Genomic DNA, 275,779 nt, shown 5'->3' on the forward strand with positions numbered 1-275,779 from the left:
GTTCAGAGTTATCTTCTCTGTTCAGAGTCCCCCACTCTGGCACACGATGGACGAAATCGGTAGTATGGTCTAACTACTGAACGTGTGCTGGGTCGGCGCTTTACCACCAAGTAAAAAAATATACACACACATAGAGACTTTTTTCCGATCTCGCCGAACTGAGTCGAATGGTATAAAATATTTGACCCTGTGGGCCTCGGCTAAAAAGTCAAAATTCCTACCGATTACATAACCTTTATTATGAGAAAGGTAAAAAGGTTTTCAGTCACTTTCTGTTTTTATTTTCACTGACATCATGAATGCTCCTCAAATCGTTAACCCGAAGACTAGTAATTAATTATCTAAAATAAAAATATGACCATTTTATGTCTTTTGTTTGCGCATGTGCATTCACGAGGATCTATCTTTAGATAAAATTCGTTTCAGGTGATGCCCTAAAAACCAAAAGGAAGCTGCATAAAAAGAATCGAATAACTTTGAAAGTCCACATAAAAAAACCGCATGACTTTGAAAATCCGCATAAAAAGTCGCATAAAAAAACCGCATGAATAAAAACCGCATATAAAATGCTAATGAAATGATATGCTCCAACCGAATTCGTGAGATGTTCATCATGCTAAAAAAGTTTATACAATGTATGAAACATCGATTTATTTAAAACATCAGTATTACTAGTATTTAAAACCTATAATTTGTTAAATAATTACTTTGCAATTGTGCTAATAATGGGGCATACCATCCAGAACTTAGTGAGGTGTTTTGTCCGGTGATGAGCTGTTGTGAAAACATAAATAATTCTACACGCACATGTAGTTTCAACTTATTTCTAAAACCAAGACAGAAACTTTAAAAGTCTAATAAGTTATTTGAAATAGTTCTACCTAATCAGAATCGTTCTAATTAGTTGAAATGCTTATAGAAAAAAAGTGGGAAATTACATCGGAACGGCTTTTTTGAAACTTTTGTGTATATTATTTTTTTTGCGGAATATTAAAAATGTCAAACTAAGTAAGTAGCAAGCTAATTTCATGAAATGATACTATTTTTAGTCATTTCAACGTTTCAAATAACTCTGTAGTCCTAGAAACAGAAGTGGGGCGTTTTGCGCCGGTGCGGTGGGGCATATTATAGCCTCTGAAGTAAACAATACCAAAACAGAATTTTTGTGCCCTCCAAAATAACGTTTTCATTCGGAGTGTATCGTCGCAACACTCATGCTAGTGCATGCTATCATCCCACGGAACACGGAACCACAATATATCTTATGCCCGACCATATAGTTCGATGTTGGATGCAGCGGGCCTTGCCAGATCATATCAGAAACACTTTACTATTGACAGTGAACTTTGAAGTTACTCTCTTGCACCAATACGCCCAAAAACTGCCAAATAAAAAAAATATGATTTCCATTCCTGTATTAGTATTGACCACAACTCACGATAATCCTTTGCTTCCGGAAGAGAACTTTCATTCGCTCTTCACTCTTAACACCATTCACACCTACCACTTCATCTCGCATCTTTACCGTTGAGAGCGAGACAATTTCCATTCATGAACCTGCGTTGGATGCATTTCTCGCTCTCTCTCACTTCCATCGCTTGCTCCGCCCAGCTCTCCGGCTATGCTTTGGGAAATAAAATGGGGAAACTCAAGCAGCTGCCGGAGGGGGGCGTGGTTTAGTTCAAATCTGTTGCGCTTTGCTGTACCGTGGACCTTCGATCCGATCCGATGCTTATCAGTGCTTCAAGTGCAAGAGATTTTCCAGTCAGTGTTCGACGTGGTTTGGCCGGCGCATGGTGCGACGCGAAATGGTTGTTTATATGCGAGCAAAGGGAGAGCGTGAATCTTAGGGGAGATTTTATCCGTTCTGGCTGGCGGTGGTCTGGAAACCGTACACGCAAACACAAATCGGCCGTCTCTGGTGCAATTGATACGGGCATGGCACGGTACGGCAGGGTTGACTTCTGAAAGTTGTTCCATAGGGGTGGAAGAATTTCCGCGAGTGATTGTGTGAGTGGATAAAGTCCTGCTGAGCTTGCACACAGGGAAAGTAATGAATCGTACGGGTTGGAGATGTATTGCGCTGCGAAGGATGTCATAGGGATGCGCCGCTGATAAAGACGCGCGAGGGAGTGAGCGAGCGAGCGAGAGTGAATCGCACTAGATAGAGGAGTAGCAAAGAACAACAACATTACTCATTTGGGCCCATCGTCGCAATGATTGAATTTATCAAGTGGCATATGGGGAGTGAGCGGTTGGCTGGTTGATTGGATGGCTGAATGAATTGGAAATGGAAGCAGGCAAACAGTATCACATCGAACTCTGCTAGAGGCGTACACACAGCGGGCGAGTGCTTTGTCTAGTTTCCGTGTTTACAGTGCAGAAGTAGCACTTCGTGGCGGCGGTTCGCGATTTTTATGTGGTATTTGCTCGCTCCGTCGATGGAACGAGATTTGTGCAACCGGGAGTGACTTTGTGATTTAATGTGATTTTAGCGTTTAACGAGGTCACAGGTGGGCGATAATTATTCTGCCGTTAAGTGGTGCATTGCCGCGACGTAACATGGACTGTTTTGGAAAATTAGTCAAAAGCGGCTGAAGACAAAGAAGTTTTACGCCTGGAAGCTAATTTAATGATTGAGATCTAGTAATACAAAAAACAACAAATCAAAATGATGGAAATTAGCGAAGTACCGCAGCAACAGCAGCAGCAGCAATCGCAGTTGCCGTTGGATTTTAGTGTCACCATGGTTAACATCAAGCTGAACAACTTGAACGTGAACTTAAACACAAATAACAATAGTATAAGCATACTAAATAACAACAATCCTCCAAACCATGGTGGTCTGGCGAATAGCAGCACCGGAAGTGGTCAACGGGATGCGATGGGATCCCTGTTAGCTGCCCATCATCACCATCAGCAGCAGCAGCAGCAGCAACAGCAGAATGGTAGTGGAAATTGTAATAGCAGTAGTGCTGCCCTAACTAGTGCTTTCAAAGTGGTGATGCCTCGAGGGAAAGCCGACGGTGAGTGAAATGCCTTTATTCGATCGAACGTTTGATCAACTGTGGTAATGTGTATAAGAAGGGGTCGACTATGTAGTGTTTAAAAACAACAATTTATCGCTTTTTGGGTATGATTATTATGAATATCGTGGATTCAAAACGACGTTTTTGCGTGAATAATAACGATTTTCAATTGGTGCTAAATAGGTACAATGATGGTCTGTCAAAGTCATCGTGGAAGATTGGCATTACTTTGGGATTATGTATTTATTGTTGGGAGGCCCAGTCCAGTTCGGACCCGCACCCTCAGCTTTATCTTGGAAATGGCGATATCACTATAAGCGCCATTGGCATTTGTTAGTTGTCATATTGTTTTAACATAACTTGCAGTATTTCATGTTTCTTAATCGTTGCGTTTATTCTCCAGGAGCACACATTGTTTTAGAGTAGAGTTTAGAGTTTTTCAGGCCCGTAGCTAGGATTTTGATTCGGAAGTAGCTCAAAAATTGTATGACATTGGTTTCCCGAATAGAAATTGGATTTCGAAACAGATGGGTAATTGAAACTAAGAGGCTTAAACATATGATCCCAAATATAAGATATATCACAAAATACCATTAAAATTATTGCTTTTGAGGAAGTTTAGTAATGAAGAGCTATTCTTTTCTGTTACTATCATCAGCTGTGATTGAAGAGTAACGTGTTGTGCGTGATTTTCACTCAAAGCGAATTTTGACAGTTGGCTTATATGCTCTAATCGTATGTTTGTCGAGTATTAAGAATTTTAGGAATTGAAGTGCCAACGGAACTTTGATCCTTGATGTCGCTAGTAAATCTAAGGTATTTTAATCTGAAAATCATGAAACGTTCTCAACTATGTCATTGAAAGGATCAGATCGCATTAAATTGAATGTAGAATGTAGAATTTTGCCAAATAATTTTGATCTGGCATGCAATTTGCGGATGTGGAAAAATTGGCCCTTTCAAACGGTTTTCTTTGTAAGCTACACTTGCCATTTATAAAAAAGCAACGATCCAACTCTGTTATCGTCGGATCTGGTGGCTTACTACTATGCTCGGAACGTGTTCGAATGGCACCAAATAAACGAGTTTCGAATTCATGTCATCAGTAACTAGCACCAACTGGGTGTCTAGTTAGACGATGTATCTAAACTAATACCCAAATTAGCACTAGTTACTTTCCGTGACATCATTAGGGACAAGCCAGTTGCTTTAGACGTTAACATGTGTTGTGTGAACCGCTTGGCTTTTTTATTGTCAAAAACGGACACTGCTTGTTCCTTTTGAAAGGTGGCGGCTTTTCGAGTAGTTGTATTTTCGGTGAAAAAATCGTCCCTTAAAAGTTTGTTCAGGAGATACAGAGAGTGTTTGTCTATTCAGTCAATTTGCGTACAACAATGCAATATTTGAACAATATTTTCTCAAATTTTCATTGCAAACCGTGGCAAACTGAATGAGTGACCGTGAATCTCCAGAGGCAGTTCGAAAAAAATATGGTGTCCATCATAACTTAAAATCTACTTGGGTACATTTTGAGTTGTGAAGTACAACATAAAACTAGTTTTTAGTAAGGCAAAGATTCATTGTAATTTTTCACCATTTTGCAATAAAAATTTGAGAAAATATTGTCTAATGGCGTTATATTTGCTCTATATTAGCACTAAATGCGAATGTGAAACATACATGCTCTAAAGATCCGTGTATACGTTATATCAATTTTATATACGTATATAATGCAGGTGATAATATAGAGCTTTGCCTCTGTTTTTATGCATTCACGATGCTAGTGTAGAGCTTGATTGCATTATAAACGCTGAAATAGGGTTTTTATGCAATATTAGTGCAAAATGTGTGTTCACGGGTAACTTTAGGATGCAACTAGCTGTAATATTTTAGTCATTTTTAAAGATTGAATATTGGAAATCCTCTTACTTTTCATCGCGTCGTGTGTAGGGGAACCCCGGGGCTAGTTGGTGGTTGGTTTAAACTAATAATTCAATTTTTGTTGGTCTTTTGGCTTAAGTGCTAATACCTTATTTAGGAGTGGTGGTATCCAACGGGGAAAAACGATCGGAAATGGTGAGTGAAGCTAAGCAATCATGTGAAAAAATTCCCCACCCAGAGGCGAGACTCGAACTCGCAACCTTTGAGACTCCGGCCCAATGCACTAACCCTTATGCTATCCCTGGGTATGGTGACATCCCAGAAAGAACATATGATTATCCCACTGGCGACGGTGATCGTACCCTGCCTGCAAAGCGAGGAATCACACACAACGGCAGCTGATCACCCAAACACATTCGATCTATTTAATTTCCCTGCTAGATACCAAGGCCCGGGTTTTTATAATCGTCTGATGTCTAATTTTTAGTTCATTACCTATTAGTGGGATAATCATATGTTCTTTCTGGGATGTCACCATACCCAGGGATAGCATAAGGGTTAGTGCATTGGGCCGGAGTCTCAAAGGTTGCGAGTTCGAGTCTCGCCTTTGGGTGGGGAATTTTTTCACATGATTGCTTAGGTTGGTTTAAGTTATCTGAGTTCTTTTTTCTCCGCTTTCATTTGCCATAGGACGCTGTATCTCACTGTGTACTTTAAGTAACTTGAAATACATTCTCCAATATGTTTGTGTTGCATTACATTTTGTTTTGTAGATGTTGTGGGCGGTATTGTGTTTTAGAGATTCAAAAGTGCATTTTCTTAACCGTCCGTCACACGCGCTAGTGCTGAGCGCTCGTCGCAGTGAAAATTTTGCGAAATCGTCTTAGGGAACAAGCGGCTGCTTGTTCAGTGACTCATTTGCGTGACTTCCGGAGGATTAAAATTACACCCCTTCATGCCCATGTTGTTTGTGGACAACAACACAGAAAAAAATATATTATATATTTTAAGTTTATGTTCATGCACATATTTGGAGCATGAATATATAAATGTAAAATTTAGTTCCACCAAAAATCCACACAACTTGTCGTACTTGCTTCAACGAATTTGATTATAATTCTACACGTGTATTGAAAATTACAGTTTCTTCGAAAGGAAAACCAATGCACTTCAATGTATTTTTTACACTTATATTGCTGTAAAATGAATGGCATGTAATATTACACGAGTGAAAGTGTAAAATTGTATGCTTTTTGATGCTCCAATTGAGTGCATTGATTTTAACGTAATTTTCAATAAAAGTTTCGATTCAATCTTTGCATGTTTACATTCGTATTGATTTACATGTCGTTTAAATTTCATTATTTTTAGTGTGAACGTTTTAAAACAGCTATAACTTATTGAGGCAAGATTAGTTCACAAAAACAAGTAAGGCTAATGAATGTGACTATTGTTTTTCATTTGAGTATTAACAGTTACAAGGTTAGTCTGATTGGATTCCAATGGAGCAGTGCAGCCAGGGATAGTTTACGTTGACGACGGAAATTAAATTTTTCATATATCTTCGTTATGTTGCAATATTATTGAAAACTGATAAAAATTAGCAATTTAGACTGTCTTTGGCTATGTTTCCACGTTTTTGTATTGAGCACAGTGGTCCAGAATGTAAATTTAGCAGGAGTTTTAACATTTTGCCAAAATAAAATGACTTAGCCTTACAAAACGTTTGTCAAACATGTTGTACTTTGCAAGGCACTTTTTTTTTGTTTAAACTGACGCAAGGGTGGTTCTAATTTTACTAATATTTAAAATTTATCTTTTTAATAGTTCGAGATAGACCTTTACTGTATTCGATGAAGATGAAGATGAAGCAACACATTTTAGACAAATTTACTGAAGACATGCAAGCTATAGCTTTTATACTTTCCATTGCACGAGAAGCCCAAATGTAAGCTTTAGGGTGTTTCTTAAAAAATGGTTTTATTTCTATAATTTTTGTAGTTTTTGTTTTACACTAAAGTACTCTTTGAACAACTTGAAGATTAATTTAGGGTGCATATTTTTTTAACACCAACTACTAAAGCTTTTCGTTTCAAAGTTATGAGAACTTTTATATAAAAATATTAACTTTTTCAGAAAACATTATCTTCGCTTTGGCAACCCAACATTAAATACCATGTCATACCATGTCATATGAAATAGCATGCTTTGTAGTATAGATTGCCAAAAAATGACCAATTTTTTATATCTCTAAATATTTACTCAAAAATAGTTAATTTTTAGTAAAAATTATATAGAACTTTCTAATGAGAGAAGCTAGAGGATCGGTATATTAAGACAAATTGTTTTCCTTCAAAATATCTGAAAGTATTTCTAAAGTGATCTTAATGAAAAATCAAAACTGCAAAAGTTATACAAAGAAAACCATTCTGTAAGAAACACCCTATTTTTTTGGTAAATTTCTTGTAAAATGAAAAATACACGACATAGAGTTTCAGTGTCCTCGACACTCTATCTTGATCCATTAAAAAGTTAATTTACTGATTCTAATAAAAAATTAAAACCATGCTCCCACTATTTAAAATAATGGAAAAGTATTGTAAAGTGCAATATTTTATCATGAAAACGAAACTATATTTTTTATTTTGTCCACCGCTAAAGTAATTTAAACATATTCATGAAAAACCACATTCTTAATGTATTTTTTTCAGTTTTCATTTTTTTCCGACCTATACTTCTGATATTTACAGAGCTTCTAACACATCAAAACTCTAGCTTCTATTATTAAAAAATATGAACACTTACTATAACAAAAATAGATTTTCTTGAATCAATTTTATGAAATTTTTGAAAATATATTTGCCATTTTTTGCTCTAGTATAACTCTAATTATGACCTTATTTATAGTCGAAAAAGAATTATATTTTGTTTGCCCCAATCATATTATATTGTTGTTCCAAAAAACCCATTTTTGGCGATAAAGTGTTCATAACTTTTCCACGAAAATAATTAGATATGTTGCGCCATAAAACAAATTATTCACCTTGAAACAATCTTAAAGTTATGCAAATTCTCAAATGGGAAAAATTTTGGACTGCGCCAATTTTTTTTGTGTATAAGGACACAATACCTTACATTAAGTATGGTTTTTCACAAAAAAAAATTGGTGTAGTCCAAAAATTTTCCCATTTGGGAATTTGCATAATTCAAGGCGTTTGGGTTTTCAGAACATAAGACAGTTTCGGTTCATATTCCTCGTCGGTAAACAGAACTTCTGTGATTACTATCGAAACATCACTCGGTATAAGCCAGTTGTTTAGTGTTCACGCAAGACGTGTGACTTTTTGGATTTTAGTGTCTAACTAGTGCTAATTTGGGTACTAGTTTAGATACATCGTCTAACTAGACACCCAGTTGGTGCTAGTTACTGACGAGGAGAATCCGAAACACTAAAACAAAAATCTTAAAGTTGTCTAAAGACTACTTCGGTTTTAAATCAATACCGCAAAAGTAATATGAATAAAACTGTTTTTCTACGAAGCACTAAGAAACAGCTTTGCCTTCGATTTTAAATTTGTTATAAAACAAAAAGCATGACATATAGAGCCTACATGTCTTCAGCAAACTATTCCAAAATTTGTCGTTCTACACCTTCGTTGAAGGTAGTTTGGCTCTTGCTGGAATGATTAAAAAGTAAATTTTTTGATCTTGGTAAAATTAGAACCATCCTAAATGTTTCTTTAACAAAAATAAGGGGCTCACAAACTACGAAAACTTCTCCAAAGATTTGATTAGGCTAAGTTGTTTAGTTTTAGTAAAATCTCACAATCCCTGCTAAATTGCATTTTGGACGCACTGTGCTTTGAAAGGAAAAAAATGAGCAGCTTCTAGCACTTGGAGGGAAGCACATATATTTATGGAAAAGGGCTTTTCGTGTTTCTTGATCCCACCGTTTTCAAGGATAAATAGTTTCGTAACCCTACATGCACTAGAAAAAAGTTGGGCTTGAAAGGGTTAAACATGTTGTGTAAAATGTTTTAAGGGAGTACGTACACTGAAATCAATATTTTATAATTTTAAGTTTATTTTCATGCACATATTTGCAGCATGAATATAAATGTAAAATTAAATTCCACCACAAATACACGCCATTTGTTGTGCTTTCTTCAACGAATTTTATTATAATTTTACACGTTATTCGAATATTGCTGAAAAATGAATGGCATGGAATATTACACGAATTAAAGTTTAAAATTGTATGCTTTTTGATGCTCCAATTGAGTGCATTGATTTTAACGTAATTTTCAATCAAATTTTTTATTCAATCTTTGTATGTTTACATTCGTATTGATTTACATGTCGTTTAAATTTTATTATTTTTTGGTGTGTACTTTTGTGTGCGAAAAGTGTCAAGAAAGTTTGAATTTAAATAGTATAAAGCAATGATTTCATTACATCAAACTTATATTATTTTAGAAGTACATTTTCAGTGAAATAAACAAGCATAAATATACTGATGATTGGAGTAGTTATGTCTTTGTCCCCGAAACTCTTTTTTATTTAGCAGGTTTGCGGTGATCCCGATTGAAGACCAATAGATCAACTGAAGCAAAACTCTAATAATTCCAGTAGTATATGCACTGATAATATCAATTCGTAAATATAATGAAATGGATCATACAATACATGAATTCATTCGTCGTTTTCTGCAACGAAGTATTTTCGTGCATTCTAAATAGTAGGTTTCGTTCATTTCATGAACAAAAATGGGCGCTTGGCGAACGAAATCTTTCGTAAATTTTATGCGTTAAATGTATACTACACGAATGTTATCGTTGATAACGACATTATTTTTCGTGAATGAAACTAAATGTTTTGTTTATTTTAATGAACGTGTGTGTATATTACGAACGATTTCGTTGGTCGCACGAACTAATTTCGTTTATCTTAGAAAAGTGTTCGTATTTATTATCCTCTTATTGTTTTCAGTCGATCTTTTGGGATCGATGTTTGACAACATAGATTTTTTTTATTTAAAAAAATCGATGTGGCCGCTTGATGAACGAAAGTTTTCGTAAATTTTACTTATTTAATTTAGATTGCACGAATGTAATCGTTGATAACGACATTATTTTTCGTGAACGAAATGAAATGTTTCGTGTATTTTAATAAATGTTTATGTATATGATGAACGATTTCGTTGGTCGCACGATTTCGTTTCGTTCATCTTAGGAAAGTTTTCGTATTCATTAGCATATTATTTTTTCAATCGATATTTTAGGATCGATGTTTGACAACAACGATTTTTTCAACTAACTAAAAGGATCGATCTGGCACAATCGATTTTAATTCAACCTGCTCTCTTCTATTGAGGACTAAAAAGATTGTGGTGTGAAGTAATGGCCGCTTGATGAACGAAAGTTTTCATAAATTTTACATATTTAGTGTAAATTACATGAATGTTTTTGTTGAAAACGGCATTATTTTTCTGGAATGAAACGAAATGTTTCGTTTATTTTAATAAACAGTTGTGTAAATTACAAACGATTTCGTTGGTCGCACGAATTCATTTTGTACATCTAAGAAAAGTTTTCGTATTATTAGCCTCTTATTGTTTTCAGTCGATCATTTGGGATCGATGTTTGACAACATCGATCTTGTTTTATTTAAAAAAATCGATGCGGCCAAATCGATTTTACTGTGGTACGAAGAAATGGCCGCTTGATGAATGAAAATTTTCGTGAATTTTACTTATTTAGGTTACATTGCACGAATGTAATCGTTGATAACATTATTTTTCGTGAACGAAACGAAATGTTTCGTGTATTTTAATAAACGTTTATGTATATTACAAACGATTTCGATTCGCATTCGATGTTTTAGGATCAATGTTTGACAGCACCGATTTTTTTATTAATTAAAAAGATCGATCTGGCAAATTCGATTCTATTTCAACCTGAAAGATTGTGGTGTGAAGAAATGGACGCTCGATGAACAAAAGTTTTAGTAACTTTTACTTATCTAGTGTACATGGCACGAATGTTATCGTTGATAACGACATTATTTTTCGTGAATGAAATGAAATCATTCGTTTATTTCAATAAATGTTTGTGTATATTACGAACGACTTCGTTGGTCGCACGAATTCATTTCGTTCATCTTAGAAAAATTATCGTATTTATTATCTTATTATTTTTTCATTCGATCTTTTAGGATCGATGTTTGACAACACCGATTTTTTTAGTTAAAAAAAACAGATCTGGCAAAATCGATTTTATTGTGATATGAAGAAATGGTCGCTTGATGAACGAAAGTTTTCGTGAATTTTACTTATTTAGTGTACATTGCACGAATGTTGTCGTTGAAAACGACATTAATTTTCGTGAATGAAACGAAATGTTTTGTTTATTTTAATAAACGTCTATGTATATTACGAACAATCCCGTTGGTCGCACGAATTCATTTCGGTCATCTAAGAGAAGTTTTCGTATTTAATAGCATATTCTTTTGACATTGCCCCGGCAGAGAAAAACTCAAAATTATTCATACAACACCATCGAGCAGTTTGCAATGGCTCAACTAAATCCGTACTGCTCCAGATTATGGATCAACTAGAAGCGGAAAAGGGTTTAGAAAATCTTCCTGAAACCGGCGGACACGGGTACGGCTACTAAATAGTCAGACCGAGACCGTCGTGATCATCAACAGTTATATGACGTATAGCAACAATGACTCCATATTGAAGCTCTGTTGACGTTGACGGTTCGACGAATGGTGCTCGTAAATATTATAAAGATATTCGTATATAGCAGTGAACAATTCGTTTGCCGAACGAAGCTGTTTCGTAATAAGCCAACGAAAGTCGTTTCGTGGTTTTCACGAAAAACTCGTAATAAAAAATAAATGTGTTTCAATAGAACTACGAACGATTCATTATATGTACGAAAAATTCGTATATTTTATGAAAATTATCTGTACGAAACTAATGCATAGCGATATACGAATATATTCTATCAGTGTGAGTATTTCTCCTACCTTAACGATTCGTTGAATAAATAATATTTTTTTCCTGCATGCGAGTACGTTTTTCCTAAAAAACGCTGCTTTAACCTCTGAAAATTGTATTAAGAAATTCTCAACAACAAAATAAAAAAATATGCGTAAAAAGGAATGAGGTACGAGAAAAAAAAATTGAAGAATATTTTTCGAAATACGGGAAATTTGGGTTTTGAGGAATTTTGTCCCCAAAAGTTCTGCTTTATGTTGCAAATCATACATATTTTGCAGTTTTTTTTCTAATGTGAAAAAATCTCAGGAATCGAACGGAGCCTTTGCGACTTTGTCGTTTAGGGTAATGGGGCATTCAAGGAAAAAAAATGTGGGTAAATTTCGAAGAATCTCATGTTTCGGAATTTTGCCGGTAACGAATCTATTTTTATTTTGTTTCTGAGAATTGTTCACGTTTAACGAGGTAGATTTAAAAAAAATAATAGCATGGCAACATTTAGCATGAATGACAAACGGCCCAGTTACACCAACTTCTCTTATTCGGACAAAGGTCCCAAAGCAGCCGCTCAATTCCAGGGATTATTTCATATTAAAATAACTGCGAAATAAATATAATTTGCAGTACAGAGCAGAAAAAATTTAAAAGTAGGGAATTTTTGGATGAACCAATAGCGTTCGTCCAAAAGTGTATCAGAATTATAAAAACCCAGCTTACGTTAGATCAGATACGTTCTTTACGTTTATACGTGTGAACAAGTTTAGTTAGTACAGTCTTTCGTTGTTCTGTATCCGTTGGTCCGTCTATACACGTTACATTACAGTCTAAGTTCGGTCGCTAACCGTCCTCCGTGTTCTCCGTGTCTGTCCGTCTGATATAATCCGGTACAATAAACAGTAAAAGAGTAAAACAGAAAGTCCCAGAGTTTTACTAGGCAGATAATGAATCTTCACCGACAAACCATACAGACGAAGGAATAAATCAAATTCCTGGGAAGTGCATTCTTCAGCCTCAACAAAAAAGAAAATATAAATCAATACGTGTTCTTCGTTCGAAAGCTCCTAGCATGCGCGATATAAACCCACGCCAATAAGTCTTTTAACATAGAAATGCTTGTGCTCTTTGCGATACAGCGAAGGCCCTATTTTGACAGCCCCCGATTTTATCTGCCCCCTAACTTTTCTTCTTGCAGTCTAGGTCTAAGCCTTCAATCTTCGTTTAAAAAACGAACAAGCTCATATCAGGAATTAGGAATTAGAATATATTGGCTTAAATGGCACGTTCCCCGTATGTAGTCAGGGATTTGTGCCTTACCGTGTGTTTTCATCATTTCCTGAGCAGAAGAAACGGACAAGGAGGTGTGGGAAAAATAACAGCACAAAAACAAAAACAAACAGCAGGTAGGTTAAACTCACAAATAGTTCAGCTCGCCTGCGAGTAAGCCTATAGCTCCTTACCACATTGTATAGGAAACTTTAGTATGTCTCTGAGTTTCAGTCGTTCAAACATGGTTTCGTCTATATAAAGACGGCCGAAAACTCAAAATCGCAATTACGCTACTGCTGGCCAGTTGCATATCAGATGATGTGAGGTTTCGTAGTCAGATTGACAAAGATCACATGAAGAAGACTTACCGCGCTGAATAGTTGCCACGTGATAATAGAGTTTGCAGTGGCCTGTTAAAGCCCTGGTCAGCATGCCGCAGTGGAGATTTTTCGATATCACTGGGCATGGTTGTTCTAGAAACGCCTTTGTTTAACGACACGTTTGTAGATTTCTCCAATAATTGCGGTGTTCGGATGAAGCCCTGGACCGTATTTTTTTTCCTTATCCAACTTGTCGAAATTGGCAGGGCAACCTCAGGACCAACGAAGTCAATCGCTAAACCCGCCCTGGCCAATTCGTCAGCCCACTCATTTCCAGTAATACCGGAATGTCCGGTCACCCAGACAAGGTAGATAGTGTTGACAATACTTAGTTCTTCGATTTGGGTTCGGCACGCGATCACTAGCTTGGGCCGTGATTTGTCTGAGCTAAGGGCATCAATTGTAGCCTGACTATCGGAGCAGAAGTTTATAACTCTGCCGGACAAACTGTACCCCGCACATAATCGCAAAGATTTATGCTTGGAATACAGTACAATATCTACCTAGTGAGTGAGATTGTTCCAATCTCATTTCACGACAGTAGACACCAGCACCAGCACGTCCCTCCATCAGAGAACCGTCGGTGTAACAGACCACTTGCGTTTGTTGTTGCCTTCCAAATAGCCAGACAACCTTTGCTACTTGCAGCCTAGGTCTAAGCCTTCAATCTTCGTTTAAAGAAACGAACAAGCTCACATATATATATATATATATATATATATATATATATATATATATATATATATATATATATATATATATATATATATATATATATATATATATATATATATATATATATATATATATATATATATATATATATATATATATATATATATATATATATATATATATATATATATATATATATATATATATATATATATATATATATATATATATATTAGAAGCCTCAAAGCGTCATGGTCGGATACTCTAGTAATATGAAGAAACTAACTCTTTTCCGGATCTGAACCGTACACTCAAAACTACGGTTTGCACGACCATTCAAAGACCACCACGAATATGCAAGCGGTTACACGGTTATACAAAGGAATTTATACGCTCGAAGTTGTATACATGGTACACACTCCCGCCTTCGTTATCAAACCTGCTCAAACAACGCTGGTCACACCCGCGAACATGCAATAGCGATCATCCACGCAAACCTCCGCCCGTGATCTTGCAAACATACAAACGCCCCTATGAGCAGGTGAAAGTTTTATCACCTATGAATTTATAAACGTGGTCTCAAGTGCGATGATACAAACGCGCGTTTCCTCGAGTACCTAAATCGATCGATAAAATGAAAACTAGTGATATGGAGGAATTCACATTCAAAACCCCATTTGAATACGCAAATGACCACACGGGCTTCCAACCGTATTTATGGTCGGTCATTTGACCGAACAGTTAACGAATTTAACCAAATCGTCGGTGATTTAACCAAATCGTCGGTCATTTGACTGAATCGTCGGTCATTTGATTGAATCGTCGGTCATTTGACCGAATCGTCAGTCATTTTTTGACCGAATCGTCGGTCATTTGACCGAATCGTCGGTCATTTGACTGAATCGTTGGTCATTTGACAGAATCGTCGGTGGTTTGGTCGAATCGTCGGTGATTTGACCGAATCGTCAGTGATTTGGCCGAATCGTCGGTCATTTGACCAAACCGTTGGTTATTTGACCGACGTCATTTTACTCAACCATTGGTCATTTTACCGAATCGTCGGTCATTTGACCAAATCATCGGTCATTTGACCGAAACGTCGGTCATTTGACCGAATCGTCGGTAATTTGACCGAATCGTCGGTGATTTGGCCGAAACGTCAGTGATTTGACCGAATCGTCGGTCATTTGACCAAACCGTCGGTTATTTGACCGAATCGTCGGTCATTTGATCGAATCTCTCATCATTTGACTGATTGTAGTATTTTGCATCTGTAATTCAATCATCGCGGCGAATCACCATGGTAAGAATAAACGCAATAGTTTTTTTCAAAAAAAAAATCTTGTTCATACCATGTAATAGAAATAATAATACTTCACTTACACATTATGCGGGCGTACAATTGCAAAATAAATTGCATTTAATTTTAAAACTTGTCATTTACTACTAACTTAATACAAAAAGTAGAAAGCCTAAATGATGCAGGAATTGAATAGCAGCACTTTGGTCGCTTATTACGACATTGAAGAAGAAACAGGTTCTGCCGCCAGATGCAATGCGGTCTCCAGGATTGGTTTGGAGCAAGATAATTGTGATATCAACCTTCTGGTGGACAAAGGCCCCTCTAAAAAGTTCTGATAAATGGAAGATATGAAATGAATATTGATTCTGCACACCAACATGAAATCAAAATTTCACAAACGGGCCACCCAAATTTTAAAAAACCAACTATAGATGGGTTTCTCGAATTTTTTTGCCATATTATAGACATTTGAAGTTTTAAGTCCGTTTATTTTAAACTAATTGGTCGATTTTAACGAACTAACCAGCAATTAAATTGTCATAGGACGCATATTGTTCGTGTTGTTTCCGATCCGAAAAATTATTATTTTGTATATTCTTTAAACAATAGTTTATAAAAAATGTAATAAAAAGGGGTTCTGTGCCTCTTTTTTTCTACGAAAAAATACCACATATACTACTTTTAGTACCTAACAATGTGCCATCGATAAAAAAACTACAAGGGGCAGCCCTATGGGGTTGCACGAACTGTAGACGTAGGACTATACTACTTAATGTAAAATATTTATTTTCTTAGTATATTTATAGTAATAATAAATCAAATATATTTCTTACGAATGGTTTAATCACAACCAATCAACATCGAGTATTACACATTGAACCAAACCTTCTTGGTTATCAGGTCATTTCATTTGTAGTAGGTGATCGAATCCGATTGAACTTATTTAAGAAGATCTGAAGAAAGAAGACAGAAAACTGTAACCGAACTAATATCTAGAACTAAATCTTCATGGCATAAAATTAGCTTGTAAAAACTTTTCGATTGTGTGTGGTAAAAAACCCGGATCAGTGAAGAAAAATCAAATTTAAGACAATATAATCACATTGCATATATAGACCAGAATGCTTGGTCTAGTTATATTTTGCCATTATTGTAACTTTCCTAAAGTACGCATACAAATATATCGAATGCAGTGGTCTTAATCATATATCGAAACTATAAATATACAAGAATCGAAAACAATTCTATATATGGACTTAGATGCGTTTTTCGAGTGACAGTGTATTCATTCATAAATGGGCTTTGTAGTATGTACCTATTAGTAGAATCAAAATAGGATAGGCTGAGTGGAAATGAGTCACGTGAAGGGGAAATGAATTGATCGAACGTAAATAATAAACATTCGTTGTGCAATTTAGTAACAAATTAGATCTAACTACCTACACATTCGACTCAAACGTTAAACCCAAGCGCACAAAGCAAAATGAATCAACGCTGATGATGATGGGTAGAGCGAAAGAGACAACTAATACCACGACTCTATGTTAACCGTGTTTGCAAATGGAGCTCGCATGTACAAACTATTTTGTGTACGAATGATTATACATAAAAGTGTGCTGGAAATGAGCTCAACACAAAAGATAGCATAGTGTTTGAACGGCAAGCACAGTCGCATTCACTGGGTAGCGTACCTCCACAGGCAGTGTAACGGACTTCTAACTCAGCTACACTAGCTGTGAAAACACACAACGCAGTGACCTGCTTCGTCTGCCGCTCAACAGGCAACTGAGCTGCACTGACGAAATCCGTCCGTTTAAATAGTCGATGATGACGTTATTCATAGCAGCGTAGCGCGCTAGGAACACAAATCTGTCGTGCTGGACTAGGGAAGCGCTATCTTCTGTGTGTAAATGCGCGATATTTTGACTAGGTTGTTCATTATTTAAATTTTTAATGCCATGATATCAAAAATCTTTGGGTTTATCTATTGGAATCTATTCTTAGAAGTTTTTCGGGGCGATAAGCGCAAAAAAATTGAAAATTTATCGTGAGATGGCTGAATTATATGCGTTTAAAATTGGACCACTTTTCGTTACATACCATTTTTGTAGAATTTGCAACGTGCACCCCTGTATCGAAAACAAAGACGTAGTCCTACGTCAAAAAATGGCCGGCCATTTGTAAATAATTTTTTCCATGTCGAATGTCGCCGTGCATGAATTTCAAACAACGGATTGAAGTCGTAAAAAGCTTGCATTACGGCGAGTCCGCATGGACCAACATGTCTGTTGCAGGTTTTGCTGCAATATCAAAGGATAATTAATGGAAGCGCAGCAAGCAAGCGTGGTAAACTTTTATTCAGCCTATAACTTTAAATTCAATGCGATAACATATACTTATTTATACATAATTCGATTGCAATTAATGCAGGCTACAATCCATTTTTTTTGAAATTCATTGGAAATGTTGGAAATGATATTAGCTGAATTAGTAACAATTCTTTAGTTTTTCGTATTTCTATGATCTCTTTGTATATATCCATTGAATTTCAATAAAATTTCTTCCATGAATTGTAGCCTGGGTTAATTGCAATCGATTGATGCACTTGAAGCTCATGTTCGATTTTTGTATTCGAAAACATTTAAAGCGGGTTTTGCGTAGCATGTTTCATATTTATCCGAATTAATAATATTCGACGCAAACCGCTTATGCAAAAATGCTTTGCGTGACGCTATCCTTTCCGAAAAGTAACGCCAAAATTCCGCAAGAATCTTCAAAAACATTGCGAAACCTATTTTTCGATACAGAAATGTTGATGGCTATGATGATTCTGTAGTTCAGAAAATGGGAGGGACATCACATTCAAGGTACGATACTTCCATTCAACTGTTTGAAAAATATAGCAAAAAACAGTAAATTCTGACTCTTCAAAAGCATGTGTTGCTTGAACGGTTTTACATTTCTTATAAAAGAAATGTATAGAATTCGCTCAAACTTTCAAGATTTTTTCCGAGGCCCGGAGGGCCGAGTCTTGTATACCAATCGACTCAGCTCGACGATTTGGGACAATGTCTGTGTGTGTGTGTGTGTGTCTGTGTGTGTGTGTGTATGTAACGGACAAATTCTCATTCGTGTTTCTCAGCAATGGCTGAACCGATCTTATCCAAACTAATTTTAAATGAAAGAACTAAAAAACAGTATGAACGCTATTAATTTGTTTTTAATTCTGATGTTTAGTTTCCAAGATATGAATGTTTGAATGTGTAAAAATGGCGTTTTTTGCAGTTTTTTTGAATTATCTGCCGAAATTGACAACATAGTTTAACAATTTATATGTTTTTAGACAGCTTTGACGAATACCTTTCGAACAAGCTATTATCAAAAAAGATATTTAACATTTAATGCGGACGAAAGATTTTTATCATTTCCCATTGCCAGAAATATGACCAAAAACATGTAATCTATTATTAACGCCAAAACGGCTTATTTTAGGTCAATAGTATCTTCGGAGAATTTAATGGAGGTAATATGCCCTTTCTTTTGGTATTGTGCTTTTGCTGATTAATCCCCCTATGAGTGAGATATTTTCACAAATTTTCTTGGAAGTGATTATATCGAAATGATGTCTTCAGCAAATTTGTAGCTCTTACTTTTGCGAATAACTATACTGAAGACTTTAAATATCTATTTTGAATACTTTAAAAGTTATGGCTTGTTGTTTGTTGATTACTCTTTGTTGCCTATTTATTGTTCAATATAGTAATAATCCATTGAAATAAGCTAAACATTATTTCGATAAAACGAATTTTGTATTTCATTTTACTATCTACAACCGTTAGAGATAATCACTGAACACTTCCAAGTTGTCTGGAAGGAACTTGATAACTTATCAGTACAAAAATGTTCATTTGTGCAAACCTTCTGACTGCAATTTTTCTAACTTATAACCATCGGATCGATCTGAAACATATCGGAAAATGAAAAGCGAAATAAATAGCTCCAAGCAACGGCTTAGCCAAGAGAAGGTTTTGGGATTTAACACCATACAACCCCCATCCCCCCCACCACACCCAAAAAAAATATTTGATTGAAGTTGAAAATTTATTGATGCAGACTGATTTAATTAAATATTACAATAACAATTATCTGATCCGTAGATTGATAACCTGTTGTTGTAAACGTCATGAGGACTTTTGATAAATTGTCGGAATGGGGTCCTGATATGTAACTGATGTATTGGTCTTGATTTCACAGTTGTCTAATTGCATCAATATCAAATTCCTGCCTGAAAACATTCCAATAGAAAATTCCAGAGTTCTGTAATCAATCATTATCCTCAGATTTATTTTCAAATTGAGCTCGTTTTTGTAGAAATATACTGTAATAAGGGTCTTTATTTAATAGGAAGCGAAGCTAAAATTGATTTAATGTCTATGAAACATAGAACGGCTCACCAAAAAAATGCATAACTTTCAACATTTGCTAAAAATGTTTTCGCCTTTCTCATTCACTCTAAAATTCGTCAATCTAATCCCGACCTGGAGGGCCGAGTGTCATATGCCAAGCGACTGAGTTCGTCGAGATCGGAAAATATCTGTGTGTGTATGTATGTGTGTATGTGGAAAAAATGTGACCTCTATTTCTCAGAGATGGCTGGACCGATTTGCACAAAGTTAGTCTCAAATGAAAGGTACAACCTTCCCATCGGCTGCTATTGAATTTTTTATTGATTGGACTTCCGGTTCCGGAGTTACGAGTTGAAGAGTGCAATCACACAGCAAATTCCCATATAAACTAAAATGAAAAAATTTCAAAATCAAATTTGTATTTTTGATGCCAAATAATTTTAAAATGCATGAAACATTGAGATGTTTGACAAAAATTGACTTCTTTGGACTTTGGTACATTTTTGCCTTTCTCATATAGAAAGGTTATGCAATCACACTAAAAATCGACAATCATACCGGCCCGGAGGGAGTATGCAGTGAGGGGTTGCTACTTTAAAATTAAAACTGGTTTAAAATTTCTTAACAAGTTGAACATTTTCGGCAGGACCCGGACCTCCCGGATCTTACTATGTGATACTGAAACATCGCTTGAAACCAGCGGCGGTCAAGCGATGTTTCAGTATCACATAGTATCTCAAGGTCGTGGCTGTCGATCCATTGTATGTATGTGCATATCGTACTGAACATGTAATATTCATTTCCACCATTGTATTGAACATAACCAGCCATGGAATCGTAGTCTGGACAAATGAGAAAAGCACAATTGCACCACTAGGTGGATTAAGACAGGAGTTGAGACGAAAACGTCATATGATTAATAACGAGGATAACACTTTCCGAATGTAGAGAGAAATTTATGAAAAATGACGATTTCCATTCTATTCTAGCAGGTTCTGATCGATTTTGATGAGCATTTGATTTTTGTTGTATGACCAATGATATGTATAGGTCAAATGTTCAAAAACAGTAATTTAAGGTCAAGATAACATCATTTTGAAACCGCCAATTTCGGAGGTTTAGTATCTTCGATGAGTTTTACAGACGTTAAACAGCGCATCATTTGATAAAATAATTTTGACGGTATATCGTCCAAGAAGTATTTATGGTGAATTTTCTCAGGTTAATATTCATGACTACAATAAAGTCTCAACAAATTCGCTAAAGACACGAACTCTGTTACTATTTTCTGAAAAAATAATTCTGCATAATTTTTAAACCTCAAAAATTACGGTTTCGGAATTATGCCGTTTGGACAGTAAGATCGATTTTCACCAAACCCCCACCAATCGTAAAATTGGTATTGTAAAAAAACGTAAGGGCGATACTTCAATGCTGATAGGTGGGACCGAAAAAGTAAACAATCGCCAAAGGGGCGATACTATCATTTTGTCAATTTCAATAGCAAACACAAATTTTAATTTAATAATTTCAAATACTTCATGAAGTTTTGGGTTTCGATAGGATAGTACAATATAGGAAAATTCAGTTTTCCCACCACAATGCATTGATTGAGGAATTTAGATATTTTATTAACAGAGCATTAGCAATAATTCGTTTGTATGTCTATTTTATGGGCAATTTTTTCGCTTTCCCATTGATTTGGTTTGAGATTTCTAGCACTGATGTTGTCCTGTGCTGATTTGAGCGATTCTCTAAGTCCTGCCACTATCCCATGTAGTATGTGTTATCAAAAACATCGCGAAGCATCAATTTCTAAATGTTCTCAAATGATATAATATCCGAAGAGAGTGATAAGAGTTATAAGAAATGTCTCATCACACTGTTAGGTGGATTAAAAGCGTTTTTTTTGTTCAATCGACACTCGCCTTCATTTGCACTCTATCTCGCTGTCATAATGGCAAATGCGAAATACCGGATGAGGACGCATGTTTTTTCGTGCTCTCATTCCTCTTGGCTTTATATGGTTGGGATTCCATTCGTACCCCCAGGCAGCCTCCCGCCTAGCAGCATCAGATTTTATTTATTACGCTCCACCACCGTTCGTTTCCATCCCATTTTTCATTCATAAAAGCATGCTTATTTTCAAGCAAATTTTCACTCAACTCCCAAGTGGTCTCTTCCTGTTGCCGTGCAGGCTTGATTGCTGACTATTTTTGGTTCTTTCGAAGCGCATCCAGATGTAGATTACGACGCTGCAGCGAAATGGGAGAAAATTCGGTTACTTCACCCTCGATCCTTACCGGCCGACATGTGGCGAAAGAAATGGCGAACATCGAGCTCATTAATTATGTGTATAATTATGGGTAAGAATTTCAAACTGACCACCCCGACGATCCGCCGGACTGGAATACCTGACACCTTTAGCAATGCGGATTCTGACAAAGTGGTCCGCCGGGGGTAATTCGGAGCCGCTTGAAAATTGCACAACTATCCCGTTTTCGCTCGACCGAATGAGCACTGACTGAAACTGGGATTTTCCTAATGGCAAAAAAGAAAACTGATGGCATAACGTATCTCTAGGTACGGGGAGCACATCCTCGGTAATTAAATTATCCTTGATTCGCGTTAGCATTTCATTGCGAATGTTCGGTTCCTGCTTGATTCGGTATGGGCTGGGAATGTTGCAGTGTCCAGTAGTTTACCACTCGAGCGACGTGAGCAGCTCTAACCACGGTCGTATTTTGTTTCCTAGACATTCAGATTGCCGGAACGGTCCGGGAGCATCGAGTACTGTAATATTAAAAGTAGATCGGACTAGCTGTTAATTAGGCTTAAATGAATTAGGTTTAACTTCCTCTCGGGTCTGGATTGGTGGGTGCGGAACGAGATACCGGTTCCTTTGCTTTGTCTGGGTAGGATGCGACAGGCAAGGAGAACACGAAGGAACACAGATACAGTATGATAGCGATTGTGTGATATGAATTTGAATGAGTTTTTTTCCCCGTCAGCAATTTGCTGTGAGGCGAGTGTTGTCGAAAAGATTTGACTGTATCGATGTTTGTGCTAGGGAATCAGAACGAATACCGAGATGGAGATCATTATCTTAGTGAGTCTCTGCGGGATTGATAAATCGATTGGGGGTCATTGGGAATCTAAATGCTGAGTCGTTTGTGTTTGATGGAGGAATTTATTAACTTTCGGAAAGTGCGTGAAACTTTTAATCGTTTTCGCAAGTTTATTGGCGAGGTCACACAGGACATGTGACTTTTTGAACTTAACTGGTTGCATGGTAGTGTTAGTTACTGATGAGACACGGAAAATCTCTAGTTAGATATTGGGCCCCGATCAATCTTATTTCGGTACCGTCCCACCAAAGTGAATAAAAATCTCCTCAATGAAAGAAATAAAATGTCGTAACCAGCTAGTATTGTCGAATTTTGGAACAATTAAATAAAAAATACCTTAAACCTACTTTTCACAGCAAGCAAAAAGATCTCCTCGATTTGAGCTAAAACAGAAACGAACTTATCCACAATAACCGAAATTCATTTGCATATAAATTGTGATTCCACACTGCAAACAATATCACCAACCTTCCGGGAAGTTTTGCAAATATTTAAATTTACGTACTGCAATGTGCTTTTTTCGCAAACCAGCCCATCTTACATATTTACTTATCATCCCAAAATCGCATCTGCTTGCTGTTCAAATAAACAATTAACGAAAATCATATACAGCAAATTCCCCTATTTCGTTGGGTGGAATATAAAACCCCAAATATCAGCAAGCAAAATGAAATGGTGTAAATAACGGTAGCTCCCTCTTGGGAACGGACGTCATCTGAATCCTCGGATAGGACGTACGAGCGCGAATGCTACTGTTGCGTGAAAGACCAACAAAAAAACTTTGAAATTTAATTTATCAAAAACAATATTTCATCATCACATGCCATCGCAAACACAAGCCAGTCAGCGATATAACGTTTTATACAAAGCAGCAGCACCAGCATCGGGCAGCCAGATAACTCGCAGCCAACAAATTGGGAACCTGAAGGATGAGCATTTTTTTTCGCACCGACCGACCTTGCCGAGGTTGGGGATTTTTCCGACACACGCTCTCGATGGCAAGTCAAAAAAACTTTCACTCTATTCTCCATCATGTGAATGCGATTTTCCGCACTTTTCATCGCTTTCTCTCTTAGCACAGCTGGCTACTAGCGTCCGAAAGTATCAAGGCTATCGTATGTATGTGCTGGGGGAAATGCGGGCTTGAATTCTATTATTTTGTTAATATTTGGAAGATTTCAAAATATTTCAGGAGATTGCACGAGAATAGTTTCAGAAAACTTTTAAAAAATTTAACAAGATTTTGTATGATTTGAGAATATTTTCAAGATTGTAGAAGTTATCGGAAGATTTCCGAAGATTTCAGAGGATAATTAACATACAATTAAAACGGAAAACTAAATTATCTGAACTTGACCCGAAAAGGAACCAAGAACCGGTTTCAAACCAAAGAACTAATTAAAACCGTCTCCGTGATTTGATCAGCTTCAAATTCATTTAACCTCACCATATTTTCGAGAGTTCTTGAAACCCCCGATCTACCCAGCAACACACAGTCCAGCTGCAGTAAACATCAAATCCAGCATCAGATGAATGTCGAGAATCACTCCGGCCACGCTATCCATGTTCCGAACTGGGATGAGTGGATTGTGGAAAAAATCCTGAACTTTTCCCATGTCATATTTTTTGCCTCCGCTGACTATCCATTTCGATGTGCTTGTTTTGCTTTTCTCACATCCACAGCAGTGGGAGGGGGGGCACCGTACTTCGAAGATACAAAGCATACCGAACGAGTCACATCCCGAACAGGCCTTGCATTTGGTTCCACCATCCGGGAATCGGTCAAGCCACTGGCCGGCCGGTCCTGAATTTATTGTTGATTTGCTGAGCACTCCGGATGACATCGCACAGAGTTTCCCCAAACACTTCGCAGCAGTCCGAGTGATACGGCAGTGATGATGGCAGAATGGCGCGCAATGGAACATGTTCCGTCCCCGTAAAGCCCACTGCGTAATTATTTTTTCGTCATTTTTAATTAACTGTAACATACTCACGCCAGAATGGGAGGAAAAACAAACGGGAAAAAATACGAGCTATTTGTTTGACAGTGGGGAAAACTGCCGAGGGGAGGATGCGAAAAAGTGAGATCAGAGACCGAAAGAAAAATCCAGTGGATTACAGTTGAAAAATTTATGGATTTTTGAAACTCGGGTTTTTTTTCAATTCGTTTGTCATCTCGTTTCGATGTTGTTTCTGGTGTACTTTTAAAGGAAAGAAATATTTGTGAATGTTTCCGGTGGTAGTTTTTATGAATTTTAGTATGTGCAATGCAATGCCAATTTAAAGGGTACTGTTCTATCCAAAGCCCTCTAAAGGTGGGGGGTTTTCGTGGATTTTTTTTAGATAAAAGACAAGACACTTCCTTTGTTTTTTGTATGCGTATATTTTTGCATACATATGTTTGAAGTTATGTAAACCAATATTCGATAAAAATAGCAAAATGGCGGATATATAGTAGGGCGTCCCAAAATGGCATCATGTCAAAAAAGTCATCGTGCTCACTTCTTAAATGAAAGGTTAGGGTAGTAGGACCACTTTCTTCTTCGGAGTGAGTCTGCTGAAACATTCCCTGGTGGTGGCGACCTTAGATTTTTTGAAAAATGATCCGATTTTGGTTAAAATTTCAAATTTATGCTTGTTGGAGTGGTCCTGAGCTGTCTTAGATTTTTTCAGCATTTCTTTCTGGAGATCCAAATGGAGAAGTGGTGAATCTTTTACAGGTTTACTCAGTTCGTCAAGTTCGGCAGTTGTTTGTGTCTATATGTATGTGACCAACAATTACACATCGGTCACTTGGAGATGATCAGACCGATTTTTTCAAACTTTGTCTCAAATGATAGGTGCAACATTCCCATAGGGTGCTATGAAATTTAATTTAATTCCGACTTCCGGTTCCAGAGTTACGACGTCAAGAATGTATTCACGCATGAAATTCCCATATAAATCGATTCATGTTACCTAAAAGAAGCAGAAAAAAATGTGTTCCAAATTGTATGGATTTATGGCTTCAGTTCACTTATTCCCAGTCAAACCAACATTGACGACTTTGGACATTTTGGCGGAACCGGATGGTTTGAGAAAGTGGCTAAATTCCTGAATTGAATTCACTTCGGCTGTTATTAAAATCAATTGGAATCGGCGTTGTGGTTCCTGTGTTACGGGTTGAAGTATGCGATCACATGCGAAGTTCACATACAAACCGTTATAATTATTATATCTAAATGATGTAAAATTAATCGAAATGAGTTTCAAATTGCTTGAAATTGTTGGTCTAGATCACTTATTGCAAATCAAAGTCTCTTTGAACACACAGAGAATCGTAGATGATTCCGGAAGATCCGAGGAATTGGCCAAGTTGCGGAATTAGACTCATGCCTGTTTTTCATATTTCTGTTTCGATTCACACAATTTTAGTCTTAAGTGAAGGGTATAGTATTAGTTATGATTGCAACGGCATTTCATTTGTAAGAAGTATTGGTTCCGAAGTTATGAGTAAAAGAATCCGATCACGCGTGAATTTCGCATATACACCTTTTGGCAATTCTCTCGTTGTTTAATCACTCTTAAAATCGACGTTTTAACAGAAGCCGGGAGGGTCGAAATTCTTATGCTATTCGACTTAGTTCGTCGTGTTCGGCAAATGTCTGTGTGTGTTGCGTATGTGTGTATATATCTAACCAAAATCGCACATAGGTTACTCGGAGATGACTGAACTGATTTTTTTTAAACTTAGTCTCAAATTGCAGGCGTAGTTTGTTGAATTTAATTCTGATCAAACATCCGGTTCCGGAGTCAATGATTGAGAAGTGCGGTCATACAGTAAATCCCCATATAAACTGGAACCGTGGTATCTAGATGATGTAAAACGTATTAAAATGGGTACAAAATTAATAATATTTGCAGGCCCGTAGTCGCTTTGATCGCATTGGTCACTTGGGACGGTCTTGATGGAAAACTTGTCATGTTTAGAAGTAATTTCACAACTTTTCTTGGGCGAAAAATAAGTTAGCAAGAAGACACCATTGAACTAATGCCGTTTAAGCTAATTGAGTGATCTAAGAAAGTGATAGACATTTTCATATTTATATTGTACTTAAGGGGATACAGTATTTCCAAGCGCGCTTCGTCTACCAAGAGCAATGGTAACTTGAAACTTTAAACTCGATCATCTCAAAATGTCGTATTTCCAAAAATGGATTTTCCATGATCACGGTTGCCGGAAAAGCATTTAACCGATTTTCTTAATTTTTTTTCAATTGATCGCAATTTAACGATTCCTTTTTTATGCATAATTTTTTGTTTTGTAGAAGAGAATTTTTTTAATACAATTTTTAGAGCGTAAAACAGCGATTTTTTTTAGGAAAAATGTTCCCGAATCAAGAAAAAAATATAATTTATCCAACTAATCGTTAAGGTACGAGAAATACTAATATATTAATGGATTTTTTTGAATTTGGGAATTTTAGTTCATCTTTTGGTCTTCAATCGTGATCACCGCAAACCTCTTCAATAAGAAAGGGTTTCGGGGAAAAGCTATAACTCGGCCAATTATCAATATATTTTTACAAACTTATGCTAATTTATTTCACTGAAAAATTTACTACCAAAATATTATACGTTTGATGTAATGAAATCATTGATTTACGCCTTTACGTAAATTCAAACTCTCTTTACATTTTCACACAAAAAGGTATGTAACCCCTTAACTAGCCATGAAATCATAGTTTGGATAAATGGGAAAGGCACAATTGCACCACTAGATGGATTGAACAGATTTTTTTAAATTTTATTTATTAATTTTATTAATTTTATTGTTTTGATCCATATTATTTATTAATATTATTAATTTTATTGGTTTCGTTATTTTCTTATTTAATTAAATTAATTAATTTCATCCATTTCATTCCAATTTATTTTGATTATAAAGGTTTTACCTTTTTTCGGGTTAAAAATTTGATTTTTGAAAAATTTCTTAACCTATGTGCGGGGCTTGGAATCGAATCCAGGTGAGCTGCGTACAAGTGAATCGATTTACCACTTACGCTATGCCCACCCTTATCTGTTTCAGTCATTTCATTCATCTTATTGATTTTATTCATATTATTTATTTCATTTTTATTTTTTTTAATTTCCTTTTTTGTTTATTTAATTCAGTTCACTCATTTAATTCTCTACATCCATTTTATTATTTTTCTTCACTTCACTTATATTATTAGTTTCAATAACTCAGATTTTATTTATTTTATTAATTTAATTTATTGCATGAATTTTATTCATTTAATTCATATAAATTTTTTAAACGATTTCATTGATTTAATTAATTAAATTTAATAAATGCATTGAATTCACTAAATTTATTAAATTAATTAAATTCATTAAATTCATTTAATTAATCTTATTCATTTAATCAGTTCATTTAATAATTTAATAAATTTAATTATTTCGAATAATTTAATGCATTTTATTAATTTAAATGATTCAATTCATTTGCCATTTCCTTCAATTTGTCGTTTTATTTATTTTATTTATTGCACCCATTTAATTCACGTCATTTATTTTACTGTTTTCATTTTTTTGATTCATATTTTTCATTATATTAATTTCATTATTTTTTATAATTTGATTAATTTTAATAATATCATAAATTTTATTAATCTTATTTATTAGAGGGGATCCCGAGCAAATTCTCATGGGTTCAAACACCATACAACCCCATATAAAGACCATGAATATGGCCCGCGCCAAATTTTACAATCATCAAAACACCATAAAATGGTCTCAAAACCCATAAATACACCAGAATATGGTTTTTATATGGGATCTTCCGGACCATGGTGATGGTGTTTTCGTGAGTTGAGCCCATTTCACAAACTATCAAAATACCATGCAGTAGAGGAAAGTTGGACAATGAACAGGGAGAGAATTATGGGCTTTTTGTTTGATCGGGGAACCCGGGGCTATTTAGATCTACCTAAGCAATCCGCCCTTTTAGGTGGATCGATGTGAAGGAATGCATCGATCAAATGTCCTAATTGTTCGTTTGAAACCTTAGCTACATTCTGGTGCCATAAGAATTCATTTGCACTTTTCCATAGCAACGTTGGGCGACGATTTGCAAAACTCTACGTTTTTCCATCCTTTTACAATGTAGGGGTAATTCGGATCTCCCTACAGGGCAATTCGGACCGTCATTTTTTCGCAATGGAATTAAGTTTACCTATGAAATCTTTATTGGAGAAACTCGTAAAGGTGCAAAAAATGTGTTAAAGAAAATTAATCTGCGCTGTCGATTGGCGCATCATGTATTTTTTTTGTTGTGGCGTGGCCATCGTGTGTGACGACGCATGCCGCTGAACGGTGGTTGATGGTATTGGAGGACCGAATAGCCCCGTACACTCATTTCGCGCAAATGTGGTGGGCATCTTGAAAATATCTGTATTTTGACCCAACCAAAAATCATTCTATCAAATAGGAGCCTCAAACCTTCCAAATTACTTACCTGTTATTTTTTTGCTTTTGTTTGTTACTTTAATCACGATTTTGGTTTTTGTTTTGTGGATGGCAAAAAATGAAACACGTATCTTTTTACTATAAAAACAGCAGAATTAGATTCAGCTATCAAAATACATGATTCGAATACGAACGACAGTCAGAAAGTCTTACGATTTTCTAAGATATTGAAGGGGTCTTAATTAGTTCCACGGTCCTAATAGCCCAGGGCTCCCCTATTTATTTTATGAATTCTATTCATTTAATTCAAATAATTAATTTAAGTAATTTAACTTATTCAATTAATTGAATTAATTTTATTCATTTCATGTATTTTATTTTTTTTATCCATTTCATTCATTATCATTTTACTCTTTTTTCAGTTCATACATTTTAATTTGTTGCTAAGTTTCATTAATATTATTAGTTCTGTACAATCATGTATTTAATTCATTTCATCCAATTTGTTAATTTTACTCAATTTAGTTTATTATTATTTTTCTTAACCATTATTTTGTAACTTTTTAGCTTGAGCTGAACTAATTTGATTTATTTATTTTATTTATTTGAATTAAATTAATCTTTTTACTCATTTTATGAAATTGACACCCCTTTTCCATTTTTGCTGCTTTTTTTGCTTTTCTTAAAAGTTGCTTCGTTTTATTGATTTTCTTTGATTCATTCAGTTTATTCGAGGTTTTATTCGTACAGGACTAGAAACTGTATTCATCAGATCTCTAGTTGGCTTCCTACTTCGCATGGGTTCTTCAAACTAATTAATAGTACAACAGTCCTAGTTATCTTTTCTAAGTTTAAAACGCTCTAGAATACCTATCCGTTTTTAAATTTCATTGCTTTCGTTTCTCTTAGTCTTAAATTTGCCAACAATAGCCAACAAAATCGAAACAGTAGAACCTTGCGGCAATTAAAACATAGTACTATAAAAAAGTGATATATGAAAGAAATCTCTCATCTCACTGCTAGGCGGATTCAGTCGGTTTTCTAATTTCGAATCATTGACACGACTTTATGTGTTAATTTAACTGAGCCATGGATATAAACTAACAATCCGTAGAATTTTTTGTGAAAGCAGTTTTCCATTGCCCAAGATGCTCTATTATGATCACGCATTGCCTGCGTTAGTCTGCTCTTTACATTTTTATCGTATACGTACATGTAGTAGTCGTCTTATTTATCGTTCGTTTCCCTGGTTGTGCTGGATGCAAATGTGGAACTACTAGGTGCAGTCGTCGATGAATGGCTGGGCAGTCCATGATGGTGTAGCAAACAATGTAAACTGTGCTAGTTCTGATTGCCATCTATTCATAGTACCTGCACTTGATGATCTGGTCGCAGCGTAGTCTGAGGAAGCAGCGGCTTGTACTTGAGTTAGTAGGGTCAGATAAAACGGGGTTGGTCGAGTAGAAAGAAGATTCTCATCAGAACAACATCATTGAGAAAACTGACTTCTTCCATAGTCTAGGTTGGATAGTCATGCCTTGACTTTGTCATCGTCCATGTATTCGGATGCCTTGATCCTAACACCGCCATATTCGTTGACACGACCACTCGTAGTCATGTTGATAATACTCTTGACCAATATCAGTACTGCTATGCGTGTGTATTGGAACTGGATGAAAACAAAAACAAAGATTATAATGATGATATTGAATGTTGTCGAAGAAGGTGTGTTGTCTTATTAGGGTTCCTCTAATGTGCATGATACTTAACATAAATTTACTCGTGAAATTAAATTACGCGATAGTTTTTTTTGCGAAATTTTGAAATACGCTGGAGCTAATTTTCATACAGTTTTGTTGTGTGTAACTTCTTCTTTGGTCAATTTTGGATTTGCAGTTTTTTAGGTTAATTCTGTTTAGCTATTATTTATAAACTAGCAAACTTAAGCTTGTTTTTTGCTTTTGTACTAATTATTGTTTGATCTTGGATCAGATGGCTCTAAAATCAACTAACTCAGTATCAAATAATGTAATGTAAATAATGTAAATAATAATGTAAATAATGTAAATAATTCTATGTACTTTGATTCTAACTTATACTTCTCAAGGAACAGTCAGGACGGAAGAACGTCCGTATAGTACTGTCTGTTACTAAATACGTAGGGACTAATGGTGCCAGGCTGCCGTTGCGATACCCGTTGAAAAAAGAAATCAAAATTCCTTTCCATCAACCCGGTTAGAGTTGCATTTCGCGTAATTGCAAAATATTTCCAACGCCCAACCGCTCGTTCGTATAGGAAAGCCTGTACACAGCCTGCTTCTGCCAGTGTCGTCGCCAGCAACGGATTGGAAAATTGCACTTCTGATTGCTGGTCGAAAGATGTGCCGCGCATGCTCTGTACTCTGTTCGGATTGCATGAACCCGTCAGGCCCAACCAACCCAGTGTAGCATGGTTTCCCCAGCAGCGCCGAAATGGATTTCTGCTACTGCTGCAACTAACCTCACGTGTGAGGTGGGATAGTGAGGATTGCTCTCGTATATACGTACACAGCATGTTCCCTTCGCTTGAACATTCGCTGAAAGGATAATTGCATCAGCTACCATACTTTTACTTCTCCCTTCTTTTTGTACTCGCTTCCCTGGCCCCAACGTCTCGCTCGCATCACAATGTACGTTTCGCAATCAGTTACCACTGCTGCTGATGCTGACCTCGGTGAGATTGTGTGCGTGATTTCAAATCATGGCTGATTCGTTCAATTCTTCCAACCGACCCACCTCGTCGGCTGCACGGAGCAAACGAGAGCCATAAAGCTTTTGTGTTTGTGTGAGAAAAAGATTCAACTTGATCAAAGGTGCAAATCTTTTTCAAAGTATCCATTTGATAACATTATATTAGGTACTGGAACATGTGCTGCTTACCGATTTTATAGAAAGCTTGTAATGTGCTGGAATAATTTCTCAAAGGTTGCAGTAAAAGTTGGATAATACAATTTGTGTTCCGTCACGTATCCAATGGGTAGTAATCAGCGTGACCTGACCGCATCAAATGACTTCCAGCACCTCCATGTTTGCAGATGGATCGGTATACAAATGCCCTGATTCCAGGCGAATGTCACAATCGCTGGTCCAGCAAACGAGGCGTAAAATCGTTGATATAACTTCCCCAATCAAATCAACATGTGCATATGCCCTGGTGCTTGACTGTGGAGACCATGCGACACCCCGCATGCACGACGTCTGCCAGGCGGTCCTGCTCGGACGCCAGACTGAGCCGAGGTTAAATTTCCAATCCAGTGTGTTGCCATAGTGGGTACTGTGGCTATATCACGTTTATGAACTCATGAAACTTTATTTGTTCTAATCTTGAAAAAAATAAAAAAACAGTGACATAAATAAACACCATATAAGCATAATGATCGGTCGTTTGGATTGTACAACACACGCACATTGGAAACTGACATGTGCTTCCTAAACACAGTGTAGTAGCCTCTAGCTCCTTCTTTAGCATAACTTGTGAGTGGCAACATCGAAGTGGCGTAAAACCCGGATCGTGAGGGAAAAGTGGTAAAAATGTTCACTTCTGCTTTCGCTGATGCCCGCGACAGGGCGAGGTTTGTTATTGCAACAGTATGGAACCGGGTGTCAATCTTGTGACATTGCTGTTTTTTTCTCGTTTCGTACTAATAATTAAGCGCTGGAAGATGTCTGTTCTTAGGTAGGCAAAGTGCTCGGTAAATATTATGAATCGATGGAAAGTACACAAGGCCAGAAGGATTGCTTAAATAATATGAGGCGTGATCATCGGGTCACAAATTCATCAAATCGAATACATAAATATTAAACTGTCTTGATTCTAATAGTCTGCCATCATATGTTTAAGCCCCGATAATCACTACAAAATTATCACTTATTAGTTGTAAATATAACTTTCTTTGATTTTTACATTTCTTATAAAAGAAATGTATAGAATTCGCTCAAACTTTCAAGATTTTTTCCGAGGCCCGGAGGGCCGAGTCTTATATACCAATCGACTCAGCTCGACGATTTGGGACAATGTCTGTGTGTGTGTGTGTCTGTGTGTGTGTGTATGTAACGGACAAATTCTCATTCGTGTTTCTCAGCAATGGCTGAACCGATCTTATCCAAACCAATTTTAAATGAAAGAACTAAAAAACAGTATGAACGCTATTAATTTGTTTTTGATTCTGATGTTTAGTTTCCAAGATATGAATGTTTGAATGCGTAAAAATGGCGTTTTTTGCAGTTTTTTTGAATTATCTGCCGAAACTGACATGACAGAATAACAATTTATATGTTTTTAGACAGCTTCAACGAATACCTTTCGAACAAGCTATAGATTGTTGAAATCGGACTATTATCAAAAGAGATATTAAACATTAAATACGGACGAAAGATTTTTATCATTTCCCATTGCCAGAAATATGACCAAAAAATGTAATCTATTATTAACGCCAAAACGGTTTATTTTAAGTCAATAGTATCTTCGGAGAATTTAATGGAGGTAATATGCCCTTTCTTTTGGTATTGTGCTGTTGCTGATTAATCCCCCTATGAGTGAGATATTTTCACAAATTTTCTTGGAAGTGATTATATCGAAATGATGCCTTCAGCAAATTTGTAGCTCTTACTTTTGCGAATAACGTTACTGAAGACTTCAAATATCTATTTTGAATACTTTAAAAGCTATGGCTTGTTGTTTGTTGATTACTCTTTGTCGCTTATTTATTGTTCAATATAGTAATAATCCATTGAAATAAGCCAAACATTATTTCGATAAAACGAATTTTGTATTTCATTTTTCTATCTACAACCGCTAGAAATAATCACCGAACACTTCCAAGTTGTCTGGAAGGAACTTGACAACTTATCAGTGCAAAAATGTTCATTTGTGCGAACCTTCTGACTGCAATTTTTCTAACTTATAACCATCGGATCGATCTGAAACATATCGGAAAATGAGAAGCGAAATAAATAACCCCAAGCAACGGCATAGCCAAGAGAAGGTTTTGGAGTTTAACACCATGCAACCCCCCCCCCCACCACACCCAAAAAAAAATGGATTGAAGTTGAAAATTTATTGATGCAGACTGATTTAATTCAATAATACAATAACAATTATCTGATCCGTAGATTGATAACCTGTTGTTGTAAACATCATGAGGACTTTTGATAAATTGTCGGAATGGGGTCCTGATATGTAACTGATCTATTGGTCTTGATTTCACAGTTGTCTAATAGCATCAATATCAAATTCCTGCCTGAAAACATTCCAATAGAAAATTCCAGAGTTCTGTAATCAATAATAATCCTCAGATTTCTTTTCAAATTGAGCTCGCTTTTGTAGAGATGTACTGTAATAAGGGTCTTTATTTAATAGAAAGCGAAGTTAAAATTTATTTAGTGTCTATGAAACATAGAACTGCTCACCAAAACATTGCATAACTTTCAACATTTGCTAAAAATGTTCTTGCCTTTCTCATTCACTCTAAAATTCGTCAATCTAATCCCGACCCGGAGGGCCGAGTGTCATATGCCAATCGACTCAGTTCGTCGAGATCGGAAAATGTCTGTGTGTATGTATATGTCTGTATGCGTGTATGTGTATATGTGGAAAAAAACTTGACCTCTGTTTCTCAGAGATGGCTAGACCGATTTACACAAAGTTAGTCTCAAATGAAAGGTACAACCTTCCCATCGGCTGCTATTGAATTTTCTATTGATTGGACTTCCGGTTCCGGAGTTACGAGTTGAAGAGTGCAATCACAAAGCAAATTCCCATATAAACTGAAATGAAAATTTTTCAAAATCAAATTTGTATTTTGGATGCCAAATGACTTTAAAATGCATGAAACACTAAAATGCATGACAAAAATTGACTTTTTTTGGACTTTGGTACATTTTTGCCTTTCTCATATAGAAAGGTTATGCAATCACTCTAAAAATCGTCAATGATACCGGCCCGGAGAGAATATGCAGTGAGGGGTTGCTACTTTAAAATTAAAACTAGTTTAAAATTTGTTAACAAGTTGAAAATTTTCGGCAGGACCCGGATCTCCCGGATCTTTCTGCATAATCCGCCGCTGGTTTCAAGCGATGTTTCAGTATCACATAGTATCTCAAGATCGTGGCTGTCGATCCGTTGTATGTATGTGCAAATCGTACTGAACATGTAATATTCATTTGCACCATTGTATTGAACATAACCAGCCATGGAATCGTAGTCTGGACAAATTAGACAAGCACAATTGCACCACTAGGTGGATTAAAACAGGTTTTTATTTTGGGAATGCGTCGAGTTGAGACGAAAACGTAATATGATTAATAACGAGGATAACACTTTCCGAATGTAGAGAGAAATTTATGAAAAATGACGATTTCCATTCGACTCTAGCAGGTCCTGATCGATTTTGATGGGCATTTGATTTTTGGTGTATATGTATAGGTCAAATGTTCAAAAACAGTAATTTAAGGTCAAGATAGCATCATTTTGAAACCGCCAATTTCGGAAGTTTAGTATCTTCAATGGGTTTTACAAACGTTAAACAGCGCATCATTTGATAAAATAATTTTGACGATATATCGTCCAAGAAGTATTTATGGTGAATTTTCTCGGGTTAATATTCATGACAAGTCTCAACAAATTCGCTAAAGACACGAACTCTGTTACTATTTTCTGAAAAATTAATTCTGCATAATTTTATAACTTCAAAAATTACGGTTTCGGAATTATGCCGTTTGGACAGTAAGATCGATTTTCACCAAACCCCCACCAAACCGAATTTCTGACTACACCGCTGACTTCCAGTAAGTAAAAACAAAGTCGTTCTACACTCGTTCACAAGAAACGTCTTCGAATGCTGAATATCTATTATAATACATTAAAACCCCGATTTTATCAGCCAAATATGAACATATGTTTGATGGGCTCTAGCAGACGAACAAGACAAAATTCGAGTAAATCCTTTCTTGAGCACGTTTTCCTTATCATGGAGATGGAAATATGTAAAGTAAAAAGTTCATCATAATCAGAAATAGTTATCAGACTACATCAAGGGACGGGAAGAATATTTTAACAGCTTCAGTTTATTATAAAGAAAAAAATTGCCCGATTTAGTCAATGTACCCATTTTGTCAGCCTAAAATACACCATGAGACTGATAAAAATGGGTCTTTATTGCATGTATTATTCACTGTGTTTCACATTAATAGGTATATTTCACTTTTGGGGTTTTTTTTTTATTGCATCGAACTACAACAATTTTTAGGTAGTTTTCAAGGGGTTCTTCCAAAATTTGGCGAACCTATTCCAATTCGTATACCAATTAATCGGTATACTTAAGGGTTTATATGTTGCAGATAGAGAAAATACTGAAATTTTTTTTCCTACACAATATTACGAAAGCAATTTTTCTTAATAAGTTTGTAAAAATTATAAACTATTTGAAATTTTTTAATAGTTTAATTTTTTCTTTAACCGTGATTTTTTAATAAATAGTGACCATCGCTTCACAACGTAGTCTATTTTTCATGGCTTGCGATGAGCACGATCTCTCGAATTGCTGAACTGAAAATTATGGAATAGAAATTAATTTTTAGTATTCTTTACAGATTTAACTCGCCGCGCAGATAGCACTGAATTAGACCCGCTGGTGCCCTAAGACGATTTCGCTAGATTTTCAGAGCACTGTGCACCCAGTGCATTAACGCAAGTGACGGAAGGTTATCGAAAAGTTTCGCGAAAATGAAAATTTCAGTAATGATGATGATTTTCCCAAACGGTTCGTTTTCGAAAGGTTTTTATTTGTTCTTTGGCATTAGGATTAGCGATAATAATTCAAATCAAGGATACTACTGGAAAGTCACCTTTAGAAAAAGTCGATGTCGAAGTAAAATTTGGAACTATGCACGCATGCACTTCAGAGATAGCGTGATTTCAGGAGCTGCGATTTCATTAAATTTTCTTAGTTCTCAGTCGCGTTGGAAATTTGAGTAAAGTATAAACTTCAAATCGATTCAAAAAAAAAATCGATTTTTTTGGCTCAGTACAATATATAAATTCAGTTTTCCCACCACAATTTAGATATTTAGATATTTTATGGGCCATTTTTTCGCTTTCCCATTGATTTGGTTTGAGATTTCTAGCACTGATGTTGTCCTATGCTGATTTGAGCGATTCTCTGAGTCCTGCCACTATCCCATGTAATATGTGTTATCAAAAACATCGCGAAGCATCACGTTCTAAATGTTCTCAAACGATATAATATCCGAAGAGAGTGATAAGAGTTATAAGAAATGTCTCATCACACTGTTAGGTGGATTAAAAGCGTTTTTACTAACTAAGCTGGCGGCTCGAATGCATATATTGTACCTTTATCAAGAAAGTTAGTGTGTTTGTTTTCGATACTGGAGAAGTGCTTGCATGTTTACTGCATGATTCGATGTTGTGGCAATAAAGTGACATAAACCAGATAAACACGCGAACAGGGAATAAGTCAAAATGAGAATCTTTCTTTGTTTACTTTCTCTTCCATCAAAAACTCGGCCGCTTTAACGTTTGCTCCTTAACTCTTCGCATAATATGCTAGACGACATTGGAAAGTTCTGTGATGACGCCATGACGGGCAAGGATGCAAAATGCCTACCTTTTCTACGGCTGTAATTTTTCTGCCTACATTCTCCGTTCTCATACGACGCTGCTTTCGTTCGCTAGTGCAAGACGCCCAGCGCTGTACGGCAGCCTGTGTGCAAAGCAATAACATGACAAAAAATACTGCCCCCAGTACAGCCACCAGACGCGAGCCGTACAGCTTCTCTTTCCTTATTTTACACTTTTTGATATTTTTAATCTATTTAATATTTTTCATCACAACCGACGACAATGAATGCGGTTCATTTACACCACGATCGGCATCAACGCTTTCGTGTGTGGGCCACTCCCTTTGACCATGCAGAGAAAAATATACAAAGCGAGAGAACTAATTTTACTACGTCACACACTCACCGAGCTGTGGGAGTACAGCAGCAAAACAAAAATGTATTTTACTGCTGTACGGAAAAGTGTACTCTGCTTGGCTACCGTTCTGGCAAGAGCAGTAGTGATACGTTGCTGTAGCGGGCTGTACGGCTTGTGCAAATGTAAATGTACCGGAAAAATGCAGTTTACCGGTATCGTTAGCACCCCTGATGACGGGTGTTCAATAAAAACGCTTTTAATCCACCTAACAGTGTGATGGGACATTTCTTATAACTCTTATCACTCTCTTCGGATATTATATCGTTTGAGAACATTTAGATGCTTCGCGATGTTTTTGATAACACATACTACATGGGATAGTGGCAGGACTCAGAGAATCGCTCAAATCAGCATAGGACAACATCAGTGCTAGAAATCTCAAACCAAATCAATAGGAAAGCGAAAAAATGGCCCATAAAATAGACATACCATCGAATTATTGTTAATGCTCTGTTAATAAAATATCTAAATTGTGGTGGGAAAACAGAATTTTCCTAAAAAGGTTATTTATTAATCATTCACATGTATGAAAAAAGCCTTATGTTTACATTTGGGAGTATCGCCCTTTTCACAAAAAAGCGTTGAAATGAAATCGCAGCTCCTGATATCACGCTATCTCTGAAGTGCATGCGTGCATAGTTCCAAATTTTACTTCGACATCGACTTTTTCTAAAGGTGACTTGCCAGTAGTATCCTTGATTTGAATTATTATCGCTAATCCTAATGCCAAAGAACAAATAAAAACCTCTCGAAAACGAACCGTTTGGGAAAATCATCATCATTACTGAAATTTTCATTTTCACGAAACTTTTCGATAACCTTCCGTCACTTGCGTTAATGCACTGGGTGCACAGTGCTCTGAAAATCTAGCAAAATCGTCTTAGGGCACCAGCGGGTCTAATTCAGAGCTATCTGCGCGGCGAGTTAAATCTGTAAAGAATACTAAAAATTAATTTCTATTCCATAATTTTCAGTTCAGCAATTCGAGAGATCGTGCTCACCGCAAGCCATGAAAAATAGACTACGTTGTTAAGCGATGGTCACTATTTATTAAAAAATCACGGTTAAATAAAAAATTAAACTATTAAAATATTTAAATTTGGCTGATAAAATTGGGGTGTCAATGTATTATAATAGATATTCAGCATTCGAAGAAGTTTCTTTCGAGTGTAGAACGACTTTGTTTCTACTTACTTGAAGTCAGCGGCGTAGCCAGAAATTCGGTTTGGTGGGGGTTTGGTGAAAATCGATCTTACTGTCCAAACGGCATAATTCCGAAACCATAAATTTTAAAGTTTTAAAATTATGCAGAATTATTTTCCAGAAAATAGTGACAAGGTTCGTGTCTTTAGCGAATTTGTTGAGACTTTATTGTAGTCATGAATATTAACCTGAGAAAATTCACCATAAATACTTCTTGGACGATATACCGTCAAAATTATTTTATCAAATGATGCGCTGTTTAAAGTTTATAAAACTCATTGAAGATACTAAACCTCCGAAATTGGCGGTTTCAAAATGATGCTATCTTGACCTTAAATTACTGTTTTTAAACATTTGACCTATACATATAATTGGTCATACAACAAAAATCAAAAGCTCATCAAAATCGATCAGAACATGCTAGAATCGAATGGCAATCGTCATTTTTCATAAATTTCTCTCTACATTCGGAAAGTGTTATCCTCGTTATTAATCATATTACGTTTTCGTCTCAACTCGACGCATTCCCAAAATATAAACCTGTTTTAATCCACCTAGTGGTGCAATTGTGCTTGTCTAATTTGTCCAGACTACGATTCCATGGCTGGTTATCTTCATTACAATGGTGGAAATGAATATTACATGTTCAGTACGATTTGCACATACATACAATCGATCGACAGCCACGATCTTGAGATACTATGTGATATTGAAACATCGCTTGAAACCAGCGGCGGATCATGGAGAAAGATCCGGGAGGTCCAGGTCTTGCCGAAAATTTTCAACTTGTTAAGAAATTTGAAACTAGTTTTAATTTTAAAGTAGCAACCCCTCACTGCATACCCCCCCTCGGGCCGGTATAATTGAAGATTTTTAGAGTGATTGCATAACCTTTCTATATGAGAAAGGCAAAAATGTACCAAAGTCTGAAAAAGTCAATTTTTGTCAAACATCTCAATGTTTCATGCATTTTAAATTCATTTGGCATCAAAAATACAAATTTGATTTTGAATTTTTTTCATTTCAATTTATATGGGAATTTGCTGCGTGATTGCACTCTTCAACTCGTAACCCCGGAAGTCCAATCAGTAAAAAAAATTCAATTGCAGCCGATGGGAAGGTTGTACCTTTCATTTGAGACTAACTTTGTGCAAATCGGTCCAGCCATCTCTGAGAAACAGAGGTCACATTTTTTTTCCACATACACACATAGACACACATACACACACACACAGACATTTTCCGATCTCGACGAACTTTAGAGTGAATGAGAAAGGCAAAAACATTTTTAGCAAATGTTGAAAGTTATGCATTTTTTTGGTGAGCAGTTCTATGTTTCATTAAATCAATTTTAACTTCGCTTCCTATTAAATAAAGACCCTTATTACATTACATCTCTACAAAAACGAGCTCAATTTGAAAATAAATCTGAGGATTATGATTGATTACAGAACTCTGGAATTTTCTATTGGAATGTTTTCAGGCAGGAATTTGATATTGATGCAATTGGACAACTGTGAAATCAAAACCAATAGATCAGTTACATATCAGGACCCCATTCCGACAATTTATCAAACGTCCTCATGATGTCTACAACAACAGGTTATCAATCTACGGATCAGATAATTGTTATTGTAATATTGAATTAAATCAGTCAGAATCAATAGATTTTCAACTTCAATCCAATTTTTTTTGTTGGGTGTGGTGGAGGGGGGGGGGGGTGTTGTATGGTGGTAAACCCCAAAACCTTCTCGTGGCTACGCCGTTGCTTGTAGTTATTTATTTCGCTTTTCATTTTCCGATATTTTTCAGATCGATCCGATGGTTATAACTTAGAAAAATTGCAGTCAGAAGGTTCGTACAAATGAACATTTTTGCACTGATAAGTTATCAAGTTCCTTCCAGACAACTTGGAAGTGTTCAGTGATTATTTCTAGCGGTTGTAGATAGAAAAATGAAATACAAAATTCGTTTTATTGAAATAATGTTTGGCTTATTTCAATGGATTATTACAATATTGAACAATAAATAGGCGACAAAGAGTAATCCACAAACAACAAGCCATAACTTTTAAAGTATTCAAAATAGATATTTGAAGTATTCAGTAAAGTTATTCGTAAAAGTAAGAGCTACACATTTGCTGAAGGCATCATTTCGATATACTCACTCCCAAGAAAATTTGTGAAAATATCTCACTCATAGGGGGATTAATCAGCAAAAGCACAATACCAAAAGAAAGGGCATATTGCCTCCATTTAATTCTCCGAAGATACAATTGACCTAGAATAAGCCGTTTTGGCGTTAATAATAGATTACATGTTTTTGGTCATATTTCTGGCAATGGGAAATGATAAAAATCTTTCGTCCGCATTTAATGTTAAATATCTCTATTGATAATAGTCCGATTTCAACAATCTATAGCTTGTTCGAAAGGTATTCGTTGAAGCTGTCTAAAAATATATAAATTGTTAATCTATATTGTCAATTTCGGCAGATAATTCAAAAAAACTGCAAAAAACTCCATTTTTACACATTCAAACATTCATATCTTGGAAACTAAACATCAGAATCAAAAACAAATTAATAGCGTTCATACTGTTTTTTAGTTCTTTCATTTAAAATTGGTTTGGATAAGATCGGTTCAGCCATTGCTGAGAAACACGAATGAGAATTTGTCCGTTACATACACACACACACAGACACACACACACACACACACACACACACAGACATTGTCCCAAATCGTCGAGCTGAGTCGATTGGTATATAAGACTCGGCCCTCCGGGCCTCGGAAAAAATCTTGAAAGTTTGAGCGAATTCTATACATTTCTTTTATAAGAAATGTAAAAATGAAAATTTTTTCAGTCGTGTAGTTAAAAACAATTTTTTTTAGCGAATTCACCCTAAACAGACCCTCTAAGAATCGCTTACATTAACGCAATAAATACGAGCGAAAATTGCAAGCGTTCTGGTAATGTGCAAAAATTGCAAGAAGCTTCCTTGCACGAAATGCAAGAAATAGAATAAACGAATATTGTCTATGTATTAGCTATACATATGTATTGGTGACCAATACGCGTTAGACAAAAAAGACTGCTCGCCTTAAAAGTCGAGCCCTCACGGACAGATCACTAACCAATACTTTATCCATCCAACCATACTATCAGATAGTTACGTGTGGATAAAAGTCATATATAAACTTTGACGATTTTACGATTAATGAAAAAAATAATGGACGCGCCGCAACCCAGATCTGAATTCACGCTCTTCCGCATTGTTGCAGTGAACATTAGCATTGGTATATTCTTACATACGATAACAGAGCGTAAAAACTCGTACAATCAGCACATCCGCAATTCGATGCTGTCTCGTACTGCCGTTATAAGCTTCATTGTCCCATGTCCTATGGGATTCCCTATATACATGAGAAAATTATGCGTAGAACGGCAGCGTATGTAATGAATAAGCCACAATACTGCGTTTGATGATGCTGGTTAGGAATGAATAAAAAGCAGACGGAAATAAAAAATCGGCGTGCGTTGCTATAACAACCAGCACAGGCACGTGAATGTGGTGGCAATCCTTTGACAGTTGTGTTGAAGAAACGTATGTAGATATATCAAGAGAAGACGTGTCTTTATATGTTTGCAAAAATTGCAAGCAGTTTCAGCTTCAAAAAAAATTCAAGTGATTATCGCTTGCAATTATCGCAAGAGATTTTTTTTTGTGTAAGGGAACCGAAAAAACCCTCAATGGGACGGCACAGTTGGTAGGGTTCCTTTCTTTCGGCACGTACGGTATCTTTTTCTACTCAAGATGCTCCAGCGTTTTCTTGGCGTAATGGGAAGACGCCTTGTCCGGCCAGAAGACGTACTTCCCATTCGCATGATGCTCTTTTAAGAACGGCAGAAGAATTTTCTCAAGATACTCCTGCTGGTACACTTGTTGATTGATGACCAGACCGCTCGGCTTGAACCACGGTTTTGAAATCCTTCTGTTCGATATGACGATGTACAGCATAACTTTTTTTTTCTTTCAAATTTTACTTATACTTATATTTTACTTCGGGGATGTGGCCGACTTGTCGCTGGAATAGTAGCTGTCATTTCCTGGAATCGCGATCATCGAGAGCGGAAAGTAACTGTCGTCGTTCAGCACGCACGACGTCCCGCTGTAGTTCTTCGTCATCCACCAGCACTGCGATTTTACGATCGCTATTTGCTCGTCCATGTACTCGGGGGACCGAGTCTTCTTCCGACAGATGATGTCCTCTGTCTTGAAAGTTCGGTGAATCAATGTATGGGAATAGTGATATTTTCGGCCGGCGTCACGCAAACTCGTTCCGTCCTTGTTGTCGAACAGCTTTTTCAACACTTTCTTCTTCTTCTTCTTCTTCTTCTTCTTCTTCTTCTTCTTCTTCTTCTTCCTATTCTTCTTATTCTTCTTCTTTCGTCTTTATCTTTGCCGGATGGCCGCTATCGGCCTTCCGCTCCACGCTCATAGATTCCAGGATCTGGTAAGCTGTACTCACGGGCACGTTTACGTCTCGAAAGTGACCTACCGTAAATTTTCTTCCACGATGATCATGCGTTTCGTAAAACAGTGCAACACGCTCGCGGAGTGCTTGCTGTTTCGACTTTCGACGCCTTCGATTGAACTGACAGCACCCGAGCGAAAAGAAACATGCCATTTATTTCTAGGGAGTTCAGAGAGCAATTGTTTTGGAGAGAAAAAAACGCTCTTTACTTAATTACAGAAAGGTATTGAAATAATTCTCATTTTTTACTGAACACCCGTTAATAATCGAGAGAGTAAGTAAACACTGAGCGACTCTCATATCCGCTTATGCCCTTTTCACATGTTCATCATCATGTTCATCTAGAATTATTTTTTCAAAGCAAACGAGTTGGAGAATAATAACAGCCGATTTCTTCACTTGGATGAAAACCGGTTTCAGTTGAAAACCGGTTTTCGGTTAACTGGCAACTGGTTAACTGGTTTTCGGCGAAAACCGGTGTTCATCCGGTGAAGAAATTGGCCGTAAATGTTTCGAGTTAGTGTGTTTCCAAGAGTGGATAGTCTTGAATTTCCGACTCCAGCCATTCCTGATGCAGCAAACAAACAATGCTTGGCTTCCTTCGTCACTGTGCTCATGCAATGTAGTGTCACTAGCTTGGTGGATCATTGTTGTGATTTCGTAAAATGATAATAGAGCTACGTGACCTGAAGAAGCAAGAGCGGAACATTCGGAAAACTTTCGATGCCATTCAACAGTTTTTGGTTAATTTCGTCAAAGAAATGCATGCGGATCAGCTAGTAATTCGGCTACGGCGGTAGGAAAGTTTTACGTGGTTCGATGAAAGATTGCGTTATTGACGGATGGATCTAACAGATACGAAGGAATCAGCAGAAGAACGAAACTTACGATTGGAATCGTTAGCCCGGGCTAGAGACCATGAGAATACACAGCTGATTCTGGAGATGGAAGACCAGTACTGAGTTCTGAAGAATTCGCTAGCTCGCTGGAAGAATGATATTTTTGGAGATGCAAAAGCAGCCCATTATTCAATTATGCAAGATCTGCTACTATCTGCTAGTATTTCCACGATAAAGCTAAAGAGATTCGCTTGCCGACCTTCAGTGGCCACGTTAAGGAGTAGCTTACCTTTCATGATACGTTCAGGACAAATTACAGTTGACTACCATGGATAGATTTGTTCATCTCAAGTCATCGCTTGCTGGAGAAGCTCTGCAGAAGGATAATTCATTGGAAATATCAGCCGTGGACTACGATTTGGCCTGATATCTGTTGGAAAAGCGATACGAAAACACGAGCCTTATAGTCAAGGTTCATGTGGATTCCCTATTTGCAGCAGAGGGGATGAAGAATGAGGGCTATGAAACACTGAACAAGCTGATTGGAAATTTTGAGAAAAAAAAAATTGATGCTGGACAAGGTAGGAGAAAATACGTCCAAGTGGAGTGCCGTACTGGTCTATATGATCTGCTTTCGCCTGGATGCCTGTACGCTGCGCCATTGGGAGACACATACTAACATACCCATTTACCAGAATCTGATTGTGAAATCATTGATCGGTTCTACAATCTATTTCATTCGCTCAATCATTATCAGTTGACGAAACGAGAGCTAGAGTAGGAGTTAGTTATTCCGTAATCCAATATTTTAATCGATGTATGTTTTGTGGCTCTTACTCCGCTTTCAGTGTAAATAGTTTCTGAGCTGGCTGAGCGCAGTGATCTAGTAAGAAGATTCAATCACTGTATGTGTCGTCGGGATACTATGCTCACATTTTCACTAGAAGTACGTGTTATCACTGTCAAAGGAAATACCATTCGTTGATACAATCGGACAAGCTCGGAATTCCAATCCTTAGTCTCACAATCGTAAAGCACACCCACAGCATCCAAACAGCAGCAGCCATATACCAAACCATTAGGGCAATACCAATCAACATATGATAACATAGTTCAAGCACCAACACAATCTCTTCTCGTGACATACTCGCAAAACAGGTTAGTTCAACCTCTGCCAACCACAAGCCAATCATGCGCAAATTACAATACCGTTCCTGCAAGTGCACGAGCACTTACACATGACGTTCTTCTATCTACTGCCATCGTTCTGGTCCGAGATCAATACGGTAATACAAGACTAACTAGAGCACTACCAGACACGTGTTCCCAGTTCTGCTTTATGACGGAGAGCATCTTTCAGAAGCTGAAGTTCCAGTATACTCCAATAAAACTGTCAGTTCAAGGTATTGGCGGTTACACAGTCGCATCACGAAGGTCGGAGCATGCTATCTTTAGACCATGAATACCATACGACGACACTACCGAAGTGTCAGCACTATTCAGTGGAGACTTCCCGGAGACATCATCCTTGCAAATCCACAGTTCTGTGAACCGGGACACATCGATCTGATTATCGGGGCTAAGCATTTCTTCGACTTACTGTCGGAAGACTGTACCAGATTTCCTGCCGTTTCCTTGTTCTGTTCCAAACCAGTTATTTTTTTATTTCGATTATAGAGAGGTTTTAATCTTAAGGTCATTCGTCTCTTCGGGTTAGAAAAATCTCTTATGCAAAATTTCTAACCCTATGTGCGTGGGTCGGGACTCGAACCCAGGTGCGCTGCGTACAAGGGAATCGATTTACCAATTACGCTACGCCCACCCCCTTCCAAACCAGTTGACTACAAGAGTACACACAAGGCTCTGTTCGCGTGTCTGGTATATCGGAGACTTACCGTAGGCCGAAGCTTTGTCTACAAAATTTCACGAGTTGGCGGACAGCTGCTGCACATCTCAGTTAGTATTGAGAACCATATCTGTACCTATCCGTCCACCTATCCAATCTGCTGGGATATAACCAGAGGTCAGCTGTAACAGTACCAACTGCGACCTCTATCTTCACATCCACCATACATCCGTGGTAATCGTCAACAGCAAATACTAAAGACTCCGACGAAGGTCAACAACCGTTCCGTTAACACCAGAAGACTCAGATTTCAACAAATCAGAACCAAGTAGGTATCATTCAGTCAAAATCATCTTATAAAGATCGATCAATTGCACCGAAAAAGCGTAACCAGCAACAGATGAAGCAATAAATCCAATCATCGAAGTAACAGTTTTGATCAGCATGTACAAAGGAGCCGAGTAAGATGGAAGGACTGAAGCTAATGTAGATTGAAGTCGAAGAGATTTCAAGGCGGCTGGTATGTTCAGAAACCGGTACGTTCAGCATACACCGTAATTCTCGTCTTTTCGCAGCCGCGCTTGTCTACCCGTGCAACAGTGCGCTTCTATCTCAATCGCTATCCCGATAGATCCGACTTTCCCAAGGTGTATGACTGATCTACTCGTACCTGACAGATAGATCAAACTAAACTACCTATGTGGGCGCAGTCGGTTGGATTTACACCGTTCGATGCTAGCAAGTTATTGCAAACGTTCGGAATTGTTCTACGAATAAACCGCAGTGAAAGCTTTCTAATCGGAGAATCCGGTTCATGCTCAACTTTTTTCTAATGCATATAGGGCTCCAAAACTATTTTCCGTTAGACTATTGGGGCAAGAAATATGAAAAACATAGTTTTGGTGCTTGTATTGCAGTGCTAGAAGTTGTTCAATTTTTAACTTCCGATGCTCAAGAATATTTGCAATCGCTCAAATGCATAGAGAAGATAGTCGTATACGGTAGATGGGTATCACCAATTTTCATTGATAACACTAGTTTACAAAATAAAAATCTGGACTTCAATATGTGACCTCCGTTTTCGATGTAAAATTGTGTGATGAATCCGAAAATTAAGTCCAACAAATTACAGTAGAACAGATTTCGAGTTAGATCAGAAAAATGAATTCCACCTTTAAAATAAAAAGAACGTTTAGTAAAATCAATATATCTTCGGTTATAGTACATCAACATGGAATATAATTACGTTGAATTAAAGATGAATGAATGTACTTTTAGTCGTCTGAAATTTTCGTTTAAGTCTGACTAACGGATCTGACGTTAAATAAGAGTTTTTTGATCTTTTTGCTTAATTTTTCCACATTTTTAAAGAAACATAAATGTCTGGTTAAGATTTTGGGGCAAGATTAGGCAATTCTAAAAATCCCTCGGCATGATACTGTACCTGGACGTGGTCCGAAGGCTTTTCCACCAAAGCAGTATTACAGTGATTATATCACATAAACTTGGGATACGATTATTTTATTTTTAGTTAAGTTATATTGTGATCAATTTTAGTACTTAACTTGGCGACCTATATTATCCACTTCCATGGTCAAATAATATACAATGTGGGTTTAGGGCCCATTTCTCTCTGGAGCCACCCTACTTTTATTGCTATATTTTAAATTAGATCCATGCTAACACTCACTAACACAAATTGCTTATTATCTCATATACACTCACAATCTCTTATTCCAAACGCACAAACGTGGCCTTCAGGATAACACAAACCTGGTCAAAACTGCGAACGCCCGCCATCTCGCCAACATTCAAACACCCCGGTCATTAAGTCAACATTTGTACCTAAAAATTTACCAACGCGGTCGCAACCATCAACCAACCGCTCGCGTAATCATGAATCGGTCACGTCCGCAAGTCTCTACCCTTGATCCTAGCAGCCCAAACTCATGCCTTCAATTGGAAGAATAGAAACAAAAACTGGACAAGACGTCCACGCGCGATCATTAAATAACACGCGAACATGCGAATGGCCACATACTTATAAAAATAATGTATCCACGCGAAGTTACATACACACTAGCACACACGACAAAAATGTCAACATACAAACGCTCGAGTCCTTCGCGATCATCCACGTACAACCGCACCCACGATCTCGCAAACAGGTGACTAAGTGAACGGTTTAGCACTTATAAATTCACAAAGGCGGTCTCAAGAGTGAACCACCGCCCGTGTTCGCGCGATCATGAATCGGTTTCATCTGGAAACCCCTATTCTCGGTCCTAGTAGCATAAGTCCAATACCTCCAGGTGGACCAATCGAAAAGATGATGCTCATATCCACTAAACTACACGTTCATCCACTAAACATACACGTTCATATTACAGTCACATACACGCGACAATCAAACATACAAATGCTTGAGCCGTTCGCGATCATCCACGCAGCCTACACCCGCGTTCTCGCAGACATGATAACATCCCGATGATACTGTCCCCCGCACTCGCGCGATCATGAATCGATCACGTCCGGAAGTCTCTATAATCGAATCCAAAAGTCTAGGTCCATGTCTTCAATTGAATCAATTAAAAAGGAAGCTCTCATGTCCACTGGACAACACGTTCCATGGCGAAATGACCGGGAACTCTAGTGATGCGGAGTAAGTCACTTCCTGTAAGAATGTGATCCGTACACCGAAAAAAAAATATCAGAATGACGGTCCGCGTGGCCATCCAAGAACACACGCGAATATGTGAATGGCCACAGGGTTACAAAATCGAATTTATTCACGCGAAGTTACATACACGCGAGCACACGCGACAAACACGTCAATATACGAAGGCTTAAGCTCTTCGTAATCATCTACGCACACCTACATTCGCGTTCGCGAAAACTTGATAACAGTCCGGTAACAATGTGAACTTACGAAGTTACAAACGCGGTTTCAAACGGGAACCCGCAAACGCGCGCGATCATGAATCGGTCACGTCCGGAAATATTTACCCTCCATTCCAACCACTTAGGTCTATACATTCAGTTGAACCAATAAAAAAATAAAGCTCATATCCACTAGACCACACGTTCTACGGCGACGTGACTGGGAACTCTAGTGATGTAGAAGAACCCACTTTCTTCTAGAATCTGAACCGTACACGAAAAATTAAAGAGCGAGTAAAGGCGCTATAACCCTGGCTCATTAGCCAGGACAGGACCAAATACTTCTGTCCCATCCCAGGAACCTAGGACCAAAGGAGTGACATTAACCCTCTTAGCAAAGTCACTCCTAACGATTTATCAAACCCCCATCAAATTGAAACGGTTGTGTACGGTTGTCCACGTTTCTTCCTTATCCAAGGTTCAAAATAATCCGTTGATTAAAATATTCATTGAATGAATAATTTGATTGCTGTATAATTTTGAATCATCTTTATTTTGTACGCTGCACAGTTGGCCTGGCCGCTTTAATGCTTGTGTCATATTCAATATGTGCCACAAACATTAATAATGACAAGAAAAATTGTGGACGAACGTCTGCAATTTTCCAGGATCCCTACATGTATTGGCTGTGTATGTGTAGACTAGACTAGACTAGACTAGAATCTGAACCGTACACGAAAAATTAAGTATCAAATTCACGGTCTGCGCACGATCATTCTAGAACACACGCGAATCACTCACACATTCTCAAACACGGTCTCAAGCGGGACCCTACAAAAATTCCCTTGCCCACGCGATTACGAGTTGGTCACGTCCGGAAATCTATCCTTGATCCTAGAAACCTAGGTTCATGCCTTCAGCTGGACCAACTAAGAAAATACGCTCATATCTATTAGACAACACGTCTCATGGCGACATGACCGGGAACCCCATCGATATAAGGGATCCCACTCTCTGCCAGAATTCTAAAGGCACATCGAAACACACGGTTATAAAATAGAATTTATACACGCGAATGTACACGTTAGCACACGCGACATACAAACGCACACGCGATCGAGCACGTTAACGTACAAATGTTCGAGCCCTTCGCGATGATACACGCGATCTCGAGTTCCTACGCCCGCACATACCGGAACCGTACATTGAATATCACATTCAGACTCACGGTCCGCTACAATTGGCCTAAAGCAGTGTTTTAGTGGGCGACATTGCCTGTCTCGTCTGCAAATTTTAGTATGTTATTCTGACGGGGAGCCCTTCCGAGAATCTAGCTCTACAGCTCCAGTAGGTAAATTCTCGAAAAAAAAGATTAGGCAATTCTAAAAATCATATTTTTAAATAAGTTTAATCCTGCTACAAAACAATGAAAATAAGCCCTTATCAGTCTAATTCGGATGAAAATTGTGAAAGTTATTCAATTGTTTGCCGAATGGAAATTTTTAAGTTTCTTGGGGTCAACTTATTAAACCGTCTTGATACCAATTTTTTCTAGAGTTTGGTTCATAATATATGAGGGATTGTCTATTACAATTCCGTAAAATAAATAAAGTGAAGAATTTTGAGACAATTTAATCTGGGGTAATATTCGAGCTCGTATATCCAAATGATTCAAGTCTTCTGATAATAATTATTTCAGACTCAGAAAAATGATAAGTCAACAAAAAATTGGTATTAAATAATACGCATAATATTTACATGTGTCATACAGAATCGTATATGTAGAGAATTCGGTGTAAACGGTCCACAATGGCTTTAGCGCACGATTTTACATTGAAAATGACTATCAGCTTATTGAGTTCAGAAATGCTGTAAACTAGTGTTATGCAAGATAACGAAGATATATCAACATTTCATTTTTCATCACTAACTGAAAATGTTTCTGGCATCACTGCTCCGGCGGCATCCTAACGGACTAATAGCAAAATTTTTTGTTCTCCGGATTAAACTTTTAACGCTCAAATGAAAGGTTCCAGTTACAATCCTTATTTATTTTTGTGAGAAAATCTTGACAATTCATGATTTAAAGATTGGCGTTTTAGTAAATAAAATCAAGGACACTCGTTGCTTTTTAGAACATTTCGGTCCTTATTGGGTCGTTTTCAAGGAATCTGTAATATTTTTATCATGTCACTTTCTTAGATTTTGAAGCAATTCTAAACTTTACCGAGATTTTTTTGTGTTCTGTTGTCGTTTTGTTCATGCTAAACTATGTAGCTGTCATTCTATTCTGTATGTAGAGTGAATCGGAACTTTAGAAAAATGGCAATTATATTCGTTTTAATTTTATCGTGTACACATTTATCCGTACGGCTGTTCAACTCACTCGTCGTAATTTAACGTTTAAGTCTTGACTAAAACAAAAGTTCTAACTGTTTTACAACCTTGTTGTTTGTAACAACATGGCCATGAAGGGAATCACGCTTTTCTCACGTTTCTTTACTAGCACTAGTTTCTACCTCATTCTTTTCTGATTCTGACTCGAAGCATAAATTACTAAACAAACATAGCAACACTCATGCTCCACAGAACCCTTGATTGATAGTGCATCACAGCACTGTCGCACCTTCTCATATAGATTGGCATCGAATGCTTGACCGATGTACAGATGGATAATCAACCTCAGACGATTGTGACACAGATCTTACCGTTCCCCAGTGGCTGGAGGCTAACTAGTGTTAGGATCACCGCATCGCACCGCACAAATCAACACCGGGCTATAAGATTGGAGAAACCGAATGGAGATGTCGGACACAAGCTGACCGGCTAACCAAAGATTCTAGGTTCATCAGCTCTAAGTGCTACGACTCAATTTGTGGACACTATGGAAAACATCCTACCTACCAATCAACCAACCGGCCAACCGACCAGCCATTCGCCTCCCCTTCACCCAAAGGAAGCATCCAGCTTGAGAGTGTGGAGCAACGAAGTAATTGCTTAATTGCCTGTCCGAGTGTCTTGGGAGTTTATCATCTCCAACCGATGATGCCGGTTCTGGTCTAGCGTTTGAACCAGTAGTAAGATGGATTCTCTTTAAAGTGTACACGCAACAGATGCAGGAACGATTTGTAGTCGAGCCAATTTTCGTTGTCGGTAATTAAAATTTAAATGGACCAGAATTACCATTTTGATGAAAGCTGAAAGCAATCCATTTGCAGTTTCGCCTGTGAAACGGTTGCAACAGGTTTTTGGATAAATAATTAATGTAATAATATTCATCCATCGTCATCGAATGCTGAATGTTACGGCTGCGCTGATCCCCAATTATCACGCTGTTGTCGGAATTAATTTTCCATTATAAATCATCAGTCAGAGTGTCCCCCACCCTCCATCAGTGCGACCTTGTTCCGTTCAAGATAAATAGCTCATTAAACGGTTTTCATAAATCACGGCAACAACCAGATCTAGAAGAAATTTGTAAAATCCCGCGGAAGGCATTTGTAAACTCGTTTACATTACTCATCCGCGGTTCGGTTCCCGACGAAATTTTACACTGTCGACGGTAAAGAATCTCTAGTTGAACCAGAAGACAGACTAACAAGTTGTTGGGCAATAAAATGTTTTAAAGACGTAAACTTCCACGACAGCCAAGACATGAGTAGCGAAAAAAGTCATGAATGAACCACCCGTCTCGTACCCCTCTTCCAAAAAAAATAGGGACGCCTCGTTGACTGAGGCGCGAGTAATTAACCGGAGTCTAGTTTTTTGAATGAATGAACAAAATCCATGCTCCGCCGTAACATGATCCTCATCTGCTCCACGGAAACTTCTCCTCCCCTACTTGCTCACTCGAAGTCCCCAATGCAACAGCGATGATGGATGATGAACAAGTGGAATTCGGTTACGGCACACACAAAAAATCGCTGGTAGTATGAAAAGTTGGCCTAGCATGAAAAAATAAACACACATTGGCGAGTTCTCACACATGTGGGGTACCATCTTGAGAGTATGTTTACTGAATTAAGTCACCCGGCGGATGAAGATGCTGCATATATCACTCAATTTAACCTTTTACAGTCGTGGTCGGGAATAGCTTGAACAAAAAAACAAAGCATCAATGGGGACGGGATGCCGCGGATCGGCAAAAAAAGTAGAAATAACTGCGACAGTCTTTCTGAACTGGCTAAGTTTATTTATAAACTCAAGCAGATACGGTCAAACGACAAAAAATGTAAATCTTGCGACATATTTCAAATTATTCGTAAAACAAATGCAGCACATCAATGAGAATTGCAGTGCAAGATCCTGCATGACTTTTACTTTCTGAATTAATAATATGGTGTTCCTAAAATAGTCTAGTTTCAAGATTATGCGAAATTTTCAAAATTAGTGTAGGACACAAAATATCCGGTTTTATTTGATCTACTGTTCAGATGATTATTATTCAATTTATTCTGTCAACGATATGCATCTGTAGCAACCGGAGTCCAAACATAAAACATTCGTCGCAGTTTCAGAATGTAATAAATAGTTCAATAGTCAATAATAGAATTTTTTTTTCTCATTCCAGTAGCTGCCAACGGACTGTCGCCGCTGCTGATCAACAACGAACTGTTGGTGAACCATTACCGACGATTGTTGCATCCGGCGGCAGTTTCACGACTTCCCAATGGAACCAACTCTACCACCTCCGGATACGATGATTGTGTCGACGTACAAAAAGTTAACCGTGGTAAGTTTCCTATTTGTTCAAAATCAAACCAGAGGCTTAAGAAAAAAATCAAAGCATCCATAGTCAGCACCTCGCGATGGCGCGAAACGTTTCTTCCCTGACGATCAGCACATTTTTATCTTATCTTCCATATTTTTTTTTTCTTCCTAAACCAACTACTCTATTCATTCGTTCACACACCTCACCTGCCCGAAATCTGCCACGTATCATTAGCGATGGGTTCTCGGCCCGATAAGGAAGGACCGGAATTTGTCTGTTTGTCCCTAAAAGCAGAAAATTCATCGGGGTATGATTTGACAAATACCCATAAAACGTAATGCGTTCGACCTACCGAACCAATTTCGGCGCATCGAACGACCATCAGCGCAAACCTATCGTTGCTGGATGGATGTTTACCAGAGTGGGCCCGTTATCTGAGGCCAATGAGGGTGCAATAAAAATGACACCTTTTACCTCCTTTTGCCTGGCTGATGGTCTGCTACAACCCCTCCAATCTCAGCCTTTACCAGGGCGCTGCTGGCTAGCTGGCTGGCTTATCATACTCTTGCCGGCATTCTGTTCATCACTCGGCTCGGTGGTGGTGGTGTTGGTAGTGGTGAGCCAATCGAATTAAAACTAAATGCCAATATAGGGTCTGATTGAAGCAATCGAACATATTAGTGGAAATCCATGCATGGAAGCGACGTTTTCACGCTGCCTTATCACGGCTCGGACTAGGTGCGCGCATTCGCTTATCATGATTTGTGGTAAGGTTTTTCGGCTGATTGCCCTTGCCGCCCGGTTTATCATTTGTGATTTCGGGTTCGTTTGCTACAGTAGTGGGCTGATTTGTACGGCGAGACGATCGAAGCATTACTATTTATCATAAATCGTTGCATTTCAAATTAAACATATTTTACTAGTTTCAAGCAAATAACTAGCGACTTCCAACTCATATTTCTGGGGTCATAAAACTAAGCCATGACTGTACATACGCTATAGAAATCAATGATTTTTTTATGATCGTATATCACATGACTACCTTTATCGCAGGAAATCGTAGCGAGTAATCCAGCCGTATTTTTAACGCTGTGAATTGTTTGAATTGATTTGATTTGAACTGTTCTAAAGTTATTTGAAGATTTTGTTGCAATCAGCACGTATCAAAGAAGTGTATTTTCGGATTGATGTTGTTTTGTTTGATTAATAAATAGTCAGGCGCTCAAACGAGCAAGATTGGCTTCAGTGTAACTCAACAATGTACTATTACAAAATTGTATGCTGTGCTAAAACCTGCAAAGGCGGTCACAGTGTCGTCCTTTAGTGTAAGAACATTGGGCTAGGGGTTTTTGAGAGCCCTCAATTTAGATAGCTACCCTTTTAGAAAATATCGTGTAAATATAAGGTTTCTGAAAATATTCATATTTCAGAACAAAGTTTATTCCAATTTGAGATACGAAATAACTGAGAAAAATTAGAGGTCGATTGGTTATGACCCGGCTTCACGCATTCATTTGTATGGTAAGTAGTATGGGATAGCCTACTTTTATGCATTATCAATTCTAGAGTTGCAACTGTATGCAACTAATTAGATACAATTATAGTCCATGGTATTCCAACAACTTTTCCGAAGAAAGCAAGGAGTTAAAACATCTCTGAACAAAGTTATAGCTATAAAAATTTCGATGGTTCGTGTTAAACAGTAAAAATAATTTGTTTTTCCAACACTGCCAGTGTATCACTCGTAGTCACAAACTGAGATAATTTGCCGAATTGGTATATTCGGATGAATGATTCAAAAGTATTAGCTCATGTTCAAAAACGTATTGGGCGGATGGGGTCCAATAACTGACACGTTGATCCGACAGCTAAACTTGTCCGATTTGATTCAATTTTGGAGCAACGCTCCGGGTTGAACTAGAAATCGACACAAGGGTGGGGCCATTGAGTTTTCAAAATTTCACTGCGAATCAGACCATTTCGACTCAAGAGCAATTATTCCAAAGGACGTATGAGTTTGTTCATGCCGCAGTCACAAAAATATTGTTCGAGAATGGAATTTTGTATAAAACGTCCCGAGAATAAATTATAGGAAATCTTCTTCGCGAAAAAAATTTACTTACACTGAAAAAAAAATTCACAGTTTATCTTAAAAATTAAAATTACAAAAAAGCATTTTCTCAAACTTTTTATTTTTTATTATCGAAAGCCTATAGGAAGAGGAAACATTTCAAATATGATTGCATCATAGAAAGAACTATATGTAACAAGTATTGTTAGCTTCATAATTAGTTTTGACAATATCTTTAAATTACGGACTAATTGACAGACTAAAACTTAGTTTTATACTCTTTTAATAAATTATTCTCGTTTTTAATGTCTTAAATATAAAAGTTTGCCCAACAAAAACAATATCATTTTTGTAAAAATCATACTATTTGCCAACAAAACACAAGTTTCTTATAGAGTATAATTCTAAATTCCATTTCAAATCAAAATGTGAACATCAACAAAAAGATTTATTCACATTTTTCCATCAAGAACAATAGATTTTCTAAAATGAACATAGAATTTTGGCCTTAATAGGAAGAGAGCGCACTATTTTTAAACAACTTTTAAATGGAGCTATATTATATATGATCTTTCTCGGAATAAAGTATCCATGTGCTGTTTTTTAAACATCTAAATAATATTTATTGTGATAAAATGTCTCAATTTTCAGCATAAATGTACTATTCTGTCCATCTATTCTCACTGCAAAAAATCAATTGCCAAATTTGAACGCATCGAAAACAAATCTGCTTGAAATGCATTGCTTTATATTCCATTGCGCCTAAAACAATCAATCTTGGTATCCAGAACATGGATGTCATCGCAAGATTTGTAAATCGAATTATTCTACTCTCAAAACAGATATTACATACATAAAACAAACTCATCAACTACGAGAAGAGCTCCCAGGGGTGTGCTCGTAAGAAATAACAATGCGAAGTTTAACAACTGGTATTATTATTATTATTTCACATCAAACACGATGTCACGAGCCGAATTTTATGTGCGGATGCAAATAAAATAAATGCAATTAGCAATCACTCAAATAACTTGAAATCATTTATTACTTATGCTCGAAATTGCATTACAATATATTTTCAAGTTTTATTTCAGTTTGACCGCGCTGCTGATTCTTTCCTGTGCGAAGAACGATTTTGAGCAGAGTTAAAAATAATCGAAGCTCTTTTTTGACGGCTGAAAATGAACCTGATTCGACTCGCGGTGAATAGAAAAAATATTCATTCAAATATCCATGTTGTTCATTCAGTTGAATATCGTACAATATATTCTTCATTTCACTAATTATCTAGGAAAATGTTTTTAAATGCCGGTAAAGCATATGAAACAACAATCATCATCGCTTACATTGAGCCAGGGCCTCCTTTGATGCGTATGATTCGTTGCTGCACGGTCGCTTTGCATAATAATCGGAGACGAATGAAAATCTGCATGGATGAATGGGCGGTTTGTTCGTTTGACGTTTTCAGCCGCGTCACTGAATATTGAAAATGAATGCGGCTAAATATGATCAATTTTCATTCAATGAATTTGAATATTTTTAACTCTGATTTTGAGATTTTGGGAAAATTGAGAAGTAATGGTGTATACATGTAAGATAAACCGAATTAGAGCATTGAAAAATCAGTCTGCTTTGATACGGTGCGTAATCTATGGAGATCAGACAATTACAATACCTGTGTTATGAGCAAGAGGCCGCTCATTTATGCGAAGAACAAAGAATTAGTGTTGCCTTTTTCATATACAAAGGACATGCGAAAACTCTGAAAACCGGACTTTCAACCGCGGCCCGGAGGGACAAGTCTCATTTACCATTCGACTCAGTTCGTTAAGATCGCAAATTGTCTGTGTGTGTATGTTTATTTCTAATGTAAAGATGACTAAACCAATTTGCACAAACTTAGTTTCAAATGAACGGTGTAACGCTAGCTGTCATATGCTGCAATTGAATTTTTAATTGATCGGACATCCGATTCCGGAGTTACCACACTGAGGGCGGAGGGCCATACAGCATTTTCCCATACAAACTGGTACCACCATGACGCTCAAACGATGCCGTACATATTAGAATGGGTGTAATATTAGTTGGATTTGCGGGTTTAAGATCACTAATGGTCAATCACAGCAGCTTGACGGTTTTGGATGCCTTCGGCGAGCTTGCTAAATTCGTAAGTTAAATAATGTTCCATGTATTTCTCAGCGAATTCCTGACCGATTTATAAAAGCTAGATTTCAAATGAAAGAAATAATATTCTCATTGCCTGCATTGGAATTTCATTCAGATCAGACGGTACATTTAGAGGTTCAAAATCTATTGAAATGGTTGTCATAGTACTTTAATTTACGGGTCTAGAAAACTGATGTCCAATCAAAGATTCTTTGAATATATCAGAGCAATCAGTTCCAGGTAAAATTAGAATCGCTATGTGAATAAAGTAAAACTCAACATTTTTTCTATTTGTCTCTAGTAGAGTTATAGTTGAAAAACTATTGTTTTTCAAAAAATGTTTAATATTTTCGAAAATATAACTATTGAGATATCAAAATGTATGTGATAATGAATGTTATGTATTCTAACAATTGGAAAAACTTCATAGAACATTTCCAATGTTATTAGAGACGATATTAAAAACCAGACATTGCATTTATCGCTCATATGAGTAAATGCGTCGGGATAATCTGCTACTGCGACAATAAAAACTCACATTTTCACACGAAAAGTTATTGGCACTCACAGCACTTCTCGGGATAAATACAACGTATTATTTCTCCGGATAAAGAAAACCGCCAGAGAATGAGCGAATGAGTTTATCACGGTATTTTTTTTTGCGCTCGCTGCCTTGCTGTCGCCACTCCAAAACACGAAAAAACAAGTCTATCGTGCTTCTTTGCCGCTTTTCTTTGAAATTAAGTGTATATTTTGACGCTTTTATTGATTTATACGAAATTAAAATATTATCACCTTCTCCGGTGAGAAGGAAAAAAACAAATAAATTTTATCCGGAAAATTATTCTCACGCTATTTATGGAGACGGAGAATTTTGCGACTCATCTTATCTCGGAAAAGTTGGACATCGGATAAGCTTCTTCTCGCGTGAGTGAGAGAGAATTACAATGCCTGTAAAAAACTTCTTTTTAATGAATTAGTTATGGAATTTGCGTTTCGACTTCGTCTCATCAGAATTCGACACTAATTTAGCTAACGGACTAAGCTAGCGCCTTTTTTTTTTAAAATTTTGTTCTTTGGTCTTCACGGATGAAACTATAGTTCAGTATGTTTATTTTAAAATAAATATCTTAATGTAAATTCAACAACAAAGTTCCAGTAAAATGGTAGGGGAACTGTGGGTAAGATGGACAGGTGAGGTAAGACGGACACATGGCTATTTTGGGCATATAACTTTTATAATTCAAATGATTTGTATGTGTACCTTATTATTATGGATAGCTTGGAATTATTATTACTATTAAAAGAGTACAATTTAAGCATACATTGATAATCAGTAGTGCATCTTTGTGCGGATGTAATTTTCAAGTCTCTGATTATAAGGTTTATTGCCCAAAAATCAATTTTTTCACGGGTGTTTTCTTTTATTTTGACAATGTAACTCTTAAGCGACAGCTTCGTTGAAGAAAACAGGTAAGTTGATTTATGAGTGAATAAGTACAATCGTTTAAAAATATGTGTGCTTGTGAGGCGAGATGGACAGTCTTGATTAATTAGATTGATTAATCCTTATAGAAAAATGTCTAACGTATAGAAACGAAAATCTAACCTCTAAACGTAGGACACCGTCCAGTTAGTTGATGACTGACATTCAGTAGACAGCAGGATGTACGTGAATGTGACAGAGGCTAAATACGGAATTCCTGCAACCTGTAAAAGGCAGACGACTTCGTGCAGGTCCAACACTCTGGCTGTGTGCAATTGAGGAACTGTTATTATCATCGGCACTTTTAATATATAACTTACCGGTTTTGTACAATAAGTGATCAATGGAAATGATTGTATAGCTCTATATATGACAACGGCAAAAACGATATTAGAAAATACATAATTTGCTTCAACTCTAAATTGGACCCCGAAACGTATATTAGGGTGGGGTGAAATGATATTTTTTTCAGCACAGCACTTTCTTGGTTCCATTCCATTCCCAAATAACTGCAAAATTTGGGGTCAATTGATTTTGACCCGGCGTAGCGCATAACGTTTGAAATTTGTATGGAAATTAGTATGGGAAAACCAACTTTTATGCATTTTTAATTCTACAGGCTACAATGCTTTCTGCAGTATGTAGCTAATTAGAAAGAAGTATAGTCCAGGATATTCTGAACAACTTTGCCGAAGGATGTATGCTGTTAGAATGTCTCTAAAACAAGTTATAGCCGTTCAAAGTTCGATAGTTCGAATTAAATGCCAAAGATAATTTTTGCCAACACTGCCGGTGTACCAATGGTATTTCATAAAGCATACTGAGATAACATCATCTATTTTAGATTTACCACATTGGTATGTTTGGATGCATTATTCAAAAGCCTTAGCTCAATTTCATGGGCGTAGGTAGTTGAGGAATAGGGCGTAGTAAGGGGGGTGTATAGATATATAGAAATTCGAACTGAAACAACTGAAATATTGTCGAGTTGGAATGTTCAGATGAATTATTTAAAAACATTTGCACAATGTTCTATGCATAATACTAACGATGAAATGAAACATATTGTAGCCCTTTGCATTGACTTATATCAATGGATGTAAAATAATAGACTGAAGCAACTGATGTCTAGTTGATACGTCAGAGGATTGCATTGATTATATTTCAGTTTAATTCGCATTATGATTTGGTATGATGCTCGTTTCTATGCTGTTCGATTACCGTTTTCTCGCTTTTTTGGTGATTGCATCACTTATCAAGAGAAGGATGTAAAGGAAGAAGTCTATTTTAACAAAATTTCTGCAGTTACTGAGATAACCCATCAAAGTCGAAAAATGTTGTATTTAGCCGCAAGGATGGTTTCTATCTTATCGATGAATCATTCTGTGACTATGTTATACATCATTTCAAATTTCAATTTCAATTCACTCATTCGGTTGATTCCATCTGATAGACATTCATCCTTGGTTCAGCCGCGCACAATCAGCATAGTGAGCATGGAGCAGCGAACCATGAGAGAATGCGATGAATCCTCTCTCCACCACCATGTATGTGCAATCTGAACGGTCAGCGAACGCACTATGTGAGTGAGTAGTTAAAAAAATACTATTAACGAAGCGAACAGGCAGGAACTCAATTCTAGATGAACCAAATTTCGCTCACTCATCGAATGCATTCGTTGACTCATTCAGAGGGTTCCTTGCATGTAATTCCAATAATAAGCATGAGGCGCTGTATATATGGTTTAAGTAGAGCTGTAGGAATTAGATTTTTCTTTAAATTTCTTGTTCGGCTTGGAAGCCTTTCGGTGATTATAAGCCGGAGAATTACATGAAAATATAACACAGTTTGAATACTATTTCACATATGACTTCTATAATAATCGTTGATTCACAGGTGTGGACTCGACATCGCTTTTGGGAATGATTTGAGATAGTAGCCTCACATTAGGAAAGCGTTATAAATTATGAAATTTAAAATTAACGCTTTTGAAAGGCTAACGTGATGTTTATAAACAAATTCATTATACCGCTGCAGAGCGTAATTTCCTCTCTCTTCGTAGTAGCAATCGCACAAGTGTTTATTATAGTATATTAAGAGTAATTAACGAAATTATAGTTTGTTTGCAGCTATTGCAAAGATTATATTGATTTGTATACAGAGCTACACTAAATAGTTTCAAGTGTTGGATACGTTGTATACAAAAACGTATTGACTCCAAGAATACGTATGTTGAACAATTTTTTTCATAACTAGCTCATCAGGATAATGCCGGATATCAATATTTTTCCAAGCCTTTTTATTTTTCTTTGTTTTTGGAACGAGCTTGACGAGTGGGTTTTGAAATAATCTTTTTAACGTTGTTTTGGGATACAATAACTATAGTGACATCCGTGTAATATTTTTTTCCAAAACTTTCATTTGTTGGACAGACTCAGCGAGACACAGTGCAATTAGAACCCGCTGGCCGAATCAGAAACGAACTGTTTCTTAGTCATGGTAATATTACAAAACGAGCATTTTCATGGCTGTCAGAAATTTGACACTTCGTTGTTGTGCTTTATCGGAAATGCTAAATCTGGTAAATGCATAGCTAGTTTTTTTTTATTTTCGGCAACAAATAATAGAAGTGAGTGCATTATCATGTTGAAATTCTGCTAGATAATATTTATTGTAAATTTTAAAATATGGAAGAAAAAATTTCATTTCACGATTGAAAATTCAGTCAATACAACCATGTTTTTGCACGGAAATTTATGATCCCTTACACAATATAATAATAAATCGAAAATAATCGAATCGCAAGCTTTTTTACATATTAGATTGTCCAAAATCGTATCAGATAGATATTACTAATTAAATAATCATTAAATCAGTATAGCGTTTAGTAGTTTCCGGCATCTACTCTAAAGCCTGTTGAAAAAAATATATGGTGGGGGCAAACATAATTTCTCAACAGATGGCATTTTTATTGACGTCAGATATCTATTGCTGGCAACTAGTCGCTAAACCCGTATCAAAAATATAATTTCGAAAGATATTCGCCCTCTAGGATTTTAATATGGCATCATTCCACTTTCTGCTTAAACTCTTTAATCGCGTATAAACACCTTATATGGGGTTGGCTCTATCGGTAGTTGCCGAAAAAGATGGTTTCATTCCCATCCAGAATTTGAGCTGGTTTGAGGTTTCTGTCAGAATTTCGGGTCAAATAAAACAAACGATCACGGCTCATTATCGGTTGTTTCATTTAAAACTGGTTGTGGCTAGTTTGACTAGGATTTAATAGTACTTACAGGTGTTCCTTTGGGATGATTTTAGATGTTTTGATGCATTTATTTTTTTAAATTTACCCTTTGGTCGTTATAACGCCTCGTACATTATTTTTGGATGCTATAACCTTGAATTTCATGTGCGTCATGATATCTAAAGAAATATTGTGGTTGCAGTTGAAAACTAGAAAATCCAACTAGCCACAATCGTATTTTATCTGGTTTTGAACAATGGAATCACGTCGGAAGTAGTACGAATTTTTCATATAAGCGCTATAATGCACACTACTCCCGACGTCGTGAATTAGCATTGAACAAGAGAAAAAAATGTCGCTGGTTACATTTAACTGTAACGATAATATTTTAAGTGTACAAAAGATAGATAGATTAATAAACTACACTTAATAATAATAACACTTGAACATGATACAGAAGAATGAAGTCAGTAACTGGTAGGCCACGCTAGCCGTTAAACGATAAGCTTACGCATCCTCCCTCTTGAGCTATTTTACCTTTGCACTTCTAACCATATATCTTTCCATGTATTACCTCTACAAAGGATAGAGAACCGATTGAACGATTCAATGATTGAATATGATGATTGAATCAAGATGAGACTCATCGAGTGGCTCGCAAACCAAAACAATAATATTCCAATCTGATTCACTCACACCCAAACATCATTCTTAGAAAATATTGAGAGAATGAGAGGCTCTCCGACTTAGTATGAACGGGAGTCAATTGAGTGCCGCACAGCTGCTTTCGCGAATGAGCTTTGCGACAAGCTCAGTGTATACTTCCTGGCGTTCACTTCGTGAGACAAACACAGCAATTGGAAGCATGAGATGTATCAGAAGATGAATGCAGTGGAGTGAATTTCGAATGAATTTTTCCCATACCTGCTTATAAGCAAAATTTATAGTTTTGTTAATTGAAATCATGAAGTATTTCTGAGCGACATGTGTAAAAATGTCGAGAATTAATCATGAAAAGACTGAATTATAAGCATTTAAAACCTAACCTCTTTTCGTTATACTATGTTCGCACCACAGTTTTAAAACACGGTTTAATAATTAACAACAAGAAAATTGTCTTCAAGATAGCATTAAAATACGTTTAAACTCTTAGTGTGAACGTATTATTATATAGGCATTTTTGTGGTATTTGCAAAGTGCACCCTCATATCGACAACAAAGACGTAGTCCTACGTCAAAACAAAATAAAGGTCGGATTCGGGTAAACTTATGGTTGCACAGAGAATGCGCAAAATTCGCAAACGAAAAAAGCAGTTTTTTTTCCACACCGTATGTCAGATCTTCATAACAATCAATCAGCAGTACTGTAACAACATTCTACATACGCTGATTGATTTTTATGAAGATCTGACATACGGTGTGGAAAAAAACTGCTTTTTTCGTTTGCGAATTTTGCGCATTCTCTGTGCAACCTTATAGCAAATTATTTGGATTTGGGTTCGGCTCGGGTCTGAACAAACTCATGCCCGCCCATTTTTAAACGATATTGAGATTCTGTTATCTAGTAGAAAGAGATATTGGAAATAGTTTTCATTTTGAGCGGCAGTGATTTCTTGTAAATATCGACAGTTCTTTTATGTGCAGCTGGCAAGATGCAATGTTACAATTCAAATTGTTTTCTAAGCGTGTTACAAAATAAATTTTGATTTGATTCAATAATCCAGTATTATCGCCAATAATTTCAAATTTTAATTCGAACTTTTTTCACCAATTTGCGAAAATAACTCGAGAAAATTAGAAGTTCTCACAGGCACGATTTTTTTGTCCAATAAGTTGCCACAATGCACAACAAATCTATTTCCAGTGCACACCATCAGCAACTGTTCGTCTGTGCAATAAATTTAACAAATATTGACAGTTGACGATAAACACAAAGTCTAGGAACGGAATATCGAAAAGTTGTACACATCCCGTTCATAGCTAAGGTAGGTGAACTGGACAATGTTGTACCTTAGTGAGGAGGTTCGATAGTATCGGGGTGAAACGGACAACGATGGAGGTTTGAGGGCTTCTCACATACTCCAGCAGTGATAAGCAATGATTTATTGTGCTAGGAATTAGAGTGTAGGCATACTTCAAAATTGCGTGCGCGTACGAGCGAACAAGGTAACAATTTGATTATTCATTTATAAGCTTGAGGACTGTTCAAACAGTTTAGATTCATTTGCCCGGCTACAGCAGACGGCGGATTATTGAAGTGCTTGTTTTCCAGCTTCACATCGTTTAGCTTCGCCGCCTGAAGGCACGGATTTTTCGCGATAAGGATAAAGCTATCGATTATGCGGTAAGCTTACGGCCAGCTGATTATGGCAGACAGGGTTTTCCACTGAATCAGACTGCGAGTGGTGTGTTGAGTTGAGATGGCGACTGTCGTGTTGTGTGCTGCGCTGTGATAAAATCATAACCCCAGCTCTCCATTAATTCGCATTTTTGATTCAATTCTAGGAAATCTTAGCCACTTGCTTTGTGTCGGAGCGTGATAGCTGCACTCGCCGGCTTCTAAATTAGCGCTAATTAAGCTCTATCAGAGCCGGACATCTTGATTGTCATAATTTCTCTGCGCGACAGAAAGCATTCTCTTCAGATTCAGATTGAGAAATCTCTGTACAATCTCTCTACGATGCGTAGGAAGCGGCCCTACGTTGCAGATTCCTTCTTTGAAATTAAATCGTTGGTTAAAATAATAGAAATTTTAGAGTGATAAATTTTTATTTATGATGAGTTTCCTAGCTAAATTGTCATTTGAAAACGAAATCATTCGAAATCACTGGTTTGTTCAAAACCTATTATCAACATAATAATATTTTATTAAAAAACTCGCATCCGGACTGACCGTGTACAAACACAGCGGCTAGCGAGATCCGCGTGGGTTTCCATGCGTGTTGTTTTGGTCGGACTTTTTATGTATTGGAATCACAGTTCGGGTACCGGGTACTTGCTGCTGGCCTGTAACAGAATTTAACGTCGGGAAACGAGTGGAATTTACGAGCATTGCAAATTACACGGTCCGTTAGTCGATACAAGCGTACCAGCTTTGGTTGCTCACGTCGACAGAACGCCGTTGGTGGTCTTTCTCGTGGGGTCCGTTACATGGGTTGGACACAGCTGTTGACAGAATCACATAATTTTTGAAGTAATAATGGAAGGGTTCTCAATATTCTCATAGTGCTAGACTCGTACTTATCCTGTGTACTAATAATTGAGAGCAAAGTAAAATTGAACTTTCTACAACGTGATTGCACGATTATTTCACTATTCTTGAAATAATACAAGCAATGCTCATTTACTTAAATATTTCGTAGACATAGCATATTCAAACTGTATAATTTGGTTAGTGCAGAGAATGAAACTCAAACAGTGCTGAAATTGTAAAGTATTTTTGAATTTATTTTCATGCACATGTTTGAGCTTGAGCTTGTGCGACCACCCCTGGCTGCTACTCCGTTATCGATCGGGACTAGCTGAAGTTGCACAGGGAATCAGTAGATAATTATGCTTGGGAGTAGCGCGAAACATCTTTCAATGTGCAACTTCTGGTAATCCTAAAGCGTTTTTTATCAATACGAGCGCCGGCCAGGCCCGAACGTAGATCGCGGAAGGAAAGGGAAGGGAATGGTTAGTCCGATACTTGCTTTTGCTAGAGGCCGTATATGTTACTGCGCACTCCACATGTATCACGGAAGGAGGATATTTTTGTTAGTAAGAGTATAGAAGTTGGATCTACTTCTTCTTTACCGACGTCAGAGAGGTGATTCCACTACCTGGACTAGATATCGATATTTTAATCCACATGTTTGGGTCATAAAAATTGTAATTGGAATTTTTCCTCAAAAGAGCACTTACATAGGGGAACCCGGTGCTATTCGGACCAACCTAAGCGAATCGATGGATAGATGTGGAAGAATTTATCGGTCAAAGTACATTTTGGTGCCATAAAAGTTCATATACACCACTCCATGGCAGCGCTAGGCGACGATTTGCAAAACTCTATCTTTTCCCCCCTTTTTACAATGCAGCGCTAGGCGACATTTTTCCACTTTTTTACAATGTAGGAGTAATTCGAATCCCGCTACGGGGCAATTCAGACTGTCATCATTTTAATTTTTTTTACAATGGACTATTTATTGGAGAAACTCCTTAAGAAGCAAAAAAATTAATTGTGTTACAAAAATGTAATCTTATTAGTCACAGCTGTCGATTGGTGCATCATGTATTTTCTTTGCTGTGGCGTGTGCAATAGTCTGCGTAGCCGCAAGCCGCTGAACGGTGGTTGATGCAATAGGGGGTCCGCAAAGCCCCTCATTTCGCACAAAAGTGGTGAGCGTCTTTAAAATATTTTTGTTTTCGCCAAACAAAAATCATTCCATAAAATAGGAGCCTCATGTTTTCCAAAACACTCACCTGTTATTTTCTTCACTTTTATTTGTTGCTTTAACCACGGTTGTATCATTATAATGATTTTTGTTTTGAGGATGGCAAAAAAAATTAAACACGTCGTATATCCTTACTTAAAATAAACCAGAGATTTCGATACAGCTGTCAAAATTAATGTTTTAGAATAGTGGTTCCACCAATATGTACGACAGTCAGAAAGTCTTACGATTTGCTGAGAAATAAAGGGGTCCGAATTACCTCCACGGTCTTAATAGCTCCGGGTCCTCTACCTCTAAGAATAGGAATTTACATTTATCGTATTTGTATTATCGAAGGATTGAAAACCACGTCGGTTCACAATAGATGATAGCACGGATTAATAGACAGGAGTGACACTCTTTCAAAAATCCAAACATTAGAAACTATACAACTAGCATTCAGATTCACGTAAACTATATCAGCGATATTTATCACAAAACACACACCTAGAAATCCTTCCATTGCCAACTCTCCTATCCGTTATTGCTCATTTTGAACCCCTCATTATGTAAATATCTACTCGACGCTGCTCGTTAATGCCAGAAGCTCACAACATCGAACCGCTAAAGCCGTATTGTCGTAACCAACCCGGCACGCGGCAGGAGGTCCCCCTTGCCGTACCCGGCAAAAGTCCTGGAATCAATTTCGTACAACATACGGTACTGTGTGATATATTACACGCATATTGATATCGGGCAGAAGGTATCGAAGCATGAATGTTCGCACCGGGAACCTTTCGGTGGGTTCGGGATCGTCCAGAAAAGGGTTGGTTGTCTTGCCAAGCTCAGGATAGGAGCTGATGATGAGGATGATGATGATCCTTGTGTGATTTTCGGTGGTGATTGCGCTTAGCGGCGATGAGCAAATTGCCTACCCTCCGTACCGCACAGTAGATTCGTGTTTTGTGCTGATGAAAGGGCAACTGGTAATAGCCCAACAATTTACCGGGAGGGGTTCCGATACAATCACCGTCGATTGCGTGTTTTGAGTTCCAAGCAAGGTGCTGATTTGGTTGAATTCGGACAGGACATGTTACTTTACCACCCACCGACGGGTTCCTGAGGGAGCAAGCGGGAGGAGCGAAAAGAATTTAATTAAGAAAGACAAAATTTGTCAGATATTTGCTCTAACTATGACAAATTATTTCCGTGGCGGGAAATTGGAAACATCGGCGGAGAATTTTATCGGCGGTTGCATCTCATGATGACGGTGGCTGTTTCGGTTAGAAGCATCATTAATATCGTTTAAAAGCGTATTTGTCTTCGCTATACAAGATTGTGTCAATATTAAATGATCTGCAAGGGACCTTCGAACACATCGACCGACGATGTCATTTTAAATAAAATTTATTACCAGCATGTGGTTTTTTACATCCACCAGTATCTGTTTGATTTCTCAATTATGGTGGCGGGAATAAAAAAGAGGCTTTTTCCAACATCTAAGTGGTTGGGTAAACAACAATTCCATCCCTGCCACTGGAGAAATACTGTATAAACAATTGGATGATATAGGCTGGCAATAAAAGATATTTTCAAAATGGGTTTCCCACCGTTACAACACAAAGAATCTCTAAAGATCCGTCAAGATTGCAGCATTTATTCCAGCCGGCGTTTCTCATGCAACCGCTTAATTCTATTTTCGTTCGTACCTTATAGCAATCACCTGAAATGTACAGATCCTAGATATTGAACACAATCAAATTGCGCTTCGCATTGCAAAAGATTTGGGGCCCTAATCGATTGCGTTGTACATATTGTGTAATAAACCGATCAATCAAGCTGCTACGACCACTGATCAGATGCGGAAGGCCAAAAGGCGAAAAATCCTAACTCTGGTTCTGATTCGCTGATTGTGCAGAGACTACTGACTGAGCGCGATAATTTTATCAGCTGGATTTTCAAAATGTAAATCTGGATTTGATTCATTTGCGGAGTCCGGTGCCCACGCTGGGTAGGCTCGTTTGACCCGGGTTCCAAGCGGGGGAATGGACATACATTTGCGCAACGACTCGGTTATGTAAATTTATGCACTGCAATAATCACTTATCCCCGGCAGGCATCGGGGGGATTGTGGAACTACACACACAGTGAAATGACCCGCGGAGAAAATGGGGATCAAATATTTTGTACGATAATTCAATTTGTCGCTGAGTAAACTAATCCGCGGGAAAATGTAGAGGCAGAGTGCGGTTGTGTGGTAGCAGTCGCAACTGCTGGAACAGTGATGGTGTCAAAAAACGAATGGACTGGAGCCAGCAGCGATAAATTTTGTTACAATCGCCAGTGATTAAAACGCATTTACACAATCCAAAGTATGAGCCTGAACAAGCGGCAATCGATAACAGTACTAAGTAAGTTTTATTATGTTTGATTGCTCCAATATGTGCTGTGCTTTTAGGGGAAGTGAATCGAGCACGTATACGAAAACGACTATCGCATCCGGCAGATGATGTGTGAAAACCTTTTTTTTCGCCGAAGAGAATCCGGCTTTTTGATTGAATAAAACCCTCTGATCAAAGCATTTGGTTTGGTTTAGCTCAGAGTACTGTTTGAACACTGCAAGTTTACATGCGAACAAATTGGTTCAAAATACTGACTTGGTCGTGCAAATGTAGAATCTGACATTCTGAGAAAGGAAAATTTTCCCTCGATTCTACAAAGCCAATCTGTTCGAAACGACAGAGTGATGTCGATGATTTAGGAACAATTGTACATATGTACACGAACCATTCACATTGCAAATTGTAATATCTGGTCAACTAGGAAATCGATAGAAATAGTTTTAGGTTAAATGTTTAGTAAAGATATATAATACTAGATAATACCCATCGTGCGTTGCTGCGATTTTCAACGAAATAGGAGAAAAACATGATTTGTTCCGAAGCGCCATCTGGCGGGTAGATAATCCCCAACCAATAGCACACAAACACGCTCCATAATAAATGTCTACTATGTATAAATATTAGACCTCTCCACATTTTGAAAAAATTTTGAAATATACATGGGTCAGCTCCAATTTTTGTTCCAGGTGTGAATTTAAGAACTTTCGCCAAAAATGGCTTAATTTGAACTTGATTTAGAGGTGTCTCCAATCAAAAATCGTGTTTTTGCTATGGAAGGATTACTAGGAAGATTACTTTCGGTTGTCGGCACCCCTACGTAACTTTTGACAGAAAATAGACATGCTATTATAACACATCAATGATATTTATCAGAATGTCCAATTCTGATAAATATCATTGATGTGTTATAATAGCACGATCTTTTTGTGCCGATTGCTGAAGCAAACAAAGTCGAATGTTCTGTTCTACAACCAATATATTTTTTGAACAAGTGAGATGGATCACAGCAACCTCTGACGACGAAGGTGTTTTTTTCGCTCCTGACACGTTTTTGAGAAAATAAAGTTTTTCGTTCGCTGCTCTTCAACAACTCAGCTGATGAAGAGATCCATTTTGAATTTAGAAGTTCGTGTCCAAAGCGGACGGAGTTCGAGGAGATACGACCACAGACCACTCGCAAGCGGCCCAACCTCAGGCAATCCTCTCAAAACTGGCAAACCCGAAACTGGTTCATTCCGGTGACCTCCTGCAGGTATTGTTGAACCCGACAAAGCCGTTCACTCCGGAGTATTTAACATTCAAGCAAATGTTTGAAGCGGTGGCTGGCATGAGAAGAGATCTCCTGAGCTCGATTGAATGCAACATCAACTACAACTGGAATCCAGAAAATCGTGAGTATTCTGTTTGTGGGACTCAAGGCCGCCATCACGATAGATGCAGATAACAGCATTCTGGATGATCTTATTACACGTAATTCAGATTTATTTGCCATTTTCTAAAATATTGTTTCTAAAATTCGTTGGTTCGTTCGTTAGTATTATTATGGCAGTTGAGCGCTGGAGGGTCCGACCAGCGACAGTCGTTTTTTCGCTTGTTTAGTGCTAATCCCTCATGTCGGAGACAGTGCGTATTATAGCGCATCATTGTACGAATAATGCGCAATACTTCCGGCTTGATTCCCTTGCTTAAAATAAAAGAAATACGATTGTCGCTGGTCAGATTTTCCAGTTTTCAACAGCAGCCAGAATAGTACGGAAAAACATCCGGATTACTCGGCCGCAAATTAAGAGCGAGTAAAGGCGCTTTAACCAAGGCTTATTAGCCAGGGCAAGATGTAAATACCTCTGTCCCATTCCAAAGGACCAAAGGATTGACATTAACATTCTTAGCCAAGTCACTCCCAACGATTTTTATGATTATTATTATTATTATTTCCCCTTTAAACTGAAACGGTTGTCCTCGTTTCTTCCTCCTTTAAGATTCAAGACAATTCGTTAATTGACTTATTCATTAAATGAATAATTTAATTGCCGTCTAATTTTGAAACATCTTCAAACCCAACTCTGCACAGTAGGCCTGGCCGTTTTAATATTTGCGACATATGAAAATATGCTTCAAATATTAATATTGACAAGAAAAGCACTACAGAATAACTGCAGTGTTTTCCAGGATGCTTTTCAATACTGGCTGTTTTCACCGCTGGGTCGTACTGTATATACCAGATTGTCACGACCAAAAAATTGGGGGGTGGGGCGTTGTACAGGGTTACCCTGTAGCCCTGTGGCTTCTATCTGATTTGTCTGAAGTTTTGGTCAAAACTTGTGTTGCCTGATACACACTCAATTGCAGTGAATGCGATCCGTCAGTGCAGTGCATAATATTCGCACCAGTTTTTCACATACACAGATTGTGGTTCTGATGAAGAATGATGTTCAAAATGCCTTTGATGGTTGTTAAAATGAATAAATTATTCTTTTCCTTTTGAATCTTAATGATTTTCATTTATATTTTTTCCATTTTTAGTAAATTTTTTTAGGGTACCGACAACCGCATACATGTTTCATAATAGTAAATTTTTTTTACGAAATTGTTAAAAAAAATTTCGTGTTAACAAAATAAATTAAATTCTTTCATCAGTTATTAGCTAAGGCCTCTAGCTATCAATTGGTATGCTTATTCCCATATATTGTGCAATCAGAGTAATGTTGTGAGCCAAAAACAAAAGTGTGCCGACAACCGAACGCATTCCCCTAGATTTATGCTGTTTTGAAGGGATTTTATGTGAGACGTGCTTAGTTATGGCGGTTCAGAGGGTAAGGTGCTTTTCTCATAGACAACTTGTTGAACGTTCGAACCCAGGCCAGGAGCGATTCTTCTATTTTGTACACTATGATCTTCGCTTGTCCATCTTACTGTTATATTAATAAGAAATTACTTCCAGCTTAAATTTTTGAAAAAAAAAATTCATTCTAATAAAAGTGATATATTCTACAATTGAAAAATATACAATTTTTTTTTGATCATTCCTTTAGTCGGGGCAAAATGTCCCAGTCACAGTACAATATCATCCATAGCCAAAGTATATTATGCCCTACAATAATCAATGAGAACGACCCGAAACAATCGGAGAGCATTGTACCAGTATTACATTTCTTATTTTTGACGTAAGTCATGGAATTCTGAACTGATTTTGAACCGAAAATTGAAAAAATTGTTATTACGTAGTTGTGCTAACAATACAGCATACTACACGAAAAAATCTTCAAAAAATTCATGAAAAAAAAATCCAATTTTCATTTACGAAAATCGTGATTAAACTAGTTCACACCAAAAACAAAACTGAAAACTCAGAGAAAGTATAGTATTCTTATGAACTACTATCGAATTTCGTTTGGATTGGAACTCTGGTTTCGGAGTTATGAGTTGAGGAGTACGATCACATATGAAAAATCCAGAACCTTTATACCTTTGTTATATAGAAAGGTTGCGCAATTGCTCTGAAAACCGATTTTTGAATCGAGACCCGGAAGGCCGTGTCTTATATACCATTCGACTAAAGGACGTCGAGTTCGGAAAATGTTACGGGAATTGAAGAGTGCAGTCTATGTGAATGTGTATCAGGAATTAGGAATCCGTAGCGACTGGCTCAAATGGCACGCTCTCCATGTTGATCGAAGATTTGTGCCTTGCCAATAGAACTATTCACAAGTATTCATTTGTGATGTCATTTTTGTTGAAAGTAAGGAAGCTGAAGCTTAATTTGTGCTGCTCTAACCATACTCGATAACAGCACTACACATTTCATCATCAGAATTTATTGTATAGTAACTAGAAAATACCAAACATGTTGGCCTATAGCGATCTCCGAAGTGGTTACTAGGAACATGATTTTCGAAGATACAAACGTTCACTGATTCAGAGATTCGCATAACATTGCAAGGGTACACCCACTGCACACCCACGACACTCCGTACGCGAGTCCTTGGCGTGGATAAACACCATGGCTTGAGAACTCCTGTTTTCAGTCGCCTTTTGCGACATGGGAACAGGAAGCCAATGGATCCATGCTTGGTTGAGATACATCAGCTTTCCGGATGCCACACGGCATCTAGGCTGGTTTGGTCCGGAGACTTTAATCAACTTCTTAGTGGACCATAGCTACATCTGTTGCTAGTCGCTTCTTACGACATGGGAACAGAAACCCAGTATGTCAATTCTCTGCTGAAATACTTCGAGAGATTTCAGCCCGCCGGATATTATACAAAACCGCGGAATTCACTCTGAAAACTGACATTCTTACTGAGGCTCGGAGGGCCTAGTCTTATATACCATTTGACTAAATTCGTCTTATTTGGAAAATGTTAGTAATGGAGTTCAGGTCCGTGTGCAGATAATTATCAAGGGAGCGTTTTTGATATTGTCCGTGGTTTATATAAGGAAGGCATAGAACCTCTCAAAAGTTGAAGATTTTTTCCTAGTCCCGGAGGGCTGAGTTTTTTTGTCTAAATAAATTCTGACAATGCACTATGGCCCCAAAACTTTGCGACAAAACCGTTGGTTTTAGATATATAGTATTTTCGGCAAACTTTGTTAATACTTTCTTGCCGATTTTTTTTTATATTAGTTGAATTAGGGTGGTCCTTGTGGTTAGGGTGTTCAAAATATCAACTTCTTAGATATGTAAAATTCAGCTACATAGTATTCTACAAAGTTATAAATCAATCAAATTGAAGTAACTTTTCTGAAGAAACTATGTGGTTATCTCTAATGGTTCATGTGCTATGATTTTTGCAATATTAAAGGTAGGGTGGCTCTTTAAAAATTGGTTTTCTATTAATATCTTTTTATGTGCTAATTTCTCGCTAATACTTTGTTCTAGAAGTTTTTAGAACTTTTGTAAATACACATTTTTGCCGAAGCAATGAAGTTTCCATCTCTTTTGCTTGCATAGTTACAGGCGATTTTCAAACCAAAAATGGTTTTTTTCAAAGCTATATATCTTCCAACATTGCAAATGGATTTTCAATCTTTTAATTTCATTTGAAAGATCGAAACTTTTGTAGTTTTTGGTGAAAAAACTGCGGGAGAGTTATTTCTGTAAAATAAATAATTAATTTTTGAAAATGGTGTATTTTTCAACAAAAATCGTTCATAACTTTTCAAATAGACAAGATAATAACTTTGTTACTTCTGCAAAAATCTTCGCCATGCAAAGTTCTAAAAGTGCTGCAAACAAAGTATTTACGATAAATCAATGAATATTTCCGATGGCAAAAATAATAGTCATAAGTCTCATTTCCGATACAAATTATATCTAATACAAACGGCCCCCGGATGGTCTACTTCCGGACCAAAGACAAGCCATTTAACGTTATCGATAAATCGCGTGATCTAACTAAACAACACTTGACCGTGTACGAAAAAGTATTTTGTCTGCGTACCCGCCCGGGAAATAGAGATTGATGGTGTAGTCTCCGAGAAGGGCCATGATTGCGAAATAGGGGCGGCTCCTTCCAGATCCCTGTGCTTCATTCAGTGTAAATTCTGGTATGCAAGCAATTGTGTTCAGTAAAAATCGAGGAGTTTTAGAAAACTTATTTTCCATCAGCCTCATTTCGAGGCTTTCGCCGAATTTGTTCTTCCGAATTTGTTCTTTTGAACGGGGCTCGTCTACTTGTTCGCCTTTTTGTAACCCGGGGCATGAACTGAAGAACCCATTGTAGAAATAAGGCACGGTGTGGAAAATGCGGAGAGGATTAACACATTGGCTCCTGGTCTCGGGACATCCAAAACTTCAAGTGTCTCTATATTTCAGAGGCAGAGAGTGCTCAGAATTGCATGCGAAAAGGTCCTATGAGAACTTTTTGAACGTCAGATCGCTCAAATTTTTCCGAATATACGCGACGTTAGAAACGCAAATAAAAAACATGATGCAAACTGAAAAACGCAGTTATTGACACCGGTTCGTCAATGGAATAACGAGAGAAACAATATTTCGTCTAGCAGCTGGGCTCTACGTCGTGTACTCGATTCGACCTTTGATCGGAATACACGGAACTAAGAATTCTTTATCGGCGACAACAGCATTCCACGTAAATTCACATTCAAATGATAAACGTTTCGCGATGAAATTATAATAATGCATATAAACGTAATAATTGTTCTTCAAACACACAAATTTATTTTACAGAAAAGATACTCGCGCTAAGCATTTTCCCCACAAAACTGGTTTTATATTTACCTACGACCATGTCTACATCGTTACAGTTCCAAGCGTCTACGCTTCCATTGATGGAGCATGGAAAGCACTCCTAATTTTCCCGGAGAGAATATGGGCGACCCTAGATTCTTTATATTGAAATCGTTCCGGATTGCCTGATACAAATATTAGTTTGCGTTCATTCGCATTGATCTATTCCGGGTAATAAGAAAAGTGACACTTAGATTAGGATGATAATGAAAAGGCGGACACTTAGGCATTAGAAGGTAATATTTGTGAAGCATCGCGCATCTTTAACGAATTTTTCAGTTAGATTTAGAGTTAGAGAACGCTCGAAAATTTGGCAAATTTTGTGGGATAATGGAAGTTTAGGAATCCCAAAGGTATTAACCAACCTTGGTTAAAAAGGATGGATGAATGTCGTTACTTTATTTATAACTACTATATTTACTGATGTTGGGATCAACATCCTTATACAAAGGACTTTTGCCTTCCTTATACAAAGTTTACTGATTGTCTAGTGATTGTTTCTCCTTGCTTCAATATTTAATCAAATGATTATTCATGTTAAAAAATTACAAATTGTTTATATTGTCCTTAAAAATATTTCTAACTGCATCCCATAGTCTGAATAAAATTGTATATTAATATTTTTTGTCTATCGATCTGAACTTATTGTTTTAAGATGTAGATGTGTCAAAATGTATGTGCCAATGAGTATAAATATAATAAATAATTTCAAATCTCAAACAAATTGATCCTAATTATTCTCAAGAAATTTAAATTGTAATGCAAAGAAATTTGTATCTGAATAAAAATATGCAATTGTTTTACATCGAGCATTTCCAACGCAAGAATTTTGTGCGAAAAAAACACATACGTGGTTAATCTCAGGTTTTGATATGTTCCAAACTTTCGAGTGGGTAATTCCCCCCTCGTTAATTTTCGAGTGGGTAGTACTACCCATACTACCCAAGCATTCCGCCGGCCCTGGATGACAATATACAATTATGTTTTAGTAGTTTTATAAAGATTTTTATAGAGACCGCCTGGAGGCGGTGTTGGGAACTAGCGGGTTAAACACGGATTTCAATGTGGCATCCCTGGTAGAGGTAGACGGTATGTACTTTCGGTAGTGGCGGCATCTCCTGTGAATCACATGCTTATTATAGAAATTCGTAGAACATACAGGTTGATCAATAATTACTGTTCTTGTATTACCGGATCCATTTACTCAAATCTTTGGCCGAAATGCCCTATTTCCTGTCGTTGGTCAGCCGCCGTTGACTACATTGGATCCCATTCCCAATCCCGCAGCACCATGGGTGGTACAACGAACTCGCCTTCAAGTCTGCTGTTCAATTTCTTCCCCCCCCCAATCATAAACAATTGATTGGAACCAATCACCAATGTCAATCGCAGCGCAAACCCAACCGAATAAGACAACAAATCCATGCTAATGGAGCTTAATTCGATCTAGCTGAAACTCTGTGCGTCCAATATTGCACCGAAGCACCGCTCAGGGTTCAATCGGGACCTCCCGTTCGGGATGATTACGGCTTCTCCGTAGTTAAGTGTCTTTATAGCTTTTCATTTCCTTACTGTACCGTGGAGTGTACGATGTTTTTCTTGTCCGGACTGCTGTGCAGAACGCTATTCGGGTGGAGTTGAATTGAAACAGTCACAGACGGAAATTGATAAATAATTAATTGACGAGGAACGGACGACATTTGACTTGGTTGTTGACTTTCGAATTGGATCTTGACTGAATCGTAGAAAGAGTGTTGAACTCTGGCGTGACTGCGGTTGTAGTAAAACAAAGAGAACCTAAAATCGATTCGCGTACTACACGAAATACGAATTCTGAAGGCATACGGTAATTAGGCGGTTCAAAGGAAACCAACTTTCTGCGGGATACGATCGAGTTCAATTTCGTTTCATTGCTTTTTGTTCCTGTTTACTACCATCATAATAATGCTATTGAAAGCTACTCAGCGGGTATGCTTGTTGTATCAACATTGAGAAACTTGCACGTGACCCTGTCACAGTTCGAGGGGTTGTGCAACATGCAGGTATGATTCAGCATGAAACGATTGACCTTTTCGATCAACTTTGGCTCAACACACATAACTCGATAATCGATCTTATTTGTAACGAATTAAGCGATGAAATTTCACAAAACATCATCCCTGCGAGATTGGTGAGGTTAAATGGAGCAACAAAGCTATTCCCATGGGGTCCTGGCAATGCGATTAAAGTGGAATTGCATCTGATGTAGGTGAATCGAAAGTAAAAATTTCAGAGCACTAAAGACGGCAAAAAGGACAACAAAGTCAATTGAGACATGAGGGTAGAAGGCCACGATAACACAGCGTCAGCAGCTCGAGAGGAAAATTGAAAAACTGTAAATAATCAAAATAAACCTCCCCTAGATTATCGTCATTATTTATTTATTGTTATTGTTATATTCATGTGCCTCTTTGCGTATCTTGTCGAGCGGGGCGGAATTGTGCTACACGTCCTCGTAGCGTAGGGACCGGATTGGCAGGAGGGAGATGTACTCGTACTGGACTATGTAGGGAGAAATAAAAATTATAGCACATCATCAGGTTTTTGGTCTTCCGTTTTATGAGAGTCGCAGTTCAGGGGTGTATTCCTGTTTCATTCATTTTCTGCTCAATAATTGGATGCTAAAGGGAGAATAGGAGATGTGATTTTTACTTTAAGAAATATTATCAAAATGTTTGAAAATCCAAATATATTTTTGTTGATTATTGTTCTTAGACGTTATCACTATATAAAAGTTCACATGGCCTATTATTTAAAAAAAAATCCAGTGCATTGATCTTCAACCCTGACCTTGTCATGCTGGAAGACAACTGCATCACTCTTCTCTCTGGCGACAAAGGAAAATCAGTCACACACAATATGGAAACGTTTGCCGCAGAGTACGAAAGGCACTTGCTTCTGGCGTTCAGCGATACACTTTCCACCAACACGGGGGGTTAATGTTCCGCCAGAATTGCCAGACTCATTTGTTACTCGTTGTGAGTTGATTCTTCTGTTCATTGCTGCTGCCACGGATCGGAGGCAATCTGGAACAAAAAAAAAAAAGATTACGGTGCATTTGTCGAGCAAGGAGGGATGCGAAATGTGATCACCCCTGCGATTGTTCATCATTAGGGGATGAATCGGTGGAATTGAGGGAAAAGTTGTTTTTAATAGATATTTATTTAGTTGAGGTGCACCTGTTAATCGTACCATGATTTTCGACTGTTTTCGTTCCACTTTCTAGCGCTTGTTGATTTTCAAGGGGGAACTAGTGGAATTCGGCTGCTGCTTTGTGACACTGATAAAAATTATATTTGGTCTGTACTTATCTCCTCAAATTTTATTTTATCTTCACTTACTTCCTCTCAGCAGCATATGGCAATCCTTGTGACCGCCTTATGGACTTTAAATCCGAAAATGTGAAAACGACTTACATTCACATTAAAAAAACTGATAAATTATGTCGTGCAGTTAGAAGAGAAGTTACGATTCTGATGAAACTATAACGAAATCGAGGCAGGAAAAATCTGAGATACGATAGAAACTTGCAATTCGTTTATATTACACTGAAATGTATACAGAAAAATTTAACAACCCAAATAAGATTCATTTACCTTAAATTAAAGAAGTTTTCAGATTTGCCATTCACTCGCACTCATTAAGGTTCTTTTTAGTTTTTCGATGCCTATTTAAAATTAAGTTTTGTTTTATTTTTTTATTCGGTTTTGGAATTTTTTTATTCATAAATGACGTAGCATTATATGGGGGAGTTCTGTATTTTGTGATGATGTGTGGCGACAGGGGTGTAGGGGGTCATGTCATGCTACGTAGCCTTTTTGAAGGGGAATAAGGGTTGACCTGATGTCACGACAATCGTACTCGTTTCATCTAACTAACATAATCTTTTATTTTTTTGCGATGACAAGGGGGGGGGGGAGGTTACCGTCAAGCTACGTAATTACCAGGGGAGGTATTTAGGGGTTTGTGACGAAATGCTACGATGGGGCAGGGGGTGTTAAAATCACTCAAAAATGCTACGTCATTTATGGATGGCCCCTTGACCCTTAAATTACTAAGTGTAGCTAGCGGAGATTGTAAAACTGACGCCGTCGATTTCGGCTGAGTGAGCTCGGTTACGCAAAATAAGCCTTCCGCGTTATGATATCGATATAACGTTCTTGATATGATGGACTTGGATAAAGAAAATTTTGGCAAGATCCATTCAAAACGACGAAAATCCGAATACAAAAAAAAACAACAGTGAAAAAGCATGGACGAATGCCACATCTCTTGATGGAAGGTGGCTTGACTGAGAAATGCTGATATTGCTTCATCTCAGAGAAGAGAGATTTCGTGGTGCTTTCATAAAACAGCGTGCACAGAATCAAACAAACTTGGAAAAAATATAGAATGGTGACTTAATTTTGAATTATTTTGAATCTCAAGATCAATCTACCTAACCCATTCTATCCTGATAACTAAAGGCGTGTTGGCCGGGAAATATGTTGTCGAAATTGGGGTTTTCTGTCGCCGCAACTGGCACAACAACATTTCTTCTGGGCGATTAGTAATTGGACAACGCACAGAGGAGTAATTGGGGTCGAATCCTGGCCAAAATTATTTGCTGCTGCAATTGTTGTTATTATGCCTTAATATGAACTAAAAATAGACAATTACTAGTTTTTGGAACAATTTGGCATCTACCCACCAACCAGTGCAGAGGCCAATTTTATATACCCTTTCGAATACTAGTAATTTCTAAGTGATCTTTGTGAATACATTTGTTTTTCCAGTTGCATAAACATTTGATCAGTGGAAAAGGGAGAAGAAAAGGGATATGCATAATGCATATTTTCATAGAGAAACATAATATTTGGCCCTACCGCATTTCGGTGTACCTCAAATTAGTAAAAATTTCAATAGCATTTGTGCCTATCAAATAAACGAAATGAATAAAAAAAAAAAAAAAAATTTCAATATTTTCAAATCGCTTGGGATTGGTAGATCGGACACGATCGGAAGAGTTCGAATATTTTTTGTATAGCTGAAATCTTGTTTTGTAATACTGCTTCAGCAACTTTGCCGGATCTAGCCGTATAATGTAACTTTTTTATCATTCAAATTTGGAATAAAATGTTTAAAAAAGGTATTTTTCAAAGTTGGTGCAATGCACAGCAAGTCTACTTTTTTTAGTTAGTTTTAAGCTGAAGTTAAACAAACGGTTATGTTGAACTAGGTTTGTAATAATAATGTCTTATTTAATACAGTCATCATCACTAGAAAGCGATTTTACTGAATATATAACGAAAACGATTAAAATATCCCTTAAAATATCACCATTGGGCATACATGCAAACATTCTTTAACAATTTTTTATATACTCCTTATTTTGCCACGTTATACAGTGGATTCTTAGGTATGTAAAAAAAATATAACGAAACAAAAAAATCGAAAAAAAATATTTTGGTTCTTGGCCAAGAATTTGTTCTAGTTACTCTTTTGTGCAACGTTTGAAAGTTAATAAATTTAATTTTAATTTTTGTTTCATTTTTTATTTAGACTTACGACGATTACACTTTCTTTTTTACTTTTAACGACATTCAATTAGCTAAATATTATTAAGCAGGGAGTGTTATGAAAATTTTAGAGCCATAGTACTCAAATGAGAGCAAATATGTGAAATATACACATCGGAGAACTAGTAGTGGCAGGGTCATTAGAAACAGGCTTTAAATCTTGCAGGCTAATCTTTTGTCTTCTACTGGCAGGAGTCGAGCTTAGGCAGTGTTGCTACGAATCACTCAAGTCTACCAACATGTCTCACGGCAAAGACACACTTGTCCCTCTTTACCAAGTCGGTTCTACTGAAACAAGTGTACTTGCAAAACAAATCACTGTTAAAACCTTCCAAATCCCAGCGCTAGAGGCGCTGCTGTAGAATAACAGAGGGGTCGGGATCTTTTGCTAGACTTTTGAACCATCCATGAAGAATTTTGGCTTTTCAGCGTATTTTTTACTCAAACGTTTGATGAATTCTATCTGTACTACGGTGAGGGATGATGCAGCTCTCATGGTGCATGCCAAGGAAGCGTGAAGGTTGTACACTACAGGGTGTGCCATCGGGATGTATTCTATTTCAACATTGAACGACTCCGCCATTTTCCAGCCGATTTTGACAAATAAACACAATTCTGAAACGTCATTTAGTGCCGAAATGCTGTCCAATGTCATGCAAAATGCCCGCAAAAGAGCTGCTTTATAAAAATGGCATAAAATATCCCTAAAAACGTGTTTACTTGTGTAAATCGGTTGAAAAATGGTGGGGTTGTTCAATGTTGACAAACGATGCATCTAGCTGGCGCATCCTGTACTTATCCCAGGCATGATTCAATGCTCAAAGCAGGCGCACAATTTTGGCAGGATCATTCCGATAAATTTATTGTGAAATGTCTGCATATATTCCTCCTCTCAAGGATACGAAGCGCTATTTTCGTGTGAGGCCATCTATATACCACGCGAAAAACTTTGGAGGAGGAGATATGGAAAAGCTTTCACTTCCATTGCATATTATTAATTGTAGAAATTGTTTTAGTTTTACATTGGCCAAATAGGCTTTTCTGTTTAATTTTTTTTTCTTTCGATTGGTATTTTTTTATTATGTTGATTTGAAATGGCTCGCTGCTTTAGTTTAATTGAGCCGTGAATATTTTATGTTTTTAAAAAATAGAAGAAATAAAAAAGAACAAATCAAATAAAAAAATGTTTAAATGAAAAATTATTGCTGCTGTTCTGGGTGCTTTGCTTGCCACTACGCGTGTGAATCTGCCTTCATGCTGGTTGTTCATTTGCTGGTTGTTGACCATTGAGTCTGTCCTGTTCCTCGCTCTCGTGTACGTTCATGTCGTCTTCGCTAGAGCAGTTTTGGTTTTCGTTGTTGGATGTTCGATACTTATTGTGCTTTTGGGCGACCCTTGTATCCTTTTTTCTGGTTTACTATTTCGATAGATGTACTGGTCGATGGTCTGGTGATATCTTGGATTATTGTCTGACCGACAATTATTGTTTGGCCGGATGTCTGCGGTGTAGCGGCAATTGGTTTTGAATCAGTTCTTGGTTGGTTATTTGATTGTGTTTTTGTGGCGTAAGTCGAAAGTTGTTTGTTAGTATTAATTGAAATAGATTCCGTAGTGTGCAGTCTGGTTACAAAAGTGACACGTGACGTCTACCCAGGGTATTTACATTGCATTCTTTGGCTATAAATAAAACCTTTTGGTGATTAGGCTTCGAAAGTCAAGTGAGAAGGAATAGATTGGTTCAGTCGCATTCTCACCACCCGAACACCGTTTCGGATACCAGGGAAAATGTTTATCCAAATGTCAATCGTAACGGATTCTACTTCTCAGTATTACGATATGAATCTTTTAATGAATTTGCTATTGCGAGGAGCTAAATCGTGTAGGCGAGTATCCATTATATCGTTCTCAATATACACGGGAATGTGGTTTTACCGTTGTTATATACGACGCCGTGTTGCATGTTTCTTTTATTCACGAAACTTTCTGCAGCGGCTAAAGTATTGAACGTTGTCAGTGACTCATTTCGAATATGGTTAAGTTGAATGTGGAACACTTCCTTGAACTCAAGTTTCAAGTTCCGAGAATGAACTCCCGCTTAATAGTGGTATTTCGTCGATTAGTCTGGTGTCTGAGTGCTGCTCTTTGTCGCTTAAATTCTCAGAATCATCGATTGGACCAGAGCGGTTTTGGTCTGGTATGCTGGACAGGGACATGTATTTTGAATTTTTTGGAACAAATGAAAATATTTCTGTCACATCATTAACACTGTTCGTGTTATTCAGCATAGTCATCCAATTTAAAGTTTGCAGGGACTGGTTAAGTCTAACATAATCAGTTCGACGGCGCCGGTGGTTGAGTGGTAAGCATGACCGTTACTCATTCCAGTTGGTCTGGGTTCAATCCCAGCCGAGGTCGTTGAGATTTTTCTGAAGCGAAAAAATCTGTGGTCGCGTCTTACTTTGGAAGGGAAGTAAAGTCGTTGGTCCCCGGTCCATGAGTTGATGGATGGATATCTAGTCCAGATAGTGGAATCACCTCTCTGGCGTCGGCAATGAAGAAGTAGAATCCAACTTCTACACTTACTAACAAATTCCTCCTCTCGTGATACCTGTGGAGTGCGCAGTAGTTTATACGGCCTCTAGCAAAAGTAAGTATCGGAATAACATTCGTTCTCTTTCCTTCCGCGATCTTCGTTCGGGCCTGGCCGGCGCCAGTATTAATCTATGAACAGTTTTGAACTACCACATTGAAAGATGTTTCGTTACTCCCAAGCATAATTATCTTCTGTTATCTGTGCAACTTCAGTTAGTTCAGATCGACAACGGAGTAGCAGCCAGGGTTGGTTGCACAAGCACACTTGTTAAGTCTGACATAATCAGTTTTTGTGAAATTGAACTTAAAGTCTTCGCACATCTCGTCAAAAACAATATTCTGTGTATATGAAAGTCTAACAAAAAGGGGAGGGTCATGTGAATCAATATTAATAAGTGGCTCATCCACCTCATACACATGGAAGTCCCTCGATGCTTATTTAACGCGATTTCGAATGTTTGCCACATTACACATCTGCAGGTCATCCAGTCTAGTGGTGAAATACTAGATCTCGATATGGTTGATTCAAAGGGGTCGGTATAAGCATAGCCGGACAAAGTGCTTTTCCACTCTATACCAGACTGATTGTAATCTCCAAATAATAAATGATAAGCTTTCAGATTGAGTGAATTTGCAATATCCAGCACTGCATCGATATGCTTCTGAATAACGTTGCATTATATGCGGAATCTGGGACGAGATACACAATCCATACACAGATATCTGATCCACGGCAGAGTTGCTCAAGTCAATTGTTGCGACCAATTTTGTGTTTAGAAGACAGTCGATTTGAAATAGCGATCAGAACACCACCACCCCTTGTTTTGCTGGAAGTAATTTTATGGCGATCGCTTCGATATAGTTCATTCCCAGGACCGAATGACTGTAGGGAGTTTACAACGTCGTTCAGACGTGTTTCTGTAAGCACAATAATATCCTGATCTGCATCGGATGTAGCCACAAACAGCTCATCGATTTTCGTGCGCAGTCCTCTCACATTTTGGTATGTAATATATTCCTAACTGTTGAGATAAGACATCATCGGACGGTCGGGCAGCAGAAACAATCGTGATGTCATCGTGGTAGGAGTTACTAATCGCTAAACGAGCGACGGTATCGGATCTGGAGCTGTGTTGTCCATCGATTAACTGGAAGCGCCAATTTCTTTGAAGGGGAGCAGTATCGAGAGTAGCTTCTGAGGGACATATACCGTCATTGGGCTAGCTTTTCCGGCTGATTTTTTAATAAAACAATTCAATAACACGGCGTGTGTCTTTATATATTTAAAATATTAATGTTACCATTGAATCCTGCGCACGTTACCATTGAATCCTGCGCACACAAGTTACCATTGCAGAGAGTCTTTTCCACAGCGGCGGGGCTTTTTTAGCGTCACCTGCTAACGCCTGTAGATCATTCGGTTTGTTTCCTTGACTACCCCTTTCGTCAATACTATCCATTATCGCTACTGTCTTGAATTTCACGGTAGAATTGAATGGGTATTTCTTAGAGTTACTAATTACGGCCGTAAGATCTTGCTCATTATAGTCTGCATCCTTTTTGACAGTACGGCTTGTGCTTCAGAATACACTTAGATGATTCAATATTCGTTGATGATTTAATAGTTTTTTGTTGGTTGGACAATCTGAGATTAAACTCTGGATATCTGTTTTGGTTATAGTTGGGGTTCATCGTCGTTAACGCTTAATCGCTTCACCGTGTTGCAACAGATATCTGTGGATTCCACTAACTGGTGTACCCGCAGACAGATCATGTAGCCGTGTGTCGACTGTACCTTCATGCATATATCTTGACCTTGGCGTTATCATGTTCACGAAAGTGTTTCATGTTGTTTTTTTCGATAAAGTCGTCTAATTGGAGTGAATTGTCGAAGTATACCAAAACCACATTCCGTACATGTTGGAACTGAATAAGTAGAACTTGGTAAGAGACCGTTCATATAGCGCGTGAACTAAAATGCCTTAGTTTTTGATTCGTTCTGTGCCGTCACGCGGGGACAATTTCTATACATCTACTTTCCTCTCCGAGATGGCCACGTGAACTTTTCCGAGGTTTTTGTCGAGTAATTTCTGGGTTTTCCTATGATAGGAAAAATGCGAATTTTCTCAATATATTGGATTGCTTTGATGGTGGCTGTATCGTCAATAATTCAATGAAAATGACACGAGATTTGCCCACAGAGTTTAATAGGTTTTCTTAGACTTTTGCGAAAATGTCCGATTTCAGAACAAAGTTGTACACCTTTAACATGTGTAGACACTTTTTGACATTTATCATAGTATTTTGTGTTATTGAACTAAACTATGAAGGCTTATATTATATATATTTTATCAGCCCCTTGATGAATTTTAGGCTGAAGAAACTGTACATTTTTTTTCTTGCTTTTTTATAAACTGCAGCTGTATAATATGCTTTATTAATTCCTATTCTTAACGCTATAAGCCCTATCCAAATATCAGGGGCTGATAAATTCGAGTATTCATTGTATTAACAATATTCTTTCAAATCCAAACATAGTGGCATTTCACAATGATACAGAAGATTGATTCAAGTGTTTCTGGGAGTCAGTGTCTGCTTTGTTTTGAACTCTACTAATATTGTGATGACAGTTATTTAGGAAAACATAAAGCGGTATCATTAACAGACACTCTTTGTACATATAAAGGGCAAAATAATATTCGTCATTCCGGAAAACAATATTCAGAAACCTGTATCGAAAACTCTACCTCTACGTTTAAGTCCACGGAAATCAAATTCAACACACATTCTACAAAACTATTACCTGAACCACAGACGGTAGCCAAATTTATGGCTGCCCTTTAGCCAATAATAAAAATTGCAAAGCTGCTTCCAGTACCTCAAAAATCAACAGCCAGCACAATCACCGAGGAAGCAATTAAGAGAGACGATGGGTTCACTCGCGCTGCCCATAACAAAGAAGCAAAAAAAGGAAAACATCAAAGCAGCATTGATGACATGGAAGTGCACAAAAACAAATGAGACATAAATGGCCCCCAGGATATATATTCCCGCCGTTTTAAAATGTCATTTAAAATATATTCCCGCCGTTTTAAAATGTGAACACGTGCCATGGCAACCACGCTACATCTGGCGGCCAGCAACAAAAAAATATTATTTTATATTTTTATATTTTATATCTTGTACATTAATATACAAAATAACAACGCGCTAACCTGTCAAATAAAAGAATTACTCTTCAAACAATTCATTTTTCGGGCTTTTACGTAAGTACCAATACCTTATTTAAGACTTTTTGGTCCAATGGGGAAAAAGAGATCGAAATGGTGAGTTAAGCAAAAGCAATCATGTGAAAAAAGATTCCCCCCAAAGGCACGATACGAACTAACAACCCTTGGGACTCCGGCCCACTGCCCAAACCCTTATGCTATCCCTGAGATATGATGACGTCCCAGAAAGAACACATGATCATCGCGTTGGCGACAGTGATCGTGCCCTGTGAAAAGCGAGATCACACATAACCGCAGCTGCCACCCAACACATTTCATCTATTCAATTTGGCTGCAAGATACCAAGGTCCGGTTTTTATCATCGTCTGGTGTCTAATTTTTAAGTTCATTAACCATCGTACTTCGGTGGGTGATAAAGCTAATCAATACTGTCGATTTCTGGTCCCTTGCACAATTAACAGATATATGACAGAAGTAAGTAAGTAAGCCGTTCGAATTAAACAAATAATTTATTTTTTTGGTTTTTGACTTAAATTCCAATACCTTATTTAGAACTTTTTGGTGGTATCCAACGGTGAAAACGGATCGAAATGGTGAGTTAAGCGGCAATAATGTAAAAAAATCCCTCTGGTGTCAAAAATGTGTTCTAGTCTCAGAGGAGAACTTTTTTTCAGATAATTACTTTTGCTTAACTCACCATTTTTGTCTGGTTTCTCCGTTTCCACCAAAAAGAATTATTATTTTATTTTATTATTATTTTATCAAAATCTGTCACTTTTTTTAAAAATTATATCTTCGACCGCTATCTCTATACAGGGTGTTTGGTTCATGGTTAAGAACCTCTCGAGGGATGATTGGCTGTCAAATTGCTCTAAGCATACCATCAAATCTCAACCGTCACAGGGTTATTAATCTTTTTGTGTAAAAAACTTATTTGTCTTAAAATACAAGAGCATACTTTGTATTTTAAATCTTTTAGTTCCATTTGAAAGCTGATAAAATTTCCTATTGAACGGTTTTCTCATATCTTTCAGTTAATTAGTTTTAATTACCTTTCAGTTGTAAAGTAGTTCAATGTTAGCGATTTTGTGGAGGTTTTTGTTAATTTTCTCAAAATAATGAATAATGATTCTAGCAATATCTATTATCCAAAAGATGGATCTGAGGACGATTCATAATTTGTTCTTCAACATCATATTGTTATCTCTTCTCATTCCTTTGCAATTTCATTACTAAACTTTTCCCGTAATCGACTTGCAAGTTAAGAGTACTAAATGACTTTTAATTAGTAAAAATAGTTCACAATTGGCGTTTTTCGAGGAGTTTTGTAACTATTCTAATTATTAATCAAGAAAATCTATCATTAGTCGTTACTATTGTTCATTTGGTGCTTGTGCTTATAACTTGTTATTTGTTATTTGACAAATATCCATATCTGTTTTCATTTCGCTGCTATTTAATAGTTAACACAGCATGATGTCACCACAAATTTAGTGGGATCGAAATTGTTGAATTTGTGTATGAAACGATGTGATAAAAATGATTTTGCATCGAAACGAGAAGAGATAATTGAATGGAGTCGAGGCAAGATTTGCAGAACTTGCTAAGATGCATTAATTCCATGATAATAATGATGCCGTTTATTATTTTGGGAAAATTAACGAAAATGCTAAAAATAACACTAACTTTAATCTTATTTACTTCTAAATAAATTGTAAATTCACCTTACTGAAAGGTATTAATACATTTTCTCTGTCAAATTTTCCTGGCTTTCTAATGAAAAAAAAAATGTACAAAATAATAAAGTGCCATACTTTTTCAATTAGAACTTCAATTAGAGAAAATGAGATAAAAATATCCAAGTTCAACAACCCAAACACATGGAAAACAAGAAAAGATAAGTGTATCATGTCAAAGAACGAACTGTGCAGCTCTTCAAGACTAGCAATCTGAATGATGATGTTAACTACTAGGATTTTCGAGAAATGAAAGTAAAATTGATCAAAATTGTTAAATTTTAAATAAATTACTTTGAAAATGTTGTCTAAACTAATTAGCCGAAACATGTGAGGGTATCACTCAATGTGAAATTTTCTCACCTTCCCAATGGACCTAAAAGATTTAAAATACAATGTATACTTTTTGGGTTAGAAGTATTTTAAGACAAATAAGTTTTTAACACAAAAAGTTCAATAACTTTGTCACGGTTAAGATTTGATGGCATGGGTAGAACGATTTTTTTCTCCAAATGTTACGGTCAATCACCCCTCGAGAGGTTCTTAACCATGAACTAAGCATGCTGTATAAGCTTGCAACAAATTCACTGGAAATAGTTTTTCGAATTTACTCATTAATATGAATACTGCAAAAAAAAAAAATGGAAAATATCGATATTCCGACCAGATTACTTTTCATGCCACAAAGTTTGTTACCCTCACTGACTCATCAGTTCTAGTGACGCAAAAAGAAAGGTAGTTCAATTGTTTAGTCCGCACCTGTATATAAATTTCTGCGGCATTCAGTAGGAGTTTGCTATCTAACAAACGAGAATCGCTGAACATTCCCAAACAGATTTTATGGCACTTGAAATCATGATGCGAAAATAAGCGCACACCTATTTTTCTCACCGCTTTTTTCACAGTGTCACACAGCATATCGGAACAAGCTCGATAATCCACTGTAAACAGAACATCTGTTTTCGTAAATAGAACGTCGTCAAAGCGAACACATTGTCCTCTGAACAAATCCCTTTTTGCCAAATGCTCCTCGGCCAGTCGCAGCCACAGCGCAGCAGCGATGTGTTGTCACATTTTCTCGATTCGCTACGGCCCCGATGAAATGATGTCAGCCAGGTTCATATGCCGCATGGCAGCAGGGGGAAACGATATGCATTTTGAATCCTTCCCAATTGTGGCGATAATGCGCCGTGAAAATTACTCTGGCGAAAAAATCGCAGGGGCGTACTTCTGAAACCGAGCAGTTGTTAGTTTTTCGTGACAAGCGCGAACCAAATCGGTGATTAATATTGTGTGATGTTGAATAAATAAACTCCTTTTCTCGTTTCGGATTACAGATGAAATCAAATTCGGCATCAGCCGGTTGGTCAAGAACGAATCGGAGGACGAGGACAATAATAATGTGTACCACCAGCAGAATCACGTGACGAATGCCTCCTCAAATGGATACGATTCGAGCAGTCTCAGCGTGCGGTCTCGATCGCGTAGCAGGTCAAGGTCCCGGGATCGTTCCACCAGGTCCAGGTCTTCGTCGATAGAGCTGGAAGTGGATTCGCCACCTCCTCCGCGGATCAGCAGTATGTCACCAACGACAGAAATTCCTCATATACCGAAAAATTCGGAAGCGTTCTCGGTGTCGGCTCTGCTGAAGCGCGAGGATGAACCCAAATCTAAGTCGCCTTTGTCGAATGGCTCATTTGAGTGCGTGAGGTAAGAATTATCAATGTACACCTGTTGTTTTGAACTGAATCCAAGCTGTTTTTTCCTGGTAGACCAAATTACAGTCAGTTCTACGAGCAAAGCCTGCTAAATCGACCACTATTTCACCCGTTCCCGTTCTTCGCAATGCTTCAGCAGCAAGGTCACCAATTGAATCCCGCCTTAAGCAAGTGAGTTATGTACTAATTCAAAAAAGGATTTGTTTTTATTAAAAAAAATATTTTTTTACAGCTATCACGCTTCGACACCGGAAGACATCCTCCGATTGCGACATTTCATGGCTCAGAATGCGGTGGCCGTGGCCGGTGGAGCAGGTGGTGGTGGTGGTGGTGGAGCGAATGGACCGACCGTAGCCCATCTGGATTTTGGCCATCCACATCATCCCCATCACCTGCTAATGCGACCAGGTATGAGACACTTAGCTGACGTTTATACATGTATTAAATGTGACAAACTCTTTACTACCTCCCATGGACTAGAAGTGCACGCGCGGAGAACGCACAACGGCAAACGACCATACGCCTGTGAGCTGTGCAACAAGACCTTCGGCCACGAGATTAGTTTAAGTCAACATAGGTAAGGCTCGTGCTGTGTGCTTGATGCTGAAACATAGGCCTAGTGTAAAATATTTAATTGACATCATTGTTCGCTTTGTACTTTTTTCTTCAGAGCTGTGCATAGTGTAGAGAAGGTATTTGAGTGCAAGCAGTGCGGGAAGGCGTTCAAACGATCCAGCACCTTGTCGACACACCTGTTGATCCACAGTGATACCCGCCCGTATCCGTGTGGATTCTGTGGGAAACGTTTCCACCAGAAGAGCGACATGAAGAAGCACACTTACATCCATACCGGTGAGTAGCACCTTGATTGGGTATTGTTTTCCTGATCGAAACAACTAATATGCAATTAATACATATTTGGTCATGTGTCGTGAATAAAATTATTCCGCTTGGAAATTGGCAAATATATCCATCTTGATTTCTGGAATAGTTACCACGTAAATTGGAAACCGTGTAGAAAGTTTTCAATTTTTCTATTCATTAATATTTCATCAAACGAAAAATTTTGTTGTGTGATAAGCGACATTAGTGTAATTAGTAGGAGAATTGGAACCCAATTATAGTTTATTTATTGCTCTATTGCAGTACTCCATAAATATGCGCTTGGAGTCGAAGATTACGTCAAAATCTCTGATAATTTCTCATTTTTCTACAAGTTGGTCTCCTAAATATATATTTAATGATTATTATTTAATTCGTTTATTTGATAAGGCACGTTTGCGTTAGCTTAAAGGTGCCATTTTTCTATTGTTTTACATTTTGAATTTCTTAAAACTAGGGGGTTACACATTTCAATATTATTTTGTTTTTATATAATGAAACTAAAAAAAAAACTTTGCAGCTAACTTATACATATACAAGAGGGGATAATATAATATTCGTAAAATTACAGGGACGGGTCATTTTTGGGGGAAGGGGAGGAGTTGCTTCTCTAATCTTCCGGTCATCACATCGCATGCTTTGGTATTCTTAATATGTAAACATGAAGATGTGACACAAGGCGCCAAGAGCGCACTAAAATCCTGTCAATCCTATTTGGCATTGGATTCTCTGCTCTAAATATATCACCAGGGGACCATTCATAAATGATATTGTATATTGACAATAGGGGAAGAGCGTCACGTAACGAGATAAAAACTAAAAATGAATTTTAGACGTATCAGCGGATCAGGGATAAAAACGAACAACATTGTTTATGAATGGCCCTCAAACAAAGAATATTCCATAACGAATATCACCTAACATCTGTGACAGAGCATTGGGATCAAGGCCAAGTTCCCCCTGGGTCATACAAAACTGAGAAGCAACATTAATTTAGGCACAGATAGCAGACGTCCATTAGTTTTCATTTTTTTTGTCTTTTCATTTGTTTCTCTTGCTACAATATATGCGGCTCGAGTGTGACGGCCAAGGAAACGGGAACCCAGTGACCCAAACAGATCTGGAACAGGAAGGAGGACTACGAACAAGGGAACAAACAACAGATGAGAAATCGTTTACTTATTTATTATAACTACGATACTAATCACAATTATTTTGCTTTACTTGTTTCGTTTCAGCAAACCAAAATCTATACGAACTAGCACATACAAACAGTTAGGCTTTGAAGTTTCTCATCTTGACAGAGTCTAGATGGGCGGACGAACGTCTGCCAGGGGGTGGGCTGAGAAATGACAATGACACTGTACGAGATGGCGCTGGGCCTGTGGCCTTCGACTGGTATGGTCCATTCTCATTGATTCGGAAGTCTTGGCTGGTTGGTAGATATTTGCTCCTATTTGCAAGTTGATCAATTCGCTTGGGTGGGGGACATGTGTATCCTACTAGTTGTCGACTTTTTTGATCGTGAGTATGAGGCTAGTTCAGGAAAGGAGTGCAGGACTGGCACCTAAGAGATAGTTAATTATTCAGGACTTGTTCTTATGATTATTAAACTCGACCAATCACTCCGGCTCTCAGAAATGATAAGCAACCCTTTCGGGTCGGTGTGGTCTATTCGAATCGAACCAGGTGGACATTCGGTTCGAGCAAACTTTATGTGGATAAATATTGCTTGCGCCTTTATTGGCAGAGATTCTTTTTGCGAAATCCTAAAATACCTTCACTGGTATAGCTACTCAGGATAATAATAATAGAAAAATTAAGGGTTTGCCTGGTCCATAATGTAATGAATATGTATATTGACTAGAACAGGGATAATCGAGTTATAAGATAGAGAAGAAACGGCACAGTTGTAGGAAAAGTATTCGCGAGTAAGGACTAATACTGCTAGTATGTTTACCGTTTCAATTAATAATCGATTGATCCGCTTCGGACCTAGGAGACAAAAAGGAGATTAGGAAGAGACAGAAGCGGACTCAATGCGAAATTTGCCAATATGACGTTGACCCCAAGGCGATGGTAGGATGATTTTCCATAGCATGACAGACTAGATGACACGACGTTACACGCTCTAAACTTGCGCCAAATAGTTTGTATGTATGTATGAATGTAAGCCTGTATGTATATTTGTATGCATGGATGTGTATAGGACAAATGTATCCCTGAGCAACATGGAAGGACACCTCTGAGCCGCCAAAACGCTCATGGGAAGCCGGGTGCGCGGTCGTAGGTGTGACCATAAAGCACTGCACACACTGTCAAGTGCAACGGAGAGACGGTAGGTGTACAGTTAATGCACATAGGTTGCAGAAATATGTTGTTGAGACAGCCCGATTGCACACTGATAAATAACAATAACAATAACAATTACGGGGACGGGTCATTTTGTGTGTTCTTTGTATAGTAAAGCACTTATGATTTTTAGAAAGGAGATTATTGGAGCAATTAATAAGCGAAACATTTTACAAGCTTATTAACTAGAACTAACTAGAGAAAGTGGATCAATTTCAATAAGATTAGTTGGGATTGATTAAGGCTATTTTTAAGTAGTGGCTCTGTTGGGGATTTCTTAACGAGATTAAATATTGATCAACTAAAACTATTACATCTATTGATTGGGTAGCAAGTTTTCTGCTAAAAGCTATAGAATTACACTTTTGTGTTAAGGTTCAACTGAAAAAGTCTCGAAAGTTACCATCGAGGCGAAAAAAGTTTCCAAACCTTCATGAAAATCAATCGATAGTACTATACCAATGCCCGAATACCTTGAATTTTAATGAAGATTGTATAAAGGGCCGCGAAAAAACTGCTTTATTCGTTTCTAAAGATGGCCGCTTTTGAAGGCATTCTCAGTTGAACCTTAAGTTGTAGTAGAATTTTGATACACCGTGTGAGGAATTGTGTATTTCTTATTTCCATTTATAGTTTCATATAGTTTACATATAAAGGCAGTTATATGCGTTTAAATATAAAAGAAATATCGTTTATGTACAAAAAAAATGGGGACTCAAGTGGGAACTCCGGGCGATGCCAGAGGTGTTTAGAGGTTACTTATTTTTCGTTGAATATGATATGAGCCATTCCAAAAGTCTTGCTTCCATGCAGCTTTTCTACAGTTTGAGTAAAAGTAATAGAATATCAATTCTTCACCGTTGTCTGTATACAGGGTTTCGACGTGGTCAGGAGTTCCTTGCGTAGTTTTCTTTAGTATTTCTGCAAATGATCGCTTGGAATGGATTCTAAGGGTACGTTTAAGTTTATTTCCGCGTAGTTGATAGACGAAACATCCCAAGTAACAATTGAAGTTTTATAGCATGCTACAACTGCAATCTAAGTTTTATGAGTTGCTATAAAACTACTATAAATCCTTAAATGTTACCAGGAATGTCGCGATATCATGCAGATTCCCCGCAAAGTATGGACACTTTTCAGCATCGTAACTGCAAGACTCGTCCATATTATTCTCGCCACATTTTCCACAGTAAGCCATATTGCCACAATGGGTTGATGTGCGTCCCAATTATTTGCAATTAAGGTACAAAAAGACAAACCTTGTGCAAGAGGATGTAGCTTGGTAAAGCGGTCACCCAACAGGAATTTGATTTGATGTATGCAAACGCATTGTAAACCATTATTTTTACCGGCAGATGTAAATGGTCTCTAAAATAGCCAGCCAGATCCTCACCCGTCAAAATTCTCATCGTCGACCACACCCTCAATCTCGACTTCCCGAGCGGGTTTGTAGCCACGATAGTTCACGAAGAGCTCGCAGCAAGCAACATCGTTTGCCTTTGCTTTGAGCTGGCTATCACCACCCTAAGTTTGCTCGAACGGACCTTTTCTGTTTTGGTCAGTCAAGAAGCGTTCCGTCAGACCTTTTGAAATTTTTTACAAATTCAAAGATTTACTTTTGTCCACGGGTTGGAGAAGCACCAGAAAAGGATTATGAGTCGCATCCTGACCCCCCGCCCCTCCATTATTTTCCCATCCAAAGGGGAAGCCGTGAGCAAATGTAAGTAGCGCCAGAGCAGATTAAAATGAAACAATAAATGTGTTCTGAAGAAAACAATAATGGCACTTATTTTTAAATTGGCTACCAATGACGCATAGTCGAGTAGGATGCTACTTTCGACGATCAAAGCGCTTTGGATATGTATTCTGGTGGATCAGTTTATTCGGCAAAGCATTTTGGATGAAATTGAGTAGTATTTTAACAAGTTTGGTTTAGATCTAGTTTAGTAGGAACTGGTCTAGATCAATTCTATTTTTTGATTGCTGCGTTCTATTAAAAAAAACTTTCTGCGGCAAAATTGCTTGTTTTGATATTTTGAACACATACTTCAAAGACATTTATATTCCATAACCTATATAGGTGGCGCTAGATGACACTTTTGAAAAACTATTCCAGAAAATGGGTGTCAACATTTTTACGTTACTATCTTTGAAAAATTCGTTTAATTGCCGAATCATCGAAAATATACAATGTTAAAATTGGCTGCTTCCTCATCTCGTACAGTTCTGAAACCAGAAAGAGCACCACTCGTGAACAGCATACAATAAAAAAAAATATTACTAGCGCCACGTCGCTCCGACGTGCACGTCTAACATATAGACATAGCGAAATTCTGTTGCCCCCATTCCGTTGAGTGAAATGAGAGAAGATAAGCATGATTATCATTTCGTGGCAGTCTTCCCATGAACATCGACAAGTCTGCACCCGTGTACAAAATTTCGTGCACGCGTTTAACCTCAAACATGCTTTGCCTGTGTGTACAGGTTCACATCGAACGCCGAACCCAAGCGAACGATGTGCAAACTTAGGTTTAAACACCGTGAACGTACACCGTGTGCGTACATAATTTAGGCACACACAAGACAGAATGAGTCAATGCTAGTGATGATGAATGAGACAAAGAGCAAACTAGTATCAAGAACCTGTGTGTACGTACATGAGGTTCTGTTGTGCAGACGAACATGTGCTCGTGTTTTGGTACGCATTAGCGCATTCGAGTTTGCACACGAAATGATGGTGTAGGATGAGCACAGAACTATAGTGAACATGGTGTTCGATGTTCATTTGGGAAGACTGTTTCGTGGACCCATTATAGATCTTCAGTGCGCGAGGTGGAAATGTTGATCAAGGTGAAAATGGAAGTTGTCCTTGTACAAGTTTCACACGTACAGCTACTTCATACGAGACAAGCAGTACTAATAACCCTCGCGGACCACCAATTTCTTTTCGATTTCTTGCAATAGAGATGGATTCTTATTTTGGCCTAAGTAACAGTTGATAGTCTCGTCCAAAACAGGGTATAAATTAAAAATATTATCCAGCAGATCCAAAAATCCAACAAAAATCTTGTTTTTCGACTTACACATTTTTCAATAAAAATTCGCTCCTAGCGCACGCACACGAAAACTGAGAACTGCAATATGTTGCGAGACAGAACAGAGCTACATGATAGCCATGAAAATGATATATAAGCTTTTCGTAATATTACCATTGCTGAGAAACAGCTGGGCGTCCGAATTGGCCAGCGGTCCGAATTGCTCCACTTCCCCCTATATGAAATAATTCCAATATCTATTTGGCTTAAACAGGTGGGCAAAAATAATCTCAAGTTATGTTATTTATTTGTTTGGATCAATTTTCTAATTCCAACTTTTAATTAAAATAAAATCGGCTTCTTGAAATTCCTGCTAATTTGCCTCATTCACATAGTGAACCGAAACAGGCCGCAACGTCGCTCAGCTGAATAAACGATAACAAACAGGCATTTACCGCCTCATATGTCGTTATTACGTCTCAACTTTATTAAACGTTGCACTGATATATACCTTTATTTCAGCTGGAGAATCCATTTACGTTAAATTCACTATAAAACACTTATTAAACGCTAGGATTGGCTTAGTGTTATAATACGTAATTCAGAAATACGGTGGTAAAAATTAAAGCCGCCAACATGAAAATATATTGCAATGCAATTTCAGTTGTAAATAATCGATTATTTCTAGTTATTCAACAAGTGGCGGACCTAGCATAGTTGGTAAATCGATTGCCTCGTACGCAGCTCACCTGGGTTCGATTTCCAACCCCGTACATAGGATTAGAGATTTTTTTAACCCAAAGAGGTCAATGACCTCAAGGTTAAAATCTCTATAATCGAAAAAAAAGTTATTTAACTGAGGGCTGATTGCAGAGAATTTATTTTCATCTGGACATAAAATTCGGCTCGGGATAATGCAGTGTTTGATGTGAAACTAGTCAATACGAGTTGTTAGCCTTCGCATGATTATTTCCTGTGAATGTAATACTGACCGCTCTTATTCTAATAGCTGATGAGGTTCTTTGACATGCGTGATGCTTACGTTTGTTTTGATCGGCTGAAAAAGCAGAATGATTTGTTTTACTAATAATTCGTTGGCATCTATGGTCAAGATTCCTCGTTAGAATAGACGCAAATGGCATTGTGTTTTTACCAGATTATTTTTCGATGCGGTGAATACTGGCACGCCCAAAAAGGATCGTTGAGGTGAGAATAGAACATTTATTTTCAGTTATGCTGAAAATGGAGACATTTTTGCTAAATAAGCATTATATAGATGTTTAAGAAGCAGTACACTTTATTCTAAGAAATATTATAAGTAATATAGCTTCATTTGAGCGACCGAAAATAAGAGTCGCAGAGACTGAAAATGCTTCGTGAATCCCGGTTCAAACATATTAAAATATAAAAATCGGAAATAAACTTCAACCGTAAAAATCGGACAGAGAGCCTTCAGCATAAGAATCGCTTAAAAAGTTCTCACCCGTAAAACTCGGCAAGGTTGAACCATCAGTATGAAATCCGGTTAAAAATAAATAAATCGACCGCAGAAGCATCCGTATATCGTGATGTTCAAGATTAAATGTCGGCTAAAAAACTACTTTGTAAGAACCTGAAATGTTTTTTTCCGGTTTTTATGCAGAAGGTTTTTTTATCCGACTCTTACAAAGGAGACTCCCTGTTCAATTTTTATACTTGAAGTTTACACCCGGTTTTTATATTCTAATATATTTGAAGCGAGTTTTACGAAGCACATTCTGTCCTTGCGACTTCTATTTTCAGTCGCTCATTGAAAAGTGCGGCCCTCTCTCAAATAGTGTCAAGATAGGACCATTACTCTGTATACAAAGAACCCTATGCACATACCTCTAACAAAGTCTCTCAAAAACACAAAGAGCACCAAACATCTAACAGCGAAAACCAAAGCTCCAGCGACGAAGACATGCATACAAACACGAGCGAGGAAAAGGCTAGACGAAATGAACAGCAAGCAACAGAAGGTAAACCTAACCATTGCTCACTACCAAGAAGAATATTAATATGAAAAATCGAAAGCAGAGCGCCCGGAATAGACGACAGCCATATATATTTTTGTCTTTCTCATGTAAAGAAAGGCTATTTTTCTATTATTTTTGATGAATATCCAAAAAATGCACATGACTCTTGGGGTTAAAACCAACCAAGCCACGGCCAAATTTTGTCCGTGTTCAGTTGCTACTATTTTTTAATTTGTGAACTAGTGCAATCATCAATTGAAAAATGAACAGAAGACACAAGATACTGCTAAGTGAATTCAAAGCGGTGGTTATGGATTTCAATTAATGTTACTTTGTAAAATATTCATTTTAGTCTAGGATTCCAACTTCAAAGGCAACCATCAGACGATGTTGATTGTACCAACACGCTATAAAGGCTCTAACATATCTTTAGACTTGGAAGTCCGGCATATTATTCGAAAATAAGTATTTTTGTCAATATACCATCACCAATTGTAGCAGAAAAATGATTAAATTGATCCTGCATGGAGATTTAACTTTCTCAAGTCAATTAGTTCAAACAAAAAAAAACATCTATTGCGTTCTTTTTGCCAGCAATTTCCCTCCTGAAAATGTTTCAGTTCTGCCGTACTTTCCTAAAAATTGTTTTCTTTATTTTGTAGTAGCTAAGTAAACTTAATAAATTTTAACATTATTTAACATAACACCACATTAAATGGAATTTTAGGCACCGACACTAAGGAAATTTGCCAATTGTTTTCCGACAAATTTTCAAGCGTTTTTTCCGACGAGAGCCTTTCCCCACAACAAGTCGCTGCCGCTTCAAACCTAACTCCTTCTGTAGGACGAACCATCAACCGAATTTGTGTCGATAATGCTGCCATTATAGCAGCAAATTCCAAGCTGAAAGCATCTAGTTCCCCGGGCCCAGATGACGTTCCCTCGATTTTTGTCAAAAAGTGCATCAGCGGGTTCCTTGAACCACTTCAGCGAGTCTTTGTGCTATCACTCAATACTGGAACATTCCCTTCCTGCTGGAAAGTAGCGCACATGTTTCCAGTTCACAAAAAAGGAAACAAATCGAACATTGACAATTATCGGGGAATCTCGTGTTTAAGTTCAGTATCAAAACTATTCGAGCTGGTTGTCTTAGACCCTATTTTCTTTCACTGCAAACGCTACATTGCAGACGACCAACACGGTTTTATGCCTAAACGATCGACAACGACTAACCTGCTCTCGTTCACAACATATGTACTCGTTGGATTCGCTGACGGATTGCAAACCGATGCTATTTACATGGATTTATCTGCGGCCTTCGACAAAATCAATCATGATATCGCAATAGCGAAGCTGGACAAACTCTGTATTCATGGACAACTACTGCACTGGTTTCGTTCCTACCTCGATGGAAGGAAACTCCAAATCAGCATTAAGGACTGTCTATCTACACCATTCTTCGCTACATCCGGCATCCCACAAGGAAGCCATCTCGGTCCAGTGATATTCCTCCTCTACTTTAATGACGTCAACATCAAATTACAAGGACCCCGCCTTTCTTTTGCCAACGACATGAAAATGTTTCGACAAATACGGGATAAAACCGATGCCGAGTTTCTTCAGAGTGAATTAGAGAGCTTTAGTACGTGGTGTGATCTAAACAGAATGGTTTTAAACCGAGCAAATGCTCAATCGTGAACGTATCACGCGGAAACGCCATCCGATTCAGTTTGACTACCATCTCTTCGACTCGAGTATTCCAAGACACTCTAACGTCAAGGATCTCGGAGTCATCATGGATTCGGCACTAACGTTCAAACCACATACATCATCCATTGTGGATAAGGCATCAAGACAGCTTGGGTTCATCTTCCGAATAGCGAAAAACTTTAAGGATGTATACTGTTTAAAATCTCTCTATTGCGCGCTGGTTCGCTCAACACTGGAATATTGTTCTGCTGTTTGGAACCCTTACTACCAGAACGGTGTCGACAGAATCGAGGCCGTCGAACGCCGGTTCATACGCTTTGCACTGCGATTACTTCCTTGGCAAAACAGATTTCAGCTGCCAAGCTACGAAAATTGTTGTCAGTTAATGTTCGTCTCGGACTTACTGTCTGCCAGGGTGGATTGCACTACAATCCTTGGACGCCTCGATCTTCAAGCTCGCGTTCGAGCTCTGCGCAATAACTCTCTTCTGCGAGTCCCGTTCAACTCCCATTCTAACTATGGGCGCCAGAGCGCTGTTACCGGACTCCAGCGTGTGTTTAACAGTGTTGCGACGGCGCTTGACTTCAACCTGACAAGGAATTCGATAAAAACTAAAATAATGCGTATTCTGAAATGTAATTAGTTTAAGTAATCACCATTGGGGCCAAGGGGTCTGTTGGTGACGGTACAACAAATAAACAAATACACAATATCATATTTCACGACACAAATCTGCTACATTTTTCGACTCTATATTTTGCTAATAGGATGTGTGGACATAATTTATTTATTTATTTAACCCATTCATGCCCATGTTGTTTGTGGACAACAACGTTTTTAAACAACTATAACTTTTGATTGAGGCGAGATTTGCTCACAAAAACAAGTAAGGCTCATTAATGTGATTATTGCCTTTAATTTGAGTATTAACAGTTACAAGGATCAGCTCTAGAACTGAAGTTATTGCAATGAGTCTGATTGGATTCCGATGAAGCAGTGCTGCCAGGGACAGTTTACGTTGACGACGGAAAATGATTTTTTCATATATCTTCGTTATGGTGCAATATTATTGAAAACTGCTAAAACTTATCAATTTAGACTTTCGTTGGCTACGTTTTCCACGTAATTGGACTATTGTAATTATTCTAGGAGAATTGTATTGAGCATTAGAAGGTAAAAATTGACCAGCTTCTAGCACTGCCATGGAAGCACCTATCTTTATGAAAATTGGCTTTTCGTGTTTCTTGACCCCAGTTTTGAAATCCTACATGCACTAGAAAAAAGTTGGGAATGAAAACGTTAAATACAACTACATTCTCATACACTTTTTGTGAGAAATAATGCTAAATTGTTCATTGACATTGACCCCAACTCTGGTCTAACTTGCGCTGCAAAACAAATATTATATCCAGTCAAAAATCGATCAGCTCTCTCCATAATTCTAAAATATGTTTACAAATTCCTTCTGGGTGTGAGACTAGCCACAAGTAAAAAAGTAAACATATTTATATGCACAAACCACAGCCCCGGGTGCAAAAAAGAACAAACAAAATTTGTCAACCTCCCTACAGAAGCAAGAAAAAAACTTGCCCAGACCGACATGGAAACGACCTGACCAAAAACTAACAATTCAAACAACAAGCAAAGCTGCAAAGGTCGAAAAACTGTCCATGTTCCTTTATTTCGCCATACTTTAGTGAAGGGGAGAGGGCCGTGATCATTTACATCGTCTAATCCTATTCATAGTCAAAGATCTGTGAAAATCCATTGTACTGTTTTCGGGCAACACAAATAGATTGCGGTGCCGTTCAAACCTTTGAGGAAATCCCTTTTTCTCCCTGCGGCCAAAGAGTTCCTAATCCCAATTTGAGGTTTGTTGACGTTCCTTTGTGTATGCCAGCGCAGTCTTTTGTTATGCGACAATTTTCCTATTTTGGTTAAACCCTTTTCGCCCGCCACAATCGACATCGACAGCCGTGAGAAAACCGAGCACATGCCTTTTTCCACCTCTGGCAGACAAACTCTTTTCCCCGATAGGAAATACACAGCCAAAAAACCGGCAGGCATAAGAAAATAGAATATTGATTTTTCATTTGAAACCATAGGAAAATGGAAGCTGTCTCGAAGCTGACTCCAACCTCCAGCCGAATCCCAAACCACCTCGGATTCGGGTCGGGCAAAAATCATACCGGAAGCAAATGCTCCGAAAAATGGATGGAAATTTATTCCAACTCAAGGCTAGGGAACCGACCAACTGGAGAAGAAAAAAATCATTTCCAACCAAATTGCTTCGCTTATGTACGGCACCGCACGGCTTTGGGGTTTCCGTTCAATCTTTGCACGCCATTATTCGCAACTTATGGCCGAGCAGCGGCATGAACCACCGGGTGCCGTAGCTCGAAATGAAGAGGAAAAAATCACTCCCCGCAAATTTTAACCGCGATTTTATTCATCATAATTTCATAACGAGCCAGCGCGGAGCGATCTTTCCCGAGTACCGTGTCCGTGCACCGGGAATGGCAGAAGAAATGAGGAAAAAATGGGGCCTATCGAGATAAATTTAAATTTCAATTAACATTAAACTTTTTTTTAGAGTTTCATAAAAAAAGATTTTTTTTGTTGCGTCCCATTTTGCGGGATTGAGTTTTTTTGCTCTCGTTCCGTTGATGGGGAAGTGGATTTTTGCTGTGTAGGATGGAGGGTTTAATCGTTTACTTGTTTTCGCCATGATAGAATGATTATTCGTGAAGTTCTTAACTTGTTCAATTTGAACTTTACTATGATTCTACGGATCATATGATAAAACTGTATTATATTAAGAATAATATTGCTCTATTTTGCCTCGATGAATCGAATGGGGCCAAATAATCCCTGTTCACTTGTCATCAACATTTTGGTCGTGTTAAAATCTGATAGAACGAGGACAGTCTAATTTTACATCATCCTTATCGTTGATCATAGTGAAAAACATTCTTAAGTAAACTGTTGGTTCATGCAAGCTTGTTCACAGAAATTGGTCAGGCTAACTAACAATATTGCTTTTAATTTGAGCATTAAACAATTTTTCAAAAGTGATTGGTTTGTGCTGGTACAGATTGTCGTAACAGTTCAATCGATTTAAGCCAAAAGCCCTGCTTTTGATAATATTAAAAGATCCTTGAGTTCTTTTGCTAAAATATGCTTGAAAATATCTCACCCAAGTACAAACAATGTACAATCACAGCTTGGAAACTATCATGAATCTTTTTATTAGTCACTTGATCTATGACACCTAACTGAAAACCTCATCAGCAGTACGTGAGTGAAAATCACCGCTTCCGAACACCCCGCTGGCTGCCGGTGCCACGCAATACATACCTAGTGCCATATGTCGCACTTGAAATCGGAAGCCACAATTATCTCTAATCTGCCGAGCAGAGGTTGAACGCACGTTCCACGCCTTGCATAATTGCTATTTTGGTTCATCTGCCTGCCTTTCCTATTTTACAACAGGCGTAACCATAACAGACACACGCACAGGCGCGACCCTCTTCGACGGAAGAAGAAATAACGCACCATTCGTAGTCTATTGGAAAATAATAATTATAAATTGCGCATACCATTATAGACAACCAGGCAGACAGTCGACCCCACTTAACCACCCGCAGCGTCGAACGGGATGGAAGACGCGTGTAACCGGAAAACGTCCGATACCCAACAAGGACGGTGCGCCTCGCTCGAGCTACGAAGGACGTAATAAAATAAGTAGATTAAATAAAATTACCGGACTGACAAATGGTTATCATCTGGCACAATCTGGGCTTGAACTTGGTCCTTCTAGGAGAGCACAGCCGTGAAAAGGGGAGAAACATAAGAGTGATAAGAGTTTCGGTTTGATGTGTGAAATGTGTTAATAGACGCACCGGAACCAGGCCGGCCGTCCGGTGGGGTGGTGTGTCAGTTCGAATTTTCCATTCTGTTTTAGTTTTTGTTACGCGAGCTGGCAGAAATAGATTTCAAAATAGCTGCGCTAGGTCACTGTGGGCTGAAGTTCCATAGGTCTGTGGGGAATTACGTGTGCTAGCTTCGTTCGAAGTCGGTGTGGAGCTAAAAAAAACTGTAGTCATTAGGTGTAACATGTTAAAGCTCATATGGATTCGTTTTTATACAAGTGTTGCTTTAAACCATCAGTTCTGCAAATCGTTGCTAGTATGTAAATACACACAGAATTTGTTTTACCCATTTTCATAATGAATTTTTAAAGTGGCGGATAAGTTCGAATGAAAGTACTTTGAAGCAATAAATGCTCATACGGTTGGGGCACGAGCAACCTTAATGCAGATTGGTATCCATCCATGACAGGAAAGAACGTTTTGTCCAGCTTATCACTACAATCCCAGAATGAAGCTACGAACACTAAAACTTCCGATCATGCGATCGCCGAGGAAGACACCCAACTACTGCTGGTTTTAGTGCGGGCACGATCAGGGCTGTAGAGAGAAATTACGGGCCCGGGGGGTCCAGTATAAGAGCCCCCTCCATATTTGTACATTTTTCGAACACAGACACGGTTTAGTTCGAAATCTATTGAAAAAATAGTTCTCTGCTTTTTGTATAGTGCATATAAACTTTTGTGGCCGAACTGTAATAGTGCTGTAAAGCATCAAATATTTTTTTTTTCATTTCAAAGAGTGTCATGGTTAATTTTTTTTCGTTTATTTTCCGTCGGTCTCTGTTCACACTGAGTGCCTATCACCGACGCCAGAGAGGTGATTCCACAACCAGATATTGGTTCATCATTACATGGACCGGTACCAACGGCCATAACTTCCCTTGCAAAGTAAGACGCAGCACAGAGTTCTCACCTCAGAAAATCTCACCGACCTCGGGTAGGCTTGGACCCAGGCACTGAGCTAAGTGAATTTCACGATTACCACTCATCTACCGGTGCATTTTTTATTACCAAAGCATTTTTTCTTCATAAGTTCAATTAGTATAAAACACAGATAAACGTTCAGCTAAGCTTTCGATTGAGCTACTACTGCCATCAAATTCTATACAGCCACCTCGTCCACTTTGTTCGCCATAGGCAATTTACTTAACCGGTTTTAGGTCTTCTTCAGGTTTCGCTTAATGATGAACTAATTGTCCTCAATTGGTCGTACTCTAGTGTGTAGGCATGGTTCTTGTTCTTGGACGCCACCTGAACGTTGTTGGCGATGTACAACTACATGTCCTTTTTCCGTAATAGCAGGATTCAAAATCCGGCCAAAATGGCATAGAACGATCGTGTTGCTTCATGAAAGGTAGTAAGCGTTTTTTCATGCACTCTTTCACGTAAATTTTTTGGTTGAAGGTCTCGGTGTCAATGAAAATGTCACTTTTCAAACCACAGGTCCAGAAAGCCTGCCGAATCAAATATTTCTGTGTGAACTTGGACAGCTTCAAATGCTCGAAAATATCAGCCACTTTTCCCTTCCGGTCGGCATTACGCGGGTGGCAATTGATTTGGCACTTTTACAGATTTCACTAACTCCACGTGCTAGTAGTTCGGATTCAGGCGATACGGGAGCAAAATTTCGCTGTGTTGCTCCTCTTGCTTGGACGCCGCTTTTATAACCGAAGAACAAATGTCAATATCAAATAGGGTGGGTGCTCCTATAATTGAGATGTACCAATAGTTGTAGTAGTGAGTTATACGCCTAACTAAGGTACCAACCATCAACAAATATTTTTTTATCGATTCATCGCACTAAAATTATGCGACAATAAAACTGTCATCCTTGAAATTTGCGCAAATAACTATTGAAAAAAATGATTTTCTTAGAATTTTGAGCTCCCTTGCACCTATAGTTGATATAGTGTACCTATAGTTGCAAGTCCCATAAGCAATGGGATTTGCAACAACAGGAACCGAAATTAGCGATTGCACCACTATTGGTACATGTGTTCCTATAGTGGTACAAGCGGTTTTGAATACATAAATTGGTTATTAAACCAACTTTACTTTTTTCTATGAAGTAGGGACTGAAAGCTTTCGTTTAATGTATTAACATGGCCCATACTGCCCATGATCGCATACCAGTCCCAGAAAGATAGGAAATCCCATAGAAAACGGGACAAATATGCTATCATGGGTAGCATAGGTCTATTCATCGATTTTTTTTTATCAAAAGTTTTCCTCAAGTATGCGACTATTGGTACATCCACCCTAACAGGCATCTTTCTGCACGCATGCAAATTAGGGGTTTTCAGATTTTTTGAAAATCGTGCAAAGAAATACGTCAAGCTTCAGTCGACCAAATTTTGATCGTAAAATCTATTAAATATACCTACGAATGTTTTAGTAATTTTGGAAGGAGCTGATTTACCAATAATTCATATTTTTCCAGGTGTCGGTATCGCATGGGTTTGTTCAGATGTTTGTCTACTTTCACCTAAAATTCGTTAAAGAAAAAACCAATTCGAAGAAATCGGTGCACTACTACATCGCCAGCCTCTGAAAATACAGCATCTTATTTGCGTAGCACACTTTATTCGGTTCGGTTGTGGAAAACCAGATTTTTGCGAGTCCCTCATATATACATTTGGTGCTGCATTATAAAAAACTCACAATTATAACCTTGTGCAAATAGCAGTAGCAAAATAGACACGCAATATTTTAAAAAGAAAAGGCAAAAAGAGTATTTAATGGAGGTATAAACAAAACAAATAAACAAATATGGAACAAAAATGTGAAAAAAAATTAATAGATAAAATGGAACAAAACGAGAAAGCTGAAAAGTGACATTTAATATAATGGAAATAGATTAATAACATGCAAATAGTAAAAAACTTACCAATATCTAAACAAAATCCAAAGCGGAGAAACGACAGAAAATGAACCAAAAAAAAGTTTAAATTTGGAAGTTTGTAAAAAAATGGAATAAATAGCAACATAAAAGAGCTTGAATAAATGAAATAATCAAATTAGACGATGGGAATGAAAAAGGAAATTAGACTAAAATTGAATAAATAAAAAAATATTGCGAAACGGTTAAAATAATGAAAAACGGATAATCGACTAAATGAAAAATAAAATATCATAAGTATGGAAAACAAAAAAAACGACAAAAGAAAGAAAAATGAACATAATAAAAAAATAAAAACAAAGCTAAAAAAACTAAGCAAATATGGAAATGGACGAAATGAGATAATGAGTTGGGGACCATCCATAAATGACGTAGCATTTTTTTAGTAATTTTTAGCACCCCCTCCTCCATCTTAGCATTTCGTCACAAACCTCTAAATACCCCCTGGTAATTACGTAGTTTAACGGTAGCTCTCCCCCTGTCCTCGTAATTTTTTTAAATAAAAGGCGATGTTAGTTACTCCCCTTTAAAAAAAGCTACGTAGCCTGACACGACACCCTACCCCCCCCCCCCCGTCGTCACACATCATCACAAAATGCAAAACTCGCTTCTCCCCAATGTAAAGCTACGTCATTTATGGATGATCCCTTAGACGTAGAAATAACAATAATACAAAATGCTTAATATATAAAAATTTGCAGCAAAATAAAAACTGGAGGGAATAAAAACAGGAAAACCGTAATATGTCGAAAATATTTCAAAATAGAAGATGAGACAAAGAACGACCATGGAGTAAATAATTTTTTTAGCTCCGAAAAATAAAAAAATGGACCAATTTTTTTTTAATTAATTAACTAATAGAATTAGTACAATTGGTCGGTGTTAAGTCAGACCGGGCTAAGTCGCAAAACATCAAAAAATGACAGCAGTGGATAAAGAATTTCGTCGGCTACATTCAACTTTTGCCAGATTTGAAATATGTAACAATAAACAAGAATTATGGCCAAAATTATTTTCCAATTTCAACTTTAAACTCGTTTTTCTAAAATTAATACTTTGTCACTTAGTATGGTCTGATTTAACACCGACCACTGGAATAATAGAAGTAGAAATAAATAGAAACAATTGGATGGAATAAATTGAAGAAAAAAAAGAAAACAGGAACTAGTGGAAAGAGCAAAAAACAGAAAAAAGTTAAATCACAGACAACATGTAAAATCAAAATGGTTTAAATAGGCAAAAATGGAAATGCTAGACGAAATGGGAAAATTAGGAATACTACAATAAAGAAAAATAAGAGAAAATTAAAACAATAAATGGGTTAAATAATAAATAAATTCATATAAAATAAACCTTACAATTAGTGAAATGGAAAACAAAAATGTGCACACACAAAAAGATCAAAATGAAATAATGGAAAAATTGCTAAAATGAACAAAATGGAAAACATGAAACTTAAAATGGTTTAAATGGGTAAAAGGGAAAGTGATGAAGGTAATGGTTAACACGACAATAAAAAAATATTGAAGAATATTGAAAAAAATGCATTCAAAAGAAAAGCATAAGTTTTCAAACTGATAAATGGTGAACAGACATATTTACAGCAAAATAAAAAAAAACTGAATCGAAAAATAGAAAAAATGATTATTTTTTAGAAAAATGAGAGGCATAAATAATACTGAAAAATATGGTAAAAGTGCGGACCGAAAAAATAATAAAATAAATTTATTGAAAAATATGAAAAAATACAAAAATAATTGCAAGGATTAAAATTTTGTGAGATAAATTGAATAAATTTGATGGAATCTATTGAACAAAAACCTATTTTAATCCACCTAGCGGTGCAATTGTGCCTTTCTCAATCATGAATCACGAGAATGTGTGCGTTGTTTATATTCATTAAAAGCTTTTAAATGCATATATTACATTTTATTATTATACATCACATGACAACTATATACAGGAAAATAAATCATTATTCGAGTTCTAAAATTTTGAAAAAGAAAAAACAGCCACGGTAATATTGAACTAAAAAAAGGTGCAAAATCGGCAAAGTCCCAAAAAGTCGATTTTTATAAAAAAAATGTTTTCGAGATAACATAAAATCTCGACGTTTCATGCATTTTAAAGATGTTTGGCATCAAAAATACGAATTCGATTTCTGAAATTTCATGAGGTCCCCCCTTTGAAAAAAAAAAATTTGAGTTCCGGCTTATATGGGAATTTCATATGTGACCGGACGGTTTAGTCTATATTTCCGGAACCATATAAGCGATCCGTACGAAATTTTATAGACATCTATGGGGATATTATAGCTATCATTTGGGACTAAGTTTGTGAAAATCGGCCCAACCATTTCCGGGAAACTGATGTGAGTTCGTAAATTTTGAAAGATGGCCGCTTTTTCGGGCACTTCCGGAACCGTTTATGGTGGTCAATGTAGTCAACGAAAGTTTGGTTGGCCGTCGGTGACCTAGAACAGCAAATTTAAGTTGTTTGAGAGACATTTTAGCGAAATTTTTACCTTTTTTGCTTTCATCGGAGTATCGGTTTGAATCACAATTTGCTATGTGATCGCACGCCACAACCTGTAACTCCGGAACCGGAAGTCGTATCGGGATGAAATTAAATAGCCATTTACGGGGACGCAATACCTTTCATTTGAGGCCAAGTTTAGTCGAATCGGTTTAGCCATCTCCGAGAAACCGATGTGACTGTTATTCTGAATTTAGATACTTCCGCCGGGGCTTCCGGAACCGAGGATGGTGGCCAATGTGGCCAAATAGACTTTGAATGGATGTTAGTGACCTAATACTACAAATCGAAGCAGTTGTGGTCGTATTTTGGAAAAATTGCATTGCAGAATTTATTAAAATCGACATTTTCTGCGTGTTCGTACTTATCACCCTGTAAATCCGGAACCGGAAGTCGGATCCATTAGAAATTCAATAGCAGCCTATGGGAACGTTGCACCTTTCATTTGAGACTAAGTTTGTCAAAATCGGTTCAGCCATCTCTGAGAAAAATGAGTGACATTTTTGGTCACATACACACACACACATACACACACACATACATACATACACACATACATACACACACAGACATTTGCCGAACTCGACGAACTGAATCGAATGGTATATGTCACTCGGCCCTCCGGGCCTCCGTTAAAAAGTCGGTTTTCAGAGCAATTGCAATACCTTTCTATTGAGAAAGGCAAAAACAAATGAAACGCAAAAATTAAAAAGCATAAATGATTAAATAGAAAGAAATGGGACAAATACAAACAATGGACGAATTTGAGAAAAAACAGCAATAATGGTAAAAATATAGAAGGGAAAATATGAAGCAAAATATATAAAACATAATGTAGAACAAGAATACATGAAAAAAGTAGAAAGATTAAAAAACCTGGATGAAATGGAAGAAGAAAAAACAAAAATTCTGATAATTAAAATAGGAAACAATAGAACAAGAGAAACAAAGTGGAATGAACTCTAGGTTATATGAAGAATATGAAATTTCTCCTTCGAAATGCCAAAAAATAAAAAAAAAATCATTTGAAAAAGTTAGTTGAAGATGAAAAAACTTTCTGGTTCTCGTATTTAAATAATATTTTTTAAGTGAACACGAAAAATTACTGCGCATTGTTTTCGTCGTAGATTTTCATGTTCTTTTTGTAAATTGCGTTTCTGTTTTGGCTCATTAGAATCCGACGCCTGTTTTAATCCACCTAGTGGTGCAATCGTGCCATTCTCATTTGTCCAAACTACGATTCCTCAATACAATGGTGGAAATGTATATTACATATTCAGTACAATTGGCATATAAATACAATGGATCGACAGCCAAGATCTTGAGACACTACACTGAAACATCGCTTGTAACCAGCGGCGGATTCGGGGGTCCGGACCCTGCCAAAAATTTCAATGTCTTTAGGGGAATTAGGTTGACGATTTTTAGAGCGAGTGCATAACCTTTCTATATGAGAAAGGAAAAAAATGTACTAAAGTAAAAAAAAGTCAATACTCGTCAAAAAATTTTTTTTCGAGATCGCAACAAATCTCAACATTTCATGCATTTTAAATTCATTTGGCATCCAAATTATAAATTCGATTTTGAAATTTTCCCTTACTCCCACCTTTGAGAATTTTTCATTTCAATTTTATGGGGATTTGCTGTGTGGTCGCACTCTTCAACCCGTAACTCCGGAACCAGAAGTCCAATCAACAAAAAATAAATAACAGCAGATGGGAAGGTTGTACCTTTCATTTGAGACTAAGTTTGTGAAAATCGGTCCAGCCATCTCTGAGAAACAGAGGTGATATTTTTTTCCACATACACACATACACACACAGACATTTTCAGATCTCGATGAACTGAGTCGAATTGCATATGACATTCGGCCGGGATTAGGTTAACGATTTTTAGAGCGATTGCAAAACTTTTCTATATGAGAAAGGCAAAAAATACACAAAATTGTGCCATTTTAAATAATTTTAGTTTTTTCTTCTATCATTGTATTGCCCATGCGAACTCCAAACTTTTACAGTTTTCCAATTTCTAGCTTAGCATTTAAACTAACAGATAACACCTATTGATCGCAGAATTTCGGTGTTTAGATAGCACCAAATGCTAAAGTAACAAGTCGTTCCGAACGAACGATAATAGTGAACCACCCTTTTTAATAGTTCCAACAGAGTGTACTTTCCCCGCCAAACTTATGAGAAGCAACAGCGTACTGTTGTTTACTTCCACAACAAAAACAATCCAAAAATGTTCGCACATCTGTGCTCAAATAAACAACAGTGCTACAATCTCTTTGGTTTAATAAAACCAGGTTGCGTAAATATGCTGCTGCTGCTTTCGGGTGACATTACACACTCGTAAAAAGTGGCAAACTTCCAGAGGAAAACACTTGACATACACCGTCACAAAACTGTCACTACTGAGCTTCCGTGGATTTCCCCGTGGACGAATGTTGCGGGCGACGGTTTCTTCTGATGGCAAAACAACAAAGTTGAACTTTTGTCGCACATTAATGTCTACTGGCGCCCCGTGGTTGTGGGAAACATGCGTGATACCATAAACTCATGCACTTGCTTTTGTATATGGCATAAATATATGAACAAGTGACGATGAGTACTGTAGTGGTACTATATGATTCAGATGAGCAATCCTGTATGGCAGTTGTAATCCAATTATTGTTACGATTATGATTCGCTGGCACACGATGTGCACTTGAAGGAACGTGCGCACGGGTCCTCATTCTGTCTGTGGACTGTAGTTTTTCCAACGCACGGAAAATTCCTAGTAATAACAGTAAAAAACGCGCACCAAGGCTTTTGCTCGGTCGGTCGGCTGGTTCGTGTTGGGAAATTTTCGGCCCATAAAAGTTATGACACGTGACTTGATAATGCAGGATAATTTACTTGTTATGATTTTCCCCTTTGCCTAATTCTGCGGGCTGCTAGTGTTTAGTTTGTTGCGAACCAGCAAAAACCAGAGCGAAACGACCGGATAACACGTGTTATTCCGTTGGAAAGCAGTTGTGCAAATAAACGAATGGCCATGGATAGTCGTCTCGCCGCTTTGAGCGACAGTCAGCCGGTGCAAGGTGCCGAGGCTTTTCCTCCGGGGTTAAACTGATGCGGTACACAGGCATCACGGAAATCACTTTGATCACGCCAACCAGGCCTCTGTGCGTACGGTCACCAGGCAGTTAATTGGAAGATTGAAAAGTGGAAAGATTTTTGATTTACTCCAATGACGGGTAGGGCGAGTACTGAGAAATCACTGAACCAAGAAGCGCTAATGGGATGAAGACGTTTATGGCTTAATTCAATCAAGTTATGATTGGAGGACAGGGACTGGCTTCGGTAGCTGCACGCGGCACCTAATGGAAATGCGGGATCTGCTTTCGGGCTCATGTAGTATGTTCGCTGCTTGTGAATGGATATTCATTTTTAGAGATTCAATATCGTATCGCACTCCTTCACTAATACATACACACTTAGCGAATATATATATATATATATATATATATATATATATATATATATATATATATATATATATATATATATATATATATATATATATATATATATATATATATATATATATATATATATATATATATATATATATATATATATATATATATATATATATATATATATATATATATATATATATATATATATATATATATATATATATATATACGAATATACGATTAAGTTGTGTCCAAACCACTTTCTTAAAATATATGAATTCTTTTGCATATATGATCAACCATTTATGGCTCTTTAGATGATACGAAACTTTTTGTGGGCGTTTACAAATCGGTTTTAGTAATCAATCAAATTGTTTGATTAAAGGACGATTCAGACGATACATCAGCTTCCGTCAACGTCAACGGAATGTCACCGTTCCGTTAGAATAAGTTTAATACTTTTCTCTTGTGCCCGTTCACACATGTCATACGTCAAAACGTTCCGTGCCGTTCATGTTGTGTGCTTCCATTTGACTGCATGTAACTAATCTTGACGTTCCGTACCGGTGACTGAAGCCTTATTTAGCTTGTGAATCGTACTTAACTCTCCGGTATTGTTGTGAGCAGAGCTTAAAAAATTCGCCATCCCTGCGTGAACTTGAAGGAGAAACGAAATTCAATTCATGCCCGCCGCGATGAATGAAATGTTTGGTTCGTTCACCTCGTCATTCGTTCTCCCGACACAGCGCATTCAGGTTCGCACATGTTCGGTTTCAGAAGCAAACTGAATTTTGCTAGCTCTGAGATGGATTATTGAGCCAAAGTGCACCAGATATAGATTACGTAGTTCACTTATGCTCGAAAATGTAAAAGATGCTAATTTCTACTTTCAAACTGTCCACATAATAACAAATGAATGCTTTGATTTTGGAAGGAATTTATATTTCCTCTGCACTCAAGCATTCTGCATTCTGCATGAAATTACTGTCAGTTCGAAAGATAATAAATTAGGGAGGCATTGAATCTGAATGTAGGTTTAGGTAAATACAAGCAGAATTAAGTAAGTGATTTGAAGCACTAGTTGTGAGGACGTCTCCCCGAACAAGCAGCCACTGATGCTTAAAGATGACGCTAGAGTTTTTGAAGGTGTTGTACTTAATCTAGTGAAGTGAAGGGTAAATATACCAGAGACTTCGTTAAAGTTATTCGTAATATGCACGATTTTTTTAATGAATTCCCACACTGTTTTGTACCAAAACTTATATTATTAACAGAAGAGGGATTCCATGAGAAACCAGCCGACCGCAAAATATGACCATCGTCGATTCGAACGAAACTTTACATTTGTGTTCGGTTTATGAATCTCCATGATTTTTTCTGGCAATTTCAATATTCTGATACAAGAGCAATTTTTCAAAATGGCGTATACGTTTTTACGTGCAATAATTTCAATTTTTTTGTTCGATTACACTATTTTATACAGTAAAACTATCTGAGAACGAGTTAGAATGAATGAATACTTCTGCACGAAAAAAATATACGCTGAAAAAAATGTTGTGTCATTTTTCACAAAAACAAAAATTTATCATAAAAATTCAAATTGCAAAAAAAAATCTAAAGAGAAAAGAAACATTTTGCATGTAATTTCATGATGGAGAAATTATCATCAAAAAAGTTTTTCTAACAATAACTTTATACATGTTTTTAAATTTCATACTAATTGATATACAAAACTGATTTTTTATTACAGAATATAATTGTAAGCATCATTTTAAATCAAAATGCATTTAACAAATATCTTCCAAAATGCCATACTTTTCGAAATATTTGGAATTTTGCCCCAACAAAACAATTAATTCATGTAATAATGTTCTTTTTAAAAGTTATTCGCGTACCCCATCATAAATTGTCAAAAGTCTAATGTTTATCGTTTTAAATACATAGAAGCTTTTTCAGCGTATTTGGATCATGGAGAAGCTTTTAATAAAAAAGTTTTTCTAACAACAACTTTTGACAAATTTTTATAATTCATGCAATTTGCAGTCAAAAGTACAATTTAAACACCATTTTAAATCAAAATGCTCATAACAAAAAATTCTGAAATGTAGCAGTTCTCGAGATATTTTAAATTTTGTTTTAACAACATAATTATTATGTTTTATTACGATCTTTTCAGAAGTTATTCGCGTTTCTCCATCGACAACAATTAGTTTTTCGTAAGGCCCATAAAATTTCCTATAACTTTCCCATTGACATCAAGGCGATATTGTAAACCTTTTGAAAGCTATACAAAACGAATCAAAATATGGTTCAACCATAGGCCCTGATGATTAAACTATATAGCTGAGTTATATTTTGGTTGTTTTTGTATAGCTTTCAAATGGTTTACAATATTGCCTTAATGTCAATAGGAAAGTTATAGGAAATGTTATGGGCCTTACAAAAAACTACTTGTTGTTGATGGAGAAATGCTAATAACTTCTGAAAAGGTCGCAATAAAACAAAATAATTGTGTTGTTTAAACAAAATTTAAAATATCTCGAGAACTACTACATTTCAGAAAATTTTTGTTATAAGCATTTTGATTTAAAATGGCCTTTAGAATCAGATTCAAAAATAAAATTGGACTTTTGACTGCAAATAGTATGAATTATAAAAATTTGTCAAAAGTTGTTGTTAGGAAAACTTTTTTATTAAAAGCTTCTCCATGATCCAAGTACTCTGAAAAATCTTCTTTTATGTCTTTAAAACGATAAACATTAGACTTTTGACAATTTATGATGGGGTAACGCGAATAACTTTTAAAAAGGACACAATTATATGAATTAATTATTTTTGTTGGAGCAAACTTCCAAATATCTCGAAAACTTCCAAATATCTCGAAAACTGTCGCATTTTGGAAGATATTTGTTAAATTCATTTTGATTTAAAATGATACTTAGAACTATATTCTGTAATAAAATTACAGTTTTTTATGTCAATTAGTATGAAATTTAAAAACATGTATAAAGTTATTGTTAGAAAAACTTTTTTGCTGATAATTTCTCCATTATGAAGCTACATATAAATAGTTTTTGTGAAAAATGTCACAACATTTTTTTGCATAAAAATAATAAATAATATCAATAAAAATATATTCCAATCTGAGAAATAAAAATTTTCTTAGCAAAAAAGCGGTCGGATTTACCCCACTATTTAGTGGTCGGATTTGCCCCACCGCGTCATTTTTCATAACGATGCAATTAAAAAAAATATGAAGAAGGTTGAACTAAATTCTTATAGGCACTTTGTAGGACTTTAATCAAAGAATTTAAATCCACTTACATTTATTATGCAATCACTTTAACAATCAGAAATATCCTGTAGTCAATGATGCACAAAAGTCAAATCAAAAGTTCTAAAAACACACCTTTTGTCGTTTGAGCATCTCAATGTAGATTGATGAAATGCTGTCATACCACCATTATGATTATTTTCGAAGCTCTACACGACAACATTGATATTAGTTCGCGTAGTGCTTCTGATTTTCGGTAACAGAGGGGGGTCGGGTTTACCCAACGGTCGGATTTGCCCCACCTTACCCTATTTTTTTCGTGCAGAAGTGTTCATTACCTGTAACTCGTTCTCAAATAGTTTTACTGTATAAAATAGTGCAATCGAACAAAAAAAAAGTGAAATTATTGTACGTAGAAACGTTTACACCCTTTTAAAAAATTACGCTTGAGTCGAAATAATCTTATTGACTGTGGAAAATGTTTAGTCTTCCATGCCGGTTGAACCTGTAAAGTTTTATCGAAATCTGACCATCTTAGATTTTAGACATTTTCGGACGGACCTTCGTGGAATTCCTCAGAAGTATTCGAAAATATGTAACGAAATGGTTCATTCAACTGACTTCCGTAAATATATGAATTTGTCGTTTATATTAAGATGCAGTTTGTATTTGAATTGCGTGGTTCTCGTATACAAGACCGTTTCCTAGAGTCCAATTAAAACCTAATGAGATCTGATTGTACTCCCTTTAGCATGTTTCCACCCCTGAAATATTTTTGTATGGGGAATTCCACACCTGAAGACATTTATTTGGGCAACGTTAACATACATATCGGTACAAGTTTTTACAGTAAATTCATTGAACGTCAGTTCAGCAATGTGCTGAGATCATGTTACAGCAATCGCTGGTGCAAAATTTTAGCAACGAGGTTATTACGTATGGCTCATCCAACTGGTGGGGTGGCCACCGTGCATTCCTACTGATTCCTGTAATTTGGAGGTTGTAAGGTTGTTGCCCGATAGTTCTAAGTTAGGTGTGCTATAATTCAGCTCCAGCGTTAGCTTAGTTCTGTCAATAATTTAGATTCTGATGAGATGAAGTCGAAACGCAAATTCTATAACTAATTTAGTTATTGATTTAGCGCCCTTGACACGCAAATGTAGGGGAACTGGGGGTAAGCCCGACACCCTGGGTAAGCCCGACACCCCACGACTTTTCCCAGATATCAAATTTTAAATCATACAATAATGACACTATATTATTAGTACGATTATTTTAGGCATTTCGATACACATCGATGCTATATGGATTCATTAAACGTCAACAAAATAAACAAAACAAGCGAAAGCAAAGTTGATGCGCTTTTGGATGTTATTTTTAGTTGATACATTTTAAGGTTTCAATTACACAAAAGCTTTGAAAATAACCAGTTTTTGTGTCACACATTCTATTCTACTCTCCATATCGTTATTTGTGTGTATTGAAGATAAGTTTGAGTATTTCAATACTGTTAATTGAGCATTTAACAAAAAAGGGCGCTGTTGGGGTAAGACTGACAGGTTTTGGGTGGGGTAAGACCGACACGGTGTTCAGATGATTGGGATCGTTTTTGAATCGATACAAACGACTGGGTATATTTGTTGTGTTCAATTATACTATAATTACGTCATGTTAATAATTGAAATACACGGAAACTATTTTTTTACATTTATTTATCAGTATTATCTCAAGCTGACCAAAAAAAATAATGAATTAAATTGAACGTGATTCATAGTTATATTACAAAAAGAAATGAAAAGTATAATCTAATATGAGATTTTGAAATGATATTGCTGAAAAATTTTCATTGACCGTCGGATCAACGGTGTTCCGAAAAAATCACAACACGAACCGGATAGCTTATTACGAAGCGCGCGTCACTTTTAAGTGAATGAGTCCTAGTAACAGCGTATATAATCTGCTTGCAGAACAGCTCTTCTTCGTTATAATGGCTATACAAGCTCGAAAGAATTACTTGAGAAAACCCGTACCATAATATAAACCATGCGTTAAACATTATTTATCCTTAACACCACGCATTCGAATGTTCTTCCTCTTGCTACGCGATGAAACTACAGAAAGCATGCGTTTGCATCACACATATTCATATACACATAATTGCACTTTATCACACATACACAATACATTTTTAATGGAAAAAAATGGACAAAAAGAAAGTTCAAAAGGGAGTCACTCTTGCCCCTTTGGGGTGTCGGTCTCACCCGCAGCGTTTTTAAAATGTCATTTTTCTCCATTTTTTGGCAGCCAATAATTTTTAATGAATTCATTTTTTTGAAACGCTAAAAAATATATTTTGTTAAGAACCACTTAAGCAAGGATTATGCACAGAATATACAATTTTAGGAGCTTTGTGGAATTTTAGAAAAATTATTGCGCCTAAGGTGTCGGACTTGCCCCGCGGTCCCCTAGTTTTACCCAATTTTCTACTTAGTGCACGAGAATTGGTTTTCACACAAATTTTTCTCATTAGGGTGAAAGATAAAGCAGTGCAGAACTCAAGGTTTAAAGCATAACTTATATAAAAGCACGAATACATCAACTTCAGAACAAGTTAATTTTTCAAATTTAGTTTTAGCTATATTCTGAGAAATATGTCAGTTATTGTTGAAGAGGTTCATAATAAAATAGATACACATTCATAACTCTTTTTGTATTTATCGATATGAACTTGAACATTTTATACCTAACGACTACAATTTTGTTTCGTCCCACAAAGAATTCGGACTGGTGGGACTTCCATCTACATCGCAAAGTTGATAAAAGAGCTTTCATTTTACATGAGCTGCCAAAGAGAGACGTTCATCTGCGTGTACTAGAACGATTTTGTAAATCGTACTTTGGTTCATCAGAAGCAAGCAGACTGCGAATTGCTGTTTCATAGCATGTGCATTAGCCTTGGCGGCAGGGTTCGAATCGTTTCATAGGATTCTTGTCCTTAATCACAAGATAGTTATCTGCAAACCATCCTTATTAGAACGAATATATAATGGTGAAGAATTGAATTGGAAAATTTCTTTTATTAGCTTGTCTTAAATGTGTGCTTGTTAATGATCAATTCTGTATCTTTTACCAGTGAACAATAACATTAAAAATAACAACTTAATGCGCGTGTGCCCTGAAAAATGATGCAATATTTATATGATGAAAATTCGCACATGGTGTGCGCTGCATTTCCAATGTAACAATGGTCGTGTCTTGCACACAACCCTCTAATTTTTAATAATACCGATTGGCCGAATAAGAATATATCAAATTGGACTGGTTTGACTTCGCATCAGTATCATGTCAGACCAACTCGGCCATCAGATAGAAGTTAAATCCAGTAAATTGGAGCACTACTTGTGTTTTGGGTTGCCAAACGCAAATATGTATGTTTGTCTAAAAAATTTCATCTGGATTTACATTCAGAAAAATATGTATCAGTGGCTATATCTGATCATTAGCTTTTATGTATAAGAAATTTTCCTATTTTCCTTTGCTGTAAAAAACATTTGATAGTAATTGTCTATTTCTGAGCTCAAATATGCCTTTGAAACAAATTAGTAGCACCCTCGTGGAATTGGAGTTAGGGAGAGAATGTCCTATTGACTAAATATAATAAATAAATTCCGATAATCCTTTTCCCAACATCGGAACACAATACTACGTACACTCAGCCAAAAAATGCCGAGTTAAATTTTGCTACCAGAAGAGTTTAATTCAGTTTCTGCGGTATTACAACACTGAACTTGCCTCACTTTGGATTAGCAGTTTATCGTACTTCCATAATCCCATTCTTCTGCGTACATATCTCTTTAATCCCAGTTCTGACCAATGACTACCGAGAAAATCAATACCACCATCGTAAAACGCTCCGTTGATGGCAGAGACTGCGTTCCAGAGCGTAAAATACACAATTAATTCCACAACCTGTTCGCCCGCTCGAACCGGTTTTCGAGCCGTATCGTATCGTAGATTCCAACCAACCATCGCCGGTGTGTGTTGTTAAGATTTTGAGCTCGAGATTCGGCCGTAACCCCTTCCCACGAATACAAATGGCGTGATTTAGAACCGAACATTAAACCGATTTTTAATCTTAACCTCTCTCTCTCTCTGTCTGCCTGCATGGAACTACCAACATAGCAAATGTTCTATCAAACGAGCAAGGGTGGAGCTTCCCCATCGGGACGGGACAACCTGAGCAGCGTATGAGAAGGGGAAGTTGTGTGGTTGTGATGTAAAATTTATAAGATGGTGAAGAAAATCCGTTTTCCTTCCCGTTCACTTTGGCCTAGTTTGGAAGGATAAATGAGTGAACGGAGGCAAATATGCGTGCTAGAGCGGGACGAATCGAGCGCCGACAATTAAAGCAGATTCCTTCGTCGCATTTGATTTATCTTTATTAATTGGAGCGAGTTTCACAACTTGGCGAAGGATGCTGCGAAACGATGGTTTCCGCTCGTCCGGGAGGAGTGCGGGGTGGTAAGATAAATGGTGACATAATTTAATATCGGATTCCATGGGCTGAAAGGATTGTGATGCATCGGGTCGGGTAAGAGAAACTATCATTAAAATTCTTGCGCAAATTATTTTGAAAGTAGCTGTAAGTAGTGGTGTGGTTTGATACGTCTACATCGGATTGCATGCGACTCTGTCTACAGGACCAATTTAATCGATATCAAGGATTTGAAACAGCTAAAATCGGAGCACGAAATCGTTGGCAAAATTGATGACGATGTGAACATAAAAATATAATCACAGAAATAAGCTTCCAAAAGTCCCGACCAACTAGCTGATGCCGGTTGTTGTCATAAATCCGTTTTAGCCGAGTGGTCATATCGGTAAACATAAGCACGCACACGCCTTCCGAAATGTAGGTCGTTATGATCCTGCAGCAGCAGCAGAGAGAAACGCGAGCAACCATCAAAGGTCCTCCTGGAGATAAGTGATCAGGGCAATTATCTGTGTCTATAATTTAATTTTCCCAGTATATTCCCTGCGGATACATTCGTATGAAGCGTAATTTGGCTTTTCTCACCCTTCTTTCGATGGTGGCTGAATGTTTCCCTTCTTCCTGTACTAGCAGCTATAAGCGCTGCCTCGCAGGAGAGTTCTGCATTATGATGAATCAAAGGACGTATTCTCGCAGATCGTAGACGGACCAACAAACATCTCCGATTTCGCTACGGTATCAAATTTCCACCGAAAAGCAAATCAATAAACTCGAAGCGAAAGGGGCTATTAGATTTTCCTTTTTTGTATGTGTGCTGAAATCCTTCCTTCCAGAACAACTTTGGGGACAGTACCGGAAGCAAGAAGATGTTCGAGATTTGTCGCTCCAAGTTGTCTCCGGCGGCGAACATTGAAGGAAGTGGTTTGCTGAATAATAGATACCATTGCCATCGAATCCAGCCGAGACAGACAGACCGCCCGACCGTGGAGCGAAATGGAAGCGAACGATGGACAAACTAAATGAGCCGAAAATGATGGAAAACCGATCAGCAGAGTACGGAACAGTTATGATGAAGCTGGGGCAATCTGTCCTCTGTCGTTGTCGGGGAATATGATGAGGAATAAATCTTATTACGATTACTTATTTATGATGGGCAAAATTGGATTTGTGTTTTCTTGGGTCGGCTGTGAGTTGTTGTTGGTTGTGCAGATGGCAGGGTTGATGTGTTCAATATTTTCTTCTATCTATAGCTATATGCGCTAATGAAACTCTACGATTTTTTAAAATGCTCTAGATCTTAGTGAAACCGCTTTTTTAGACTTTTATTGTATTCTGGGTATATTAGGTATTATTCCTTAGAACACCAGACCGACTTTTGCATAAATACCAAAAAAAATCGAATTCAATCCATGATTTGAATTTATTCGTAACATACAGAGCAATAAGCTGACTCAAGTACAGACTATAGTTAATCTGGTATTTTCAGAACTGACCATGAAAAGACTATTAACAATATTTTAACCCAATTACTCAAATGGACTGAAACGTTTCTATTGCGATACGAGGAAGCCCACACGTACAGCGATCCGATTTCGCCAGATTGTGGGTTACAGTGTCACCCCACACCCAAAATGTGAGCACGCTTCCCGAAACTGAATAAACATTATGATTAACTAGTGCTGGCTCTCCCTCCCCGTCCCTGCCCGCTGTCATGAGTTTAATTGTTGTATGCCCCAGATACGGTCGAGTGACGATCTCGGTTTGGGTGTTTCCCTGCAATGACATATGGCATAGAGCAGGTTCAAATAGCGTACAATTTTTGTAGCTTAATTTACTGGCTGTTAATGGAATCGTTCTTTATCAGATCGCGATTTATTGTTTTGTTTTTGTTCTGCTGTGACGAAAATTGCCTCAATCTTTACGGAACCCACATGCTCCCAAAAGTGTTGGTACTTGGCACAGCACGCGACATTGTTTGCAATTCACTTACGTTGAACCTTCGGCGTATCTCGAGAGAATACAACGGTTAAAGGAAATCATGTGACGTGTGTCCCTGCAGCCAAACCTGTCACCCGATACTCCTGGAAAATACTTTTCAGTTTTCACACCACCTCCCAGGTCTTACAGTGTCACCAAGTCATTCAGTCGCGCCGGGGAATCTCCGCCTTCGAAACGCTACCTACAGTTACAGCCACTGACTGACTGGTGCGTAAATATTTGACTTTCGCATTATGTGGGATTTTGTTGGTTGCCTTTTCTCAGCCCAGTGTTTGATGTTTAAACACACTGTAAATGCCTGGTAATGCCGTTCAAATCCCCTCTGAAAACAGCAGTCCTTCGGGAAGTAGAAGTGAATATTGTTTTCTTTTCGAGTTTATTTTTCATGAACTTCCATTGCGTTCGCAGCTTCGGTAATCAAAATTAACGCGCAATGCTCACTGGCTTTTTTTAAGCAACGTTCGTTTCAAGCACATCGATTTTCCATCAATTCGAGCGAATACTAATTCTACGTCTTTGCTGAAATCAGAGAGAAAGCAGCCAAACTCTGAGACACCGAGCCAGCAGCAGAGATTCCCATAAAATCCCAATCTCGTAAAACTCGCCCGTCACCATGAAACGCCCCGACAATTCGCCCAAAATTAGTCACCCTCATTAAAATTGTTTGGATTCCGGACCGAGCGGAGCAACGCTTGAAATCCGACAGAAAGGATCATAAAAAAAAACGCTCCGGGAAGAGATTTGCTCGGGCCCGATTCGGGATGAGTCGTTGAGTACGACATCATAAAATATCCACGTCAGCAATCAATTAAAACAAACTAATTTCATGCTTTTTCTTGGCAGGGCTGCTGAAAAATGCTACAGACGATGCCGAGGGTGGTGGTTAGATTCCGATTTCAATCGCACGAAATCGGAATCAAATTCTCATTACACGTTGTTTCAATTTTATCACCTAGTTAGCATGCTAAATTATGTATAAAACGTTCGGAGTTTCTAATCCCTTGTACGGCACGTCGTATGGTAAGACCAGAGAAGGTTGACATCGCTGGAATGAAAAGCCAAGGTGTTCTCCTCCGCAGGTGAACCGATTAGGGCAGTCACATTGACGTTGGGAATTCGGTAATATTTTTATGTTTTAGCTACAAAAATACTTTTCCGCCATTTTAACTACAATACAATTTTATTACCAGCCAGATAAAAAAAAAACAAAAAAAACTTTTGTTAAACATTTATTTGGCGACATATCACAATGTTCACTTATTCTAAAAAAAGTATTTTTGTGTGGCAAATCAAAAAAGTTTTACGCAACTTAGTCTAGACATGTTGAATCATCACCAAAGTACATTCGTTGAACAATTTCGAATATTAATTTTTGTATCATTTCGAACCCTAGTAACAATTGTGGATTTATGATAGTTTTATAGCCACTCATAAAACTTATATTGCACTTGTAGCGTGCAATAAAACTTCGATTGTTACTTGGGAAGTAATATGTAACTATGCGATTGGATGATTATGCTGTATTTGATTTATATTAGCTTATTTTACGTTTTCATATTCACACTGCTGCCATCTATATTTGCATGTGATGAATTTACAAAACAAACTACATTAAAGGTTTCCATAATTAAGAAAATGGGTGTTGTAAAGAGAAATAACGCAATAAAACGACGAATCGTTTAATATAATATTATGGCCAGGGACTAGAAAGCTTTGGTACTAGTAAATCTGAACGTTTTTAATCGTTATGTGTCCAACAAAAAACACCTTTAATGGGCCAACGAGGGTACCCGAGTACCCACAAATTAAAATGCTCATAACTATGGCTTCCTTTAACAGATTTGGACACTTTTAGATGTTTTGGATTCAGAAACTCGTTCCCTTTTCGATTGAACCGCATGAATGGATCTGGTTCTTGGTAATCCGGATTTTCCCGAGTAGTGTTCCAGTACTAGGGTATGATTTGTAAATTTTAATAATATCTTGCAAATATGAGTATCAAAATTCTTCATTTATTGTTCCTATGGCAATTTGAAAAATGGAATTGGAATGGAATGGCCGCTCACGGCCAGGGATGTAATGCACCTCAGAGCAAATAAAGAGAAGAATAAAAAACGCTCTTTGCACTTTTCATGCGAACCACCGCTCTTCTCTTTCACAATAAACCTCTTCACTCCGATGTGTGTTGCTCCCATACGTGTATTCTACTCCATGGCTGCACACCTCAAAGAGTAGAAATACAGAGGCTCTTTGGTGTGAATCTTAGTCCCACGCGCATCGAAGCAGAGAAAGCAACCAAAAAACATTTTAAAAACGTTCTTCCGATCAAACTTTATTTGGATTGTAGTTTGATTCACCTTCCTACCTGCTTGCCAGTGAGGGGAGGGTCAAAAAAGTGGCTCTTCAAGCTGACTCTTTGAACGAAATTATGCAGCTCTTGGTGCATAGATCTTTCTCTTTTTCGTTTCAAGTTTCACTTTGTGCGGTCGTTCTGCACATCGTTGTGTTTTTGTGCTGCTCTTTTTTCATCGGTGTATTTCGCTCTTTGTGGCACATTGTGTGAGCAAATAACAAGCCTACTCACGACCCCACGGGAACCTGCTCCGGAATGTCCGTTCCGAGGTCAAATCACCAAATGGATCCAAAACCACAAGATACAGCCTACTGATGCAATTCCAAGACATTTGATATCCATATTGCTAGTATTTCATTAAAATTCACAAAGAATATCCCAGCACTGGAACATGCTTCCGAAAATCCTGATTCCCGGAAATCGAATAAAGTAACCCGGTTCATTTTTACCAAGTCTAAAAATAGATGAGTTCCCGAATCCAAAACACCTAAAAGTATAAAAATCGGTTGGAAATTACCTTAGTTATTGGCATTTTGGTTTTGTGGGTACCCGTGTACCCACGTCGGCCTGTTACGTAGTAAAAAAATTCAAGAGCCCCTCCCTCTTACTATATCAACCATATTATTAACCCAAAAGCTTGACTTAGTGAAGTTCTAAGATGTCACAAAGTTTCAACTTCCAGCTATGGATAAAACAAGAGAATTTCATCAATTGAAACCTGGAAAGGTACCCGGGTACCGCGTCGGACACATAACGGTTAAATGCCGTAAACTGGTTGTAAATTTTTTTATGACTGAACCTAATTTTTGCAATATAAGGTAGTGAGACTATTTAGGGCCTATTAGAGAGAGAGTGCCGCGCTATTCCGAACGGGTGCGCGACGTTAGGCAAAAATACGTTAGGCACAATGGACGTTAAGCATAATGGACAATTGACATAATATACGTTTGTCATTATGGACGATAGGCATAATTCACAAAAATGTAACAGTAATCGCTAGTAATATTTTTTTTATTGTGGAGATTTCAGCCTAATGAACAAACATCAAGTTTTGGAACCCACGGATAGCATCAGAATTATGGTGCGGATGCTACGTTTGTGCCGATAACTTTTTGTTACGGAAATTTGTCAGAGTATACGAAAAAACTCTGCCTTGTATGAAAGAGTTCTCGTAGTTCTATTTTTGATGATGGATTGAATATAATCTTTGAACTGAATAATATGGGAGATAATAGAAAGGAAGCAAATGCATTATTCTTTCTTTCATGAGCTAATACATGTTCATATGGACAATTGTACCAAGCATGTTTGTAAAAACTAATCTAAGTTACTGTGCGTTATCCACACAGTCAATTCGACTCGACAATTCCCCAACAGCTGTGTAATCAGCAAATTTAGAAACTGATATCTCAGTAAAGTAAGATTTGTTACCTGGTTATCGGTGAAATATTTTTCGAATACCAGCTATGAAACGTCACTTTTACTGAGATCTCAGCCAAACAATTGTTTACTGAGATCTTAGCTGTTGAGATTTCGGCAAAAGATGCGAAAGAACTGAGATTCGGCAGAAACAATTAAGTGTGCGTAATTTAATACATATGAGATTTATTTATTTGGAGCAAGGAAAAGTCCACTTGAGCTAGGTTTCATTCAAACCCTCTCTCCAGAAGGTATAAAACCTCCTCATGTTTTTACCAACAGTTTTGAAACTATTTTTGTTATGTGCAATTTATCGGTTGTACTTCAAAAAATTAGTGTAAGCTGAGTTTCCGCATGCTAAGCATTTGATCTGCTTCTTTTATTTCAGCAAAGATTAAAGTATATACAGTAGAATAAAATGTTGATCGAATTTGATTAGCTTCCAGAGTAATTCTTCAACACAAAAAAAGTTCAACAATTCACGCTCTTACCAGGGCCTATCACCGCCAAAAATATGTTCAGTTGAGTGATACTTCAGTATGATAATTTATGCCTAACGTCCATTATGCCTAACGCACTTATGACATTTCGAACAGCTTTTGAGAGAAGCCAAAATAGGAATTCATTTCTATTGCAAAAAATCGATAAGAAATGGGTGGTCCGAATTGGAACAGGGTTGGGCAATTCGGACCTTTCATGTACTTTTGCGCTGAGCCGTTTACCCACAATACGGTAAAAGATCAGAAAAAGTCGCCCTAGAAAAAAATGTGCACAATTGTTCCGACTTTCAGGAAAAAATATTTATTTGTGAATCTTATTCGCTAATACTAAAAAATAAAAAAAATAAAAAAAAACAAAAAAATAAAAAAAAAACAAAAAAATACTATGAAAGATTCACCAGAAAATCAGATACCTGTACATCAGTATATTTTTTATTTTGTTCCATATACATTGATGGCTCCTGGTGGTATAAATATGGGCACCGAAAAAATACGTTAGTTTTTTAAAATAAACTAATTGTGTGGAGAGAAATTTTCACCACACTTTGGATACATATTACTTTTCAATATAAAAGAAAAAACTAGACGAAAAGGTGAATTTTCAATAATTTTTATCAGTTTGAAAACTTGTTTTTTTTGCTTCACGAAAATGTCTCGTGTTGAAGAAGCAAAATAAATTCTACAGCAAATATTACTTGTTGCCTCACCTAATACAATACAATATGTCACCTTCTATTTGTTTACATGAACTTCACGCACACAAGCTGTCAAACTCAGCTTCGTAGTCGCATAAAGCTTTCTGACAGCTCATTTACAACCACAGATGCAAACTCAAACCAAAGGAGTTCTAGTTTTCCGTTCTAAGTTTATAACTGATTCGCTCTAGAATACCTATCCGTCTTTCAATTTCATTGCTTTCGTTTCTCTTAGTCTCAAATTTGCCGAAAATAGCCAACAAAATCGATACAGTCAAACCAAAGGAGTTTGGTTTATTTTCCTCACGAAGTACCTAACCCCAACCAGTTTTTGCAGCGCAAAATGATTTTTTCTTGTTTATTTGACACGGCTCAATGCGTTAGCATAACTGAGCCGTGGGTTTCTTTTTAAGATTTTCACAATATGTAAAAATTAAAATTAACTTTCAACTATCCATCGATTCTTGTTGACACAGCTTACTGCTACGTGTTGAGATCCTCTTCCTTGGGGGTGAAACAATAGATGCGTTGTCTGCCGCACCTTGGGGGTTATTCGGTCCGTCTTCTCATGCGTTTTCGTTCACGTCCATGTCGTCATCGGTACTGCATTCATGATGCTCACGGTCGGATGTTCTTGTCTGTGGCTTGTACTTACGGGTCGTTGGTGTAAATCCTTCTTCATCGGTTTTTTATTATTTGTTGGTAGTGTTGGTTGTTGGTTTGGAAATATTTGGTGGAATCGTTGTTATTTTGATGTTGGTAATGACAGTTGGTTTAGTCGTACTGGGCCCGATCGTCGTTGTGCTGGTGTTTGTTACTTCCCGGTCCGCAGTCGTTGGTTTACCAACCGGTTGTGGTTTAGCATACGACGACTGTAAAGCGGCTTTGGTCGTATCAGGTTGAATTTCCTTAGCAGTCCATGCGACAGGTTTTCCGTGGAGTAGCGGCCTGGTGTAGCAGCACAATATTGGCATGTAAGAATATGCTCTGGGTACATGACTAGTGTTCGTTGAGAATATTCAACACCTTGCAGATCGCTGCATGAGAGGGTCAAGTAGGAGGGAATAGCTTTTGTCGGACGCATTCTCACTACACGAAAACCGTTGTGAAGTCCTGGGAAGAAGTTCCTCCAAGTATCTTCCTTAACACTATTCACCTGTCCGTATTTTGATTTGAGTTGTTTGATAGCAGCGGAATTAGTACGTGGCGTCAGGTTATGTAGCTCAAGGTGCTTAGAGTTCTAAGGTGATTCGTCTTCGGCAGTAACTAGGTGAGGAGTGCGGTAAGCATGCTGCAGACTGCGGTGAAGAAAAATGACAGCGAAAAACTTTGTTTACCCACGGAAATCAAAGCAAACATATGGAGAGAACTAGTAAACAATTTTGTTAGCTGTCGTTTCTAAAACCAACATGGCTGATCGGCGTTTTTAATAATCATATCACCTGAGAATAAAAACTCCTTAATGTAGCTTTATTTCAATACTGTCAACATCTATATACGTTGGGATACTGTATAAATTGTCATTACATTCGACGACGTGTTACAAGTTATTCTGCGAAGTAAATAATTCTGCTTGACTAATGTTTTTGAACATAATCAGACGCATGACGTAAACGGTGGAATTGCACCGCATTAACTTCAGCTACGTTGAGCTTCATGTTCACCTTCAACATTTGCTCCACTTCGCGAATCGATGGTCTTACCGGACATTTCGAGTAGTCAACAGCAAAACAGTTTGCCCGCAACGGGTTATAAACTTGCTTTGCATTGTCACTCATTGTTTGTTCACGATTCACACACTTCGTAGAAGGAATCAATTTTTGCTTTTGCAAATAGACCAAACGGCGCGCGGGTAATTTTTTTTTGTTTGGAACATGGTTTGTACGAACGCTTTATAAATCGATAACTTTAAGTCCTACAAGTTTAAGTTGTTCAACAAAAATTTTCATTACGAGTATTTCTAAAACTTTGTCGAAGATACCAACTTTCTACCTCGTCAGCATAAAAAGTTAATTTATTTAGTTTGATCGTAGTAAGCCATGCATAATTTTAATTTTTATCATGTTGTGTCTTACGAACAATTCGTGCAAAGATATTCGATGGTTTGGCCTCTAGTGAATTAAGTTCACGTTTTTGGGGTTTCCAACCACTATGCAGTGGTGTGTTTTGATGACTCCTTCAAAGTTTGAAGGTTTCTGTACGTTTCTTTTAAGTAGTGAAGTAGTAGATATTTCAAGATGCATATATATATATATATATATATATATATATATATATATATATATATATATATATATATATATATATATATATATATATATATATATATATATATATATATATATATATATATATATATATATATATATATATATATATATATATATATATATATATATATATATATATATATATATATATATATATATATATATATATATATATATATATATATATATATAGGCGAAACATGGTCACAATTGGCTCTACTGCTCTTATCAGCAGGGTTTTTATCACTACTTATGATCAGATTTTATTTTTCGTTGGGTCATTCAAGGAACCTAAGATGCACCTACCAAATCGAAAACCAATTTGGTAACTGCTGTTGGTGCTTATCTGGTACTGCTGCTTGCCGGTCTCTTTTGACCAATCGAGAGCTCTCGAATTAGCTAGATTGATAAACCTTGCTACTTTGTTGTAACCTGCTAGCGAGTGGTATGACTAATAGCCGGATTCATTACTCCCCATAAAAAATCCTGCAAGACGCCGCAATGTGCTACCCAGGCAGTGTCGCTGCTTGCTTCACTCTTCTTGACTATTATATGTAAAGCAGAACAATGCTCGTTCTGCTAAAATCCACAGCGAGAGCGGCTGGTGCTTCTGGATTATTTATGATTAGCCGAGTTGGGGAATTTCAACAATTAACTAGGAAGTTAATGATTTTTCAAGGTTTTAAACCTCCACAATAAATTTATAACACGACAAAAATTATATGTATTATGCTAGTGAGTTCGACTGTATATATCATTTTTATTATCTGATCGATTTTATATTGTTGCCACTGCCATTGCATTGATATTAAGCATTAATTTAATCAATTAAATAATAATTACCGTTTGAGAGCCGTTGACACTTAACACTGTGTTGGCGTTTGATAAAACGAACTGGTGGTAACATCATGTATCATCATCACTCGATACATTCTTCCAATCCCACACATTCATCTCAGCTCACAGGTTATTCCAGCCCTGCACGGGTAGCTGGTATACATTCCGAGAAAAATCCATGCTCAATATTGCATTATAAAGATTTGTTCAAAAAGCTTCACCTCAATGATGTATGATGATATGTTCCTCTACATACACGGCACATAGATCCCTTCACTCCGAATCGGTATTATCTAGATTAGCTCAGATGGGGATCCATATCTTCCGTGGTATCTTTTCCTCACTTCCTGGGCAACCGTGTCCTGGCGGCACACCTTTCACCGACTGTCGGTGAGAAGTTTCTCCTTCCCATCTACCTTTTTCCACGGTTTTCATCATGTGGTGAAAGTTTTTCAGCATGAAGGAAAACCACTGGAAATCTATCGAATCATGAATTTTATGAATTCTAATGCAGTGCCGGAAAATCTTCATTTTCCCTGTGTTCGCTAGATATGAATGCGTCTCAGGGGATCGATTCTCTCGCTACCGGTTCTGACTGGTGCTTCGGCAAGCTGCTCGTTGTTTCCACATAATTTAGCACTATGAATTATTAATACGGATTTTATCTTTTTGTTGTTGTTGTTGTTGGGTGTTGTGTCTACTGAACCACCGCCCGCCAGGATAAACTGCTTGATGCACTAGAGATAAATTTGGTCTCCACTTCCGTAACGGATCCTCGGGCAAGCATGGTAAGGTGATTATTTCGTCTAGGTGACACTCCCTGGGTTCGGTGAGTACCTGCTAGGACAAAGGGAAGACTTCTATTTCGTTAATGGAGGTGAAAATCTGTTTTCAAGTGTGATAAAATTGGTTAAGCAATGTCTAGATTCTCTGCTGTCAGGAATTTGTGGGTGCCGGCTGTGGATGAAAAGTTTTGCATTTGCGAGAGTATGCTCCAGAATTACATTAGGATGATGAGAAATTTATGGCTTAATTTCTTTCGGCTGTAAAGTGCTTTCTGCAGTCCGAAAAGGATTAGATGTCAGGTGCAGTTTCGGGTCAGACAGAAGTGGATCCTTTTCAATTAATCAAATCCTAGATTGATTTTTATGATCAAGCTTTCCATTTTTTTAAACTGCGCTTCTCATGTAAATTACATTGGAAGGGAAAATCAAAAACCAGAATGAAATTTTTTAATCAATTCAAACGTTACTCCCAAGACAGCCATATATTCTACCGTTTGCATTTTGCTCTGTGCTATACATACTCCTATATCGGAAAGTAATCTCACGAAAGCGATTGTTCAACCTCGGATCCCGGTCGGGGTGAAATCATTTTAAATTTCAACTTCCATAAAGAGGATCGCTCAATGTGTTCTGGCTAGTTGTGCGGTTTCCCCCGTTTCCAGGGCAATGGCAGCTCGAGAGCTATTTCAACATCATACTTGAAGTGTTCGAAATGGCGCCTCTTGGATGTTGGATGCTAGGATTTTTCCTCCCTCCCACGGACTATTTCCGCAGCGAGCGGGCGACTGCAAACAAAGCCGGTGAAGGTGAATCTCTCTCGAGAGTGGAAAATGAATATAAACACTTGGAAATAATGTTATGGCGGTTGTGTGCTACTACTGGCTCTGCCGAGGTGAAATATCGATTCAATCTATTCAATAGAGCAGAAGAGGGATGAATCGGATCCAAACGGTTTCCCTAGTATTCCTCGCTTTGACCGAAGCATTTTCCACTTGAATCGTTTTCTATGGCAAAATGGTTGCACGATTTTTCCGCTCTATGCTTACAAGCAGGAAAATAAGTACAAAACATGGACGAAATAAAAATGAATCAGTTGTGCAAATATTTTCAGTGAATTACATTATTGCCGGAACGTTCCGCCAGTGTTACATTAGCGTGGGTGTTTTTTTTAAACACTAGTACTCCTAACTTACTTCGAATAAATCTATGAAAATTTAAGCAGCACTTGAACTAACTTTGAAAGCTTTATGTCACGTTCGTTCATACGGAGCAGCCCCAGCTGGGCTTGGCGAATGAAAGTTCCATGAAAATTCTATGATTTTATAACTTGGTTGGCTGGTATGAATCACTGAAAAATGTTTGCGCTCTACTTTCGCCGGTGTTGGCTTCGTTCGGCAAAGTAATTTTCCGGATGGAGGAAATCACTTCCTTCGAGACCCGTGTGGGAGCTTGCGAAGAAGATGAATCAAAAAGCTGAGCGTTGATTCACTATGGGAAATTTCAATTGAAGTTCGCATAAATATGCTTCTTCTTATCCTAAATGATTTAGTCATTTAAACTCAACTCATTGGGTATCCGGCCTAATGCACCTACCCTTAGGCCAACCCTGGATTGATAATGAATGTAGTTTCATTAGTACAGAAGTTCTGATTCTGATGAGATCATAGAGAAATCGAAACAGGATTTGACTAGCAAGTAAATGCGAATGGACGTTATCTCCCCAACCTTAGAAAGTTGTGGCAGATTTTACGTTAGAACTGAAATTCTATTTAACCTTGTTATGCTCAACTTTTTGCTAGCGCATGTAGGGTTTCAACATTATTTTTCCTTAAGAATGCTGGGATCGAGACATACGAGAAAGCTGTTTTTTATCAAGATTGGTGCTTCTATCGCAGTGCTAGATGCTGCTTAATTTTTGCCGTCCGATGCTCAATTCAATTCTCCTATAATATTTACACTTGTGTAAATGCACAGAAAAGATATTCGAAGACAATCTCAATTAATGGACTTTATCAGTTCCTAATAATAAGCTATATCAAAATTTCATTTTTAACAACTAACTTAAAATTTTCCGGACAGCACTGCTCCAGGGGAATCCTATTGGACTAATAGCAATAACTTCAGTTCTACGGACAATACTTACAACAGCTGGTAGTCACAGTTACTAGCCTTATTTGTTATTGTGAGAAAATCTGGCCTAAACAAAAAATATAGCTGTTCAAAAACGCTGTTGTTTATTACCAACATTGTGAATAGGGTTGAAAAGTGTGAAATTTCCACTTTGTACTGGAGATGAAATTGAAACATTATTTCCAATTTTCTAAAGTAGGTATTGGGTACTTCTGCTCAAATGCCGACATGAATTAATGCATACATACTTATTGATACATAAGAGAAGTTGATACTCTTGCGAAACCGCTTTAAATCTAATTTTGGCAAAATAAAAAGAGAAAATCGCGGTTAAAGAGACTATTTTTACTGTATTTTTGGATCTAAAACGCGCTGAGACAAATTGGAGACCTTTAGTGTTGCAAACTTCAGAGCGATTTGGTATCGGAGGGATAACACATTAGTGGTTTGAAAACTTTTTATGTGATAGAACTCAAAAAAACTCTGAAAAATGGTTTAACAATTATACGGTACTACAGTGATTTTGTACTTTTCAAATGACCTAGTATAGGTTGTAGATCTCATCAAATGGAACACAAAATAATGTTTGAAAAATGCTTTTTCATTTCGATTCTAGAGGTTTTAACCTTACGATCATTCGTCTCTTTTCGGGTTAGAAAAAGTTCTTTAGAAGAATTTCTAACCCTGTGTGCATCTGCTCAGCGAATGCAGTGCATTGATACAACGCAGACTAAGAGTTCTCGGTAAAGAAACATTGGAGCTTTTTGATATTTGGACTGCCGATCCCAAGCAAGTAATAAACTTGATACGAACTGGGAAGAATATGTATCTCAATAACGACAATCACTCATCAATAGTGATATGTTATAGTAGATAGTACACTTATATTAAGGAAGGGGCATACCACAACAGATCTAAATACTGGTCGCAGTGGTTCGTCTCCAACAAAAAAACGTATGTGCGGGGTTGGGAAGCGAACCCAGATGAGCTCCGTACAAGGCAATCGCTTTACCAACTAGGCTATGCCCGTTCCCTTTGAAAAATGTTGAATACCCTCAAGATCTAGATATGTAGCAAAAAAAATATTTTTTCTGGACCTTCGGCACTAAAAATTTTTCTATGCTGTCATTTTTCAACCGATTTTCTATTTAATTGAGTGTTTTTGAAAGGAGGAAAAATGACCTTTCCAACGGTATGCTATGATATGCTCGTTTGCTAAAAATATTCTGCGGTTTAGGGACAACAATATGAAATCATTCTTTATTTTGCGATTTTTGCATGAAAATTATGAAAATTGCTCAACATTCTTCCTAGGAAGTGTATCTGTTTCAATAGAAATTTAGAATTCAATTCCGCATTTAACGACCTATTTCGCATCAAAAACGGTTGAAAAATGGCAGAGTTATTATTTGTTTTCCAAATTAAAAACTTACTCGCATGAACTCTTAAGGGGATAGTAAGAGATTGTCGCGCTGTAAAATTCTATCTTTACAACTTCCGTTACTTTTTTCCAATTTTAATTTCAAAGTTCACATACATACTTTTGAATGTATACGTAATCGTTGCGTTGCGTTGCGTAAGCACGGTATACTTCGTAGATTGCAGACTGATGACTCTTATTTCCAGCCAGACTACTTGAGGAGCATTGTTTGGGAATAACAATTGATCCAGTCCAAGCAAGAATTTCGCCTGAGAGCCACCATTGCGGGCCACGACCATCTTTACCGTAACTTGGAATGAGAAAGGAAGTGTTGATGTGGTACTTAATTAACGGAAGGCCCCGACTCAGTGACATTCCCATAAGTACCACGGATTGGGTAGTGGGTGGGTTGTTAGTCAGGATTTGCTTCAAGCAAGCGATGCGACTGAGAATAATACTTTTGAATGCATACGTAATCGAACCAAAAAAAAATCGATTTTCTGAAAATTTAATCGAACAAATAAATCGATTTTCTGAAAATTTTATTCAAGGCCGTCCCCTTAAAAGTTCATACGAGCAAGTTTCTAATTTAGAAAAAAAAAATAATAACTCTGTCATTTTCATGATAAATAGGATGCGGAATTAAATGTTCTCTTTAAAAATTTACAAAGAAAACAAAGATGCTTCTTAATAAAAATGTTGAGCAATTTTCATATTTCTGATGAAAAAATCGTGAAATAATGGTTGTTTTCATATTGTTGTCCCAAAACAGCATAGTACTTTTAACCAAAACGCATAACATAGCATACCGTTGAAAAGGCAATTTCTTCTTATTTCCAGAATATTCAAAAAATTGAAAATTGGTTGATAAATGACTACGTAGAAAATTTATCGGTGCCGAAAGTCCTGAAAATTGTTTTTTTTGCTGTTTATCAAGATTTTCAGGGTATATTAAATTCATCAAACGTGGTTTTGTGCTTTATTTGACTAGACCTACAACATTTAACAGATCACTTGAAAAGTATAGTCATTTTTTTATTTTGTTGCACCATGTTAGTAGAAAATTTTTATTATATAAATCTTTCATTTCACCGTATATTGACTTCTGCTCTTCCATTTTGTTTCTTGCCAATCGAACACAAATATTGATGCAGCGTTTGCAGCATAGAATCACGCGATTAATTTTAAAACGTAACAGATACACCTCCTCTAATTTCATGTTGAGCGCATTACAAAGGCTCTCTGTGAAGATTTTCAATTCGATGCCTAGACATGTTAAACGTGCGGCAACATTGGCGAAGTTCAAAACACTATGTATCCCAAGATTCACTGTTAAATCATCGTAAAGCAGGAGGTGAATGTTGCTTATGCCCTTAAAATGCTGTTTGAGTGGTTCTTTTTTATTAATCTGAGAATACTGAGTTTACGTCTTCTTATTCAAGGTGAAGTGTAAGCGTGAACCAATTTACACCCAATAACTAACAGCATCCTTGAAGAATAGCGTAAACAGAAATGGGCACATATTACTTCCTTGTGGGATCTCAGTTTTTTTGCATTAAAGTGATGAAACATTTGATCCAAACTAGTCACGTGTAGAACTCTGTAACATAAATGAGAGCTCTGACATTCAGTAAACAGTTCAACTAGCCGTTTATTGAAGTAATACAAAAAAGTTTCCAATATTGTTACAATATACCATATGAGCAGATATAAAATGCTCGAATGCTGTAAACATTCTCAATTCCGTATGAATGTATTACTTTGCTGATCATTAACATGTACATATTGATCAGATCTCTAGTTCTGGATATAAAGAGTGTGTGGAATCAAATACTTTCAAATTCCTGTACCTTTTTCCATTGAAAATTCTGTTGAAATTTAGCTTAAAAATCGTACGTACATAAAAATCCGAATCTCTCTTGCCATGCCATTAGGAAGAATCTGGAAATTGTGCAATCTATTGTAAGTCATGTTTTGAAACGGTGCAACGAGTGCCTGACCAAAATGCATCTGCGTATGGTGTGAATAATCACAAGCTGCTAGTCGAAGCCTTCAAAAGGAATCCCATTAGTTCAGTTAAGGACGTGGCGAAAAAACAAGATATAAATAACGTGAAGTACTACCAAATCCAAAGGCGCCAAATCGCGATGAACAGCAGAATATAGTGTTTGGAAATTACAAGCAAGGAAACTCGTTTTCTTCACTGCTCGTTAAAAGTTCGAAATCCCTGAGGAAGTCAGAAAGAAGAAGTCTAAAAGCATTTTCATTTTTACATGGTGCAACACTGGTACAGTGTAAAAAAGAGACAAACTTGTTACGCCCAAGACCGAATGAATACAGTACCGACTACACCGGTGTAGTACAATGTCAAATTCGAAAATGTCATAAATTTGCCGAAAAATTCATGCTTTGGCGGGCAATTTGTTAGCGTGGAAAGCGGAGCACCCCGTTCGTGACAATTGGAACGATCAATGGGCAGCTGTAGGGGAATTATGGATAAAACCGACACCCCACAATTTTCCCTAGAAATCAAATTTTTGTTCATTTCATAATAATACTTTATTATTAGCACGATTATGTAGAGCATTTGAACACAAATTGGACTTACGTTAGTACGTCAAATGTCATAAAAATAAACAAAACATGCGACGGTAGCGTTTATACTCTACTGGATGTAAAATTTTGTTGATAGAATGTAAGGTTTTAACCGAACAAAAGCTTTTCAAATCAATTTTTTTAGTGTCTATTATTATCGGCCTTTCTTATGATTAACTGGGTGTATTGAAGACGAGTTTGAGGTATTCAATTTTTTTTATTGCTTTTAATAAAAAATGTTCGCTGTTGGGGTAAAACCGACACCCTTTTGTTAGGGTAAAACCGACACGCTGTTAACATGGTTGTAATTATTTGCGATTCATTACAAAAGGCTGTGATCTTTAGTGACACTTCAATTACACTATTAGCACACTATAGTAATAGTAAAGATACACAGAAATACTTTTATTGTGTTTATTTCTTTTGAGTTTCATTAAAAATTAAAAATCTTGATTTTTTTCTTATCATATTCTATTGAAGCTTTTGCTATTTCTGCAAAAAGCTCATAAGACGGAATTTCTAGTGTTCTCTTGGTTTCTCATAGATGAACTTTATCACAGTGATGATAATGATCTTTTGTATACCCCGGTAGATCGTGGATTATCAGAGTCCCGTAAAATGAAAGTCTGAACCAGGTAATTTTACTAAGAAGTGTGTGTCACTCACAAATTAATGAATCCTATTAGCAAAATGTAGAACACTTGCAAATCTTCTCTTACGAAATAAAATGACCCTGACGGTTGCAATAATGTGCATAAGGATTACTTGGAAATATCAATACCAAGAAATAATCCTATAGCATAAAATACTTTTGTTTATAATACTACGCTTTCGAACTCTCTTCTCCTCACTACATGATGAAGCTACAAAAAGCACATTTTTGCATCACACATACTCTCACTTTATTAATGACGCGTATAACACATTTTTAGTAAAGATAAAGATTTTAATAAAGTGGAGAGAAAATAAATTAAATGGGGTGTCGATTTTACCGCTATGGGCTGTCGGTTTTACCCGCAGTGCCTCAAAGAAGCCACTTTGTTTTCCAAGTTTTGCAATCAATAATTTTTAAAGAAATTCATTTTTTGAAGCGCTGACAAAATTAAGCCTTATTAAGAATTTTCCGAAGAAGATTTCAGTATATAAATTATAATTTTATTGATTTTGTGGTAAACCAAAAAAAAAAGAGTTAAGCTTAAGGTGTCGGTTTTAACCATAATTCCCCTACCTGAAAGAAAATCTTCTATAGGATCTACTTTCACTTCTGATGTCTCAGGATGCCCCAATGCAATGCTTTTCTGGCTGGATGGATCCCCGTATCATTACTCGAAATATGTTTTGAAGTCGTATAAGCTAAGAAGGCAAATCTCTTACCAAATGATCTTAATCCTCCGAACGCAGCGGAATTACGAAATACTAGACTATCATGAAGCAGGTACTCCGGAACCGGAGACAGATCCTGTAGTCGTACCTCGACTGCATTATCTCCAACGTACTCGGGAATCTTGACTATATCCACAAAAATGTTTATTGTTGCACCGTAACTATTAAATCCTATCAGATAAACACTTCGTATAGTTTTGAACTGAATTGTATGAAAGTATATCAACGCCGATTGGCATTTGATTCTTCACCAAGCTCTGCTTTGCGAGCTTTTTTGAAGGCCGTTTGCTTCACGTATCTAACATAGCGCATCTATCTCAACATATTGGCTAAAGGCTAAATCCTGATCTGCTTTCACAAATAAATGGCGACTAGTAATAAAATATACCAGAATAAGACTGTCATTATCAGATGGACACACAATTATTTTTTGATAGTCGAACTGAAAAATAAAGCCGAAGTACCGTAAAATGGGGGATCATTGATCACTTTTTCAAGTTTTTCGAATAACTATTTTCACTTCACGTAGATGTAACTGCATTTTTAAAACATGAAATGTCATTTAAAATCATCACTTGCTAGAGCAAGCGGTCCTTGAAACTGCCAACCCCGTGCTTCTGTAGATGCACACAAAACAAATTCGAATCGGTGACTACACCATCGATCTCAACTTTTTGAGCTGGCATATAGACGCGTAAAGGCTTCATTAAAAAATTCTTTTCCAGATGACCCTATATATTGATGTTTAATGTCATGCCGGGTCGCCCCCCCCCCCCCCCAAGGATAGCGCCGAAATGTTGATTACAAAGTAAGTGAGGATAAGTCATAAAAAATCAGGATAAGTGTACCATTTGAATGTACACAAATTTAAACTGACACTCCGCCAAGGGCACCAGAGGACCACGCTACGGCCCTGAAGGCTAGTGCACCTAGGGAAATTACAATGCTTCTACCGAAACTAAGAATCATTTCACATATGATCTCGTGCAAATGTACTGCTTATTTGTGAGACTTACATCACTCGACCATGGCAAATACGTATACACTAGTCTGCTTTTGTTAAACTTCCATAAGTTTGCCTTTCCACTATTCAAGTATACCAAAAATAACAATGGTCAATTTATATGCTTCTACTTCAACTCCTTTGCATCTTTTAATCTTTATTCGGCATGTTATTATAACTTTTTTTTAACTATATCTGAAATCAGACTCATACTCACTTAATAACACAAATTATTGCATACTCTCGCATATACACTCACAATCTCTCTCATTCCAAAACGCACAAACGCTCGTGACTTTAACAATAACACAAATCTGGTCACAAAAGCACATATAACAACCCGGTTATTAAGTGAACGTTTTAGCACTTATAAATTTACAAACGCGGTTTCAAGCATTAACCCACCGCTCGCCTGATTATGAATAGGTCAGGTCCAGAAGGCTCTACCCTCAGTCCGAGCAGCCTAGCCTAGACTCATCACTTCAGTTGGACCAAATAAACGAAAGTCGTTCATATCCACTGGACAACACATTTCATGGCGACATGCATGCCTGGGAACGACAAACACGTTAACATAAAAACGCTCGAGCCCTTCGCGATTATTCACGCACACGCCCGTTGACTAAGCGAATATTTTAGCACTTATATATTTACAAAAGTTGTCTCAAGAGTGAACCTACAAACTCCCGTGTTGGCGCTATCATGAATCGGTTACGTCCAGAAGTCCCTACTCTCGGCTCTAACAGCCCAGGTCCATGCCTTCAGTTGGACCAATCAGAAAATGACACTCATATCTACTGAACAAGTTCCAAGGCGGCATGACCGGGAACTCTAATGATATGGGAGAACTCGCTCTCTTCACGCGATCATCCAAGAACACACATGAAAATGCGAATGAACTCACGGTTATAAAATAGAATTTATACACGCATTAATTTAACAAAAATCGAATTTATTCGAAGTTTCATGCACGCGACATACAAACGCCCACGCGAACGAACACGTTAACTAACGAGCCCTTCGTCATGATACACAAAGACGTATGCAAACAATTCCTGTGTTAAATTCTGTCAGAATGATGGATTTAATCGTTTTTAGATTTTTCAACTACGATTATGTGTTTAAAAAAATGCTTGTAATTTATTAAAACCTAGTGTTTTCGACAACCTTATTACGGATAATAGTTTTGTTGAGTTAGTTTCCAATTTGAGTGGAATACTGATCATTTTGAGTAAATTTTAAATGCCATGCGGAAAGCAAAGAGCATCCAAATGGGGACATTTGCACTGATTTTGGACATTTATTGAAACTTAAATTGTGTGCTGCAAAACATTTTGTAACGGTTTTAACGTCCCAATTCCGGTATAAATAGAAAGATCCCAAGCAGCACCGCTTGTTGACTAACAGTTGTACAACTAAATTCGTTGAAAAGAAGCGTACATAAACCATTATTCAACTGATTTAGCAACTAAAAAAGCGCACCAGCAAAAGTTTTTAGTTGTGCAACAAACCGCGGCCATTACATGTTGCAAGTGTTTCTTGGGATTGAATTCATTTTGGCCATATGTGTCAATTTTTACCAATTCCTATTGGACATACCCAACAATCATATGAATCATTTGTTGAAAAATACAACATTAAAAAATCTCCAGTAACTTGTTTTGAAGTGAACAAAATTAAGGGTTTTGTTGTTATTGTATTAAACAGCTAACTTGGTTTGTCAAACTTTTAAAATGATTAATTAGAATCTTGCTCAGAGCGACTTCCATTTTTTCCCACTGTATTTCTAGGGAATTTTGTCTCGTTACATTGCGGCAGGGATTGAAGATTTTCAATTTCCCAAGACGGGTTTCCATTTCGTGAATAAATCGAAAAACCAAGCACACCGCACATTGGATTCACGTTCTGAATGTTTTATCAGCCTGATTCATGTAGCACAGGCAGACATACCGGAGCCGAAAAATCCAGAACTTTACTCCACAAGTCGCCAGGGTGGAAGCCAAGATTTGATAAATAAATATCATCAACTTTCGTACGCGCGCTCCGGTGAACACAAATGTACGGCTTACCAGACGAGTGCTTTGAATTGAAATGATTTTCCTTCAACGTGTCTGCTTACTCGCTTCGTTATCTGTGCTCGCTCTTATCATCAAAGTTTGGAGTGATTTTTCTCTATTGCGAAGAGCCACATACCAACCGAAACAGCGAAAGGAGCGCAAGTCAACTCATCCTCGTTGAATGAAAACGTGATTGACTATATTGACTCATCACGTCGGGTTTTCTTGTGAAAGCAGGGAAAACTTGAGGAAAAATGAACTCATCACAGACATTGTTTTCCACCCCTCCCGTGATACTCCCCCTTACAGAATTGGAATTTCTTCGTGACGCTTGGACTATGGGTGAAATGAAGATTGCAAGCAGTACAATGAGCTGAAAAATGCAATAACATACCATGACGAGACGAATCTCAACCGTTATCTATCTATAAAAGAAACCTAGTGCCCTCGTGAGCAGTACCCAAGCAAAAGATTTTCTGAAACTTTCGTTCAACCTATCAAAACACAAAAATCATGGCCGACCCGAAAAATGGCTTCTTTCGACGGATCCAATAAACACCACCGACCATCATCGTCGAATCGCTAGCCAACACTACCCCTCATCTTTGTCCGAGTGAAATCCTAGGAGACCACTACACCAACAGGAAACACTTCGATATCAAACGGAATCAGGGGAACGATATCAAACTTCGATCATTACAAGAAATAACCCATCCTCGAGGGGCGCCTTCTAGCAGCCTAACAACGGAAGGAAGAAAATCAGCAGAGCGGTACAACAAATCCCCACGTCCGTATATTGATGATATTGTCAGATGTATCCCTTGGTGTTCGATTGATACGTTGTTAGTTGCAAGGAGTTAGTATACTCACACAGTAGCACTACGATATGGAGTAAGGAATAGCGAAGGAAAAGCTCATGTGGGATAGAAAATGTAGGGTAATGAAGCTTTTGTCATACGGTTCCATTGATTACATGACCGGTACCAAATTAATGGCGGACAGATGTTGATTTACCTTTCTAATATAGAAAGGTTGCAGTCACACTGAAAATTGACTGCCTAACCCCATATAGTGCCAAGTACTATTTGACTCATGAGTTTTTCGTATAAGAAACACGGTGCTACAAAATAAAAAAAATAGAATGTGCTTTCCAAGTGATTGATTAAATACAACACAAAACCACGTTTGATCAATTTAATATACAAACAAAATCTTGATTTATAGCTAAAAACTATTTTTCAAAACTTTCGGCTCTAAAAATTTTCTATGTGGTCATTGTTAAACCAATTTTCAAATTATTGGGTGTTCTGGAAAGAAGTGTAAATTAACTTTTCAACGATATGTTGTGTTATGCTCTTTTGCCAAAAACACTATCGGGTTTTGGGACAACAATATGAAATCAACCATCATTTTGCAATTTTTTCATGAAAAATATAAAAATTTCTCAATATTTTGATTAAGAAATATCTTCGTTTCAATAAAATTTTTGGGAGAATATTTAATTCCGCATCCAACGACCTATTTTTTCATCAAAATCGGTTGAAAATGGTTGAGTTATTAATTTTTTCCAAATAAGAAACTGCTCGCATGAACTTTTAAGTGGACGGTCTCATATAAAATTTTCAGAAAATCGATTTTTTGGCTTGATTACATATACTTTCAAAAATATGTATGTCAACTTTGAAGTTGAAATTTAAATTTTTTTATGAAAAAGATATACTTCCTAAGAAAAATATTGAGTAATCTTCAAACTTTACTTGAAAAAAATCGCAAAATGATGGTTGTTTTCATATTGTTGTCCCTAAACCGCATAGCATTTTTAACAAAAGAAAATAGAGTGGCATACCGTTAGAAAGGTTATTTCCTCTTCTTTCCAAAACATTGAGAAAATTTGAAATCGGCTAATAAATGACATTTAAAAAATGCAAAATCACTGTAGCACTGTGTAATCGATAGATTATAAAACACCAAAATAGTTTGGATCAATGGTACCTTGGGCGGACTTTATTGATACTGGGTTCTACTTATCAATGTCCCTGGCAATAAGAACTAAATTGCAGATAATTCTAGCCCTTTGAAAATTGAAGGACTTTTTTGAACTGCTAACGGCGTCATGTCTCTGTCTTGCATTTTTTTGAAGTTACAGTTTATTGCATGAGCGAGATGAGTGAATCAAAAAATAAAGTGCAGACGCTAAGGGATAATACTTTTGCGGTCGACATTACGCAAACTCGAAGAAGACCTACAGTACGCTAGGTAGGATTCATCGCGGTATTTACTATACCCGCACTGCAAAATCTATGGTACGGTGAGTCATTTTTTCCCGCAGATGTCTCTCGTCTGCATTAAGAAGTGAATTAAAACTAGGAGTTTTTGCCATTTGAGAAGGATGCAAACAGATTTATTTCCCTAGGGAATGCTTAACCCTAGAACGGTTTTGAGAGGTACATTTATATTGTTTTGTTTTGTTTTGATTATAGAGGTTTAGGGTCATTTGCCTCTTTGTCGGGTTAGAAAAATCTCTAACCCTATGTGCGGGGTTGGGAATTGAACCCAGGTGAGCTAGGTACAAGGCAATCGATTTACCAACTACGCTATCTCCACCCCCTGGGTACATTTATACCCCAGAACTATTTACAATCCCTGTTATTCCGTTGCAAGCAGTCTTTGTCATAAATCAATTTGATTAATAACTTCCATTAAAGCAGGTGCAGGATCACCTTAACAATGCCCGCTTAAAGTTTGCCTGGGGTACAATTGTACTCCACAAAACCGTATATGTCAATGCTTTGTTATGTGCACATAATACGAAAAATTTATAATAATTTTTTTTAAAAAACAAAATATTGATGCATATTAAGCGAGACACTTAGGGTGATGTGCCTATTATGGCAGTAGAGCCTATTGTGACCCTATTTCGTACCCCTTGGTTTCGAACCAAGCATATGAGATAATGACACTATCGATTTGGCTAAAGCAGGCGAGAAAAAATAAGCTCAAGTTAAATTCTTTATTTGTTGTGCACATATGTATTTAGAACTATCCTCTAAATCCAACTTTTAATTAAAACAAAATCACCTTATTGAAATATCTACTAATCCGCCTCACTCACGTAGTGAACCGAAACTGGATGCAACGGCGCTTAGCAAAATAAACACTTACGAGCCAGCATTTACCGCCTCATATCTCGTTATTCCAGCACAAATATACTAAACATTGCACTGATACATACCTTTATTTTAGCTGGAGAATCTTTTTACGATAATTTCACTTTAAAATCACTCGTCAAACACTAGAATAGGCCTAGTGTTATAATAGGATAAAACTAAATACGGGGGTTCCTATTATTGGCATGTTTTGCTGATACACTACCACAATCAAAACAAACTTTTTTGTATCCATCGTACAGAAAAGAATCACCAGTGCGGCCAAACCAAAACATGAACTTGTGAATATAATGTAATGCAATTTCAGGTATAAGTAATCAATTACTTCAAATTATTCAACTAATTGTTGATTGTAGATATTTTATTTTCATCTGCACATACAATTCGGATCGAGAGAAAGCAATGTGTGATGTGAAAATTATCATTCCAGTTGCTAACCTTCGAATGGTTATTTTCTGCGTGCGCAGTTCTGGGGGCTCTTCTACTAACAGCTGATGAGTTTCATTGATATGCGTGATGTTTACGTTTGTTTTGATCGGCTGAAAAAAGCAGAATGATTCGTTTTACAAATCACACGTTGGCGTCCATGATCTGGATATCTTGTTAGAATCGACGCAAATGGAATATGAGGCATTGCGTTTCAACTAGATTGTTTTTCGATGAGGTGGAAATTGGCACACCCATGAGGCGATAATTGGATCGTTGAGGTGGGAATAGATGCACAGAATGGAACATTTATTTTCATTTATGCTGAAAATTGAGGCAATTCTGCTAAATAAGCATTATATAGATGTTTAATAAACAGTACACTGATACTTTATGCTGAGAAAGGTTATAGATAATATGTCTTCTTTTAAAGTTATTTAAAAAATAGTGCGATCCTCTCCCTAATGGTGCCAAAATAGGCTCATCACCCTATGTAAAATTGTATAAGTTTCGGCGTTGCTGAACAATACAATTTGTTATTTGGTATAATAAAGGTAGTATAACATAGTAACTATAAATGCGCTTGGATCGTTATCATATTTTTTGTTCTTGCGGATGAAAGAGGTAAAACGCTTTCTTGAATTTGATTTGTATATAATATGCACCACGCACCACTCGATTCGTCATCTTCTGTAGACTAGGCTCTGGAACATACATACTTTATATACACGTACAATGCACCGGCTCTCCCTGTCCTTTGGATGCCTTCCTGTTTTATCTCTGTTGCTACATATTACTGTATTTTTAGTGTTTGTTTTGGCGTTTGGTGTTCAAAAATGCATCGGAATAAATACACTTTTTGACAGATTTGTGAATAACTTACTACTTGTTCAAAAGGCAATTAAATAATCTTCATAACGCTGTATAGATCGGTTAGAAACTACCGGAGTTATAGCAAGATTAAGGAAAAAAGAAATTTTGCTTTATTTTAAAGTTTTGTTTTATAAAAAAAAATAATTAAATAGACAAAAATACGAACATTTTTGGAATGATTTTAAAATAAAACTAACAAACGTAATTATAAATTTATTAAACATAAGGCATATTAGAGCGATTATAGTTCTGAAATACGAATGTACCCAACAAAACCGTTAACGTATAGAAAAAGTCACAAAACCGTTGTAGGGTTGACAACGCTATCGTTATAAAAATCCCTCTGTCAGAACGTTCGAGTACTACTTTCCATCCTCCAATAGAGCTTGAGCTTGGGCTTGTGCGACCACCCTTGGCTGCTACTCCGTTATCGATCTGGACTAGCTGAAGTTGCACAGGGAATAAGTAGATAATTATGCTTGGGACTAGCGAAACATCTTTCAATGTGCAACTCCTGGTAATCCAAAAGTGTTTTTTGATGAATACCGGCGCCGGCCAGGCCCGAACGTAGATCGTGGAAGGAAAGGGAAAGAATGATTAGTCCGATACTTGCTTTTGCTAGAGGCCGTCTATACTACTGCGCACTCCACAAGTATCACAGGAGGAGGATATTTTTGTTAGTAAGAGTATAGAAGTTGGATCTACTTCTTCTTTACCGACGCCAGAGAGGTGACTCCACTATCTGGGACTTAGATATCGATCCACCAACCAAACTCATGGACCAGGAACCAACGGCTATACTTTCCTTCCGAAGGAAGACGTGACCACAGATTTTTTCACCTCAGAAAAATCTCAACAACCTCGGCTGGAATTGAACCCAGGCCAACTGGAATGAGTGGCGGTCACGCTTACCACTCAACCACCGGCGCCGTCTACTACTTCTCATCCTCCAATAGAGAAACATAAACAACATTGAATTGCCAAAATTTTCATTGACCTGCTATTAATTTGAGAAGAACTCCGAATATAATATGCATTATACCTAACCTTGATTTTTTACATTATGGTTTATCTAACAGACTGCTTTTAAGAAAGAAAGTGTAGATGTGTCCGATATAAATTGGCACTTTTATTTCGACGACATATTTTGGACACTATTCTAAGTAATGTATAACTTTACAAGTTTAACATGCATAATCCAAGTATAGACTAAATTATTAGATCATTGAAAACCAATTAAATTGTACTCTTAAATCCAATTTAACAATGCATCACTTCTCCATCTCCCGATTCCTCTTGATAATTGTGGAATTATGAATCGTTTTCGATATCATTTTTTCAACTTTGAATTCTGATTAATTATTAATTAGCAATTAGAGATGAAGACTTAAAAACAACACAAAGAATTTAATTATCTTTATCATACCAAACGGATTTGAAGGAATTGGTAGTAAAGGAGACAAATATATGAAAAGCGTCCAAAATAAGGAGGGATCTAAATCATCCTAGCATTCGTTCTTCAACATCGTGTTTCTATCTTTTTTTATTTCTGTGTAAATTCATTGTGAATTTTTCTGCACTCCCTATTATACATCTCTACATAACTTTTTTTTGCGCACTTCTATTGAAAAGCTGCGCAAATTTTCTACCAAATTAAGTTTAATTTCGTGTGAATAAGAATAATTTACTATGCAACAAACGTATAATTTTTATACAAAATAAACATATAATATTTCAACATTTTTTTTAAAACCATCTATTTTACCACGATATCGCGCGGTGCGGTAAATGAAATGCAGTTGCGATAAGCGGTGCGGTTTTTATTATTTTTGCGGTTGCGGTATGGACAATCCATTTCTCGCCCACATCCGCACTGCGAGGAACCCTAGCGCTAGATAGATCAGTCGTTAAGGGTGGAAATGGACCTTGATTTCACGGTATTAACCCAACGACAACGTTCAACATGCTATTCGAGGCAGAGCACTAAATAGCGATGAACAACACACAACACGACGTCGAATACGACAACATTAAAACCAAAGTCCCCATATATATGGACAATGATATAACTAAACACACATGCTAAATTACAATACACCTGCTCCGAGTATATCGAAAAATTCCATTACGAATGACACCAGGAGAAACTTTTCCCCGGCATTCTCAACGGGATTTGTGTGGTTAGAATGCAGCTGAACTAACCTATTCGTTCTTCCATGACCTTCGAACGCAAATTCAGTTCAAGGTCTCACTTACATTCAAATAACGCTATGCACGCACTCTGAGCAGACGCCCACGTGCCAGTTCTGCAGACAGGTGGCACACTACGTTAAACCATGTACCAAAACTGTTAAGAAAAATGGATTCATGTGGTGTATACATACTAACAAACAGCCTTACACTGATAAACCGAACACTGCCGTTCAAAAAATAATTCTTGCTAACCCTAAGCCAACATCCAGTACCGGATACACCAAGGTTATTCAGAAACACAAGAAGCATAAAAAACAACCAACAATCAAAACCAAAACTGCTCTAGCAACGACAATATGAACGTAAACGAGAGCGAGAAAGAGGGCAAACTGAACAACCAACAGGCAGCAGACGGTAAAAAGAATTTACCTCCGAGAAAGATCACATGCAACAGAAAGCAGTGCGGCCACAACAGCCAACCGCAATTATTAGCGTTTTCTATTTGACTTGGACCAACTTCAAACTTCTGAAAAAACGAACGACTCTTGAGGTTAAAACGTTAGACCGTCGCTATGATCATCAAGCACCTGATGTACAAAACAAAGATATCATAGTCTACCTATATTGAAGCTCTATTGAATTTGTTTTTATTTTCATTGCGGGTTGCTCGTCAATACAACAAAATAAATGTCATGAGATGATAAAGGAAAGGGGAGGGGGGCTGTACGTGATGGTCAATTCTTCGGAAAAAGTAGGTCATATTACGAAGGGTACCTTTGAATATTAGAAACATATTCTTATTTCTCATCGACCAATCCGTTTGCCTAATGAAACCGAGTCGCAATAAACCTAGGAAGATGGTGGATAGATGTGAAAAAAGTTACCGGTCAAAAGTCCTAATTGTTAGTTTAAAACCTCAGCTATATTTTGGTGCCATAAAAGGTTCATTTGCACCACTCAATGGCAGCGCTAGGCGACGATTTGCAAACCTCTACGTTTTTCCAGCCTTTTACAATGTTGGGGTAATTCGGACCTCCCTACGGGGCAATTCAGACCGTCATTTTTCTTTAGTTAGAAGAGACACTCCTTAGGAAGCAAAAAAAAATAAATTGCTTTACAAAAACTTAACCTGGTATGCCACAGCTGTCGATTGGCGGCCCATGTATTTTCTTTGCTGTGGTGTATGCAATGGTGTGCGCAGCCGCAAGCCGCTGAACGGTGGTTGACGGAATAGTGGGTCCGAATAGCCCCGTACGCTCATATCGCACAAAAGTGGTGAGCGTCTCGAAAATATCTCTGTTTTCACCCAAACAAAAATCATTCCATGAAATAGGAACCTCAAGCTTTCCAAAACACTTATCTTTTATTTTTTCATTTTTGTTTGTTTCTTTAATCACGGTTTTTCCATTATAATGATTTTTGTTTTGAGAATGGTAAAACAACGAAACACTCTCCTGTAACTGTATCATCTTTCTACAAAGAACAAAGAATCAACTTCAGCTCTCAACATTAATGTTTCAGAATAGCGGTTCCACGAATATGCACGATAGTTATAAAGTCTTGATATTTTCTGAGAAATCGAGGGGGTCCGAATTACCCCCATTGTCTTAATAGCCCCGGGTTCCCCTATATTTAACGTAATTTTTCTGTGCGAAACTTATTCGTAGCGATTTAGGAATATATTTTCTCAGTGTATGCTATATTTCTTCTTAGCGAAGAAAAATTTGCGCGTAACGGGCACAAAACCTGTAACTAAACTAGTTATGTAATCTGCATTTTGACTTCGTCTCATCAGAATACGGCACTAACTTTGTAACAGGGGTAATTCTTAGCCGGTCGATGGCAATAGCTCCAAAAGCGAAAACATGCCCCTAGTCATTTGTGATGTCCAGTAAAGAAAAAAAGCTCTGATTAAGCTGTTTGCACACGAGGCAACAGGACACACACCACAAAAAATGATCACTATGAATTTTGTACCAATTCTAATTCTGTTGCCGCGTTCGAACAGCTAGAAGAACATCCATAGTTATTATTTTCTGTGGCGTATTTCCTGTCGTTTCGTGTGCTTTAAGGTTGAACAGAGAAAGGGCAAACAGCGAAAACGAAAAAAGCAGGTTTTTTTTCCACACCGTGTGTTAGATCTTCATAAAAAATAATCAGCATTACTGTAACAACATTCTACATAAGCTGATTAATTTTTATGAAGATCTAACACACGGTGTGGAAAAAACTGCTTTTTCGTTTTCGATTTTTGCCTATTCTCTGTCCAACCTTAAATTGATGAAAATTAATGAAATCGAAACTTATTTTGATTTAGGAAGCCACTCTGCTATATTTTTCCTTTGTGAAATTTCATCGAAATGGTCGTTAACCTTTTAAAAGATTTTTCAGACGGATCTTCTCAGAATTCCTCAATTATAAAGACCCTTTAATCAGGCTCCCAATTTAAAACCTTAATATGGTATGATGTTTTTATTATTTTCTTCGGAAATTTTATAAATCTGGATTGACAATTCATAAAATGAAGTTCACCAATAATAATCTCATCACACTTCATGGTGCGATTAATGTCGTTTCTCAAAGCATTCTCAAAAAGGAATAATACTTCAAGATTTTGTAGCTAGATATATATTGTAGACAATGATTTATTACCTAATTTTTCGCAAGTCCACACCATCTATCTTGATGATGACACCGTGTATAGTTACAGCCCTTCCATCACAAACAATCGTCTCTAAACCGTAGTATTTCATGGCAAAACAACATTCAGTCATTTTTTAGTAGCGCCAAGGGCAGTGTCTATACCATTCCATGCCGCTATCACAAAAAAGTCTCGTCACATTCCAAGAGGTCTGCTGCTCACTGTTAACTATAAAGAAACTGTCAGTGGGTACGGGCGGCGAGAGGGGGGAAGCAAAGCGGGTCTGGGGATCCCTAACGACCTCTGACAGTTCAGCTGTGTAGTGTTTGTATGATTTTATCGCTTTCTCTACACGAACAGATTGCTGTCTCTATTTATCTAAATTTTCCGGATTTCTTTTTCGCCAGATTCATTCGGAACGTTTTGTGCAGATTTTTTCTTCCGTTGTTTCCTGGTCCCACCTCCGTCTATCTGACCTTCCGCTGGTCCTATGTATACCACACCACCAATCATCGAATCTGGTCGGTGCTCGAGCAACTAGGTGATCATCACCAACACAGATTCCGGAAAATGCTGGTGCCCTCGTGGCGGTGTGGGTGGGAAAATGGATGGAAGGTTTTTTTGTTCAATCCGTTGTATATAGAGCAATTGCTTGAGTCTGATGATGATGAGTAGATTTGATCTGGAACCATTCTGGAATTCAGGGTCACACCCAATAGTTAACTGCAAAATACGTATTCTAGGTAAAATCAGTATTTCGAACGAGCATCAGGAGCACCATTTTTAAATGAGAAGAGTATGGTTAACAAAATTAAAAATATAATTACGGCAACCCTGTTTCCCTGCTAATGACAGCAATGATAGTTTTCGCTTTGGCTGCTAGCTCAACGCTAGCTCCGATTGCGTCTAATACTGATTCGCTTTTCCAGACTTTTTTCACCCCAACCCACTCCATGAAAGCTCTGATTCTATTTCCTTTGCCAGGCCACGCCGCCGTCGACGATATCGGTACCGGGACTGCGAACCGAGAGTTCTGCTGCTCGGCTCTTATATCGTGTTGGTTGGTGCTACAGATACAGAAGATATGTCGCGCTCTTGGCGTCGACCTCACCATCGCATCGTCGCCATCGTCGTCGTCGTCGTCATCATCATCATCGTTAGCAGAGCTTGGGTTTGGGCCCAGATTCAGTCAGATTGTGTGTATGTGATATGGCAAAAGATTTCCACAGCGATTTTTCCGTCGACAGCGAACAGTCTGGGGCGGTTGTACGTGGGGAGTATAAATATATATTATCTCACGTTTATGTTATATATTTGGCCGGAAGTACGGTCGCAGGAGTCAGGAGTCTGTGAGTGTGTGTGTGAGCGGAGGTAAAACTATCTCAATGAAGGTTTTGCTTTTTTCGCTACTCGTTTACTCTTTCTCTCTTTCTCTACAAGCTGCCGTTCGCTTTGGGAAAGGGTGGCTCGACCGGATATAGTGGGCGGATAAAAGCTAGCTGCTGCTTAGGATGGCGAAAGGCATGTGCGATAAAATATACAAGATTTTTTCACTGATTTTATATTTATGGCTGAACGTGTAGCATTTACGAGTTTAGCTTGTCTGATGTATGGGTATATAAACAGACGGCTCGGGAGCTTGGGGCCCACCAAAGGGGGTAGAGACATTTGTGGAAATCTCATCGCTGGCACTGACTAGAATGATGCAGGAGGGAAAAAAAATGCGAGGTAGGATGCTCTGTGCTGAATGAAAATGGTAAAATCAATACTCGGCAACGGTACGCGGGTCCCGGTGTGAAAACGTGAGACACAATCAAATCCGATTCTCGCCGGGGCGCAATCAGGGTTGGTTTGATTTAGGTCGTCTCAGATGATTTGGGATGGTGATGGATTTTTGTACTTTGTAGTTGGGTTGCGTGAGGTTTGGTAGTTTGATGTTTATAAATCTGAAATCACTGAATACTTCAAATGGAAACTGGTTTCAAGGATAAGTCTAAATTAGGGTGGTTGGCACGTCTCAAATGAACTACTTCTTATATGTTTATGGACCAAAATAATGTTGTAAAGTACGATGATAAATTGTTCAAACCACATTCGTCCCAAAGTTTCACGAAAACTTCAAGTATGACAGCACAGTCTAGACGAAGAAAATTCCTGACAAACGTTCTCATAAACTAAAACACATCATGTTCCGCAAACATCACAGCCTTCCGCCGTTCTTTTACAGCGGAGATCCGATGTTGGGAGCCGACGGAAAGCTCACGCCATCGTTTGTTCTCTCAACCACATGTTACACTTTGAAATGCTATAATAATTATTTACTCTTCACATATGGTTTACTGCACGACGCCAACACCCAAACCCGGGCGCGAAAGTGAAAATCCTTTCACAGAGAACAGATCCCGAGTAGAACCACGCTACGAACCTCACTTTGCTACCGACGAACAGCCGCAGATACAAATGAGTTTTCTTTCTGCCTTTACGCGCCCTGCGTGGTTTTCATACGCCTCCCATTCCATTAGACAGCGGTTGTGTGTGAGTGTATAATAGAAAACCATCACCCAGTAGCGTGCGGATCAAGTGAAATCCCGTCTGGTTAATTTGTAACAAAACCGCGAGCATTTGTAACATTAAACCCAATATGTCGGTTTTGCTGCAGCTTTATTGCTCGCTCTTTCCTCCCTGTATCCTCGTGTATACACTACCCGAAATGAGATTACACTTGTTTGGTGGCACGGAAAAGCCCTCAAATACTTCGCAACATCGTACGAATCTAACCACGAGGCAGAACAATACCGAATCGAGCTGGAATGTTGTTTTTCTTTCTTAAAATAACACCGGGGTACGTCAATCAAAATCAAACGTACCCCTGATTCAATTACCGTCAACACCTTATTCGGCTTTTACGAATGTGATGCGAGCCTTTGGCGCGACCCTGACGAATGACCGGGATTGTTCATGTTTTTGCTCTTTTGAACAGACTGTCGATTGCTAGCGGTGATATTTGAAGACAACTTAAATTATTCATGTTACAAAAACACAAATCCCGCCGATAAGAACTGCTGTTGTTGATTCGGAATGGTCGTTGATTGGGTGTCTCACGTTTCGCTTTTAGCTGCATTAGGGTTTGGACCCTTGCAATCTAGTTCGGTGGTTTTTGTTATCCGAATAAATCTTATAATTAGGCTCATCATATGCAAATTTTTAAACGGCTACACACAGCCTTAGAAGAGAAATTTGAATGTGTCTAGCTCCGCCATATACAATAGAATATATCGATAGATTCATTCTACTTATTGTTGAAATACTGAAATTTCAATAATTGGATGAATTTCCGTACACACATTATTGTCAGAAGTTTATGGAATGCTAAATTTTCTTTAACACTATTAAAATTCACAAACAAAAATCGGAGAGAAAGATCTGGATCTAATGACATTTATTTTGCTACCAAATAATAGAGAATGATATGAAAAGTTTTTTGATCCATATTTAGACTTAAAGTGATAGCAAGATTTTGAAGAACAATCTGCTTCCTACCTCTGCCCAAGCCAGTGTTGTATAGGCGCCTTGATCTAATATGTGAGAAGTAACGTTACTTTAATCTTTTGATGGTTTGTTTCGGGTTGAGTTGCGTTAAGCGATTTAGCAATATGCGCGCACACTTCGGTTCAATACCGGGGCTGTTGATTTTAAATATTGCCTCATGAAACCTTGTGTCCGCCAGGAGATACATTTATTGAAGGTGCAAAGTTACAGTTGCGGAACACACCTTTGCTCAGTGGCATTATATATGAAATTCTGAATTGATAATTTTCATTTATTTTTAGTTGGCGAAGAAACCTCTAGTGTCATGCCTCACAGTAAGTTTATTTTTTTAAATATTTTTTGATAGTTAACATAAGTACCGTAAACCGGGGTGACTGATCATCGGGGTGACTTTGATCACTCGAAACTTTTTTCGTAGATCGCTCATTAAACCAGCATAGTCTACCGAATCATTTCAATTTGAAATGATTTTTACTCTAAACTTATAAAATACTGATTTGTTATACTTTTTGAGTATTTTATTCGGTTTTTAGGTACAAAAACTACAAAAAACCAAAATTTGACTTTAGCTTATTTTTACGAAGCTTCGTAAAGTGTCTATTTTTTATAAAACAAATGAATCTCAGATTTGAGCAAGAGTAATAAATTACGAGCGAGTTTTTATTTTCCTTTAGAGTGGGATGCGCCAAATTTATTTTTAGGAGTTTGCTTATTTTAAATACAATTTTTTGTGAAACTAGTTCGCAATTATTTATAATTATTTCAAGCTAAAATTCGCAATATTTTTTATTGTTCATTACTCCAACATGTTAAAATGGATGAAACTTTTTGTACATTGATGAAGCACTGAAATAAAATTTTTTTAGCAGCTTTAAAGGTTTTCAGAATCTTTTATTCTAGTTGGACACAATTTATGCGAATTTTGGTTATTCGAATTTTACAATATATTGCAATACTTTGTATAATACCAATTAACATCTATTTAACCATGAGTATCTTTCCAGAATTAGTTTAAACAAACATTTGAATGAAAAGCATTGACATCAAGGTTATCAAACTCACCCCGAAATACGAAAACGAACTTCAATTTGAAATCATTTTTGGAAAAATAGCTGGAAGCGGGGAATTTTAGGTAAAACTATTCAAACTTGTTTGAATTGTCGAATTTCTAAACCTCAAAACACTGTAATAAATGTACCAATATATACTTTTTATATCGAATATACAGGACCATGGTGATTCACGTAAAAAATCTGTTCATAATTTCATGAACAAAACATCACGATTTCGTGAATTGAACGATTTACGAAAACCGTGACCAAGTTACTGAAATTAAGAATAATAAACTTTGTATGCATGAAACTATTTGTGTTCCGAATGTTTGGTTGGGTTACTTTTGTTGTTCTCTGGACAGGTTTAGTTTTTATTATGATTATTGTTCATAAATTGGGAGTACACAGCCGATAGTCAAACGATGTTCATGATTTCAGCTTATTCGCGAGTTTTGTAATTTATATTCACGTTATCGTGATATTTTAGTCATGGGTAGAGTGATTCATGCTCATGATTTCAGAATATTGGTCATGATTTTTGATATTTTTATCACGAGTAATGTGATTTATGTTCATGATTTCAGGAACATTATCATAATTTTCATAATTTCTATTCACGTTGTTGTGATATTTGAGCCACGAGTAGGGATTTATTGTGATTTATATTCTTGATTTCAAGATCTTAGTCACGATTTTCACAATTTCACGTTATCTTAATATTTTATTTGAGAGTTAAGAATTTGACAAGTGGAGTAATTCGACTCATGTTCATGATATCAGCAATTTTATCATGGTATTCGCAATTTCTCTTCGCCTTATCGCGATCTGCTATTTTTGGTTACTATCGATTTTCTTACTCGTAGTAAAGTGACAATATGAACTGAATCATAAAAATGTGACTATTTCGATGTATCTTTTTTGTGAACACGGCTACGATTTGTGGTGCTCAGTGCAGTTTTTGTTTTCTGTCCTGACATCACAGCGAACCTTATCAAATGAATAACGATGTTCGAAGTTCTAATAGTTTTCTTATATCTACTGCTCGTACCAGTTATTGGTCGCTAGCAGCTGGACATTTCATGAAAGAGTTCATGGAACAAAAATGATTCCACGAATAATATTCCAAATTTTGTGAAATAGTTCACGTTAAGAAATTCTTTACCAAGCACGCAACACAGATCTTAGATCATGTACTAGAAATCATGAACCAGTTCACAATCCATGTATAATATTTCATGATTTTGTGAACTATTTGACGAGCACGAATGGTCAGACGTAACTATTGTACTAAAAATTGTGAACCAGTTCACGAATACATGAATAATATTTCATGATTTTGTGAACTATTTCACGAGCATGCATGGTCGGTCGTGAACTATAGCGGTCGTGAACTATATCACGAGAACGGACATCGGATCGTGACTAATGTATTTGGAATCATAAATTAGCTCACGAGAATTGAATAGAAACATGAAAAATATTCCGAGTTTCGTGAAATAGTTCGCGAGAAAAAATCCGCAATGTTTTGATTTTGTGAACTAATGTTCCTAAATCTATGGATAACATCAACCTTTGATTTTATGAATAATGTTCATGAAGTTGTGAAATGGTTCACGTACTGAAAATCGTTTTGATAATGACATGGCGGAAACCGTGACTAAAGCTCGCTACAAGAAAAACAAATGTTTCTGCTAATAAAAGCGTTATGCGGGTGTTACTGAAAGGAAATTGAACTTAATAACAGTAAAGACCCGTTTTTATCAGCCCCTTGGCGAATTTTAAGCTGATAAAACAGGCACATTGATAAAATCGGGACATATATTTTTCTGTCTTTTTAATAAACCGAAGCTCTTTAAATATTCTTTTTTGATCCTTAGATATAGCCTAGCAACCTTTTCTGATTATTTACTTTAAGTTCGCATTAAGGGAGTCTGACAGTGCAAAATCAAAAAAAAATTATTTTTGCATTTTTCGGATCTGTAAGATAAGAATTATATGCCCAAGAAAGGATTTACTCGAATTCAACTTGGTTCGTCTGCTAGAGCCCATCAAACTATCAATTTTTCATATGAAGCTAACAAAATCGGTTCAAAAAGCTGATAAAATCAGGTGCTGATAAAATCGGGTGCTGATAAAATCGGGTGTTTTTTCCGGAATTCATGGAACTTTATTCACCATTTTGGGAACATTTTTTTCCGTGTGGTGTTTTCATGGGTTGAATCCATTTCATACATACATGGGGTTTGCATGAGCATGGGGGTATTATAGGCTTTTTGTTTGCTTGGTATATTCGTCGATGGTGTCTATCTTACTTCATTAGGGCATGCCGAATAGACTGGCTCGAGATTGCATGGGCAAAATTAAAAATTATCCTAATTAGCGAGCACAGTACTTTTTGAGATTTTTGTGGTTCCAAATGACAGTGCAAATTACCGACGTGATTGGTTCTTGGGATTTGCGCGTTGCGTTTAAAGTGTGTTTTTGGTAATTAACCCTCTAGTGCCCAAATTGTTATTTGGCTTGAAAAAACTTTTGTAGGTGGGTTTCATGATGAGAAAAACGAAAATATTGTTGATAATTCTTGTAAGCAATGGATTTTTCATTAAAGCCTTAAAATAAGTAGGCCGCCTAGAGGCGGTGTTGGGCACCTGGGCGAATATAAAAACAAAAACTTTCTTTCTTCTAAGCGAATTCAGATGGTTTATATTTTGGGCTCCATCAGAACGTGAATTACCCAAGCTAAGGAGAATTTCTCTAGTTCTTTGGTTTTTTAATGATTGACTTCCATTTATAGTAGGGGAGACCAGTGTCTGCTGGCGATGGTTTCACTTAACTTTTTTTTTAATTTAAGAAGATCGTGTAAAAGAGAATTTTCGAGATTCTTCAGGTGAAATTCCGAAGTAATCAAACAAAAAAGAACAAATTTTGTTTCTGGTTACGTATATTGTATATACGTCCATGGAAAGTTCTTTCGCGCGCTATCGAAACATCTAGTCATTCGTGGAATAGCTTTGTACTAGCTCTAAATAACAAAGAAGCGGAAATTTAAAAACTTCACCTTGTGTAATGAGCCTATTTTCGCTCTAGCCATGTGAAGCCGGTGGTTAGAGCAGCGTTAGCCATCTTTGTCCAACGCATTGGAAAGCAAAGATACTGGTATTCATTGCCATTGCATCAATTGTATTCCAAGTAATTAATGAAATGATGAGGCACCCTCCCTAATACGACTAAAATGGGCTCTTCACTCTAATATGCCCAAAAGCTTAACGCTTAACATGAACGAAACAGAATGTAATGTAACATAAGTACATGAAAGAATGTATTACACAGTACTTGAAGTGCAGGTCTATAAACAGCGCCCTATCACAGTGGTCGGAAACGCCAAAAACGTGAACTTAATTCACTAGAGGCCAAACCATCGAATACATTCACAGGGTGTCTTTGGAAGAATTGTTTGTATGAATATTCCCCACAATCTGATAATAATTGAAATTATGCATGGCTTACTATGATCGAACTAAAAAAATAACTTTTTATACTGACAAGGTAGAAAGTTGGTGTCTTCGACAAAGTTTTAGAAATGCTCATAGTGAAGAATTTTGTTGAAAAACTTGAGCTTGTAGGACTAAAGGTTATCGAGTTATAAGGCGTTTTCTATGGCAACCCCCTTAAATCTAGTTTTTTTAATATAACTTTTTTCATTGTAACTTTTCGTGCAAACTATGTTCAAGGCAAATATGTAGATATCCAAACTACATAATATTGTTGAAGACTGTATGTAAAAATACTTATTCGTTTCAAAGTTACTGAAGATTTTTACATTTTTGCCTTTCTCATATAGAAAGGTTATGCAATCACTCTGAAAAACGTCAACCTAATCCCGGCCCCGAGGGCCGAGTGTCATATCCCATTCGACTCAGTTCGTCGAGATCGGAAAAAGTCTGTATGTGTGTGTATGTATGTGTATGTGTGTGTATGTGTGTGTGTATGTGTGTGTGTATGTATGTGCGTATGTGTCAAATAATGTCACTCATTTTTCTCAGAGATGGCTGGACCGATTTGCCCAAACTTAGTCTCAAATGAAAGGTGCAACCTTCCCATCGGCTGCTATTGAATTTTGGATCGATCGGAATTCTGGTTCCGGAATTACGGGTTTCTGAGTGCGGCCACACAGAAATTTCTCATATAAACTATAGGAAAAATTAAAAATAGAATTTTTATTTTTGATGCTAAATGTGTTAAAGGTGCATGAAACGTCGAGATTTGATGCAAACTCGAAAAAAAATTTGACGACATTTCAATTTTTTGGATTTTGGCACATTTTTGCCTTTCTCATATAGAAAGGTTATGCAATCACTCTGAAAAACGTCAACCTAATCCCGTCAACCTAAATTTTTCTTTCAACTTCATAAGGTTTCTGGATTTTAACAGGGGCGTATTTGATGCTTTACGGAGAGGGGTTACACCCCCCCCCCTCTACTGTTCACTCCCCTTCTTTAAAAACCTCCTTAAATCACCCCTCAGACCACCACCCCATCCAGCCCTCATACCCCTTCCTTTCAACCCCATCATCTTTAAACCACCACTATATCACAAAGCATACCAATTTAAGCTAGGGAGTCGTTCGTTCATGGAACTTTCGCCCACCTCACATACCCACCCCCGCATGACAAAATAAGTTAGCAAGCAAATGACATTGATCTAATACTGATTAGGCTAATGAAGTACGATATTTTTTTGTTTCAAGTGTTTCACCGTCGACACGTAGCTCATCAAGTTCGTGGCTGGCATGCCATTGTGTATAAGTGCAAAGTGTGCTAAGAATGTAATGGACATTTCCACAAGTATGTTGAACATAAAAAGCCTCCGTGCCATAGTTTAGAGAAATGAGAAAGGCATAATTGCACCGCTAGGTGGATTAAAACAGGTTTTACACCAACTTCAATTACGTATAAGAAAGAAAGGTGCAAACCAAAATGCACGAACAGGCACTTTTTCACTGTCCAAACTATGCACAATAAAGCTAAGAAGGTTTGGTGCGTGGCACTCTAGAACCCTATGAATAGGGTAAGCTTACTTTATCATGTTTTTTTACTTTTTCCATACAAAAATCAGCAAAAAAAATTTGTTTTTCTATTTTTTCCGTAAAATTTAGTAATTAATAGTATGACATCCTTTTGTAAGCATTAAATTCGTTATGACATGTCTATTTGAGTATATATTAGTTTGGGATCTCCAATGATATTAAAAACTTCACATTTTTGCTCCAGCGCCTAAAAATCTGAAGTATTCAGGTATAAGTTAAAATATTACTTGTAATTGAATATCAAACCACAAATTTAAAAAATTGGGGCAAAAAACTAAAAAAAAATTTTTGTTGATTTTTGTATGGAAAAAGTAAAAAAAAAACATGATAAAGTTGTAGAGTGCCACGCACCAAACCGTCTTAGCTTTATTGTGCATAGTTTGGACAGTAAAAAAAGTGCCTGTTCGTGCATTTTGGTTTGCACCTTTCTTTCTTATACGTAGTTAAAGTTGATGTAAATAAATGTAAAAATCTTCAATAACCTTGAAACGAATGAGTATTTTTACATACAGTCTTCGACAATATTATGTAGTTTTGGTACCTCAACATTTGTCTTGAACATAGTTTGCACGAAAAGTCGCGATGAAAAAAGTTATATTAAAAAACTAGATTTAAGGGGGTTGCCATAGAAAGCACCTTATAACTCGATAACCTTTAGTCCTACAAGCTCAAGTTCTTCAACAAAATTCTTTACTGTGAGCATTTCTAAAACTTTGTCGAAGACACCAACTTTCTACCTAGTCAGTATAAAAAGTTATTTTTTTAGTTCGATCATAGTAAGCCATGCATAATTTCAATGATTATCAGATTGTGGGGAATATTCATACAAACAATTCTTCCAAAGGCATCCTGTGAATATATTCGATGATTTGGCCTCTAGTGAATTAAGTTCACGTTTTTGGCGTTTCCGACCTCCTTTTCAGCTAAAATTGCACATAAAGCTAGTTTCGGTACGATAAGTAATTACAAAAGTCTATAATTTTTTTTCGCCCAAGTGCCCAACACCGCCTTTAGGCGGGTAAAGTGTTTTACCATATAAGCTAAACTTCCGAATTATTCCACTAAACCAATTCACATCTACAGTAAAATGCTACTAACAGGCTACTCAAAAATATTTTTTTAGTTATTTAAATTTCCAAAAATAGTTAAAATTTGTATAATGAAGATTACCACTAAACACAAAATAGTTTTTTTTCTACGTTTTCATCGAACTTTCAACTTTGAGCTTCAATTGCCTTCAACAGAAAGCTACGATTATTCAAACAATGTGTGTGTATGAAAGGTGTGAGCGTTGGGAAGAAATACTAGTGCGGATGACAACATACAATCATGTTTTAGTAGTTTTATTTAGATATTTAAAGAGACCACTTAGAGGTGGTGTTGGGAACTAGAGGGTTAATATGGGAGAATGTACTTTTTTGCATCTCCCCTGATACAGATCGCAGTTTCACTCAAATTGAAAAACAAATAAAGAGTCTAGATTGTGATTAACAACTTTGCCGAAAACGGTAACTGTCTATGATTGTTCATAAAAAAGTTATGAGCATTTTTGGTTAGAAGAGTTAAATTAATCGCAGGTATCTGTTTACTCTGTCAACACCCAAGTAGCCATAAACATTAGACCATTACACAATATTGGCTATACATTGAAACTCCAATATATCATTAATAATGCAATCAAGCTCTATATTAGCAACATAAATGCATACATGCGCAGCCGAAATATAGCGTTATCGCTTGCTTTGTATACGAAATCCTTAAAAATGGGATTTCTAATACTAGTTGTGATGTACAAAAAGTGATGTATGCAACTATCTATTCCCTATACTTTTTGACCTATAGTCAAAAACCAAAGTTGACATGAGTAAGTCGCATAAAAAATGGTTCTTCGTTCGAACACTGCGGGTAGGCTTTCGGAAGTTGCCTTTATCTAGTTAGACTACGTTAGGTATTCAGTGCTGATAACCTTCAACAAATTGGTCCAAACAAAAAGAATAATTTTGCATAACAATTCAAAACATTTGGATGTGTGTGATAATGCTACAATCTAGATTCCAATGGATATGGATGATGGAAAAATTGAAGTTCGGCTACAAGATCTGGTACTACTTATTTGCAAAGCGGTTATTTAAAGATTCATGTCGCAATTCGTACTTACCAGTCTTTCAAATTGTGTTTTTGTTGTGCTATTACGGGTGAACCGACTATTTTTCTTCCTACCCGACCCTGCACTAAAAACACAATGTAGTAGTGCCATTACACTAGCTCTGTTAACAGACGACCCATTACGGACAACCTTGCTCAGAAACCGCTGAAGAAGTATCTACCGAAAGTAATTTTAAATACGCAGTCTCCAATACCATTGCTTGAACCACAAATCTACATATTTTCTCCTCACAAAGTTTTATAAAAAATTGCATTAAATTAAACTTAAAATCATTAGCTACGGAATATTTTCTGTGATAGAAGACCAATGATAGGAAATCGCGGTTGGTTAAGTTTCCAAAAGTCCCCCCATGTATTTTCAAAAGATCGATTTTTTCCGAGAACTGTACTGAAGTATTTCAGTTGTTCTAAGGGGTGTTTTTAACATTTTCTTTTTCAAGTGAGATTTTCTGACAGCTGAGTTAACAAGTGATTTGAATTCTTTTTCTAATTACTTTAGTTTACTTTGAAATTTGATCATGCAAAATTATACGCATGAACAACGTTTCTAAATTTAGGAATTATGAATCAGACATGACCGTTCGGCCAAGCAAACCTTTCGCAGGTTGAACCAAACAATTATTTTTTTCAGACGTGGCTCATGTTTGATTAAATGTTTATGTAAATAAACAAAACTGTCTATTCAGTGTGAGGAACATCCGAAACCGAATTCTAAAGACCCCACGGCCAACGATTACGACAAAAACGATTGGACTAAATTTCCCTTGAAAAGGCCATCCAGAATGGCCAAAACGTTTATAAAACCAATAATTTGCCTGAATATTATCGATTGAGAAAACCGTAAATATCTGTTAAAATTGATATTTTCTTCATAAAGGGTAGGTTCTCATTCAAATGGACAAAAAGTAAGCAAAATTTGAATTTTTAGTGGGCCAATGAAACAAACATTGAAGGAAACAGTTTTAGGATTCAAAAAGCTTATATTTTTGTCTTATTTGCAATTTTTTTCACGACGAAAAATCCAAAATGGCGCCCGTGTTGACATTATGTCTAAGATTAGCACCTAACCGCGCACCGCGTGGTGCTCCAAAACTACATACAGCCTCCTGCCTCAGGGTCGATCTGAAACGCAAAACTAATAATAAGGCTCTAAGGTAAATAAAATTAATTGGAGGAGTACCCTAAAAGCGAATAAAACTTCAAATTTGACGTAATGGTGCGATCTTAAACTTTAACATCGATTTTTTAGCCCTTTTTACACTTTAAGGCTTCACTAAGAATAATGAATACAAAGAATTTGTAGATTTCATTCCCTCAATGAAAAGGGATTTCTTTCGTCAGATCAAAAGAGGAAGTCTTTAAATTGAACTGTTTTCATATGAGATGGCACGCAGTTTTAAAAGTCATGTTTTGAGATAAATGCGTTTAAAGTTTTGAGAACACCTTCGATAAAATAATTCGTGATAGAATGTCAATGTTTTGTAACAATTACATGGAATGATGGGTTAAACCCGCTGCACCACAGACACGGATCAAACCCTCAACACAACCTCGATGACATCGATGCGGCTCTTGGGGGAGGGGGTTGAATTTCCCGATTTTCCGATCATAACACAAGCAAAACTTATTCGCGGGAGCGAGAAACACAGAGAGGAGCGATGAAGGAAAATCGTGCGAGAGTTGCCGTTTTGAAGCACGCGCGGCCTCGTTTCCATGACGACCGACGGATGTATGTGGGCGTCGCAAAATCACAGCCAGCCAATGAAAAATTTACTGAATAAGGAAAAAAAGAATAGGATAATTTGATTTTGCTCACATTGAACCTTTTTTTTATTTTCTTATTTCCATATTTCCGCGTTGTGCTCGCGCGTTCGATTAGTTTAGGGTTCTCTTTTACTTCTCGCTCCGGCAAATACGTAGCCAAACAATATACCTATATGCAAAACGGTTGCTTTGTTTTTTAGGATCGCGCCAGATTTTCATTTTCCCGCAGTTTTGGCGTCTGGAGCAGTGGAACGATTTTTCCTCGCTTTGCTTTTTAAACGAGTGGGCCATAAAAAGAGCCAGGCGTTGCGGTAGAGGAAAGATTTTTCCTTTCGGTTCAACAGTAGCGCTCTTTTATGGACACGAATAACAATGGCATGCTCCATGGAAATCTCTATTTTGATTTTTGCTTTATATTGTTGGAGGTTAAATTTTTACTGCCCTGCTTTTAGCCTGAGGTTTAATTTTTTTTTGCATTGGAGTATGCGCCTTGTGGTTGATGAACGTTACAGTCGTGACAGTAGCATTCTGCGGATGTAACGGAATGTGATTTGCGATGCTAGCGGTTTGGCACTGCGGCATTTTTTCTGACAATCGCCAGAAAAAAATGAAATATATATTATGAACATTGACGACTTTAGGGAAATCAGTAGAAGATTTATTCATATTTTATTACACATTTTAATGCTTTAACTATCAATTGCAAAGTTGAACTCTTCGGAGATAGCAAAAAGTGAAATAATGCTCTGTGATCTTTTCATAATTTGTTAGAAAGCTAAAAAATTTAAACTAAAATCGTTTGGCACATATATTCTCGCAGTTCTTATGAATCAATAGATTCTATCTCAGTTCTCATAGAATACAATCAACTAAACTTCCTTCAAACAGTGACACAAACAATCAGTATTCACCCTATCGGCCAAACTATCATCAATAAGTCATTATCCACTCCCCTAACTGACCGCCGTTCAATTCAACCATTCAGCAAAGACCAGGCTTATGCAGGTCTAAGCCTCTCTTAGCTCCAAACAAACAGAGGGGCATCGATACGCTATTCCTAGCCGAGGACGTGAGAAATTAATTACTATCAATTCACTCCTATTAAATTTATTTTCTCACAATTAATGAAATTGAATTTGAAATTTATATCTTTCCCCACCGAGACGGTATGACACGGGACGATACGATGCGATGGGAAGGTGATGAATCCCGACTGTCATTAGACTAATCTCTTCCGGCCGACTTCCCGTGTGTCATCCGTCCCGTCGCGTCCTCAGCCGTCGGGCTGATATATTGGGAAATGTTCATCAAACTGATGACTCGAAAGGGGGAATCAAAGTTTTGCAAAGCCGCTCATAATTGGGGTTGCGAGCGTTGGTTCGGTTGATTGGGAAGAAAGTAGACAATGTGATGGAAGCCGTTTGCAGTTGGAATTCGAATGATTATTAGTGTTTGAGAGCTGCGGACTGATGCGGTCAGTAGACAACTATGATGATTTATGTGATTTGTAGTGAAAATATATGAGGGATGTAAATAATTGAATGGCTTACGATGGGTAATTTTAGGGAGGCCAAATAGTTGCACATGATGACTGTTTGATGACAAGAGTTTTCAGAGATGGATTAAAGGGGGTCATAATGGTTTGGATTAGTGCTTCCAGCAATTTCATTTTTCGATCGATTTGAAGGAAAAAATTATTGTTCTTTCAACAAAATGGCAGCTAACGTTCAACCCACATGCTTTTCAATGGGAAGAAAAAACCAGTTTTGTATTAGAAACTATGAAGAGAAGAGCTCCAACAAAAAAGAATATTTTTTGCCACATAAAAGATCGATTTAAACTTGATCAGATTTGGTCAGCTGCGCCGAAAAGTAGAAAAAGACTTCAATCCACCTAGTTGCTTTAGTTCAGATCGATTGAAGAATAGTAGACAAATATCACGTATTTTCAATTGTGGCAATAGGTTGAAATAGTCTGAAAATTTATTAACAATTTTTTACTGTGTCCAACCAATCTCAAGGTGGTGCTGATGTATTTTGGTTGAATTCTAACTTGTGTTTTAATCAGTGGCGGATCCAGGGGGAGGGTCCTGGGGGTCCCCCCCCAAAACTTTGAACTTTTTGAGAAATTTTAAAATAGTTCCTATTTTACATTCGTTCTAAATTCAAAATCATTCCGAACCAGATTCAACCACCGAAACTGATTTTAATAAAATGAGGGTATTACATATTACGTATTGTACAACGAACATTTCAAAACGGAATTTCGGCCCCCTCCGAATTTTTGCTGGATCCGCTTCTGATTTTAATATTTAGCCATGAGCATATTAATTGTACTTTAGAAGTAATCTAGGGATGGGCGTAGCATAGTTGATACATCGATTGCCTAGTACGCAGCGCACCTGGGTTCGAGTCCCGACCACGCACATAGGGTTAGAAATTTTTTATAGGAGATTTTTCTAACCCGAAGAGTCGAATAACCTTAAGGTTAAAACCTCTATAATCGAAATAAAAAAAAGTAATCTATTAAAGATTGTAGGTCTGTTTAAATACAACCCAAAACCATGTTTGATCAATTTAATATACCCTCAAAATTTTGATTTACAGCAAAAAAACTATTTTTCGGATTTTCGGCATGAAATAATTTTCTGTGCGGTCATTTTTTAAACGATTTTCAATTCTTCAAGTGTTTTGGAAGAAGAAGAAATAACTTTTGCTACCGTATGCTATATTAGGTTCTTTTATTGAAAATATTACACGGTTTTGGGACAACAATATAAAAAGAACCATTCTTTTGCGATTTTTTCATGAAAAATATAAAAATGGCTCAACGTTTGTAATAGGAATAGGTCTTTGCTTTAATAAAAATTTAGAGCGCACATTTAATTCCGCATCCAACGACAGATTCATGATCAAAACCGGTTGAAAAATAGCAGAGCTATAATTTTCTCCAAATTAGAAACTTGCTCACACAAACTTTTAAGGGAACTCTCTCATATAATATTATATAATTATATAGTGAGCTACAATACCACACCAACCCCTTAAGAGTTCATGCGAGCAAGTTTCTAATTTGGAAAAAATAATAGATCTGCCATTTTTCAACCGATTTTGATCATAAATAGGTCGTTAGATGCGGTATTAAATTTTCTCTCTAAAATTTTATTGAAGCAGAGACAGTTGGGCAATTTTCATGTAAAAATCGAAAAAAGTGGGTCCTAAGTAACAAATTTAGTTTTATGGTACACTTGAAGATATCTTCAAAATTAGCTTCATAAAACCGAACATAAAACCAATTACTCTACAACACTGCTTCAAGACAACCATAAACTCCTGTTAAGACGAAAAAGGCCCATTCTTTAGATGGCTCTCAAGAGTATTTTCCAAGGTTTTCTTAAAACTTTTAGGTCTTATCAATACATTCTTATAGTGGTGTTCAAGAGCTGCTTAAAACTTATACAAGACTACCATAAGTCTTGGTAGTTTTATGATTTTCTTCAAGAACACTTCTAGTGCGCTACGAAACTGCTTTGTTAGATAGATAGCTTGGTGTATAGATGAAAACAATCAGCTTAAGGAAAAATATAATATAAAATATATAAAATATATTCCTTTACCAAAATGGATACAAATAAAAATCGATAATATAAGTGGCCAGCTTTTTAAGCTCATAATTGGGAAAATTTGCATGCGATTGCCAGTTTTCCGATAATATGCATTATAAAAGTGCGAAAAATTCAACGCTCCGCGAAACAATCTCTAAAACATTGATTTTTATAGGAAATATTAAATCGTTTCGAAAATTCACTAGTATGTGTAAATGTTCATAATTGTCATATTTTGGATTAAACGCATGCATAAACAATTTTCTAGCTCAGAAGTGCATTTCGATCAGTGAGAATCAGTTCAGTATGTGAAAAAAAGTTATTATTTTAATTCTTATGCTAATCGCTACCATTTCGAAGCGGTAAAAAATATCCACGACGCCATTACTTTTCATTGGATTTAACTGAAACCGCCATAAGATTTTGTTAAAACTAATTATTCTTGCTCAAGAGTAATAGGAGTTTTTCAAGATCGTGATAAATTCATTTTTATTTATGATACACTTGAAGAAGAGCTGTTGGACTTGAATAAAGCTAATAGGAATTTTTCAAGGCAGAAAGGTTAGATGGAAGATCGTCATAAATCCAGTCTATTTAACATTAAAAATGTCAATGTTGAAATAAAAATGCCTACGATTAATTATTATGGTAATTACAATTCCATCTAAAAGTTGTTGATTTATTTCAACAACGTATGTTTAATAGAACTATATGAACAACTAACGACATCTCGCTATATGTACAGCACCTACAGATTTGCAAAGTTAAATGAATAATTTATAAGCATCGAGTTGGCTGTTTATACATGATTGAGGTACATATCACGGCTTCTCCGTTGGGATACGTCACATACCCCGTCAGTCATTGCAGTTTGTTTATTATAGAACGCTCTTATGCAAGAGTACACTTGGTTTAAAGCTTTAAGAAGGTTTTATGGTAGCATTCTTAAGATACATTATGCTTAAACAAGAACGTCATAAAGCTATCTTTTGGTTTTAAAAAGGTTGGAAAGCGATGTCTCAAGAAGAGGCTCAAGAGTCTCTTAAAACTGCTCATAAGACTAATTATTCTTATGAAAAATGTAGTTTTATGAATATTTCTTCAAGAGTTCTTGAAGCACTCTTCAATCCCGTCAAGCATATAAAACTAAATGCCCTTTTCATAAACAATGTTAAAACCAGATTCACTATGTAATGCCTTGATAAAACTACTATAAAACTTAAATAAAACCAATTAGCATTTGGATTGATACTTAGGTGGTTTCATATTGTTGTCACAAATTCAGCATAGTATTTTTGACAAAAGAACATAACATAACATACCGTTGTAAAGTTCCGAAAAATAGTTTTTTTTTGTTTCCTGGTTTTGAGGAAATCAACATTTTTCATAAATTATTTTGTGTTGCGTTTGATGAGATCTACAACCTATACTAGGTCGCTTGAAAAGTACAAAATTAAGGTAATTTATCATTAAAAATTTCTTTCTTGTTTTCCAAAACATTCTTCCATGAGATTTATATACTTTTCCGTTAACTCTTAAAGGCGCATTTTTTCAAATTTTGTGAAACTTATCTTATTACGTTACTGTGATAATTTTGAAATGATTTTGCAAAGTTGTTTGAAAACAACATTGCGCATTTAATTGTTGAGATTTATATCCTTTTTTGAGTGATTTTCTAATTTTGTGCGATCAAACGCGAGCAATTTCTCACGGCCAAATCTTATACTTTTTCAAATAGACGTATCCAACAATGAGAGACTCACTTTGTTTTCATTCTCTTTCGATTATTACCGTTGCTACAAAACTTTTAACTAATTTAACAGTACAGATCGAAAGACAATGGTTTTAATTCCAGTGCGCGAAATAAGTATACCGCACACCAGAAACATCTTAAAATAATAGTTCTACGACCCAAATCAAAGTCAAATAGATTTTTATGTGAAATATTGGACCGAAACAAGTCATATGGATCATATTGTGACTTTATTTTTATGGTTCTTATTTTTAAACGAATTAATTTACAAATAACTCATACGATATAATCATACCGTACAAAACCAAATCAACCATTATTAATCACATATCAGACTTCAATTGATAACTTAATACTTTCATCCTGCTAGAGTTCCAATGACATCTAACTAGACGCCGTGACATTGATTTAACCAATTATTCCAAGAGCGAGGTGTCAATTTATGCCCATACTTCTAGAATTGCTGTTTAGGCTGAAGTGCCGTATCGAAACATTTGTAAATAGTCACTAAAACAAAATACCGCAAATTTTGTCTATTGGGTTTAGATCAAGGCAGATAGTAGGACATTCAAAGACATCAATGTTTTGTGATGTGAGAAAAACTTTGGCTCGTTTTGAGTAATGTATTGCGGCATTATTTTGCAGAAAAATCCTGTCTGAAATAATCTTGTATGAAATAATGCAAATAGGAGCCTGCTGTTGCTGCTTGTTTACCGATTTTCTTCGTCATGCCGAAAAGTGCTCGAGAACTTGACCCGGTTCCGGTTTCAGTTCAGTATTGAGGATGATGATTCTGGGTGAACACTAAACTAATGTTCGAAAGTCGAACTGAAAAAGAAAGCTATTGTAAACATCAAAGGGACAGTGTATAACTAATACTCCCTCAAAGGCGCTAGTAGTGCGCGTCGCTGCCTTGTCAGTCCCATCCAGATTTATTTATAATAACTAGTTGGACAGATATGTGGTCATGAGCAATAAAACCGTAGTGAAGAGCACGAATAAGCTACATTAATTATTATCGAGAAGACAACCCAATACTGTGCCGTGAGAATGGAACTCTCTTCGATGCCGGGAGGAGTACCACAATACCACAAAATTACCGGTTCTCCACCTAGCCCCAACTTGTCCAACACTACGTTGAATCTCCGGTTAAAATGTCAAATGAAATTTTAGTGTCCCTCAAAGCGTTGGCAATTCCATGTTTAGTCTCAAATTTCTAAGACCAGCAGCCTTTTGCTTCGGCTTTGTGTGGGAGCTATCTTGAGCTGTCCTTTTTGGCGGAATCTCAAGAGGAAAGTCTTCCCGATTTTAGTCTTTTGAGTATTTCTTAGAGAATCTTTGAAGGGAGCTCTGTAGATTCCCCGGGCGCTATTTGTATACCGATCCTCTGCGCAATTCACAAACTTGAATCGATGACCACACCGTCGATCTCGACTTTGGGCGCGGGCATGTAGACGCGGTAGTCCTTAAGAAAGAACTTGTCGCCAGTAAACTAATTTGTTTACTTTAGACATAATGTGAGCTTATTTGGGCAAACATTCGAAATTTCAATCGCGGCATAATATTTGTACGCCATTTTTTCCTAAATCTTCAGAATATTTTGCGGATTATCAATGATTCGAAAGATATGGTGTTCAATGCGTATGATTATAAAGTCGAATTCTTTGGTGGGGAATCTTGTTTGACATCCGTTTTTCCATTGGCTGGGTCTTTTCATGATAAGAACGGACCGAAATTGCGGGACATATACTAAATTTAACAACAAGTCGACTCGATGTAAGACATCGGCACCGATTTTTTTAGCAACTGACGTGAAGATAATATAAAAAAAATATCAGCAATTGATCATAAAAGCATTTTTGTTTTCTTCGCATCGCAAAATATGGGGGACATAACCGGAAGGTCGTGACAGTATTTGGTATTGAAATTGTCTACGTAGACACCACTCATCGATAGCATAAGCGCTTGTTTTTTTTTCCTTCAAACCTATCTTACAACATGACACACATAAAGCATACATGCATTTTTAATAAACGATCCAAATCAGCGAAAATCGTGTGGGACAAGTACCGTCCAAAATAAATCTTCCAGTACTACTTGATCCAATATTTTGTAACTTCGCCAAATCTCTTTCTTTTTGATATTTCAACTCATTTTGTTGATATTCCATGAGTCTATTCAAGAGGGTTGTTTTCATTTTGAGTTGTGATAAATGTAAAAAAATGTCTTTTAGACATGCATGCTAATTTTAAAAATCCGTTATTTTGTTCAGGGGTGAGATATTTTCACAGAAATTAAATAAATCTACAATTCCTCACACACATTAGGAAAATCCACATTTTCCCTGGAATTTATAACACCCTCTATGGAATAACGCGAAAAAAATCGAATTGGTTCATGAGGACATCATGTGTAGGTGGAAAGGGGTACAGCAATTACCGACGCTTGTACACAAAGGGGAGGAGGGAGGTTTAAAATCGAAGGTTTTTTCTCCACGTGGTGTATGAACGGCCCTCAATGCGGATGACCCTTTCCAGAAGATTACCAAGAGTATCCAGCAGGCATATAAGCCGGTACGATGCTGGATCCCTGGTTTTGGCAGTAGCACCATCTTCTGAATCTTCCATCTGCCCAAGAAATAGCCTACATCCAGGCATTTCTATGGCACTGTTCTGAACATGTCCGGACACGACAGGATCGCAGTCTTCAGTGTCCCGTTGCAAACCGGGAGCTTTGTTCGATTTCTGTCATTTTGCCACTGTAAGGAACCCATCTTTGTAGACCCGATTGTCGGCACCATTTCCACCGTCTGCGTCGACGTACGGTGTAGGCGGCCATACGGTTAAGTCGTGCTTTGGGAGGAACCATTTCACGGTAGTCTCCCATTTGTCAGCGCATCTTTTAGCTGGCATCGTTGGACTCTTAATCTTGGGCCAACACGAGACGGTAAGCGTTGTGTCAGGGGTTGGTGTCAATTTCTCTGCACAGCTCCTTGTAGCCGGTGGATTTACTGAGTGGCGTTGGCCGCCCGGAAAATCACCTTACGCTCTTCTGTGACTGCCTCAGATCTTGCCCAGTGGTAAATTATAGCAACCCATTTATCACCTGATCCCAAGAGCCATTTAGCTTTGATTTTCGTGAGCCATTCAGTACCCAGCTTTGTTGCGATCTGCTTGGATATTCCCCGGCGGTGAACTCATCTTTCTCCGACTGAAAGATCCGCGGCGGCGGAATTACTCCCAATAACCGTTTCCTTGAGCGATGACGGGATTTCTCTCGGATGTCCGTTTATTAAGGAGAAGGACGAGGGGGGGGGGGGGGTGGTCGGATAAGGGTTTCAGCGTGAAAAAATGCGATTTTTTTTAGAACTTTACGTGAAGCGAATTGATCAAAACATTTGTATATTATTTTTTTATTTCGTTTATTTGACACGGCTCATAGCGGTAGCTTAACGGAGCCGTGGATCTTTCATGTGTTTACAATATGTGCAAAATAAAAATAAAGGAGCAAATATTATTGATTACCCGTTGGATCTCGTGCGCGCAACTTTTTATTGCGAGCGGAGTCCTTCTTTCACGGCTCACCTACTGCGTCATGGGGATCATTTAATTCTCTTCTATCGTTAAAGGTGTCTTGGTGCTCGCGATCCGATGTTTTTTCCTGCTTATTACCCTTACGGGTGACCAATGTAAATCCGTCATCTTTGTTTTTCTTCTTCGCCGATATTGCTTACAGTGGTTTTTGGGGTGCTGGATGCTGCTTTTGCAGTTGTCAATATGGACTGAACAGCTGCCACAAATTTTGCAACCGTTTGTGGTTCGGGTATTGGTATTGAAAACTCTTTTTTGGGTTGGTTTTCCGTGGATTCGTTGGCAATCGGTTGTGATGCATTCTCCTCTGTATCTTCCGCGCAAGGTTGTCCGTGGTGTGCTGTCTGATTACAATACTTGCACGTAGGAGTTTGGCCCTCATGGGTGCATAACGTAGTTTGATTAATAGTAGCTTCGCGGGTTTTAAGTTTTATAGTCAAGTGGGAGGGGATAGATCTTTCAATCCGCATCCTCACCACAAGAACACCGTTAAGTGTACCGGGGAAGAAAATTTCTCCACGTATTAGGTGTAACGGATTCTACTTCTCCGTATTGCGACATGTATTCTGCAACTAGATCAGGAGGGGTACGTGGTGATAGGTCATGTAGCTTTACATCTACATAGTCTTTTTCTATATACACGGGAATCTTAATTCCAACTTTATCACTTTCAGCCACGTGCTTCAAGTTGTTCTGCGAAACGAAACGTTCAGCTTTGGCTAACGTGTTGAATGATATGAGCACTACATTGCGAAGATGATGATACTGGAGATACATAACCTCCTTGAGCTTAAGCTGCATCTTCACCTTCAGTAGGTATTCCACTTCACTAAAACTCAATCTTATTGAACAGAATTTAAAGTCAACGACCGCTGTGTTGGGTCGGAGCAGAGTTTTTTCGTCAACTTTACTCATGACGGCAAGAATAAATTAAATGTTTCCTTTGTTCTCGAGACAATGCACACTAGATCGAGAGGTTGCTATTTGTTGTTCACTTGGTTCGATTGTACGTCAGACTTGGGCAGAAGTAGAAAGTAGACTGATTTGTATATTATATTGTATCATCTCATTAACATTTTGTAATTCTTCTATGCAAAAATATCGACAAACGACTCACTCGGTGGATTTCTCATGATATCGGTGCTCGTTTCCGTTAGCCATTTAGCTTTCCTCATCCGAATTCGTTTGTTAATGTAGTTTTTCAGTTTGTTGTCCTTCCTGAATTTTTAAATGATCGATGTCTTCGACAAAGTTGGTTAGGGAATCAAAATATGCATGGTGGTATAGTGAATATTTCAGAATACTTCCAATAGGCAGCACTAGTTAGCATATAATTTTTAGGACTTATTAGTAGATCGGTGTCTTCGGCAAAGTTGCTCACTAGATCGAAACATGTACATCAAAGAGAACAGGATTAGGTGCTAATAAACATGACCTTTTTTCAACCTTCTGTACAGCAAGTTCCTGATTCATTAGAAGATTGTTGTTCTTTTAAAAAGTAACTATCATTACGGAGAGTATATCACAGTGATATGATATGATATGCCGAAGATAAGTTCACTGAAAAATTACGTTAGATTAAATTCAATTAGAATTGGAATCCCTAATACCCCCTTAATACCTTAATACACAAGTGCTCGTGTTACAAAAACTGACGCGAGTATCGGTGCGCTAACACGTGCCCCAAAGCAATTGAAGTTTTATATGGGTATTAAAAGTATTTTTTTCACACGTTTTAACTTTTTTTTAATACATTCACAACTTTTTTTCAAAGTGATCGTAACATTTTGATATTTGGTAGAATTCGAGCACACTAGGTTTCAACAAAAAATATATGAATGAAAAAAATAGGAATATTTATTTCAATCAAGAACCCGAAATCTGAGTATTTTTTATTATGCAAGATTTTTGAAAACTTTTAAAGCAGAATGCAAGGGTGCCGTTTCAAAAATTTCTGCTGGGGTATTTTCTCAGCTTTTAAAGGTTAATCACTTTCGTTGTACTGAACGGAATCACTATATATGTGCACTATCTGAGAGAAAATATGTGCACCTGTTTTGTGTTCGATGTCGTTAAATATACGACTACTACAAATAACGAAAATAATGGATCTTGTGAAAGTAAATTTTATGCGCTATGATTGGTCTGTGATATTCCGACTGACGCGCAAACATATTTTAGTGCTGGTTTTACAGAATTTATCGGACCATTGTGTTGGTATTTTCATGGGTTGATCCCATTTAAATCACTATCAAACCACCATTCTGTGGGGATGAAACTCCATCACCATCATAACCATGGGTTTTTCATTTGCTCGGGTTACCTACTCCATTTCACATTTCAAATTTTGCTAAAATCATGTACCGATTTTGTCTTTATCCACATAAATCTGCATCGTAAATATTCTGGGCGAATAAAATTTGACAAATCTACCAACATCAACTTGTAATTGTAGCAACACTACTCTCGCCAATGTGTCTCGTCCGCTAGAAGAGTGTGGGAAAGGGGACAGGACCAGGGTTACTATATTCACAGGTTTTTCTATAATGTCACGGATTTTTTGCACAATTTTTGATCACAGATGATAGATTTTTAGCATTTTGAAGAAAATTTCAAAGATTTCCACAGATTTTTAGAAATTTTGGGATTTTTCACAGATTTTCTGGAAATTTATCACAGATTTTTTTTGTCTGTTTTAGTCATCACAAATAGTAAAAAGATTTTTTTGACCGAAACACACATTCCAATGTGGCATCCCAGGACAGGATTGTGTAGCATAAGCTACTCCTAAAATATGGTTGGCTGATATCAGAGACAAAACCGACATGAAGTAGAATAAACCCAATGCTGTTAATATGAATGCTGCAATTTTTACTATCTTCTGAAAGGTTGTATTAAAACCAAATATGATCCACCCACCTTTTTTCAAAGAATCTGAAATCCGTTTGAAACCTTTCATCGTGTGCTCGAGATCTACGAAATTTCAAAACTTTTCGATCACATTCAAAAAACTTATGAATTTAGGTATGAAACATTCATACATTTCATACGAAATGTATGAAAAATACATGTAATTCCCATATAAAACATCAATCATGTTGGGGCTCTTGTCAATATGGTACAATTTCGCTCCAATTTCGCCCAAATTTTTTTTGAAACCTTGATTCATTTTTTGACCGGCGATGGACAAAATTCCAACATAACAATAATAACTGCAACTCTATCGCTAACTTAAATTGTGCTAAAAATTTATTTTTTATCCAAATTTGTAGAATTGAAAGAAAAAACTCAATATGATAAGTTGCGAGTAAGGAAAAGCAAAATAAATGCTCAAACACTTTTTTTGCGGTCGCAATCATATTGATTCGAAGCCGTCAACTTTGGACGTTTAGTATCATTGAAGAATTTTACAACGCAAAGCAGCACATCTTTCGATAAAAAAAAAATATGGCGGTTAATTCTCTAGAAGTAATTATAGAGAATTTTATCTTAAAGCAAATTAGTGCGAGACTTAACGTCTTCCGCAAAGTTATCGAAAATGCTATTTCAAACAACTTTATTGGAGACAATGAATGTTCCGTATATTCAGAGTATCGAAATATATTAAATCATATTTATATGAATACCTGTAAAACAAGTTATTCTGATATTATCTCTTCTGCTGTTTATGAACAATAAAATTCACAAGTTATTCAAGGTATGAGTTTCTGAAGTTTACAACAAAGAATTATATTGATGGGAACAGGTTTTAAGAAAATTTCCAAAAAATCCTTTTATATCTCAATATGCCGCATTCATGTAGCCTTCAAGTGTTCACTAAAGTTGTTTAAAATATCATTCTCAACAACTTTGCTGAAGACACCAAATCTCTTATTATTTTTGAAGAGTTCATTCTCCATAATTACTTCCAAAATTAATAACTAAAAATATTATATCAAAAGATGCATTTTTCTATGTTGGGATACCTCTTAGCAAATGTTAAACCTTCAAAGTTGATCCTTTTGATTCTAAACTTATAATTTATCAAACTTACATTAAATTTTGGTATTTTCGGAAAATCAACCTTTCAACCTTTCTAAACCGAATTTCTAGCTATGCCACTACATAGAAGCATCGATTTTCTTCTCCGGAAAGCTTCTAACATTTATAAATTTCCAACCTTGGAAATCGTTTTTCCCGGAAGGTGCTAAATGGCGCTTGTCATAATATAGCACAACAGCGACTAATTACCATTCTATAAACCGGATCAGTCTAACCGAACAATATTCGATGATTTCCTAACTATTCTATGAATCAAATTGAGCATTTATCCGAACACTCTAAGTGATGTTAAATATACATATCGGATGATGTTTCTATATAAAATCTAACCTTTCTCTCCTACATCTACCAGAACGGTTCAAAACGATAGTAGGAATCCATTTATTATTGCCAACCTTGCGAACATCCAGAAAATGGGATTGTTTTTCCTTTTTTTTCTCTCCGATACGAGCGTGTGTGTGTATGAGTCTGATGTAAGTCTGGACATCCGACATGACGGTCTATCAGCACACATTCCTGAATCCTTCTGTGAGTCAAACACCAGAGCAACGGGCCCGCACTTATGGGCCCTCTCACCATCTACAATTCGGGTGCTTTCTTACTTTTTTACGACCTACTTTCCGAAAGATTAATGAAATCTGGGAGTTGGAAAAAGCTACACACTTTTGGCATGGATGAGATTTTGGAAATATCTGCACCCGCCCCGGTGCCGGTACCGGCGACGTCCGACTTTATAAACTCGTAAAAAGTGTACGTTTATGGGGTAGTCGTGTGCTTTTCAAGATTTAAGGATCAAACGTCGGAATGCTTTGGCTAACGATTACACGGATTTGGCACGGAGCACAAAGTAGGCCGGTGCTGAGACCCGAAATTGATGCAATAAGATTGGCGAAGAATGTGTTGTTTTGAAGCAAAATAAACTTGTACTATATTCCGGGCGATTTGGGCAGAGGACGATTTACGATCGACGAAAGTATATTCATCATTTTTTGGGTATTTCCAGTTTATTTGAAACAGTTGATGCAGCGGCAACTGAAAATACCGTAATGCTAGGGCTCCTACTAAAAGTTATAATGTATTTGTTTGTATATTTTCGAAAAATATTTGAATTCTGTCAATTCGCCTGTTTATTTACTAATGACTTATTTTAGGGGTTCTAGCTTCACTTGATAACACTCTATTCTTATAGTACACATTTTATGGACCAATCTAAATAAAAAAATTTCTGCATGCTTTAATCCTACTTTCAAGGAGATTCAAATCGATAAATGAAATTAGCACTAGAAAATACAACAATCTTTAATCTTCTGAACCGTTGTGTTTGAAGTGATATATAACGATTCTCTATATAATTAACTGAATTAGATCCTTTGATACTTCAGCAGTATGGTCGCCTAATTATTTTATCAATATGCTGCCATACTTGCAGTTCATATTTAGTCTAACCTGTATAATAGTCCAGTACTACTCCACTAATCCGCTGGCTATAAGGACAGAGTGGCCAAATTGATTACACAACAATGGAACAGTGCAAACATACTCTTTTCGGTAGTGAATAAAAGCAGGTAGTGAAGAATCTGCATCTGCAGATGTCCGACCAAATCTTCCTTTTTTACGGATTTAAATGTAATCAAAATATCATTGAATTTATTTGTCTAATCGAAACAAATACACTGTCAGAATTTCATTAGCAATAGAATATATTGTATGCATATAAAAAAGAGGTGAATGTCTTCTATTTCGCTAATCATTCCAACAATTGTTTATAGATTTAATCACTAAGACCGAGTTGGAAAATTCCCGAACATGCTTCCATTCAATTCTAACAACTATCCCATTTTTCCCACTATTTCCAGGCGAAAAACCCCACAAATGCCAGGTATGCGGCAAAGCGTTCAGCCAAAGCTCGAATCTGATAACCCACTCGCGGAAGCACACCGGCTACAAACCGTTCCAGTGCGAGCTGTGCCACAAAGCATTCCAGCGCAAGGTGGACCTGCGGCGCCACAAGGAAACCCAGCACACCGAGCTTCGGCCGATGGTCAACTAACCGAAGGCCCTACCGGAATTCACCCTTTGCTCGCCGGCGCTGATTGGAGTTCCCGGTGGCGGGGTGGCTCCTCCCAGTAGCAGTGGTGCTGGCAGTGTTGGCGCCATACTGCTTCCGGGGACCATCAGTACCGATGGTGAATTCATCGTGATTGACTGAAAAATCAAAAGACGGGATGACACGGTGTATCGAGTATATCAGTTATTATAGTTTAGAGTGTAGACCAAATCCTACGTATGTGTTGAATGTATAATATTGTACAAAGTGTAGACTAGCAGACTAGAAGAATGTTTGGAGATATACTTTCTCTTTGTTAAATTTACTTTTAGTTGTAAAAATTTCCATTAACCGTACTGTTTACTAGTAGCTAGGTAGTTTTAATTGTCTCAATTTCAAACCAAATAGTAGTCTTCTCAAGGCCGAGTTTGTGAAATTGGAAGCTAAATCCTCGCTATGTAAACCAGCATCGAACCAATAAACCTTCCCTAAGCTGTGCACTGCATAAACTCCGGCCAAACTCGGTTATGTTTGTAAAGGTCAACTACAAAATTCTACGATAATTGTAACAAATCTCTGAGAAACGGATGACAGTGGAAAAATAAACCTTAATGTGCAATTCTCATAAAGTCAAAATACTCCATGATGCGTTTTCATCTCTAACTCTGTGATAATCTCACACACTCCCAAAACTTAATTTAAAATCAAACAAACAAAATATAATTTACGGTTGCAAAATATAGAAACGATTATTTGCTTACACATTCCACACCCTTCTCTGTTCGCAGTCATCGCCACCAGAGAGACTCACACGGGAAACAATAAAATGTTCGTAGTTTCCCTTGTCCTTTCACCTTTCGGCCTTCGGTAAGGGTCCTGTGACCGCAAGTGTACGTATGGCCGTCCTCGTGCCAAGCCCAAACTACTGAATAGTAGTGGTGTCCGAATGTCGAACCCATAAATTTGCGGTATTTATAGTAAGTAAGAAGCAGTACGACACAACGAAGCAACTATTTCTTTGCATAGGCCAGGTCAGGATGAACCCTACACATTGGCGTATTCTGCAGGATATGAAAGTGTGAGAAAGACGGGAAAAGAATGCAAGTGCTTCCTGGTTTCGGCCAATGGACGGAAAATGTAAAGTAATTAAATGATGACCATAATAATACGGCCAAAGTTTTGTAATGACTTTAGCCGACCATTTGTGGTTTTATAGGTTTGAGATCATAGGTTCTAGGTGAATCAAGGAAGCTGGAAAATATGGGTTTCTCTCAAGTAGCAATAGCAGTGCAGTTAACAATGAATAGCTCAGTCAATAGTTACATGTCTTACATTTTTTCCTTATTGCACCAGTTTTTGAGTACATGTAATATAAGAACAGCCTAAGAATAGTGGAGGAGAAAAAAATAACCATGAAATTCGTATGTGGTATAAACTTTTTCGGTGATTTTTATGCAATTATCCTTACTTAGGCGTTCAGGCAAGAGCCTTGTTGTCTCTTGCTGTATGCAGAAGCCGTCTCCACTCCACTCGGTCCATTGCTGCTTGTCGCCAGCTTCGCAGTCTTCGAATGGTCCGCAGGTCGTCCTCTATCTGGTCGATCCACCGTGCTCGCTGTGCGCCCCGTTTTCTTGTTCCTGTAGGTTCGCCCTCAAGAACCAACTTCACCGGGTCGTCGTCCGACATTCTTACGACGCGCCCAGCCTACCGCAAACGCCCTATTTTTGCGGTATGCGCGATGGATGGTTCTTCCAGCAGCTGATCCCGAGCAAAGTCAAACATCAAAATTACAGCAAGCAGACATCAATTTTTGATATTAGCCATCAAATTGAAATCTTATTTTTATATCGGTTGAAACTTTTTCAGATATGACATCAAATTTTGATCTCATTTTGATGTACTTACATGCATTGTGTTCTTTAGAAAAATATATTGGTTTCAATTTCATTGGCATTCGTCAAATTGATTATTTATTTTATAATCAATGAAATATCGCAACATCTCAATGAGTTTTCAATTTGCTTTCACTGATAGCATAAATAGTTTTCTGTTCGATGTCGTAGGGCAATTTTTCTGCTTATGATTTTTTAACCGTTAAAACGACCAAAACGATATCAACCAGAGCAATCATTACCTACTACATAACAACATCAAGTTTAGTTCTCAATTTGTTATCAGACTCTGCTAGGGATGCAACTCATGGTTCATTCGCCTGCACCACGTTTCGTCTTTCATCTGCACGCCACCATAGATGGTACGCAACACCTTTCGTTCGAAAACTCCAATGGCGCGTTGGTCCTCCACGAGCATAGTCCAGGTCTCGTGGCCGTAGAGGACCACCGGTCTATTCAGCGACTTGTAGATACTCAACTTCGTGCGGCGGCGAATTTCGTTCGACCGGAACGTTCTCCGGAGTCCAAAGTAGGCACGATTTCACGCCAAGATCCGTCTCTGAATTTCTCTGCTGGTATCATTGTCGGCGGTTATCAGTGAGCCCAAATACACGAAATCGTCGACCAACTCGATTCCGTCACCGTCAATCCGAACTCGGGATGGGAGGACCACACTGTCGTCTCTAGAACCTCTTCCTCTCATGTATTTTGTCTTTGAAACGTTGATGGCAAGTCCAATCCTGCTGGCTTCAGCTTTCAGTCTGATGTACGTTTCCGACATCGCCTCAAAGTTATGTACCATTTAGTCAATGTCGTCGGCGAAGCCAAGAAGCTGGACGAACTTCCTGAAGATTGTGCCACTCGTGTCAATCCCCGCTCTCCTTATTACACCTTCTAACGCAACGTTGAACAGCAGGCACGATAGACCATCACCTTGCCGTAACTCTCTTCGAGATTCGTTCCTGATACTCGAACAACGCACATCACCCGATCCAATTATCCTGCCATCTAGTACACACTTAAAATCCATTACCTACCAGTAGGTAATTTTAATTTGCTGTCCTTATTTCACTGCCGGAAAACAAGGGAGAGGGAATGATTTTTTTACTCAAAATTAATGGGATGAAGTTTAGTCGGCTTTGGGGAATATCTCCTTATTTTTGGGTAAATTTGGACTCCCTCTCTTTCGTTTTTCGTTGGAGGAAGTAGGATGCACAGATTTAAGATTACCTACTGCTAGGTAATGCAAGTTTTCTGTGTATTCAACCCAAAATGCCTTTTCAAACAGTAACAGTTAGTTTCAATCCCATTTTGAAAATGATACAAGTTATTGTTGGAGTTATGGCTGACACAGTGAAAACAGTCTGCGTTCGTTTACAGCCCGTCTCTTACGTCTCCAATAGGGCATCGCAAATTTTTTTTTAATTCTCGAAGCCCCCCCTCCCATCTCATATTGTGACAAATGTCAAAGTAAGCTCAAATGTCAGATGTCACATCATTTGGACAATTCTAGACTTTCGCCCACTTTGCTTGAAAGTTTTGAAATTGATACTATGGGAATATATGGAGGAAAAATATATTAAATGGTATAACTATTGAAGTAGTAATCAGAAAATTACAATTTATTCATCTTTTTAAAGGAAATATTCTTAGTATTTGAATAAAGATACTTTTGTTTGTAGGAAAATACGGGAAAGTGGGGTACTGGGTCAGATTGGCCCAAAAATCCCTTATTTTTAATGATTTGTCTGCTCCGTAATGCAAATCATACATATTTTGCTGTTTTTCTAATGTGAAAAAATTTCAGAAATCGAACGGAACCCTTTTGTCTTTTGTCCGAATACGAGAAGTTGGTGTTATAGGGCCTGTTGTCATTCATATTAAATTGTATAATTTTCTCGTTCATATATCTCTATTATTCTTCACTCAATTTGGGGATGGGCGTAGCGTATTGGTAAATCGATTGCCTTGTACGCAGCGCACCTGGGTTCGGGTTCCGACCCCGCACATAGGGTTAGAAATTTTTCATAAGAGATTTTTCTAACCCGAAGAGGCGAATGACCTTAAGGTTAAAACCTCTATAATCGAAATAAAAAAAATCACTCAATTTTAATAAACTGTACATTGTTGAACATGGAAAATTCTTAGGATAAAAAATAAAAATAGATTCGTTACCAGTAAAATTCAGAAACATCAATATCAATATCTTCATTCCAATACTAAGGTTATTTCCTTTAAAAAGAGGTATAAAATATTATTTTCTGATTGCTGCTTCGAAAGTTATAGCATTTAATATATTTTTCCCCACATTTTCCCATAGTACCAATTTCAAAAATTTCAAGCGAAGTGGGCGGGAGTCTAGAATTGTTCAAACCATGTGAAATTTGGCATCTGAGCTTACTTTGACATTTGTCACAATATGAGAGCGGGGGGGGGGGGGCTTTTGAGAATTCAAAAAAAAAAAATTTTGCTTTGCCCTACCGACCATAGCTCGTATCGACCGATTTAAATGCTTCATCGGGAAATTGTTAGTAAAAATTATCCTACGACACCTCGACACTGGACAGCGACATATATGCAAGACCTATTGCCTACAATAAATTTAATAGTGCTTCTCGTCAGAGGACGCTTAGTAGTTGCAAACATCATGGGCAATGGAGATATGGGACGGTGGTTGCACTGAGTTATCTCTAAAGTACGAGCGAAGCATGGTCCAAAGAGTTGGATGTAAGTTCATTCGTGCGATGTCTAGGCTCATGTCCAACCACGTTGGACGTTGAATGCGCATACCCGCCGTATTAGGCTAGCAGAAGATAATCAATGTGCTTGCGGAGAGGGTTAACAAGCCATTGAGCCTGCTGTTTGAACATCGTGAAACCAGATCCCAATTAATAGATTCCTTACGAGCCCGAAAACCCCACCCTATGTTCTTGATCATGATACAGTGGCTTAGCCAAGGGGGGGGGGGGGGGGGTTGGCGGTTAGAACCCCCTCCAAACCAAAATATTTGAATTGAAGAAAAAAAAGTTTGATGCTGACTAGTTTATTAAATATTCAAATAATAATTTTGGAAGTTTATTATCTGTTCATTACCTTGAAAACTTAATGTTTTAAACGTTATGTGCACTTTTTGTAAATTGTGAGAATGGGATCTTGTAACTAATATTTTAGTGAGAATCCTATAGTTGATAAATCATGTAAATATCAAGCAAAATAGCTCAATGAAAACGGCTACATAAAAACTGATGTAAAATGGCGTTTTACGCTTGTCTCTAACAGGTCAGAATCGGTTTTTATGTGCATTTGATTTTTTTTTGGGTTATCACTTATATAAAGTGCCACTAGCTAAGATTGGTAATAAAAAACATTGAAAATTCTTCACGTTTTTCGCTATTTATGGTGTACATTTGGGTATCGAATTGAATGGCGCCAAGATTCCATAATTGGAAACCACCAGCTTTTGGAGGTTTAGTATTTAGCAGCATAATTTTGATAATTAATTTTTCCAGTTGGATGCATTACTAATTCCAATCAAATTTAGTGTCTTCAGCAAAGTTTTCAAGAATGTTATTGCTAATAGCTTGGTTGAAGATATGAATGCAACCCGTATTTGTGCATTATAGGCCATATTGCACTACGAAATCCCTTACTAACATTTATAGGCGACAACAAAGAATTTGGGAGAACACCTTGTAGATGACGTTTACTATCCTAGTATGCAAAAGTGACTTCAACGCACTTTGGTCAAATTTAACTTTTTCGTATTTTTAAGTTCACAATTCGCATCTTTCAGTGCAAACGACTTCAAATAAAAAAAAATAACCTGTTGAAATGCGAAAAGCAAAGTGGCGAAAGCATGCTTTTACCCGCACCATGCAAGATTTGAAAATTGATTTCCTGAAAAATATACTCGATGGCATTTACGTCACCTTTGCATACAAGGGCAGTTCAGTAATGTGATTAATCGGTAATTAGTTGCAAAAATCCCGCTTAACACCATTTTTATAGATGGGACATACTACTCCCTACATCCTATACTTCGGTAAAATCTCCTTCCATATCTTCAAAAGCACCCAGTGGAGTGCTCTAGCCAATTCCTCTACTCTGTGTTTGAGTAGCTCACATGACCATTGATCATTGCCAGCGGTTCAACCGTATTTTTTCATGAATCTTAGGTAGATCCGGAATCTGTCGTCGACTGCGCGCGTCTCCAAGCTGATTCTTGCAATACTCTTGTCGTCTACTGCTTCGCTATTTAGGTGTTCGTTATAATATAATTATCAATCGTGAGAATTTCTGCACATTATTTATAAGGTGTACAGACTATCCTGTGCGATAACCGATTTATACAATGTCCCGGCCTATCAGGATGTTTATGTCACCGATGACGAGCTTAACATTCCGCCATAGGCAGCTATCATAGACATGCTCCAGCTGCGCATAAAATGCATCTTTCTCGGCTTCGTGAGGTCAGCGCACACTGATAATGCTCTAGTCGAAGAAATGGCCTTTGATCCACACTACACACAGCCTGTCGCTGATCACCTTGCCACGCGTTGGCGCATTTTGCCCAGCTCTTGTGCCGTCGCTCGATCCCCGCATTTCCACACCTTCTAGCCCGTCTATCAAAGCTCTTCAAAAGCTATGGTTTCGAAGTTGCGAGTTTTCAGCTCATCCTTTTCTGCTTGATTGTTAGTAAAGTGGTGTTTTGGGCCACTCGTTGAACTTGGCCTAACCTGTCTCGTCGTCCGCCACCCAACATAACTGACACCTGCGACAGGTATTTAGTTCTGCCTACGGTAGGGTTATAGCGCCCATGCCCGCTCACATCATCCCATTTCGCTATTACTGCAGAACACAGTAGTAGCCAGTCGATCGCGGCCTATAGATTAAATGTCATCAATAGACCGCCAACATTTTTGAAAAATCTAAGATTTTCGTCAAAACCCCCTCCAAACCAAATTTCTGGCTACGCCACTGTCATTATATCATGACATGATTCTGTTTGAATACTTTCTAGGATTCTGATCGAAGTTTTCTTAGCATTCCGATGGAATCTATTTTAAATTCCGATTGAATCCTTATCCGTATTTCTATGGTTTTTACCTCTGAATTTTGAAGCAGGATTCTAGAGAAAAGCTTCTCACAGGTCTGGCTGAATCCTGCTCAAAATAGCATTCTGCTGAAGATAATGATTTTTTCAAGATGCTGATAGAATCATTTTCCTATTTTCAATGAAATCCGATGTAAAATTCTGATGAATATCCTGCTCTGAGTTCCAGTGGACTTTGACGCAATATCGCTCTTATTCCATTATCCCCTTCAACAATTGATTCCTGCTCAGAATTCCAAAGGCATCTTTAACCTATTCATGCCAATGTTGTTGATAAATAACCACGTTTTTAAACGACTATAACTTTTGGTTTACACAACGTATGTTTACAACGACAAGTAAGCTAATAGCTGGGACTATTATCTCTCATTCGAGCACTAACAGTTATAAATATTATGAATAGAACAGAAGTTATTACAATTAATCTTAATGGGTTCCGCTAAAACAGTGCTGCCATGGATAGTTTCTGTTAATGGTGAAAGTCAAATTTTGGAATATTTTCGTAGCCCAATGTATGTAAATATTATTTGAAACTAATAGAATTTTCTAATTTAGACTACCTTCAACTACCTTTTTCATGAAATTGGACTTGATCGGAAGATAAATATTGAGCAGCTTCTAGCACTGCGAAAGAAGCACCTATCTTTAGTAAACCAGGTTTTTCGTGTTTCATGACAACAGTTCTAAGAAAAAATAGTTTTGGAGCCATAATGCGGTAGAAAAAAGTTGATCAAGAAATGGTTAACAAGATTCTGATAGGAGACCAGGCAGTCTCTGGGGATGATTTCAATTCTTAGCTCAAGCAAAAATGGATGTTAGGCTATGTAAAGAGGGCGCCATCTGTACTTCTTGCAGAAGCCGCCGAGCACCCATCGTCTACGTAATCTTCTGTAGTGCTTTGTTGGTGACAAACATGAATGGGAGAGTTTCCGAAGACTACATGCGTAGTGATTGGTCAACTAAATGATGCTACAAGGACAAGGACAAGGGTCTCTTTGTAGAGACAACGTGCACTCTTCTAATTAGAATGAGGGTTGAAAGAAACGTTAGCTGGGATATGTGACACCACTACGTACACTAAACTGGTGCCGAGAACCAGACGACCCGCAGCTTACCTACTTACCTTATTTTTTTTCTAGTAGACGAGTAATCGAATCATTTACCCCGAAAAATCGAAGCCCCGGTTAAACGAGTTTGACCTGTATTGCAGAATACACACCTTGTTAAAAAAAATTGTTTTACAATTCTTGCACAAATATCTATAAACAACTAATACATGCCGTTAACTCGTTACCAATATAAATAATACATGACAACCAACTAAAAATACAAATCACACCTTGAAATTCTGCAAAATCGAGTAGGGCCAAAATAGGTACACTTATATTTTCCATAATTGGAAAATTTGCCCTGATCCTTTTATTTCCAATTTCTTCGCAAATAAAGCTTAAATTCATAAAATATCACAAAAAAAAAGTTTGATTCGATTATCCGGGTGATTCGATTATCCGGGGTGAGATTTTTATGAAATCCCCGAATAATCGAGTCCGACCTGTATATGATTTATGAACTCCCAAATGGCTCAACCGAGTGCCGTAAAAATTCATACATAGTAGGCATTTGTTATGGAGCGTGTTTGAGTTCTATTGGTTGAGGGTTATCTGCTCGCCAGATGGCGCTTCGGAACAAATTGTGTTTTCCTCCTATTTCGTTGAAAGTCGCAGCTACGCGCGATGGGTATTAGCTAGTAGAATATAAACAAAAATGTTTAAAACGATGATTATTCTTAGTGTTAGTATTAGGAAGTTAATTTTTATTATAACGTGATAGTCTTAAGAGCTTTTGTAACATGTTATGCAAAAAAGAAACCCCGGCGTAAAAAAGCTTTTGCAAATGCCGTATCAAATAAACGTTTCATAAAAAAACTTGTAGCTACCAATCCGGAAGACGGATCAAAATGAAATTCAACAGCAGCCTATGTGAACGTTGTAGGTTGAGAAAATCGGTTTAGCCAACTCGGAGTAATCGATGTGAGATTGCCGGTTGAATACACGTACACAGTCATAAACATTAGCAGAACTCGACGAACTGAGTCGAGTGGTATATGAGACTTGGTCCTCTGTGGTCCTCTGGTGTGAGTGATCGCATTACTTTTAAAGAAGTTGGAAAAAATCACATAATTTTTGAAATCCTATAAAAAAGTCGGATAAATAATAACCACATAAAGGACTTCAGAATAGTTTTTTTAAGCAAAACAAAAAATTGGACTGGTAGCTTAATAGTTATAATAATAGATTCTAAATTATCTACGGGTATACATATTCGAAAATTTAAATTCTTAAAATATTTGGATTTAGGAATTGGGACATTTTAAATAAAGCTTAGCAATATGATCATTGATCTTACTAGAAAATTATTCTGGACCTCTACAAAGAAATTAATAATTACTACTTTTCTATGTGTTCTCAACAGAACAAATTTAATTGAACCACGTTTCTGCAGTACTATCCATATGAGTATGAACTTCCATCTTATGTAGTCTAGTTACTCGATAAGTTTTCCAAGACTACCATCACATCCTATCAACTTGAAAAGCGGCTAAATGGTTGGATTTTAGTGGTTAGCCTTGGTGACTTTTACGAGTAAAACTTTTACCCTGCTGGGCCCAATGTACGTCTTGTAAACCAATCCCTTTATTGTTTCCAGTTTGCATAAGCCGTACAAGATGTGATTACACTTACCGTTGTAGAGCAAAAGTTTGCCTCTTCATTAGGCCACAACCAGATCATTCACACTCTCCGCAGGGACTCATGCGGCAGCTTCTTCTGTAGCTAAACTGTTTTTCCAGTTTATCGTCCCGACCGGAAAACGTCTTCATTTTCTTCAAATTTACATTATTATTTCCCGTCCGTCCGGATCAGCCACTCCCACTCTATCGAGGACGTATTTCCTTGTTCAAAAAAGAAACCCACACCCGCTCCGGGTTGTGCTTGAGAATTGCGTTATCCTGACGATAATTTAACGAGAGGAGTAACTTTGTGTACAACTTTGCAGAAAATGAAAAAGCATCTCTTGCCGAACCTAGTTCCGCTCGGTGGCTAGGTTGAATGTCGTGGAAAACGCAGCAGCAGCAGCATCAGCCCTATTATGATGATAATGGAAAAATGGTAAAGCATGCTTCCGACACAGCGGGCGGTGGTGGAAAGAAAGGAGTAAAACTTTGAAACAATAATAAGTAAGCAGAACTTTTCATACTTCATGAAATTTTGTGCTCGTTGCGTTATAATCTTGTATCATTTTCCATTTTCCGGAAAAGCTTGAATTCATCTGTTTGCTGCATAACTCTTACCGTCTTGCGTCCGTTGCCATGCCCGGGGGGAAACATTTGTCGTTGGGATGGGCGAAGATTTGCGCATCCAAGCATCAGAGCGAGCGGTAGCTCTAGGGAATCGTGGGGGTGCACTCGCTATTCAAAATCATGGTGCCGCGATGAATGTCGGGTGGTTCCGATTGTTTGCAAGTTGCTCTCGTTGAAATTCAAGAGATTATAATATATAATTTTTTTTTCTGTGAAATGAAATTGCAACCAAAAAGATACTGATAGTGGTTTAGGTGTTACCATTTTGACGAAAAGTATTTTATTGGTGATTTAGAAAACTAAATTTAGTATTTCCTAGCATGGTTCATATGAAAAGAGTGACGATCAATTGGAAAAATCACACACTTCGTGCAAAAATAGCTATTGTGCAGATTATTCTAAATTAACATTTGCACAGTGACTCTGAGCGTGTAGACGTGTTTTTTCAGTCCGTGAAGCGTAGCGCAGTAAAGCAAAGCTAGCTAATCCGCTTTCAAGGTCAACCTGAGCCTTTCAAGAGCCAACCTGAGTTTGAATTTACTGAAGATTTCTCGAGTCCTGACGGAACGATATTCGGTCGTGACAGGAATATCGAAAATTCGCCCTGATAAGCATCGGGTGGTGGTAAATAGTTTGAATTAGGCAAATAATATTGGGTGTAAAGGGCTACGGCCCAGGAATCAGGATTGTAGAAAAAGTTGAGGAGGGAGTGAGGATAGGAATAAGCCAGAATGCAGCTAGATCTGAAGAGATGAGAATAAGAAGAAAAACAGGTATGGGTAAGCTGACCAACTGTGGGCTAGGAAAAATCCGTACACATTTCTTCTCAAAAGTTAGAAAACTAAAGTTGGTTCGATTCCCAACCCCGCACACAGGGTTAGAGTTTTTTCAAAAGCGATTCTTCTACCACGAAAAAAGAAGCAAATGACCCCAATGTTAAAACCTCTATAATCGAAATATTCTCTGAATTCAATGTAATTGATGGAGCACAGAAATTATAAGTCAGAGTTTCTGTGTTAGTGTACTGATTGGTTTCTTCCATGTACATTTGTTATTTGATTTGCAGTTAGTATTTATGGAATCAAAATATATTTAGTTTACCATCAAAGTCTAGTTCGACCATTCCGAGACATCGTTTCGTTCTTCGCATTATGCTTTTAAAAAATCCAGAAAAAAATCTTCTGCTTAGCATTCGTCATGTTCACAATGAACTGAAATTTTTTGCCATGCAGGAAGGTTCTTAGAAATTATATGGGTTTCTGTAGAAAATTAGACAGTCCGATCGAAATGAACTTACGAAATTATAACAGTTATGTTGCTTAGAACATTGAATTCAAAATGATTACTGATTAGGTTTCGAATTTAAATTTAAATAACCAATTTGATTAGAGGATCTGAATGCAGAATCATAGAATTTTGAAGTAGGAATCTGTCATTGATAACTGCAAAGCGTGGTTTATAGAATTATACTGTCGTGTTTTGTAATGTCGGAGCAGGTAGGAAAAACACAATCTTAACGCGTAATCACCATTGAAATATCTAGGAATAATTAGTTTTTTTTTCATGTGTCCTTTGTAACGATTCCACTTTTCTGTACAGCGACACTTTTAAAAACCGTATCGCAAGCTCGAGATGCCATATCGTGCAGTCGAATCTTGATTTTGCCATTATCCATAAACACTAATTGTTGTAGATTGTTCTGCAAAATGATTTTATTTGCCTGGCGCAATCTATCGAAAATTATCATTATTGAATGTCTGATATGATGGCATCTGATGGAGGTGACTTTCGCAAGGCTATGCTATGAAAACTGTATGTAAATATTCCAAAAACTCGGACTAATACGAAAAGATTAAAAGTAACGTTCTTTGACCAGAGTTCCTCTTTTGTTTTTCATTTTCACATATCTCTACAATAAACGATCACTTCGGCAAGAATTAAAGTATTACAGCGATTGTTGTTCAAATTGACACTTCCCGACAGATTCTACGATACAGTAATTCTTCCAAGATTCACTCAAAAATCTTTAAAATCGCGAAAGACCATCTTCACTACAGATGAAACATCTAGACCTTTTATTCAAAACGACTTCTACAATGAGTGACTCTTTGTTTACTTTCTCTTCTGTTAATAATTCGGTCGCTTTAACATTTATCCCTCAACTTTTTGCATAATATGCTAGTCAAAACCACCATCTTTCGATCTGTACTGTAAAATAAGTGAAAAGTTCTATAGAGACGCCGTAAAAATCGAAAGAGAAAGTAAACAAAGAGAGTCACTCATTCCCGGTCAAACCATTCGGAATTTGATTCGGAATCCTGAATGGAATTCCAAATCAAATGCAACAACCGATTCTGAAACCGATTGAGTCGGAATCGCTTGTTGCATTTGATTTGGAATCCATACTGACTCCATTCAGAAATCCGAACTGGTTTCGGAACGAGTTTAACTGGGTTGTAGATATGTCGTTTTGAATAAAAGTTACGCCATTAGACGTTTTATTGCGCACTTTCCGCCAACCTGGACTCCGCACTTTCAAAGGGCGAGTGATCAAACTGCTACTGAAAACTGCGAGCTGTCAAAACACATGTATTTCAAGTGATAGAGATGGCACTTTCATAGACAGACCAGTCGAACTAACCAGTCTATGAGAAGAATTTAATAGAAGAATAGTAAGTGCGCAGTGCGGTTAGAATCCAGTTTTAGTGCCTCAAGCAACACTAGCATGGGTTTTGAGCATTTTGCACGGCAAAGCAAAGCATTTTGATTCAAGCGCAATACTTTAAAAGGACCTAAGAGTTTTTGCAGCGTTTCAAAAAAAATGTGACGAGATCTGTATTTTGTTCAGCAAAACACAAATAAAACGAACGCAGAATAAAAAGTTGCGAACTTTTCAAAAAATAATTTTTTTTATCAAAGATTAAAACTACAAAAACTCATTTTTTGAAAACTTATTTTTTCACAACGAAAGTCTGAAGAGAATAGAAACATATTTGTTGTGGTTGCATCGCGGAGAAGTAAGTAGTAAAAATGTTTTTCTTGTAAATGTTTTTAACATGTTTCTATATTTCATACTAACTGACAGACAAAAACATAATTTTATTACAGAATACGATTCTCATAGATATTTTAAATTTTGTTTTCTTTCTTTCTTTCTTTTTCGAGAGTTGTCCTACTGGAGCTGTAGAGCTGAGTTCACGGAAAGGCTACCCATCAGAATTACTCATTACTACTTAAGTCCAATTGCAGCAGGCCATGATTCTGATTGTGATATCGAGTGTACGGTTCAGTTGTGCGGGCGTATGGGCTCTACGATCGCGTGAGAATGAGCGTTTATTGGTGTGTACTTGAGACAGCGTGAATCGGATTGGAAGTGATGTAGGGGTCATTAAATCATTCGGGGCGTTTTGTGTTAGCGAAATATTGGGCGTAGTTGTGCGTGGATGATCGCGATTGTATGTTCGGCTTTGTGTACAATCGCGAAGGTCTAGGGCGTTTGTATGTTATTGTATTCGATTGCGTGGGCGTTTGTTTGTCGCGTAGACGTTTGCATGTCATGTGTGCTAGCGTGTCACTTCGCATCCATAAATTCGATTTTAAAACCAGGTCCATTTACATATTCGCGTGTGTTCTTGGATGATCACACGGACCGTGAATCTGATACTTATTTTCAGTGTATGGTTCAGATGCTAGAAAAGAGTGAGTTTTCTATCACAATCAACTCTATCATGCCCGGTTCCCGGTCATGTCACCATGGAACGTATTGTCTAGTAGATATGAGCGTGATTTTTATTCTAATTGGTCCAGCTGAGAGCATGGGGCCTAGGCTGCTAGGGCCGAGAGGAAGAACTTCCGGACATAATTAATTCATGATCACGAGAACACGAGCGTATGTAGGCTCATTCTTGAGACTGCGATTCTGAATTTATAAGTGCTAAAACGTTCGCTTAGTCACCGGAGTGCATGCATGCACAAGAACGGTGCTGCATCCTGTGCACTGGCTCATAATGTATCAGAGCTAAGTTCATTGAGCTAGCAAGTAGCACGAGCACCGATGAGCGAGAGCTCTTGCTAGCCCGGTGCTAGCTAGTACGCTGTTCCAAGCTATAGCTCAGCTATAGCAAAGTTGAAAAAAATACAACACGTTAGTGTGAGTAACAATGCTTGTATCGTTTTATTGCAGAGACTTGTCGCACATTTACCAAGATATTTTTTTCGTGCTTTGTTCTATTCTTTCGTTTAATGGTTTACTCTTATGCGTTCTAGCTCATTGGGCAGGCTTACCGTGCTAGTTAATTGAGCTAAATCCAGATTACCGAGCTAGCTCTTCGAATCCTACAGCTCGAGCACAAAGGATACGTAGCACGAGCGTTGTCAGTTCTAATTGCATTTGATTCGTTCAAAGCGGCCTCTGAGCTCGTTTTAGACTCTCGTGCTGTGCTTCATGCATCACTGCCGGAGTGTTCCTGTTAGCAAGATCGTAAGCGTAGGTATGCATAGATGATCGCGAAGGGCTCAAACGTTTGTATGTTAACGTGTTTGTCGCGTGTGCTAGCGTGTATGCAACTTCGCGTGTATAAATTCGATTTTATAACCGTGTGGCTATTCGCATATTTGCGTGTATTCTTAAATGATCGCGCGCGGACTCTGAATCTGATACTTAATTTGCAATGTATGGTTCAGATCCTAGAAGAGAGTGAGTTCTCCCATATCACTAGAGTTTCCGGTTATGGCCAAAGAGGCATCCACGTAAAATTAAATCACCCCAATAACTGAAATGGAAGTAAAAAATCTCATCACGAAAACTTACAGCAGTAAATATGAACGGTTTATGATACAAACGAGCCTGCTATATAATTTGGTCCCGAAAAAGAATAAAAGTAGAAAATGTATAATCCGGATCATTTTCAGACACCTTCATAGGAGGCAAATTGAGTTGAACCAAATACTAGGGGCAGATCACTCTAGGAATACAAATTACCATCAATTTAAAAAAAATTTCCAATTTTGCATGAACTTTGCACTCCCTCGTAGAAAAGTTTGTTTAACAAACGTCCTACGCTGATCCACTTTGTTCGACATTTTGTTGAAAGTAGTTGTTGTTTTGTAGGGTTTTGACGTCTTACACGCAGCGCAAAATACATCAAGAATTTGTATTTTCATGGAAAGAAATTCAGTTAATTTCGCTAATTTTTAAAAATGCATCACAAGTGATCTGCCCCTAGACCAAATGTGTACATCGAGCACTATATTTTTCATTACGGAAATTAATCGAGTAAATTGCGTTTCGACTTCGATAGAACGACTTGGTGGCTGCTAGACACTGAATTTCAAAATACCACCAAGCTTGAAAGAACGGCTTAAACAACTAGTCGAGGCGGATAGCGGGACCTATAAAAGTTCATTTTTTCTTTTATATTAGAACAAATCGTAAAGTTTACTTAGTCCCAAAGCTTATAAGAAAATTCACAAAAATTGATTTTTTAGCACTCTTGTTCACTGGTTTCCTTTTGCTTTTAATTGCATTTTTGAAACCTGGGAAACTAGTTTGCAACATTATTTAGTCTGTTTCCATTTGTGGAAGATTTCTTGTTGTCCCGGGAGTACTTCCACTTCCACTGAGGTTGAAAATTCCGTACAAATTCCGGACAAATCCGTACAAGTATTTTTTCCGGACACATGACCAAAAATCCGTACTGTCCTCCCAAATTCCGTACAGTTGGTCAGCTTAGGTATGGGCATGGGGTTGTGAAATCGTGCTGTTAGTTAATGTCAAATACATGTTGTGGTTCTTATGATTTGGTTTGAGGAAGAGCAATAATAAGCCGGGTCCGGACGCGGAATCGGAAAATGAGGCCAGCCGTGTCGAAAGCGCAAGCGGCCACCAAAAACCACCGGCCGAAGATCAAGCATGTTTTCCATGTGATGCGCAACGTGATTGTGATCATGAACGAAGAGATATACCTGGCTCTCGAGGGCAATGACTGGCAGGGGGCCGGCTATTTCTCGCTCCCAGATATAGGTGCACAGCGACGTAAAGTATATCTTCCACGTAAAGTTCCCAAAGATGGTCTTCTTTATGCTGAAAAGCCTTCCAAATCTGGCTTTTCATACTGCAATGCCAAAGAATTCCGTATTACCAGATAAAGAAGCGGTCTAAACTCCCCAAAAAATACTTAATTTGGCAGGCCATAAGTAGTTGTGGCCACAAATTCATAAGCTTAATCTCTACCGGTACTATCAACAAAGCTATTAAGGACAAGCCATGTCTGCAGAAACAATTTATCAGTATCGTCACCCTCCTGTACGAACCTTTACTGAATATCGTTAGCTCCGCATTAAATTTGCTTTACCTGCAAGCATTTTAAGTCAGCAATGTTGGTCAATACAGTAAAATCCTGTTATTAGTACGTAAGTATTTAAAGGTATCGGTTTAGTGAAATTGGTATGATCATTGACTGTTGTTGAGATTAAGGACAATTGTTTTTAGGTTAAATGTTACTTCTTTCGTAAAATATTACAGGTTTAAATGGAAGAGAATCATTAACGTTATTTGATATGTTTCTGATGAAAATCAAACAGAAACTAATAATCTCTAGAAAAACCTATTTTAATCCACCTAGCGGTGCAATTGTGCCTTTCTCAATCATGAATCACGAGAATGTGTGCGTTGTTTATATTCATTAAAAGCTTTTAAATGCATATATTACATTTTATTATTATACATCACATGACAACTATATACAGGAAAATAAATCATTATTCGAGTTCTAAAATTTTGAAAAAGAAAAAACAGCCACGGTAATATTGAACTGAAAAAAGGTGCAAAATCGGCAAAGTCCCAAAAAGTCGATTTTTATAAAAAAAAATTTTTCGAGATAACATAAAATCTCGACGTTTCATGCATTTTAAAGATGTTTGGCATCAAAAATACGAATTCGATTTCTGAAATTTCATGGGGTCCCCCCATTGAAAAAAAAATTTGAGTTCCGGCTTATATGGGAATTTCATATGTGACCGGACGATTTAGTCTATATTTCCGGACCCATATAAGCGATCCGTACGTAATCCGTATACGTAATTTTATAGACATCTGTGGGGATATTATAGCTATCATTTGGGACTAAGTTTGTGAAAATCGGCCCAACCATTTCCGAGAAACTGATATGAGTTTGCTAGTTATGAAAGATGGCCGCTTTTCCCGAGCACTTCCGGAACCGTCTATGGTGGTCAATGTAGTCAACGAAAGTTTGTTTGGCCGTCGGTGACCTAGAACTGCAAAGTTAAGTTATTTGAGAGACATTTTAGCGAAATTTTTACCTTTTTTGCTTCCATCGGGGTATCGGCTTGAATCACAATTTGCTATGTGATCGCACGCCACAACCCGTAACTCCGGAACCGGAAGTCGGTTGGGGATAAAATTTAATAGCCATTTACGGGGACGCAACATCTTTCATTTGAGACTAAGTTTGGTTGATTCGGTCTAGCCACCTCCGAGAAACCGATGTGACTGTTAGTCAGAATTTGGATACTTCCGCCGGGGCTTCCGGAACCGATGATGGTGGCCAATGTGACCAAAGAGACTTTGAATGGCTGTTAATGACCTAGTACTACAAATCGAAGCAATTGTGGTCACATTTTGGAAAAATTTTCACCATTATACATTCATTGCAGAATTTCTTAAAATCGACGTTTTCTGCGTGATCGTACTCATCACCCTGTAATTCCGGAACCGGAAGTCGGATCCATTAGAAATTCAATAGCAGCCTATGGGAACGTTGCACCTTTCATTTGGGACTAAGTTTGTAAAAATCGGTTCATCCATCTCTGAGAAAAGTGAGTGAGATTGTGTTCGCGTACACACACACACAGACGCACATACACACACACATACATACACACACACATACATACACACACAGACATTTGCCGAACTCGACGAACTGAATCGAATGGTATATGTCACTCGGCCCTCCGGGCCTCCGTTAAAAAGTAGGTTTTCAGAGCAATTGCAATACCTTTCTATTGAGAAAGGCAAAAAGGTAATTTCAGGAGAGATGCAAAATATTTTTCGAAATAGGCTTGCCACCCCTCCGGATTTGACCCGGAGACTCCAATTTTCGGAGACGATCTCCGGACCTCCGGGCTATACATCAATTTCTCCGGGTCCGGTGAGACGACGGATAATTTTACTTTTATAGTATTGAATTTTTAAAGAGTTCTTCCGGCGTTCTAGTTGACTGCTCCTGCAGCGTCTGTTTGCCAAAGAGGAGAACTGTGGTCCTTCATTAAATCATCCCGAGCGACAGTGGTGACGAATAACCAATTTTTTTGCGCACCGCTAAGTATTCCGGAAGAAATTGCATCGTGTCTCCCACACTGCTCTGAAGGAGAGCAATGTTCGTTTGGCTTAACCGCCACAGCGAGAGTGGCTGGTGCTTTTGGATTCTTCGTAGTTAGCTGTGGAAGTTAAACTCTACACCAATCTAAACCGACAAAATTGTTCACAAACGCGAACAATGTACAAATTAACCATTTGCGACGCGATTTTTGCCTTTCTCATATAAAGAAAGGCTATGCAATCACTGTAAAAATCGACTTTTTAACCGAGGCCCGGAGGGCCGAGTGTCATAGACCATTCGATTCAGTTCGTCGAGATCGGCAAATGTATGTGTGTGTATGTATGTGTGTGTGTATGTGTGTGTATGTGTGTGTGTGTGTGTCATTTAAACTCACACAATTTTCTCAGAGATGGCTAAACCGATTTTCGCAAACTTAGTTTCATCTGAAAGGTATAACGCTCCCATAAGCTGCTATTGAATTTTTAGTTGATCCGACTTCCGGTTCCAGAGTTCCGGGTTGAAGAGTGCGGTCACACAGCAAATTCCCATATAAACTGGTAGCACCATGATGTTCAAATGATGTAAAACATATTAAAATTGATGTAACATTACTCTAGTTTGCGGGTCTGGATCACTAATGATCAATCAAAGCAGCTTTGACCACATTGGACACCTATGACGGTTCATGACGCCCCCGGGGAACCCGCCAAGTTCCTAAGCTAATATCACAATCATTCCCCAACGAATTCTCTACCGATTTTTACAAACTTGATTTCAAATGAAAGATATAGTAATACCATTGACTGCTGCTCAATTTCATTCGGTTCTGACTCTTGATTCCGGAGTTACAGGGGTGTTAGTAAGGATACACTGGAATTTCCCATATAAATCGGTACAATCGTAATACCTCAGAGGCTAAAATGGTCACCAAATTACTTCTAATCGCAGATCTAGATCACTGATTGCCAATCAAACATTCTTTGAATATATTGTCCACTATCGACGATTCCGGAATTCCGGACATATTCCACAATTAAAGTCACATCGGTTCTTCGGTGATGACTGAACCGATTTTCTCAAACCAAGTCTCAAATGGAAGGCAAAATATGCAGTTGAGTATTGCGTCGCCGCCCCTCCCCCCTCGCCTTGCCCTTACACCTCCCTCCTTCATCACTCCCCTCCCCTTGGACCACCCTCACGCCCGCATTTCCTTCATCCATCCCGTATACCTAAATAAGATGAAGGATTTCTGACGCATCCTCCACTCCCACTCTACTAAACCCCCATTCCCTCCACTTTCCAACCCATTCCACCAACCTTTCCAAATTATAATCACATGAAGATAACATTGAACTCATGCTTATTAAACTAATTAAATATTATTCTTTTGCCTTTCTCATATAGAAAGGCTATGCAATTGCTCCAAAAACCGACTTTCTAACCGAGGCCCGGAGGGCCCAGTCTCATATAACATTCGACTCAGTTCGCCGAGATCGCAAAATATCTGTGTGTATATATGTATGTATGTATGTATGTATGTATGTATGTATGTATGTATGTATGTATGTATGTATGTATGTATGTATGTATGTATGTATGTATGTATGTATGTATGTATGTATGTATGTATGTATGTATGTATGTATGTATGTATGTATGTATGTATGTATGTATGTATGTATGTATGTATGTATGTATGTATGTATGTATGTATGTATGTATGTATGTATGTATGTATGTATGTATGTATGTATGTATGTATGTATGTATGTATGTATGTATGTATGTATGTATGTATGTATGTATGTATGTATGTATGTATGTATGTATGTATGTATGTATGTATGTATGTATGTATGTATGTATGTATGTATGTATGTATGTATGTATGTATGTATGTATGTATGTATGTATGTATGTATGTATGTATGTATGTATGTATGTATGTATGTATGTATGTATGTATGTATGTATGTATGTATGTATGTATGTATGTATGTATGTATGTATGTATGTATGTATGTATGTATGTATGTATGTATGTATGTATGTATGTATGTATGTATGTATGTATGTATGTATGTATGTATGTATGTATGTATGTATGTATGTATGTATGTATGTATGTATGTATGTATGTATGTATGTATGTATGTATGTATGTATGTATGTATGTATGTATGTATGTATGTATGTATGTATGTATGTATGTATGTATGTATGTATGTATGTATGTATGTATGTATGTATGTATGTATGTATGTATGTATGTATGTATGTATGTATGTATGTATGTATGTATGTATGTATGTATGTATGTATGTATGTATGTATGTATGTATGTATGTATGTATGTATGTATGTATGTATGTATGTATGTATGTATGTGTGTGTATGTGCGGATTTGTTAACAAAATGTCCACATCGGTTACTCGGAGATGTCTGAACCGATTTTTACAAACTAAGATTCAAATGAAAGGTATAATATTCCCATAGGTTGCTATTGAATTTCATTTTCAACCGACATCTTGTTCCGGATTACGAGTTGAAGAGTATGGTTATAAAACTAAATTTGTTGATTTGTCCACATCGGTTCCTCGGAATTTTCTGAACCGATTTTGACAAACCTAATTTTAAATGAAAGGTCCATCAGCTGCTGTTGAATTTTGTGTGGATCCGAGTTCTGGTTCCTGAATGACAGGGTGATACGTACGATCACGCAGCAAATCTTGATTCTAACGAATTTTGCGATGAATGTAAAAAGGTGAATTTTTTTTCCAAAATGTAAACACAACTGTTGAATTTGTAGATCTAGGTCCCCAACAGTCATTCAAAGTCTCTTTGGCCACACTGGCCACCATCGACGGATACGGAAGCATCCAAATTCAGAATAACGGTTATATTGGTTTCTCGAAAATGGCTAGAACGATTTGATCAACTTAGTCTTAAATGAAAGGTGTTGCGTCCCCGGAAACTGATATTAAGTTCCATCTCCATCCGACTTCCGGCTCCGGAGTTACGGGTTGTGGAGTGCGATCACATAGAAAACTCCGATTCAAACCGATACCGCGATGAATGCAAATACGTGCTCTTATATATACTTACCAAGTGTAATAAGAATTAAAGACATTTTTATAATGTTATATTGTACGAACCAGCTATTAAATCATAGTTTGGAGAAATGAGAAAGGCACAATTGCACCTCTAGGTGGATTAAAACAGGTTTTGTTTCTTTGTTAATACTGTTATTTTTAGCTTTATATAGACAGGTTATCGGATTCGCCGATTCTGATTCTGATGTCGAAAATGTAAAATTCAAAATGGCGGATCCAATATGGCGACTGTGCTTGACTAAATTTCATGTTGTTGTATATTGGCCTAAAACGTCGTACGGGGGGGGGGGGTTCTCGGGGTCGCTGATTCTGATTCTGACGTTGAAAATGTAATATTCAAAATGGCGGATAGTGAAGAAAGACTCGTCTTCGCTATTTTCTTTATTATCATCAGACTCGTTGTCAGTTGGGATTTCAGTGTCCACAAAACTTTCTTCTAATGAACTCATTTTACATTTCTGATGATACAGATTTCAGGGGGAGAGTTCTGCGGTCAATGCAGGCGTCAGAAGTACTATACAAAAGTGCTCCCTGCAATCTCTTATATAGGTTAAGAGACTGGGGCGCCGCTGGTGGTTAACATCGGAACTAAAGTACCGAGAGGCGCTAAAGTTCAAATTGAATTTGAACGAGATAAGACACCAATTCGAAAACAAAGAAGGGGAGTTTGATGATAAAAGCGCTGATGTAAGAAGGGTGAACAAGCGAAGCAATAATTTTAACTATACCTTTTATGAACGTTAAAGTTTGCGATTAATGAAGGTAACAAGAGTGCGCTGAACGTTTTCTCGGCAGAAATCGGCAAAGCAAAGCTGATCGTCGTCAAATTTTGTAATTATAATATCAGAATCAACGACTCAAAAAACTCCCGTGGATCGAGTTTTATACTGACTGTAACAAAATTTGCCAATTTTGTAAAAAATGGTTGCCATTTTGTAGGTGCCATTTTGAATTTTCGAATTCTGGTATTAGAATTGTAATCAGCGACCCCAAAAACTCGCGTAAATCGAGTTTTATGCTCATTGTAACAAAACTCGCAAATTTGTTAAAAATGGCTGCCATTGTGTAGCCGCCATTTTGAATTTTCAAATTCTGTTATCTGAATCGTAAACCACATCAAAAACCACATAATCTATTCTTATGCTAGATGAGAAGTTATCCCTGTCTCTCAGACTTTTGTATTGATATATTTTATAATAAACTCCATTTTTGCATATTTTGATAATTTTTATTCGGAAAAACTGACCTAATAAAAATTCTGCAAAAAATATATTATTTACTTCAATGTTTGAGATACTTGCAAATTTTTTTTTGATCTCTAGGACTTTTAGTACAGACACAGCCCAATTTATTGTAAAAATTGTTATAATTGCTTATAACTAATAAGTAATTAACAAATTCACATACTTTTTTGTACAACTAGTACTATGAGTTGATTAAAAGAAAGAATTCGTATTTATATGTCAACGCTAACTAGAAATCGAATAAAACTTAGGAGAAGTAGGTGGGACGTAAACATTCCACTGCGTTACAAAGAGTTAATGTGAGCGGTACAGACAAGTGGTGCGCATTATGCTTTGCCAAAACAAAGCACTCAACGGTCAATATGAGTCAAGTTGGTAAATTTCCACCCATTTTCCATGCTAAATTGATAACCTGAAGAGCTACAAAGACACCCAAAGAAATAAACTTATTTCTATTCAACTTAGCCAGTATGCAATCATTTGTTTCATTTATGTCAACGAAGGCAAGTTATTTCTTGGGTGTTGTATTTGTTGTGGCATTCCTTGCATTTCTTCATATGTACGTTCTTGGTTTCCTAAGCATTTGGTGTGACTTTTATCTTCGCTAGAAGTAGTGTTACTAAATTGCCTTACAGCCAATTGAAGATCCATCCACAATGTTAAAACATGTAGCGTTTAGTATTCGGATACTTCATTAATTCTATACTTGTGGTCTCTAACTTCGCTTTTAAGTAAGTACAAACCTAGTTGAGTACGCCCGTGCTTTAGAAATACTTACAGAAGCATGTTATCCGAAATATGTGTGCCAATTAATTCATTACCGTAAGTACCTACAAAGCACCGAAAGCTTTTTGACGTGAGAATTACCAGCCCAACGCACACACAAGCATCAAAATAAATCATTTTATACCAACGCTAACTAACAAGTAGCACCCACACGCCCCACCCTACAGTGTGCTGAACTGTATCCAAACCTACTCTATCAATTTATTTTGCAAATCATCAAGTGTACACGACTCGAATCATACCATAGCATTTTTATACTCGTTTGTTTTAAATTGTGCGAATATAAGCTTTGCACACAACAAAGAAACGAGTGCAAATTCGAACGCGGTTAACGGCGTTTAACCGGTTATTGTACCATGCGGTATAGTCACGACGTTGCTCGTTTGGCAGGCGAGCGACGAATGATTCCGACGGATACGCGGCACCTCTTTTTATAACCTCACGTATTTGACTGGGTCTCTCAGATGCTACATACCCCATATTGACGGCTCTGGCTAACCAACGAGCGATCTGCGTTTAACGGGCAGCTGTTATGGCGTCCAAAAGCAAACTGATTATTTTTTCTTCTAGATCATGCTTTATACGTGTGTTGCAGTTCATTTGACGACAAAGGGACCGTGCCCATAACGATAGCTCGCTTGGTCGAATAGTGTGGACTAATGATGGTGCAGATATTTACTGCTTTCCATTATTTCCGTTATTTGCACTAATTGTGCATTCTACGGGATTACTTAAATTTTTGAAACGGGACCCCTGTATTGAAACGTTAGAAGTATTCTATTTCACAAATTGATCCTGCACACACCCATGTTAGAAAACCCGTGTCTGTATGCTCCCGGACAAAAATATTATCTGACTACAGTTTTTTTTTTTTTATTCAAATCGTTTATTTGATAAGGCACGTTGCGTTAGCTTAAAGGTGCCAATTTTGTTTTGTTTTACATTTTAAATTGCTTAAAACTAGGGGATTACATATTGATTTTTTTAAAATGAAACTAATGCGATTTTATAGCTATCTTATATATCTACACAAGGGGATAATATTGTTTTCGTAAGATTAGGGGGGTCATTTAGTTTTTGTGGCAATATGGTTTGACATTTTTATCAGTGAGATTATTGGAGCAAATAATGTTTAATTAAGGGGGACAATTTTTTACGACTAACTTAAAACTAGGCATAACTAGAGGGCATGATTGAATTTTGTAAAGATTCGTAATTATAGTTATTTTTGTGGGTAGTAGAGTTGGGCAATTTCAACGAGATTATATAATATAATAGTTAAAACTAGAAGAGACAAGAAGAGCTAAATGCTTCGTGATGATATTGGGGGGGGGGGGGGGGTAGGGATGTTACTTCTGGGTATAAGAGTCAGGGGAGAGAGGGTAGACAAAGATGGCAGGGAGAGAAAATTATTTCAGTTTCAGGCATCGTGAGATCAACGGATGGATTACAAACTCGGGTGGCCTTCATCAGGGGAATCATGTACTGGGACGCCGGGTGGTCCTCCTCAAGATGGCAGGGGTTTTTCCAGACGATTTCGTAGTACGGCTCAGATGTGGATCGGCTACATTTCGAGTTAAGCGTGTTATGTTCGTTCCGTAGGTCCCGTGTTTGTTGGCTCATTCGATACAGATGGTTTGATACAGGTGGAAGAGCGTTCTGAGAATGATAAGGAGATAACAAGGGGCAGTTAGACTTGTATATTGATGGTTTTCACAAAGGTGTATATAAGGGACATATAGAGAACATCGCGGCTTGCCAGCACATCTCGAACCGGGACGTTGGTTGGTCTTCCTCGGGCCCGCAGGGTATCCATTAGCCGAGACCTAGCGGAACTGTACTCGGTGCACGCCCAGACAATGTGCTCGATGTCGTGATAGCCGTCGCCACAAGCGCAGATACCACTATCCACGAGCCCAATACGCCGGAGATGTGCATCCAGCGTGTAATGGTTTGCCATGAGTCGGGACATCACACGAATGAAGTCACGACCCACATCCATCCCCTTGAACCAAGGTTTCGTCGATACCTTAGGGATTATCGAATGTAGCCACCTTCCCAGCTCTCCACTGCTCCACGAAGTTTGCCAACTTTCGAGGGTTCTCTGATGAGTAATACTGAAAAATTCGCTGAAGCAAATTGGTCTTTCGTAAACGTCTCCTTCTAAGGCACCCACCTTAGCTAAGGAGTCTGCCTTCTCATTGCCCGGAATGGAGCAATGAGAAGGGACCCATACCAAGGTAATCTGGAAAGAGTTGTCAGATAAAGCACTCAGTAGCTCCCGTATTTTCCCCAAAAAATACGAGGAGTGCTTGCCTTGTTTCATCGAGCGAATAGCGTCAATGGAACTGAGGCTATCCGAAACGATGAAGTAATGGTCTGCGGGTAATGTTTCAATGACTCCAAGGGTATACTGAATGGCAGCTAGTTCTGCGGCGTAAACTGAAGCAGGGTCACTGAGTTTGTAGGAGGCGGTGAACTTTTGATTGAAAATACCGAAGCCAGTGGATCCTTCGAGGTTTGATCCGTCAGTATAAAACATCTTAGAACAGTCGACTTCTCGGAATTTATTATAAAAAATGTTTGGAACCACTTATGGGCGTATGTGGTCCGGAATTCCACTAATCTCGTCTTTCATGGATGTGTCGAAGAAAACAGTAGATTCAGAAGTATTTATGAAATGCACACGGTTGGGATTGTAAGAAGAAGGGTTATTATTCTGCGCCATGTAGTCAAAGTACAGGGACATGAAACGGGTCTGAGAATTGAGCTCAACAAGCCTTTCGAAATTTTCAATCACGACCGGGTTCAAGATATCGCATCGAATGAGCAATCGATATGAGAGTTCCCAAAATCGATTTTTCAACGGGAGAACGCCCGACAGCACTTCGAGACTCATCGTATGGGTCGACTGCATGCACCCTAAGGCGATACGCAAACAACGATACTGAATTCTTTCGAGTTTGATGAAATGTATGTTCGCGGCGGAGCGAAAGCAGAAGCATCCGTATTCCATTACCGACAGTATCGTTGTTTGATACAACCTAATTAGGTCTCCTGGGTGGGCACCCCACCATGTTCCGGTTATTGTACGAAGAAAGTTGATCCTTTGTTGGCATTTCTGTTTCAGATACCGAATATGGCATCCCCAAGTACCTTTCGAGTCGAACCAGACCCCTAGATATTTTACTGTGAAGACCTGAGCGATAGTTTGACCCATTAATAGAAGCTGTAGTTGTGCTGGTTCACGCTTCCTTGAAAATACAACTAGCTCAGTTTTCTCCGTGGAGAATTCGATACCCAGCTTAATAGCCCAAGCAGACAAATTGTCCAGGGTATTCTGTAATGGTCCTTGTAGATCGACAGCTTTGGGTCCCGTAACAGACACCACGCCATCGTCTGCAAGTTGCCTTAACGTGCAGGAATTGTCAAGACATTCATCAATGTCGTTGACATAGAAATTGTATAAAAGGGGGCTTAGACATGAGCCCTGGGGAAGGCCCATGTAGCTAAATCGTGATGTCGATAAGTCACCATGCGAAAAATGCATGTGCTTTTCCGACAACAAGTTTAGTAAAAAGTTGTTTAAAGTCGCTGAAAGACCATGCTGGTGCAGCTTCTCTGAAAGAATGTTGATCGAAACTGAATCAAAAGCCCCCTTAATATCTAGGAACACTGATGCCATCTGCTCTTTGCTAGCATAGGCCATTTGAATTTCAGTTGAGAGCAACGCAAGACAATCGTTCGTCCCTTTGCCTTTGCGAAAGCCAAATTGTGTATCTGACAGTAAGCCATTTGCTTCGACCCAATTGTCGAGGCGGGATAGGATCATTTTCTCGAACAACTTCCGGATACAGGATAGCATTGCGATCGGACGGTACGAATTGTGGTCGGAGGCTGGTTTTCCTGGTTTTTGGATGGCGATGACCTTCACTTGTCTCCAATCGAGTGGGACAATGTTAGCCTCGAGAAACTTATTAAATAAGTTCAACAAGCGTCTCTTGGCAGAGTCAGGCAGATTCTTCAACAAGTTGAATTTGATTCTGTCTGGCCCCGGAGCTTTATTGTTACACGACAAGAGAGCAAGTGAGAACTCCACCATCGAAAAAGGTGTTTCGTTCGCGCTATCGTGAGGAGACGCGGCGCGGTAAATCTTCTGTGCCGGGGCGGAATCCGGACAAACCTTCTTGGCGAAATCGAATATCCAACGGTTTGAATATTCCACGCTCTCATTAGTACTGTTTCGGTTTCGCAAACGCCGGGCCGTGCCCCAAAGAGTGCTCATCGATGTTTCTCTCGTTAGTCCGTCAACGAACCGGCGCCAGTAACTACGTTTCTTGGCTTTCATCAAACTCTTCATTCGCGTTTCTAACGTCGCATACTGTCGATAGCTAGCGGGTAACCCGTCGTCCCGGAAGGTCTTATACGCGGCGGCCTTCTCCGCGTACACGTCTGAGCACTCTTTGTCCCACCATGGATTAGGAGAGCGTTTTTGTATGTTCGCGCCGGGTACTGGCTTAGTCTGAGCTTGATTCGCGCTGTCGAGAATCAAGCCAGCCAAAAAGCTGTACTCTTCCTCCGGAGGAAGTTCTTGGGTAGATTCGATGTTGTCGGATATCGCGGCAGCATTGTAGCTCTTCCAATCGATATTTCGTGTGAGGTCATACGAAATATTGATTGATTTCAATGGCCTTGAACCGTTATTGATTGAGACTACAATCGGCAGGTGGTCGCTGCCGTGGGGATCAGGAATTACCTTCCACGTGCAATTTAACCGCAGCGATGTTGAGCAAAGGGACAAGTCTAAGGCGCTCGGGCGCGCTGGAGGAGCAGGAATCCGTGTCATTTCACCCGTGTTTAAAATTGTCAAATTGAAGTTATCGCAAAGATCCTGAATTAAGGAAGACCGGTTATCATCATAGAGGCAACCCCATGCTGTACCGTGAGAGTTAAAGTCTCCTAAAACTAGTCGCGGTGTTGGCAGGGATTCTAAGATGTCTTGTAGCCGTCGGTGCCCAACCGCGGTGTTGGGGGGAATATATATGGAAGCTATGCAAAGGCTTTTGCCTTTGGTTGTTACTTGACAAGCGACAACTTCAATACCTGTTATCGAGGGAAGGTTAATTCTGTAGAAGGAATAGCACTTTTTGATCCCCAAAAGCACTCCTCCATAGGGGGTGTCTCGATCCAGGCGAATAATATTAAAGTCGTGGAAGTTGAGTTCTATGTCGGAAGTTAACCAAGTTTCACATAATGCAAATGCATCGCAACTCAAATTATTTATTAAAATTTTGAAGGAATCGATTTTCGGGATGATACTTCTGCAATTCCACTGTAGAACAGTGATCAAATCCGTGACCTCGTTCGATGAGTTAGCCATCGAAGGATACAATCGCTGAGAGGAGGGGCCATTTAGCAGTCAACTGCTTCAAAAATGTTCTCACTGTAGGGAGAAAAGCTAACATAAGACTTTTAATAGGATCAGTAATATTGAAAGTTTTTATTATCCAGTCCACTATGTCCGAGAGTTTTATAATTCCAGTGCTGTGATTACTCTCGAACTGAAACAAAGGAACACTTGGGATTTTTGATGTTCCTGGAAGTGCTGGGAACTCCTTCTCTGAGCTTAATCCTCCGAGACCAGGAGCTAATTGCTTCGGTTTGGTTGCAACACTTCCAATAGATGTGACTTTCGGAGCCCCCTCAAGTGACACCTTCTGGCCTTTACAAGGAACTTTACGAGAGGAAGTGTTCCTCCTCTTCCTATAAATTCTAGGCACCCTAGTAGATGTTCCCTCTTGTGGGTTACCAGCCTCGCCCTCGTCAGGAGGCAAGTGAGTATAGATGTTTGCTGAGGATGGTGGCGTAGCATTCTTTAACATTTCTGCGAAAGAATGTTTGGATCGTCCCGCAAGGGAACGTTTCAGTTTATCCCCGCGTAGTTTGTACGCGGGACATGCCGAGATATCATGCAGACTCTCCGCACAGTAAGGACACTTTTCGGCTTGCCTACTGCACGAATCATCTAGATGATTCTCCCCGCATTTTCCACAGCGGGCCTTATTGCTACAATGGGTGGCTGTGTGACCCAGTTGTTTACACTTTGTGCAATTCATGACCCGCGGCACAAACAGACGCACAGGCAGACGAACCTTGTGCAAGAGGACGAAATTTGGCAAAGCGGTACCAGCGAAGGTCACCCGATAAGAGTTTGATTGGGGGTACGTTTTTGAACCATCCCCCGCAACTACTACTGAGTGCAAACGTTTGCACTCAAGTATTTTAACTGGCTGAAGTAAGCGGTCTCTGAATCGGCCAACCCCGTACTTCAGCAGATCCTCGCACGTCAAACTCTCATCGGTTACGACGCCTTCGGATTGTACTCTTACAGCCGGAATATACACGTTATAATCCCGCGTAAAGTGCTCACAGCAAGCAATATCGTTTGCCTGCTTTGAGTTGGCTAGCAACACCCTTATCTTGTCCGAGCGGACCTTTGAAATTTCGGTCACAGCCGAGAACCGTTCCGTCAGGTCTCTAGAAATCTGAAGAAGATTCAGTGATTTAGTCTTGGGCCGAAAGAAGACCACAAATGGACCAGTTGAGAGTTCTGGATAGCATTTGGGCCGGGGGGGAGCCTTAGAAGTTGAACCCGATTCAACTTCCATTTGACCATCCGGAGAGGGAACCATAGAAAACGTCAACGCACGGGGTCAGCGCCCGCGCAGACGGAAGAAAGCAATAAATGTGTTACAAAAGACAAAAACCACTTAGCTTTAAACTGGTGTCCAACGACGAACCGATCCAGCTTATACAGCTGGCTATTGTTTAATCCTCACACGCGAACAAAAGACTGAGGACCGAACCGAACTGGCAAAATAACCTTGAATGCGGATTAAAACTATTCTTTATCGCCTCACACAGCACTACGGACTAGAAAAAAAAAAACAACCTCTGTCTCGATGGAGAGCTCGAAAACGAATGTGGTCTGACTACAGTTAAAGGTGCCCAACGAATTCAGTATTGTTTTCGTCGATAAATTTGCCCAGAAACTGATCATCTAGCAATACTGTTTGATTGATTGCTTGATTTATGAAGGAGTGATTTTAAATAATCTAACAATGAATTTTCAGCTGCGGACTCAAAACCAAGCTTTTCACTCAAAATAACGATGGTAACGTGAAGAAAGTGGATTTCGTCCACTACAATATTAATCTACCTAACTGCACGCAATCCGCCAAATTGGGCAATGTTTTAAACTTTCAAGTTTTTAAAGATTGCACTTATTGAGGCGAAACTTTCACCATTTTCCAGATAAATCACAGCCACAAAATTCTAAATCCAATTAATAAATGTGCTGCTACAGAACAAATAATGTGTCCGTATTTTAAGTGAAGTAAACTTCATATATTTTATGGCAAAATATCTTTTGGGTGCAGTGGGTCGCGAAAGGTATGCAAGTAATTTTATTGATAGCAAACACTGCACTGGAAGATAATGGCCATTTAAAATGATGATTGAAGTTACATTTTCTCGGAAATAACTGGATCTGATTTTTTTTTAAATATGTCTAGATTTGAGACTAAAATTAGGGAGATAAAATAAAACACACTTCTCAAACTCGTCAAAATTAAGGACATTTCTTTGTAAATAAAGTTGGTTGGTTAAGCTACTAGTTCACTCCACCTTTGAAAGCTAAAATGTTGTATTGCTAATGAGCTCGATTTGAATCTTTATATGAAACAACTCTAGCGCCTACAGTTTTCTCTTGAATCAACCAATAACCACCCTAAGTCGAACTCGTACAACTTCTCTAAAGTAAACGGGCTGACTTGGCCTTCACAGCGCTGTTATGGCAGGTAAAGTATAGTAGGCATGGTATAGTAAGAGCACTATGCTTATAAATTATACGACTGCGAAAGAATGATGTTAATACGAAAATAATTCACAATTGGTTCGGAATTATCTCGGGGAAAATCGGCACGGGAGGAACACGAACATTCCGCATCCTGTCCAACCGAAGAAAGGTAAGTTTATATACTTGAAACAGCATGGTTCGTTGGTTCTGTTGCAAGGCGTACACACTCACGCTATGCAAGGTGAAAACAGACAAATTTTGAAACAAGGGGTTACTCAGTCGCCTCTGATATTAAATTAATTGTTCTCCAGCGCTATAATTTATTATTTGCATAAGAATGGGTTCCCACTGCTGAAGGTTTTACGGAATCTTTCTCTGCTTTATTGTCGTGAAGAATTTAAGCCTCGCCCCAAAAGTGTGACCAAGCAGTTGTCTGTAGAGCTTGTCCGAAAAGGAGAACGGAGTAGGAATGATGCTTGTGGTCTTGCAGGAAATTAGTGCCGTTTGCCTTTCCTTAGCACACTGGGGCTTCGTTCAGCTTTACGCTTCTCCATTAGAAATGTGTTAAACGGAAGTGAGCAGATTAAGTCTTGGTATGGAAATTAAATGGAATACTGCTTCGTAAGAAGAGAGTGTTGGAGATAAATTTCAAAGTGATTTAGATGATAATTTATGGCGATAGGAAAAATTGGTAACGTAGATTCCTTGCGAAGGGATTTTGCTGAGAACTGTTTCTTTAGGAATAACTGGAATTCATGGAATTATATTTCTTAGTTTGGATAGTAGTAATTAGTTACCATCAAGTGAAGAATTAGTTCCACACTATAGATGCTTCATTCTCAGTTTAAGAAAACGACTAAACATGCCAAGCCCATACGATTCTTACTTCCAAAAACCATTCAATTAATTAATAACAAATTCCCATTAATGTCAATTTGTTTGTTGTGTCCTTATGATTTATGGTATGATTATAATGGATTTTCAAACAACACTGCCTTAGGAATAGATCGGTAACAATAACAGCGGCGTGTAGCAGAATTGAAAAAACACCCATTTCGTAACATTTCCATTTTTGACGGTGTAATCGGTTATACATTTATTCATACTTGGGTGAAATTGGCCTGTCTTTTTACACTACACCAGCGTAGCAAAATATGCGAAAAACAATAAACTGTAGAAGCGATCAGGGTGCTTCTATACAAGCAGGCATTGACTTATAGACACTCATCCAGCAGCATCAAAATATCGTAGGTGGCGTGGCAATATGCAATCTAATATACCTACTATTTATGTCAACTTTGATACGGCACAGTGGCGCTATAATTTGTATTCATTTCAGCTATCCTTACGCGTAAATTGATACTTCCCATGAACCAGGCATCCTTCGAATCGGAGTGGATAGATTGAAGCAGCGTGAGGGATCAAGAGGCTCCGTGCATTGTCACCCCCAGCCGAGCATGGTTTCAATTTTAATTTTATCCCATCGAATCGCGTTACTGTACTGTGGGTTGTTTTCGGTAGTGCAGAGGCACAAAGTTTAAATAAAATATTTCAGAAAATCAACGTAAAAAAATAATGAAATTTTATACACCAAAAGATTTTAACGCTTCCTAGCATGTATAAAGTAAAAATGTTGTGCACTCCTCAAACTGTGAACCGTTAATGAAAACACGGTAGTCAGTTATTTATGTTATAGAAACATTCGTTTTATTCCCCACAATTGGGTCATTAAAAGAAGAATAAAATTCTTCTTTTATTTCATAAATCGATAAAGCTCATCTTTCTAAATATAATAATATATATGTTCAACTTTTAAAACTTCAGAATGATTTTTAATTGATTTTTAAAAAAATGTAAACACGTTCTCGTTTGACACTATCGTTCTTCTTTGATAGTGAATCTAGCCACGTGGGTTTGCATTTTTGACAGTTATTTCAGCAAAAGGACAGGGATCAAGGTAGTTCAACGGAAGGTGTAGTCGTGATAATTCAATATCATTAGATAATTTTTATTTGCTTATTTTATTTTATTTGCGTGCTTAATGACCCAATTGAATAAAAAATTATAGATAAAATAAATTAATCTAAATTTCTCAGGGATACCAATTTCTACAATATAAGAATTGTTTCGATTTTTTAGCTCTTCTTGAGCTTTCTAAATTGTACTAGGTGCCTGAGATACATGTTATCATTGAATTCATCCAGGCAAGCTGACAATAACCAAAATGTCTAAATACTTCTTGAGACCAGCTATATTTTTTAAAAAGATAAATTGATATCCGATATTCGCATTGATAGAGTTGGGTTTATACTGAAATTGGGTTAATTCGCTCTGGGACCCCGAAATCAAGTGATCAAAACCACTATAAATAAAAGGTTTATATTAATTCGCCAAAAGCCATTCTGCCGAATGTCATTTGACAAAGGTCTTTTCTTTGAACGAATTTTACCCGAATTTAGTTTTACCTGAATGAGCTTATCAAATGAGAGAAATCTGATTCCAAGCAAAGATCTGAAATGAAAAATGTATGCTAACGATATTAAATTTTGAACACCAGTTAATGTTAAAAATGAAACAAAAATTTTATACAAATTTAAAATTAAGTAGTGATCGTTTACGTTAAAAAAAATCAGTGGAAGAGAAAATTTTAAGAATGTCATATAACAGTACTGATTTGCAGGTTAAGCCTTTTGGAACTGTAGGTTGTATTTTCTTTGTTTTCTAAATGAAACTGAATACTAAAATTTGATGATTATATGGCTTTGGAAATTAAAAGGACAATTTCCTTGTCCTAATTTTTTTAAATTAAATGAAATTGGAGTTGGTATTTCGAATTCATTCTTTGAGACTAGAAAACTGTAAATCGAGACGCCTAAAGCAAGTAGCTGGTTCCGAGGTTATTTCGAGAAGTTGTGCTTGCTTCCCGAGACATCACTCAGGATCAGTCAGTTGCTACACGGAAACGAAAAACTACCTAAAATTGAGCTCCTTTGACTCAATCTCGTGGTATCGCGGAGGAAGTTAAAATTGGGTAAACCGTGTTGAAGGTAGTTTTCAGTAAACCACGGCAAAAATTACAACTCATTGATAGGTTTTTTATACTCAAATTTAAATTGAATTTACCTAATTTTGAGTATACCCCAAACAACTCAAAAGTACCTTCCTCCACGGAAGACCTCGACTGAGTCGAATCTCTCGTTTTGTTTTTGGCAACACTAATAAGTGCGAAAGCGGCGCACAACTCAAAAGTCAGTTGAGGTTGCACAGAGAATGCGCAAAATTCGCTAACGAAAAAAGCAGTTTTTTCCACACCGTATGTCAGATCTTCATAAAAATCAATCAGCAGTACTGTAACAACATTCTACATACGCTGATTGATTTTTATGAAGATCTGACATACGGTGTGGAAAAAACTGCTTTTTTCGTTTCCGAATTTTGTGCATTCTCTGTGCAACCTTAAAAGAACTTATTCTGCAGGTTGTTTTATTTAACTGTGTATATACTTTCATGCAAGTTGTGTGACTGTACTAGTGCTAGATACAGACAACGTGTTTATTATAGTTGATGTGCGTGATTCACCTTTTGTTTATATATGAGTGATAGAATCGACATCAGAATTCTGTCAGTTTTGTTTTATTCACCTCCAACCGCCATCTCCTATGATCTGAGCGGTGCGTGTGAAATGCTGCAATGCTGCTAATAAGGCCAACCGTTTTACGTTTTGAATTGTTTTCTCAAGACCATTGTTCGTGTTGTCAAAACTAAACCATAATTGAAGTGGCCTTGGTATAATAATCGATTTGGTGAATTTGGCTTTCGCAGCGAAAATGAGCACTGACATTGATCAGAATTTGAACAGAGGTTTGAATTTAGGGTAAAGTGATAGATTTAGTAAAATCAACCATCGAAACAAAAATTAAAGAGTTTGGTTTATGAATATTCGCGCTTTCTATTGTCAATCGGATCATGTTGACCAATATTTTAAAAGTGCGTGAAATATTCAAAAAATATTGATTGAGAACCGTATTTTATATAGCAAAATTGCTTGAGAACGATGCCAACATTCCAGTTTAAATTGGATTCTTTCAGTTTTTACACAATCCAGTCAAACAGACAAATTCGAAAATCTTCCATTGTTTTTTAAATATTGCCCAATTTTATCCAGTTTTGTCAACAGAAATATTTCTTTTTAATCGCCAGGCAATAGTTACATTATCGGGGATTCGATTATCCAGCAATTCTGAACTAAATTCAAATGTTAGCTGAAATAACAAAATTGCGGTGATACTTTGGGCATTAGAGTGAATAAAAAATTTGTCTAGGGTCAGGGGTGCAGCGGCAACCTACTCCCATGCGCACAGCTTCACGAACACAAGCATTTCCCAAAGCTGTCAAATTGCACCGAAACCCCTGAGTCCTGGTGGTAAGGTTAAGTTTAGGTAGTTTACTAGTTCTACTAGGAGCAATGCTTCCACTGTTGCTCAACAAAAAAATTGACTTAGCTGAACAACTCGAAATATGTCGTCGAATGTGAAGGAGATGTGTCACTATAATTTATTAGCATATGATACCGTAAGTGCCATAATAAAATAGATGTCACAATGCGGAGAAGTGAAGATTTCGATTCTTCCTGTGCGGTGATCGGCCGACTAGTCAGCGCCATTCCTTCTTTCATGTCCATTGCTCCACGCACATTAATGCTCAAACCACACAATTTACGTGCGATTATGAACTCGCCACGTGCCAGTACTGTAGACTCCACGGAAAACTCTGTATCAGAGTAGCTAGAAAGTTTCTGCTGAAATGTACTAAATAAATAGTTTTTCTAGTAATAATAAAATTGGTTCACAAGCTGGTCAAGAAGTTCACCAACTAGAGCAATACTATTAAATGAAGGCTAATTGGCCAGTGGAATTTTTTTTATCACCCATCCGGAAGTGATATCTCTTAGAATGTGCAATGTTTGTTTGCTAATGGCCTAATTGCGTTGACATTTTCAAATGATAGTGCATCTGATAAGGTAACCACGTTTCTTTCAGTCTACTTTATACTTCTGCCGCAGTCAGACGTACAATCGAGCCAAGTGAACAACAGGCCTCTCGATCTAGTGTGCATTGTATTGAAAACAAAAGAAACATCGATTATTTTTGTCATCATGAGTAAAGTTGACGAAAAAGCTCTACTCCGACCCAACGCTGCGGTCGTTGATTTTAAATTTTGTTCAAAACGACCGAGCTTTAGTGAAGTGGAATACCTTCTGAAGGTAAAAATGCAACTTAGGCTTGTGGAAGTCTTGTACCTTCAGTATCATCATCTTCGCAAATGCAGTGTTAATATCATTCAACACGTTATCACAATCCTAGCGTTTCATTTTGAAGAACAACTTAAAACACGTGGTTGAAAGTGACAACGTTGGAATTAAGATTCCCGTATATATTGAGAATGATTATATAGATGTAAGATTAAATGACCTATCACCTCGTACCCCTCCTGAGCCAATTGCAAAATGCAAGTCGCAATACGGAGAAGTAGAATCCGTTACACCTGATGCTTGGAGAAACTTCTTCCCGGGTACTCCTAACGGCGTTTTTGCAGCGAGGATGCGAGTTGAAAGGCCTGTACCCTCCTACTTGACAATAAAACTCAAAACTCATGGAACTACAATTATGCAAACTACGCTATGCACCCATGAGGGGCAAACTCCTACGTGCAAGTATTGTAATCAGGCAGCTCATCATGGACAAATCTTGCGTGGAGGATGCAGACCGGGACGTGAAAAACAAGAGTGAATTAAATGGCCCCCTCGACGCTGTTTGCCAACAGACCTCCGCAAGCAATAAAAAGTTGCGCGCGCGAGATCCAATATTACTACAATAATTCTTGTTTGTATTTTTATTTTTACGTGTATTGTAAACATATAAAGGATCCACGGCTCCACCTGAAGATAAACACAAGTTAACTTGTCGAGCACGTCACGAAAATAAAAGTATGTGGCTGTCTGTGGTCCATTAGGAGGTTGATAACAGTCTATTATCTTTCTCTGGACAAAACCAGTCTAGAGGCTGTATGGCATCCGACGGGTTGAAGTATTTCAACCAAGAATTGATCCACTGGGTTCCTGCTCCCATGTCGCAAGAGGCGACTGAAAATAGGAGGCCTCAAGTGAAGGTGTTTCTCCGTGTCGAGGACTGAATGGCTGGCAGGACTAAAATATGCCAGTCGCGCACGGATAGCAGATACTGCATGCAAAAACTTCTACGTCTTCAAATACGTAAATGTCTGGACCCCATAATCTCCAAAGGGGCCGTCCATATACCATGTGCACATTTAGGAGAGGGTAGGAGGTACGAACAAGCTCACGCTTGTCTACGGAGACGGGAGTAGGTGTACGAGAATTGTCCACTTGGACTTTTGACGATTTTTTTTCCTTTTTGTAGAATGTAGAACAAATTTTAATTTAATCTAATCTTTTGTAAATCAATTCCCATTATTTTTTGGATTTGATAATTTGTTACATGCACCAATTCAAGACTTTATATGTCACTTTAATTTTGCGTTTGTATGATGAATGCAAAAATGCGTCTTTTACACACAAAAATTTTAAATACCTTTTTTAAACCGATTTTGTTAAAATGGAGATATTTTTACAGAATTCTAAAAAAACAAATTCTGTGGACAGAGTTTAAACGAAATATATATTTTTTAAGGATAACATTCAAAACCACAGTAGCCCAATGCATTGGAAAAATATTTGACTTCTTGGAATATAAAATTAAACAAACAAATATAGACTAGACAAAACAATGGGAAAAGTACACGTGAACATCATGGGTATGGTGGTAGGAGTGTAAATATTGTCAACGGTGGGCGAGGAGGGGGTCAAAAACCAAGGAATTTCTGACCACGAGGTATATGAACGGCCCCAAAACCTAAAAGCTTTAGTTCATTATTGACCAAATAAAGTACGACACTCTAAAATATGTATCCTTAAAAATATAATCGCGAAATAAAGGCACTTTTTGCTGAACTTTTCTTTGCATTATTGGCCTATGGGGGCCCACTGTGCATCGTTATCTGCAGGTTGCCTTAGCGTGCAGGAATTGACAAGACATTCGTCAATGTCAATTGTGTACAAATTGTAGCAAAGGGACCTTAGACATGAGGTTCATGGGAATGTGGATATCATTAAATCACTATGCGAAAAATTCATGTGTTTCGTCAGACAACAAGTTTAGCAAAGAGTTGTTTAAAATCGATTAAAGAAAATGCTGAGGCAGCTTCTCAGAAAGAATATTGATAGAAACTGCATTATAAGTCCCCTTAATATCCAAGAAAGCTGATGCCTACTTCTCGATACAGGACAGCGTTGCAATCGGTCGATACCAGTTGTGAGCGGAGGTCCTGGTCCGTCCACCAACCGGTTTCTTGGCTTTCATTGAGCTCTTCATTCGCGTTTCTAACCTTTCGTACTGACGATAGCTAGCGGGTAACCCGTCGTCCTGGAAGGTTTTATACGGCGACTTTCTTTCACGTATGAGCACTCTTGTCCCACCATGGGTTCGAAGAACGCCCACGAGATTTCACGTCTGGTACGCGTTTAGTATGAGCTTGAATCGCAATATCGAGAATCAACCCTGCCAAAAACCAGTACTCTTCCGCCGCCGCGAGAGCTCTTGTGAGGACTCGATTTTGCCGGATATCGCGGACGCGTTGCTCTTCCAATCAATATTTCGTGTGAGGTCAAACGAAAGATTGATTGTATTCGGTGGCTCTGAATCGTTAGCAATAGTATTTATGATCCGCAGATGGTTGAGACTGTAGGGATCAGGCATTACCTTTTACATGCAATCTAACCACACCAATGTCAAGCAGAGGAACGAGTCGAAGGCCATTTTACCCGTATTCGAAAAGTTTATAGTGAAGTTTTTGATTCTAGTTTGGCAAACGACAACTCCAATACCTGGAGTCGAGGAGAGGTCGTTTCGATTGAAAAAAATACCATTTTGGATCATCAAAAGTACTCCTCCGTAAGAATAAATAATATTAAAATCGTGGAAGTTGAGGTTTTTTCTGAAGTAAGTCATGTTTCTCATAATGCAAGTACATCACATTTCAAATTATTTATTAAAACTTTAAAAGGATCTATTTTCGAGGAAAACTGGAAAAAGGAGAAACCTTTTTCCAGTCAACTACATCAGAAATGTTTTTACTGCGATGAGAATGCTTATTAAGATACTTTAAAGATTGACAGAAATATTTTAAGCTGTGAAAATAGGTCCACAATATCAGAGAATTTTATTAAGCCAGCGCTGATTTCTTTTCATGGTTGAGACATGGGAAAACTTGAGGTTTTTAATGTCTCAGGAATAGCTGGCAAGTTCTTTTCTGAGCTCAGCTTACTGAGACCAGGAACTACTTGCTACTGTTTTACACCAGCACTTCCTTGAGTTGATATTTTTGGAGGACCTTGAAGAAATACCTTCTGGCCTTTACAACGAAGCTTAGGGAGGAATTTTTTATTACTTCTAGATACAGCCAAAGATGGGGCTCATCAGAGCCACATTCGTTTAAACAAGTTGGTGAAGTTTTTAGTAGCGGCCAGTAGCACTCTTTGGCATTACTGCAAAACGGGGACAAACGTTTGCAGTGCAGTATCTTCACTGGCTGCAGCATTGGATCTTTCAAACAGCCAACCGCGTGTGTCAGCAGATCTGCGCAATTTAAACTCGAATCGGAGACGACCCCACTTATTTCAACCCTATTAGCTGGAACATATACTCTGTACTCCTTCGTAAAAGGCTCGTGGTCAGCAATATTAGTTGCTTGCTTCAAAGAAAAAAAACGCCAAGCACTCGGGGAGATGTAGAGTGCGCAAGACAAGCTCGAAAGCGGATTTAGGAAGCTTTGTAGCGTTACACTGTACAGACTGGAAAAAAGTCTTATAGTAATGAAACCAAACTTTTTCAGTAATTCGGTATATATCCCAAGAAACAATTGAAGTTTTATAGCACGCTACAAGTGCACTCTATGTTTTATGAGAGGCTATAAAACTACCATAAAACCTCAGGGATGTATATGCTTATTTCAGCTTATATTCATCCCTTAAATCTCTGGATGAGTTTGAGTAAAATACTCGAAATTTGCGATTGATGCCCTCCATCAGAGCTTGCACAATCGTTTCCAGGACGTTTTCAAATTTTTTTCCACCTCCTAACCATTTTATTATCGTTCTTCGCCTCTCTTGTGACCAAGTTTGAAAGTGTCATCATAATTATCAACTCACCCTTTAGTCTACCTCATGGTGACCGCAAGTCCCATTTAGTATGAGATACTCTATCTACATACGTGGAACTCACTTACGATTTAGGTTGTACTAATCTCTACATTTTCTAATTTTTCTATATTTTTTTTTGATTCATCGGTGGATTGTCAATATCATACGAGCATGACCTCTGGAATCAAATTTAAAATGTTTCATCCTTCAAATTTAGAATGATACTAGCAGGCAAAAAAAAGTCTAAGCAAGTGCTTCAACATAAGAACTTTGAAGCGTTAGGTTATTTCATATTTATTATTATTAGAATAATATTAGAAATATCGTTAAGCATTCGCTGTACTTTTTCTGCAAGCTTCTGTCTCCATCTTAATTTAGAGTACTTGCCGATTATTTTCCCACTGTCCAATTGCTTTCCTTACCCAGCCTATTGCACCCTGCCGCCATGCATCAAAACAATATGATACAACGAGAAAAAAGTTGAAAATATTATTATTTTAATGGATTGGATGATGATTTAATTTTATTAAATTTACCCAACGTTAATTGATTTTGACTTTTTTGTTTCTCCTCCCGCACTGCACTGATGTCATACCCGGTGGAAACTGTTTGATTTATGGGTGTTGACGCGAGTGCTGGTGTATTATCACCTACTATACATACCTAACAAGCAACCGGATGGGTAGGGATGGGTGCGGATTACAGCACAACATCACGGGCTCAATCAGCACTCAGCAGCGGGCATTAGAGCCGGGCTCTATATATCAACAGCTTCAACACCAAGCTCAGCCGAGCCGATTTTTGAAAGTGATTGAAGAGCTGGGAATTCAGCGCTCTCCCTCACCAGTTTGCCTGTCAACTCATCTCGTAGAGGGAGTAAAACTTTGTAAATTTCCAAATTAAGAGTAGATTAAAAAGGACTTTATCATCCGGGCAAGAGTTGAAATATTTTTCCCACCAGCTATTTCGGCTCGGCAAAAGTTGTGCAAATTAAAAGATGCCTTTTACATCGGAAAAGAGCCTGGTACATCGTATTTGCATAATTCTGTTTGTTAACTTTCAGCTAAGGTAGGTACCTACTACTCATCTGTCGGTTGATTCCTGCCGTGGAACGCCGACAGGAAATACGCAAACTTTTGGCTGGTAAAATGGAAATTGCGACGAGCTTTGGCGCAATGATGAATGTACTGTATCTTGTTAGCAGAAAAGTTTAATTAATTCGAAAGTTTTAAATGAATAAGACGAAGTGAGCAATGTTCGCGAAATTTGAAGAATTTGTTAATAATTTATCGCTGCTAGTGGCAGACGTTAACTTTGTGGGGAATTTCTTTATCCTTCATCGGTGAATATCTACATATAAAATTAGTAGATAATTCTAAGTAGAATAATTTGATAAATCTAAATGTGATTCAAAAGCTCAATACTTTTTTTGAATATTCCAAAACCAATCGCAATCAACCACATATTGGGAATACAAAAAATATCTCGATCGCTGATTGAAAATAGTGAAATAAAATGCATTCTATTTTACGAGCTTTGGCTCTTTACTGAAACCACTCCACCTGAATTCAGGTGACGATTTCTATATCCTAAACACTGCACCGTTCGGATTCTGGTTTAGTCGAACGGGCAACGAATGGAAAATATCTATAAACCAATTTGTTTCATTCTCCCTCGCCAGATATAAAGTGATGTGAGCACCGACGACGAACGTCGGTGGTTGCGATAAACCCGCGCAGTTTCGACCAATATTCCATATTCCATATCATTTTGCGAGGGGAGCATAGACGAGCATCACAGATAGGCAGACTTGAAAGGGGTGTCTTTCGAAAAAGGCGCAATGTTGGGCAAATGTTGAGATTAAAATTTTTGTTTTGTCACGAGTCCTGGTGGTATGGTATTTTTACAGTATCAAATTTTATTGCGTCAAGGCTAAATAAATTACCAAAATTGCAGCACCTGGAATACACACATAGCTTGAATAAAATTTTTACCTTTAGGTTCCACAATGCGATATTCCATGTAAAATAAAAACGCATGCCGTGATTTCCCGATTGTTTCAATCTTTTTAACAAGCTGGCTTTACCTTACTGATATATATTTTAATAGACTCCAAATAATTACACATGCCCTTGAGACATTTTTGTCGGTATTCCAACGCAAATTAAACGAACAAAACCTTCAATATCAAATAAGTCCTTTTATCTGTGATCATTCGTTTCCATGCCACCATCATTGTGCAAATCGGTTGGCACCTGCTAGCACCTCTGTGGAAACCCGCAGAAAGTGGCAATCGTCTAACCCACAAAAAATTACATCTCGCTAAACGATTTGTTTTCCTCTATATCTGTGCGTGTGTGTGTATTCGAGTTCGATTTGTCCAGTCCCACTGGTACAATTTTCCAATTTGGAAAAAACTCTAATAACGGGAAATATATTTGTGGGAACGATTCAATTCCGAATAGCAGTAGTCTAGCAGAGTGCGTGGAAAAGCACATTCAAATTCATACGGATGATGATTTCCGAGATCACAACGAAACCTGAATTCGCGGCGTCTGACATCCCGAACGGTATGAGAATCTTGATGTTTTCGTAAAAAAGTTTGACTACTTTCCTAGTTACTTTGGAAAAATGAAGAAATATAAATAAACTTCAAATGGAGATACTTCATACTTTTTTCTCGTATTATCCTTTATCTTTTCACCGCCATTGTCAGAATTCACAATACCGTATTCACTTGAGTACCGTTCGTACTCAATTCAGCTTGAAAAAATCCAATTCCCGTAGATTTGAAACAAAGCTTTCTCGCCATCCAAACGGTGAAAATTCATTACGAAAAACACTTCATATCGGTTAATAAAGAACCGTTGAAACGAAACGACATTGGAAACGGACAAAATATTACCTCCCATCGAGTGAGACACGCAAACCGCAAACAGGGTTATACCGTAGGCTTTTCACTGCCGATCCGCAGTTGTGGCACACTTTATGATTATTTATATTCACGTCTCCCGCATTCGACAAATATTCAATTTGGCCAACACACATTCATCCGATGCGGTTGAAGAGAGGACCGAGGGCAAAACGTGGCCGCTTTTAAAACACACTTCCGCTCCAATCCAACCGACGTGATCCGATTGGGTCATGGGGGGATGGGATGTTGATGATTTTCCCGATATATCGTTGCGCTGTCTCCGGGGATATCTTTATAGCCGGTGAGTAGGTAGGGTTGGAACTGGAACGATTGTCGCCAAGGGTCCCTGAAGCGCAGCGGATCGTAAGAGTTGTTTCGGTGGATGGATGGACGTGATGTTTTAACTTATTTCCCTTCTTCGCTGCAAAAGATGTAAAAAAAAGTCTCTGGTTAGGTGAATTTGTATCCTCTGTCAAATATTAATCGGGCAGTAAAAATATCATGTTCAAAAGTTATCAAGTCTTGGGATGTACGAAGTCAAATGCTATGGCAGTTAGCTGTCATTGATTGCTCAAGGGGAATATACGATTAGAGTTGAATGCAGTGGCTAACTGCGGTATGTGGGAACTACGAGATCTGATGTGCTCAGACTTCGTGAATAAGAAAGTAGGCTGGCGTAAAATGCCGGCACAGTAAATTTGTTTATGGAAGTGTGTTCGGAAATGAAACTTTTTTAGTGACAGCAGTTTTCACATATTATTCAAATCTTATATGAGAAGTCTCTTTTTATTAGGCGCATTGGTTAACCATAATAGAGCCGAAAATCATAAATTATTATATTTTACAACGACGTATTACTACTAGTTTCTAATATTGAAGGAGGATTTGTGTTTCACAATCAGGAAGAGAAAGAACAGGGGAGAAAAGAAGAGAGTAATTATAGGAGTCATAAACCTAACAACTATAACATCATTTTTGATCTAATAATGAATTCATTGAGTAGCTTCATGTATGGCACATCCATGGTGCCTAAAATGTCTCTTATGGGTGTATTCGGTTGCTTTCGTAATCGTATTAGTTCGGAGGTCATCCATATTCGAGTATCTTCATAGAGATTGCAAGCCCAAGTAAGATGATCAATGTGCACAATGTCCATTCCGCATTGGCATAGATTGGAGTCCACAATGTTGATTCTGTAAAGATGACAATTCTGAGTATAGTGGTTTGATATTAATCTGGACATGTTTTTTATAAACATTCTATTGCAGTCTATATGAGCGAACCAGGGATTTAGCTTCACGGTTGGCAGGATACTGTAACAGTATCTGCCCAATTGACTTTCAGACCATGCTTGTTGCCAAGATTCGAGAGCGAGGGTTTTAAGCATTGGATCAAAATCTTGCGTTTCAAGATCTCTATGGTAAAAGTCTCCCCGCAATGCTCCCCTTTTCGCTAGGGTGTCCGCTAGCTCATTGCCGATTATTCCAGAATGAGACGGAACCCACAGAAATGACACTTCATAGTTCAGGCTATTTAGATATGATACAGTATTTAATATCTTGAGAATTGTCGGACTCGTATTACTGGAAAGTCTGATATTGCTTAAAGCTTCAAGGCTGCTGAGACTATCTGAGTATATCACAAATTTACCTGGTGGGCGTGATTTAATGTAGTCGCAGGCGTAACAAATACCGATCATTTCGGCCGTATATACGGAACAAGGGCTTAATAATTTGAAAAATGCTTTGTGGTAAATGTTGTATACTCCGAAACCGACTGAGTTATTTATTTGGGATCCATAAGAGAAAAATATATTCGCTGCTCGATATTCAGCTGCTTTTTCTCTGAACAGAGTACTAGCTAGAGTTGCAGCGCTTGGTTTTGAGATGTTTTTCGTGCATAGTACTAGGGATGTATCTATTGAGATCTTTGATTCGATCGGTCGTTCGAGAGAATAATAATTGTCTGTAGACACACTGGCTGATGGAATCGTCAAACATTGTCTATAAGATTTTAGTAAGCTAGCCTCTGGGTTCAATACGAATAAACTATCCAATCTTTTCAATACGTGCGTAGAGTGGATGTGCTGGTTCACTAGGTATCTGCAGTTTAGCATATAGAATCGCGAGTTGAGTAGAAGAATGCCGCCAAGTACTTCAACCGCCATTGTGTGGGTTGACGTCATTAGGCCCAAACAAATTCTGATACACCTGAACTGAATGCGTTCCAGTTTGATGAAATGAGTTCTTGCCATACCATGAAATACGAAGCATCCAAACTCAATAACTGATAGAATGGTTGTTTTATATAATATCAGCATGTCGGATGGATGAGCACCCCACCAAGTACCCGCAATAGTTCGCAAAAAAATTATACGTCTGTGGCATTTCCGAATAACGTAATCAATATCAACTTGTAAGCTTGGAATCATACCATACTCCTAGATATTTAAAGTTGTTAGATTGTAAAATGGTCGTGTCGTAGAGCATTAGTTTCATGGGCGATGGAGGGCGTTTGTTTGAAAAAAACTACCATCTCGGTTTTAGTCATAGAGAATTCTAGGCCAAGGTTAGTTGCCCAGTTCGAAAGATTGTCGATGGATTTTTGTAATCGTACCTTCACCTCTTTACTATCTTTGCCCGAAGACCATAGACAGGCATCGTCTGCATATTGAACCAGCACGCATTCATTTTCTATGCCTTCATCGATGTCGTTTGTGTATTAATTATACAATCACGGACTAAGAGACGAGCCTTGTGTTAGACCACCATAACCTGTACGAATGCATTTTATCTCGTTATTTTGGGAGAAATGCATGACTTTTGAAGATAGCAGAGTATACAAAAATGAAGCTAGTTGAACAGGAGCTCCGAACCTGTTTAGTTTCTTACAAAGCAAATCAATCAAGACCGAATCGTAGGCGCCTTTTATGTCGAGAAACACAGCGGTTAACTCTTCTTTCGATTTCAGAGCTATTTGTATATCTGTAGCAAGGAGCGTTTGGCAATCTCGAGTACCTCGACGTTGTCGGAACCCATATTGGGACGAAGACAGCAGATCAGATTTTTCAACCCAGAATTCGAGTCGGGTTAGAATAATTTTTTCAAGAGTTTTACGCATGCAAGAGAGCAAACCAATAGGGCGATATGAGTCAGGGTTATCACTTTTTTTTCCCTGGTTTGACGATAGGGACTACCTTAACGTCTTTCCAAGTTTCTGGAACAGCGTTGTTGTTAAACATCCAGTTAAACGATTTGATAAGGAGATGTTTAGCGTTTTCAGGAAGATTTTTGATAAGCGCAAATCTAATGTTGTCCAAGCCGGGGGATGAGTTGTTGCAGACTGAAAGAGCACTTTCTAATTCCCATGTTGAAAACTCCTGGGAAAGAGAATGGTCGCAGTTTGGTAGATTAGTGAACAATGGTGCTTCCACTGGTACAAATGCCGGGCATATTTTCGTGGAGAGTTGGTCTATCCAATCAGCATTGTACTCTACCATGTTCGGGGTACTGGGGTAAAAATTACGTAACCTTCGTGCTGTGAACCATAGAGTAGACATAGCAGTGTCCTTTGTTAAGGATTCGACGTATGTTTTCCAATAGTTTCTTTTCTTTGTTTTGAGAATACTCTTGCTTCTTGCTTCGATTTCTTTGTATTTTAGGTAGAGATCAAACCGCCCTAGCTTATAATACTCCTTCAATGCTGCACTGCGCTGTTTGACTATTTCCGAACATTCTTGATCCCACCATATAGTAGGACGCTTACTGTGACAGAGTCTATTTCTCACAGGCTTGGTCTGTGAACGATACGCTGCGTCCGAAATTGCGTTGGATAGGGCATTATAACAATCCTGGCTTGGGGTGTCGCTAATATTTTTGACAGCATTGGAAATCATGGATCTGTAACACTTCCAGTCGATGTTTTTACAAAGATCAATGGGCGTCATTGGCTCATTGCGTTCTTGTGAAGAATATTCTAGCAAAATCGGCAGATGGTCGCTGCCTGCGGCATCTTTTAGCACAGACCAAACACATTTTAGCGCGATGGACGAGGAATATAGCGACACGTCCACACGACTACAAGAGTAGGGGGGACAAGCTATCCTGGTGACTTCACCAGTGTTTAGGACCGTCATGTCAAACTCATCCAACATATCGTTGATCAAGTTGGCTCTAGCATCGTTTTGCGCTTCACCGCAGGCACAGCCGTGTGAGTTGAAATCTCCAAGTATAAATGTTGGTTTTGGTATCTGAGTGAACATTTCATGTAATAAGGAAGGTGAGATTCTAGAAGATGGAGGAATGTACACAGAAGCAACTGAGAATACCTGGTTGTCAACTTTTACTAAGCATGCTACGGTTTCTACAGGGGATATATCATTGAGTGGAATTCTACTGAACGAAAAGGAATTTTTGATACCTATAGGAACGCCCCCGGATCTTGTTGGTCTATCTAATCTAATAATATTGAATGAAGGGATATTCATGTGTAACTCTTCCACGAGGAATGTTTCAGATAGAACAAAGCAATCTGCTTTGGTGTGTTGTAAGATCAAGCGAAAATGGACCAATTTTGGCAGAATACTTCTACAGTTCCATTGCAAAATCGTGAATTTTAATCAGGGAGTGAGCATTGAACCTCAGTCGAGATAAACAATCCCACACACCTAGAAAAAATAGTGTAAATTTACGTCTCCTGACCCTGACATATACGAGCATCAAAAATGACTTAGTTTTACGTTTGATTTTAATTTTACATGACGTCGAATTTCGTAAATCATGTAATTTTACTCCACATACAGCGTTTTTTCTGAATGGTAGGAAGTGTAATTTTAAGTCATTGCGCATGTAAAGTATATGTTTCATGTAAAATCAAATGTAACACGGTAATGTTCTGTCATTTCGTAAATTACGGTTTGTTGAATTGTGTCATGTTTGCAATTACGTCAACGATAAAATTCAGATTTTTTTGGTGTGCAGGAGTGGCCACATCGAAATAAACTTCTCAACAAGGGTATTCAAAATTGGTTCTAGCTTAACCAAGAGCTCTGTCCAGACAGAGTCGAGTTTCAATATTTCGGAAATTGTTTTGATTAGCGGAGCGACGGCGTATTTGGAGTTAACTGGTTCTGTACTAGGTGCTGACTGATTATTCTTGGGGGATGTGACGGTTGGGAGACTAGGAAAATCAGCCTTTTTTTTCAATTTAAAACCAGGTGACTTAATTGGTTTGAAGGGCCGAGAGTCTATCAAGCAGGATTTATAAGAACTTTGAGTAGATGTAACGGTTTTGAGCTTCTTCTGAGATGGGGTAGTGTTAGGTTTTTTCCTTTTAGAAGGGGTTGGCACATAGCTACATTGTGGACTTTGTTCCTCGACGTCTGATAGCTCCCTCAGTGAACTGAACTGATTTTCATCAGAAAAGTCTCCCAAATGCATTGTTTTTGCTAATTCAGCGTAGCTCAATCTTGATTTGTTCAGTATTCTGGCTTTAGCTGTCTTGATGCGTTGCTTGTATGCGGGATAATCACGTTTTGCTGTATGAGTTCCCTTACAATACAAACAGATATCATCGACGATGTGGCACTCACTATCTACATGAGTTTGCACAGAGTAACTCAGTGTGACCATACCTTTTGCATTTATTACACAGCATAGGTTTTGATGAGTAGAGCCGAACGGGAATTAACACATGGTCGATTTCAAGGAAATCATGCAAGATGGTTCCACAAAAGGTTATGCGAACTGAATTAGAGGCAACATACTGTTTAACCCCTTCAATATCACACGCCTCGGTCAGCTAATGACATTCCAGAACAGAAACGGTCGGGACACGTGAATCTTTGAATCTACCTCGACCCTCCTTGTTCACACGTTGCAGGTCTAAATCGGCCTGATGCACTACCCCGTCTAATTCCACTCGATCACTTGGAATGTATACCCGGTAAATTCAACTTAGCAACTCGTTGGACACCACACTGTTTGCTTCCAAACGATCAGCAATTAGAACACGCAACTTTCCAAAACTAATCTTTCTAATCTCTTTCACTGTCCGAAAACATATGTGTAACTCGGCCGATACTAAAAGAATGTTAATGGGTCTCTCCCTCTGCCTAACAAAAACTTCGAACGGTCCTTTCGCGGTTTCAGGGTAAAAAGGTAACGTTTAACTGTTGCGCCTTCGGTGGAGCTGGGGGTCGAAGTTCCATCAATAATCGTCGACTGATCCGTCGTATCGGGTGGGACAATAATAATACTAGGAATTTCTACATCCATGATTCACATGTGGTTTATAATCTTCACGATGAGAAAGAGGTTTAACCTCAATCTCACTCGAAATGCTGAACAAAAGCAATAAAAAAGGATAATACTTAGCTGTAGAAAATCGATCGAAGGTCACTCTATTGTATTGGTTAATTCGAAGTAACGCTGGAACACAACTGTACTCGTCGAACGATGGATAACAACTGATATGAGATTAAAAAAAATATTTCAACATTGTAACCTCCTAGTTTTAAGATATCCAAAATGTAAAAACATAAGCATTTGGCACCGCCAAGCTAACGCATTTGTGCCTATCAAATAAACGAAATGAATAAAAAAAAACTGATATGAGATGTCTTATTATTATTTTTTCAGAAAGTTTCCATTACTTTCGTATCAGTGAAATAAGGTGAGCACTAGCCCTACAATTGAATGGTAGGAATCATTTACTAAGCACATCGAAAAAAAATTAAAAATTCCGCAACACTATTGTACCTAGGCTTTGCTCCTCCAATTAGAATGCAACTTGATTTCGCACGAATAAAACCTGATACAGTGGCGAAGGTGCTAGTACAATGTATTGATTTCTTAGTGGCAAAACACCTGCAATAGTCACCATTTACTTCAACCCAAATTCTATAAACCCGCTGCATCATTTATTACATTAAAAAAGATTTATTTCTCTAGTAGTTTTTAAAGTAATTTTTAGACTATTTTATCAGTAGATGAATTTAGGTGGATTACTATGAAGTCCATTATTATCAGTGATTGAGAAATGTTCAATTTCATTTTAACTACAAAAAAAAATCTCATCGAAAAATAATGCGCGAATAAGAATTAATTTGAGCTCGTCGCTTGAAAAAATCCTACGATGTTCGCTCAAAAAACCTACTTGAATACTTTAAAAGTCCTAACACAACGTTAATGTTATGCGTTCGTTGTTTTTCAGTTTGTCAATTCATTATGATAGGTGAAAATGTTGCGTTAGAAGATAACAAAGCAAAATATTAACTTTACAACCTAAACTGTAAAATTCTGTATCCAATGATATATACATGTCTGGTATATATCATTGGATACGTAGTCTGGTCTGACTTAACACCGACCAATTGTAGTTCGAGTAATTAATGAAATGGTGAGGCACCCTCCATAATACGACTAAAAAGGCTCTTTAATCTAATACGCTCGAAAATTCTATATCGCTTACAACGTGAACGAAACAGATTGTAATGCAACATAAACACATTGGAGAATGTATTACACAGTACTTGAAGTGCAGAACTAGAGCCAAATCCATACGTCTAAGGCCGCTTACAGAGTTGCCGCGAGAAACTGAGCTGGGACTGCTACTGACATTAGAATGCGAGATGCGAGAAACCTTTTTGCAGCATATCAAATGGGTCCTGTCAGAGTAAAAACGGCGTCGGCGCAGATCAGCTCAGCTTTCACTCTGACATCATCCCTTTGGTTTGCAGTAAGCAGGTTTCTCGCATCTCGCATTCTAATATCAGCATCTGCGCCAGCTCAGCTTCTCGCCGCCACTCTGCAAGCACCCTAATAGAAAAGGAGCTAAAGAAGTCGCCAACTAGCCTCAGACTCCCCTAAATATTATTAAATGATAAGGACATCCCTATTCAAACAGCAGCATTCACCAGGTTTTTAAAACACGCTTCTTTCAGCTAAAATTGCACATGATGCTAGTTTTTGTACGATAAGTAATCACTAAAGACTGAATATTTTGTTCGTTCAGGTGCGCAACACCGCTTTTTGGCAGGCAAAGTATTTTACCAAAAAAACTAAATTTCCGATTAATTTCACTAAACCAATTCAATCTACAGTGAAATTCTAGTAACAGGGCGCTCAAAAATATTTTTTCTAGTTTTTGAAATTTCCAAAAATGATCAAAATTTATTTAATGAAGATTACCACTAAACACAAAATAGTTTTTTCCACGTTGGTGAAAGTCCCATTATGGCTAATGGCTAATTAACTTTCTAGTGTTTCCATTATTTTCAGTTTTCACCTGTTCATTTTCGTTCTTCTGTTGTTAGCAGCGTCATTTACGATCATCCAGTGTTTCTACTTTATTGATGAACCCTAATTAGTTATCAGGATACTGGAACGATCAATTTTAAACGCATACAATTCAGGAATCTCCCGGTAAATTTTCCAAGTTTTTGCACATATCGCCCCGAAGTACTTCTAAGAATAGATTCCAATAAATAAACCCAAAGATTTTTGATATCATGGTATTAAAAATTTAAATAATGTTCAACCTAGTCAAAATATCGCGCATTTACACACAGAAGATAGCGCTTACCAAGTCCGGCACGGCATATTTGTGTACCTAGCACGCTATGCTTCTATGAATGACGTCAACTGTTTATAGAACGAATTTGGCTGGACAAGCTCAGTTGCCTGTTGAACGGCAGGTGGAGCAGATCACTGCGCTGTGGGTTTTCACAGCCAGTGTAGCTGAGTTAGAAGTCCGTTACACTGGCTGTGCAGGTACGCTACCCAGTGCCGTCCAACACGCGACTGAACTAATCCGTTCAAACACTATGCATTCTTTTGTATTGTGCTCATTTCCAGCACACTTTTATGTAAAATCTCGAACACAAAAATTCTTCGTACACAAAATCGCTTGTGCATTCGAGCTCCATTTGCAAACACGGTTAACATAGTGTCGTATTACTAGTTGTCTCTTTCGCTCTACCTATCATCATCAGCGTTGACACATTTTGCTTTGTGCGCTTGGGTTCAATGTTTGAGGCGAATGTGTAGGTAGGTATATCTAATTTGTTTCTAACAAATTGTTAGCGGTTAACCTGCATGATAGCAATCTGTGCTTTCGTTGCGCAAAGACGAAAACTTTCTTAGTAACAAATTGACGCGGATCGATGCAAAACACAACGAAAGTTTATTATTTACGTTCGATAAATTCATTGATTCATTTCCACTTCACGTGATTCATTTCCACTCAGCCTATCCTATTTTGATTCTGCTAAAAGGTACATACTACAAAGCCTATTTATGAATGAATACTCTGCCACTTGAAAACCCGTTGCAAAAACGCATCTTGTCCATATATAAAATTGTTTTCGATTCTTGTAGATTTATAGTTTCAATATATGATTAAGACCACTGCATTCGGTATATTTGTATGCGTACTTTAGGAAAGTTAATATAACTAGAAAGCCTGGTCTATACATGAAATGTGATTATATTGTCTAAAATTTGATTTTTCTTCACCGGTCGGGGTTTTTTACCACACACAATTGAAAAGTTTTTACTATTTTTAAAGGCTGATCTTGTGCTATAAAGATTTAGTTCCAGATATTAGTTCGGTGACGGTTTTCTGTCTTCTTCCTTCAGATCTTCTCAAATAGGTTCAATCAGATTCGATCACCTACTACAAATTAAATGACCTGATAACCAAGAAGGTTTGGTTCAATATGTAACATTCGATGTTGATTGGTTGTGCTTAAACTATACGTAAGAAATATATTTGATTTTTTATTACTCTAAATGAACTAAGAAAATAAATATTTTACATTAAGTAGTATAATCCTACGTTTACAGTTTGTGCAACCCCATAGGTCTACCCCTTGTAGTTTTTTTAATTGTAAGATGTTTTTTGGTCACAAATTTCTGAAAAAAATATTTATTTTGCATCAAATGGCCAACGCACTATGGGAAGTTTAATACAAACAGGTGACTAAAACATTTTGCCTCATAGCAGTGCGAAATGTCTAGGATTATTTTATTGTCGGCGATAGAACAAAAGCCGGTTACTCAGTCGATTACAATGCGGTCTCTTTCCAGTTATTCCTATAGCTTGCGAATTGTTTGATTCGGAATTCCCGCTCAAGAGTTATGGATTAATGAGTCCTGTACAAACCAGTACCATGAACAACAAATGATTCAAATTATCAGAATAAGTATTTATATTCTTGGAAAAACAAGTGATCATCGAAAGTGTCCCATGAGATATAAAATATACTTTTGGGGCATGAACATTCTTGCAATGCAAGTTATAATTTTTTTCAAATAAATATATTTTAGTCACATTGATAATGAAATGTAGAACGGCCTGAGAATGGTGAACTTCTTCTGTTTGAGCACAACCAAAACTCGAATCGAATACCCCAATTGTTCACGGTGATGCCACGAGTACACTATGAATATGAACTTTGAGAAAAATCTTTTATGTCACTACTAGGAGGATTATATGGTGATTTGTGTATTCTAATACCATCAAAAATCAAACTCATGGTTTAACGCAATATCTAATGCAAGGGTCTAACACCTTAACTTTGGAAAAAGTTTGCTCATTATCTATGTATTGAACTTGCATATTAATTTTTGACAAAATGTTCATAAATTATTGAGTCAATTCACAAAATGTATTCGAGTTCATTGAATTACATAGATGTGTTTTCATACCTCGATATTCAAAATCGGTTTAGTTTTTGCCTTTACACACCGGTAAATCAATATTCCAAAACGGAAGTTTTACCCGTTTCCTGTCAAAAAAAAAAATGAAAAATGTAGTTAGATCCTTTTGGCCACCAGCCATTCATTTCATTTTTGCATTTCATCAGACTATGCGCTGTATTTTGTTATAAAATTTCTTTAACCCTCCGAAAGTCGCGCTTATGGCCCACTGAACGAGCCGCCGCTGGTGCCTTACGAGGATTTCGCTAAATTTTCAGAGCAGCGTGCACTCAGTGCACCAGCACGACTGCCGAAAAGTTAGGAGAGAGTGGGTACGCTTGATCCCACTTTTGTTTTTTCTCATAACTTTTCAATGAAATAAAATTTAAATTGCAAAGTTTGCTCACGGAAAAAACATTTTAGATCATTTAATGATACCAGGTATTTTATGGAAAAGACGTTTTTCTATTTCTATACATTTCGAAAGTGTTTGAGAGAACTAATGATAGGGATCAAGAATACCCAATGTTGCAGGGATCAATGGTACCTATTGTATGAGGTGCACAAAATTTAGTTTTTTGTATGCATTGTGAAACTTTTTATTCGAAAATCTTTTTTTTTTCTAGACGAAAGCCCTTAGAAAGTAATCGTACTTGAAAATATTCTTATATAATTAGATTTACGATCACATACAACCGTTCAAAAAAATTGTAAAAAGATCTTCGAGATGGATTTGAAGTTATATTTTCTAAAATATTATATAACTTTTCCAAACCAAATGTAATACATCAGATCGTTTTTTAAACATCATAAACGACCAAATATTTCATTTTCTTTTAATATTGTGATAATTTTATGTGTATAGATTATGAGCCATGACAAGAGAATCAAATATCCCCAAGGATCAAGTGTCCTCACTCTCCCCTAAAGTTACTAAACTTCCAAAGTTGATGAATTCGAAGTTATGTAATCTTAATATACTGTTTTTGAAATTTTATTTTTCTTCATCTTAAAAGTGCATAGCTTGAAAAAGAGTATTTGTATACAAAATCTAATAACGCCGTTAATTTCAACACTCATTAGTACACCATAAATAGCCACTTGGCTACTTGACTTACCGATTTTTAATTTCGCTATTTTATAATTTATAATTCGAAAAATCCTCTAATGCTCATAGGAACCGATATTGACGTACTAGTGACACAGCGCAACGCAATTTTAATCATTTCCTTTAACTGTTCGTGAAACAATAAGCGCTCTCAATAATAACTTTTTCACAGTGTACGCCACCCATCTCATCCAATCGAAAAGGAAACTGTCACGACCGATCGGAAAAACCAACAATCTTCTCGCTTACCTCCAAATCAGCATACCCCAGACCAGAGCACGTACCTATAGTATTGGAACTGTTTGGACACGGGTTAGGACATACAAATAGGGATCATATATAAAGATGTGAATTTCGTATCGGCAACGAGGAAGGAAACTGTTTTGTGAAAACACCTTTCATTTAATATTCATAACTCCGCTGGGGAGCGCAAGATGTGGGCATCTTTTTAGAGCAATCCAACCGATGTGCTTCAGCAGGCAAAGAGTTTTTCTCCTACTCTCGATACTGAGTGAGGTTTTCGCTTTATGCGGTATGAAACTGTCAACCGTTTGAAGGCTCTCCTTCTGCTTGATGTTATACACGTATCATATCATAACTTTTTTTTATATTCCTGCAGGACTTGAACTGTACAGCAACATCGTGGTCTCTGATGGCCACTCGACAGGAAAAGGGTTCCATTTCATTCCGATAAATGATTTTGCGCTGCATAGGTTTTGATATGAGCAGAAAATGTTGCTTTCTTTATCAATTTGAGTGATTGGTGGACGATATGCTGCTGCCGTTCGTGATGTGTTTAGAGCACACTGGCCTCTCATGGGGGTTACCTGAGTTATCATAAATTACTGTAAGAGCTTTACACCATTGGGATCGAATAAGAATGCCATTTGCTTGAATCCAATGAAATAAATTATTTAGATGTGTTTGGCAAGGTGATGTGAAATCTATCGGTTTCCAAAAATTATGTCAACCTCGACTAACCGAATAAGTGGAGAAAAATTAGTTTTCAGCCAAATTTTTCTCCACTAAAGAGAAATATAGCATAGTCTATCAAAACAATAAATATTTAACTAATAAATATTTATTTGTTGAATATTTAACCGAATTCCAAAAACAGTTTGCTACCATTCAAATTCAATTTGCACATTTCCGAAGCTAACAACAGGTGGCAATAAATTTCCTACTTAGGGGTCATGCATAAATGACGTAGCATTTTAGGGGGTAGGGGGGTACACCAAATTTGTGACGAAGTGTGACGAGGGGGAGGGTAGGGTCAGAAGTTGTGCGACGTAGCATTAAGTTTAAATTTTTTGGCGGGCATCAAAACCCATTAATTCGAGAAAACAATTTAATGTTCCTCCATTCCTAAGTTGATTTTCACGCGGTTTTTCATTTTGTAAATTTTACTGTTCGCGGAATGGCAGGCTCGCAAAGAAAAGGATAGATTTTTCATGCGGATTTAAATTTCCGCATTAGTTAGCTAATATTGCTAACTAGTAGACTTATTTTAATAGCTGAATTAAATTTTCTTTCGGATTCAATCAAAGAAAATTTAGTGATTTAGTTGAGTTTATGCTTCCCAAAATCGTTGGCAGCTGCAGGATTGTGAACTTTTCTTCATGCTTTATGACATGTAAAGTTCTAAACAAAACTATCCACACTATATTTGTCATGAAATGGGCTTCTCTTGTAGGCAATTTGCTGTTATAATGAAAATGTTGATAAAAGTCGTCAAACATTTTGTAAGGACATATATTTAAAAGAATTGAAAAACATATGTAATTTTTTCATCTCCCGGTCACGTTGCGTGGGGGGGGGGGGTTAGAGATATGCTACGTCATTTACAAAGGGGAGGTTAGAATTTTGTGACCAAATGCTACGAGGGGGGAGGGAGGGGTTGAAAATCGCCAGAAAAAAGCTACGTCATTTGTGTACGGCCCCTTAATGGTAGATTGTTAACAAGTAAATTGTTCGTCTCAAAGATAGGTATAATTAAACATACACCGACATGTCACGAAATCGTTTGCCGCTTTGGGACTAAGGCCAAATTTAACTTACAGGTCCATGTTACTGGATCGAGATACATAATATAAAAGGAAAATTTTACAAAATCGATCTGCTTAATACAAGCTGGTTGCTCAAGAAGTTTCCCTATCGCTATTCTGTGATTCGTTCTATTTTCGCTTACGAAATCTCCTCACGTCTGTAATTTCTTTGATAGCAAGCACCATTTTCGAAACGAAATCTAGGCACAGCGAAATGAAACCTCACTGCCAAAAGAAACAAATCCCAAATGGGCAGCTGTTTTAGCTCCCATCACTGTAGGTATGTATATCTCGGTGGCTCTGAACGATTTTGGATTTGTGCTCCCGTCTGTTAAACGTTTTCCGTTAATGTCTTCGTTCCGGGATTTCCGTTGGCTGTCATGGCCGGACCTCGTGATTTATTATCATCCTCGTCATCGGGCGGGATTTAGCATTGCCGCCCGCTGACTGTCCAGTTGGGATCTCTCTGAAGTAGGTTGAAAATCGATTCGATGATGGTGTGTGGAAATTCTTGTGTAGTTTGGTGGAATCTATCTGCTTGACTGAGGGTATGTTCAATAGAAAATGAGATTATTTGTCTTCCTCTAATCAGAGGTTCTTTGTCAATAGAAAAAATCTATTAAGACATTTTTATGTTACAGCATATTCAATTGAGTAATGCAGAGCTGTTAAACAAGGCGGACCAGCCCTGTCAGGGACATCACCAGTGTTTTTATCCAGTGTTAAGTTTGGCTCTGGTTCGATCCGGGTCGAGTTTGATCCATATCCTCCCACTTTCAATAGTATTATTTTTCAGTTCTTCTGTAACACTACAATCAGACCCGTTGAGATGGTGCGTCGACCGGGGTAACTAAAGTTCCTATTTGGGTCCCAACTTTTTTTTTTATTTCAATTATAGAGGTTGTAACCTTAAGGTCATTCGCCTCTTCGGGTTAGAAAAATCTCTTAGGAAAAATTTCTAACCGTATGTGCGGGGTCGGGACTCGAACCCAGGTGTGCTGCGTACAAGGCAATCGATTTACCAATACGCTACGCCCACTCCCAGGTCCCAACTTTGCATGTGAAACTGAAACTGAATGGATGGAGGTAGACAGAAAAATTAAGATAAAGGAGAGAAAAAAACAATGATTTTAATTAGAGGTGCGAAATTTTTATTTCGCAATTTTTGGTTGAATTTACTGCAATCAAAATTCAAAGCTTAACCATTCACTTTCAAGTTGAAGGAATTTTCATCACAAAACCGAAAATTTTCATTTCAAATTGATTGTGGAATTTGCGTTTTTACTTCGTCTCATCAGAATCCGGCACAAACTGACAAGTGACAGGACTAAGCCAGTGCCGGTTTGATGCTAGCTCCAAAAAAAAACGGAGGCAGAATGTGTGTTCATGAGCAAACCCCTAATCAAGCGTCATGTCCCGCATGAAAAGGAGCTCATTTAAGCTGATGAGAAGTTCTCATTGAGAACTAATGAAATCGAAACATTTGGCTTAGCTATGCTATATTTCTGTTCAGTGAAGTTTTCCACGACTTTTTAGCTAAATTGTTCAATTTAGCTAAAAAATCGCGAAAAACTTTTTTTCACGCTGAAACCTTTTGAACCCTCCCCCCATCCCCCTTAAAATGCTGAGACGACATCGAAAAGAAAATTCCATTGGTTTTAAACTTGTTGGAAAAAATAGTTTTTACATAAATTTAAGGGGAAATATAGCAAAATTCAAATTGATACTTTTCTATTCATCAACCAAAACTGTCATGTGCTCTATAGTGGCCACTTTAGGTTAAATGTTAACATGCATACCCAGTGATGCACCAAATCGGATTCTAATAATTTTGGGGGATAACCCAAGGTTTTTTTCCGGTTTAAAGGGCGAACACGAATTATTGCGACACATTCAACAGGGCGTAACTTTTTTTTACCATTGGGTAAAAATCAACCAAATTTTCCACACTTTCTCATTGATGTGTATTGTTTACATGCTGTCAAACTCGAAGTCGTGTTTTTCGATTCAACGAAAATGGAGGTGAACCAACGCGAGTCGAGAGAACAAATTCTTTCCAAACACCTGGAATTTCCTGACCTGTCGCAGTTGGGAAAAATGTTGAACATTCACCATTCAACCGTCTCCAGAGTGTTGAAGTGGTTCCAAGAGCGGTTGACGTTGGACCACGGCAAAGGAGCTGGAAGAAAACTGGGACCAGAGAACAAAAAGACGGACGGAAAGGTGAAGCGGTGATTAAAGCAAATCCCAACGTCTCAAGCCGTGATTTGGCTAAAAAGATCGGCATGTCGCAGAGCTACGTCCAGAATGCAAAGAAGAGAGCTGGACTACATACATACAAGGTACAGAACTTCCCAAACCGCGATGAGCGGCAACAATCGACGGCTAAAACTCGGGCACGGAAGCTCTACGAGAACATGCTGACAAAATATGGCTGCTGTGTGATGGACGACGAAACGTATATAAAAGCCGATTTTAAGCAAATTCCGGGGTTGGAGTTTTTCACCAGCAAGAGCATGTTCTATGTGGTCGACAAATTTAAGAAGAAGAAAATGTCGAAGTTCGCCTCCAAATATCTCATTTGGCAGGCCATCTGCTCTTGCGGACTGAGGAGTGAGCCTTTCGTGACAAAGGGCACAGTAAAATGCGAGATCTACAAATCTGAGTGCCACGAGAAGCGCCTTTTGCCGTTCTTGCAGCAGCACGACGAAGCTCCGCTATTTTGGCCAGATTTGGCATCATGCCACTATTCGAAAAGTGTCCTGGAGTGGTATGAGGCCAATTCTGTCCATTTTGTTCCAAAGGACATGAATCCGCCAAACTGTCCGGAGCTGCGCCCGGTGAAGCAGTACTGGGCAATGATGAAGCGAGAACTTCGGAAGAACAAGAAGACAGTCAAAGACGAGAAGGACATGAAAATGGAAAAAACTGATAAACGGGTACCGGATGACACTTTGATGGAGGGCATCAAGCGAAAATGCGTTCAATTTTACACTCAAGGCTCCATCGATTAACTTTGCTTTTGATTTTTGAAGTAAATATATGTATAAAACTACCCTAAAATTTTGGTGTAAAGCATGCACTTCGGCCTTTGCACTCAGTTTCTCGCAAGATGGCCTGTCTTCCCGAATTTCCAGCACATCCTGGATCTATCCGGCCCTTTGCAAGTCCCTGTCAAATGTCAACAGCCCAAACACAAATTTGTGACGCTCCTCCACCAAGCACTTCAATGTAACTACTTTTGGCTTCTGTGAAGTTTTACTCACCTCGGTCTGCTCTGGCTGTTGTTGCTGCTGTTGCTACTACTTCTCCTTCTGCTCTTACTGCATAACTTAAGCTGCTGCGCCATTGTCGTGACGGGAGCTGTTTAGCATCAACCTGTGTCCATTCTTGTCAACTTTCTTCCACTTCCACTTGATTGTCTTTCCTAACAACCAAGGCCTACTCATCTAAAATATCGTTAATTCTATTCGATTTCATCGTATCAAGACAAATAAAGTTAACAAGTTAACAAGATTTGTTCGAAATTCACGTGTGTCTGTGTATGTATGTATGTGCGTATGTGTCAAAAATGTCACTCATTTTTCTCAGTGATGGCGGAATTATGGCCCTTTTTAAAGGTGTAGCAGAGCTCAAATCTTCCCCAACAACACCAATCCTAGCGAATTACTAAAAAGTCAATTTTCTTAAAAAAAAAAATCGATATTACATTAAATCTCGACGTTTCATGCATTTTAAAGACATTTGGCACCAAAAATACAATTCCGATTTTAAAATTTTTCTTCGAACATTATTCAGTTTCTGCTTCAATGAACTCAGGAACCGTCATAGGTGACCAATGCCAAAGCGGTGTGGCTTTGGTAAAAAGTTGCTGTGTGACTCTTCAACCCATAACTCCGAAAACGGAATTCCGATCGACACAAAATTCAATAGCATCCGACAGGAACGGTGTACCTTTCATTTGAGATGAAGTTTGTGCAACTCGGTCACGTAATAGCGAGAATCATGCCAAACATTGGCGGCCCGAGAAGCAGCACGAGAAGTCTGCTATCTACGATTTCGTCGATACTTCGATATTGGGTTGCTGCCTGGGGAACAGTGAAAAGTTGAACAGAACATTCCGGCTGATGGCCGTACGAGTCGCGATTACTTACAGAACAATATCGCAGTATGCGTTATCGCCGCGATGATCCCCATCTGCATCACTCTGGCTGAGGACGTGTAATGCACGTAATTCACGGAGGCTGGTCCGGGCGGATTCGTTGGCTAAATGGCAGCAGGAGTGGGACAACGCGAGGAAAGGACGGTAGACTCCCAAATGTGTCGGCTTGGGTGCATAGGAAACATGGAGAGGTGAACTTCCATTTGATGCAGATTTTGTCCGGGCACGGATGCTGTTGTGAAATCATCTGAGTGTGTAGGGGGCGCTACCTGCTTGAGGTGGATGTTTTGCGTATGAACTGTCAAATTGGTAAAAAAATTCAAAAGTTTATGTAATTTTTGAAGTTTTTAGAAAACTGACCATATCCGTATAAAAAACTGAATGTAATGTGGAAGAAAATTAATTTCCTTCAAGATGGCAACAGACTTTTTCGGCAACAGAGGAATACTGTAGCATATTTTTTATTTTTTTCTTTCAGAACCGGCATAAAACCACCTCGCAGAAAGTTGTGTATGCTCAGAATGAGAGCTAATTGTTGCCAAAAGTGAACTTATCTTCGTTACGCTTTGATGGGTTGTTTGAATATTATTAAATCGGACGGTTATGAACCCTAACGTTGACGTACAGTATTCACATTTTTGATAATTTCTAATGTTTAAATTGAGTGTATCTACCAAAAACTGTTATCATTAACTTCCAAAACATTTTTCTTCTTTTATAAACCCATTACAGCCGTAATTCGCTAGTTGGACTTAGAAAACTCTAGAAAGAGAACTGCGGAGACTCCATTTTGGATTGATTGGATTCGGGTTTAGCTGTCAAAAAACGAATCCAATAGAACATTTCCTATCCTTATAACATTGGACGTGTTGCCATACAAAGCCGGGGCATAGGTTGCCAAAAATACTGTTTTTCTCTCCGCAGTTCTCTTTCTAGAGTTTTTCTAGTTGGACTGACTGACAAATGTCAAAAACTCTCCAAAGGAGATGTTGGCAGCGTAAATACATCTGTTTACATCTCTAAAGATTGTCATATTGATTATCTTTAAACTTTAAAAACATGTTTCAAATTATTTACTTAGAATTGGCATCTTTACGCAGAAAATATATATAGGGGGCGCTACCTGCTTGAGGTGGATGTTTTGCGAATAAACTGTCAAATCAGTACACGGATACGAAAAACTACCAAAAGTTGAGCTCTTTTGACTCAATCTCGGGGTATCGTGGAATAAGGTAGAATTAGGTAAACCGTGTAGAAGGTAACCACAGCAAAAATCACAACTCACTGAGAGGTTTTTTATACTCAACCTTGAGCTAAATTTACTTAAATTTAAGTTGAATCTACCTAATTTTGAGTATATTTCAAAAAAAACTCAAAAGTACCTTATTCCATGGTAGATCCGGACTGAGTCGAATCTTTCTCTTTGTTTTTGACAACACTCATAAGTGCGAAAGCAGAGATGCCAGATACTTTTTTCAAATGTCTGCAATAATAATTTTAAAAGACTGGGAAGAACAAAAAATGTCAGGAAAGCTAGTGTAACTATAAGCCTTTATATTCAAGAATCTGTAAATATCTGCAACCAAACTAAAAAATCTGCAAATATCTGCGTCATCGAAAAAATCTGCAGCTTAAATTAAAAGTCTGTGAATTTGCAGACATGTCTGCAAATCTGGCATCTCTGTGCGAAAGCGACGCAAAAACCTACCTAAATTTAAGTTAAAGGAACTTATTCTGTGAGTTGTTTTATTTTTCCGTGTAGAAAATTTTCAAAAGTTTACGCAATTTTTGCATTTTTTAAGAAAATTGATCGTATTTGTATAAAAAACTGAAAGTGAAGTGGAAGAAAACTAATTTCCTTCAAGATGGCAATATATTTATTATGCAAAAGAGGGATATTGTAGCATATTCTTAAATTTTTCTTTCTTGCCAAAAGTGAAATTATATTTGTTATGCCTTGATGGGTTGTTTAAATATTCTTAAATCGGGCGGTTGTGAACCCTAGAAGCACAGAATACACATTTTCGAAGATTTTTTATGTTTAACTTAAGTGTATCTACTAAAAATTATTACCATTAGCTTCCAAATCGTTTTTCTTCCCCTCTGAGTCCATTATTCGATGATGATTGATGCGTATTTACGGAGAAACGTCAAAAAATTACATCAAATAATTTATCGTAGATATGAAAAACACACAAACATCCACCTTATCTTGTTTATGCTATTAATCTGTAGATGTCGCAGCAGGTATATGAGCTTTGCAGCAAAATGCCAATACCAATGAAAACCACATCTGCCTTACCTTGTTTGCGCTATTTTTCTGTAGATGTCGCACCAGGTAATTGAACTTTGCAGCAAAATGCCAATCTTCGATGAGATGAGTAAAAAGTTGTGCAGGGATTACGATAGATAGCGCTAGTGGTCAGCTGGAATGATTTTTGAAATGTGATCGATAGAAATATCGGATTATTATTCAAGGTGTTATGTCTGTTTGTCTGTGGTTCAAGAGTGCGTTATAACGGTAGTAAATTTGGCTTAAATCGTAACCTAACCAAAAACATTTTTCCTAGGAGTCAGATTTATTTTATGTAAATTTGATTTATTACATACCATCCCTAAGTGTATTGGACAATTCCAGGGTGGTTGGAAGTGCTCACGATAAGATGGCACATGCATTCTGGTATTTGTCTTCGCTAGAATATTTAGTTCACTGGTGGGAGTTCTCAGTGTAATTTCTTTTGAGCAATTTGTACTCAAGCTAAGTTTGTTCCCTGTCAAAGACACACACGTTGGTCGAGCTTTTGCAGCTTTTGGGGATTTGCACATCTGAAGAGAGAGCCTTCACTGCTCGCTTCACAGAAGCTTTCGTAAACAGAGCAACTTCGGCGTGGTGTTTTCCTCTCTGTTTACGTCGTTCACTTCATTCGAATCTTTTTGGTCTCTCGTCTAGAAAACAGAGAAGCTGTCAACTTTCATCAGCGGTTGTTTTGTATTTTGCACGTGTTTTTGTTAACACATTACTTTTTTCATAAAAATATCGTAAAAATTTCTGCATTTGTGCGATAAACATTGCGTCAACAGGTAAGTGAGTGGCTCTTTTACTGTTGGTATCAAAGCTCCCCAAAATTTCCGCTGTTTTAGCCCCACGATGACGACCAGTTTAGCAGCACAGTTGCAGCGCTTGGCTGCCCCACAAACATCGCTTTTGTATGACAGTCGCAAAAAACCTTCAATCCTGTTCAAAGCTGGCGAAGCAGCATCGAAAGATCGGGAAGTAATATATGATATCGGTATCAACGGACTGCAGGAGCTTATTCAACTGAACCCAAGCTTCGCTCAATTCGAGGATACTTTATTCGATAAAACGTCAATTGATTTGCAGCGTGCGGTGGAAAATAAGGAACTGAACCGAAAGCTGGATGACAACATCAGGAAGTTCTTTTTTCATCTCTCGCCCTATGTGATGCTACAGCCGGCGCATAAGTGCTTGGAATGGCTCATCAGAAGGTTTCACATTCACGAATTCAATCGGGACGATTTTGTTAACCTAATGCTGCCGTATCACGAAACAATGATTTTTGTTCGATGTGTTCAAACGCTTACCCTGACCGGGAAAAATGATCCATTCGAATGGTTGAAAGGAGTCAAGAAGAGTGGAGCACCACTCTCAAAGAATGCCATTATCAATCATGCCATTGGGACTCCAGGTTTTCTTAGAATTTATGGAGAATTTTTAACACGAGCAGTTGACGAATTAGATAACAAAGCTAACATTCTGCAGGCCATGATAGCTTTCTTCTGCACCACGACCATCGGCGTATTAGATGGGTTGGAATCAGTTGGAGAGAATTTCGTCGTATCCGTTCTGCGGACCCTGGTTAAAGGATTAAGCTCGAAGGCGATTGACTTCACCGCCGCTAGTTTTATGGTAATTGGTCATTTGGTAACGAAGACCAATCTCACCCGCAAAACGTTGGAAACATTCCTTATCCGAGTGTGTGCTGTGATGCACCATTCCCTCACCGGGAATGCTACCATGCTAATGGTTCTGATTCTGCAGACCCAACAAGGGCAATTGGGCGAATTGTCGGAAGAAGTTATCGGGGCGCTCTTGGCAACGAAATGGCTTCCTCGTGCGGTGGCCACCGTGAAGAGTGAAGGAGTTAATGTAATAGCACTGATTCGAGCCGTACTGGTGAAATGTTTGCAGAAAATCTGCCAACAGGATGCCAATCTGGAGATGTGCCGAAAGTTCTGCGAGGAATTGATGCTGGAGGTAACTCTGGACGAAGAGGAATGCGAAGATATTATTCGGTGAGTAGATAATATAATTTAGATTACCTACTATTATCGAATTTATCACATTAACAATGGTATTATCCATTTTACGGAGCGAGGACTCCAAACAGAATGGAATGTAGTACTATATAACTGTTTGGAGACTCTTCGATTTTTTAAATTGCATTTAGGATCATAAAGTCGACAAAATTGCGTTTATGTAAATGTAAATGCTTGTCAAACACGATCAAGATGTACTTTTTTGGATGACAAAACAATCAAGCTGACTGTTTTATTTGCTGATAGTCTCCGGACGTTTTCTCGTACTCAAACATTATCAACAAGCTTCATTGCGGCTAATTCGGCTTTAGTTAACTCAAAGTATTAACTAAAGCCGAATTAGCCGCAATGAAGCTTGCGATAATGTTTGAGTACGAGAAAACGTCCGGAGACTATCAGCAAATAAAGCAGTCAGCTGCAAATATCAACTCAGTTGCAAATACCGTTTCACTGTACTTGTTTGTCCTACCGGAACTCGACCAACTGGTGTCACTAGTTCTGTACAAGTTTGGCGAGTTAGCTCCATCATTCTAGAGTTAACGAACTTAACGAAGCAAAAGCAGTGTGCCGTACACTCGAGTATAATACACAAGAGGAAAACGTGAAAGTTGACAAGTATTTGAAAAACTCAATGAAGTGAAATCCAACGGAATCGTGAAGAGCCAATTGTGACACACTTTATTCTCAAACATCAGTGACGGATATTTGGAGATGGGTGAAATGCTTCAGAGGTAAAGCCACCGACAGACAACCATTAAAGCATTCACTACTACTTGAAGAAGTCGTAGACCGCCTGGCTCCGCCTTTCAAGAGATCACGTCCAATAACAGAAACAGAATGCAGATGCGAAAACCAAAATGAGCAACAACATTTTAGCATAAACGACTTGAAAACATTCTTCAAACATGAATAGGACACATAACCTGACGCAGACAGTGTTAGTTATTCTGCGATCCGCTATCTCCCCTATACTGCACAAGTGGCACTTCTACAGAACTATAACGAAATTTACGAGAAAGGCATTATCACAAATATCAATTTGTCAAGATCATAAACCCCCCGTTGAACCCAAGTCATATCGTCCCATCGGTTTAGCCTCTTGTTTCCGGAAAACTTATGAAAACATGATCAAGAACAAGCTGGAGTGGTACCTTCAACACAAAAACCTACTGCCGGACACCGTAAGTGGTTTCAGGAAGAGCAAAGGAATGCTAATTGAAGAGGTACACACAACTGCCACCAGCAACGAGCATGTCGTAATGTGCAGCTTTGATATTTAGAGTGCATACGATAACATTCAAGTAGCAATACCGCTGCCAGAGTTACGATCATTAAAAGTAAAAAATAGCCTAATTGGACATCGTGGAATTCATCGAACGAATAATATGGTTAGGATTTCCACAAGCTTCTCCCTTGAGCCCGATGTGTTTCACTTTCTTTGGTGGTGGATTAATGATTGTCATTTTTGGCACTCTCAAACTAGGTTTTGAATATGCCATTACCTTAGCTGTATGAAGGTCGAATACAAACAACTCAGTCGCTATTCTCAATACCGCACTAGAAGAAGTGATAGATGGATTAAAGGAAAGATGATTAGAAGTATCACCATATTAATGTGGAGCAATGGTGATCAGTAACCGACCCTTGGAGTAGATGTAGAATACCAAGATACAATAAAGCTTCTGGGATTAAGTCTAAAAGCTACACCCTCTTGGAAATGTCAAATTATACATATAAAACGCAAAACCTCTTTGGATGTGAAATTTCGGTGACAGGTCAAAAGTGGCGATCGCGCCCAAGTGCCTTACTAGCCATATACAAATCATGCGTGAGATCAATAATCGATCACACATCAACATTTTTTGGGGAAGCACCAGGAAAGGACCTAACCAACTGGATTACATACAATGGAACTGTATTAGAATTGCACTAGGTTCTACCATAACAACCCACACTTCACACTGCCATTCGTGTTGAATGAGTGTTGAATTGCTCTTCCGGGAGACTTCTTCCTTCTTAAATACGGAGAATGACTCTCCAATAGAAAAACCGAAACCACAACCTCAAAGGCTTGGTTTGAAATTCGCTCATCACATCACATGCTCATCACGAAAAATTACATCGTTGGACATAATTTACCCTAGTCAAACGAAGGCAATGGCGTTGTGACCAACCGACAAGGAGAACCGTAGCACAAGAAGATTTCACTATGGGATTATCACGACATTTTCAACAACACCTTGGTGGATCAGAACTGACGTCAGTCGGAGAGGAATCTCAATTCTCTTCGAATAACCACTCTAGAACCTGAAGCGAAACAACAATGTGGGGTACGACATGTCATTATTTGTTAACGTGTGACTTGTACGAAGACGACTGACACGAGTGTTGGAGGAAACTCGCCTGTGAAGGAATAGTTTCGGTCATCGCTACGATACTTAAAAAATCTTGAATACATTAGTAGGGGAAAGTGGTCGGTTGCCGGCACTGGTCAGTTGTCGTCACCTCTATGTAGTTTTTGACAGAAAGCAGATATGGACCAACCAATATATTTTTTGAACAAGTGAAACTCTAAAGTTTTTTTTTGATGATTTGCTTAGTGTTATACAAAGAAGTAAATCGATCGAAAAAGTATGTGCATTGAATATTTATGATTTATTGCGAATTTGTTTTACTTTGTGATTCAATATTGAATGGCACCGAAATGTTCGCGACATTTTTTTTATCAGTTTTCATAAAGGTTACTAAAATTGGTTGTCGGCACCCCATTTTTGTTGCAAATGCTCTCAATAACCTAATCAATATGTGTATTTTGGAACGGGCTTTACGAATAAATATCAGAGATCGATTTTTTGCACCATTCTGAAAACCAGGAAGGCGCCTACCGGTTTAGCGTTTTACATTTACATGAAGAAAGCCCACCTGGTCCCACAAATATATGCAACTCGGTGCAAGAGAATGTGACGGCCAAGGAAACAAAAAGCCAATAGCCCAAATAGATCAGGAACAGGAAGGGGTACTACACTGGAAAAAATCCAAACGTTAATTCTATTTGCTTCAAACCGCTTAAAATTCATATGAAGAAGAAATGCTATTGTTATCACGCACACACATACCTTCTATGTGTCAACTGTATAAACTATGTATGCACACACATAAGTTGGGGTTTTATTTGCCTGATAGTTATGAAATGTAAATGTAAGATTAATATTTCTTGTAAATACACACATTAGGTTCATGTGCCAGCAAATAGTGTCTATATGCCTCCGTTTATTGCAAAAATCTATGTGTAAAATCAATAGGTCGAACGTTTACTTTTTTGAGTGTACGAACAAGGAACCAAACAACAGATGAGAAATCGTTTACTTATTTATTATAACTACGATACTAATCACAATTATTTTGCTTTTATTTTGCTTGTCTTGTTTGGTTTCAGCAAACCAAAATCTATGCGGACTAGCACATACGAACAGTTAGGCTTTGTAGGTTCTCATTTTGACAGAGTCTAGATGGGCGGATGAACGTCTGTCAGGGTGTGGGCTGAGAAATGACAGTGACACTGTACGAGATGGCGCTGGGCCTGTGGCCTTCGTCTGGCATGGTCCATTCTCATTGATTCGGAAGTCTTCTTGTCTGGTTGGTAGATATGTGCTCTTACTTGCAAGTTGATCAATTCGCTTGGGTGGGGGACATGTTGTCGATTCTTTTGATCGTGAGTATGAGGCTAATTCAGGAAACGAGTGCAGGTCTGGCACCTAAGAGATAGTTAATTATTCAGGACTTGTTCCTATTATTATTAAACTCGACCAAGCACACAGGCTCTCAGAAATGATAAGCAACCCTTTCGGGTCAGTGTGGTCTATTCGAGTCGAACCAGGCGGACATTCGGTTCGAGCAAACTTTATGGGGAATAGTGGATAAATATTTCTTATGCCTTTATTGGCAGAGATCCTTTTTGCGAAATCCTAAAATACCTTCACTGGTATAGCTACTCAGGATAATAATAATAGAAAAATTAAGGGTTTGCCTGGTCCATAATGTAATAAATACTAGAACAGCGATAATAGAGTTATGTTATAAGATATAGAAGAAAGAGCACATTTGTAGGAAAAGTATTAGCGAGTAAGGACTAATACTGCTAGTATGTTTACCGTTTCAATTAATAGTCGATTGATCCGCTTCGGACCAAGGAGACAAAAAGGAGATTAGGAAGAGACAGAAGCGGATTCAATGCGAATTTGGCAATATGACGTTGACCCCAAGGCGATGGCATGATGATTTTCCATAGGATGACAGACTAGATGACACGACGTTACACGCTCTAAACTTGTGCCAAATAGTTTGTATGTATGTATGAATTTATGTATGAATGTAAGCCCGCATGTATGCCTTTTTTACAATGGAGAAGACCTTTACGTCCTAGCCCAGCTATTGGTAGGGTCCAATCTACCGCACGGGGTGCACTGGGGGCGTGTCGGGCTCGAATGGTGACGCTGCCATTAATACCGACTAAACTCCATTGGGCTCCGCCATCGTTCCTCCCAGGAACTACCTCTCGGTATTACTTCTGGGGGGATGGCTGTACTTAGTGTACTCATTCACTCTCACTCACATGTTCATGCGTCCTGTATGAGGCTTACTTGGGTGCTCTCTCTATCGCACCTTGATTCACTCTCAAACACTCCCACATGAGGCTGACTTTTGTGCTCACCTTTTTCGTTCCTTGCGAGGCTGACTTGTGTGCTCACCTTACTCATTCCGTGCTAGGCTTACTTTTGTGCTCGCCCCACCCATACCATGAGAGGCTGACTTGGGTGCTCACCCTTTCACTCCTCTGCCACGCCATGAGGCATCGATAGCTAAGTCCCAACATACTACGCTACGACCCTCCCGTCTTGGCATGATGCAGTCCACTTATACGCCTATACATTCACTCTTCTGTCTTGCTTCGGGGTGGCTGGGTTTACCCCTTACGCGGTTGCCATTCGCTGCGCCAAACCTGCCTCGGCATGAACAGACCATTCACTCCCTTTTTTGCGCTTGGCCTTTTTCGCTCCAGTTAACCAATCACTAGTTAGCCGTACCCGTCGTCTGTTGCAGGGTTCGCCAGATTACCTGTAGCCTACTGGCAATCTGGATGGTAGCAGCCGAGACTGCGTTCCACTTCTCCACCGATTGACACATCCGCTGAATAAGGGTATCAGGGGTTGTGTCCCAGCCACAGACGTCAAGCATTGCTCCTCTTTCGTCCTCTCCGTCGAACCGAGGACATACGAACAGTATGTGTTCGGCAGTTTCGTCTACACCTGGGCAGACTGGGACCTCCGCGTGCCCGAACCTGTGGAGGTACTGTCGGAAACAGCCATGGCCTGACAGGAATTGTATCAGGTGGAAGTGAACTTCCCCATGGGGTCTTCCCACCCAGCTCTATATGCTAGGTATCAGCCGGTGGGTCCACCTACCTTTCGAGGAGTTGTCCCACTCACGCTGCCATCTGGCGACCGAGGTCACCCTGGTGCGCTCGCGGGCTCCCCTATTTCCACGTAGCTCAAAGCACTCCTCATCTTCCCGAATGACCAGCCCGACTGGCATCATGCTCGCTATCACGCAGGATGCATCGTGTGATACCGTGCGGTAGGCAGATATCACTCTGAGGCACATCACGCGGTAGGTGCTCTCCAGTTTCTGTAGGTAACTGGTTACCCTCAGTGCTCTTGACCATGACGGGCCGCCGTACCTGAGGATAGATACGGCAACGCCTGCCAGTAACCTACGTCTACTGGCGCACACCTTTGAGCTGTTGGACATCATTCTGGATAGAGCCGCAACAGCAGTCGACGCTCTCTTGCACGTATAGTCGACATGGCTGCCGAAGGTCAGCTTGTCGTCTATAATGACTCCGAGAGACTTCAGACTTCGCTGTGAAGTGATCGCGACTTCTCCCACATGGATAACTGCATGTTGTGCCGACTTGCGGTTGTTGACGATAACTACCTCCGTCTTATGATGAGCGAGCTCCAGGCCTCTCGCGCTCATCCATTCCTCCACCGTGCTGATCGCGTGTTCTGCGGTTAGTTCTACCTCAGGAATTGACTCCCCGTAGACCTCCAAGGTTACGTCGTCAGCAAAGCCGACGATCTTGACTCCAGGAGGGAACTTCAGTCACAGAACCCCGTCATACATGAGGTTCCATAGCACCGGGCCTAGGATCGAGCCCTGTGGGACTCCGGCGGTAATCGGAACCCTTTTCTGACCGGCATCGGTCTCGTATAGCAGTACGCGGTTCTGGAAGAAACTTTCCAGGATCCGGTACAGACCCACCGGTAGGCTAAGCCGGTGTAACGAGAGTGCGATGGCATCCCAGCTTACGCTGTTGAATGCGTTCTTCACGTCAAGTGTCACTAACGCACAGTATCGAATACCTCGCCTTTTTCGTTGGATCGCTATCTCGGCAGTATTTATCACTGAGTTGAGAGCGTCCACTGTGGACTTACCCTTCCGAAAGCCAAACTGGTTGCTTGACAGACCGTCCGTACCTTCCGCGTACGAGGTGAGCCTGTTGAGGATGATCCTCTCAAGCAGTTTGCCAGTCGTGTCTATCAGACAGATTGGTCTGTACGCCGATGGGTCGCCTGGCGGCTTCCCGGGCTTCGGCAACAGCACCAATTTCTGCCTTTTCCATCTATCGGGGAAACGGCACTCGTCAAGGCATCTCTGCATAGCTAGCCTGAACATGTTCGGGTTCGCTATGATCGCTGCCTTGAGAGCGTTGTTTGGAACTCCATCCGGCCCTGGAGCTTATGTATGCCTGTATGCATGGATGTGTATAGGAGCAATGTATCCGTGAGCAACATGGAAGGACAGCCTCTGAGCCGCCAAAACGCCCATGGGAAGCCGGGTGCGCGGTCGTAGGTGTGACTATAAAGCACTGCACACACTGTCAAGTGCAACGGTGAGACGGTAGGTGTAAAGTTAATGCACATAGGTTGCAGAAATAGGTTGTTGGGACAGCTCGATTGCACACTGATAAATAACAATAACAATAACATGAAGAAAGCCCACCTGGTCGTGTTTTCACCGCTAGGTAGCACTGTACATACCAGATTGTCACGACCAGACAATTTGTTAAGGTGAGGGGGGGGGGCGTTTGGCCTGTAGCCCCCATCCCTCTTTAGCTGACTTCTGTCTGGTATGTCAAGCTTTGGTAAAAAAGTGGACTGCCTGAAACTAACTCAAATGCAGTAAATGCGATCCGTCAGTACATTACCAGTGCGTAATATTCGCACTAGTTTTTCACATACACATATTGTGGTTCTGATGAAGAATTGTTCATAATGTCTTTGATGGTTGTTGCAATGAATAAATTTCCTTTTCCCTTTGAATTTTGATGATTATCATTCATATTTTTCCATTTTTAGTATATTTTCTTAAGGTGCCGACAACCGACCACATTTTTCAAAATGGTGAAAAATTATCATTTTACTAAATTGTTAATAAATTTTTTCAAGTTGACAGGATAAATTAAATTCTTTCATAAGTTATTAGCTAAGGACTCTAGCTTTTCATTGGTATAATTATTCCCATATATTGTTCAATTGGAGTAATGTTGGGAGCCAAAAATAAAAGTGTGTCGACAACCGAATACATTCCCCTATACTTAATCAATCATGTTTATTTTGTGTACACTCTGAGCAGGAATGTACAAATGTACAAAATCCAACAACTCAGGGCACGGGTTTGGGAAGCCACCCGATCCGCTAAAACAACTATTCTTGCACAGAACCTGATTCCTCCCCGAAACTACCTTAAGGCTTTGCTTCGGGTGGATTTTTAATGTGCACAGCACACCCTCCAATCCAATAACTTAGTAGTTACCTATCCACACAACGTGGCAAATTTCTGTATGGCAGTAAGAAAGCTAGATATGAGTCGAGAATTAGTGCTCTTTTTCTAAGAAAACAATCTAGGCGGCAAGCTTCCCGGCCCTATTCTGCGCGGCGTGTGACGTGAGACGACTAATCTCACCTCACTCTACGTGACTTTTCTCACCCAATTCTGAAGAGTCACTTCGGGTGATGTGAGACGCCCATTTAACCGCAATGGGCCATCTCACCTCACCCGAGTCGACTCTCAGAATCGGGTGAGAAAAGTCACATAAAGTGAGGTGAGTTTAGTCGTCTCACGTCACATGCTGCGCAGAATAAGGCCGTCCGATTGTCTAATTTGCTGAGCTCTTGTTCCAGTTAGCACCACCACTGGACCTAGCCTACTCCGACGGTGAATTCCCCGACAAGAAAAGTTCTCGCCAATCCGAGCCAACCAACTAGGTGTCGAGGTCAGTTCGGCGATTCCGGTAGAGCAGGATGTCCGGTTCGCAGGTGTCTCAACGATCCATGACTCGTCGCGGTCTACTCACTCTAGTCCCCGGTGGTGACTCTAGTTTGCGAAGACCGAGAGTTCTCCGACGAAAAAAGTTTTCCGGATACCGATTCTTCTTTAGTTTTCGAAATATTTCTCTCGGTCCAACCGGTTGGGTGCCGTTGTCGGTACGGCGATTCCGGGTTCACTTCACCTTGCTTTCTATTGAGCCACGTTGACAGGTTTGGGATGAGCCGGTAGGTAACCTTCTCTTCTCTGTATTGTCCCATTCCTGCTGCCAACTCGCCATTGAATCGATTCTTACCATCTTCTTCACGTTTCTGGTGTTTCTCCGATTGTAGCACTTGATATCCTCCTCTAGAGTCATACAGATGGGGGTCATCCTGGCGATAACGCATACTGCCTCCGACGACATTGTCCTGTACGCGTTCGTGACTCGTACGATCATCAGCAGGAAGTTCAGCTTTTCGAGATTCCGCTTGATTTTCAGTGCCGCACCCCGGGCAGGATCCCCTTATCGCAGTATCGACGACGAAACACTAGATAGCAGACGTCTTGTCCTGCTTCTCGGACCACCGACGATTAGCAAGGTTCTCGCTAATGTGTTTGTTGCCTTCGCCGACTTTTCGCAGGCGTAGTCGACGTGGTTGTTGAAGCTTAACCGGTAGTCGATTATCACTCCCAATTGCTTCAGCACACGATTCGATCCAATCATGTGCCCTCCGACGTCGATCTGCATCGGCTGAACCGCTTTGCAGTTGCCTATCAACAATACCTTCGTCTTGTGATGAGTTATCTGCCACTTGACCCCGTCCAACCAGTTCTAGACCGCGGCTATTGTCTCCGTCACCGATACCTCCAGTTCATTAAGTGTCTCACCCATCACCGTCACGGCGCCGTCCAATTTTTGCGGCATTGTGGCGTCACAAGCCGCCACAATCCTTCTTGTTAGGTCAGCCGAATGAACGTTTTCGATCCCGCTGTCCGGACGAAGTGCCTCATAGAAGAGGTCTTTGTTGAAGTCTTTTGTTTTCCATTTTCGCTCGCCAGTCGTCCTTCTCCGTGCTGCAGCAGGGCTCCGTTGGCCGATACGGTAGCGAATCGCCTGGTGGTCGCTATAGGTATACTGCTCGCATACTCTCCAGCCCGCTTTCGCCGTCAGTAGAGGACTGCAGAATGTGACTCATGCTTTCAGTTGAATCAATTAAAAAGTATGTCGCTCATATCCACTAGACAATACGTTCGTTGGCGACATGACTGGGAACTCTAGTGATATGGGGAAACATACTCTCTTCTAGCATCTGAACCATACACTGAAAATTAAGTATCAGATTCAAAGTACGCGCGCGATCATTTAAGAATACACACGAATATACGAATGATTACTTGGTCATAAAACATAAATTATGCATGCGAAGTTACATACACGCTTACACACGAGACAAGCATGTTAACATACAAACGCTCGAGTCCTTCGCGATCATCCACGCACATCTACGCCCGCGATCTTGCAATCAGAATAACACCCTGATAACAATGTAAACGTTTTAGCAAATATAAATTTATAATCGAGGTCTCAAGCGTGAACCTACAAACGCCCGTGTTCGCGCGATCATGAATCGGTCACGTCCGAATGTCCCTACCCTAGGCCCTAGTAGTATAGGTCCCATGCTTCAGTTGGACCAATAAAAAAGGACGCTCATAACCACTAAACGTTCGGCATGACCGGGAACTCTAGTGATAAGGGAAATCTCAATCTCTTCTAGCATCTGAACCATGCACTGAAAATCAAGTATGATTTTCACGGTCCACACGATCATCCAAAAATGCACAAGAATATGCGAATGGACACACGGTTATAAAATCGATTTTATGCACGCGAAGCTACATTCACGCTAGCACACGCGACATACAAAAGTCACGCGGCATACAAACGCCCACGTGATCGAACACGTTAACTTACAAACGTCCGAGCCCTTCGCGATGATATACAAAGACGAATTTGCAATCGCGATCATCCACGCACAACTACGCCTAGGATTTCGCAAACACAAAAATGCCGCGACAATTTAGCGAACGCTTTAGCACGTATAATCTGATTAACGCCGTTCCAAGCGCGCACAAATAAAAGCTCATTCCCACGCGATCGTAAAGCCCCTACGTCCGCACATCTGATCCGTACATGTAATATCATAATCAGAATCACGGCCAGCTGAAAATGACCTTAACCAGTGTTTTAGTGGGTGACATTTCCCGTCTCATCTGCAATTGTAGTGAGTGATTCTGACGGGGAGCTCTTCCGTGAGCCCAACTCTACAGCTACTATAGGACAAATTTCGAAAAAAAATTGCGAAAAAAACATCTCATAATTGTCGTAGTGACGTATTAAAGCTATGGGACAATTTACAATTTTGCGCCCTAAAGGGTTAGAGTGATAATATATCGCTAGGGATCAGTATTCTAGATTAATGTTTTGGTAGTGAATGACTCGATTCAACCACTTTAGCTCGTATGTTTAGGCCATCACCAAATAACCTAGTCTTATTTCATTACAGGTGCGTTTTGGATTCATACTTCTGTAAGAGTGGTCAACCGATAGCGACAGCTGCCAGCAACACTTCGAACGATGACAAATCGTCAGAAATTATCAGCTTGGATTCGGAGGACGAAGATTTTGAGTGCAAGGACGAAGCAGTCACTCGATGGTATTCGGATTTTCTCAAGCGCTTGGAGAACCAATACCCGAACGCGTTCGATAACGTCGTCAAACAGGTCATGAAGGGCCAAGGCAACTTTTCTCAAAACAAACGAAATGCACTGCGAAACGTGCTCGGATTCTTAATGCAGGCTTCCTACAGTGAGGATGATGCGAATATATTCGAAAACCTTTTCCACTACGATGTGGATCGCAGAATGGACGCCGTTCGCTACCTGGTGAACAATTTTCAAAATATCAGTCTTAAAGGTGACGGAAACCGTGATCTGCTCAAAGATAGCATCAAAGAGCGCCTGGAAGATGACAAATGTGACGTTGTAGCCGAAGTGTTGAAATTGAGAGCGGCAGATTTGGTACAACTGATCGGAAAGGATCAATTGATTGAGAAGTTGATTACAATCAGTCTTAAATGCCTTCGACGAATGGACACCTGGCAAGAAGTCACGCCAAAAGTAATAGATCTTCTAACTGATAAGTATGTCGTTGAAGGAACGAACCTGAATAAGATAATCATCGCATTATATCCGTTCCTATTTCCATCGGAAGATGACGAACTAGGCACTCAAATTTCCAAGCAGGTCATGGCGACTAGCTTTGCTCGAGAGTATAACATACTGATGCTGTCAGTTAACCCAACGAAAAAGATTGACTGTGAATCGATTCTTGGAACATTGGAGGAGATGCTTGGTGTAGGACAGACCTTCCACGCTATACAAATTTGCTTCTATGTAACACTTGTCACATCTTCTCTTCCACTAGAAGCTTCCGTAGACTTAGCAACCCGCGTTTTTCGTTTCACCACTCGTCTGCTGAGCGGCAAGCACAAATACGTGCCTTCGTCCAGTTTAAGCTGCTTGAAGCAAAATCGCCTGCCGATGGACATTCATGTAATATTATCCGGATACCTAATCGACCGGGTTCGATTCGACACACGGAATTCGGACTTTTCCGAACAATCGGAATCATTTAGTTTACAGCTGAATATTTTCAAACTGCTGGTGGAGAAATATTTTAGCATAAAGGACGAGTATAAGGCTATTAAGAAAGTGTACGGAAAAGAGTTGAGCAAATTTCTGAATTTACTGTATCCAGAGCCGGAGAAGAGAATTGAATTTTTGACATCGTTCTATACGGTCCATTTGCTGGAACGTGACGCCAAGGATGTAACAAGTAACAGCAAGACATATGTTGAACCGGAACTACAAATTCGGACGTTTAAGCTGTTGAATGCGATGCTCGCGCAAGTTGGTATGTCGATAAAATGTTAAAGATTTTATTTTTTAATAATAGTTGGAGGGGCAAACAATTTATGGAAATATATTTCAGGGGTAGTTCCGTAGTTAAACAAGTGAATCGTATTTCGTAGTGTTAGTATCACAAAAAGCTTGCTTTCTCTATATAATAAGGCAAAAATCTAGCCATTGTATTTTGTCGATATGCTGATGATGGACATCTACGTACAATACTCTATAAATAGAGAATAATAGAGCTGTTAACACCCTTCGATGTACGCAGTATTCAAAGAGCTGGTAAATCTGGATATTAATTTTAAGTTTGTTCTCCATGCCCTAATTAATATTTATCGACAGCAGCATAATTTTACTTTTATTCGTAGTTCGCGTAATAAAATTGTTTTTCCTATTCCAGGCTACCAACTGTCCATCAATATTCTGTTAAATACTCTACTTGGCCTAAAGTCGGACTCGGCTGTAATCCGTGAATGTGCCATCAGCTCATTGGAACTCATTGCATCCGGCAACGCTCACCCTCTGGATCCGACATTTAAATCGTTCCTCAAAATGCTCCTTAAACGCCGCGAAGAGCTAGCAATGGATGGCGAGCAGCTTCCGCTGGTTATGTTTACGATATTTTCCAGTGATAACAGCAGAGCTCTGAACAAGATCCTTCAAGCCCTGCTGGGTAAGGTTTTAGATTCAAGTACTCCAGAGTACGTGGTCGGGGGATTGCTAGATATGCTTAAACTGATAGATGATGATGACATTTTCTCTAAAACGGTCATCCGAGGCATTCGCATCATGAAAAAGGCTGACAGGGCTGGTAAAAATTACCTATTCGGAATGTACGAGTCCAGAGTGCTGCGATCGCTGGTAGCAAGAATCAACCCGAATACGACAAAGACTCTGACGAGGAATGATCAGTGCCGTGACTTTGTAAACATTGGACTTAGCAATCATCTTCCGCTGCCTAGCGCAGAGGGCAAACATACTTCCGTTTCGATTCTGCTGATTGATGCACTTGGTGAAGAGGTGTTTGTTACTTTTTCTCAAGCATACGCCAAAGAGATTTTGCGGCAGGTAGTAGAAGCAGCTACGGTTGCACAAAATCCTGAAACCAGTGCGGCTGCTGGAAAGTTTTTTAAAAGTTTGAAATTAGATGTCAAACTGGTACTGGATTTGCTGGATAAGATGATTGTACAGAAGGAAAATAAAAAGGAGAAGCGTAAATCGTCCGGAACCCCGACCACTACCAATTCCGTATTCTCGTCATCTGAATGGACATGTGGAGTAACTTTATTAGAAATGCTTCAAAACAAAAAGCAGTTGCTCAATACAAAGCTATTGATTCCTAAGCTATTCGAAGTTCTAAAGTTCTGCTTGGATTTGGAAGAGCAGTCTGGGGTTGAGTACGTAAAGCAGATGATTTTATCCTTGTTACTGCACTGTTGTAGCAAGATGGAAGATGGTTCTGGAAATAGAAACGACAACTTGCCAAAAAGTGCATTCAAAGTGGAGCTGATTGTACAATGCATTCGAGGAACTCAGAACCCTCAAACACATCACCATGCTCTTCTTTTGTTGGCCCACGTAACTGACTTGGTTCCGGATCAGGTACTCCAGAACATAATGGAAATCTTTACCTTCATGGGTTCATCCGTTGTTAGGCATGACGACGTCTACAGTATACAGATTATTACGAAGATCATTGAAACCATAATACCTACTTTGGCAAGGGAGGAAAATTCTGCAAATAAGCAGAATAAAGTGATTCCGATTCTGAAGATATTTACAGACGTGATACTGGACGTTCCGGAGCACCGACGAGTTCCGCTGTATACGAAGTTGATACAGACACTTGGACCATCCGATTACCTGTGGATGTTCCTTGGAGTTTTGCTTGAATCGGACGTTATGAAAGGTGGCAAAAAAGCGGAAGTTGAATCAGAGGAGAAGGTTGGTAAGAAGAAGAAAAAGCATAATATCGAATCTGAACACTCGCCAAACTTCAGTAAACGACTGGAAATCGCTATGAACATTGCTCAAGAGTTTGATCCGTCTGTGATAGTTGAAACTTGCACTCAATTGGTGCGCTATATTCAAGGATTACCACTGCAAATTGATACAAACAAAGATCACATGGAGATTGACGTTACGGATTCGGCTATTTTCAGCATAGAATATCACACAAACAAACAACTGAGACATTACCGGTACTCTACCAGTTTATTTGTTGCAACGTTAATAAAATCAACGCACGTGATTAATAAGATTGCACTGCTCAACGAGGAAGATACGGCTGCGATGAAAGTTTGTTACCGAGACCTGATCGTAGGCAGTTTGGCCTACGTGAATGTTGTGGCGAAAGTCGTTGACAAAGCACGTAGTGAGAATAACGAGCGGGAAAAATCTTACTGGGAAATTTCCTTGGTCAGGTGCTACGAGATTTTGGAAGGAATTATAGCCCTGCTAGCCCCGGATATGACAATAACGGTGTTTGGTGGATTGATGAAGCATCGAACTTTGCTCATCCGGCTAAAGGTGATTGATATTTTCAACAAAAAACTACAATATAACAAAGATTATTTCGATGAATCCCATCACTCGAGGTTGCTTGAGCTACTTAATCCGTTAATGCAGATTGTGAAAGGAATATTTGTTGAGGAAGATGTAGTTGGAAGCACATCTGCTAGGTTCAAAATTGCCCAAGAAGCTTATCTAACCGTTAAACACTTGTCGAAGATCTTGGCACAGAAAAATCCGGCCCAGTTCAAACATGTACTTGCTGGTTTCATTGACGGACTACACGATTACAAGAAAAACCCAAATCCTCATCTGTTAGCTTCATTGATTCTTTGTATAGGTGAACTGAGCGTTAATCTTGGCCCTCACTCGATTCCATATCTGCCAAAGTACATTCCGATGCTGACCAAATTCATCGCTCGCCAGGTGAAATCAGCGGAAACTTTTGATATGCTGACCAGCAGTATTGTGACATCAATCCTCAAAGTCATCGACACTTTGGCTCGTTTTCTCAGTCCATACCTGAAATCGATAATCATTGGAATTTCAAAACTGCACGCAAAACTTCCAGACAACCACGACCAACGGCTATCTATCATATCGTCTAGATTGACCCAAATCTGGGAAAAGCTAGCCTCGCTAATCCCACTTCGTCTGCTCGTACCAGCTATTGAAGAAAGCTACACCGAAATCGTCAAAGAAGGCGAATTGGGTGCTATTGGACCACTTATGAAACTTTTATCCAATTCGTTCAACAGCATCCAAACCAGTGAATTCACTGGGCTTCAATCGGAGCTCTCCGAGTTTTTCCTGTCCGCTCTACAGTTCCGCTGCGATAACGCCTCCAGTGCTAAGTTCCTCGCGAAATCAATTGATATCGCTGAAGAGCACGTAATAAAGGCCTTCGTTGTGTTGATTCTCAAACTATCCGAGAGCACGTTCCGGCCACTTTACTACAAAGTATTTGAGTGGGCCAACCGTGACTCTTCGAGCAACGATCGTGCCATTACCTTCTTCAATCTTTCCAGCCACGTAGCGGATGCGCTGAAACACCTCTTTGTCCTTTTCGCCAGCGAACTAATCACAAACGCGGCCAAATTATTGGACGCTACCAACGCCGGCAAATCTGACGATCTGTTCTTCCCGGACTCGAGCAAGAATGTTACCCTGATTCGCTACATTCTAAGGACACTTCTTAGTGTTTTGGTTAACGATAATCAGAATTTCATCAATTCCGTACGGTTTGATACGTTGCTACAGCCTATCGCGAATCAGTTGGAAAACGTAATAATTTTTGAAGATAACGAGATTCGTAAGCTGGTGATCGATTGTCTATCGCAGATGGCAGTTGCAGTGGCAGATGACACCCTCTGGCGACAGCTGAATCACCAGGTGTTGCTCAAGACCAGAAACAATGATCCAGAAATCAGGTATTTAGCATGCAACAATCTTCTACAACTCTTAAATTCTCATTGACAAAATTGTATATTTCAGATTATTCGCATTAGATGCGTGTACGGAGATTGCTCGTAAGATAGGGGAGAATTTTGCTCCATTACTGCCGGAGAGCATTCCGTTCTTGGCCGAACTGCAGGAGGATGAAAATCAAGCAGTGGAAAACGCGGTACAGAAAACCATTCGTGAGATCGAGAAGGTGACTGGCGAACCTTTGCATAAATACTTGTGAGCGTGGTAGGCGTTGAATGGCAAAGTGCATATTTTTTTGTTTTGTTATTGGAAAACTTGTGCTAACTAAAATATTTTTGGAAGAAACATAATAAAATCCGTTTCAATTGAATAGTTTATTTTTACATCTTTTTTAGTAGCTCCGTGTCACTCAACATCGAAGCAATATTCAAAAGAAATGAATACAATACTTCTTAGCTGTCAAATTCGTTGCTTTTTCTTATACTGTTTCATTAAACTTTTCGGGTAATATTCAGGACAAAGTTCCTTGACGAATCTTCATGTATTGCTAAGTTGTGTTATGAGTGTACAGAACTACCGCTAAAGCCCCAACTTGATAAGCTTGCTCTAATTTAGAAACTATGAAGCAAACATCGAACCAGATCACAATAACAAAAATGTAAGTACAACGTTTCTTTTACATAATTTTATTTGATCAATTTTTTAGTCCATTTTATATTTCTAATTCAATATATTGGGAGTTCAACCATAATTATAGTTTTTGTTTTTCATTATGATAGTATCCATGGTTCAATGATTGTTATTAATATGTATTTTACGTTCGCTGTTAACTGATGTGTGGAAAGTTTGGAACTTTCCTATGAAAAGGAGCAGCAATTGCTGCACACCCATCAGATCCGACTCTTTCAATTATTTGCGTCATGGTAACAAATCGGCTCAGAACGAGATATTGACGACACGTGAATTTCGTATAAACCAAATAACAACAAGAGGAAAATCATTTAGGAGCCTTTCGTGAAAAGGACCAGGACGGCAATCTTTTAGCATATCGTATAGGAATGACAACCAAGTGGACGGAGCACTATGAGTTGCTATTAAACGGAAAACCTGTAGAGAACGCCCAAACCGGATGAGGATTGCGAATGATGGATAAGGTGTGGATCCACCCACATTAGATGATGTGCGTGAGGCTATTTGAGTGCTGAAAATAGGTAAGGACCGGTCAAACTTCTAAAAGTCGGGATTGACTGGCTGTATGAAGGATTGCTGCGGGATCGGTATGACCTTAGTGGAACAAAAAAATTATTGTAAGGGTTATGAACTCGAGTGCCATAATATCCCCACGGTCATGGTCCAATTCCGCCCCCCCCCACTGCATGGTGTTTTGATAGTTTTTTAAATGGGATCAACGTATCAACTAAAACAATATTTTTGTGTTTTTATGGGTTATGGGAGACCATTTTGTGGTGTTTTGATGGATGTGAATCTTGGCACGGACCATATTAATGGTCTTTTTTGAGGTTGTGTGGTATCTGAACCCATAAGAATATGCTCGGGATAGCAATCCTCAAGGTCGGTGCACTCTTTGGTAGGCTGTGGCCGTTGGCTAAAGCCTTTGATGGCTTAAACCAACAGAGCCGTAGCAATTTAAAGGGCAAAGGGGTGCTTTGTCCCACCACGCGTATTCCGACGGACATCAAATTTTTCTCTTGTATGAAATTGTTTAGATATAGGCAGTAAACGTTCTGTGAGAGCTCTCGCTCAGAAATTGTATTGCATCTGTTTTGTGCCTTTCCCGGATTCAAATATTTTAAAATTTCATTTAACCATCAATGAAAAATCAGTAACTACTTACACCGCCTTTGAATAACACCATACGCGCACATGTTAGATTGAATGCGAAAGCCTATGTTTGGTTCAGGGAGAGATAGTTGTATATGGAAGTCGCTTAAGACTGCGTGTGTGGAGCAGACTGCTCATGAACATCGACAAGTTTGTACCTGTGTCAAAAATTTCGTGCTCGCGTTCAACCTCAAACAAGCTTCGTCTCGATGTACAGGTTTGCCTCGAACATCGAACCCAAGCGAACGATGTACAAACTCTAGTTCAAACAACCGTGTACGTACACCGGGTGCGTACTCGAGAACGCCAAAGAAGAAAATATGGGACGTGATCGCCCCAGCGGGTAAGTTGATGGCGCAAAGAAGAAACGTCGCATGCAGCCAGACACATTTTCAAACGACGCGGGGAAGCGCCTTCTGCAGAGCAACCAGTACGCGGTGTTACCAGAGGAGAGTGGTAGTGGCGAAATCGTAGCACGAAAAGAGCGGATCTCCCCGCTCTCTACTCCTGAACTGAAAAAAATCCAAACGTTGATTCTATTTGCTTCAAACCACTTAAAATACATATGAAGAAGAAATGCTATTGTTATAACGCGCACACATACCTTCTATGTGTCAACTGCATAAACTATGTATACACACATATAAGTTATATGTGCGTATTGTTATAGAATCGGGTTTTATGTGTCTTATAGTTATGAAATGTGAATGTAAGATTACTATTTCTTGTAAATACACACATTAGGTTTATGTTCCAGCAAATAGTGTCTATTAGAAAAACTCTAGAAAGAGAACTGCGGAGACTCCATTTTGGGTCGATTGGATTCGCGTTTAGCTGTCAAAAAACGAATCCAATCGAACATAGCCTATCCTTATAACATTGGACGTGTTGCCATACAATGCCGGGACATACGTTGCCAAAAATTCTGTTTTTTCTCCGCAGTTCTCTTACTATGAGTTTTTCTAGTGTCTATCTGCCTCCGTTAATTGCAAGAATCTATGTGTAAAATCAATAAGCATAACGTTAGATCATTTTTCAAGCTGTACAGCGTCGGTAGGGATGCCAGGTGCACAGATTAATCTGTGTTACACAGATTTTCAATGTGTCGCACAGATTTTAAAAAAGTCGCAGATGAGATGAGATACACAGATGAGGTCATAATGCACAAATTTCAACAGTTTTCAGTTATAATGCACAGACTAGCACAGATTTTTCAATTTTTGTAATTTTTGACCACATGAAACAAGATCAAAAACAAAAGAAAAGTTGGAAACTTTTTGTTTTTGACTCAAATTTACGGTTTTCTTAGGCACAAATTTTCAAAGATTTTTATATTTGCTGCGCACGCTTTTTAAAAAAATACCTGGCATCGCTAAGCATCGGTACGAAAATTGTGTATTCCAATTTCAGAAGAGTACGCCAAAGTTGAAACATGTACCTCTCACCGCGCACTTGGCGGCCTGGTTTTTCTTTTCATTCTATTTCCAACAAACACTCAATTTTCCCATAAAACACTATATTTTCTACTTTCCTTTTACTACACAAAGATCACTGCCCTACACTTCCCTAACTTCGCGGTTCTATCGCGCCTAAATTATTTTAATTGATTCACTTGATTGCATTGATCTAAGTTGTCAGAAGCCAGAGGTACGCACAGTACATGGGCCGAGTCTTGACCGAAAATACGAGCACAGAACAAGATAAAAAGCACGCACAAAGCGCGCACAAAAGGCTCCGATCCCAAATTTTCTGAAGTTTGGATAGTGAAATTCTTGCTAACTTCAGAAAATTACAATTACTAACTATCTATCTCTATGCAGCCAGTGATTAACATTATTTTACTATTAGTGTAGCATGGCTTTCCATCTTTGTCATTCCTATGTATCTTGTGTGTTAATGTATTACTATTCTCCTCTATCCATGCTGTCCGAATAATTCCTAATTGCTTTGGTATTAGTGAGCTTCGGCTCTCGCTAGAATCTCGTTTTTCTCTGTTCTAATCAACCTTCCCAAATTAACATCGCACATAATGTTCGCTCTGGTTTTGTGTTCATGTTAAACCCACACTTCGTCTACGAACGCAAACACGTTATTTCGTACCAAAACAGGTGCACATGTTCGCTTGCACAACCGAACCCTGTGTACGCACACGGTGTGCGTACACATAGGTTCATGGGCCCGGTTTTCTCTTTCTCATTCTCATCATCTTTAGCATTGTCTCTTTTTGCCTTGTACGAATCGTTCTCGATTACGCTCCCTGTGTACGTACACGAATGTTTGAACTAGAGTTTGTTCTTCGTTCACTTGGGTTCGATGTTCGAGGCGAACCTATACATCGAGACGAAGCATGTTTGAGGTTGAACTCGTGCACGAAATTTTTGACACAGGTACAAACTTGTCGATGTTCATGGGAAGTCTGTAAATTACTTAGGTAAATGTTGGCTAAACGATATCATGAACTAAATTCAATTAATGTTCTATAGCTGAGTTATTATCATATATCCTTAGGGGGTGCGTTTTACCCCATATTCCCCTAATATTTCGTGTACCATACCAATGCAAAATAAATGGTACTCAATTTGTCTATCATTTCAATGCGCTCTCTCTCGCACGGCTTCTGTGCGAGATAATTAACTGAAACACTATGCGAGGGAAATGGAAATGAAATAACGGTCACTTCATATTTGCCCTCACAATTCAAAGACCATCATGAAACTGCACAGCAATTTTCAATTCCTAGAACTGCATAATCACAATATCACATTAGGAAATGTCGTCACCTCCGTCTTTTCCCTCTTGATCAGTACACACCATCCATCCCTGAAATATTTCCTCCGTATCCATGGGTCCTCACGCAGTCCTTTCGTTTGTATAGTGTCTGCTGAGCTTTTTTCGAGCAACATGCCTTTATCCTGGTTATTATAATGTGTGCAAGCTTCTCAGTTGCTTTTGTTACACGATAACCCTGGGAGTACATCCTTTCTATTTTGAAAAGCTCAGAATTTTTTCTTCCAATCAACTGGATATCACAATTGACTTCTAGTTCACCGTCGGTTTCAGTTGTACAAAACCGAAGCTCGTTTTGACTTTTTAAAAATGAAAAGTTGATGTGGATTGTGTTGAAAGGAATAAATATTCAGTAGTCCTTGTAACTCATTCAATTGAATAATATATTCATTTCACGCATCGAATATCTGCAATAGTCGTAAACGAATGAAGAATGTTTCGCCGGTTATTTGTGGTTTGCACTTTTACATGTTTTGGAAACATGGCATTATTTTCAATAAGCTGCCAAAGGTATTATTTTTTTTTTATAAAATCAAAAACAAGTGAATTAAGTCATTACAAAATTAAAACAACTTTGATTATCTTATTTGAAGACCATAACAATCTAGCTTCATAATTTTAAAAGTACATACTGTTTTCTATTAACCCTTTCATGCCCACGTTGTTTATAAACAACAACGTTTTCAAGCAGTCGTAACTTTTGGATTAGATAAGATTAGCTCACCGGAACAAGTGAGGCTAATAACAATTACCTTTCACTTGAGCAATAACAATTATGAGAACTTTTCGTAGAACTGAAGTTATTGCATTTATTTAGATTGGATTCCAATGGAGCAGTGCTGCCTGGGACAGTTTTAGTTAACAGCAAGAAACATATTTTGACACATCTTCATTGTCTTGAAATATTTTTGAAAAATGATGAATCTTATCAATTTATATCGTCTTCAACTATCTTGTCCACGTGATTGCACTACTGTAAATTTTACAGGAGAGTTTTATTGAGCATCGGCAGGAAAAATTGGGCTGCTTCTAGCACTGCTAGAGAAGCACCTATCTTGATCAAAATAGGTTTTTCGTGTTTCTCTGCCCCAACAGTTTCAAGAAAAATAGTTTTGAACCCTGTCTGTTTTAATCCACCTAGCGGTGCAATTGTGCCTTTCTCATTAATCCAAACTACACGGAAAAAAATTGTTCCCAAAATCGTGAATAAAGTGCCATGAATCCTGGAACAATCACGTTTTTACGTTATGAAAACAGGACCATAGACAAAAATCATGTGTTTTTTAATTATGTTCAATTTCCCTTCAGCAACGCCCGCATAACGCTTTTTTGTGGAACTTTTTGTTTTGTTTTGTGAACTTCAGTCAATGTTTCCGCCAAGTAATTTCTAATGCGATTTTCAGTACGCGAACTAGTTCACAACTTTATGAACAGTATTCATAAAACCAAAGGTTGACTCATGATGATTATCATAGAGCCTTAGTTCACAAAATCGAAATATTCTGAATATGTTCTCGTGAACTATTTCGCGAAATTCAAAGTTTTATTGATGAATCCATTTAATTCTCGTGAACTAATTCATGAACTCTAATATATTAGGTACGATCCAATATTCGTGCTCGTGAATTAGTTCACAAAATCATCAAATATTTTTCTTGTATTCGTGAACTGGTTCATGATATCTAGTATAAGTCACAACTCACGTTCATTTTTGTGAAATTAGTTCACGAAATCATTAAATATTATTCATGTGTTCGTGAACTGGTTCATGATGCCTAGTACATGATTTACAATCTATTTTTATGATATTTAGAAGATATCGCTAATCATTTACAATTTCATGCAACATGATAATGAAATTTTCCCGTGAACTCTTCCACAAAATTTGGAGACTTATTCCTGGAATCATTTCTATTCCATGCACTGTTTTATGGGATGTCCAGCTGCTAGCGACCATAGTAATAGTCACGAGCATTAGTTATAAAAAAACCATTAAGACCTCGAACATCGTTATTCGTTTAATAAGGTTAATGGTGATGTCTGGGTGGAAAACTAAAGCTGCACCTAGAATCCCAAATAGTTTAATTATATATAATTCACAAAACAAGATATCGCGGCATGAGTCATATTTTTATGATCCAGTTCATATTGTCACGTTATTCCGAATAAAAAAAACCGATAGTAACCAAACAATAATAGATCACAATTAGGCGAAGAGAATTTACGAATACCATGGTAAAACTGCTGATATCATGAACATTAGTCATATTACTCTTCGTGTCAAATTTGGAAGTATGTTTTAAAATGAAATATTACGATAACATGAACAGAAATTACGAAAATCATGACTAAGATCCTGAAATTATGAACATGAATTACTCTATTTATGACTAAAATATTACGATAACATGAACAGCAGTTATAAAAATCGTGATATAGATCCTGAAATCATGAACATGAATCACTCTACCCATAACTAACGATAACGTGAATAGAAATTACAAAAATCGCGACTAAGGTCCTGTCATCATGAATTTTAATCCCGCTAGTCTGACAGAAAAATGCAATAGTAAACCAATGAATAAGATAGCACAATAACGTGATGAGAAATCACAAGAATCGTGAATAAGGTCTTGAAATCATGAACATCATTTGACTGTCGGCTCTATATTCCCAAATCATGAACAAGAATCACAACAAAAACTAAACATGTCCAGGGAACAACAACAGTACCCTAACCAAATATTCTAATGTAACGCCATGTATATATTCGGGGTGAGCTAGTTTTTTGAGAACACAAATAATTTAATGAACTTGCGGTTTATTATTCATAATTTCAAGAACTTGGTCATGGTTTTCGTAAAATGTTCTGTTCACGAAATCGTGACCTTTTGTTCGTGAATTTATGGCTGGTTTTTTTTTTCGTGTACGATTCCATGGCTGGTTATTTTCAATATAATGGTGGAAATGTCCATTACATATTCAGTATGATTTGCACAAACATACAATGGATCGACAGCCACGAACTTGAGAAGCTATGTGTCGTAGCTGAAACACTTGAACCCAGCAGCGGAACCAGAAGGAGGGTTCTGGGGGTCCGGATCCCGCCAAAAAGTTAAATTTTAAAGTAATTTTCAAACCCAAAATCATTTCAAACCAAATTTTTCACTGATTTTACAGACCTACTAGGGAAGTTTTTTTAGGAAGAACTATAAAATTTTCTCCGGGTAGGGGGGGGGGGGGGGTAATCGATGAGGGAAGGTGGGTTTAGGGAAGGATGGTGTGTGATGGGGGGATAGACCGTGTTGACGATGTTCAGATTGGTTGCATAACCTTTCTATATGAGAAAGGCAAAAAAGTAAGGTGCACTTATAAATATGGGACATCACTTTTTTTCATTTTAACTACCAAAACAAACGAACAAAACGCACCAGGGCATCTAAATTTCGAGAAACATCGTTGATTAAGCTTCAAAACATATGCTTAAAAATTGGTGCAGTTTGTTTGAATAGAAAGAAAGTTATTCTGAGAAATTAGGGTGACCGCATAAGTCTGGGACACACTGTATTTTTCCATGAAATCAATGTCAAAAACTTCAAGCAAGGTGGGTGAAGGTCTTAAATTATCCAAATGATATGAAATTTGGCATCTGAGTTTACTTTGCCATTTGTCACTATATGAGGCCTTTGAGATTTCAAAAATTAGTGTTTTTTTTGCAATGCAATGCGGGTGAGAGGGTGGCCAAAGGGCGGGGGGTTGATGAATTGTGGAGATGTTGGGATAAAAGGGGGGGGGGCGATACTACACTAAACTGCATATTATACCTTCCATTTGAGACTTGTTTTGAGAAAATCGGTTCGGTCATCTCCAAGTAACCGATGCGCAATTGTTAGTCACACACAGACATACACACATAAGAATACTTACGTTTTCCGAACTGAACGAAGTGAGTCGAATAGTATAAGAGTGTCGGCCAATAATTTCAAGCAATTTGTAACTCATTTTAATTATTTTTGCATCATTTATACATATATTGATTACCGCTTTCTAAGAAAATTTCGCATGTGGCCGCATACTTCAACCCGTAACATAGGAAACAGAACTCCGATTCGAAGGAAATTTTACAGCATTCAGTAGGAATATTCTAGCTTTCATTTGAGATTGACTTTGTGAAAATCGAGTCAGACATTTCTGAGAAGCAAATGTGAATTTATCTCAGGAACATAACCACTTTCCCAAAGCTTCCGATTCCGCCGAAGTTGTCCAATGTGGTCAACGTGGGTTTGATTGGGCATCAGTGAGCTGAAACTATAAATTCAAACATTTTCGAACACATTTTATGAAGTTTTGCATCTTTTAGATACCATGCTGATTCCGATTTATATGGGGATTTTACGCGTGGCCCCACTCTTAAACCTGTAACTCCGGAACCGGAAGTTCGAATTAAATGAAATTCAATAGCAGCCTATGGGAACGTTGTACCTTTCATTTGAGTTTGAAATTGAAAAGTTTGAGTTTGAGTTTGAAAAAATCGGTTCAGCAATTCCTGAGTAACCGATGTGCTTATTTTTGGTCACATACATACATACACACTAGGGTGGGGCATTGTTATATGGAAAAACGTAATCATAGCCACATCAACCGAGCACAGCACTTTTTTGGTTCCTTTTGGGGTCCCAAACAACTGTGCAAAATTTGGGGTCGATTGGTGTGGACTCGGCGTAGCGCATTGCGCTTGAAATTTGTATGGAGATTAGCATGGGAAAACCTACATTTTTGCATTTTTAATGCTACAGACTACAATTATTCCTGTTGTGTACCAACAAATAGATAGAAGTATAGTCCAGGATATGCTGAACAACTTTGCCGAAGGATGTATGGTGTTAGAATGTCTCTAAGCCAAGTTATAGCTGTTCAAAGTTCGATACATCGAATTAAATGCCAAAAATCATTTTTATTTCCAACACTGCCTGTGTACCAATGGTATTTCGTTCAGCATTCCAGAATAACATTATATATTTTAGTTTTACCACATTGGCATGTTTGGATCAATTATTCAAAAGCCTTAGCTCAATTTCATGAGTGTAGGTAGTTGAGCAATAGAGCGTAGTGAGGGGTGAGGGGGGATGGGGGGGACTTCAATATGTAGAAATTCGAACTGAAATGTTGTAGAGTTGGAATGTTCAGATGAATTATTTCAAAACAATTACACAATGTCCTACTCATAATAGTAACGATGAAATAAAACATACTGTATCCCTTTGCCTTGATTTTTATCAATAGAAGTTACGTTACAGACTGAATCAACTGATGTCGAGTTGATATGTCAGAGGATTGCATTGGTTATATTTCAGTTTAATAGGCACTATGATTTGATGGGATGCTCATTTCGATGCTGTTCGATCACCTGAAGCAAAAATTGTTGTAGGGATCTGGTGGATTTCATGTTGAAATCCAGAAATCAGCTTCACGCCACCATTGGTACACCCGCAGTGTTGGCAATAAAAATGATTTTTGGCATTTAATTCGATGTATCGAACTTTGAACAGCTATAACATGGCTTAGAGATATTCTAACACCATACATCCTTCGGCAAAGTTGTTCAGCATATCCTGAACTACACTTCTACCTATTTGTTTGCATACAAAAGGAAGAATTGTAGTCTGTAGCATTAAAAATGCAAAAATGTAGGTTTTCCCATACTAATCTCCATACAAATTTCAAGCGCAATGCGTTACGCCGAGTCCACACCAATCGACCCCAAATTTTGCACAGTTGTTTGGGACCCCAAAAGGAACCAAAAAAGTGCTGTGCTGAAAAAACGATCATTTTGCCCCACCCTAATACACACGCACACACACACTCATACGCACACACGCACAGACATTTGGCTAACTCGACGAACAGAGTCGAATGGTATACGAGACTCAGCCCTCCGGGCCTCGGTTAAAAGGCCGGTTTTCCGAGTGATTGCATAGCCCTTCTATAGGAGAAAGGCAAAAAGTTTAAATTAGTTTGAAGTATTGTACTTCAAAAATAGAATACAATTGGTGCTACGTGAATTTAAATAGTTTTTCAAAATTCATTGTAATATTGAAGTCACGTCTACAAGAGGGCTCTGGAGATTCATCAAAATGCGATTTTTTTTTTTCAAAAATTTAAGCTAAAATTTATTTTCAGTCTCTTTCTTCGGTTGATTATGCACATTGAGATGTATTTTTTTCTGTGGAAAAGTTCCTTTGCAACTCGTTGGGATGAATTGGTAATAATGTATATTATTTATTATTTTAAAATGATTAGGTCTCCAGGCTGTTACCTATTATCCAGTCACTGATATCAACAATGTTTCGTCTACTGAAGCTCGTGTGCAATACGTAGTACCAGTCTAACAGTCGTAAGTGTGTCACGTAGTGCTGTTTGATCTGTAGCTTATTTTATCTTGTTTTATATCCTATTCACAATAGGGCGCTTCAAAAATTATAACTTTGGATGTCCTCTACTAAGATGATGCTTGCTGGAAAGAGCCTATCAATTTAAAAAATAAATAAATGGGAAAGTTTAACAGCATATATCGATTTCTTTCGCGCCACAAGATTATCTTTCTGATTGAAAAATGTTTTTGTTTGTATTTTCGAAAAGTTTTAAAATCAGTTACACTGTTACTTTACACTTGAATCTTTTGTCAAAAATTATGTTGGAGTTCAGCGTGAATGAGGATTTTTACTAGCCGCTCACATATAACAAATTGGTTGGATAGCAATTACATGTATTTATCCTATTTTTCCACGATATACACTTTCTTTGAAATGACCAGCTATCCTAAATCTGTGATTCTCTCTAATATATCCCAATAACATTGAAGTTGGATAGCAACGTGGTAAATTTGATAGTTTTTGAAACTTTACGTACATATATTGTCCTTTTCGTGCAATACTCAAACTGCATTTAGTTCCGAATATAACTGCTGCCAATTTATGTCAGTTTGAAATTAAATATATCTTACTGGTTTTCAATCTGAATCATATACGCCATCAATGTTCAAACAATAACTTTTATTTGAAGAAACTAATCTAGTGTTAAGCCTGGGTTCTCAAGCAGAGATTTTCTCCAAGCGACATTGCAAGGGAACACAAAGATGTTTGTCTTGGCTTTATCAGCTAACTGGCTGTTGTTG

The 275,779-nt window shown here is 38.0% G+C and overlaps 2 protein-coding genes across 4 annotated transcripts; both read left to right on the top strand.

The window, feature by feature from the left end:
* Nucleotides 1-1,791: 1,791 nt before the first annotated feature.
* On the top strand, nucleotides 1,792-182,086 carry LOC131678412 (fez family zinc finger protein 1-like). Of its 2 annotated transcripts, none has more exons than XM_058958561.1 (8): nucleotides 1,792-3,026; nucleotides 54,434-54,595; nucleotides 91,101-91,473; nucleotides 91,536-91,652; nucleotides 91,714-91,889; nucleotides 91,965-92,058; nucleotides 92,152-92,333; nucleotides 181,258-182,086. In XM_058958561.1, exons 1-8 carry the CDS (start codon nucleotides 2,672-2,674, stop codon nucleotides 181,449-181,451), a joined length of 1,653 nt encoding a protein of 550 aa, XP_058814544.1. In that variant the 5' UTR covers nucleotides 1,792-2,671; the 3' UTR covers nucleotides 181,452-182,086. The 2 variants fall into 2 exon arrangements, with proteins under 2 accessions (XP_058814544.1, XP_058814543.1); XM_058958560.1 differs by having other exon boundaries at nucleotides 1,793-3,026; nucleotides 91,962-92,058.
* A 64,221-nt stretch (nucleotides 182,087-246,307) lies between these two features.
* Nucleotides 246,308-264,311, top strand: LOC131678414 (HEAT repeat-containing protein 1 homolog). Of its 2 annotated transcripts, none has more exons than XM_058958563.1 (5): nucleotides 246,308-246,438; nucleotides 246,499-247,671; nucleotides 258,630-260,038; nucleotides 260,438-263,978; nucleotides 264,043-264,311. In XM_058958563.1, exons 2-5 carry the CDS (start codon nucleotides 246,506-246,508, stop codon nucleotides 264,233-264,235), a joined length of 6,309 nt encoding a protein of 2,102 aa, XP_058814546.1. In that variant the 5' UTR covers nucleotides 246,308-246,438; nucleotides 246,499-246,505; the 3' UTR covers nucleotides 264,236-264,311. The 2 variants fall into 2 exon arrangements, with proteins under 2 accessions (XP_058814546.1, XP_058814545.1); XM_058958562.1 differs by having other exon boundaries at nucleotides 246,319-246,442.
* The last annotated feature ends 11,468 nt before the right edge of the window (nucleotides 264,312-275,779 follow it).

The sequence above is a fragment of the Topomyia yanbarensis genome, chromosome 2 (assembly GCF_030247195.1).
Source record: "Topomyia yanbarensis strain Yona2022 chromosome 2, ASM3024719v1, whole genome shotgun sequence".
Lineage (NCBI taxonomy): Eukaryota > Metazoa > Arthropoda > Insecta > Diptera > Culicidae > Topomyia > Topomyia yanbarensis.

Excerpts from the sequence above, each read along its gene's own strand:
- LOC131678412 (XM_058958560.1), top strand. The coding sequence starts at position 2,672 with ATGATGGAAATTAGCGAAGTACCGCAGCAACAGCAGCAGCAGCAATCG. Across the intron at positions 54,596-91,100 it reads CGTACAAAAAGTTAACCGTG|ATGAAATCAAATTCGGCATC; the intron begins GTAAGTTTCCTA and ends TTCGGATTACAG. Across the intron at positions 92,334-181,257 it reads GCACACTTACATCCATACCG|GCGAAAAACCCCACAAATGC; the intron begins GTGAGTAGCACC and ends CACTATTTCCAG.
- LOC131678414 (XM_058958563.1), top strand. The coding sequence starts at position 246,506 with ATGACGACCAGTTTAGCAGCACAGTTGCAGCGCTTGGCTGCCCCACAA. Across the intron at positions 247,672-258,629 it reads GAATGCGAAGATATTATTCG|GTGCGTTTTGGATTCATACT; the intron begins GTGAGTAGATAA and ends ATTTCATTACAG. Across the intron at positions 263,979-264,042 it reads AACAATGATCCAGAAATCAG|ATTATTCGCATTAGATGCGT; the intron begins GTATTTAGCATG and ends TGTATATTTCAG.